The sequence below is a fragment of the Colius striatus genome, chromosome 17 (assembly GCF_028858725.1).
Source record: "Colius striatus isolate bColStr4 chromosome 17, bColStr4.1.hap1, whole genome shotgun sequence".
In the NCBI taxonomy this organism is placed as follows: domain Eukaryota; kingdom Metazoa; phylum Chordata; class Aves; order Coliiformes; family Coliidae; genus Colius; species Colius striatus.
In genome coordinates, this window is record NC_084775.1 from 5136418 (window position 1) to 5410541 (window position 274124).

Consider the following 274124-nt stretch of genomic DNA (forward strand, 5'->3'; position numbering starts at 1 on the left):
GAGGACCAAAGGCGGGAGGTGGATCTACACAAGCTGAGCCTTGAAACTGAAAATTGCCCTTTTGTGATTAATGAGGAGAGTGAGGAAACAAGGGAACAAATTTAGAGGGAGGCAGCAACTTCTCAGGGATCCCTACAGTGGTTATCTTGTGCAGGGGAGGCTGCTGCTGACCCAGAAGTCGTGGGGCAGGAGGCAGAAATTAGCGGGCGAGTGCTCCGTGGGAGGTCAGCCTAGATGATCGTTGGGGTCCCTTCTGGCCCTAAAATCTATGAATCTATTGATGCTCTGAGGCTTAAAAAGCAGCAGCTGCTCCTACACAGCACCTAGTTCTCATAAGCATTTGGAATAATGGATCCATATTGTGCCAATGCATACTAATGTTAATATACATTTGCAGCACACAATGTGATGGCTTTGGAGACACCCAGGTGTCAGATTGAATCAGTGTCAGTGACACACCGTACCAGGAATCCACAGCAGGTCCCTGTTGGCTTCTCCAGCAGGAAGCTTTTGCTTCTTGGAAATGATTGTGTTTATCCCTTGTGTTTCTGGAGGGAAAAACAAGAAAACAAGAACAAAAAGCAATGGTGTCAGGCCTAGCACAGGATGGGTGTCTGCAGTCTGCAGCCCCTCAGAGCCTGATGGCCTCTGGGTTAGAGATGTGGATGCAAGGCAAAACAAAGATGCTCTATGAGGAGTGACCAAAGAGTTGAGAGGTGCAGCCTTCTGCTCTCTCCATTAGTCTCCTCTAATGCAGCAGTGCAAAGAAATTAAGAGCCAGGGGCTGCTCTCAGCTCTGCACACACAGTCCCTGCTGAAGTCCAGAGAAGTTGCACAAAGCATTTGTGTGCCAAAGACCTGAGCCTCTCTCTGCCAGATTCAATCCCCCTCCCACCCAGCCTTTCAAGTGCAGGATTGGGTGCAAACTCTGCAGAGAGAAAATGGCCTCTTTCTTGCTGCCTTGGGTTGGGATGAGAGGGCAGAGGAGGGACAATCTCACATCTCCCACCCTGTGCCCTCAAGCTCTATGTGTGAGCCTGTGCAAGGGGTTTGAAGCACCCTGGGCTGTGTGGGCTGTCAGGGGAAGGTTTGGACCCCAGGCTTGACCTCTATAGTTTGTGAGGGTGTGAAAGGGTGTGGGTACATGTGCAACACCTTCCCATTTATATACACATATCCAGACACTTTGTCTGCTCATAATAAGTAAGGCTGTGGCAGCTTCACCTAGCTTCCCTGACCAAATTCACTTGTCACAAGGACAGGAGCTCGAGTGGGAAGATGCCCAAAACATCATTTGTTCACAGCTATACAGCTGCACACCACCCAGCAAGTCCTTGTATGTTTGAATGGTCATTATTCCCTCAACTGATTGCCCAATTGGCCCCAGTGACAGGGACAAGGGGACTTTATTACCACCCAGGTGCTGCAAGGGTTAAGGCCATCCCTGCCTTCAGGACTCCACTGCAGAGTGGGCTTGGTGCATGGAGGTCTCCTTGGGAGCCCTCTGGTCTCCATCACATCTTCAGGGCTCCATCTCATGGCCTAGCTGAGGTGAGGAACCAGCCTTTCAATGTCTGGACCTCGTCCATCCCCACCTCTAGCTGTGAGAAGTCATTTCCAAAGGATACACCAAACCTCTGTTCCCATCACGTTGGGTTTTTTTGTCCTACTGGGGAAAAAATAATGAAGTTGAAATGGTCAGAAGTATTTAAAGTAAAATGCAAAGCAATGGACAGCTTCCTAAGGACACAGGGACTCCACTGCTCTTCCAATCCACCTCACTTCACAGCCACTCATGGTACCCCACTGCCAGATCTTCTCTCCTGGCTCCTGGGCACTGTGGGAAGCCTCAGATATTCAGGTACCAGTGCAAGACCTCCTTGACCAGAGCAGATAAGTCTGGTTTTGTGGCCCTGAACATGGTTAAGAGAGGTAGGTCATGCTTTTCTAGTGAGGACTTGCCAACAGAAGGAAGTAGTGACAGAGGAGAGAGGAAAACAAAAGAAGGAAAGCAATGTGGTTGTGGAGCCAGCTGACAGTGACAGTCCAGACAGGCTCACCAGAACTGCAGCTTGGCAGCTGAGGAGGTTACAGAGGTCCTGTGCACAATCTGCCCCTTCCCTGAGGCAATGGAGATATTTTCACATCACTACCCAGTGTGAGGTCCTTCTGCCCCTGGCTTCTCACCATGGTTGGGAAATGGACTTTGGAGGTGTCTTGGCCAAATGCTCAGCCCCACTCCTGGCCCCAGGGCAAATCCAGGAAGCACTCTCTGCTGTGGCCCTCACAGAGAACCTCAGCTCCTGGTGTGAAAGATGGGGCTGAGGGATAGTGTTGACTTCCCCAGAGTCTGGGCACATCAGAGAAAGCAGAGCCACTGAGCCAGGGGGATGCAGGGGGGAGTGTGCCTGTATGAGGGATGGTTGTGTGTGTGTGTGTGTGTGTGTGTGAAGGCAAGCTGATGTCTGTGTAACACATGAAAGGGCCATAGATGTGTAGAGGAGGAGGACCTGGGTGTGTGGAGGGAAGTGTGTGTGTGCAAGGTCTGTGCACACACGTGGGCACCTGTAAAGGGACAGGAGAGAACGTGCAGGTTGGGTGGTGCATGCAGGGAAAGGGAGCTGTGTGTGTGCAGGGGAGGATGAGGCAGACAAAAGAGCCAGGGTGGATGGGGCAGACCCTGAGCCCCTCATCAGGGTGTCAGGGCTGGGTAGCCAGGTGAGCTCTGCCCAGGACTCCACACTAGTGTCAGGCCGATTCACTCTCCCCCGGGGCTGATGCGATGCGTGTGCACAGGGCAGGAGCGTTGATGTCAGCGGTGGGACGGGCCCGTGAGTCGCCTCTCTGTGACACTCGGGTTTCGCCGCATCCTTCCTTCTGCAGCCTGCATTCCCTCGCGGGCTTGGGGCCGGGCCATGGGGCTTCCTCCCCTCGGGCTGGGCAGGCACCGGCACTTTGGGGTCGGTTTTAATCGCAGACTCTGTAAGAGAGGATTAAAAAAAAGCCAACAAAACAATCGCGCTGAGCTCCAGAACAGGAACTGGGTTGTGCCCGGCTCCAGTCGGGGTGAAGCAGTTAATGATTGCACAGCACTGGGGAGGAGTGGGGGGGACTCCGGTGAGCTTCTGCTAATTATATCGTTGTGTTTGCAAAATTTCCAGCCTTTCTGGCGAGCGCGGCTTTCTGTGGGAGGAGAGAGAGACACAAACGGGAAAGCAGAGAAAAAATAGTGAGAGACAGAGGAATCGGTATTGAATGGGTGTGAAATGAGAAGGGAAAACGAGAAATAGAGCAGGGAGAGGTGGAGGGAGAGAAGAGAGAAAAACGGAAAAGGAGAAAATCAGAAAGAAATAGAAAAGGAGAAAAACAATTTAATAAAATGGGAAAGAAAGAGCGGGAAAACAAAGAAAGAGAAAAGCAGAAAAACAGAAAGAGGGAACAACATAAAAACGGAAAGAAAGAGAGAACAACGGGGTGAAAAAGATAAAAACGTTTTAACAAACTGAAAATCAGGAAAATAAGAATAACAATAAATACGAGCAGGAAAAACGGAACGAGAAAAAACGGGAGAAAAATAGAAATAAAAAGGCGAAAAACGGTGGGAGGAAAAAGAAGGATGGGGGAAAAAAAGCATAAGAGAGGGGAAGAGAGAGTGAGAGCGGAGGAGCGCGGTCGGGCCCGGGGGCAGCCGTGGCCGGTGCCCGGGGCGAGGCGCGGCCGGGCCGGGGCCGTCGGTTCAGCACCATGGAGAGTGGCGCCTGCCCGCGCCACACGGGGACGGGGGGACACGGGGGGACACGGGGGGGACACGGGGGGGACACGGGGGGGACACGGGGGGGACACGGGGGGGACACGCCAAGGAAGGGCTTAGGGGTCCCTGTGGGACCCGGCGCGTTCCGGGATCCCGGCAGAGTTCCTCCCTCCCAGGGCTCAGCGCTGCCGAAGGCGCCGGTGTCGGCCCCGTCCCGGGGCGCTGCTTCGTGACGGTCCGGGATGTGAGAGGAGAGAAAGCTGCGGCCCTGCTCCGCTTTCCGCCTCCATCAGCCCCGGCAAACCGCCCGCCCTGCCCGAGCTGACCCCCGCCGCCCTTACTGGCCCCCCTGGGTCCGCCACATAAGTGGCTTTTGGGCGCGCTGAGCCCACACCGTGTCTCCCCCTCCGAGTCTCCCCACGGTGCCTATTAGAGGGAGAGTGAGAGCGCTGTGACCCGCCCCACTCATCCCTCCCGCAGGTGTGGGCCCTGTGCTCCCCCTCCCTCTTTCTCAAGAAAATCTGAGGGAGGAGGAAGGAGCCAGGGGGAGGGCACAGCCCGACAGGGACACCCTACTAGCTTTGGGGGTTCCCGTGTGCAAGGGGTAAAAAAAAAACCCTAACAGTTCCCCGTCACAGCCCCAACCTCCGACGGGAGCCCCGGGGCGAGCTCCCTTCCCCTCTCGGGCTTGCCAAGATCAGCACAACCCACAGCTTCAGCCTGCCCTCCCTGCAGCCCCATGTCCCTCCCGTGTCGCCGTTGTCCCCCCCTCCCCAGCTCCGGGCAGACTCCCCACGCACCGGCTCGCTCTGTCCCGCCGCTGCTATGCGGAGCTCCGCGGTTGCCGCCGGCTTTTCTAATGCAGATTCCCTCTTTCACACCTCCCAAACAAAGGCAAACGGGGGCATCGCCTCGCCGTGTCAACACACACGCTCATTAGCGGGAAGGCGGCGGGGGGGAGCGGGTGGGAACTGCTCGAGCAGCCCCTCCGGGGGGGCGGTCGCATCGACGGGAGGTTGGAGTGGGCCGGAGATCACCCGTGGAAATTTGTAGCCAGTTCTTCGCCGTATCTCCCCGCGCACCGCGCCCGCCCTCAACTCACTAAGTTGCCGAAGCTCTCTGGGTTTGGCTGCCTCCGCTTCGTTTATTGCAACACACGCTGCTCACAGCCAGGCTTTGCCCCCACTCGTGATTCGGCATCGCGGGGAGCAGCAGCCACGGGGCTCCAAACTGGCTTCGAGCAGAGCAGGGCCCCCAGCCAGGGGAGAGGGAGCCGGGTGCGGGTTAGCCCCGAGGAACCGTCTGGGCGATGGGAACGGGATGCTGCCAGAGCTGAAGCAGGGGAAGGGGGGGAGGGGGGGAAGCACTTAAAGCTTCTCTAATTACCGGCGCCCACGAGGAGAAAGGAATTAAAACACCTGTGGGGACTGTGGGGAGAGCGGCGGGGAAGAGCCGGGATATCACGGCTGGGGAAAAAGTGAGTGGAGTTGGAAAAGCGGCCCCTCAATCGGCGTTGGCTGCCTGCAAAACGGGCAGCGAGGAGCTCCAGAGCCCCGGCAGCCTGAGCCTGAAGCGGGGCCGTCCCGCCGAGGTGCAGCGGGGGTCTCGGTGGTCTCACGGGGGCTGCGCGGAGCCGATCTCCCCGTCCGGGCTTGCACCGACCGGCTGCCGGCCGGCCCTGGCCCCGCCGTCCCACGCCAGATTTTGTTGTGTTCTCGTTTTGGTTTAGTTTGTGTTTTGGGTGGGGTTTTTGTGTGGTTTTGGTTTGGTTTGGTTTGATTTGCTCTTGAACCGCCTTGTCAAAGCCCGGTCCCGCAGCCGTTCCGTCGCTGCCGGGGCTTCACCCCGTCGCCGGCATCTCCTGTCATGTTGTGCCATTTCTTCCTCTGAAGCCCCGGGCTAGAGCTCGGAGGGAAAGAAACCACCAATTCGTAAAAAAAATAAGAAAAAAAGGAAATAAATAAACAAACAAAAATAACCCTCCCCCGGTTGTTCGTTCACGGTGGGACTGGGGGAGTCGTTTGTTTGTTTTCTTTTGCAACACCCCCCGCCGTTTACCGAAACCCCTGCGGAGAGCAAAACCCACCCTCTCAGGGCATCCCTCCCCCCCCCAAGCACCGGGGGTGGGGGGACACGGCCCAGGATCCCAACCCCTTCGCGGGATTCGAGTGGCAGCGTCGGAGCTGCGTGGGGCTCGGCCGCGCTTTGTGCGCGGGCGTGCCGCATTGTTTGCCGGCGGTGGGAACACGCACATTCGCACACACGCTCACACGCACCTCGTCCTGCCCCCACCCCGCTCCATAACACGGAAATTTCCATGTCCCAGCTGCCTTCCCCTTTTAACCTTGGTATTAATTTAGGACGGATCTTTTTAAGCGGCCCTGTAATGCATGCAGACGCTGCTGGAGGTTTATCTTCCTCTTTTTTTCCTCCTCTCTCTCTCTCTCCTTTTTTTTTTTTGTACCGTGGGTTATATTTACACCCAAAACAAAATAATTACACTTTTGTTGGAGAGAGAAAGCTGGTGATTAGACTGGGGCTCTTTGCAGCAAACCCTTTCTCAGTGGTACACCAGGACAATTTTTCACGGCTGGGTGAAATCAGACGCGGGAGGTAATGAATCCTGTGAGCTATTTAAATTTACAATTTGTAACGCAGTCACTCAGAAACGCCGATGGCCCGGCGAGGAGATGCTTGCTGGGTTTGTTTAATGTTAAAACCTGCACCGTCCCCCCTCTTACAGGGGGAACGGAGGGGGAACGGAGGAGGGTGGGGGGAAAAAGCCTCTCCCGCCCCCAAACGCGCTCCCGCCGGCAGCAGCCACCGCAGAGGAGCGCGGAGCGGCGCGGAACCGCCGCCTCCCACCGCGCCCGGGCTCGGTATCCCCCAGCCGGGCAGAGGCGAGGAGCCCGGCCCCACTCCGCTCTCCTCCGCGTTTCCTCCGCTTTTCCCGGCGTGACCGCCTCCTGCAACCAAAAATAGTTGGAAATATCAACCAAGTCGTCGGCGGAGCATCCTAACAGATAGATAATTAATTACAAAACACAGGGGGAATATGCAAACCGCGTATTACAAATTCTACAGGGCTTAACTGATTGGAAACAGATTATTATCTTGTTTGTCTTTTGTCTGTTTCACTTATCCCTCTGCCGTCTGTTGTGCTGTAAGTTGATACACTTTATTCTTGAAAGGGGAATTTATTATTTTTTTAACATAGTAAATTCCATCAACATCTCGTATAAAGCGACGCCGCTTCTCCACGCATCGCCCTGTTAAAACACAACACGTTTATTAGTTACATATAGGCGGATATTGCGGAGCCTGAATTACCATCTGGTACCGTAAGGGAATGTGGCCGGGGGGATGTTTGCTTGGGGTTGTTTTTTTCCGCCTCTCCCTTTCCCCTTGGCTTCGTTGCTTTGCTTTCAAACGAAAAAAAGGCAGCCGAGCTCGGCAGAGGGGAGTGGGATCCCCCGGTATCACCTCCCCGCCTCTGCCCCACCGCCGCCGAACCCGCGGGAGACAGGCGGGGGTGTCCTCGCCTGCGGGTACCGGCTGCAGAGCAGCACTGCGGCGGGAGGACGGCCCGGTGAGCGGGGCAGGCTCGGGAAGCACAAGGCGGGCGGCAACGAGAGCCACGGGGGGATGTACAGGGCCGTGGGACCGCGCTGTGCGGGTGTGCAAGGCCGGAGCTGAGCAGAGTGCGTGTGCGTGGGCACGAGCAAACGCGTGAGAGCCGCGCACGCACCCTTGGCTGGCGCCGTACGGATCATCCATACGAACCAGAACATCCATATGATCGTCCACGAGCAGGGGATGGCGTGGGATCCGCGCTGACCCACGCACACGCCCGCCGAGGGCTCCCACGCAGCCCCACGCCTCTCCCTGCCCCGCCGGGGCTGCCAGAGCTGCCACCCGCACCCGCGTTTTTCTCTGTGGGAAGCGAAACTGGGAGATGTCTGCGAGCGGAGCTCCGCCGCCGGGACGCCCACACGGACACGCGTGTGCGTGTATAAATGTTCGCGTACAGGCGCGGGTGGACGCGGCCGTGCGTGTACCCACACGGACCTCCCTAAACACATCCTCAGGTGTGGGCTTACACCCCGCTGCTGCTTTCGCTGGTCGGGGGCCGTGGGAGAGTCCCGCGGGGAGCGGAGTGGGATGGGGAGCACACCGGCTGGCCCCGCTGCTCCCCAACCCCAGCCCCCGAAATCCGCCACCCCCCGCCCCGGGCTCTGCCGGCGTGAGCCGCCGGGCCGGGCCCGGTTGCGCGGCTCCAAAATTGCCCAGAAAAGCCATCGGAGCCGCCGGTGAACTCAGGCACTGATCTCTCTCTTTCTTCCCTTGTCTTCGCCTTTCTTGCCAATTTCTATCCTTTCAAATTTACTGCCCTTTTTTATTTCTTTCCTTCTCTCTTCTCTTCCTTTTTTTCCCCTGTCCTCTTTGTTTTCTTTCTTTTCTCTCCTCCGTCGTGCTCGCTCTCTCTGGCGCTTTTCTTTCACGCTTTCTTTTTCGTTTCCTTTCTTTTCCATTCTCGTCGTTTTCCCTTTAATTTTGTTTATTTTTCCCCTCATTTTTCCTCTTCTTTTCCGTTTTCCCTTCATTTTCAAATCTTCTTTCTTGTCTGCTTTGTCTTTATTTTTCCTTCCGTGCATCTATTCCTCCTTCCTCTCCTGTTTCTTTCTCGTATATTAGTTTTCCTTTCATTTTTCCTGCCGTCTCTCCTCTTTTCGTTCGTTTTTTCCTCGTTTCCGTTAATTTCCTTTTCTTCACTTTCTCTTTTTTCCTTTCCCTTTCTGCCATTTTCCCGCACACTTTTGCTCTCTTTCGTTCCGCGGTACATTTTTTCCTCCCATTTCTCTCTTTCTCTTTTTCCCTACTCTCTTCTCTCTGTAATTTCTTATTTCGATTCTCGCTCTTTCCACAAATGCACCTACTCAAGGCCACACACAAAACCTCATCCACTTCCCTGCCGATGCCCTGTGTCGCAGCGCGGGGTTTTGAGGGTTGTTTTGAAGGGGTTTTTTTGCCGCTACCAGGACAGTTTCCACGCCCGGGTGCGGAGCCGGCGGTGGGATGCTACGCGGCACCGGACCAGGGGGGAAAAAATCATATAAATTAAGGCATTTTATGTGGAGAAACGGTGGGGAAAGGGAGTGCAGGACGGCCTTCACCTGCCCCACCACCTTCCTCCTCCCGCCACGGCCGGACCCCGCCGCAGCATCGCGGCGAACGGGAGCGAGAGGCGGTGAGGCCGCCGCACACACCGGGCTGAGAGCTCCGGGCTGGGGTAGCAGCTCTCGGTCCCGGGCAGAATAACCCCCCGATACACCCCCCCCTAACCCCCAGGCGCCGGGTCCGGTCCCGCACTCCGGCCCCTCCCGCCCGGCGATTTCCAGCTCCTGCGCACCTGGAAGGAAAGAGAAAGAAAACAGTGTCCGAGGGGGCAGCCACTGCCGCCCCCCCTCCCACCCCGGCCGCCCCCTAACCCCCCGGGGGTGGCCAACGAGTTAAGCGGAGCGTGGATGGGGCGGGAAGGCGGCAGGTCCGCGGGACAAAGGCCGGGGGGGGGCGGAGGGAGGGGGGGAGGTGCGCATACCTCCGCGTAGCGCGCTGCCGGGGGAACTTTTCATCCCGCCTCGATGCGCGGAGGAAACAGCCGTCCCCCGCCCCCTTCCATTCCCAAATCCTCACAACAACCCTCCCCATCCCCTTTTCCCGCTTGTTGCTCTTCCAGACAAACGCATCCCTTGTGCAAAAAGAAAGCAGAAAGCAAGCCCCGAAGCAGGTGATGCTCTCCCAACTCGGGATCCCACCCCCAGCCCCCTTCCCGAGCTTCCCTTCAGCAGAAATAAACCCAAAGAAGAGGAGAACTGGTGGGAAAGCGCTTTGGTTTGGGGGTTGAGGGGTTGTTTTTTGCAGCTTGCCCCCTCGGCCCCCCAGCCAGGTGCATACTCACTTCGCGGCACAGGTACAAGCCACCCTCAACAATAGAGGCGCGTTGTTTTTTTCCCTCTGTGCCAAGCACAAGGCTGGAGCCAATTTAGATATGCTATAAATTAAGAGGTTGCCATGGTTACCTCCCTCCCATTGGCCGCCGCCGGGCCGACGCGGGCCCCGACGTCACCAAATCTGAATAAGGATGCGCGAATTACTAAGGCGGGGGACAAAGCTGGCGATGGGGACAGCATGAGAGTGGCGGCGCGGCGGCGGCGGAGCACAGCGAGGCACCGGGGCTGCCGGCTGCAGGGGGGGGGTTCATGCACCCCTCCCGCCGCGCCCGCTGCCGCAGAGCCCGCCAGCAGCGAGGCCGCCGCTCCGACGGCTCCCGGGCCGCTCCGGAGGGACTGCGGGGGGATCGCGGTGGCTTTTTTATTATTCCTGTTATTATTGTTGTTATTATTTCTCGGGGGCGGTTTGGATATTTTTTTCCTGGGGCATCGTTTTTTCCCTCCCGCCGCCGAGGCTCCGGAGAGAAGAGGGGGAAGAACTTGACAGCCGCTCCGCTCCCCTCCCTTCCATTTTTCCTTGCTCCCTCTTCCATTATTTTTTAATTTTTGTATTGTTATTCATATTTTTCGTGCATTTTTGGGGCCGCCGCCGTGTGCCGGCGCGGGGCTGACTTCTCCTTTACGCGTCTCCATCCCCGGCGGAGGTTATGATGGTGCATTGTGCGGGCTGCGAGAGGCCGATTTTGGACCGGTTCCTGCTCAACGTCTTGGACAGGGCATGGCATATCAAATGCGTCCAGTGCTGCGAGTGCAAGTGCAACCTGACCGAGAAATGCTTCTCCAGGGAAGGCAAACTCTACTGCAAAAATGACTTTTTCAGGTGAGCCCCCACCCTCTTCCCCCCACCCACCCACCCACACCGTCAATGGGGACCAGAGGGTGCGGAGCTTCACCCCGCGCCCGGCCCCGGGGTGCCTTCCCTGGAGGCTCCCCTAGAAATCTGGGGGCGCTCCCCTCTTCCTCGCCCGTTTCTCTCTGCCGGCGATCCCACCGACTCCTCCGGGGATGCAGCCCACCGGCCCGAGGGAGCTCCGGTGGGGCCCCGCGGCTACGTTACGGCCGCTGCTGCAGCCTGAGGTGAGGGCGGCGAGCCTGTGCTCCCCCTTCTCCCAGTCTCCCCATGACCTTGCCTCCACCAGCACCGGGCCCCGCTCTGCCCGTGCCGCCGCCCGCCCCGTCGCGGCAGGCCCCGGTGGGCATCGCCGGGTCCCGTTCCCCGCCTCCCGCTCCGGGGCCGGGCCTGGTGCTCCTCATCTCCCTCCCGGGACTACAGGCCCCGGAGAAGACGGCGGCCAAAACCTCCCCCCCCCGCCCCCCTCGCGCTCCTTAAACGCCCCTAATGACCGCGATAAGGTGCCGATGAGGAAATTAAGGGCCGGGATGGGAAGGGGGGGCGATGACTTATGACTCCTAATGCTCTCACTACATCAACGTCACGGGAACAGCGAGGGAGGCAGAAGTTGGGCCACGACCCGAGGGGAAAAAGGGGGAACCTTGCTTGGGCACCCCACGGCCTGGCAGCCCCCGGACCCCCGGGAACCCACCTCGCTCCCGTCTTTTGGGGCTGGCTTTATTTTTTAGGCCTTTTTCTTTTTAACGTTTGTTTGGTTTGTGGGTTTTGGGGGGGGGGGGTTGTTTGGTTGGTCGGTTGGATTTTTTTTTAGGAGGGGTTTGTTTGGATTTGGGTTTTGGTTTTCGTTCCTTCTCCCTGCGAAGATCGTTGCCAGACGATTCAGATTCCCTGGATTGTTTTTTTAAGGAAAAAAAACCCCCACAAAAAAGCATCTCTTGGGTTAAAAACAAACAAAACAACAAAACATCCAAACCACTCTGCCTCCAATGAGGGGAAGGAAAATGGGACATTTCCAAAGCTCTGTTCCCGACCAAGAAAAAATCCCCCCCGGGAGAGCGGGACAGTGCCGGGGGGGGCCCGGGCCGGGAGCGCAGCCCCCTCCCCTCCCCCGCCGCCCGCTGTTGTTCTGGGTGCGCGGAGCCCTCGCCCCCACCGCTCCCTTTTTCCCTCTCTAGCCCCTGTTTCTCCCCGGGATTTTTCAGGCCGGTGCCAGGCAAAGCCGACCTTCCCCCTTCTCGTTCCCGACTGGGGAACGCACCGGCTGAAACGATCCAAGCCCTGCCTCTGAGGGTAACCCCCGCAGCCTCTCTCCCCGCAGCCCCTTCTGAGGCCAAATCCAGTGTGGGATGCTCATGTGCGTGTGTCCCGGGTGGGGACACCCCAAAGCCGAGCTCTCTCCGCAGCTCACGCTGTGCCGGCGAGCGGGGCTGCGCGGGGATAAAGGCTCTCCTCCTCCTCCTTCTCGCCCCGAAGAGATAGGGGTTGCGAATCGCCAGTTTTCCCATGCTGGAGGATCGGGTTCCAGCGAGAAATGCCGGAGGATCGGACTCCCGCGGGGAGATTTTGAGGAGGGATTAGTATAAACACCCCTCCCCGCAGCCCATCGCCTCTCCCAACTCTCGTTTTTCTCCCCCTTTGCAGGAGGTTTGGTACCAAATGCGCCGGTTGCTCCCAAGGCATCTCCCCAAGCGACCTCGTCCGGAAAGCCCGGAATAAAGTCTTTCACCTGAACTGTTTCACCTGCATGGTCTGCAACAAGCAGCTCTCCACGGGCGAGGAACTCTATATCATAGACGAAAACAAATTTGTTTGCAAAGAGGATTATTTGAACTCTCCCACGTTGAAGGAAGGCAGCCTCAACTCAGGTACGAGCGGCTCAGCCCGCCGCACCGCCCCGGGCACCGAGGGCCCGAGTGCTGCCCGTCCCTCCCGCCGTGCCGGGAAGGAGGTTTGGCTCGGTGGGGTTGTGGGGCTGCAGCCCGCAGCCAGCCCGATACCCTCCTCCCCGGTAATCCGCTGGGGGGAGACGGAGGGATTGGGGTTGAAAGGCTTCAGACCTTGTGGAAGCCTCTGTGACACCCCCACGCACACGCGCGGGAAGCGGACACGCACGGGACGAGCGGTGACCGAGGTTCAGCCCCGCAGCATCACACACACACAGACACCCCGCCGTGTCCCCGCTTTCTGCCCCGCACATGGCCCTTACGGCAGCGGGATGTGGGGCAGCGGGGAACCAGGACACCCCCCCACCTCCCCAGACCCGGCCCCGGAGCCCCCCCGCGCCCCGGAGCCCCCTCCCGCGAGTGTGCCCGGTCGTCCCCCCCACCCCGCACCGCGGGCCTGATCCTTCGCCTCCTTTCACCCAGAGGCAAAGCTCCCATTTGACTTCCTTGGAAGCTGTCTCTGCGTCAGGAGAGCAGGATCAGGCCCCCTCCTGCTGTCCCCGCCATGCCGGGCGCCCGCGCTCACCCCCTTCCGTGGGCTCTCTCTCCGTCCAGCACCCGGGGCCGGATCCTGCCACGCCAGTCAGTGGGGCCGCTGCTGTGAGCGAGGCGAGTAGAGCTTGGCCTTGTGGTGGGGGGGTGCTGGCATCAGGGTCCTGGAGTGTGGGGAGGGTGTGGGGAGGGCGAGCCAAACCTCCTCCCCAGACCCCGACAGGGACCGGCTGCGTTTTGGAGAGCGGTGCATCCCGCTTCCCGCTGCGACCGGCGCGGGGGAGGGGAGAGGGGGAGCACCGGGGGGGCTGCGGTGCGCCTGGGGGAATTCCCCCCCCCCCACTCCCCAGCTTCCCCCAGCCGGCGCCAGGCTGCTTGCCTGGAGCTCCGTGTGATGTTGGGGGGACAATGCTTTAGGGGCACCGGGGGCAAGGGGAACAGAGGTGATTTGCACACCCCCCTCCCCGAATCCCCCTCCTGGCAAACGAGTGGGCTGGGGCGGGCAGAAGAGAGGGGGGTTGATCTCTCCCTTAAGTCATCTGCCCCCACCCCCACCCCCCTTTCCTCTCTGGGTCTCCTTTACAGTGTCCTCATGTACAGACAGGAGTTTGTCCCCGGATCTCCAGGACCCCATGCAGGACGACACCAAGGAGACGGACAACTCGACCTCCTCGGACAAGGAGACCACCAACAACGAGAACGAGGAGCAGAACTCGGGCACCAAGCGCAGGGGGCCCCGCACCACCATTAAAGCCAAGCAGCTGGAAACCCTCAAAGCTGCCTTTGCTGCCACCCCCAAGCCCACTCGCCACATCCGAGAGCAGCTGGCCCAGGAGACTGGCCTCAACATGAGAGTCATCCAGGTAGGGCTCGTCCCCCTCTGCCCCAGCTCATCCCTCCCCACCTCACAGCCGTGCCATGGGGTTGGCCAGGAGCTTCATGGGGAGCTTTTCTCTCACAGTGAGCAGGGACAGGATCTGTTTGGGGAGGGAAGGACAAGGAGTGTTGGTGGGAGCTCAGGGCTGTGACGGCCTCCCCCAGGTGCTGGGAAGGGATTGGGATACTGAGACTGAGCCCACAAGCTGGGGAAAGGGAGACAAGCAAACCTCACTCCAGGCCCAGCCCTGTGCCCACCCCACATTACTGTGGGTCAGGGGGGATCCCCCTCTGCCTATTCCTTAATATAACAACCCCATGGGAAGAGGCAAAAACCAGCTTCAAAACGTGAGCAGCTGAGTTCCTCCACTGCCCCTGCTTCCCCTGGGGCCCAGGGGATCCCCAGAGTGCCCAGGAGATGGATGCTCTGGCCTTGCCATAGCAAGGGGAAGCCATTGTGCTCTGCAGGCAGCCCGACACTTTCTTACTGCTCTGCTCCCATGAAAACAATCCCCTTGGAAATGGAGGGATTAATGGGCTTTAATAGAGGCATTAATAAAGGAGGACTCTCCAGCTTCACCGGGAGCAGAGCTGCCAGCCCCAGCCCCTGGCAGACGGGAGGAGAAGTGCCCAGGGGAGTGTGATGCTCCCCTGAGCTGCCCCATCCCCGGGGAGACACGGAGGGGAGTGAGGAAATAATCCCAACATGCCAGCAGAGCTGGGGAAAGGCGAGTGTGGGCTGAGGCATCCCGGTTTGGCTGAGGTGAAGCCCCTCGGGATAGTGGCTGTGGCTTCTCCTTCCCTGTTATCTCCATCCTCACTGCCCTGTCCTCCCTCCTGCCTGCAGCGGGTCTCATGTCCTGCTCCTGCCCCGCTTTCCTCCTGCTCCTGCCACGATCTCGAGTTCCTCTGCTCGCTTCTTTCCCCCACTGTAAGAGAAAACCCTTCCTCCCACAGCCTCTGGCTGCTCTCTCGCTTGTGGGGACAGGCAGGCTGAGGGCATGCAGCCAGGATTTGTTATTTGGGGTGAGGGGTGTCCCCTCCCCCACGCACCTTTTTGGAACTATTGGCAGCAGGAGAGGGGGTGTCATTAAAAACAGGAGAGATCATTAAAACCCACCCAGAGGTGAGATAACCCATCCCCTCCCAGGCGGGTGCGGGATTTCCATCCCTTTCCCGGCTAAATTTGGGGGAGGGAGAGGGGGGAGTGTCTTTCCCGGTCCCCCCATCCCCGCTGAACACTGACGCCGGCCCTGCCGCAGGTCTGGTTCCAGAACCGTCGGTCGAAGGAGCGTCGGATGAAGCAGCTGAGCGCGCTGGGCGCCCGCCGACACGCCTTCTTCCGCAGCCCGCGCAGGATGCGGCCCCTCGGCGGCCGCCTCGACGAGTCCGAGATGCTCGGCTCCACACCCTACACCTACTACGGAGGTGAGGGACCCTCCGCGGCAGCCCTTCCCCGGCCACCCCCTCCCTCTCCTTTGTTCCTCCTTCCTTCTCTTCGCCCCGCACACGCGGGGAACGGAGCCGCTCGGAGCCACCCGAGGGGACGGGGGAACGCAGCACCCCGGCACCCCTTCACCCCCACGCGTGCGCTTCCCCACGCGGACACACCGCGTGTGCGGTCCCCCATCCCGCGCACACCGCCCTGTGCTCCCGCGTCCACGCAAGCTCACGTCCACGCCTCCCCCCCGCCCCGCCGGGCATTGTGGCCATCCCTCTCTCCCGAACAAAGCCACAGCTGCGGGGCTTTTGTCCCCCTTTCAGGCCCCGTTTGTCCCCGATCCCACCCCCGGCCGCCCCGACGGGCTGCGATGGGCTCAGCGGGCGGCCCCGCCGCCCCTCCTCAGCCGCATTTTCAAAGCCTCCCGTCTGACAGGGGGCTTTGCAGGCACCCCTTGCTGCCCTGCACTGAGTTTTTCGATCCCTGCCAGGCTGCTAAACATACAGAAAAATTCCCCACTATATTTCCCCCCGCATATTTAAGTATGTGGTTTTTTTCTCCATTACATCTATTTTCCTCATTCCTTTTATATACATTTATTTTCCCCTTTCCCCTTCTATTCTTTCCCCATTCCCTTTATATATCTGTTTTTCCCCCTTCCCCTTATATATATATTTTCCTATTCCCTTTGCACATCCCTCCCCGGACAACCCCCATTCCCCTTATACATTATTTACCCCCCGTCCTCCTTTAACTAAGCATTAAATTGAGCGTGTCCTCCCACCACAGCCACCCCAGCCCTGGGCTCCCTGCCCTCCTCCATCCCCCTCCTTCCTTCCTCCCTCCCAGCCAGGCTGGCAACGAGCTTCTTCCTCCCTGGGACCGAGCTCAACCTCGCTGCGGCGGGACCGTTTCGGAGGGGACGGTGCAGGGTGGAGGATGGGGCACACGGTGGGATTTTGGAAGGTTTTGGTCACCAGGGAACCAACCCCATCCTTTCCCCTCACAGATTATCAAGGTGACTATTACGGACCGGGAGGCAATTATGACTTTTTCCCCCACGGGCCGCCCTCCCAAGCCCAGTCCCCCGCCGACTCCAGCTACCTTCAGAACTCAGGACCCGGCTCCACACCCCTGGGACCCTTGGAGCCCCCCTTAAGCGGACACCACTCCTCAGAAAACCAAAGGTACACGGATATGATCTCGCATCCCGACACCCCCAGCCCCGAGCCGGGGATGACCGGCTCGCTGCACCCCATCCCGGGGGAGGTCTTCAGCGGGGGGCCCAGCCCCCCTTTCTCCATGTCCAGCAATAGCGGTTACAGCGGGGCCCTCTCGCACCCCAACCCGGAGCTCAGCGAGGCAGCGGTGTGGTAGGTCTGGCGTGGGCACGCGTGTGTGTGTGTGTGGGGAGGGGGGAAGAACACCCCCACGTTCTCCCAAACCCACGCGTGTCCCCCCCCCCCTCCACCCCGGACCTGGGAGTGTCACATCACCGGATAAAGACATCCCCTCCCCTCTGATGCCAAAACGCATCCCAGCGTCCCTCCTCATCACCGTAACCCCCTCCCCCGGGACTTTGGGGACACTCCGCTACCTCCCCCTCCCACAACCTTCACCCCAACACTGCGGGGGGCGGGGGCAATGAACGGTGCCCATCCCCGAAGACCCCCCCACACACGCCGGCGTCGGGACCACTGCCTCTCGGACCAAAGCTGAACTCGCCTGGACACGCGTCCCGGTGGCAAGCGGGGAGGGGGGAACCGGGGCAGGGCTCCTCCCTGCTGATTAGCATCCTTTTTAATTAGCCCCCACCCCATCATAGCGGGGGGCGGGGGGGAGGAATAGCAGGAATAACCCTCCCCCGGCTACTCTCCTGCCCTTGTTTTTGTTGTTCCCATTTTAACCTCGAGGAGAAGGTGGGTTTGGCCCCGGGTTTTGGTGGTGGGGAGCGAGAGGGGGTGTGGGGTGCGGGTGGTGGTGCGGGGAGGGGCCAGGCCCAGGGCTGCCCCACTGCCTGGCTGAGATTGGGCTCCCAGACCCCGGAAAGATGCAGAAACGAGGAAAAAAAACCACACCACCACCACCAAAAACCACAACAAACAAACAAATAACCAAACGCAACTCAACTACCGTAAGAGCAGAGTTAACCCCCAGCCTCGCGCCGTGCCCCCCTTCCACCCCTCCTCCCCCCAAAACCTTTCCCGGAGGCTCTGCCGATTTAAGGATGTATTATAGTTTTTGCTTCTAGTTTCTTTATTTTGTATAAAGGAGAAACAAATAAAGTATGTTTTTGTGTTTACTGATTATTTATTGTACTTTAGTTACCGGAGGCTCCCGATTTTTTCTATCTTGAAGGCAGGGAGGGGGTGGCACAGGGGAGGTGGGGGGGGGGGGAGGGTAGAGAGGGGTGTGGAAAGAAAAGAAAAGGAGGGGAAATGGAAAGGAAATAAAAGTTGTTTTGGGAAAGCGTCGTGGGTTTCCTGTGCCCGCTGCCTCGGGTCAGTGTGAATGGCTCTTGTTGTTCAATGTGAATAAAAAACCTTTTAGTTACCTACTGTTCGGTCACCTGGTCCCTTTCCTTGTTGTTCTGTTTTTAAGGTAACACAACACCACGAGAGATGCCGGAGGGGCTGCCCTTGGCAGAGGCTGTGGCTCCTCTACAAAGTGATGCCGCTGCATCAGCCAGCCCGTAGCCCAGAATCTCTCCCTCCCTGCCATGTGTGGCCACGGTGGGGGGCACACACCGCACTCCCCAGCTCAGCATCACCCCCACCCCCAGTGCATAAATTCTTCCTCCCGAGGAGGATATTGTGTGTGCTCCCCAAATTCCCCCCGAGGACTGGTAGAGCACCCCCGGGGGTGTCAGCAGGGGACCTACACCAAGGGGAGGTCTTTCCCCCCACCCCCTATTTGCCCCATGGGGCACGGAGGGCAGGCAGGAGGAGGGGTATCCCCCTCAGTACCTCCTGCTTTCCCTCTCTTGTTTCCTGAGGTACAAAAAGGAAGTCTGAGGCAGGCTGCAGTTCTGAGCTAATATTTAAAATGTACAATCATGGCAGAGTTCCCCCCACCCCCGACTTCTCTTGCAGTAAAAAGATATAAACAGAATAAATTACCTTTCCCTGATGGCTTACGAGAGTCCCTCTCTCCTGACCTGAATTTTAAGTCCTGGCTGGGTTGTAGCACAGAGCACCAATGATTTATGAAAAGCCAACCACTTCTCTGCATATTTTCCTCTGTTCAGCCAAGTGGGGGAATTTATCCTTCCTATACCATTACCAGCATTAATAACAAGGTGGCAAACGAGCCAGGCTGAGCCCCAGGGGATCTCTCAGCCAGGAGCTGGGGCCAGCACAAAGCCATTGCCCCCTCCCCTTTTAACCTTCTGCCCTTTTAACAGGTGGGGAAACTGAGGCAGGAGGGCAGCTCCCCCCTGTTCCACCCCTGCCAGGCTGTCACTAGTAACAGGGAACGAGCCCTTTTTATAAGGACAGGGCAAGATGTTGTTAAATATTTCTCTGTCAACATCATTTTGAGGATTATAAAATGGAGCACAAGATGCCTCACTGCTGCTGTTATTATGTCCAAGTCATATCCCTGTTTTCTGGGGCACCCCATCACTGGGAGGGGACAGGCTGCAGGAGGGATTTGGGATGATGCTGGGGTGCCCCAAGCTTCCAGCTCCTGTGCCAGGGCTCAGCAGGAACTGCCATCAAGCAACTTTGGAGCAGGAGCCAAACCTTCCTCCAAGTCACATGCCAAGGGCTGCTGCTGCCCTGGGTTTGCCCATCCTGGGAAACATCCACCTGTGGCTTGGCACTGGCAGAAGCCTTCTGATGGCTGGGGTGTCACATAAAGGGTCCAATTCAGGTCACAGGACATGGAGCTGGTCTTGCAGGGAGAGCCAGAGTTGAGGTACAGCACCAGAATCAAAATAGGGGTCCCCCTCACAGCCAGCACCCTCCTGGCACCTAGGATCAGGGTCTCTCCATCACCCCATCCATCCCAGGAAGGCACCAGCACCCAGGGTTTGAGCTGCCTCCAGCCACGGGGTGACCACTCCCCAAGCTGAGGGGGCCATACCACCCCCCTTGGGGTGTCCCCACGTAACCTGCACCCCCCATGAGCCCCTTGGAGCCCAAACCCTCATCTGGCACCCAAATCCCAAGCTCTCCTTCATCAGGGCAAGCAGGTGGCAAAGCTCCCCATTGGGGTACTCACTTCAAGTCCCACACTCATGTGTCTGTCCTCCCATGGCACTGTCCTGGGGACACCCCCCCACAGCCCCCAGTTCCCTCCAGGCCCCTGGGAATAAACCTCTTTGCCAAAGCTGTAGAGGACAAACATGGATGCTAGTTTGGGGGTGTTTTTCTCTGACCTTTTTCCCTTTATTTTTGCAGAAGGGGAAGGTCTGCAGAAGGCAGAAAACAGCCAGGTTTTGGAGCTGGGATAAAAAATGGCTGGAGCAGGTTGGCCTGACTCCTTATAATTAATAGTGTACCTTGTAATAGGATTCTCCAGCCTTGGGTGCTCCCTGGAAACACCTTTTTACATAAGATATTGCTCACAATGGAGCAGCAGTTTTGATTTATGGGGGTTTGGGCCTTCAAGAAGCATCTGGGGAGCTGGCCTGGCCAGTGGGGGGTATGAGGGGGAGAGGGGAAAGGGCTGGAGGCATGGAGGGGGTTTTGAGGGGATGGGTCTTGGGGACAGGGTTTTGTAGGGGATGTCTGTGACCTGGAGTGTGAGCTGATGCTGGGGCTGAGCCCCCTCTGCTGTGAGAGTGGGGGAGGCTGAGAGGGGTTTTGGGGCAGGAGAGAGTTTGTCTCCCTGCTTGACCTCACCAGGTGAGGCTTGGGGCATGGGCTCAGCTGAGGAGCCCCAGTGACAGACAGACGCCTCAGTACCTGAGGAGGAGAGGAAGGAAGGAGGGGAGAGATGTCATGAGGGGACTTGGAAAACCCGGAGAGGTGCAACAGCAAAGAGCTAAAAGCAAAGGCAGCACTAGAGAGTGGGAATGGGGAGAGCAGGAAAGCCTGGAAGCAAGGGGGGAATAGGAAAAGTGAGTAGAATGGGGGGAAGAGGGGGATCCTGAGAGCTCCGGGATGAAATGTGACACACACACACACAGACACACACACACGTGTGGCAGTTCACCTCGGAGCCCGCGGCTGTTAAACACACCGGGAGCTCAGCCACTAAATCCCCCCTAACAAGCGGGTCCCTGCGCGGTGCTGTGACCGCAGCGAGCGCCGGGGAGGGGAGAAGGCTGCAAGAATTAATAATCATTAGAATAATAATGCATAAAGACAGTAGCGAAGCAATTAGTCAGAGAGGGAGCGTTTGCTAATTGAGGCGGGGAGCTGCAGCCCAAACGGCTTGGGGAGGAGCAGGGAGGGGAGGAGGGACTGAGGGTTAGGGGAGGAGGATGCCCGACCCCTCCGTGGGGTCAGAGAAGGACCTGGGTACCCCAGTCCTGCCCGGGACAGGCAGGGCGGCACAAGCAGGTCTCGTCCGCCTCTTGTGCCTCAGTTTCTCCATCCCCGCATGGATAATGCGCTGCGGCAGCGGCTGCGGGAGGGGTCTGGACCCGCATCGTCCCTCACTCCCCCCAACCCCTTGGAAGGAAAGCAAGCAGAGGGTGCCGGTCGGGCCCCCGCCGTGTCACTCCAGCCCCAGCTGGCTCTTGAGGGCCCGCAGCTGGGCCAGCTGGATGCCGCTGCCCCCGCACACCACCACGGCCACAGCGGCCAGCGGGGCCGGCAGCAGCGCCTCTCGCTGCAGCCGCTGCAGCCGCCCGGAGTAGAGCAGGGCCAGGACGGCCCCGCACGCCGGCTGCACCAGCATCCTCTCGTCATCTGCGGGGACAAGGACCCCTTGAGCCGCCCGCGCACCGCATCAGCGGGGCCGGGCTCCCCTCCAGCGCCCGGACCCCGGCGGGTCCCAGCTTAGCCCCGAGCCCCGGCGCTGGGAGCCCCGGCGCTGGGAGCCCCGGCGCTGGGAGCCCCGGCGTGACCCGCCGGTCCCCGCTCACCCAGGAACTGCTCGACGGCTCGCACAGCCTCCGTGTCCTCCACCACCTGCGAGATGACCCGGCACTCCCGGGCACACTCCAGCGCGCGTGCTGCCACCGTTTTGGCTCCCAGGCACTTGGCCACGCTGGGGCAGGAGGGGAGGATGGGGGTCAGGGTGGCCCCGGGTCTCTCGGCTCGGTCAGGCTGAGAGCCGGCGACTCGTTGCAACGTGGCAGCCCCTGCAGGGTCTGTCTCACCTGGTGATGGCGGGCAGGGAGACGAGGCGGCCGGCTGCCAGCGCTGCCTGGAAGCTGTGAGCCCCCCAGGTCTCCACGGCCACGATGGGGACATCCTGCCAGCCCACCTGCTGCAGCCCAGCCACAACACCCGACAGCAGCCCCCCACCACCCACAGCCAGCACCACGGCATCTGGCTTGGTCTCCAGAGAGTCCTTCAGCTCCTGAACCAGGCTGGCGTGACCCTGCCTGTGGGGAAAGGGAGGGGGATGCAGCCTGAGAGCAGCCCCAGCCTGCCCAGACCTCGGGGATGGGGACAGGGAAGCAGGAGCTGAGCCCTGGCAGCACTCACCACACCAAGGGGTGGTCAAAGGGGTGGACGCTGACCCAGCCCTCAGTCTCTGCCAGCTCCAGGGCTCTCCCGTGGGCTTCATCCCACACCTGGGGAGGGGGAGCAATGGACCACATCTACCCCTTGTGTCTAGAGATCAGTCCCTTGTCACTACAGGGACAAGGGACACCAGAACCCCCATAGGGCACTGGGTTTGGGGGGGGGGTCCCAGGGGTGACCACAATGCCAGGGTGCAGGGGACACCTGGGCATCCCTGGCACTGCAGAGCAGCCTGAGCTCAGGCTCAGCCTCTTCTCTGGCCCCCTAGACCCCAGCTGCAGGGTGCTGGCATGGGAGTACCTGACCAGAGACTTCCACCTTTGCCCCCAGCTCCTCCAGTTTGCTCACAGTGGTGGTGCTGGTGGTGCTGGGGACCACAACAGTGATAGGCAACCCCAGCTTCTTGGCTGCATATGCTGCTGCCATACCAGCGTTACCTCCTGCAGAAAGAGGGGTCAGGAAGAGCTCAACTTCTCCCTGTCCCCCCATAGCTGCCCTGAGCATCCCTCCCACAGCTGCCCAGAGCATTGACCCTATAACTCTCCTGACCATCCCCCATAACTCCCCTGAGCATCTCCCCACAGTTCCCCTCAGCATTGCCCCCACAGCTCCCCTGAGCATTGCCCCCACAGCTCCCCTGAGCATTGCCCCTATAACTCTCCTGAGCATCCCCCCACAACTCCCCTGAACATTGCCCCTGTAACTCTCCTGAGCATCCCCCCACAGCTCCCCTGAGCATTGCCCCTATAACTCTCCTGAGCATTGCCCCTATAACTCTCCTGAGCATCCCCCCACAGCTCCCCTGAGCACTCTCCCACCTCCCTCCTGTCCTTCTCTGAGTCCAGTTACCTGAGGAGCAAACGAAGTGGCGACAGCCCTTCTTGGCAGCCTGAAAAGTAGGAGGGAAAGAGAGAAGGGGACGTCCCCTCCACCGTGCCCCTACCCCTCCCCCTTAAAGGCACAAGCGGCACCGTGCCCATGCCGTGCCCACGCTCACCTCCTGGCAGAAGTGCCCGATGCCTCGGATCTTGAAGGAGCCCGTGGGCTGGACGTTTTCCAGCTTCATGTAGACCTTGGTACCCGCCGCCCGGGACAAGGGCAGGCTCTCCAGGACGGGCGAGACGATGTGGAAGGGCTTCTCACACCCCGCTCCGAGCTGGGCTGCCATGGCCCTGCCGATGGATGCCGTGCCAGGGGGTGGTGGGGGAGGCACCGCCGCCCACCCTGCGCTCGCTACGGGGCACGGGAGCCCCTCGGGAGGGACGAGGCTGACCCCGGCGACCGCTCCCGGCTCCGGGATGCAGCGATGCCCTGGGCTGCGGCCATGGGCGCTCCCTGCCAGAGCCCCAGGACTGGGGCTCTCCCTCCATCGTTCCCCAAGCCCCCAGTGTCCCCAAACGCCCCCCACACGCCTCGTCCCCTAATCCACCCCACGGCGGGGGCTCACCTGGGCTGCCGTGGGGCTCCTGTCCCGCCAGCACAGGCTGGGGGGCGTCGGAGGGGCCGTGCCGATGTCCCCAAGTCCCCAGGGCCGGCGGCACAGCAGGACTTGTCCTGCCCCGGGGCGAGGGGCAGGGTTCAATCGTTGCCCCGGACGTTTGCTCAGCACCGGGCACGTCATTCTGGATCGGTGCCGAGAGCTCTGCGGCGTTCCGGGGGCGGCCCCGGCAGCCAAATCCCAGCGGCGGGGGAGGAGGAGAAGCAGCTCTCGAACGACTTTGGGGGTCCCCAAGGGTTTTCTCACCCTCCCTGCCAGAAAAAACGTCCCAGTGGATGTGAGGACTTTGCCCATTTAAGGATTTGAGCCTGTCCTTGCTACACCCTAATGGGCAACTGGGACCCCCCCCAAAGCAGCCATCGCCCCCCTCTGCCCCCCAGCACATCCCCTACCTCTGCACTCAGGGGCTGCCTCTGTCCCAGGCGGCAGAGGAGGAGGAAGGAGGGACATGGAGGAAGGTCCTGGCTCCTCTCCCCAAAGCCACAGAGGATTTCCCTGTCCCTCCAGCCCTGGGAGTCTGAAAGTAGAAGCTCATTGGCACAAAGTTAGTCCAGTGGCCTCTGAGGTGACTTCGTGGGGGTCCCCAAGGGGGGTCCCTGCATATGAGCTGGACATGGGTGGCAAAGCCAAACAGGGGGCACTGGGAAGCCTCCCAGTGCCCTGGCACCGTCCCACTGTCCAGCACACAGCCCAGAAACAGACCCTGGAGCACAGAACGCAGGATTTCAGCCTCCTCACCCAAACTGGGCTGCAAAGCCCCCCCTTCCCCCAAGTTCACCCCCACTGACAGGCACCAAGCAGACCCGGAGTTGGCCCTTCATGGCAACAAACTAACTCCCTGCTTCAGGCCATCATTAGGTGTCAGAGTGAACAGCACCCAGCAGAGGAGCTGCCTACAGAGAGCAGGCACCTCTGCACCAAGCCATGCTGCTCTGGGGACAGGGGGGACTGGAAATGGTGTGTGTGGGGGGAGAAGATGACATGGGGAGCCCATGGGGTGATCCCCCACGCCTCACAGTGGGCAGAGGGGCTGCAACTGTTCCCCCAGAGATGAGCCAGGGAGGAGACCAGGGACCCTCTTGGTGAAGGCACCAGGCTCCAGCTCAGCTCTGGGGTGCTCCACGGTCCCTTTCCCACCCCTCACCCATCTCCCTGCCCTGGGGAAGACCAGGCTGTGTGCCTGGGGAAACTGAGGCGCTGGGACCCCCTAAGCAGCAGCCCCTTCCCCAGGAGCCCCCACAGCCCCAGGACAGTCTCTGCCACTTCCCATCTTACCTACAACCTCCCTTCAGCAGGTTTTGCACACCCAGTCCAGGGCCACTAGCCCAGCTTTGGAGGTGCCAGCACCCCAACAACCCAGACCTGCTGCAATCCAGTCCCAGGCAGCCCCCAAGGAGCCAAGGGGCCCCCCAGCCCCGGTGGGAACCCAGCACCTTCAAAGCACTGCCGAGCCCAGCTCATTAATCCCCCAGTAATGACCTCGTTATTCCTAACGAAGCAGACAGGATCAAGAGAGCAGCCCTAAGAGGATTTGGTGATGGAGGGTTTTGGAGCTGGGAGGAAAAACAGGTGGCAGAGGAAGGCAAGACAAAAGGGATGAGGATGGTCACCCCATCCTGGGGGGGAAAGCAGTGGGATCTCCCCGCCTCCATCCCACATTCCCCCATTCAGGCAGCTCTGCCCAACACCTGATGCAGCAGCAGAGAAGTCCCAAGCGAGCCCATTCCACCCAGCTGCACAACCTCCCATCAGGGCTGGGAGAAGCACAGAGAACCCCCTGTGCATTTGAGGGAAGGGGAGGGAGAAGACCACAGTGTGAGCACAACCCTTACACAAGACACCCGAGAATCTCAGCAGAGAGCAAAAGCACAGCCACCACCTCTGCAGACAGCTTTATTTGTCACTGCCAAAGCAGCTCCTTCCCTTCTGTCCCACGGGCCAGCCCCAGCCTCCCAGCATCACCCCCCTTCTGTGGGAAAGGACCCCCCCAAATCAACACTCAGCGAATGGCCCCGGGGAAGGGGGGATGGGGGGTACAGCTCCTCAGACCCCATGGGTGCATCAGCAAGAGAGAGAAGCAGAAACAGCTGGAGGAGGGGACACAGGGGAACCCCCCCTTGCACCCAAAGCCAGTCCCATGGCCATGGGGCAGCGCTGCGACTCAGCTGCCCCCCAAAACTGGATCCTCAGGTTGGGGGCAGACGGATGGAGGGGCTCAGGGGCTCAGTCCCAGCGCACCTCGATGGGGGGGAAGGTCCAGAGGTCGGGGTGACCCATGTGCAGGAGGCTGCTGCAGGGTGACGTGCTCCAGCGGAACGGCGGCACGTCGTCCCAGGCGGGGCCACTGGCAGCCACCAGCGCCAGGGCACGTGCCAGGCCCCGGGACGTGACCTGAGCGGAACACACGGCGTGGGGAGGGGGCAACGCAGCCAGAGGGGAGCCGTCCCCCACACTGGGGGCTCCCGGAGCTCCCCCTCCCTCGCCGGGGTTGCCCCTGGTGCCCACCTTGGTGTCAGTGCCGCCGTGGCAGCGCTGGCGCAGGGCAGGGAAGGGGTAGGTGCCGTTGGCAGGGTTGAGGTCGGAGCGGGCAGAGACGGCGTTCTCGGCGTTGTGGGGCGGGTCGCAGCCCCTGCAGAGCGACAGGGGGTCCTGCAGGTAGTTGTTGGACCTGCGGAGCAGCCAAAGGGGAGCGATGACAATCAGCCTCGAGGGTGACTGCTGCCATGTGGGGGTGGGGAGGGGGGGGAGCCCAGGTTCGGGGGGGTCCCAGCACGCACCTCATGAGGCGGATCATGGAGTCCAGGTCACGCACCAGCGTCTGGTTGCGCCGGAAGATCTGAGCCCGAGGGTTCTTGTCGTAGGTGAACCAGTCGCCGTATTTCCTCACCAGCTCGGGGATGCCGCTGGCGTTGGAGATCTCCTCAAAGTACCTGGGGGTGGAGGGAGGGAACCCAGAGAATCAGCACCCAGTGGTATTGGGGGGAGGGGGGGCATGGCCAGCATGGGCTGCCCCCCGCTTCAGGGGGTGTCAGTGGGGGGGTTGAGGCCGCAGGCAGCTCACGGGAGGTTGTAGCTGGCCCAGTAGCCCTGTTGGTACAGCAGCTCCGTCCGATCCGCCACCACCACCAGCCCCCTGCGCCGGGAGAAGGGCAGAGGGTGGAACCGAGCGGGGATGGGGCAAGGGGGGGGCTGTGCTGGGAAATGGAGGGTGGTCCTGGTGGGGTTCTCCACCTTGGCCAGGGGTGCTGAGCACCCATGCCGGGGGGGCACTCACGGGATCTGCTCCAGCACGGTCAGCACGCCCTGTGGCCTCCTGGCTGGGAACTCCTTGTAATCCACCACCATCCACTGGTTGTTGTACCTGGGATGGAGACAGGGAAGGGGAAACGAGTCCTGCTGGCAGCCTGCCCCCCACTCTCCCCCCAGCACACCCCCAGTGCCTCACGTGCCGCTGTTGAAGCGCCGGAACACGCCAGCCCACTCGGCCCCGCTGCGAGCCAGCCGGTTGGCCACGATGTTCCTCAGCCACTCCAGGACACTGCCCCGAGGCTCCAGCAGCTTCCACCGAGCAGGGTTGTTGTTCCCAATGGTGGTTTCCAGCGTTACCTGTGGGGAGGGGGCGATGGGAAGGGGAGCAGCGGGGCTGGGGAGGGGTCACTGAGGACAAGACCCCCTCCCTCTTCAACTCACCAAGCCGCTGCTGAGGATGTAGAAGTCATCCCCGGAGAAGATGGTGCCGGGGTAGGAGGAAAACACTTGGATGCTCCCTGGGATCTGAGTCTTGCCTGGAGGTGGGGATGAGAAAGTTGTGGGGGTCAGAAGCAGGGGTGTGAGGCAGGGCCCCCCTCCCCCCAGCCCACGCACCGCCGGCCGAGGTGCGGAAGGGCAGCGTGTACTTCTTGAGGACACGCAGCATGGACTGGTAGGAGCTCCAGGTGTCGTGGGCGACCAGGAGATCCTGCTGGCCCGGCAGCAGCTTCAGCAGGGCAGAGCAAGAGCCAGAGCCCAGGACACGGCGTGGGGAGGAGCGGTTCAGGGCAGACTCCAGGTCCTCCAGGTCACCCCCCAACTGCAGCAGGCTGGGGGGAGGGGGGAAGCAAGACACAAGGCATCAGGTGGGGGACAGCGCTGCACAGCAGCACAGCTGGCTCAGAGCTGCCTGCCTGGGACAGAGGGTGTTTCCCCATCCTCCTCTTCAGCCTGGAGCAGAGGAGGCTGAGGGGAGACAGGAGCACTCTCTGACACTCCCTGACAGGAGGCTGCAGGGAGCTGGGGGTCGGGCTCTGCATCCACATAATGACAGGACAAGAGGAAATGGGCCCCAGTTGCCCCAGGGGAGGTTGAGGTTGGAGCTGAGGCAGAACTGTTGCCCTGAGAGGGGTGTCAGCCCCTATGCCAGGCTGCCCAGGGAGCTGGGGGAGTGCCCAGCCCTGGAGGGATCCCAAAGCCGTGGGGCTGAGGTGCTGAGGGCCAGGGGTTAGTGCTGGGCTTGGCAGAGGGAGGGGAGGGCTGGCACTGCAGGAGCTGAAAGAGCTTTGCCAAGCCAAATGACTGTGTGATTCTGAGATCCCAGCTCAGTACCAGGAGCACCCTGACAGCCTGAGCAGGGAAAGATGAGGACAGCAATGGGGAAACTGAGGCAGGGCAGTACCCACCAGTCAGCCCACAGTGCCTTGGCTACATTCTGCTCCAGCACCAGAGGACAGGCACCCAGAGAGGGTGGGTGAGAGGAGAACCACATGTCCCTGACCTCCAGGAATCATCCCCACAGCCCCCCAACAACAGACCCTGGGGGCAGCCACCCCTCCAGTCCCCATCCCCATCCCCTGCGAGCGGGAGCTTACAGGAAGCCGAAGGGTGAGAGGGTGATGCGGCGCTGGGGGAAGTGCAGGCGCCCGTTGTAGCTGTCCTCCAGCCCCTTCAGCTGCAGCAGGGCCAGGCGCACCTGCGGGACCCACACTCAGCTGCACCTCGGCCTCCCCGGGGCCAGCTGAGGGATTTTGGGGGGCCAGGCTCCCTGCCTTGCCCTGGGGACGCAGCTGGCAGCAGGGCCATGACTCAGCACTAGCGGGGCTGAGCCACCCCCTGTGCACCCCACAGCAGCACGTGAGGCTCTGGCAGGGACAAGGTCACGGGTGGCCTCTGCTGAGCCCAGGAGGAGCAGCCACAGCCCTGCCAGTAACCCCAGAATTCCTCCTGCCCCAGCCCCTCAATTAAACCCTTAATTACCCCGGGGGGTGCAGGAGGGGCTCACCCAGGGTGGGGGTGCCTCATGCTCACCTGGTGCCAGTACTCGGGGTCCTGCCCTTTCCCCATCTGCTCCTCCATCCAGGCCAGGTTGGCCTCCAGGTAGCCCCGCAGCTTCTCGCAGTACTCGCTCTCGTACTTGAAGGGGCCGCAGTAGCCCACCATGGTGTTCATCCAGTGCATGTACATGAGCTGCAGAGGGGCACGAGGCGGCATCACCCGTGGGCTCAGCCCCCGGGGGACCCCGGGTCGGTGTGGGGGGGCCGGGACAGGACAGGACGCCCCGTTACCTGCTCGGAGACGGCGGCCTCGGCCAGCCCGGCAGCGTAGGCCTGCAGGCTGTCGTCGTACGAGGCGTTGGTGGCCACCTCCAGGAAGGCCCAGCTGGGGGGGACACAGGGGGACGTGGACACGGGTGGGGGGCTTGGACACGGTGGGGGAAATGGGGGGACAGGGACACAAGCTGGGGGCGTACACTTGGGTGGGACAAGGACGTGGGTGGACGTGAGGGGGGATATGGACACGGGTGGGACAAGGACATGGGTGGAGGACATAGACACGGGGGGACACGGGACATGGACACAAGGGGGGTCACGGACATGGGTGGGACAGGGATATGGACATTGGTGGGACCTGGACACGAGTGGGGGGCAAGGACGTGGAGGGACACAGACATGAGGGGACACGGGCATAGGAAGGGCAGACATGGGAGGGCATGCAGGCGGTGGGGGACTCGGGCAGGGGAGGGGACACAGACACGGGTGGGACACGCACACAGGGGGACTCAGACACGAGCGGGGGTCACTGACACGAGCGGGACCCCCGGCAGCCCATCCCCGGCCGGCTCCGGTCCCGCCCCCTCGGCCCTACCCCACTTCGCGGATGCGATCGTCGAGGGTGGCCCAGGCGACGGCGGCGGGATGGCGACCGGGCAGGACGCGGGGCTGGCCCGAGCCGGGATCCAGCAGCACGGACACGCCGCGGGGCGGCGGGGGGGAGGCGGCGGGGGCCGCCCCGGCCCCGGGGAGGGCTGCCCCGGCCACGGCGGCGAGCAGCGCGGCCCCCAGCACGGCCGCCATGGCGGGGACGGCACTGCGGGGCGGAGCGGTGAGGCCGGGCCGCCCCCTCGGCAGTCCCCGCCTGCCGCAGCACGCCCCGCGAACGCCTCCTGTCCCGTGCCGACCCTCCATCCCCGCCATGCCCCACTCCCACGGGGGATGCGCGCAGCTTCGATGGGCCCCCTCCCCGTGGAGACCCCCATGGCGTGGCCCCGTGGGGTCCGACCCCAGCCCCCGCCGTCTGTCCCCGCGAGGAGCAACTCCGTGGCTCCCGGGGGCGCGGGGTCCGTGGTTTCGGCCGGGGGTGACACGCGAGGTGTGGGGTGCCCGGCGCCTGGCGCCGCCGCAGCCCCGACCTTGAGCAATCGCGGCCAGCGCCTACTTAGTGCGGGCAAAGTCCCGCTGAGGCACGGGGTGTCCCGGCGGGGCGGGGGCAGAGGGCTCCGAGACCCCCACCCGCGGTGCTGAGGTCACCGTGGGGCGCGGCAAGCCCCCAGGACCCGCGTCGCTCCCCGTTCCGTGTCACCCCGAGCACGGGGCAGCCTCCGGCCTGAGGCCTGGCACATTCGTGTCGTGCCCCAGCGAGCTGCCGGGCAGCACGGAGGAGGGACGGAGCTTCGCCCCAAAGCCCCCGAGCCCCCGCCGAGCCGCGACCCCCGGCCGGGAGCCGCCGGGGTGGGGGTGCCGCCGGGGCACGGGGACCCCAAAAGCCGTTGTCTGGATCACCCCCGGAGCCGGGAGAAGCGCCAGAGGTGCGGGGCTATTTAGGGCAGCGCAGCCCCCCCGCACGGCCCCCCCAGCCCCCAGTTGCTGCCGGTTCATTTCCCAGCCCTGCCCGCACGTCCCACACGGCCACGCACCGGGACGCGGGACCAGACACCAACGAGGGGGGGACTCAGCGCGGGTATGGCCCCAGCCCCTCATGATCAGCCCCCTGCCCCCCCAACTGGGGCTGAAGGGGGGCAAAGCGGCCGGGCAGCGGGGCCGGGGCCATGTCCCCTGGCAGCCGGGCTGGAACAATGCGGTGCTGTCACTTTAAGAGCGGAGGGTGGCGGTCCCTTTAAGGCACGCGGGGGGGTGGGGGGGGGGGATCAGCTGCCCGCGCACGACAACGCGGCCGCGTCGCCACGGTGGGTCCGCGGGGCCAGGGGGGAACCTCCAGCACCCCGCAATCCCCATCCCCACCCTCACCGGGGTCTCCTCGGGCCCTCTCCGGCGCGGGGGGTGCCCCGCGGGTGGGTGTCCTGGCCGCGCGTGGGGTGCCGGACCCGGCCCCACGCCGGTGCCCCCCTTCGCCCCCTCCCCGACCCCCCTTTGCTCCGCAGGCGCTCGGGGCTGAGCGCCCCGGCCGCGGCTCTCAGCGCTTCACCGGCCCCTTTAACACCGCCCTCATCATTCCTTTTATTAATCGCGCTGTCCTTCTGGATCGTGTTTGTTTTACCCCGCGTTGCGCCCTGCCCGGGGAGCGCGGGATGGGGACCCGCCCGTCGCTCCCACCCTCCGTGCGCGGGGACCGGCCGTAGGTGCCCCCGGCCATGGGGCAGGGAGCCGTGGGGCCGGCCGGGCCGCTCAGCGTGGCCGGGCTGCTCAGCCTGGCCGGGGTGCTGGCGGGGGACAGCGGGGTGCAGCCCGCCGGGACCCCCATGCCGCTGGACTTGAGCGGGACGGTGCACCCCGGGGGAGATGCTCGGAGCCACGGCCGGGACGTGGATGTGAGTGTGGGGGCTGCGCTGGGGGTCTGGGGGGGCGGGGGGAGAGACGGGGGTGCTGGCGGGGGGGAGGGAGGGTCCCATCCCCGCTTTCCCTGTCTCATCCCCGCTTTCCCTGTCCCCGCCGGGATTTCCTCCGCTGATGGGCTTCTCCTCCCAGCCGCCGGCGCTCGCCAGGCCGGCACCTTCCCGTGGCCCCGGCGGGGTGAGGGACGGGGCATGGCCCTATCCCTGCTGGGGACAGCGCTGGGGACGAGCCCTTGTGCCCCCCCAGCCCCGGCACTGCCCTTGACCCGCGCACACGTAGCACAGATGGGGAAACTGAGGCAGGGAGGGCGGTGAGCCACGGGGCAGCGTGGCCTGCAGGATGCCCATGGCTGGGGAGTGGGAAGGGAGGTCGGGATGGCACTTGGGGTGCCCTGCTGAGCACCTCACACTCTGCCCCACAGTGCTGGGAGGTTCGCAAACACAACAGCTCTGAGTGGTGCCGCTTGGTGCGGAGCAACCCCGACTGCCGGCTGGAGAGTGGCTTCCTCGACTACCTCGGGGGGGTCTTCTGCGTCTTCCCCCCCCGGCTGCTGCCCCTGGCCGTCACCCTCTATGTAAGGATGGGAGCAGGGACGATGCTGCTGGGGGATGCTCTGCTTTGGGGACAAAGGGTCCCTGCTGACCCCTCTCTGGCCTGTCCCTGACCCCGCAGGCTCTCTGGCTCCTGTACCTGTTCATCTTCCTCGGCGTGACGGCAGAGAAGTTGTGAGTAGCCCCACGGGGGAGGGGGTGGTCCCCAGGGTGAGTGGGGAGCCTCGTGGTCCTGGAGCAGCCCCTCATCACCTCCTCCTCTGCCCTTCCAGCTTCTGCCCCAACTTGTCGGCCATCTCCACCAACCTGAAGCTGTCTCACAATGTGGCAGTATCCTGCGGGTGATGGGGGACATCAGTGGGGAAGGGCTTTGGGGATGGGGCAGGTGGCCGTCACAGGGCCACTTCTGTGTCCAGGGGAAAGGGATGTGGGGGGCTGTTAGTGGGGAGGGAGCCCTGCTGTGGCTGGAGGAGGCTGGAGGCCACCAGATCTTTCCCTTGACATCCCCTCTCCATGGTGTCACCTTCCTGGCCTTTGGCAATGGGGCACCTGACGTCTTCAGCGCCGTGGTGGCCTTCTCTGACCCCCGGACGGCTGGGCTGGCCATCGGGGCTGTCTTTGGTAAGGAGACCCCCACGGTGGGGGGACACTCAGGGCCATGGGAGGGGACACTCAGGGCCATGGGATGTTCCCCCTGTGACCCTGTTGCCTCGGCAGGCGCCGGGGTGTTTGTGACCACGGTGGTGGCCGGGGGCATCGCCCTGGTCAAGCCCTTCACAGCTGCCTCCAGGCCCTTCCTCAGGGATGCCATCTTCTACATGGTGGCTGTCTTCCTCACCTTCATGGTTCTCTACTTCGGCAGGATCACGCTGGGGGAGGCTCTGGGTGAGTGCTGGGGCTGGGGGGTGTTGGTGGGAGCAGGCCAGGGGTGCCTGACCCCCTGTTGCTTCCCCCCACGTCAGGGTACCTGGGGCTCTACATCTTCTATGTGTTCACCGTGGTGCTGTGCACGTGGATTCACCGGCGGCAGCGGGGGGAAGGGTTGGCCCCCCCTGGGCCCTGGGAGCCAGGTCAGAGCCACCCAGCTGTGCCAATGGGACCCCTGAGGTCTCCTCTCTTCTCTTTCCTCCTCTATTCCTCTCCTCCTCTCCCCCACAGAGCTGCCGACGGATGCTGAAGAGCAGGAGGCCTCGGGCACAAACAGTGAGGACTATGGTGTGTCTCCCTGCTGGGCTCAGAGCTGGCTCCCCTCTGTCCTCAGGGGTGGTTGGGGGGCCCAGGGACCCCGGAGCAGCCACGGTCAGGGGCTCCCCTGGGGCAGGGAGAGCCCCCCACCCCACTCACGGCCTCTCTCAGGTGAGGAGTACCAGCCCCTGCTGCCCTCCCAGGAGCCCTCCCTGCACATCCTGGCCAGAGCCCTCAGCCCCTTGGACGGCCGCAAGTGGAGGAGGAAGCCCTGGTACTGGAGGCTCTTCAAGGTCTTCAAGGTGAGTAGGGGGTGGGCTCATGGACTGCGAGGGGTGTCAGAGCAATGGGGATGGGGGCACAAGGGCAGATGGTGGGGCAGCTCTCAGGGGTGCCCTGTCCCAGGGGTGCCCTGTCCCCGCTGACACTGCTCCCCACAGGTGCCCGTGGAGATGGTGCTGCTGCTCACTGTTCCTGTTGTGGACCCTGACAAGGAGGACCTGAACTGGAAGAGACCCCTCAACTGCCTGCACCTCCTCACCAGCCCCCTGCTCTGCATCCTCACCCTCAAGTCAGGCACCTGTAAGAGCCCTGGACACCCAGGAGGGGATGGGACCCAGATGGCCACCACAGCCCTGGCAACTGCTCCCACATCTGGGAAGGGGAAGAGCCAAACTGAGGGGCTGGTTTGCCCAGCTCTGACCTACCTCCCAGGGCTGGGGGTTTGGGACCTTCCAAGGCTTGGGGGAAAAATGAGGCAGGCCTGGGCTGCCTGGGGAAACTGAGGCACGGAAGGGAGCAGCACCATGGGGTAGCTTTAGGGGCTGGTGGGATCCTGTGCCAGCCCCCGTGGTGCCTGAAGGCCACTCTGATGCCTCCTGTTCTCCACCACCTGCAGATGGGCTGTACCAGATCCAGGGGGTTTTCCCAGTCTGGGGACTGGTCACACTGGTTGGCTCTGTCCTGGCCATCATCATCTTCATCACCACGAGCAATGAGGAGCCACCCAAGTACCACTGTGTAAGGTGCCCCCAGCCCTGAACACCCAGGGGCCCAGCCCAGACAGGGCTAAAGGTCCCGGGAACAGAGCAGGAGCCAGGACCCCCAATGTCCCCAGGAGGGATGTGGCTGGCTGGAGGTGTTCAGGCATCACCCAGGGACCACCTCACCCCTGTGCCCAGCAGGTATTTGCCTTCCTGGGGTTTTTGGCCAGTGCCATGTGGATCAACGCCGCAGCCACAGAGCTGGTGAACATCCTCCAGACCCTGGGCATCATCTTCCAGCTGAGCAACACCGTGCTGGGCTTGACACTGCTGGCCTGGGGCAACAGCATCGGGGGTAGGGGCTGTGCTGTGTCCCAGGGCCATCCCTGCTGTGCCCATCCCCTTGGCAGCCCCCAAGATCTCCCCCTCTGTCTCTGCAGACACCTTCTCTGACCTCACCATGGCTCGGCAGGGCTACCCCCGCATGGCCTTCTCTGCCTGCTTCGGGGGCATCATCTTCAGTATCCTTTGGGGGCTGGGGGGAGGTGGGGGTGGTCCTTGGGCAGGAGCTGCCTCAGTTTCCCTGCCTGCAGCCCAGGAAAGCCCCTGCTCCCGGGGGAACCCTGGGCAGGATCCATCCCAGCGGTCCTGGGTGTGTGGGCTGGTGTGGTACTGGTGCCACACAGGAGCTGCAGGGATGGGCACTGGCAGCGTTCCCCCATCCTCCTGTCCGTCCCAGCCCCAGGGGGGTGAGGGGTTTGGGCAGATTTGGGACCTGCCAAAGGAAGAAGCTGTGCTGATCCTGCTGGAGCGCTCCAGGCTGCGTTTCCCAGAGCCAGACCCTGCCTTCAGCCCAGCCAGGGAGGAGGAGGAGGGTGGGAGGGTCGTGGCTGGTTCAGTGCCTCCCCCACTGCTGTGTCTCTGTCCTGAGCATGCCCCAGACATCCTGGTTGGTGTGGGACTGGGCTGCCTGCTGCAGATGACCAGCAGCCAGCCTGTGGTGAAGGTAAGGCTGCCCTGGCCGTGGGGGCACAGGCTGGGCTGGCAGCAGGACCCTGCTGTCACTCTCCCTGTCTCCCACAGCTGGAGCCCGACAGCCTGCTGGTGTGGATCCTGGCCGGGGCCCTGGGGCTGAGCTTGGTCTTCTCCTTCGTGACTGTGCCAGCTCAGTGCTTCCAGCTGGGCAAAGCCTACGGCCTCTGCCTCATCCTCTACTACCTGGCCTTCCTCTGCGTGGCCCTGCTGACCGAGTTCAGGGTGATCCACCTCTCCACCCTCTGACCAGAGCTCCTGGCCCAGCCCCTGCCCTCCCTCTGCCTCCCCGCTGAGCCCCCTCCTCAGGGGGAACCTCAGCCCCAGCACATGCTGGAGGCAGCCAGGGCCAGCCCTCACAGGTGCTTTGGGAGAGGAAAAGGAGCTGTTGGCTACGTCCTCTCCCTGCTCTGTTTGGCTCAAGGTGGCTCTGAGCAGGAGTGAGGCAAGCCCTCAGCTTCCTCCAGCCTCAGAGGCAGAGGACAGGGCAGCTCCAGCCCCAGGTCACCACAGGACAGGTTTTGCCTCTACAGGGGGTGGCTCTTGGTGGGGGGGGGGATGATGCTGATTTGGGAAGGATGTGACTTGGTCACAGTGTGGCAAAGCTCAGGGGTGAAGGTGAGCCAGGGCTCCAGGTTTTAATGCAAGCAAAGCTGGAGGAGGGAAGAAACCAACCCCAACAAAGCGAGGGAGGCTGCTGTCCCCTGCTTTTTTAAGCTCTGTTGTTCAAGCTGAGTTTCAGATCCTACTTCTCCCCTCCTCCTGGGGAGGACTGAGCTGGAGGAAAGGCCACGGTGGCAGTTCCCACCCTCAGCCTCTGGCCACACCACACTCTGGGAGAAACAGAAACGCCAATAAACAAACCCCACCTGCACTCTGCCGGTGTCTGTGAGGGTGTTTTGCCCAGGGGAGGGGGAGAGGGCAGAGGCGGCACCTCGGGCCAGTGCTGGGCTGCCCTGGGACAGGGATGGGGGCCAAAGGCCCACAGGCTGTGGGGCAGGGAGCAGGGGGGATGGGGGGCTCTGCTCTGGCCCAGAGGCTGCAGCTTTACTCTCCCAACTGCCCCGAGGCAGGGACAGCCCCGTTTGTGCCCTGCAGGGACATGGGGGCTGTTTTGCAAGAGGCACAACTGCCAGCCCTGGTTCCTGCTCCCTCCTGGGCCTGGACTGTTTCTCCTTTTTCTAACCAGATATGGGCTTGCACAAAAAGTTAACGTTCCCTCAGCCTGCTCCCACATTACTGGTGAGATCTGGGGTGGCCAACCCCACTTCCTCACCCCCAGCAAACCCAAACCACAGGCAACGTCCCACCACAGGGGCAGAAAACCCCTTGGAGCCTTCAGCGTGGCACGGGGGTAGCTTAAAAAAAGCCTGTTTGAAAGCATTACCTGCAGGTTAAGGGGAAGAAAAAACCTGGCAGGGGCAAGGGCAGAAGGGAAGGCTGTGAGGGATGTCCAGGAGCAGGGATGCAGAGCAGCTGAGCAGGGCAGGCGTGCTGAAGGTGCCCACGCCAGCAGCGGGCGGTGGAGAGGGAAGGCGGGCGCTGCTCCTCTTCAAACACAGTGCAAAGGCTTCAGCCCCACTTCTGGAATAGCACAGGAAGGAGGAAAGGAAGCCACTGCCTTTACAAAGCCCAGGATGGTTTTTATTAGTGTGCTCAAAAACAACCCCAACCCCAACCCAACCAAAGGAGAGGTTTTACAGACACGGCCGTAAAACGAGGTTACAAAGCGAGTGCCAGCGTACAAAACCCTGCCGTGCCTCCTCCCTGCCTCCCAAAGTGATTGTCTCTGCCCTTACTCTGCCTGTCAGGAGGGGGGAGAGGAGGATAAATAGAAGGGGATGCCCCATACTCCAACGTGGTTTCCTTCCAAAGTCGTATGGAAGAAGTAAAACTTCTGTGACCCTCTCGGCTTACAGCGACGCCTCAGCACCCAGGCACCAGCCCAGCTCTGGGACACAAAGCCCCTGCCTGCAGCTTCAGCAGGTCAGTGCCCTCCTCAACGCAGCTTCAAGCTCCAGCTCCTTCCACCCCTCCCCAAAACAGTCCCTGACAGCCCTGTGAGGAGAACGGGCTGGAGGGAAGGTGGAGTTTCAACACAGCCACATGGGTTTTTAGCCCTGACCTTCAGGATGCTCACTGATCCCATCCCCAACTGAAACCAGAATAAACAGCTCCTCCAGCCCCAGGACTAACCTGGCTCAGCCTCCCAGGCTGTGACTCCACACACAGCAACTGCAGGAGCAGCAACTGCCCTGCTCAGTGATTTGTGGTCCAGTTTATGGTTTGGAAAACAGCCCTTGGAGGTCCTTCACGCTCCAGCTCAGAAGCAGCTTCATACCTGCAGTACCCACAAAGGAAAGGGAAGGGTTGCCCCAGGGAATGTGGCCAGGGTTGAGAGCAGAGGCTGGAGTGTGTGTGCTGCTCACCCTTTCTCTTCCCATCCCACAGCCCAAATGCTCCTGCCATGCTCTGCAGGGAGAGGTTTTAGGCAGCAGCTCTCTCTTGCCTACTTTCGAAAGCCTCATCCACCCAGGACATGCTCCTGAGCTGCCTGGGTAGGATCAGTCCTCTCCTTGTGCCATGTGGTGAGGTTACCAAGCAGGACACACACATCTCCCTCTGCCTGGATGGAGAAAGCTCTACATCTGAGCCCGAGGAAAGGTGAAACAGCAGGAGATGAGGGGAGCCTCCCAGCAGAGCATACTGTGCTGACAGGGGAGAAAAGGGAATTGTAGAGAGAGGTTCTCATCTCATGGGCAATGCAACACAAACTATGACACAACCTGCCACCATCACTGACTAAAGGTGGCAGAGCTGGGGAGGGATCCCTTTCCCTCCTGCCTTTCCAGGCCTGGCAGCCTCCAGGTGAGAAGAACCATCATCTTCCACGTTCCTCCTGCCTCCAAAACTCAGGGCAACAGTACAGCTCTTCTGTGGATCTTCCCAAGACCCAACTCAGCACTTGGCAGCCTGAGGAATGTTCCTGCAAGGGAGGAGCAACCCTGCAGAGCCAGGCCTCACTCACCTGTGTAAGCAAAGCAAGGACCTGGCTGAGGCCCAACCTCTGCCTGATGCCCATAAGCTCTCCTTAACCCAGAGCCAGGCAGAAACAGGTCAGACTCGGAGTGCAAAACCTTCTGCTTCTTCCTCCTGGTCATGTGCCTGAGCTGAGGAGCACCAGAGATCTGATCTGCCATTCACAGAGCAGGTGGCCATGAGGCAGAGGTTGGTGGCCACTGTCACCCTGCAGAATGTCCCCATCCCTAAGCAGAGGGAGATGTGGGCTTCAGTGAGCTGATCCCAGTCCTGATCCTGATCCCAGCAGAACCCAGCAGTGATGGGCAAGGTGAGGAGTGTCTTTGGACAGCTAGAGCAGAGACACAGCTCATGTCCCCAAGGCGAGATGCTGCCCCTCATCCCTGGCTCCAGCCACCACAGAACTGCTCAGGGCCAGCACAATTCAGTGGCCAGGGCTGGAGCTACTCCAGGAGTGCACCTAGGTGTGCCAAAAAGGAGGGGGAAGGCAGACTGATGAAGTTTCACACCACCTCCCCTTTCCTTGCACAAGGAAGGTGGAGAAGAAACAAAACTGCACTGCCTGATCTTTCATTGGCAGGTTAGCAGTACCCTTTCACCAAAAGGGATCTCCAAAACGGGCAAGTTTCATATTAAGCAGGTGGCTTCCATGCATCTCCTGCTGTTAATGGGTTACACAGCCCTTTCCCCAAGGGCTGTTAGCAGTAAGACAAACTGCAGAGCCTAGGGAAGTGGCTCAGGAGGAGGAGGAGGAGGAAGAGGTCTGTGCTCACCCTGTGCTGAGCACGGGCACCACGCTCAGCCTGTGTGCAGCAGCCTGACAGAGTCTCCTGGGCCTCGGGTTTTGCCAGCAATTGCCTGCCACAGGGATGAGATTTAAACCCTAAAGGCAAACAGTCGACTGACCAGATCTATATACATCACCCCAATCTATATGCTGTGAGGGAATGCTCTAGGTTATTGCATAGAAGGTGGCTTGTGTTAGCGAGGCCTAAATGACAGTCTGGGAGCGCTGCCGGAGGCTCTGGGGCTTCGTGCAGCTCTTGGAAGCAGATGCAGGCTCTTGCAATGGGGGTTGACATTCCTCTTTTCTGGAATGCTCCTCATACCATTCCTGCAAGAGGAGATGACACTGAGGTCAGGCTGTGCCCAGGCAGGCCCTGCAGCCCCCCAGCAGGACCCCCATGGGCAGAGCTGCTCTGCCCCATGAGGACACATCAGAGGGGCTCCTCCCAAAGCCCTGGGTACAGCCTGACGTCCTCAGCAACCTCTGATGGATGCCCCCAGGCCTTGCCAGCCTCAGCCCTACTTAAGAAGAATCAGCTACAGCTGGATGAGCTGACAAACCCGGGCAGGGAAGCAGCCCTCTGCTCAGGCTGCCCCTCCTGAACGTCCAGCACTCCAGTCCTGATGTCCCTGTGATGTCTGGGGCCATGCAGAGCTGCTCCCACTCCTTGGCAGCACCAGGGTGTTACAGAATATTCCACCCTTGAAGCAGAGGCCATGCAGAAGAGGCAGGAGCTTCTCTGCAGATTCCCACTCAGCTCCATGGTAAAGAACAGGTTTATTTCTGTCAGGGGGACTGAAGGCCCATCCTTGAGCCAAGGGACAAAGGACAGATTCAAGTGGTTACCAGATTAAATCTCTCATTAGTAATCATTACATTAGCCCACGGCCTTCAACCTGGAGGTGAACCTCTGGCAGGCACTGTGGCCATGGCACACAGCTCCTGACCTCCAAGGGCACTGGCAGGAATGCTGTAATCAGCTGATTTAGGTGCTTCCCATCAGCTGACCTGAAGGAAAAGCAGACAGCTCTGCTTGCCCAGGTGGAAAGCACTTGGTTGCTGTGTCAGGCAGGCACACCCAGGCTCACACACACACATTCCAGGGGCTTAACAAAGGAGCTTTCAGCAGCCCAGCCCAGGGCTGTGCTCACAGGGCCTCTGGGTAAGCTCAGCTGGGCCCCTGGACCTGCCCAGGAGGCTCTCATGACTTCCATGGCTTGAGAAAGTCCCAGAAGAGGTGAACCTGAAATACACCTCATCTACTGCCCAGCCTGCTTGCAGAGCCCAGGGCCATGTGGGGCTAAGAGGAAGGTGGCCTCCAGAGTCTAAAAGGATGGTTTGTTACTCTAAGCAAGGTTCTGCTCAGCACAGCTGATGTTTCCACCATGGGCCCACATACCTGTATCTCCTCCTCATACATCTTCATGCTCAAATCACTCTTGGTCCTTGACCTGCGTCCCAGGAACAGTGTGGACATTTGCTAAAGTGTTGAAGGAAGGAGGAAAAGACAAAAGAAGACATTCATCAGTCACTGAGCAGCTCAAAGGACCAGTCCCTGGGACTTCAGGCATCCCTCCTGTGGACACTCATCATCCACCAAGAGCTCAGGCTACCCTGGGGACCTTCCACTGTCCTGGGAAAAAGGCATTTGAGGGGGTACACACCAAACAAATGCATCTCCTGCAGGCTGAGACAAATCCCACTGAGCAGGTCCCCAAAGGCTGCAGAGGAAGCTGTACCTTGGATGGTGCTTGATTCAGGGAGGGGAATGTAACATCAGTGCCTGGAACAAGGCTCAAACCCAGGCTTCCAAATAACATTTCACCTAAGCACAATTGGGGGTTCCACCTGACCTTCCTTCCATCATGTAAACAGAGACTGGAGGCTCTCTGACCACATCAGTTGTAAGAACTGGGTGGAGAAGCAAAAGAGACCTCAGGTCTGGCATCACCATCCTGTACCCCACTGCAAGGCTGAGGACAGCATCCTCTTTGGGGTTTTTTTTGTCTCAGGAATTGTTTCTGATCAGTATCATCACCACTGTTCTGAATTCTGCCTGTGCAAACAAGAGCTCAGCCTTTAACTACCGAGCCACCAAAGCAAACAAAGGTCACCTGAGAGACTGTAGCACCTGCACTTTGTAGTGGTGATAGAAGAATATAATGGCTATTACTAAAACAACCCCTGAAGCTCTTCCCAGATGCAGGAGACAAAGGCAATTACCCAGGTCAGCTCATTTCTCCAACTGTCCATCCAGTTTTAGTCAGCAGTGCCACAGAAAGGAAGGCTGGTGACTGCAATGATGCCATCCTGTGGCACAGAATCCCCCTGGAAGGGACTCCAGAGCTCATCCAGCCCAACTCTCTGCTAAAGCAGGTTCCCCCTGATCAGGGGGCACAGGAATGTGTCCAGGGGGGTTTGGAAGCCTCCAGAGAAGCCTCCCAGGGCAGCCTGGGCCAGGGCTCATAGCTGTGTGACGTTTCAGGACTGCCCACACCTCTGTACCATGGTAGACAGAGAGGCAGGAGAGTTCTGAGAAAGTGGCTTAGAGAAAAATAGACTTTTTATTTTCCCAGTCAGGACTTGGCCAGGCCAGCTGTAAACAAAAGTGTGCAGGCAATGGCAAGGAGCCTTTGTCAAGGCTCTCCAGAGTGCAGGGGAAATTCAGCTGCTACTTTTCCAGAGCAGCAAAGCTGATGCTGCGGAGCCCCTCCAGTACCTTCAGCTCTCAACACTACAAAGACACACTACAAAGACTTTCTTAAGACAGCAAAAGGGCACTCGTGGCCCTGGCACACCTTCCTGCCCTGAAGCTGAGGCTTTGCAAGGCAGTGTTGCCTCTTACCCCATATTTGTCCATCTGCAGAACCATCTTCTGCAGCTGAGCGGTTTCGGGGGCGGCCGAGCTCCGCTTGTACAGCTCGATTATGCCAACCACTTCCTCCTTGGAGATCTCCATCTCCAGCACAATGCCATTGTCTTCTGCAGAGGCAAGAAAAAGAAGAGGAAGGAAAACCAAAAAGTCACCAAGATGAGCATTGCTTCATCAGCTGCTATGATAACCCTGGCCAGCAAAGCTCAACAGCACATGGCACCAAGGGGGGTGTCAGGCACAGTCTGTGCCTGCCTTTGTGACTAGGTGTTTGTCCTTATCCCTCACAGCAGACAAGAAGTTAATGAGTGTGCAGGGCCAGCAAGCACTTCAGCTTTTTAAACATCAGGCTCCTCAGTATCTTTTAAAAAAAGAGAATCTTGCAGCTTTTTGTTTGCCTGAGAATTAACTAGCAAAGCAAAGCATCAGAGGGAACTGCTGCCTTTGGACCTGCAACTAACACAACCTGGGGGTTCAGCACTAACAAATGGCTTTCACTGCACCCTGCAAACTGGGTGCAAGGGGGGATCACAGTGAAAAGTGTTTCTGTAATGGATAACATCAGTCTCCCACGGGGCTGTGCCATGCAAATGGGATCTTCTGGCACCCAAGGAAGATGAGGGGTCGATCAAAAGTACTCCTGTGGTTGGGGCCTTCACCTCTCTATGAGGAGCACTCTCTGGTATTAAATGTATGAGTGCAGTAGTATCTGCTTCCTGTAGGGAAGTGTGAAGGATGATTAAGATCAGGCTGCACAGAGGATGGAAAGTCTGGGTGTAGATCATCTAAAAGAATAGGGGGAGAAAGGCTGTAGGAGATGAATGTGTCTATGGCACCTAAATTAGCAGGTCACGAGGCTGGCTGCAGTTTCAGACACTCAGCTCAGGGCACAAAGAACAGTGAGTAAAAGTGATGACTCACAGGGAGGGGATGATGAGACAAGTCACTGTCAGTTCCTAAAGAGCACAGAAAGGCACATCCCAAACCAGCACGTGGTCAGCAGGCTGGTACAACTGTTGGATGGGGAAGGAAGTGGGTAGACAGTGTCTGTTGTCCTCCAGGTCACAGCAAAGAGTGCTGGCAAACTGCTTGGATCCAGCCTTCTGCTGCTGAATGCTGGACAAGCCCCTCACAGACACATTCTGGTGCCAGTGAGTATATTGGTGAGGAAGAGAAATTGGTTTTTAAAGAGAAATCACCTTCCCTTCCTGTCAGATCTCCTGTTGAGCTTTGCTGTCAGGTTTCCTGTCTGCCTTTCATGGGATGCATGCAGACTGCCTAGCCTCAAATAAGCTGCTTGAAATGGCTATAATAGTTGAAGTTTATATGTGCACACACACACATGTATCTATAAACCCTCCACATAAATACATCCATGCTTTTGGGGGAGTGCTGGGGAAGAGATGAGGGGCAGAGCAGAAAGGCCACACAGAAACATCACCCAAAAGCATCAGAATGAGCTGAGGAAGTCAGGCTGAGAAAAAATATCAGTCTGGTCTTTGCTGGCCCATCCCACTCCCTTCTGCAGCCACAGGACAGCAGGTCTGCAGGCCAGCCAGCCCTCACTCTGACCTTCTGAGTCCTGGTTCTTCCGAGTGTAGTTCATGCGGAAGACAAACGCATCCAGAATAAAAGCCACGATGATTGTCATCACCACCTGGGAGAGGACATGAAGAGAAGAGATCAGGAGGCTGCTGCTGGGGGACTCTTCCAGCCCAATTCAAGAAGAGGCTGAGCCTTTGGTCTGTGCTTCAGCTCCCTGCTCCCCAGTCCCTCCATGGCAGGAGGGATGCACATATCACACATCCACCTGTGAGCAAACTGCTGCCAACCACAACTTAGGGCCAGGCCAGGCCCCTTGTGCTGCACTGCTCCTCAGCCCAGGCCCAGACTTGTGCAGCATCAGCTTGGTCAGGGCCCATAAATTCAACCTTCTGCAAGTCTTGTGATCTCCCACTCATGTTTGGAAGATGTTTATGTAGAAGAGCAAAGCTGTCCTTATATAGGGATGGAAGCTGCCTCTAGGGCACAGCAAAAGCTGTGTCCCCTCCTCATCCCTACTGTTTGATGCATGAAGCATGGCCAAAAACCTACCATGGTCACAATGTAGAAGATCATGAAGTAAAGACGGCTCCAGTGAGTGGTTTGGGATGTCACTCCTTCCTACAGAGAAGAGAGGAGTCAGCAGTGCACAGAGAAGGGTGAGTCTGCTGTTAACTGCTTGCCAACAGACATAAAGCAGCATGAACACTAGCTCTCACTCATGGCTGCCCACTTAGCCCCAGGGGCTGCCTGCTGCAATGCTCAGTGCCCCAGCTGGTCCTTGCAGCTGATCTGCCTCTCAGGCTCAAAAGAGAGGCTCCTGTATACAAACAGACCCAACATTTGAGCCATTGCTGCTATGAGAACACAGCCTGGACTGTAGGGTGACAAGCTGGAATAGAAAGTGACTCCATTTGTGAAGCCTGGGCTGAAGGATGGTCAAGATTCACAAGGAACCAGGCCCAGCAACATGCCAGAGGGTCAAATACCACCCAAGGATCTGGACCAAAAGATGTCTGGCAACAAGAAATGGCAATGTTGGTCCCATCTCCAGTTGCCAGGGGAAGAAAGCAGCAGTGGCATGGAAGATGTGGCTCGACTGGCAAGGAGTCTGTGCTGTCACACACAGGAGGTAGCTGAGGGTTACTCACCATGATGATGTACCAGTCGTTGACGACTGTCAGCTCAAACAGCGTGACTGTACAAGTGGGAGAAAACAGACAACTGCTTTATCCATCCTGACCTACTGTACAGCAACTCTTAAAGGACTTGACAGGGAAGGCTGATGCAAGACAACAAAGTTTCCAGCCAGTCAGCAAAGCCCAGGACAGAATGCAGACCCTCATGTCACTGCAATCACTTTTGACAGAGGGGATTAGACCCACAGAACCAGGAGCATGGCTTAGTCCATATTTCTTAAAAGAATCAGAAACAGACCTGACTCCTTCCACCAGAGAGCATGGAGACCTCTGAAATCTCCAGGAGATAAGCATCTCTGCTCACACATTAAGAGAAATCATGGAGAGCAATCAACACATGCAAATTCTTCATCAGTGGGTTTAAAGAAATGCATCAGCACCACTATTGTTTCTTCAGAAAGGCTGTGACTTAAAGCCTTCCTGAAACCTCTGGTCTGATCAGCAGTCAGAACAGATCTGTTGGCTTCACACTGGCTTTTACCTTGCAAAACAGCCATGGCTGTTGGTCAGCTGGAGCTCTCCAGAAAGAAAGAGCAGGATGCTGAGTGTCTGAAGTGCACTGGTAGGACTCCACAGGAGAGTCCCAGGCTTACAGGAGCATTCCAGCTCTGCCAACCAGCTCTGCAGGAACACAGAGGCCCTAAGGGACAGTCTTTTGCCACAGACAAAACCACCCTTACCAAAGCTATTCAAGATGTTGTCGAAGTTGTTGAGATAGTAATAACCTTCCTCCACAACTGTCTTGTTGCCAACCGTGTGGTTCAGCCAGCGGTAGGAATCCGCCACCGTGCTGCTGCTGCTTGGAGAAACCAGCACACAGAGTGAGAACTGGGGAAGCAGGGAAAAATCTCAAGGGTTATAAACACCAAAACACTTAGAAGGTGGTGAGCAGGGTGGCAGTTTTCTCTCTGTCTCTCTCTCTCCTTGGCACAGCACGTGGCATCTCTCTAATCATTCAGCAAATACTACAGCAGGGAAATGGAGTGTTTGAGTTTGACTCCATGGCTCACACCCTTAAAGCTTGGAATGTCCCAGCTGTCTGCCATCATTTCAGATGAAAAGGGCACAGGGTAGCTTAGTTTCCAAGACTGGGTGAATTCATCTGGGGCCTTAACACATCCAGAACACATCTGGCCAAGCAACACTGGCATCACCAAGATAAAAACGTCAGCTTTGCTCTACAGCAGATCATGAAGAACTCCCAGTGCAGCTACCTGGGCTAAGCTACAGAGCTCATTAAAAGCAGCCAACCCTACCACAGAAATCTCTGCAAGAGCCATTTCATCCAATCTTAGCTAGAGAAGTCTCTCCTAGATTTTCAGAGCATGTTGCCTTAGCTGCAAAACTCCACTGGCCTGAGAGCTCAGTGCTACTGGCTGTGCCCCAACACCACTGCAGAGGGGGGTGGATTAGAGGTACTCACTTGCAGCAGTTCGGGTAGACCACACCAGCAAAGAACTCCATGCCAACAATGGCAAAGCAATAGTAGAAGATCAGCAGGGTTAAACCCAGGCTGGAGGCAAAAACAGAAAGAGTACTGTGCTACTGAAGAGTTGCTAAGGCAGGAAAACACAAAGCCACAGGCTGGCTGCTCTGGAAGGAATTTCCAACGCATGGGAAGCAGCACTGAAAACCCCAGACCACCCTCCCTGCCACTCTGCCTCTGCAGTTCTTTGTCTGCTCTCATTCAAGAAGTCCTTGGACAAGGAGCTTGCCACTTGCTGATGAGAGAAACTAAAGAGCAGTCTGGATTCCCTCCCAGCCTCTTTTTTTTTTCCCCCCTGGTAAACAAAGGTCTCTCCCCAGTTTCTTTATTAAAGGACAACACACACAGTTTGTGCCCTCTCCACGTCCTTGGATGTGGGGACTGGGCCAAGAACAGTGTTCTCTAACACGCTTGGCTCAGACCTCCTTCAAGGGAATAAGGTCTGAGGGTGCCCCACTCAAACACCAAACTCCTTCCCCCTGCATCGCTTCACAATAAGGCTCTGGAGTGGCTGTGCAAAGCTGGATGAGTTCCTGTGGTGCTGCTCTGGCAGGGGGGCTGCACTGGATGAGCTTTCCAGGCCCCTGCCAACCCTTAACATTCTGTGAAACACCTGGGGCTGAGTATATTACTGCCAGCCTTCCCCCAAATGGGCTCCTGTCCAAAAAAAAGGGGATGGAGGAGAAAAAATTGCACCACACTGAAGAAACAGGAGCAATCCACCATCAGATCCAGGCATAAACACCTCCAGCAGGTTTGACAGGTCCCTATCCTGACCCCAGCCCTAGAGACTAAACCTTCACCCCCTCCTTCTCCCTGCTATGACTCAGAGAGAAGTTGGTACCTGGCCATCCGGGGGAACAGCTCAAACATGGTGTCCAGGACATTTCTGTAACGTTTCTTCAGTTTAAACAGCCTGAAAGGAGAAGCCAGTAGTTACCTACCCACTGCAACTTGCCCAGTGGTGTTGGAAATAGTTAAAGAGACTATCAACAGTTCTCTGAACCTCCCAGGTCAGTGAGCAGGAAGGTTTTCTGAACCCCAAACTCTCAGGATGGGCTCTTGCTCAAGCAGTTTCCACTCACAGTGTCCCATGGTCCCACTTGAATGTTCATGACACGTTCAACCAAGTGTGCCCAGCATTGAGAGCTCCCAAGGAAAAGCCTACACCTTTTACACAGCATGAGGCATAAATAGCTATTTAAAAAACCCCACCAAACATCCTAAGAGCTTAAACTCTCCCTGTGTAGAGGGTCAAGATTCAGTCCTCCTCTCCACAGACACAAGCTTTCCTGTGTTCCCCTCACCACCCAATACAAATTGATGAAAGAAAACCACATTGTGCCTGCTAATTTAAGCTTTGGCAACTCCATCAGCCTTGACAGAGAAGCACAGCTGCCAAACACAGGCTTTGGCAGGGGAGAAGCAGAGAAAACAGGGTTTTTTTTCTTTTTCTTCCCCCTTGAGTGTCATAAAGTGTTTTTTTAATCCTCACTGAAGAGCTGAATTCCACAAGCTTGTTTTAAACCAAACAACATTTTGTCTCAGATGCTTTCCCCCTATGGCTGGTGAATGCAGCTCCCTAACAGCTTCAGAATGAGGGGGTTAACCAGACCCATGTGAGGGAGCTGCAGAGATGTTACAGGCCCTAGTCTTGCATGAAGTGTGAGATGCAGTCAGGGCAGGGATACACTTCACCCTCGAAAGCAGCAGCCTTTGAAAACTGTAATTTCTGGTAATTCAAGGGAAATGATGAAACTGGCTCAGACTGTCTCACCCTGACAGAAGAGCTTTTCTCTGAGCAGCATCAGACAATTTAGAGGAGGTGTAAGAACCCCACGAAGGCAGACACAGGCTAATCTGCCCCTGGTAAATCCCTTGATCTCTATTAGAGATCAGCTTAAGCTCCAAAGCACAGGGGTTTCATATCCCACCCCAAGTTTTTGTTACCGTTCATTTTGATAACTCTGGCTAATCTCATTACCCCACACAAGCCCTGTTTGCCATGGGCAGGTACCCACAGAGCAATCCCTGCCCTCTCCTGCTAAAGAGCTGAGTCCCCAGCTGCAGTGGCAGAAAACAAGGCTGGCTGTTTGCTTCCCCACCTGCTCTCTGTCCCCCCCTCAGCCTTCCCAGCTCACCTCAGCAGCTGAAGAGGTCTCAGGACCACGATGAAGTAAAATGGTTCCATGTTAAATGCCAGTGCCATCAGCCCCAAAAATGCAAACAGGGTGACTGAGAAGTCAAAGCTGGAAAGGAAAAAAAACCACAAACCCATACAGAGTAAGAGCAATGATTGATCACTAGTGTTTCAGCAGAGGAGAGGCACTTGGTGCTGCCCCAGCCTAACAGGATGCACAAAGCCAAAGGCAGAAGGATTGTAATGGCTTTTAGGCCTTGTCTACAGGCTTAAAAACTCATCTCAGAAGTCAGTGTAACCCAACAATGTTCACCACCTCTCTCAAAACATCAGCAGGCACTTACAGGTTCCAGCCTGAAGACAGGTACTCGACAGGCCCCAGGCCAGTGGACTTCAGGAGCAGCTCCACCCCATAGACTGTAAAAGAGGATGACAGGTATGGTCAGCAAGGAGCAGCATCAGGAAGAGGGTCTATGCAAAGGCTTGCCCTCAAGGCTGGCTGGTGCTTCTGAACACAGGTATAACACACCCCCACACATTCTCCTCACTCTCAGGAAGAGCCCAAAGAGACATTTTGCCTCCAAATCAACACATCTCCTGTATTCCTGGAGATTTCTCTCCAGAGCAGTTTACAAAACAGTTAGTTGGCCCAGACACTACAAATAGGCCCAAGCTCCTGAGGGAAAGGCCAGAGAGATATGTCAGGAATTCAGTCCTGTTTGTTTATTTCCCTCTATCTCAGTTTATTTCTCTCTATCCACATCCCATTGCCTAGTCTTGACCTGCAGGGAGGGATCCTTTCAAAGAAGAGCCATCTACTTTCACCCTCTGTCCTGGCAGCACCTTGTGGGCCTGTAGGCTAAAGAACACCATAATAACATGATGATGTTTGTCATCCCAAGTCTTTCTTTCCAGGATCCAAGGAGTGAGGGTGGGAGAGAAGCAAAGAAAAGAGCTGGATGACACCATTCCTGTGAAAAGAAGTGTTGCACAGTGCCTCTGCCTTTAAACTTTCATAACAAGTGGTTTGAAGACTAATGGCCAGTGAAGCACTAAAGCTATCCAGCAGGCAAAGAAGAGGTTAGCAACCTCTCCTAGATTCTCCAAAGCCTGCTGCAGTTTCACACAGCATTTTGATTCATAGAGAATCACAGAATAATGGGGGTAGAAGGGCCTGCAGAGCTCCTCTAGCACAACCCCCTGCTAAAGCAGGTTCCCCTGGCTCAGGGGGCACAGGAACATGTCCAGGTGGGGTTGGAAACCTCCCAAGAAGGAGCCTCCACACCCTCCCTGGGCAGCCTGGGCCAGGGCTCCCTCACCTCAGCACCAAAGGACTTTCTCCTCCTGTACCAGTGGCACTGCCTGTGTGCCAGCCTTTGCCTGTTCCCCCTTGTCCTTTCTCTGGCCACCACACAAAAAACACTGGCCTCATCCTCTTGAGATCCACCTTTTAGGTATTGATCAGCAGTGATGAGGTCCCCCCTCAGCCTTCTCTTCTCCAAGCTGAACAGCCTCATGTCCTGCAGCCTTTCCCCATAAGAAAGATGTTCCAGTCCCCACATTCCTGCACCAGCACACCAAGATGCAACTGTTTACAGCTGGGCTGCAAAGGAAGGCTGAGGTCCATGTGGGTCACAGAGGAGAGGATGTTCAATTAGAAATCTCAGCTCATCAAATAGTCCATCCAGACCTTTCAGCCTTCTCCTCAGTATGCCCCTGCATGCTGTACTCCAACAGCCTTGCTCTGTGTGGCAGGGAGCCAGCTCACAGCTGCAATCAGATCAGAGCTGGTAGTGCCTGCTGGAACAGTCAGAGCAGCACGAGCAGCTCCACACAGAGCCATCACAACTCGAGGAGCTTATCACTTTGCATGCTGTGCCCAACAAACAAGGCTGTTCTGCTTCCAGGGCTGAAGCCAGCTTTAGGAGTAATAGAGCAGCTTGTGCAGAGAGTTGCAGGGGAGGTAAGAGGGTCCCTGGCCTGCTGTGGTGCAGGGAGCTGTGTAACAGTGCAGCAGTGCCCACATGGGTCTGTGTGGATGCTGGCAGTCCCTGCCAGGCACAGCATTGCTCTAGATGGAGTCTGTACACCTGTGGCTATGGTTAACTTCAAACTGAACAGTCTTTTGGGAACAGAGCTGTCTATTCCCCTCCCAGCTCCTTTTGAAATGGCACAGCTCACACAGGAGACATCAGCTTACTTGTGAGGAAGACTATGTAGCTCCAGGGGACGTTTCTGGAGAAGAAATTCCCTCCTGTAAGACACAAGAAGAACTTTTTCTAGCCTTCCCCTTTTTTCAGTCCCCCAGCATTGTAGTCCAGGAACAAGCTGCCATGTTTCCTACCTTGCAGCATGAAGGTTTCAACAAGAATCCAAATTCCATTCACAGCCACAACAGTATCTGGAAAACAAATTGAAAACCCATAGCAAAGCCACTCCTGGAGCAGAGGATATCCAAACAACAACAGGAAAAGTGGCAGGGCCATTGTTTCCAATTCAATTAACAAACTGAACTCCTGACTTGGGAGAGATTTCTACCCTGACTTTTCCCAGGCTTTTAGCAGATGCAGTACCTTGATCTTCAGAAGGAAACAAAACTCAAAGCAAAACAAGGGTTTGAATCACATTCAGTCATTTTGACTCATAGTTACCTTACATTCTGCCATGTTATTACCTGCAGATTTCAGCTTTCTCCTAGTTCTAGGACAAGATCTCAAGAACCACCAAACCCCAGATAGTGCACGACAAAGCCCCCAGTCTATTGCTGCTCCCCAAATTCTGAGAAGTGAAGGTGCAGGATGACTCCTTCTCCCTCAGATCTCCTCACTCCACCCCACTCTCTTTAGCAGCACAATTGACAAAAAACTTCTCCAACGTTGAAAAAAAGCCCAAACTACTGAGCAGGAGCAGATTTTTTAGACCACAGCATGGAGCACCAGGGATAAGCACTCTTTCTCCTCTAGAGAAGGGGAGTACAGGTTCATTCTGGCAGGCAGCAGAGTTGCCAAGCAATCCCCTCAGCAACGAGGATGCAAACAGAAAGTGGTGGCTGACTGGCAAGGCAGTTCCTTACCCAGCATCCTTCAGCTGCAAGACACAAACCTCAAGGCTCGTGAAGGTTAAACCACCAACTCCCTCAGCTGCCACAAGCTGACTTCTACAGAATCAGACCCATAAGGGCATTAGGAAGTTGTGACCCAATGAGCCTCTCCAGAAACCAGAGCCCAGGCTGTAGCAGTGGCTGGTACAGGTATGTAGTTGCAGTTTCCTCCCTCTGCCCAGACTCCAGAATCTGTCTGTGGTTCTTGGCTCAAGGCAAAGATCAGGCCCCACCTCGCTGCATCCTGTTGATGGCTGGCAGACCCAGGGGATTGAGGCAGCATTGCTCATCTGTTGCTGCTTGTTTTAACACGACTGCTCTGTTTATTCTGTACATATCTTGGATATTAGACAAAGGACTCCTTAATCTTAGGAATAAAGGACCATGAAGAATCACCCAAATAATTCACCAAGTCAGGCAGAAGGGATCTACATTGTTTTTCCTTAAAGATACTCCCTCTCACCCCTGTGAGATTTGTTTTCTTCTGAAGAAGTTCTGCTTCTGATTTGCAGTCACTGCTGACAGTTCAGAACTACTCCACCTACTACAGAACTACTTCACATCCAACATGTTTTTGTTCAATGATTGTTCTGTCTTTTCCTGTTGGGTCAGTGGTTGGACTCAATCTTAAAGGTCTTTTCCAACCAAAATGATTCAGCGGCTCTGTGACTCCTACTTACACATGGTGTACTGGAACACACGGGACTTCACAAGGATGTTGATGCCTGTGTGAAGAAAAGCATGACAAAGCAAATGTTTATGCAATCCTCCATACCTCACACACAGATCCTTCTGTCTTCTCCTTAGAAACATTTCTCCTCAGCACAGAGCTGAACAGATTAGCAGATGCACTCACTATCCTACAGCTATTAGCAGCAATGCACACACTACCCTTAACCCCCAAAATGCCTCTTTTTTTCCCCTCTATGTACTAACTCAGAGGTAAATGCAGCTTCTTAAACACTGCCTGTGTTTGGAATAACACATCTGCTGTCAAGGGAGGTGGATTGCATCAGCAGAGATATGCTGGACTGGCAGCTGTGTGTTTGGATCAAGATGGTGTTAACTGTTTCCCACTGCATACAACACTGAAAAACAATCACAAGTAAGTTCTTATTTCTGAATGGCTACACTCAGTCAGGAAACTTGGGACATGGGAGATTACACCCAAATGTATTTCAGACCTCCTTCCCTGGCAGCTGGCACTTGACCTGTGCCAGTGCTGCAGCATGGTAGGCCCAGGAAGCCTGGCAGCTTTTGCAGGAACACAAATCCCACTCTGCAGCCACTTTGTCAGTTGCCACCTGGGATATGGAGAGAACTCCAGAAACTCTACCAGATTCAGCAATCTTAGATCCCCACCTAACCTCTGTGCTGAAAAAGGAATCCAGCCCTCCATGACCTCAGGGTCTGCTTCACTACAGAGCCTCTGCCAAGAAGTCTCTCACTTTAAGGAAGCCGGGGTTTGGGTCAGAGCACGACAGAAATCTTCCTTAGAGACTGTGAATACACAGAGTTGTTAGTAGGCCTTCCCTCAGCTGTTGACCAGGAACGTATGAGAGAGTCCCTTCTTTGTAAAGAAATGCCCTTCCTGTTAGCTGAGCACATGCTGCCATGAAAACACAGCCTGTTACCTTTAAAAATCAGGAATGCTGTCCGTGGGAGGTCATCGAACCAGTGCTCGCGATTCCGCTTCGCCTGAAAGCACAACAGCCACCATCACCCACACCCAGGGCTGCTGCCACCCTCACAGGCACCCAGGGCTGCAGCCACCCTCACAGGCACCGAGGGCTGCAGCCACCCTCTCACAGGCACCGAGGGCTGCAGCCACCCTCACATACACCCAGGGCTGCAGCCACCCTCACAGGCACCCAGGGCTGCTGCCACCCTCACATACACCCAGGGCTGCAGCCACCCTCTCACAGGCACCCAGGGCCGCAGCCACAGCAAACACGTGCAGCTGTGGAGAGCTGCCTTATCCCGAGCACTTGCATCTTTTTGATTGCCTTTGGTTCTTCCCCACCTTCTCTTTAATGACTGGCCTCCTTTGCTCTCCCTCCCACACACACTGCCCCTCTTTGTCCCCCAGTAAACACTCACCTTCCATTTTAAGCCAACAACTTCATAAAAATTGTAAAAATCCTTTAGACTGCAAAACAGAAAGAAGCATCTGATCAGAGCCTTGGAGTTGATTAGATCCTTAATTGTCCTTGTCAGGCAGCATCAGCAGAGTCCCTGGAAGTTATTAACTCCTTATTAGAACTGTGACCACAGTTGATAGAACTCAACACTGACCTCTTCCCAGTCTGGCCAAAGGTAACTGACTGACAATAAGTCAGGACAGGGGGCAAGGCCTCTCTTTTTTCTGTAACAGTGCAGCCCTTTGAGAAAACTCTGACTCTACTAAACTGAGAGGGAAAACTTGAGGCTTAGATAGCAACCTGCAAGGGATGGAGATTGTACTATTCTTCATGAAGAAGCCTTGGACTGTCTTAGTTACTTGCACAGGCCTCTTCTAATATCTTTGCCCATTTTCTTTTCAAGGTAACAATGAAGTTTGAACAAAGGATGTGAAAGCAAAGAAACACATAAAACATGAGTGCCTGTCTAGGTGCTCAAGGTCAGGCCTGTAACAGCTTTTAGGTGTCTGAAAGTGAGATTGCTGAACTTCTCAGACTCTTACTGGTGTCATTAGGTGCCTAAATTTAAGAAGTCAGTCTTTCTCCCTATGCTATTTTCAATACCTCTCTGTGGCACTTGACTTTAAGGAGAAGCATTGGCAGCAGTTTCATGGGAGGCTCATTCTGAGCCTGTCTGTGGCCAGAACAAAGGAAAAGGAAGAGAAGGTTTCCTGCTCTAATTCCCTCTACTTCCATGCTGGCTGGAGTTAGGCTGCACCCACCCACCAGCATGGTAATTCTCTGCCTCATAACACAGAGGATGGCAGTCCTGAAAGCACCAGCAGAACCAGATTTTAATTAACAAAACCCTGGGGGACACAGCCAGCTGCTGGAAAAAAACCCCACAACAACAACCCCCCAACTTGTTAAGCTGTGAGGCTGCAGTGTGTGAAGAAACACACCTCGCAGGTCCTAATGCTGCTCAGCTCCTGTGTTGTGGCAGGGGAAGTGGGAGAGAGAGGCAGAGGCTGCCTGCTGGCTGCCAGCGCTGTATCCACAAGAGGGCACGCAGGAACTCCAGCACCTCGGCAGGAAAACTTTTCCTCAGAGCAGCCACCCCTCCGAGCAGCTCCCTCACAGGCACACAACCCCTTCCCATCACAGAACTCTACCCCGGAGGAGTTTCCTGCTGCAACACCCAGCCAATCTGCCTGAAGTACAGCCTGGCTTCAGGGAGCCAAGCGACTTCCCTGCTCTGGGTGCAGCAAGGAAGAGCATCCTACCTGACTAAAGGAGTATTGCTTTGATTCAGTGCTTTGAAAGTGAGATATCGCTCTCTGGTCCCCATCCGAGGCTTGTAAAACCGCAACAGCCCTTCAAAGTGCTTGAAGGAAATTCCAGACGGCCTCTAGAAACAAGGGAATGCTGTCAGAAGCAGCGACATCAGGCAGAAGCACAGAGGCTAGAGCAGTTAACTCTCACTCTGGATTTGTCTTAAGCAGGATTTCTACACTACTCTAAGATGCCATTAGAACTAAGCCCCCAAAGCACCCTAAGCTATTACTTTAACGTCCTGAGCTTATCCCAGAGCACAGAGATCAGAACTCTCCTGGCAGTCGGTCTCTCCAGCAAATGCAGAGCTGTTCCCTGCTGCCCTATCATTGGAAAATTGTCCAACCAGACACCCCAAGCAATGGAGTTCAACTGTTCTTCTTGGGAAATCAGTAGACAGTCTAACAGATCCCATTACTGGCACTTCTAAATGTGAGACTAGCAGCTATTCCTGAGGACCTGCTCCCATAATAAACATGCAGGAACTCATCTACTACAAGTAGTTATTTTGGGGCCTTATTTCTCTTCCTGCTCCACAAGTTAAGCAAGAAATCAACCCTCTCCCCAAGTGCTCTGTCCCTATAAAGAGTTTTGTTTCTGCATCACTTCCTCATGTAACTGTGCTGTACCTGTCTCATGTGTACACCCCATCCCCCCTCTAAGTCCTGGCGCTCGAGAAGTAAGTCCTCAAGTGACCCACACTGAATCAGAGAGAAATCAATGACTGCATTCTCTCCAGAACAAGCTTCACTCACCAAGACACTTCCATAACCTCCCATGGGGGTGAAATTCAGACTGTTGTTTTCTTCAGATAGAAACAAGTTACACAAATGAAGGAGCAGTAGCCTTCGCTGAGGACAATTACAGTCAACAGACATGAATCATCCTTTTTAGAACATGAATCTTCTGGAACACGCCTGTCAAACATTCCAGACCCCTGGTGCTCCTCCAGCAGTGCTGACCTGCCCTCCCACCCCAGCCTGGGCTGCTGCAGGGCCCTGTACCTGCTTGGTGATCAGCAGGCGGAAGGCGTGCTGGATGGCCGTGCGCTTGTGCAGCAGCAAGGACTTAAACTTCCTCTTCTCAATGTCGTTGAAGGTGTCAAACACCACAGCGAGAAGCTGCAGAGAGAAGAGAGGAGAGATCTTTATCCTCTCCAGATCCCTGAGCTGGGTGCTTCTGGGAGGAGGAAATTACCAAGTGCTGCACTGGCTGAGGCAGAATGGGGGCAGCGAGGGGCCGTTGGCCATAAGGGATCCCACAAAAGGATGATCAAGCACAATGCACACACACTGATCTGCTTTTTGGAAGAGGTCCAGATGTTTCTGGCCTCCTGACAGAGGTTTTAAGAGTTAGAAAACAGTATCAAAAGGTTTATTAGAATGCCCTGATCTCTTCCTGGAAAGTAGGCTTTGAAAGGCTGATTTTTGGGCTCACCTCTCCATGGGAGCTTTGGCAAACACATGTCAAAACTAACCCTCCAGCTAGGACCAAGCCCACTACAAGCATCAAATTGCTCACCTTTGGGCTGCAGAATTCCTCAACTCCTTTCACACAACCTCTTTTCCACTGCCCACATCCTCACCTGGGCTGGTCTTGGCCCTGCCCTAGATGCTGCCAGAAGCAGAGCCAGCACAGCAACTACACTCTCACACTGCAGTTGTCAGCACTCTTCAAGTCCTGCCATACTCAGTAATTCCATTCCCTTCAAACTGATTTACAAAGTATTTCAGGCAAGCCCAGATAATAAAATGCCATTTAAAGATAAGTAATTAAGACAGATAAGGACAATAAATTTCCTGCAACTGTGTATGTCACTCCAAGCATGGTATTAATGTGAAAGGAGCTGAAAGATACTCATATCATTCAATGTCCTGTGATTTAGTTCATCTCCTTGTGGTTAAACATTAAAAGACTCCTATGCACAGCAAAGCTGCCATTCCTGGAACTATTCTGCCAAAGGGCCTCAGATTATTACAGAGCACTCTTGGGAATGGGGAAGACTCTGCTGAGCAATGAACTCCAAAACCAGGCAGAGAGAAATCAAGTGCTTCATCAGGGGACTCACCAAGTTCATGATGAAGTACAGCTCGATGGAGAGATACACTATGAAGAAGACACAGGACCAGGGGTTCCGGGCATAAGATGGCATCATCACATCAGGGAAACTGCAGCCACAAAAGACACAAGTTACAGCACCAAACAGCTCATGCTGCACTTCCTGCTACAGAGGAAAGAGAGTGTAAAGTCACACTCAAAGACCTGCACGTTTCTGCAAAGTGGTTCCTCAGGACACAGAGGTTTGCACCTAGCAAGGAACAGTAAGGACACGGAGGCACAGTGAAAATGAATAAGAGAAGCACATTCCTTGCACATCCCTGAAACCCCAATGGGCAAAGGGGAGTTTGTAATGTGGCTGAGGGTTGAGCTTTGACCCTTAGCAATGACAGCAATGTGGCCTCAGTGTGTCACAAGCTGAGATTTATTCCATCCTCTGCTAATTTCCTAATCCTCAGAGCTCTCCCTGACAGCAAATCAATATTTACCCACTGCTGTTATCCCCCTGTCCCAACAGATAGGTGAGTGAAAGCAGAGGAATGGGAAGTTACTTCACAACAGCAAACTGTTGGCTGACAAAGGAGCACAAATAGAAACTTTTCCTTCTTGGACCAAGGCCTAATAAAGGCGTTTCCCCCCTTAGTGCCCTCACAGGGAGGAAGTGATCTGAGTCACTTGGAGGTAACTCTGCATCTGAGGTCACAGTGTCCTAAACCAAAACGAAATACCACTTCTTCCCATGCAGGGCTGACCCAGGAAGTCCCTCTCTCAAACAGAGGAAAAGGATCACATTTGGAGACAGAGCAAGGCAAACATGAACTTACTTTGAAGTGGTCAAAAGCACAAAGAGGTTCACAAGGCTGTTCTCTAAGGTATTGAAGTACTGAAAGAAAACACTCCCATGAGAAAATGCAGGTAGAATTCATAGTGAAGCTTCATTCAAAAACCCACCCACCCACCAACCCACCCACCCACTTGACTGCACACCTGAGCTTCCCTGATGCCTTCCCTAGGAAAGGGGCACTTCTACACAGGTCTCTTTTAGCTTCACATGGGCCTTCTACTGTTAAACCCAAACCTCCAGTTCCTACTCCTTTGGTATCTATCGTGAATTGGGCTGGTCTTCCAGTGAGGCCCCCTCATTGAGATGGCAAGTGAAGAGTTAAAATGATTCAAAGCTCATCTACACATTTTTTTTAGCAGTTAATCCCAGCAGGCTATGTCTGGAGCAACAGGAACTTGTGGCTGCTAGACTCTGACAGCCACAGTCTGAGGCAGTTGAGCTTTCACCTAGAGAATTTCCTCCCCTGGGGACAAGGGCAGGTGTTTCTGGCTGAATTCAGACACCAAGAACAACTAATGAGTGTTCCTCAAAGACAGGATGTCCAAAAGGGAAGTTCTCTACACATCTTCCTTCCCAGCAGGGTATAAACCTGGGTAACACTGCCAAGCAGACTCTGGCCAGCTAGCATCTGGCCTCCCAGGCCACCACAGCTCTGTCTGCACAGTAATGTTTGATTCTTAATGTCGGAATGGGACTCCAGCTTCAGGTGAAAGGGTCAGTGATACTCACCGGGTCTGAGTGGTTGGGAGAAAACAGGTAAAATCCTACAGAAGCAGCAGAGAAGGTAGAGGAGGAGAACAGAAAGGGAGAAAGAACAAAACCAGTCTGTTTAAAATCAAGCAATGGTCAGTCTGTCCCCAAAGAGAGGGTCACATTAAGAGTAAGGCCCCTCTGACACCACGAAGAGGAGAGTACCTGCAAGGCCCTCTCCATACAGGTTTGCCAACACATGTCACTGGTATTTGACTGATTGTTTTGGAAAACAAACTTTCTAGGAATGGTTTGAGTACAGGACTGCAGCAGGCACACTACAGGCATAGGCACTCCTGGGAATGGAGGCTAAACTTACAGCACTGAGCAACTGAGTTGATGGACACAGAACTTGGAAACCACCTCCCCCACAGACTACCCTCTAGAAAAGGTCAAAAGGACCTTTACCTCCAAATCAAACACCCAGCTTCTAGATGTTTTGGTTTTAATTCTGCCTTCCAGGGGACTGTGGATGGAATGGGATGAATGCAATACCCTGGCAGGACTCTGAATGTGATCAGCTCTACATTCATCCAAGCTGTTTGTGTCGCTTTTGGATAGGAACTAGTTAAGAGCATCACTTCACCTTCCATAAATACAACTCACCCAGGATGGCAAAAATCACCATGAAGAAAAGCAGGAGGAGAAGAATGTCAATAAATGGTGGAAGGGATTGGAAGATCTGCCGGAGATTCCTGAAACACAGCAAGAAAACCACTGAGGGACTTTAGTGGTGGCAGTGACTGTGTTTGGACTTGATGATCTTAAAGGTCTTTTCCAACTCAAATGATTCTATGAGTAATAAACTAAAATAAAGTAATAAACTACAACTCACATGTTTTCTCTCCCAGGTTGGAAGGGAAAAATATCCCCAACAACACACCACACTTGAGGACTTTCTTCCTACTCCCTCCAAGGACTGTAAGTAGAAAGCTAGGTAAATTAAGCTAGTTTCCAAGCTACCTATCTGTCCTTTGCAGTCAGCCCTCAGGTACTGCAAAGAATACTGATGTCACAAATGTTTCCTTCTCCAGACTAAAGATTAGCTCAGTGATTCATTGTGCAGCTTACAGGCAAACTTAGGAGACAGAAACAATACAGTCACACTCATCTGTTGTGCTTTCTGAGGTAGTTTATAGAGCTGAGGAAGGTACAGGCAAGAACTGTGTATCACTGTCTAGGTTTCAGTTGGGATAGAGTCAATTTTCTTCCTAGTAGCTGCTACAGGGTTGTATTTGGGTTTACATTGAAGTGGTTATTGCTGAGCAGTGCTGCACAGCATCCAGGCCCTTTCTGCTGTTCACTGCACCAGCACTGAGTGGGCTGGGGGTGAGGGGAGGCTGGTGTGGGCACAAGAAGCTGGGAGGGAGCATGGCCAGGACAGCTGACCTCAACTAGCCAAAGGGCTACACCATCCCATAGGATATCATGCCCAGTACAGAAACTGGGGAGGTTGGCCTGGGGAGGAGGATTGCTGCTCAGGCATCTGTCAGTGGACGAGGAGCAAATGCACTGGGCAGAACTTGGCTTTCCTTGGGTTTTGTTTCTCTTGATTATTACCATTCTTTATTCTTCTTACTGATCAGTTTTATTTATTTATTTATCCTTTCCCTTCCCCATCCCACAGGAACTGTGGTGATGGGCAGTGGGTGAGTGGCTGTGTGGGGCTGCATTGCTGTCTGGGCTGGAATCATGAAAACCCCAGACTGGTGGGGGTTGGAAGGGCCCTGCAGAGCTCATCCAGCCCAACTCCCTGCTAAAGCAGGTTCCTCTCCATCAGGGGGCACAGGAATGTATCCAGGTGGGTTTGGAAACCTCCCAAGAAGGAGCCTCCACATCCTCCCTGGGCAGCCTGGGCCAGGGCTCCCTCACCTCAGCACCAAAGGAGTTTCTCCTCCTGTGCCAGGGGCACTGCCTGTGTGCCAGGTTGTACCCCTTACCCCTTGTCCTGCCACTGTAGTGTGAGCACATCCAAACCTACTACCTAGGAAACATCCCTCATAGGCAACACACTAAGGACACTTCAGTCGCAACTACAAAAGATATCTGAGATCCAAAATGCCCATGAAAGACACTTATTTTCCTGAGCTGCCTGCAGGATCAGAGTGCTTTTCCTCCAGGCCAGTCCCAGGCATGCTAGCAGAAGCCCCAGCCAGCCCCACTCACCTCCTGACGGCACCACAGTACCGACAGTCCACCAGGAAGATGCAGCGCAGGGCTCTGGTTATCCGGACGTGGGAGGTCTGGCGCACCAGCACCACGATGGCCTCGATGAACTGCACAAACAGCACACAAGTCTGCAAACAAAAGGTTTTGTGAGAGGCACAGCTGCAGTCTCCTTCTGGGAAAGGCAAAGCTCTCCCTGAGCACCCATTTATTTGGAGGCTTTACGGATGGGAGGTGTCTCAGAGCTTGGAGATCTGACGTGCATCATTTGGCAGCTGGGACTCATGGCCAACTCATCCCTGCTGCACTGCAGGCCAGTATTTAACCCCATTCTTCAGTTCCCAAAGATACTGAAGGAGAAATACTGACAATCAGACAGACAACTTACCTTCACCATAGTCCTTTTGTGCCTGATAAAGGTTTGGAAGCCCAGCCACCTCATCTTCATGGAGAGTTCAAAGACCACCACAATTAACGCAAACAGCTCCAGGGTGGCGTGGACCTGTTACAACACAGCAAAGCTTAAACCAGTGCTTCTGGTTACAAACAGCAGCACAACAGGGGCCACACTTCTGCCCTTTCTATTTTTCAAGAAGCAAAGTGGGTCTGCCAACAGCCTGAGCACAGCTCTGTGATGTGCAGGAAAACCTAAGGTGGCACAGCATTCAGTTTCTCAAAGATTTTATACTTATTGCTTTGGGCTTTTATTAAAGCCCATAAGACCCTTCCTCTGTTCAGCATCAGCCCAGAACTTCCTGGAAAGCCACATCCCTTTTAGACTCGAATAACACATCAAAAGAATGTATTGATACATTTGAAACAAAAGGGCAAGACACCAGCAACTTGAGCAAAACCCTTTTGTAAAGTTTGAGACTGCAATGGGCTTTTTTCTGGGCAGAGACAATTCACAGAGGAGGGTTTTCTCTTGAAATAAACATTCTGGATAGCCACAGACAGGTCCTCATCAAGCTGATTCTATGGTTTTGGCAGTGCTGGTGGAATCCTTCTCTGTCAGAAGATATGCACCACAAAGACAACAATAGTGTTGTCTTACACCCCCAGCTTTAGTCACAGCTTAAAAACCAAACTGAGTTGTGCAGCCCTGACTCATCTGGAGGAACACTGAACCCCAAGGCTGTCACGACTCTATGACACCCCTGGCACAGTCCTAGGGTGCCATTAACAGCTCCAAAAGCAGCTGTAGATTCTCCCAGCAGCAACAGCAGCTCCCAGCACTGTGTCTGACAGTGGGACCTGACAGCAGCACACACCAGTTTGTGCATCTTTTCTCTCAACCTGCAGCTTGTGAAGGTCAGACATAAAACTTCAAGTCACTCAAACACAAGCACAGAATAAAGAGTCCTCACAACACTGAGAGGAGAGGACAGGAGAAGGTTTAACAACTTGTCCCACCAGGCTGAGATCTGTCTGTGTCTGAGGAATCAGTGGTGGTGCTGACAATGACTTTAACACCACTCTGTCAATACACTGTCAGAGATTCTTGAGTTACCTCAAGAAAAAGCAAAACCCACACAGTTTTCTAACTCACAAAACTTTAGATCAGCACAAATGGATAACACAAAAGAAGTGTCACTTTCATCACAGTCTTTGCACACCAGATGAAAAAGGGATGTTTTGCTGGTTGACATTGCTGCTGCCAACCAATTTACAGAACAAGCCAAGTGGCTTTTTCCTACTACTGCCATCTTCTTCCTCTAAGGTTACCCTTCTTTTTCCTCTTACCCACCCCTAAAAGGCAGGCAAACTTCTTCATTTTGCCTCAAAGTACTTACAAAGATGCCAAGACGGAGCATAGGAACAGCTGGTGCCTCGCAGAGAGACAGCAACAGCAGAAGCAGCGCTGTGCTCAGCTCCATCAGGTAGAAAAGGTGGTTGTGTGCAAAGAGGTAAGCAGCAAGTGCTTTGGCATTTTTGGGGTGAGTGAAGAATTTATCATTATTTTCTCCTTCCTAGGGCAACAGGAATGAAGAAGAGAAGAGCATTAGTCACTCCTGTACTAAAGCAGAGCTTTCCATGTGAAGAACACAGAGTTTTATAAGGATTAGATACAATTCCCAACAGACTGTTCCCACTTTACAGCCTGACATTGATCTGTTTATTGAACTCTCCACACACAGGACATCCCCCTCTGTTCATAAGCATATTTCAGTCATCAAACTCATTAATACCCACAAACTCCTGCTTCAGAAACCTTCCAGCCTTCTCTAAATGAGGAAGAGTGCTGAAAGGGTTTCCAAAGGGAGGCAAAGAAAAACTTTAGTCAACATCCCCACATAAACACAGCACTTCATCTACTTGCAACCACTTCTACATGTTTACAGCCTGATTTGATTAAACTTCTCCAGGATAGAACATGAAAACACACAGATAAGCTCCGGGGCACCTGGCTGACAGTTGCTCCTCCTTATCTTGGCCTTGCAAAATGTCTGGGAGAAAACATTGGAGCACACGCCGTGTTTTCTGCTTCAGGAACGTGGCAACACAGACTCCATGAAAAATTAACAAGTCTCCATGCTGATTTGTCATTCCCTCTTAACTAGAAAGCTTAATTAACATTAAAAGGTCAGATTCTCCATCTTAACAGTTTGCCTAGGACTGATTTTTAAACAGCTACATCCTTACCATTTTTACCTCTAGGACAAAACTTAGTTTGGAGAGAACTTTGAGGTTTGTCATGCAAAAGCACACAACAGCTTCTTCTCTTTCTTGAGTCAAAGGTTTAAGCAAAGGGAGCCTTTGTCACTCACAGGAAATTTGCTGCCTTTTGGAAACTGTCATGAGAGATGGTTTGTCTCTAGCTGGGACACATGGATGGATAAGAAATTGGGGTTTGGTGTTTTGTTTGTATTTCATTAACATCTTTCCAGGTGAGCAATTACTGAAAGGACAGTAAACTGTTTCTGCCAAGGGAGAATAACTGTGATTGCAAATGGATAAGCAGGTCAGGAAGCAGGGTCTCCTTTAAGAAGTGAAGCATTCTGGAGACTAATTCAGAAGAGTTTGCAGTTTCTCATTCCAGTGTTTGTCACTGGCAAGCTCCCATCCTGTTGGAGAAGGAGCAAGCACTGCTGAGTCAGCCAGCCAGACTGAGAGCAGGACAAAACCCAGCAGTGGGCTCCAGAAATTGCAAGCTTCCCCACTCCAAGAGAGTGCTAGCTTACATCAGCAGGACATCCTTATTCATGCTTGATGAAACACACTTGCAGAATGAAAAACAGTCTAAATTCTGTCTCTTGGTAGCCAAAGAAATTCCAAACATTGCTGGGCAGCAAAGTCTTGTTATTCAAACACTCTGCCTGCAGTTACCGCTGCACACAGACAATCGGCGTGCTCTTGGAGTTATGTCAACTCTGTTTCAAGGACATTGCCATCATCACCATTGGTCAAGGCAGCAGCAACAATAATCTGCATCTGAAGGGCCAAGCCTGCTGTGTGCATTACCATCAGAGGCTGCAGCAACTCAATGACCCTTGGCAGAGCAGCTCCAATAAGCATGAGTTTAAACAAAAGGCCGGGAGGGACTGGAGGGAGCTACCGTGGTACTGTCAGGGCTGCTCTAGCCTATGATGAAGCTGAAGTATTACCAAGGAGTGAGCCCAACAGCTTTTAGCATCTCAGAGAAACAATACATCTCAGTCCTGGGGGGTAGGAGCAGGGACGAAACAATGGTTTCAGTCACCTTGAAGTGGTTTAAGCAGAAAACCTGGGTGCAAAGCATCTCAAGTTGCAATGCAGAGCCTTTGACAAGGAACAAAGAGAAGAAGGAAGGAAGGACAGTAGGGAACCAGCAACAACCATTTCAGACTGGGCAACACTGGTAGAAGTTCAGGTTTGGTAGCTAATTTATCACACCAGATGGTCAGTGACCTTAACAGCATCTCTGACCTTTGAGAAGGATGGGGCCAGTGTTTGTTGTGTGGTGACAGGACAAGGGGGAACAGGCACAGGCTGGCACACAGGCAGTGCCACTGGCACAGGAGGAGAAATCCCTTTGGTGCTGAGGTGAGGGAGCCCTGGCCCAGGCTGCCCAGGGAGGGTGTGGAGGCTCCTTCTTGGGAGGTTTCCAACCCCACCTGGACACATTTCTGTGCCCCCTGATGGAAGGGAACCTGCTTTAGCAGGGGTTGGGCTGGAGCAGCTCTGCAGGGCCCTTCCAGCCCCCACCAGTCTGTCACCCTGAGATCTGAAGGCACTCCCAGCATCACCCCACTCTTCAAGCAGATTCCTTTTCAAAGCACCCCATTTTTAACCTCAAAACAGGAGTTCTTTGTTTCTAACAGTTGAGAACTATTGTATTTTCCCCCAGGACACCAAAGAGCAGGGCTCACCTGGAGGTAGATGGCTGCTTCTTGGTAGTTCATTTCCCAGTTGTGACGGGCAGAGCTTTGCTGGGAGCAGCAGTCCCCTGCAGCAGGGCTGGATGCATCGTTAACAACGTCATAGCTCCCTCCATCTGCAGCAGCACAAGAAGAGAGGAATTGATTTACAATTAAGTGAATTGAGATTGATCAGGAGGCACACAAACAAGTCAGGCTCTATGAAGAGAGAGACAAGCATCAAGAGGTGGTAGAGCACCCAGGAAAGTGGCAGCTTGTACATAAGGCAAATAGACTCTTCCCATGCAGGAGCTTTTAAGACACACACTCTCAAACTCAAACAGGAGTGGGCTTCCTCAAGCAACTCTACCTTTTCACACTGAATAGGGGGAGAGACCATGGAAAAACAGAGACCAAGACTACCATAGACAAGGGAAACCAGACAGGGTATAGATGCTATACAGTACACTAAGAGCAGCAGGCAGTATTTTTAGTAGAAACCTCATTTGTTCATATCTTTCCAGAGTCATTAAACAATGGATCTTTGCAACACTCTTTTTGATGCAGAGAAGTAACAACACCCAACCAGCAAGATGAATTTTCTCTTCATACCCCACAGATAGATTTTGAAGCTTCTAAGAGCGTGTCTTTCTTACCAGCAAAAAACTGTAAAACAATCCCTCACTGAGCACTGGCACCAGGGTTCAGAACTGAAGATTTCATGTAAAAACCCAAACAATTCTATTGCAAAACCAACTCCCAAGCCCAGCTCCACACACAGTGCCCTTCCCAGGACCAGCCACACAGGGCACACAGGTGACCTCCACAGTATCTGCCATTTTTGACATGCTGCAGCCTCAGTGCAGTCAGACAGATGGAAAACATGCATGAAGACAATCATCATTCAAAAAGGGAATGACACTTGGTTTCATCTTTTGGGACTGGGATTTTGATCTGGCACCTTTGACACAGAACACTGAGCAGAGACCTGCTCAGGACCATGCATGAAACCTGAGGTGGAGCTGGCCACGTACTCAGTTCTCCAGAGGTTCAACCATTGCCCAAACCACAGCATTGTTCTTGCTCTCAGTAGACTTCCCTCCTCCAGTGCCTTATGTCCACAAAGAGGGTACTTGTAAAATTGATCTTCCCAGTGTAAAAGTGCTGATTTCCCCCTTTTTACAAGCACAGAAGCTGTGATGCTGTAGCTTGTTCTCTCTGTCTTATCAGAAGTGAACTGAGAGCGGGAAAAATTAAGAGGTTCTTTTCCTCTCATGACAGCATGCTGAAGACTTGCTGCATCTCTTTGCTATGACAAAAGAATCCTCATCACATTACCAAGTCAGTCTTTCCAGAACACCCTCAGGAGTGGGGAAGAGTCCCCAGCAAGAACTGTACCCAGTGAGAGAAATGGTGCTGTGTGCTCCTGAGGGAGGCAGAGACCTCTTCACCAGTGCAGAGCCACAGTGCCTCTTCTGCCCTCAGACCAAATTAAGGTAACAGTTATCTGGCATTTGTGAAGACTTTCCCAATTGTATACTCAGATTGATGAGAATCCTGCAGCATTTAAACCTCTTCCTGGCATCTCCCATCCCCTTAACACAGCACTCAAAATCTGGATGGATGTTTGCATGAGCCGGATTCTTTCCCCACACCCTTTTACACCTTGAATGAGCACAGCTCTTGAAAACAACTGGATGAGAGAGATTTTGTTTATCCACAGAACTGGCTGCCATCCTTCTGGGCTTCTTTGCCTTTTAACTAAAAGATGACAGCAATATGCAGAAATCAGAAGCTTCACACTATTGAGCTCTAAGAAGCTCTCCAGTGTTATTTTTTTACGAAGCTTTCAGTGTCTATGTGTTTCAGAGAGACTGACTCCCTCTAACTGCAGCCTGAGAGCAAAAACCCTTTTGCATTTAACACTTAACAGAGTTGAAAGAGTACATCTTCATCAGAACCAGGACTCACTGCTGGAGATCTTTACTGCCCAGAAGACAAGTATTTTAATATATACAAATATCTCACTGGTGGCTGTCAGGAGGCTGGGGCAGCACTTCCTTCTGTTGTATCTAGTGACAGGACAAGGAGTGATGGGATGAAGCTGGAACACAAACAGTTCCTTTGAAACATAAGGAAAAAGCATTTCATTGTGAGGTGAGGGAGCCCTGGCCCAGGCTGCCCAGGGAGGGTGTGGGGGCTCCTCCTCAGGAGGTCTTCAAAACCCACCTGGACACGTTCCTGTGTGTCCTGATCTAGGTGGGACCTGCTTTGGCAGGGGGTTGGACTGGATGAGCTCTAAAGGTCCCTTCCAACCCCTAGCATTCTATGATTTTCCAGTTTTCATTCCCATCCTAACAGACTGCTGCCAGACAAACCAGGCTGCAGCCCCAACCTATCTGCTTGTCGCTCCGTGGGCACTAAGCTGGGTCATGGTGGAGGCAAGCACAGAATAGCCTCCAGCCTGAGAGACCTCAAGCATTACCCCAGACAGTCACAGAGCTCTCAGATACCCCCAAGTTTTGCTGAGATGCACAAGTACATCAGAGCAGGGAGTGCAGCTTCTTATCACACATAACCTGCTGTCTGAAGATGCCCAGAGCAACATTTGCCACCCACAGTGTTACCTGGGCAGCCCTACAGCTCCTTCTTTACTTGGTGGCTGGGTGCAGGCTGCAGATTGCCTTGCTCAGACCAGCAGCAGCTCTGAAGCTGCCAACTGGAACTGGAGTTTGAGGCCTTGCTGGCACTCACCTTCAAAACACAGCAAACATTCAGGGAAAATTCCAGTGTGATGCACCTCACACAGTTCAGGGGATGCTGAACAAGCACAGAATCAACACCTTGGCTGCACCAGCTCTTTTGGGGATCAGTGACATATCAAGCAGGTTGTTTACACTATTCCCACGTTACTGAAGTGTTAGAGTACATGCAAGATTTAAGAACATCCAAAACATACTGTGCTCAAACCAGCAAAGCTTTGTAGCATTAAACAAAACACTCAAACATTGTACCCTACCAAAAGGTGTCAAAACTACCTTTAACCTTGAAGTAATTCTTTCACAAAGACCAATCCCTCTTTGAAAAGGATCAGCACTTGGAAAAGATCCAGCCCAAGAAAAATCCCAGGACCCAGTCCTCCGTTTCTGCATTTCTCAGGTTGTTCTGAGCAACTGGATCTATCACAGAATCATAGAATGGTAGGGTTTGGAAGGGACCTAGCTGAAGATGTCCAAGCTCATGGCAGGGGAGCTGGACTACATGATGTTTAAAGGTCCCTTCCTACCCAAAGTATTGTATAATCTCACACAGAGGACTCAGAGCTGAAACAGATGTCCCAGTGAGATCAAGGTTGCAAATACACAACAGCACTCAAAGATGCAAATCAGAAACAAAAAATAACTCTAAAACCCAAGATGCTTTCCCCCTGTCTAAACCAGACATCATCTTTCTAGGCACAGACAACAGAAAATGTACTAGTGAAGTGTTCCAGTGGGGGAGCTGCATTTTGTGGATCAGCTCCTTCCCCATCAGGTACCAGAAGGTTGATCTAGCATCCCTGAGGCAACAGCATCATCTGGGTAATAAATAATAATAAAAATAATAATAAATTTGAAAAGCAACCCTCTGACTGTTTGTTTGGCAGCCCTCCAGCTAGCTAATTTCCTCAGCTGCTCCCATGATAACAATGACACAGACTAATGCAGCCTCCGCTCGCGCTGCAGAACATACCCAACGGCGTTTACCATTAGTATGGAGCTCAATGAGATAGGAGGATCTCTCCACAGGACTCCCGTAATCCTCCAAGTAGATGGCAGGCAGCTCTCTGCACGGCATGGTGCTCGGGGTTGGGGACAGGGAGCCAAGGCAGACCCAAAGCTCCTCCCTCCCCTCTCTCCCCTCCTAAAGCCGAGCCTCAAGTTTTGCAGCTCCCTCAAGGGAAAGCCACGCGCGGGTTTTTGTCTGCTCTCTGCACAACCGAACGTGTTCTCCCCTCCCCTCCGAGGAAGGTGCCTCAGACTTCACTTAAATCGTTTCCCTATCGCTGTCTCAGGGCAGGGTGTTTCTCAGGGCAGGGTGTTTCTAAGTGCAAGCTGTTGGAAGGCTCAGCTGCGGGACAAAGAGCATTTAAGCACAAGGCTGGTGTTAAAGCAAAGCTTCATGAGCCACGCTCTCTTATTTTGGCATAGAGCAGGAATTGCTCACCAGCAAACACGAACAACTAATGGGAAAGGAGTCAAAGTGCTGAGTAGTCACAGCAAGGAGTCTTCCACCCCCCAGCAAAAAAACAAAATAGATGTTTGTGAAGTTCACAGTACGTGGGGCACGACAAAGTAAACAAAGTGAGCTGTTCACAGATGGCAAAGCTTCCTTCCACACTCGTGTAACTTATCCCAGACGTTCCCTGAAAAGGGAGAGAGGGAGGGGGGAAAAAAAGAGGGGGAGAAAAAAAAAGCAAAAGCAGCTGGCTGCTTACACAAGGCATCGGGAACGATACTGCCGGGACTCCAGCGCTTCCATTCAGTGCAGCAGAGCATGCTCCTGTGTAAATAGTTTCCATATGTCATCATTACAATAAAAAACAAAACCAAACAAAAAAATACACCCCAAAAAAAGAAAGCAAAGGAGCTGAAACTTTCCTGAGCCTAAAGCTCTCCCTTTGCAAAACAAATTCTCTGCTTAGAGGGAAGGAAAAGCTCTGTGTTGGATGAGAGAGAGAAACGGAGCAGCTCACGCAGCCACGGGGGACCTCAAAGGCAGGGCTGAGAGGGGAATAAGGGACAGAAAACATTCACAGGAGCCAGGGAGAAATCATCCTTCCCAGCCAGGCTAATTTATATCTAACTGAAGTAATTTTGGGCTTTTATGGTTTGATTTTGGGGGTCTGCACTTGTTTGAATAAATAGTGTTAAAAATCCAACAAACCAGTGAATTCCTCTCCAAATTCCAAGTTATACAGAAACTCTACAGGGTGGCTCTCACATTTGCCTCAGAGCTCCCCCAGCCTGCCTCTCATTAGCCTGTTTGCCAGATGTTCTGCTTTCTGGATAGCACACACTTTTTATGGCATTACACTGAAACAAACTGAGATGCCTCTAATTAGCCCCTCGACTGACTCCAAGCCTTGTGCCTTCGCTGGTGTTACCAGGGCTTTCTCCTACAAGCTGGAGGAAGGTCTTGATGGAGCTGTTAGTTGCCATCCTGTCCAGACAATGCTGCTTTAGCAAGCGTACCTGAGATGACAGAACTCTGCAAGCTGTGTGGAAGCCAGGGCAAGTGGCATAATTCAGTAAATAATATCCTTTGAGTGCAATGTGCCATTCATCCTGTTACAGATCATGTGTGCGGTCCATGTGAGGCAGCAACGTCTGTGTTATTCCTCTAATGAGTTCCATGTGCAAGTAATCTTTCTCTTGATGGGTAAAAAAAGAAATGCCAAGGACTTTGGAGACAGGGCACATCTTCATTCACACTGCCTGACAAGGTTCCTGTAAGTGGATGGAGCACCAAAGTGAGCAGTGAGGGTGAAAAGCGAACAAGGCATTGCCTTCTGCAGTCTGGAAAGGTCAAGCTGTCCAGAGCACGTGCTCCAGGCAGCTCCAGTAACTCACTGGGACAACTGGAAACATGGCAGCTGATAAAACACCCTGTAGTGCACCAGCCACTGGGCCACAGAGGAGGAAAGCAGGTAAACAGAAGGCCAAATTGACAGTTAACCATCAGATTCCTTCTTAATTCAATTTATTCTGGTACCAACTTTGTCTTTTCTTTCCTTCTTGCAACCTTGTTTGGAAGAAGTGCTGTCTGGCATTGACCCCCAACCTAACAGTCATTATTTCTTTTCTGGAAAGTGGTGGGAACTCTGTTAGGGAACACTTGCCCACTATGTTTTTTCATGGGAGCAGTGTCTTTTTCTACTGGGGCTGGACATGGACTAGCCAAGCTAAATGTGACATCCTGGAGCTAAGGAAACACTTTGCAAGTTTGCTGCAAGAGGCCACACAGACATGCAACCTGAACTCAGCAGCACCAGGGGCTCACTGGCAGGCTCCAAGCCCTTTGCAGGCAGGGAAAAGGGCAGGAAGCAGTCTGTGAATCCCTCATCACAAGGACTGCTGCACCATTTCCCTGGAGCCATTGCTTTTCAGGCTTTGCTGCATTCTTCACTGCCACACCACCTCTGATCCTTATCTGCTTTCCATCTTGACTGTATTGGTAACTAATTACCCAAACTCAGATAGTCACAGAGCTCATGCTCATGTCTAAAAGGAATGTAACCAGGCACCCAGCAACACTGAACCTGTGCCCATGGAAGGCAGATCCCAGGAACATCACAGCTGCTCATGGGGTTCCTCGATCTCCTGACCTCTCATACAAGACCCATCCCAGTGCAGGATCCCCATCCCGGCTAAAGCTGCTGGCTGCCTCTGTGACTCTGCTTCCTGAGGCTGCAGGGAGGATGAATGAAGCTGCAGAAGGACAATGGCAGTTGCTTGTCAAAACCAACCAGAAGCACTTCTCTCTCCCCTCAAAAGCCCTAATCAGCTGAACTGCAGGGAGTGCCCACTACAGAAAACGCAGCTCCACACAACAGAAAAAACAAGGAAACAAAGTAGATGGCTCCCCTTCCCCAGCATAGGCTTTGTGGGCACCTTCAGTCCCAAAGCCAAGATTTTAGCAGTGCTACAACAGAATCCAGGCAAAGCCCAGAAGCAGCTCTGGCCAGGAAACAGGAGGATCCTGAAGTGTCAAAAAGGCATTTTCCCTTCATGGTGTTAACATGCCATGTAGCTGCATTTCCAGGGGACTTATCTTCTCTGCCCACTCCAATGCAGTTGGTAAGAAACTGCTCCTTTTCTTTTCAAGTGCTGAGGCCTAAACATGTGTGCATTTGTCTCCTCAAGGCCAGACTCACCTACCCGGGAGACAAAAAGCTGGAAGTTGCCTGGAAAGCACAGCTGGTTTGGCACTTGGCCACACATCTCAGAGGTGAGAGAGACAGAGAGTGAAATCGCTGCTTTCAGTGCCTGGCTGCCAGTTCAGCACCGTGCCAGCAGGAGCATCGCAGGACTCATCTCTGCAGCCCCAAATATCCCAGCACCCCTCCTGTTTTCAGGGGATGTTACGGGAAGGAATTTAACAGCTGTGAGGAAGTCAAAGCAATTTACTATCAGTTTGTTGCCTAGGAAAAACAAGGCCCCTCCAGCAGAGTGCAGTGCCAAGCCCTTCTGTTGCAAGAGAAATAATATCCTTCTGAACATCTCCAGTCGGCATAACCCAGTCATGCTCTTCCTTAGAGACCAAGGCACAGCAGAAACATATGCAAAGGCCTAAGGGCTCTTTGTCTTACGATATTCTCACAGCACTCACTTGCTGTGAAGCTCAAGAAACACAGTCACTCCAGCTTCCTATTTAATACAGAAAAGGTTTTTGTTGGTACGAGGTGACTGAGGGCGGCCTGGCCATACTGCCAGGATGCAGGGGGCTCTTAAAGCATCAAGAGGAGCTCACTTCACCCTCTCAGCCCCTACACTACAGGGAGCTGAACACACCCAAGGGATGAGCAGATGTCCTTCAGCATGGTAAACCATTTTTTAGATGTTATTGCCTCTTACCAGTTGTGCTGCCTGTCTCCTTCTATTGCAGGCAACTTAAGCCCTGCGCTGTTTAATTAGAGAACCAGTGTATCCGTGCTAACATCTGCACTGCACACATGGAAAAACCCTGATGCACAAGCAAAACACAATGACAGAAGAGCTAAAGTGTGGTAGGAAATTGTTTTGCTCCAGCAGAAGCTGTGCCTCCAACTAGCTCTTGCTCTGAGCAGGTCAGAGCCAGGGCTCAGTCCATCGTTTGCTCTGCTGCTTGCTAACCGTTCAAAACAGGGCAGGAGCTGTGACAGGTCACTTGGACATTTACTTCCTGCACCAGCCAGCTGGAGACAAAAAGAGACATTTGTAAGGAAGAAGAAGAACAAAAAAACAATGATAAAAGGATTCCAAGAAAATAAGGATGAGGGTAACTTTCCTTGTCTGGCTGGAGAGCCCCATCTGTGCAGTTCACTGCCTTGTCCCTTCTGGACACGTGCTCTCCTTTCATCTCAACACTGAGAAACTCTGGCACTTGATTTTTTATTTCTCTTGCAATGCTACATGGGAGGTGTTGGCCAGAAACTGTTTGATTGCTGGACAGTTTTTACTCCTGGCTGTGTAGCAGTAAGAGGCAGAGAGACAGACCCCTTCCCTTTGGGATGTCTGGGATCCATATTTAGGTTCAGTGGCTGAAGACCAACTGATGGATGTTTTGTCACCCTCAGAGAAGCTGCTTCACCCTGACACCTAAAAGCCCCCCACAGCTCACTAACACCAGCTCTCACAGCTCCAAAGCCCTCCAAGCAGGCAACAGTGAAACAGAGGAGGATTGCCCCTTGATTCACAGAGCTGCCTCCTGCCAGAATAACCTTACCTACCCTGCCAGCTCTTGCTCCTCAGCTGCATCGCCTTCCAGCAGCTCATGCAAACCACCAACATGCCTAAGCCCTATTCCACAAAGCTGCTTTCTGCCAGGGGTGGGAATAAACCCTCCTGCAGAGAAAGTCCACAAAACACCCTAAGGAGAGTTGGAAGCAGGCATTCCTACCGTCTCAGACCACGTAACACAGGAGTGCCTGCTTCTTAATGTGGCTGCAAAGTCAAATCCAAAGCATTTCTTACCAGTAAAACTCACAGGAAAGGAGAAGTTGTGCTAGGAAAATATAATTAAGAATCCCACTTGTGTATTAAAGCCAACTTGCTGTCAGTTTCATATCCTTTATTTCTGATCTTAACAAATGAACCTCCATGCCACAAAAAGAAGTTAAAGCCACCACAGAAGGATGATCTCCACTTAACTTCACATCACTCGTCCTTCTAGCAACTAACATGCTCTAGAATCTTGTCAGTTTGATCATATCACAGCAACAAAGGCTTTACAGGCACAGGAGTAAAATGATCCTGTAACTGGAGTTAACTATCTGAGCCACTGAGGCACTCTGCAAACCAACTAATTCTGAATGGAAAAAAACCCAATTGGAAATAATGAAGTTCTTTGCTGAAACCAAACAACCAAAGAGACAAGCTGTGCCTGAGGCTGTGACTCGTGAGAGGCCAGACATGAAACACACACGTTCATAATTCATCACTTGTGAGGAAGTAACAGAAAGGGAAAGAGATGGAATCCCTCACATACAGCATTTCTTTAACTCATCCTGTTACATGAAGGGATTTCCTCTTTTTGTTCCAAAAAGGGAAACTGATGCCTCATGGTTTTAACATGTTAAAGATCTGCTTCAGTGTCTGTAAAAACACAATGTCAGCATTTTAGGAGCATGTTCCTCATTTCAATTCTCCAAAGCAGAGCCTTTGGATTTTCCTGCTGCAGTTTGGAAAGATGTTTGATTAAGCTGCAATCTGGCCTTTTTAACAAAAAGCAACGTGCTGCCAGGCTCAACTGCCAGTTCCAGCCACCAGCAGCTCTCTGGGGAGGTTACAAAGTCAGCAGTGGGAAGCAGAGAGGAATATATGAGAAACCAGTATTAGTTTTGGCAGCAAACCTCCCAAGTGGCAACCCAGCACCGCAGCAGGACTAGAAGGGAGAAGGCAGTAATAAGGTGGGTGCCATACTGACCTTTCTGCCCTAATGAGAGAGGGATAGTGAGAAAATGAGATAAAGCAAGTTAAATAACAATAGCATGTCAAACCTTTAACATCTTACCATGACAGGCTGCCACCAAGGGAAGTTATTTGTAATGATACAGTAGTGAGAGGAACGTGACTGTGTTGTGTTAGTACAAGACTCTAGTGCACCTATCCTTCTGAAACACTCCTCTGCCTCCTCATTGTGCCTCAGCCAGGAGAAAAAAGCCACCAACTTCAGAGGAAGATGCACAAACAGGAAGGAGGAAAACCTCAGCCTCCAGTGCTGTGTGACTGCTCTCCACTAAGATAAAAAGGGCTTCTGTACATTTGGTGGAAATCACTGCTGGCAGGAACCAAAGAGGTTACATGTAGGGGCTGGAGAGGAAGGAAAGAGTTAAACTGTTAGTCTAACACCTGCAAACCAGCTGCCAGAGGGCTTTCCCTCAACTGCTCCTTACTTCAAGTCCTACAGTCCTCACTCAGAACCAGATCTTCAGGAAAACAAGACAATCTTGACTTCAAAAGCCTTCCAGCACTGCAGAACCCTCTCCAGCTCTCGCCAAGTGATTCCAAACATTAACCACACTACAAATACGTGCCTTATTCCTTGTCTAAACTCCCCCAGCTTCAACCCACAGATACAATTCCAGTGGTCCTCAGTCACTGAAGGCCCTCCTGGGTCTCAGAGAAGCTGGAGTAAGGGTACTAGAAACACATCCTGCAGCCCACTCCACCCCTGGTCACAGCAATATGCACACGGCTTGCCTGCATCCATCCTGCTGAGCAGTTCTAATTACTAAGCTCCCCTCCTCACTCTTACTACACCCTCAACCTATGGCATCTCCTCATCTGATCAGAATTTGCTTCTATTTTTTTCCCTTCCAGATCAGAGAGAAACATTGCAGAGGCTGTAACCTCTGGGACAGTCTCTGCTAACAACGTCCCCATTCACTAACTAGTCCCAAAAACAGTTGGATTTGAGACCTGTCCATCAGCCAGTTTGTAGAGCCATTGGCCACACAGCTTTTCCCTGGACTGTCCCATTTCCACATGGGTGCCAAAACAACATCTCCTCCAAACACTGTCAGCTTACCTTGCAACCTCACAAAGGAAACCAAAGCACGACTTCAAGTTCCTATGACACTCACTTTTTCACTCATCCACACTGACTGACATGCAAAACTGTCCCTTAGATTCAGGTTTTGGAAGAGCTACTGTTGGTTTCCCATTACTGTGCCTGGAAACCTCATTTGGCTGACTGGCCTGCAACCTCCTGCCAGGTGAAAAATGTCTTTCCAGGCTACAAGGAAGTCACTATCACAGCAATATTCAGATTGCTACAGCTGGAGCCTCAAGGAACAACAAGAAGTCCTCTGGTGATTTTTAAATGCCAAGCTTTAGAACCAGCTGCTTAGTTTGTACTTTATTTACTGCTGGAATGGAAGAGCAGATCATAGGATGACCAGGTCACCTGGCTTTTCATCACATCCAGAAGACACACAGCATTTCTCGAGCTTCCCCGTGGTGTTATGGACCAGCATTCAGCGCTGGATTCCCTGCAGGCTGGCACCACTTCACATGTCTTTTCATTTCTCAAGTTGTTTAGAGCACCTTTGCCTCTGCTGATATTTCTCTTTGTGATTTTCCTCCCCTCCTAGTTTCTATGTCTTCGTTTGTGGTACAGTTGTGCAGCTGCTTTCACGTTACCCAGCACAGGCTGTGACTTTTCCCTGCCTCTCCACTGGCTTTAAACCTTCCATCACCATTCTCCTTTTCTATGCATTTGTGCTCTCTCAATGTGTAGGATCTTGTGTTTTGGAGTCTGCCCCTCTGCAATCACTAGAGATCAATAAGGTCCTGTGTTGTATTTGAACAGAAGGGACTTTGCTTTGGTTACTTCCTCCCCCAATCCTGATGGCAAAATTCTCCTTAGTAACTTGCTCATGACCATTTACTTAATGCAGAGAGGACCAAAGTGGAATATTGCATCCAGTTTTGGGCTCCAGTTCTGGGCTCCCCAGTTCAAGAGAGACAAGGGATTGCTGGAGAGAGGTCAGTGCAAGGCTACCAAGATGATCAGGGGATGGAATGTCTGTGTGAGGAGGAAAGGCTGGGGGACCTGGGGCTGCTCAGCCTGAAGAAGAGAAGGCTGGGAGGGGGGACCTGGGGCCAGTGTTTGTTGTGTGGTGGCCAGAGAAAGGACAAGGGGGAACAGGCACAGGCTGGCACACAGGCAGTGCCACTGGCACAGGAGGAGAAAGTCCTTTGGTGCTGAGGTGAGGGAGCCATGGCCCAGGCGGCCCAGGGAGGGTGTGGAGGCTCCTTCTTGGGAGGTTTCCAACCCCACCTGGACACGTTCCTGTGCCCCCTGAGCCAGGGGAACCTGCTGTAGCAGGGGGTTGGGCTGGAGCAGCTCTGCAGAGCCCTTCCAGCCCCCACCAGTCTGGGATTCTGTGACTTGTTTGCACCTGCCAGAAGCTCAGAAAAAACAGAACATTTAATACTATTTGTAAGTAGCAAGGCAGAGCCCCAGAGCAAACCAGTTCCAGCACCATTCCTCTCTTCACTCACGTTTCCAGTAGTTCTGGTCTGCTCTGCACCCTGGAAAAACCATAAAATTGGCACCAAACAGCAGCATTTTCCTTTTTCTGCACTGACTCCCCCCTGCCTAACTAAATAACCAGCTGGGCACCGCTGCTTTGTGCTGGGGGAACGCTGCATTTACAAGATGAACTACACCACAGCTCTCATGCCTCTCACCAGGCACAGATCCCCTCCAGCCAGGGTGACCCTGCCACAAGACAAAGGGGACAAGACTGTAGAAATACTGTTCACTAATCAAAATTTCTGCCCTTCTGCTCCTCCTCGGGAGCCCAACTGCTCCAGCCAGCAGCTGGAAAAGCCCAAGCTGTAGAGGATGCCATCCCTTCCTTCATCCTCCCACTGACTGTCTGATTATCCTGCAAATGACACAGCAACTCCCCGGTACAATTTGACCCTGGGGAGTTTTTAGTGCTCCCACTTGCAGGATTGATCACTTAGTCTTAATTCTACAGGCATTTCTTCATTTAGGTAACAAAGGGCAGGACCATATTTGTGCCTTCCAGTGAAATCCTTTAGCAAGTCATGTTACTTTAGGACAATAAACTTTGCCAACCCATTGAGGATAGTGAAAGTGTTCTCAGAAACAGTTACAAGTTGGAATAAAATACAGAGGATTGGACATTCCCAGATGACAAGGAATCTACACACACGTGTGCTAGGCAGTCAGATAGGAAATGCAAGAGAGTAGCAAATGTGTCCAGCCCCACAGAATCAGAGGGTTTGACATGGCTGTGCAGAGAGATACAGCCAAAACTTTATCCCCTCATATAAAGCAGGGAAAGAAAAGCCTTTTGTTCCAAACAGACTCCAGCAGATTGTGATTATAACACCAGCCCCGGATCCAAACTTCAAACCCCCACGTCATGACTCAAATCACAGCAGTCTCCTCTCGTCATCCTCAGGATCTTTCACCCATGCTGGAGTGGATCCACACAAACAGACTTTTTCTGCCTCCCTCTCTCCCAGATGAAAGGACCAGTAGCACAGGTGCACCGGCTTCCTGCTGCACAGCTCGCTAGGAGCAGATGGATGAAATCCTAAAGCAGCTCCTGCAGCTCTCCATAAAGAATGCAGGCGTGTAAAAATCAGGCATCTTCTCAACATGCAAAAAGCAATTATGCTAAAGACACAGGGAGAGCCCTGCAAGGTCCAGATCAAATGCCAGAGACACGGGAGGCAAGAGAAAGACCTATCAAATTCACCACACTTTTCCCAGCTTAAGGATCAGAAATGGAGCGTTCTGGCTCATAAATTCTACTTCCAGCAAATTCAAGCTTAAATCCCCTGAAGGCAATAAGGAAAAGGCAATCAACAACAACTCTAACCACTTCACAGATGCTCCTGTTTAGTTTATACAGCACTTCTTACAGCACTGAAATGGGTAAAATGGGATTTCAACGCAGGGGGGCTGACGGCAGCAGGCAGGATTCCTCGCTGAAGATACCAAGGGCAAAGGAAGTTCTGAGAAGCATCATATTGGTTATGATGAGTGAACTCAGCGTGCTCAGCCTTTGCTCATTTTCATCTGCCAGTGAGCAAGCTTGGCTAAACCGAACATCCTCCATCTCCAGTGCCTTAAAAATCCACAGGAACCACAAAAATGAGGCGGGGGGGGGAAGCAAACAAACCCACACATTCCCTGGGAAGCCATGAAAAAACTAATGGCTGTTTGTTTCCAACTGTTGTTCCGCTTCCTGAGCCAAATGTTCCCAAGTCAGCTGTGGTGGCTGAGGAGTGACCGCTTCGAGCCGGAGCGGCGGCGATTGAAAACTGCAGCTTGAACACTTTCAAACTCCTTTAACATCTTTTATAGATGCAGGACCACCTGTTCGAAAAGCAGAGCCCATAGCACGTGCCCTCACCCCCACAGCTTCCAAGCACAAGCAACCAGCTTGGGGAGAGAACGCTCGACCCAGCCTGCTCTTCTGCACTCACACTGAAAAGCTTTGCGCTGGAGAAGAGACACATGAAGGGAATGGGCATCAAGGTCAGCATTTCTGTTGTCGTGAAAGGAGGGAGAAGAAGCTTCCAGACCTCTCAACCTGCTCTGCAGCATCCTCCCTAATTTACAGCAGGCATGAGGAAAGATGATACCCATCCCTAGTGCTCGGGGAGACCACAAAGGAGCCAGAACCATTTGACTCTGGGATAATGGAACACTAACCCAAGTCTTCTTTACCTTGTACACGCTTTTACTGGCTCAGATTTGAACAGCATGGGGCATTCAAGATGAAATCACTAGGAGATTTTTTTATTTTACTGCGGGAAAGAGTCAACAGTGCAGAGATTCTGTTTGACAAAGCATCCTACTGTGAAATACACAATGTGTGCATTGTGCAAACTGATCTCCTGCAGGGCTAAGAAAACAAGACAGGCTTGGGGGAACCTCCCCCTCCCCTCCACGAGATAACTGCAGCCCTCAATGCCTCCTGGTACTTCACTCTGCTCGCAGTTTTTCTTCTATAGGTACCACGTTTACGGAGTCACGTTAAGAATGCCTCCATACAAATGCTTTTGTGAGCTCTGGACAAGGCAGCGCTGTTTCTGTCGGATCAAAGGGAGCAGCTCTACCCTCTCGGCATGCCAAGGGTTTAAGCACAGCCGAGGTGGTCAGTCCTGCCTTAAAACCTGAATTCGCAGGATAAATGAGATTCCAGGGAATGATGCATTTGGAACTTAGGAGCAGAAACACATTTCCCACTTTATCATATGGAAAGGTGCTCAACACCTCCTAAAAAGCAGCATTTACCTCCTTCCTCTGGGTTTACAGAGCTCATCACCCAGGGAAACGAATTGTACTGAAGGAGAAAACAATAATCTCCTTATGTTTAGAGTGTTCGTTTCCCTTTCCAAGATTTTCACCCCTCACTCATCTCAGAGGCAGTTTTGCTTTGCTTTGGTTGCTTAAAACATTCATTAAAAGTCATCTAGGCCAGGAAAAGATTAAAGCAGCATTGGCAGAAGTTGCAAAATGCAAGGCTGTTGGGTAGAGAAATAAGACTACAAGAGGCATAAAAAAGGATCCTGCAGCAAGCTACTATTTGTGCTTCAGAAAATAAACAAACCCTCTATATAATTTTTAAGCAGATACATAAAAACAAACCATGCCCAGCACTGCAGAGCAACACTTGGTCACAATGAGGTAGTGAAGCCTACCAGCCCACTGCCACAAAAGGTACCACCTGCCCTTTGCAGATGGGATTTTGTAATGTCACCGTCACTGAGTTACCTCAGGTACAAGGAGGAGGGGCCTCAACTACAGAGCCAGGTTCCTTCTGAAATTGAGACCCCAGTCCTGTGCTCTGGTCCTGCCCCACCTCTAAACACAGCAGTGCAACTAATTAAAGCAACTCAGTGGAACTAGGAGCCATGATGTAAGGAAATATCCTGTGTAGCACCCAAGAAAGTCACCTGATAATCACAGAACCACAGAATGTCAAGGGTTGGAAGGGACCTTGAAAGCTCATCCAGTCCAACCCTCCTGCCAGAGCAGCACCACCTAGAGCAGGGCACACAGGAACTCATCCAGCTGGGTTGGAATGTCTCCAGAGAAGGAGCCTCCACAGCCCATCTGGGCAGCCCCTGCCAGGGCTCCCTCACCTCAACAGGGAAGAAGTTTTCCCTTGTGTTCCTTTGGAACCTCTTCTGTTCCAGCTTGTACCCATTGCCCCTTGTCCTGTCATTGGCCATCACTGAGCACAGCCTGGCTCCAGCCTCCTCACACCCACCCTTTATATGTATTTGCAACATGAATGAGGTCACCCCTCAGTCTCCTCTTCTCCAGGCTAAAGAGCCCCAGCTCCCTCAGCCTTTCATCACAAGGGAAATGCTCCACTCCCTTAATAATCCAGAGCTGTCAGAGATCTTGGGATCTGCAGGTCCATTGCAAGTGTCTGCTTGTTCCCTCGTCCCCTGTTTCTTCACACCAATTAGCTACAGCATTTTGTAACTAGTGCCCAAGCTCAGGTAACCATCTTCCAAGCCCCTTTTCACACGAGGACCAAACATTCCAGATCCTGAAGGATGTATTAATTATATCCTGCTAGATGGCTGACATTTAAACCACGTGTTTTCCTTCAAAGACAGCAACACCAGAATGCTTTCACAGCAACTACAGTGGTTCCTCAAGAAGAACAGCTAGTAAGAGCTTGTGTGGTTGCAGCATTTCCCCAAAGGTCAGGTATTTACTCTCTGTTCCTTCAGCCCATCTGAAAACATCCACTTGTTTCACATCTGACAGAGATCTCTGTCACCCACAGATGGCACTACAGGCAGTGGCAGTAGGAAGGCCACACAGAGGTTTGAAGAGCATGGAACTCACTGACCTGAGGAGCTGAAGCTGTGGCCTACATGGACAGATGTACTTTCTCTCTCTCACTGCTGATTCAACCATATTCTGGAACCAGAGCCAACACAGAAGAGAGTTAGACCACTTCAGGTTGGTTATTGAGCACATGAAAATCCAGGCAGCTCCTGCATCTCAAAAGAACAACTTTAACTGCCCCCAGTCCAGGGGTCCTGGGCACCCAAAGCACGTGTTCACCTGTGCATTAGTCAGTATTTTTCTAAGATGAGTTGGTTGGATAAAACATCCATTAATGGTGTCATTAGGCTCTGTGTCCAGAAACACTACCTGAGCTTCCATCAGCCAATTACAAAGAGAAGGGGTCTGCTGGATGTCTCTTCATCCACTTAATGGAGAAGCTGGGCCGACACACAGATGGAAGACAAGGGCAGGGGCCCTCCTTCAGTAGCTCCAGGATGCCAGCACCCAGCACACACAGCCCTGCAGGCACAACCAGCTGTCTGGGAGGCAGCCACTGCTTTCCTCACCCACAGGCACACCTTGGGCAACCCCTTCAATGACAACGAAACATCATTTTCTTGACATACCTCAGACCACCTGCTATTTCAGAGCATTGCACAGGCACAGAGGGGACACACATCAGCCATTCTCCTCCTGCCCAAAAGGCCAGGTTGGCTCTGGTTTTCCTGACAAGTCACTCTTCAGGCTGCAGAACCCGAGATGGCAAAGGCCCAGCTGAAACCTCAACATTCAAAGTTCTAACTTCCTATTTTCCAACAATCCTTCCAGAAAACCTCACACTTGGCTGTTGCTGTTGCTCCCACCACCTCCCCCCAGACACAAGAAATCATTTTTTACCTCAATAACAGATGTAAGTTGCTTTCTTGTCAAAACTCAGAGTTTAAAGATGACTTCTTCCACTTGCCATAATCCATTGTGTGGGAGAAACAGACACACAATATCCCATTGTTCCCTGTACAATACTTTGAGCTGTACTTTCTGCTCTCAGCACACTGAAACTCCACTTGAGGGTACAGCAATTTCCATGCAGGAGGCAAAGGAGATTCTCATATCTGATCTAATACAGGATAAATCAATGTGCACTCATTTATTGCTTATAGTTCCCATCAAGCTCAAGGAGAGACACTGTCCTAGAGTTTCAAGGCTATCCACACTGCCTTTGTATACAGAAAACATACCTTGCATTTGGAGATATTTTGAGAAGCCCATTTGAAGGCTTCCCAGGAGCCTGGGTGAGGGATGGGGAACCACTACAGCCTGGCTGCTTCTCACCCTTTTCACCAGGCAGTTCTGGGGAAAGGTCATGCAAGGATTGCATCCCTATTTTTGCCTTCTACACAAACTCAGTTACTATTAGTCATTCCCCTCAGATGGGTGCTGGGAGGCTTAATTAGAGCGTATACAGCAAGATTTTCAGATAAGAGGTCCTGGGGAAGGGCAGTGTGGATTCAAGTGATGCAAGCACTTCTCTCTGTCTCTCCTTCAGCTGGTGGAGCTTGAAAGAAAAATGACCCAGAGCCACAGTCCTACATGTTGCAGTCAGAAAACCTCCAGCACCACAGGGACCATATTTTTCTGGCTGTGGTCTGAATTCCCATCAACTTTGCAGGATTCTGCCCCTTCACAGGGGCTGTAAATGGGAGCTCCCTGGCAGACTCCAGGGAAGCCAGAGTTTTAATATCCCTCCCTGTGCAAGCATTTTCTCCCATTAAGTGCTTAAGAGCTGTATGATTAGGGAGATTAATTTTTGCAGCTGGACATTTTCTTTAAGAATGTCATTTTCCACATGGTTTTCTCATTTAGCTTTCTATTATTCTAACCCCAAGACATTCACTTTCCCAGAAGAGGACTCTTCTGCGAGGTTTGGAAAGGAATACACTCCTGCACTTCAGTCCTTTCTTTTTACAGGCTTGCTTGCAACCACAAAACCCTCTTACTGCTTATTTCAACCCAGCAACTCGTCTGTAGCTCCAGACAACCAACACCAAGAGTCCAAAACTTGGATAAAGATTCCTTTATCCAAGGACCTGAGTAACAAAGCTGCCTCGTGGATCAAGAGGGGTTGCTTTGAAAAAGCACAATAAGTTCCCTAAAAACTGAGAGTTGATATCATGAACTCACACAGATCCACAGCACTCAGTCAGAAAGTTGTGACAGGCTGGAATATGGAGTAAAATTTAGAGAGGTTCATTGACCTAAACACAGAAAATGGTGAATAACTTAATGACTACTGACCTCAGACATATGATTTCACATAAGGATGGTTACATTCACTTTGTCTTTCCCTCAGTGTCACCTGGGAAGAGGGTGACAAGTCCTTCATTAGTATCTGGGTACACATTGAGATAAACTTGCCACCACATCCCGAGGTGCTGATGGTCAGGCACAGTAACAAGTGAGTTACTCCTCTAAATTCTGCCTGGATGTTCTGAGAGTTTAGGCACAGGGAAGACAAAACCAGCAGGAACAGCCTCCTGACCCTCCCTGTCCCCACACCCTCAGTGTCACCCTGGCAGGCTCTCCCTCCCCTGAAATGGACCTCTCTCATACTCCTTTCCTCCCCCAAAAATACAATCCTCTGAAGAAAACTGTGAAATGAGACAGTTCTGTTACTGACACTTCAGCCCTGAGTGGAGAAGTGGAGGCAGAACAGAGGCGAAACATTTGAATTCCTTGCAGCCTCCATGAGACACAACTTTTCTGCATTTCACAGGAGATTTTCCTCACAGGCAAAGAGGAGAGCTGAACTACATGTTCTGCTTTTTAAACAAGCTTCCTTCTGCCAGCGATGGCCTCAGTCCGCTCCCTCACTCATTTAAGCTTCCCGCTTCTCGGAGATAAATGTGCCTTTCAAGTTGTTTATGCCAGCCTTTCCCCTTCTAATCTTCCATCCCACTCTGACAGTACCCACTGACTTCAGAAGGCTCAGTATCCTTCAGCATTACTTGCATAGAATAAGCTTTGTAAACGGTGATTAAAGCAGAGCAAAAGGCCAGGTTCAGTTCAATAGCAAGAGCCGCTTCATTCCAGGGATTCCAGGATATGAAGTCTCCAAAACCACCCAGCCATCTTTTAAGAAGCACAAAGTTGGTCCCTGAACAATTTCTCTGCATTTCAAAGGAGGATTTGTATTTATTAGTATGCTCATTCTCATGCTTGTGCCTTAACACAGTCGTGTTGGCTTTAACCGAGTGGTAAAGCTCACATAACTTCTTTAAAGGGATGGGAGGCAGGTGGAAGTAAAAGATGAGAGAAGAGCAAGAAAAATTAGGCACATGAAAGCTTATAAATACCCCAGTGGACAGAGGAAGCGTTCTCTCTTCTATTTAACTTAAACATAGAGAGCTAAACTTTAAAAAACAGATGAAATAGAGTTGAATGCAATGGATGCAGCAGAGCTTAGAGAAAGCCAACTGGGCAATTCAGCCAGGGGTGTGTACTGCAGGGGAGGGAGAGGAGAAGGAGGATTGTCAGAAACTAGCTACTGGCTCAGGAAGTCACTGAAGGAGAAAGGGAAACCCAAATGATCACACCAGAGAGAAATCAAATCACAGAAGTAAAGTGGAATCAAGGTATCATGTAGGTAAAAGGGGGATGCCAGGCTGGGAAAGGATTTATTTGGTCTGAATGTAGAGCCTGTGGCAGCAACAGCTTCAACAGCATCACAACACCCACATGTGCATGCACCTGCCATGGCAACTGGGAGTCACTGGCATGTGTGTGGAACAAAACTGCCAAACAACATTCAGTGAGGTACAACATCAACCAGAGACCCACTGACTGTGCTCAAGCACACGTGCTGTTCCCACCTCCTAGTGCTAGGTGATGGCTTTAACGAAGAAACAGCGAGGAGAATGCAATGCCTCTATGCAATGGGGCCTTTTGTTTCCCGCCTCCCAACCCTCCCGGGCTGGCTCTGTCCCACTAAACACCTGGGGCTATGAGTATGAAGAGACTGTCCAAAAGCACTCCAGCTTCTTGGGTAAGAACACAATAAAGATGTTAAAGGGATTTATCACTTTCCTCATTGCAAAAATCCAAATGTAAACGAGAAACAGGCGAAACAACAGTTGCAAAGGGCAGATGCTACAGCATGACACAATTGCAGCTGCTGCACCTGACAGCTCACCCCAGTGGTATGGCATGGTGGGGCAGTGCCAGGAAAGGGAGATGCAGGACAGGAGAGCTGAGCATGGTGACAACTAGGTCACAAGTTGGAAAGGAGGAAATGTTTAAGGAACAGCACCAGTAGGACCCGTCCGTCCGGTGCCCTCCCCCTTCCCAGCGTAACAGGGCACCGGCAGTAAACAAACACCACAACAGGCAACTTCCTGATCTCATTTTCTCAGGCAGCTGCCGGGACACGGAATGACAGCTCTGAGAGTTTCAGGTCCTGGCAAGCACAAGAAAGAGCAGCCACCCCAAAGAGAAAAGAAGAGGAAGCCACCACAGCAGACAGGAAACATCGACAAAGGGATCTTACTTTCATTAGGCAGCTCCTCCCGATCCAGGTCATCAAGAGGGGCTGAGACGCTGCTCCCACTGTCATCCAGGGTGAGGATGAGGGGGACGTCATCATCCATGCTCACAGCCATGCTGTCCCTTCAGGGGCTCCTGCTCCAGCAACGTCAAATAACGCCTTTGTCAGTTCCACTTGTAAAACGCTTATGTCAAAAACTGTCCCCAGAAAGGCTTCCATCAGAGGTGTCTTGTAGACAGCATATAAATGTGTGTGTACCCATCCCTGGAGACCACGGGTCAAAAGAAACAGGCTCTAACTCTTTCCCCTCGGAAAGCAGCAGAGGACACAGCGGCAGTACTTGTGGAAAAGCTCAATCCCCAAAGTCAGCTCTGGGCTGCCTATTCCAGCGCAGCACGGAAGCTAAAGAAAAGTGCTGCTCTGCCAAACTCCGGAGCAGCCGGCGCAGGGAGCGGGCGGGCGTGACGCATCCGGAGCCAGCATGGTGCCAAGTGTCACCCTCACGCACGGCCCCCGGCCCCGCCACGCCAAAGCGCCGCCGTCGCAGCTGCGGAGGGGCGAGCGGCCGGGTTGAGCCCGCACGCGGGACGGTCCCGGAGGCTTTTGTTTATACTGGGTGTTGTCAGTGTCACAGTCACGGGTTTCTTTTAAAGGTGGAGGAAAAGGAGAACCGCGCAGGCCCTGCAGAACGCCACGGGCACGCTCCACAGCCAGGGCCGCCACGCAGCTCTTGCTCTTCCCGTGTCCTTCCTCGCGGGCCGCGGCACGAAGAAGTCACGGCGGAGGCCGCATCTCCCCCAGCGCCAGGCCGCGCAGAGGCCGCCACGCGTCTCAGGAAGCCGCACCGAGGGCCGCGGCGGGGGGCAGCGGCCGGGACCGGGCTCCTCCCGCGGCCTACGAGAGAGGGACGCCGAGACACGGCTGTCACCGCGCTGCGGAGGCCGCGGCCCAGACCTCTCCCCAGCCCCGCCGCCCCCGGCTCCCCTACTCGTGCAGCCCTGGGGCGGCCCGCGGCGGCCGCTGCCCCCCGCCGGCGCCTCCGGCCTCAGGCCCCGACGCTCCCCCGCCGCCGTTCCCCGGCCCGGCCCCGGCGCCTGCGACACCTCTCTCCTCAGCGCCCGGCGCGCGCCGTCCCGCCCCGCCGCCTCTCATTGGCTGCGGCGCCGCGGGCCCCTCCCCGATAGGCTGAGCCTCCCGCCCGCCCGCCAATCCGCGCTCCGCGCCCGCTCCGCCCCGCCCCTGGGCCCCGGCGAGGGACGGATTATTCCCGCCTCCTCCCTCATTCGGCCTCTCCATTGGGTAGCTGCGCTGTCCCTCCAGCCGGACGGACACGCTGATTGGAGACACACGGTGAGGGGGCGAATAACCTCACGAGAAGGAAGGGGCGGGAGGAGCGCGGGCTCCCATTGGCTGTGCCGAAGCCCCGCCCCAGGGCCCGAGGGGAGCCGTCTCCTAGCAGCGGCGGGACGCTGAGGCGGCGGCGGGGCCGGGCCCGAGCCCGCGGGGAGAGCCCAGCCCCAGAGCCCGAGGCGCAGCGCCCGGGCCCCAGAGCCCACCCCGCGCCGGGCTGGAGGGGCCGTGGGCGCTGAGGAGGGCAGCACAGCCCCGGCAGCCGCACCAGCCGCCGAGCACCCCATGGCTGGCACAGGCCTCTCCCGCGCGGGGCCCAGCCCAGGTGAGGACCGTGAGCGGGCAGCCCGGTACGTTAGTGAGTGAATGTGATTCCTTCGTCCAGGCTGAGCGTTTCTCTCAGGCAACTCCCCAGAGCAGCCCCACTGAACACCATCCAGCTGGATAAAGCCACCGTGCTCTGGCCAACGGCTCCATGCTGTGTCACACACTGACAGGTGAGGCCTCTGTCCCACTGCAGCAGCCCTGGTTGCCAGAGCAGGGGGGTCAATCTTAAACTACCAGCATCTTTGAAAACAGCCCTTTCTTCCATCCACATGATGCCTTCACCAGGCCACTCCTCCTTCTTTCTTTATGTCACTCTCCAGGGCTGGATTTATGAGGAGGACAACGTGGTGACAGCTCTCAAAACCAGCTTGCAAGAGCTGACTGAAATGTCTTCAGGATCTGCAGACTAAGTGGGAAGTGGTGAAACAGGACCAGGAGCTGCAGGTCTCCGCAAGGGCATGTGCTGAGCTACAGCAGGACACTCAGCACCAAAGGACACAACTCATTGTATTGGAGCACTGAGGATCAGCATTAGCTTTCAGAAAGGTACTGCAGGAGGAGATTAAATCTGTCATGGTGCCATTGAGTCAGGCTGCTGCCTGCCTTGGGTAATTACCTGGCTCCTGCCAGCTCCTGGCAGGATGCAGATGCTATTTTTCAGAGTGTACCTGTTCCATCCCAATGCTCTGATAATTTTGGTGGAAAGCAGCCCTGTAGCAAAACAATTGCAACCACCAAGTAAGCAGTTTATTCACAGGGCTGCCTTGTTATCTCCATCATAGAATCACAAAATCCCCAAGTGCTGGGGGCTGGAAGGCCCCTGCAGAGCTCATCCAGCCCAACTCCCTGCTAAAGCAGGTTCCCCTGGCTCAGGGGGCACAGGAACATGTCCAGCTGGGGTTGGAAACCTCCCGAGAAGGAGCCTCCACACCCTCCCTGGGCAGCCTGGGCCAGGGCTCCCTCATCTCAGCACCAAAGGACTTTCTCCTCCTGTGCCAGGGGCAGTGCCTGTGTGCCAGCCTGTGCCTGTTCCCCCTTGTCCTGGCACTGGCCACCACACAACAAACACTGGCCCCATCCTCTCCCCACTCACCCTTTAGGTATTGACCAGCACTGATAAGGTTCCCCCTCAGCCTTCTCTTCTCCAGGCTGACCAGCCCCAAGTCCCCACAGCCTTTCCTCCTCACACAGATGTTCCATCTCCTCAGCATCTTGGTGGCCCTGCACTGGCCTCTCTCCAGCAGTTCCCTGCCCCTCTTGAGCTGGGGAGCCCAGAACTGGACACAGGACTCCAGATGAGGCCTCAGCAGGGCAGAGCAGCCCACATTCTTCTTCATGCCCCAAGGATGTCATTTGCCATAAGGGCACATTGCTGGCTAATGGTTAGTTTGGCATCAACCAGCACTCTCAGGTTCCTCTCCAGCAGGTCACCCCCAGCCTGTCCTGGTGCAGGGGGTTATTCCTCCCACTCACTGACTCAGCTCTGAAAGCCCCTTTGCCAAATGCTGTGTGGAGCACAGTCTGGAGTGGCTGCACCCCAGGCAGCCTGCAGAGCAGGGAAGCTACCATGGATCAGGTGAGGCATGTGCTGAAAAACAAGGGCACTGGTCCAGGCTCAGCAGAGCAAACATGATCCTGCCTGCACATAAACCCATCTTGTACAGCTGTCTGTGGCACTGAGGGATGGACATAGCTCATTTGGGAAGACAAGCAGTTCCCAGGGCGGCTGGTACTTTGTTGAGACACAAGACAAGGAGTCAGGGTTGAGTCAGAGGTGGAGAGTGTGATTTATCACAGTGCTGAGCAGGCACAAAACCACAAAAAAAAGCAGCAATAGCAGGCAGGAGCCTTCCCTGTGACTCAGGTCTCTGGATCAACCAGCTCTCACCTGAGCCAAGCACCAATGACACTAGACAGCGTGAATCTGGAGCTGGCAAACAACCCAGCATTTCCCCCATCTCCTTTAGTCACACCTGGTGTTGGCTTCAGCAGTAACAGAGCATCCTCTGCTCCCGTGCTGGACTGCACAGCCCTGCTGGAGCCCGAGGTCAGGGCAGTGCTAAAGCAGCAGATGTGAGAGCTGCAGTACAGGAGCCAAGCAAACCTTTTATACCCACTTATATTTGAACCAATGTTGTCGATGAGGTGTGAACAACAAGCAAGAGCCAGTTCTGACTTCCTGATGGCCCAGAAGCCCTCAGGGATACCCTGGGCGAGTGTGGGAAAGCCTGTGGCTGATGGGATAGTCTCTAGTTTCCCTCTGATCCCTTGAAGCCTGGAAGGAGCTGTGAAGGTTAACTGACCACCCCAGGCCACACAAGCCACTGTCAGCTTGTTCTTCAGATAAAAATCTCAGTTTTAAGCAGCTTCATCTTTCAAGTGCTCCAGCACTCCAACACTGCCCTTGAGGTCCCACTGGTGGGTTCAGCAGCTATCTGCTCCTTAGAATTTGGGGAAGGTATCCCAGTGTGCTGCTGACTGGCCTCACTGGGTCCGACTCCTCCAACTGCTGCCAAGGACCAAGTCTGCAGCTTCCATGTCAATCCTTCACCCTCCTGTCTCCATCTAGTGTCCACACCGCGGTTTCTCTCCCAGCTCACAGAGAGCCCCACAGGCTTAGCACTGACTGGTGGGGGTGAGAAGGGTCCTGCAGAGCTCCTCCAGCCCAGTCCCCTGTTAGAGCAGGTTCCCCTCACTCAGGGGGCACAGGAACGTGTCCAGCTGGGTTGGGGACCCTCCAGAGAAGGAGCCTCCACACCCACCCTGGGCAGCCTCACCCTCACAGTGAAGCTGACACCTCTTGAAAAGACACGTTTCCTTTCTCTGGTCCCTTTCAGAAGGCTGGATTCAGCAGCCAGGGCTGGTTCTGCCTGCCTTTGGGGTAGGTAAAAGGATCCCTGCATTGGGATGAGCAGGGAAAACCTGCTCAAGGTCCTGAAGCTTGCTGTGACCAGTGTGCTGTCCTGCCAGGCTGGGTGAGAGGCACTGCACCAAGGCAAAGGCTTGGCCGAAGAGAAACACTCTGTGCTTACCTGTGCTGGGCTGAAGGCAGCTGGGGGATGAGCAGAATGGCAGGGACACAGCCAGGAAAGCTGCTGGTTCCAGACATTCCTCACACTGGAGACAAAGGAAAAAGGACAAGGCAAGACCACAGAGCACAAAATCCATCCTGTCTTCCAGTCTTTCTGCCCAGCAAGGCTGCTTGCTTCCCTGGGGCTTGGCTCTCCCAGACACAGGCATTAACTCAGAGAGCACTCACCCAGGGCTGGTGTCACAGCTAGAGGACATCACAGCAGTGACATGACAACATACCTCAACTGTTTATGCTGAGCCCTGTTGCCTTTCTGGCCAACAGGACTGGACCAGGAGTGTCCCTCCTGCCCTCCACGTGCTTGTGTGTGTCAAGGCCCAGTTGTGCTGCTGCACAAGGTGACAATAAAATCATTTCTGGAGGCAGAATCATGCCCTTAACCAGGCTCAGTGTGTGCCCTTGGGTGAATCTGAGAGAACATTTGCATGGGATGGAGCTACCCAATTCCCAGCCACTCCCCTGCATTCCCTGAGCTCACCAGCTGCTCCTCACCTCTCTGCTCATCCTCCCAGTTCCTTTCTTGCCATTGAAGTGTTGGTGACACAGAGCAAGAGCAGCAGAGAGCCACTGAGATGGGTCAGAACAGAGCTGAGGGAACTGGGCTCATCCAGCCTGGAGGGGAATGGTTTTGGGAGCCTCAGAGCAACCCCCCAGTACCTGTGAAGAAGAAGCGACCGTGAGGACTGAACCAAGGTCTGTGCCCAGAAAATAGACACAAACTGAAGAGAAACTCCCCACTCCAAGGACAAGTCAAGCAATGGGAGGGGGTGCAGTGAGGTTCTGCAGCTCCTGTCCACCCAGCTGGATGAAGCCCTAAGCAGCTTCACCTGAGCCCAGAGCTCCCCTGCCTCGAGCAGCAGGTTGGGCTGCACATCTCCTGCCCTCCCTTTGGGCCCAAGTGACCCAACAATTGTCCAAGTGACTATATGTGAGGGACAGGATGAAGCAGGACTTCTCTCTCCCTAGAGCTGATAAGAAAAGGTCCTTGTCAGGGCCCTCAGATGCTACTTGCCCCGACCAACCTCACCTGGGACCCCTACCCTGGCAGCATCCTCTGCTACACCAAACTCAGGCCCTGTCTGTCCCCCTGAGCTACCTCTGCCCAGTAACGAGTGACAGGACAAGAGGAAATGGGCTCCAGTGGCCCCAGGGGAGGTTGAGGCTGGAGCTGAGGCAGAACTGTTTCCCTGAGAGGGTTGTCAGCCCCTGTGCCAGGCTGCCCAGGGAGTGCCCAGCCCTGGAGGGATCCCAAAGCCATGGAGCTGAGGTGCTGAGGGCCAGGGGTTAGTGCTGGGCTGGGCAGGGGGAGGCTGGGACTGCAGGAGCTGAAAAGGCTTTCCAACCAAAATGATTCTGATTGTCCTGGCCAGGCCCTGTCCTGCTTCCCAGACAAACCCCCTGACAGAAGGAATCTGAGTCCTTACCACAGCTCCTCGGAGGACTGGGCAGGCACTGGGAGCAGCTGCTGTCGCTGGGGCTGTCCCACTCCAGGGCTGTGGTTGCCCCTGGCTCCTGGCTTGTTCTCTCACAGGGAGCAGCAGCCCCTCAGCATCCCCCTCCATTGTCTGCAGCCACAGGAGGTCCCAGGGTCCTCGGGACTCGCTCCCCAGCAGCTCAGACCCAGTCCAAGTTGGGTCCAGAGGGACGTTTGGCTTCACTTCCAGGGAGGTCTGGGTGTGCAGCCACCCGCTGCCACAGGGCTCCCAGACAAAGGTCTGCACACACTTTTGGATCGCCCCCTGACCAGGGGCCCGCGGGGGGTGGTGGGGGCTGTCACAGGGCTCTGCTTTTCACTCCTTCCTCTCTTGGGGTTGTCCAAAGCCCGATGGAGCCTGCCCGAGGGGGTGTTCAGCCGGAGGAGAGACTGGGAACGTCCTCTGCCTGGAGCACCACGGCCCCCGGAGCAGGAATCGCTCTCGGGACGCTCCGAGACGCGGGGGTTGCCCTCAGGGCCGGGGGCCGCCGAGGAGACGGCTCTCAAAGGGGTGTCCCTGGAGCGAGGGGTCAGGCCGGGCCGGGGGGCGGGCGGGGGGCTCCAGAGCAGCGCATGGAGCTTGGCGACGTCCTCATTCCGCACGCGAGGAGCTGCCCGGGCCGGGCCCTCGGGTTTGGCACCGAAGAGGGTCTCGTCGCAGAAGGAGGGAGTGTGAGCCCTGGGCCTTGGCGGGGAGAGAACAGCAAACGGCGGGGTCGGTACCGCGGGGACACGCGAGAAAGGGAGGGGTGGGCCGGGCCCCGGAGCCGCCGCTCACCTGCACCCGCTCCTCGGCCGGGGGTCGAGCGGAGCCGCCGCCGGGGCCCAGGGCGGCGGGAAGGCGGCCGGGGCCGGGCGGGCGCCCGCGGGGCTGCCGAACAGCGACTCGTCCACGAAGGACGGGCGGGCGCGGCGGCCGCCCCGTGCCCGGCCCCGGGCCCCGCGGGAGGCGGTGGGGGCGGCGGCGGCGGGGCCGGGGTCGCGGCGCGGGGCAGCGGCAGTGCTCGGGCCCGGCGCCGCCGCCCTCATGGCCGCGCGGCCGGGGAAGCGCCGCCCGTTCCGGGCCCGCCCCCGCCGCGTGCTTCCGCCGGCACCGACCCGCCATGGCGCCGCCGCGCGCCCGCCGCCCGCCCCCCGCAGCGCCGGTACCGAGCGGGACGGGACGGGACGGGGGCGGGCTGGGGGGGTGGGGGGGAGTCGGCGCGGGCCCCTGCGCCCAGTGCCGCCGTGCCCCGTGGCTGTGCACCCGCGCCCCCGGTCCCCGTGTGCCGCCGTACCCCCCCGTGTCCCCGCGCTCCCCGTGTCCGGGTGTCGGTACCGCAGCTCCGCCCCGCGCTGCTGTTCCCGGGCCCCATGTGCTGGTGTCCCCGCTGCTGGCGTCATCCATACCGGTGTCCCCTGGGCCCGGTATCCCCAGTCTCATGTGCCAGCGTCCCCTAAACCAGCGTCCCCAGTCCCCATGTGTCCCCAGTGCCGTGTCCCCAGCGCCATGCCGCCTGTCACCGCAGCCGTGTCCCCCCGCTGTCCTCAGGTGCCTGTGCCCACACTTCCTGCCTTCCCTGCTGCCGAGGAGGATGATGGCGCCGAGGCCGAGCTGGACACACAGGCCATGGTGCGGGCCCAGAACCAGAAGAAGAAGAAATCCGGGGGCTTCCAGTCCATGGGTGCGTGTGGGAGGCTGGGGGGCAGCCGTCCGCGGGGCAGGGACCGTCCCTTCCTGCCCACACCCCCTCACCCACCCCTGTGCCCGCAGGCCTCAGCTACCCCGTCTTCAAGGGCATCATGAAGAAGGGCTACAAAGTGCCCACCCCCATCCAGAGGAAGGTGAGCAGGGGGCGGCAGGAGCGTGGTGGCGGGGGGCCGCTGGCAGGGGGCCGGTGACAGCGGCTGGTGTCCCGCAGAGCATCCCCCCGATCCTGCGGGGCCGGGACGTGGTGGCCATGGCGCGGACGGGCAGCGGGAAGACGGCCTGTTTCCTCATCCCCATGTTCGAGCGGCTGAAGGCGCCCAGCCAGGCCGGGCCACGTGGCCTCGTCCTCTCGCCCACCCGCGAGCTGGCCCTGCAGACCCTCAAGTTCACCAAGGAGGTACAGGGGGGCAGGGATGGGGTGGGGGGTGTGGGGACAAAGGCTTGGTTTTAACACCCTCCCCTCCCTGGTATTATTCGTTCTCACCCTGCAGCTGGGCAAGTTCACAGGCTTGAAGACAGCTCTGATCCTGGGAGGAGACAAGTAAGGCCTCCCCGTGTCCCCAGCAGTGCCCACGTCCCTACAGCCTCGCCAGGCCTTGGTGAGGGGCTCAGCTGCCCCTGCTGCCTCAGCCTCTCCCCTCTTTCACAGGATGGAGGACCAATTCGCCGCCCTCCACGAGAACCCCGACATGTGAGTGGGGGCACAGGGAGGGGACCCGGTGGGGAACAGCCTCTGAGAGCCCCCTCCCCATCCAGGGACATCACTGGCGTTTACACCAATGGATGTGCCCTGCTGTTCCCTTGGAGCATCTTCTCCTGGGGGACAGTGGGGTCCCTGTCGGGTCAGATTTGGGACCTGCAGCTGAGGTGGTGTGTGGACACTGTGCCTGTCGGCACGGTGGCGTCACCAGCTCTGTCCCCGCAGCATCATCGCCACCCCCGGGCGCCTGGTGCACGTGGCAGTGGAGATGAAGCTGAAGCTGCACACCGTGGAGTACGTGGTGTTCGACGAGGCCGACAGGTCAGCGCTGGGCAGGGGGGTCCCACACCAGGGGTCCCCAGTGACGGCAGGAGCCCAAGGCTGGGCACGGCGGGGCCGGACGGGTGCTGCCATGTCCCCTGTCCCCTCCCCTACAGGCTCTTTGAGATGGGCTTCGCCGAGCAGCTGCAGGAGATCATCGCCCGCCTCCCAGACTGCCACCAGACCGTGCTATTCTCCGCCACGCTGCCCAAGCTGCTCGTGGAGTTTGCCCGGGCAGGTGAGGAGCAGGGGGCTGGCCCTGGGAGGTGGCCCTGGGGACAGGGACAGGGGCTGAGGCGTGGGGCCACACACGACCCATGTCCCACATCTCACCACCCCCCCAGGGCTCACCGAGCCAATGCTGATCCGTCTGGATGTGGAGTCCAAGCTCAGCGAGCAGCTCAAGGTGAGAGGTGCTGGACAGGGGCCTGACACCCTCTGCAAGCCCCCGAGGAGGAGGGGCCGGGAGGGGTGGCCGTGCCCAGCATGGGGCTGAGCTCTGCCCTCCCTTCACAGTTGGCCTTCTTCCACGTGCGTGGGGATGACAAAGCAGCCGTGCTGCTCCACCTGCTGCGCAGCGTGGTGAAGCCCCAGGACCAGACCGTTGTCTTTGTGGCCACCAAGCACCACACAGAGTATCTCAAGGAGGCAAGTGGCGTTTGAGGGTACCCCCATGAGAGAGCGGGGTGCTGAGGCTGCCTGGGACCCTTTCCCAGACCCACGTGGGCTCTGTGGCTGTGGGCACATCCCTGCTGGGGTCTCCACCTGTGGTTTGGCAGCTGGAGGGAGGAACCCCAGCACATGTGGCTGTGGAAGCGCTGTGTGTGCTCACTCCCCAGAGCAAGTGGCAGGGGGTGGGCTCTGTGTGCACCCAGCGTGCCCAGCTGGGACCTGATCCCTCCTCTCCCCTCTGCAGCTGCTGACGGCTCAGGGTATCCGCTGCACACACATCTACAGCTCCCTGGACCAGACTGCCCGCAAGATCAACATCGCCAAGTTTGCCCAGGGCAAGTGCCCGGTGCTGCTGGTCACCGACGTGGCCGCCCGCGGGCTGGACATCCCCATGCTGGACAACGTCATCAACTACAGCTTCCCTGCCAAGGCCAAGCTCTTCCTGCACCGCGTCGGTGGGTCCCTGGGCACGGGGAGGGCACGAGTGGGCTGCCCCTTGGCTCTGGTTGTTGCCATCCCCGTGCCATGCTGGGCTGGCACCGATGCCCCTGACCCGGCAGCGATATCTTTGTGGCAGGAGGTTGGCGTGTTGTGACCTCAGGAGACAGTCTGGGGACAGGAATGTCCCTCCTGTCCCAGCTGGGCCCTTCCCTTTGGGACTCGCTGTGCTGGGCTCCCCTTTCCCCCTTCCCCAGCACCCTGCCCACCTGGCTCTGTTTCCCCCTCTGCTCCCCTGGCCAGGTCGCGTGGCCCGCGCTGGCCGGAGCGGCACAGCCTACTCGCTGGTGGCCCCTGACGAGATGCCCTATGTCTTTGACCTCCACCTCTTCCTGGGGCGCCCACTGCTCCTGGCCAGTGCCCAGGACATGCCAGCAGGTAAGGCAGGGCTGCTGCTGCGGACACGTGGCTACCCTGGAGTTCCCTTTGGCCAGCGCTGGGGTCTGTGGGCACCATTACACTGTTGTTACTGGGGTGGGGGCAACAGGATGCCGGGGGCTCCAGGATGCTGATGTGACACCACACACACCCCCGGGGCTGCCCGTTCGTGCTGGGTGGCAGGAGGGTGACGCCACGTCCCCCGGGCTGCAGATGCCGGTGGGGTGCTGGGCCGTGTCCCCCAGAGCCTGGTGGATGACGAGGAGTGTCTGCTGCTGACGGACCAGGAGGGCTCCCTGGAGCTGCGCAGCCTGCGCCGCGTTGCCGACAACGCCCACAAGCAGTACCTGCGCTCCCGGCCCGCGCCCTCGCCCGAGTCCATCAAGAGAGCCAAGGAGCTGGAGGTGGCGCAGCTGGGCATGCACCCACTCTTCAGTGAGTGCCCGGGGTGGGCTGTGGGGGGCTTCTGAGGGAAGGCTGCAGGACCTGGGGCTGGTCAGCCTGGAGAAGGCTGAGGCGGGGAAGCTCATTAACAATCTTAAGTTCCTAAAGGGTGGGTGTCAGGAGGATGGGGCCAGTGTTTGCTCTGCGGTGGCCGGTGCCAGGACAAGGGGGAACAGGCACAAGCTGGCACACAGGCAGTGCCACTGGCACAGGAGGAGGAAATCCTTTGGTGCTGAGGTGAGGGAGCCCTGGCCCAGGCTGCCCAGGGAGGGTGTGGAGGCTCCTTCTCGGGAGGTTTCCAACCCCACCTGGACACGTTCCTGTGCCCCCTGAGCAAGGGGAACCTGCTCTATCAGAGGGTTGGGCTGGATGAGCTCTGCAGGGCCCTTCCAGCCCCCACCATTCAGGGATTCCACAATTCTATGCTGAGGGAGGGTCTCTGTGCCCTTCACCGGGGCTCTGAGCTCTGCCCCTCTCCATGCCCACTTCCCCCAGGCTCTCGCTTCGAAGACACCGAGCTGGAGCGGCTGAAGTTCGTGGACAGCATTAAATCCTACAAGTCCAAGGCGGTGAGTTGAGGCTCATCCATGGGTTGGGGTGGGAGGAGAGGCCTGTGGGGCCACCCCTGTGTCTCACGGGGCTTGTGCTGGTGGCACAGACCATCTTTGAGATCAACGCCACGTCCCGGTCCCCGGCCGGCTCCGTGATGCGCCGCAAGCGCCGGCGCGACTGCCAGCGCATCGAGGAGTTCCAGCGCGGGCAGCAGGAGAAGCGGGCGGCAGCGCAGCACGGGCAGGGGCTGTGCCCTGTGCCCCCCACGCCCGGGGTGGGGGCAGAGGAGGTGCAGGAAGAGCTCCAGGTAACGGGGCAGGGCTGGGGGGTTTGCCACAGACACGGGAGTGAGGCGGCCTTGGCCCCTTGTGCCGGGGGTTTCGGGGGGGATGTGGCTGCCCACAACCCTCCCCTGGCCCTTTCCAGGAGGTTTTCTCCACCGTGGTGGGGCAGAAGCGAAAACGGGGCCGAGGGGGGGAAGATGGTGCCAGGAAAAAGCCGCAGCAGCCAGTGCAGAAGGAGGAGGATTTCTACATCCCCTACCGGCCCAAGGACTTTGAGAGCGAGAGGGGGTGAGTGTGCGTGTGGGGTCTGCCATGGGCCTGGCCTGTGCCCTGGGAGCTGCTCTCATCACACTCCCTCTGCAGGCTGAGCGTGGGGGGCGAGGGCAGCCCCTTCGAGCAGCAGGCGGCTGGTGCTGTCCTGGATCTCATGGGTGACGAGAATCACAACCTCAACAAGAGCAAGCAGCTGCTGAAGTGGTGAGTGGGGTCTGGCTGGGGGCTGAAGCAGGGCTGGGGGGTCCCACCACCCCCTCCCACCACTCTCCTCTCTCCCAGGGACCGCAAGAAGAAGCGTTTCGTGGGGCAGACGGGGCAGGAGGACAAGAAGAAGGTGCGGACAGAGAGCGGGCGCTACATCAGCAGCTCCTACAAGAACAACCTGTATCCTGCCTGCGGGTGCCTGGGCTGGGGGGGTGGGGGCGAGGGGGAGTGGGGCTGCACCCCCTGCTGCCTCGCTCCTGGGGATCCATCCTGCGCTGGGGCACACCCCGTGGTGAGGCAGGTGATGGGGAGTCACCACACATTCCCTTAACTCGCCCCGGCCCAGCTACGAGAAGTGGAAGCAGAAGCACAAGGTTGATGAGCGGGATGAGGATGAGGAGGACGGGCGAGGCCGGGAGCAGTTCCGAGGGAAGCGGCGGCGCGGGCAGGGTGAGTCCGGGGGCAAACGCCCCAAGCCCCACATCACCCCCCCACCCCGCTCCAGCCCCCCAGCTGAGCACGGCCGTGTGTCCCCTCCCCACGCAGGGGCAGGCCCTGGGCAGCCCCCGGCACAGGGCAGGGCGCGCTCGGAGCTGAGGAGCAAGCAGCAGATCCTGAAGCAGCGGAAGAAGGCGGCCAAGCAGCGCTTCCTGCAGAGCGGGGGGCTGAAGCGCCTCAAGGCCAGGGCCCGGCAGCGCGTGCAGGAGCTGCGGCAGATGGCCTTCGGGCGCCGGGCCCCCGGCAAGAGGGGCAAACTGCGCAAGGGGCTGTAGGGGCTGGGCAAAGGAGGCATTAAACACGTGGCTGGTTTTCCATCCTGCTTCCTCTCCGTCCCTGGGGTGATTCCCTCCCCAGACGCGGCACTGAGCCAGCCGGGAGCTGCGGGTCTGCAGGGGGTTGTATTGTGAGACAACAGCCCCAACACAGGTGGGTGCTGCCCTGTGCGGGTGGGGGCGTGGGGGTCAGGCTCTGCCCTCCAGCAGAGGGGCCTGTGCCACTGCCATCCGCGTTGCTGCTGGCCGTGGGGGTGTCCAGCCTTGTCAGGGAGTGCCCAGGGGTGCCAGGCGTCCTGCAGCTCTGTGCTGGCCACGGCAGCCTCTCCCCAGCGCTGGGGGCAGGCGGGGGGCCGGAGGCTGGTGCTGGCTCGGTGGTCCCCGGGCTCCCCTGCGGCACAGCGGCATCGTGCTGGTGGCCAAGCGTGGGGGGCACGGCCCTGGCTGGCCTGGGCACAGCTGGGCAGCGAGGACAGACAGGTCCTGCATGCAGAGCAGCACCTGCCGAGACAGAGACCTTGGTGCCCCATCCATCTGGGGACATGAGTGTCCCCGTGTCCCCCCCTCTGCCCAGGAGAGGGGGCGGCCCTGACCGTGTCCAGTTGGGCCTCTGTGTCCTCCAGGGCCACGGCTGTGGGGAGCTGGAACCAGGCAGTGGCAAGCTGGAAGAGGTTCAGCACAGCCAACTTGATCTGCCCCAGCAGCAGGCTCTGCTGGGCGGCTCTGCTCTGCACCTGGGCCCAGCAGCACTCCTGGGAGGGACAGAGCGACAGAGAGCCCCGAGACCCCCCCAGCCACTGCCCCGTGTCCCTGCAGCCTTAAAGCTGGGACCACAGCTGTGTCCCCCTCACTGTGCAGCCGCTGGGGATGCTTCCTGGGGATGTGGGGACCCCCCTCCCAGCTCAGACCCCCATTCCCCCCCCTCCCTGCAGCAGCTGCCCCTCTCCCGGGGGGGCTCCTCGCACGGCACGTCCCCCTCACCCCCTGCAGCAGGTCCCGGCGGGCGGCCTCCAGGCGTGCGTGGAGCTGGTCCCGCTCGGCGCTGGCACGCAGGAGCTCGCTGCCCACCTCCTCCCGGGCCCGCCGGAGCCGTGCCCAGCCTTGGGCCAGCTGCTCCTGCTTGGCCTCTACCTCCTGCACCAGGGCTGCCCGCGCCCCCGCCAGCGCCCCGAGATGGGCCAGCACGGCCGGCACGTCCTGGAACTGGGCAACGGGAAGAGGCTGAGGGGGGCCGAGGGGCTGCCCAAGCCGGTGGCACGGCCAGGAGAGGCCCGGCGCTCACCTGGTCGGTGCTGGCCAGCACGGCCTGCAGCCGGTCCCGGCAGCCGCGGAGGCTCCGCAGGCGCCGCGCCAGGCGCTCCCTGGCTCCCCGCAGCCCCGTCAGCTCCCGGCGCAGGCGGGCGGCCTCGGCCTCCTGCCCGGCCGCCCGCCGCACAGCCCGCGCCCGCCCGGCCGACACCGCCTGCGGCGAGGGCACGGGGTCAGAGCGGGGCCGCCCCGCGGCCGCCCGGCCCCGGCTTCACCCGCGGCACCTTCAGGAAAGCGTCGAACGCGAGGGCGCCGTCCCGGAGCCGCTCCTGCCTCTGCCGCAGCTGCCGCCGGCGCCGCGCCAGGCGCCGCATCCTCCGCCCCAGCTCCTGCGGGGGCCGGTGCCAGCGTCACCCGCCGCCCCGGGCAGGGCGGGGAGCCCGTGTGGGGCTGGGGGCTGCCCTCACCTCCCGCTGCCTCCGCAGAGCCTGCTCCAGCTCGGCCAGCTCCCGCCTCTTCAGCAGCACACGCGCGGAGCGCCCGGGCCGCGGCCTGCGGGACTCGGGGCTCAGCGGGCAGCGCCCCGGCGGCAGCCCCCGCCGGCCCCCCGGGCCCCCCACTGCCTGCCGGGGCCCAGCCCAGCCCCTGCCCACGGAGCCGCCGCCACTCACGGCGGGCGCGGCGTGTCCCGCAGAGCCGCGCACAGCCGCCGCTGCAGGGCCATGGCCCCGCCGCCTCCCCCGCCCCCGCAGCACAAACACTTGTTGCCGGGCAGCCGGAGGCTCCCCGCGATTTGCTGGCGAGGGAGGGCTGGTGCCAGGCCCAGCGACTGCCCCGGGGCTCCTCGGGGAGGGCTGACGGGTCAGACCCCTCACAGCCCTCCTCCCTGCCCCTCAGAAACCTCTGTTTGGCTCCAGACCCTTCAGAGCCCCCCGTGCAGAGCCCAGCCCCAGCCCAGCCCTGCCCCACGCCTCCCTGGCTCTCCTGCTGCACACACAGCCCTGCCCCAGCCCACAGAGCCATTCAGCGCTCCTCTCCTTGTGCCCCAGGAATGCCTCATCTTCCCTTCACATGCTCCGAGGTCCTTTTCCTTCCCCCTGTGTGCTCACATCCCTCCCTCACCCTCTGCGCTCACTCAGACCCCGTGTGCACCCACTTCTCTCACTCTCAGCTCTTTCAGTCCCTCCTTGACACAGCTTGTTCCTGCTCCAGCCCCTGTTCTGCCCTCATCCCACCCTGCTCTGCTGGCCCATCCCCTCCCTCTCCCTCCAGGTGCTCTGGTCCCTCCCCACCCTGTGCCTTTTCAATCTCCCCCCTTTACCCCCACGGGGTGCTGTCCCTCCATCCCACTACCCACCCACAGCTACCCTCTGGGGCTGCCCCACTCCCCTCCCTGGGGATCCCCCTCCCCTGTATAAGTTCCCCCATGCTTTCCATCACAGCCCCCTCCCAGCCCACACCCCCTGCTATGGATTAACTCCAACAGAGTTTGAGAACTTGGGGAAGACAATATTTATGAGAGCAAGGCAGGCTGCCCAGAGGCAGCAGCACCCAGGGCCTGCCCTGCTGCACTTGTTCCCTGTTACCCAGGAGGGCTGCCTTGTGCCTCTTCTCCCCTCGTTTCCTGCAGAGAGACCCCTCTGTGCAGCTCACCATTGCCACCTGCACAGGGCACAGAGCAGAGGCACCTCAGCACCAGCCAACAAGACAAGGAATCACTCCCTCCCTCCCTCTCCCCCCTCCCCAGGGGCTCCTGCCCCGGAGGAGCAGGCACAGGGCTCACCTTCCATGAGGTGGCTGAGGTGAGCAGCCTGGGCACTGTGCCCGTGGACCAGCACCATCTCCTCACGTGTGCTGGAGCTGCTCATGGCCTCTTCTTCCCCCTTCCCCTCATCCTCGGAGTCCACCAGCACTAAGACATCCCCCAGGTCCTGGTTCCTGTGAGGGGCAGAGCCTGTGGTGGGCTGGAAGGCCCAGGGCAGCCCCTCTGCTGGGAGGAGGGCTGAGGAAAATCTCCACTCACCTGAAGGCAGCACCTGAAGGGAGAGAAGGGAGGGGAAGGACAGGGTTAGAAGGGGCAGCCCCCGGGGCAGCGTGCTGCTGGCGGCTGCAGGGCACAGCTCCTACCTCTGGGGCACGGGAGGGGGTTGTAGTACAAGAGGAGCCCGGTGAGGGTGAGAACAGCCAACAAGGACAGAGTCACCAGTGCCCCCACGACCCCGGCGATGTTCACAGGCTCTGCGGGGAGGAGAGGAGACAACCCAGCTGGTCAGTGGGACATGGAGGGTGAGGGAGGCCCAGGGCAAGTACCACAGCAGGTCCCAGGGCCATCTCAGCTCCTGTTTCCCATCATTGCAACAGTCACACCAGCACAAGGAGTGGGGGCTGTGGGCACTCCTACTCCACTGACACACAAAGCCCCACGGTGAGAGCCCTGGGTTTGTGCTCAGGTGCATTTAGTGAAAGCAAACGGCCCCCCAGCACTGCACCCTGAGCAGCTCAGCCCCGAGGAGCAGCTGAGGGAACGGGGGTGTTCCTGTTCCCTACAACAGGAGGCTGCAGGCAGCTGGGGGTTGGTCTCTGCTCCCAAGAAACAAGACAAGAGGAAAGGAGCTCAAGCTGCCCCAGGGGAGGTTGAGGCTGGAGCTGAGGCAGAACTGTTTCCCTGAGAGGGGTGTCAGCCCCTGTGCCAGGCTGTTCAGGGAGTGCCCAGCCCTGGAGGGACCCCAAAGCCGTGGGGCTGAGGTGCTGAGGGCTGTGCTGGGCTGGGCAGGGGAGGGCTGGGACTGCAGGAGCTGAACGGGCTTTGCCAAGCCAAGCGCTTCTGTGAGGCACGACTCACGTTGCACTGTCAGGCAGACCGAGAGCTCCCTCAGCCCCACGGGGTTCTGGGCTTTGCAGACGTAGCAGCCGCCGTCGGAGCGGCGCGAGCAGTTGCGGATGGTGAGGCGGGAGCCGCCCGGCTCCTGCGCCACGCGGTGCCGGCCCCCGGCGCGCAGCTCGGCCCCGGCCCGCAGCCAGCTCAGCCGTGCTGCGGGGCTGCTCTCCCGCACCCGGCAGCTCAGCGTCACCGTCTCGCCCTCCACGCAGGTCCTGGGGGGCTCCGACTCCAGCGAAGGGATCTCTGAACAGCCCAGCGCGGGGAGGAACAGCAGAGACAGAGAGAGAAGAGCAGAGAGAGCCGTTTAACGTGAGGAGATCAGGCATCGGGAAGTGCGGGACAGAGGCCAGTGCAAGATGCTGAGGGGATGGAGCATCTGTGTGAGGAGGAAAGGCTGCAGGCCCTGGGTCTGGGCAGCCTGGAGAAGAGAAGCCTGAGGGGGGAACTCATCAGTGCTGATCAACACCTAAAGAGTGGATCTCAAGAGGATGGGGCCAGTGTTTGTTGTGTGGTGGCCAGTGCCAGGACAAGGGGGAACAGGCACAGGCTGGCACACAGGCAGTGCCACTGGCACAGGAGGAGAAAGTCCTTTGGTGCTGAGCTGAGGGAGCCCTGGCCCAGGCTGCCCAGGGAGGGTGTGGAGGCTCCTTCTCAGGAGGTTTCCAACCCCACCTGGACATGTTCCTGTGCCCCCTGAGCCAGGGGAACCTGCTTTAGCAGGGGCTGCAGCAGCTCTGCAGGGCCCTTCCAGCCCTCACCAGTCTGGGATTCTGTGATCTGACTGATTAATAATCATTGACAGCGGAAAGTCAGACAGGAGTCTGGGACTTGAGGGCTGTGGGGTTGGCATTCAGCTCATGAGACTTTAGCAGCCTCCCAAAGAACGATCCCAGCATCTTCCACACTGCTCAGGCCTTTCTTGGACACATCTTTTGGTGTCCAAGGAAGAGAGAGAGGAGCCAGAAGGCAGATGGCAGTGAAGATAAAGGCAGCCCAGGGATCTTCCTTGGGATTAGAAGAGCTCTTTTGTAGCCCCAACCACCTTTGGAGAATAAACACAGCTCAGGATTCAAAAGCCACTTTACTCAGACCCTCTAGATGCTTGAAGGGAGCCAGAGGGCACACACAGCCCTTCTACTACAAACCCAGTCCTGCCACCCTTCATCTCAAGGCCCTGAAACCACCTCTCAGCCTCACACAGGCAGGAGTGCTTGCATAGGTGAAGGGCTTGGTACAAGGAGATTTGTCAGCCCCTGAAGATCACACAATCATTTTGGTTGGAAAGGCCCTTTAAGCTCATCTCCTTGGGAGTTGAGACCAACCCCCAGCTCACTAGAGCCTCCTGACAGGGAGTTGTTGAGAGCGAGGAGGTCTCCCCTGAGCCTCCTCTTCTCCAGGCTGAACATCCTCAGCTCCCTCAGCAGATTTGTGCTGCAGATGAACCCAAAGCACACCTCACCTGATGGATCTCAGCTGCAGGACTGCTGTGCTCTGTGCAACCCCCTGTGCACAAGCCAGGCCCTGCCATGCTGCCTCAAGAGCATCCCCCACTATCCAGGGGTAGGAATCTGCCCCCTCGTTAGGAGGCTCATTAGGAGCTAATGAGGGGGCAAGTGAACTCACTGATCTCCACGGAGCAGGTGGGCTCCTCCTGCCTGCCCACGTGGCTGCCCACACACGTGAACACTTGGCCGTGGGAGAGCCGGGAGCTGTTGAGCGTCTCCACGTGTGTGTCCGAGGAGCTTGTGGAGCTGATGACCCAGCTGGAGTTCTCCAGGTTGTGCCCTTCTTCTCTCCAGTGCAGGGTGGGGTGTGGATACCCCCCAGGCCACCTGCAAAACAGCTGCAGGAGCAGCCCCGACGAGGAGGTGTCAGCCCAGCACTTGGGGGTTGATTGTGGTGGATCTATCAGCAAGAACAGCAGAAGGTCAGAAACGCCCCCAGGTGACAGCTCTCAGCAGCTCAGGGCTGGAAACCCCTGAGTGCTCCTGTTTGCCATCGTTCCCTTTCAAAATCTTCCTGGTTTCCCCGCCCATCTTGCTCCCTGACCTGTGTCCCACAGCCCCAGGGCACTCTAAATGCCAGCCAAGCAGGGGACTGGCACAGCAACCACAGCTGAGCCTTGGGGGACTAACACAGGGGAGAGGGAAAGGTTCCTGACACAGCTTTATCTAATGGAGATAAGCATCTAAACATGCAGCAGGAGAAAAACACCTCCACACTGCCCTTGGTCCTCATGCCACAGCTACAAGAGGGTGACACTGCTTGAGAACAAGGCTCTGCCTCTCCCCTACGCTGGGGCAAGCACTCAGGCTTCCCAATGGAACAGGGAAAGCGTCAGAGCTCTGACCCAAGGACACAAAAGCAGCTTCTCAGAGTCCCCATTTGGAAGCTGGAGCCCTTCCCCAGGAAGCCCAGCACACAGGTGGAGGAGGCTGCTCCTGGCACACGAGATGCTGTGCCCACAGGGAGTCCTGGCCACTTTGGCTGGCAGCCTCGGGGCCACTGCAGCCAGCCCAGGCGTGCTCTGCTCCTACCTGGCACTGCCAGGAGGTACCACAGAGCCACAAACCACACTGTGCCTGCAGCTTGGGGACAAACTCCAGAGAAGAGCACAGCTGGGGTCAGTCACCACTGGCCTCCTGTAACCACCACCACCACTCTGGTTGTTATTTCAACATAGAAACAACTCCATGACCACAGGACCCCCCAGGCAACAGATTCCAGCAGAGCAGGACTCTCGTGTCCTGCAGGATCAGTTCAGGCTCTCTCCCATCAGCTGGTTCCACACACACACCCCAGCACCTCTCCAAGCACAGCCACACACCAGTGTTTGCTTAACAGCCACAGGGATCCTGGACTCTGATCCAAGAGGAACGAACACCCTGTGCCAGGTTTGCCTCATCCAGCACTGAAGGAGAGTAGCCAGAGAGCTGCACCTCTCGTGCTGCTTCCAGGAACCTGCCTCCTGGAGCCATCCTGAACTCCCAGGCTCTCCCAATACAACTCTCCTGCCTAAATGCCAGCAGAGATCTGTTCCCAAATGTAATACCAAACCCCTACAAACCTCCAGGCACCAAAAAACCCTCACAAGACACCAGCAAAAAGGACCTCAGTGCCCACAGAAGCAACTTCCCTCCAACAGCACACACCAAGGCACCCCTTGGGGCATCCCTTGGAGGTGCTGCTGGAATGTTCTCTCTGCTGCTTGGGTGCTTTAGAAAATGCAGTTTTAAGCAAAAAAAAGGGAGAATTTCTTGGTTCACCTGATGAGATGAGTTGAAGACTGTCTGGTAACTGCCACATGAAGCTGACAGACCCGACACAGGCTCTTTTACAGCAGTGCCAAGCCTGTGTTGGGGAGGTTCCCTCCAGCTCAGGCTGAGCTGCTCCAGTAAGAGCCAATGGGAAAAATCAGAACCCATCCTTCCAGCCTGAGGCTGAGGAGCTTCAGCTTCTGGCCTTTCCTGATGCTGTTTCTCCTGAGCCACCAGACATACCTCTCTCACCTATTTAAGTGCACAGCACTCTTCCCTACCACTTCTGTAACCTTGCCACATCGATCCCACGCTAACAACTGAAGTTCAGAGTGCAGCACCAACACTTGGCATGCCCCAGATATCTTCTGCTCATGACTGTTTTGCACCAGTGCCCCAGATTTAGGGTTCCCTGCTCCTACATTTATGTTCCCTGAAGGAGCCTGGGGTTCAATGCCCTCCATGACCCTCCAGACTCCATCAACAGGTTCATTGCCCCAGGAAGGGAATTTTAACTTGTGTGAACTTACAGAGATTTAATCTGTAACAACCAGGTCCAACTTTTACAACATGCATCCTTCAGCAAGCACGGAGGAGGAAGGAACACCCTGAATGCAAACAGAAAACAGGGCTCACGCAGGGCGGGTGTCCATGGTGAGAGCAGTGAGGAAGGCAGTGAGGAAGGCAGGAGCCACAGGGCACAGTCACCAAAACAGGGAAACAACTGGCAGAAAGCAAATTTCCCCTTTTCTCAACCCTAGAATACGTTCCCAAGAGAGAGGTGGGATGTCTGGGCAAGGGAATAATTCCCTGGCAGAGGGAGGAAAGGACAGTGGTGTGGGAAGTGATCAGCTTGGACACTCCCCAGCCTGACCCTCCAGCTGCTCTGGGAGGATTTCTGAGTGAATCAATGAGTGAATGAAATGGGGATGGAAGTGGGAGTAAACCCCAAAAGACACATGAGGATCAACAGGCTGAAGGGATGGCCTGTGCTAAGAGCAGGCACTCTCCCAGGACACTGCTCCCAGCAGCACGTTTAATGAACGTGGTGTTTCCAGCGAGAGAAGCTCAAGGAAGGCTTCACTGTAAGCCCCAGCACAGGCCAGCTGAGGGGCCTCCATCCTCACCCCAAAACGATGCACCCAGGAAGGGCACAGCACACTGCAAACACCTACTTCAGGGGTATAAACAGACAGTGAGTGGCAGCCCCCACCTGAAGATGATTCAGGTCAAGCCAGCCTGATCCTGAGGCAGGAGCCACCCTGGAAGAGCCACAGGACATCAACGATCAGCCCAAACACTCCATTGTCATCACCAATGCAGTAAGAAACCATAGGGAGGACATAGGGGTTGGCAGTTGCCAACTTGTCCTTGCCAGACCTTTTAGATACAGGTCTGGTTGCTCCTGAGTGAAGGTGTAACTGGGCAGCAGCAGCAGCCTGCTCACAGCTTTTGCACAGTAAGGCCATTTTGCCCTTTCTTTTTACACCATTTCCCCAGTGTCAGACCAATCTGGGGACCTGTGAGACCGAAGGGAGGCAATTCACAGACTTACTGGCTACCAGGAGCTGGACTCTGTGCTCGTGGTCTGTCTTGTTCAGCACCTCCTTGCAAGTGTAGTTGCCCTCGTCCTGCACTCGCAGCCCCGCGATGCGCAGAGAGCTGTTGTCAACCAGCGAGAAACGCACGTCTGGGGGGAAGGTGACCCTCGAGGAGAAGAGTGGGGGGAAGGAGTGGGGGTCCCCTTGAAACCACACCACCTCAGTTGCTTCTTTGGAAACATTTCGGCAGAAAAGGAGGATGGTTCCTCCAGCCTTGCCAAAGACCACTTCCTCTGTTCCTGCAGCACAGAAGGGATGGCGTTAGGGATCCGGGGAGCTGGCAAAACCCTCCTCTGTCAGTAGAGACCTGAACACTGGACATGTGTTGACCCTCTGGGGTGCTGGCCAGGGGGGCTACTGTCAAAGCACCTCCAAGATGCATCTAGTGACTAAAAACATGTAGAAGGACATGGCTTAAAAGGCTCAACAGGAAAGCAGGGACAGGCTATTTCTGCCTGAGAGAGTGAGGTAGCAAATAAGTGACCTGAGAGAGATGGGGAAGAGAAGCATCAGAACACTGATGTTGGGTCACAGCCATGTCCAATGATTTATTGGACCACTTGCCCAAGTAGCCTCATCCCTGCACTGCTCAGGGGAGCCCACGGTACCGAAACAGGAGATGGGAACTGCACCAGTACCAGTAGCCACTGGGGAACGCAATGCAACTGCTGATATTCCGCTGACAGATGGCACCTGGACCCTATGGCCAAGAGCTTTTTCGAGAGAATTCATCCCGGGAGCTCCCTTTAGGAGAGCAGAGGGATGAGGCGCTGCCAGGAGAGCCCCAGTGGCCGCGCACCAACCCTCCCCTCAGCCCCCCGCTACCTGCGGCAGCCCGGCGCGGCACCAGCCTCCAGACGCAGAGGGCGAGGACGAAGCGGGCTGCGGGCAGCCGCATGGCCGAGCCGCTGCCGGAGCCTCCTGCTGCGGGGAGGCGGCGCCGCCTGGCCTCGCCCCGGCCGGCGGGCAGGGCAGGGCGGGCACACCGGGGCGGGCCGTCCCGCTCACCGCGCCCCGGGCGGGGGTCCGTGTCACCCCTCACCTCGGGCAGCCCCTCAGCGCGGCTGACCCGAGGGACCGGGCGATACCTGGGGAGAATCGCCCTGCAGAGCCCATCCAGCACAACCCTGCTCCATCAGGGGCACAGGAACGTGTCCAGGTGGGGTTGGAAACCTCCCGAGAAGGAGCCTCCACACTCTCCCTGGGCAGCCTGGGCCGGGGCTCCCTCACCTCGGCACCAAAGGAGTTCCTCCTGTGCCAGGGGCACTGCCTGTGTGCCAGCTGATAATCGACTACAAATTGTGCCACAAACTCCGTGACTCTGGGATATGGGTGAAAAAATAATGATAGTGGACAGCAGCTTACCCAGAGCTGGAGAGGAAAGAAGCAGAGCACGGAGGGAATGGCAGGAGAAAGCAGGGGGAAAGGGTAGAAGATGAGCTTCCCCACAGCTGGAGAGGCCCCAGGGACGCAGGTAACAGCACAAATGTTGTCGGTTTCTACAAAGGCATTCCCTAGGGTGAGAGTGACCTGGCACAAAGGCATTCCCTACGGTGAGAGTAACCCAGCACAAAGGCATTCCCTAGGGTGAGAGTGACCCGGCACAAAGGCATTCCCTAGGGTGAGGGTAACCTGGCACAAAGGCATTCCCTAGGGTGAGGGTAAGGTGGCACAAAGGCATTCCCTAGGGTGAGAGTAACCTGGCACAAAGGCATTCCCTAGGGTGAGAGTGACCTGGCACAAAGGCATTCCCTAGGGTGAGAGTAAGGTGGCACAAAGGCATTCCCTAGGGTGAGGGTAACCTGGCACAAAGGCATTCCCTAGGGTGAGAGTGACCTGGCACAAAGGCATTCCCTAGGGTGAGAGTAAGGTGGCACAAAGGCATTCCCTAGGGTGAGGGTAACCTGGCACAAAGGCATTCCCTAGGGTGAGAGTAACCTGGCACAAAGGCATTCCCTAGGGTGAGAGTAAGGTGGCACAAAGGCATTCCCTAGGGTGAGAGTGACCTGGCACAAAGGCATTCCCTAGGGTGAGAGTGACCTGGCACAAAGGCATTCCCTAGGGTGAGAGTGACCTGGCACACAGGCATTCCCTAGGGTGAGAGTAACCCGGCACAAAGGCATTCCCTAGGGTGAGAGTGACCCGGCACAAAGGCATTCCCTAGGGTGAGAGTGACGTGGCACACAGGCATTCCCTAGGGTGAGAGTGACCTGGCACAAAGGCATTCCCTAGGGTGAGAGTGACCTGGCACAAAGGCATTCCCTAGGGTGAGAGTGACGTGGCACACAGGCATTCCCTAGGGTAAGGGGCACAGCCAGCACAGGGGCACATGGCAGCAGCTGGTTGAACAAACCATCCCAGTGCCAAGCTTTCTTTGTTTTTCCTGGCTCATGCCATGTGGACCCAACGGCCCTGCCTTGTCCCCCAGGGCAGACAGCAGCCCCCGGGCTGGGCTGTTCTGGGCAGTGACACGCACACAACGTCTCTGTGTGACCCCACAAGGGTGCAGGTGTCCTCAGGTGCGTGCGGGATGCCTTACTGCACATCGCCGCCAGTCCGCAGCGGCCATGGCCCGCTGCGCTAAGGTGTGCAGTGAGCAGAGCGCCCAGATCCACAGGCTGCTCGCGCTGGGCCTTGCTGCGTAATTAACCTAATTAGCGGCGGGGCCGGGCCGTCGGGCAGAGGCAGCCGTGCAGCCTTGGGTCACTGCCGCGGCCCGCCCGCCTGGGGGCGCTGCGGAAAGCGCGGCGGCGCGTCCGCCAATGGGGGCGGGAGGCGGGCGGGGCGCGGCGGCGCGTCCGCCAATGGGGGCGGGAGGCGGGCGGGGCGCGGCGGCGCGTCCGCCAATGGGGGCGGGAGGCGGGCGGGGCGCGGCGGCGCGTCCGCCAATGGGAGCGGGAGGCGGGCGGGGCGCGGCGGCGCGTCCGGCAATGGGGGCGGGAGGCGGGCGGGGCGCGGCGGCCGTCCGCCAATGGGGACGGGAGGCGGGCGGGGCGCGGCGGCGCGTCCGCCAATGGGGGCGGGAGGCGGGCGGGGCGCGGCGGCGCGTCCGCCAATGGGGGCGGGAGGCGGGCGGGGCGCGGCGGCGCGGGCGGGGCGCGGCGGCGCGGGCGGGGCGCGGCGGCGCGGGCGGGGCGCGGCGGCGCGGGCGGGGCGCGGCGGCGCGGGCGGGGCGCGGCGGCGCGGGCGGGGCGCGGCGGCGCGGGCGGGGCGCGGCGGCGCGGGCGGGGCGCGGCGGCGCGGGCGGGGCGCGGCGGCGCGGGCGGGGCGCGGCGGCGCGGGCGGGGCGGGAGCTGCAGTCGCGGCCATGGCGGTGGACCTGGGGCTGTGGAGCGGGCCGCTGAGCCTCACCGAGGTGGAGCAGCAGCCGGCGCACCCGCTGCGGGTCAAGTACGGCTCCGTGGAGATAGACGAGCTGGGCAAGGTGCTCACGCCCACCCAGGTGAGCGGGGCTGGGCAGAGCGGGGCTGAGCAGAGCGGGGGCGGGGGCGGCCCAGCGGCCGGGCGCCGTCGCTTGCGGCAGCTCCCGCCGGAGCCGCTCCGGGTGCGGGGGAAGAGAGCGGGGCCCCGCTTTGCTGTGGGCCCGGGCAGGCCGGGCGCCGCGCTGCAGAAGCCGCCCCCGGCGGGCCGGGACGAACGGCCGTGACCTCGTCTGTCGGGAGGTTGCGCCGGCCACGCGTGGTCCCCGTGTGCAGGCGGCAGGGCTGCCAGCTGACCTTAACGCCCTCATCCCTCCAGGTCCAGCATCGCCCCACCAGCATCGAGTGGGACGGCTGTGATCCGCAGAAGCTTTACACCCTGGTTCTCACGGACCCGGATGCTCCCAGTAGGAAGGACCCGAAGTTCAGGTAACGAGGGCAGGCAGCTCCCTCTCTTGCCTGGGGAAAACAGAGCATCCCTCTTGGTCAGAGCAGAGGCTTAGAAGGGAGCATGCTCAGCCTAAGGTGCCACAGCAAGTCTGTGGCCTGGGATAGAAACTGTCCTTCTGTCTGTCCTCGAGTCAGGGACAGCATGGGGAGGAGCAGCTGCTTCTTTCAGGGAGGTCTGTGGCTTGGAGAAGCACAGCATCTGCTGCTTGCTCTAATTTGGCATGTCTGTGAGCTGAACTGGGTCAGCCTATGCTAGCAGTGGAGTCTTCAACCTGGGACCAGCTCCCCTTTCTCCAGCAGAGCTTGGAAGCATGTGGGACACGCACTGTCAGGGGTCAGGCTTTGGGTTTCCTGGAGCCATGCAGATAAGAGAACTGGTTCTGAGAGGCTCGGGCTGCTGAAGGAGGTTGTACCTGCTCTAGGGCTGGTGCTCTTTGGCCTTGGTGGACCAGGCCAGCTGTCAGCCTTATGGAACAGCAGCACCTTGGGGTATATAAAGAGCCTTGGCTGGGTTGTGATGCAGTCTGGTTGTTTTTTGCCACCTTCTTTCAGGGAATGGCATCACTTCCTGGTGACCAACATGAAAGGCAACGATGTGGGGAGCGGGACTGTGCTGTCGGACTACGTGGGCTCGGGCCCTCCCAAAGGAACAGGTGGGTAGCCAGATGGCAGGGGGCAGGGCAGGAGGCCTGCAGGAAATTGACTGTGTGCCTGGGCAAACATTGTGCTGGGGGAATGGGTTGCTGGGGCCAAGGCCAGCGCAGGCACCTATCACCACTGTCCTATTGCCTGCAACAGGCTTGTGCTGCGGGGAAGCACCAGCCCAGGCACGACACGAGCTGTTGAGCACCTCTGGGGCATCCTCTCTGAGCTCCTTTAGCTCGGTGCCCATTTCCCTGCTCTCCCGAGGTGGCTTTGGAGTGAAGCCCAGCGCGTGAGCTGGGTTGACGCTGTCCCCTCCCCACAGGGCTGCACCGCTACGTGTGGCTGGTGTACGAGCAGCCCAAGCAGCTGAGCTGCACCGAGCCCATCCTCTCCAACCGCTCCGGCGACAAGCGAGGCAAGTTCAAGGTGGCTGCTTTCCGCAGCAAGTACGGGCTGGGGGTGCCCGTGGCCGGCACGTGCTACCAGGCAGAGTGGGATGACTACGTGCCCAAGCTCTACGAGCAGCTGTCAGGGAAGTAGGGCGCGTGGAGCAGCACTGTGAGCACCCCCTGCCCCCCGCAGCCCGGGCCGTGCGGAACACGGCGCTGTAGCTTTGGTTAGTGAGCTGAACCCCACTGCTCCCACCCTGACCCCTGCCACTGTTCCCTGTCACTGGCCTGACCCTGTGTCCCTCTCGGTGTGCTCCAGGCCTGTGCTGGGCCTCAGCTGCCTCCCTTGGGCCTGGCTGCTGTCCCCAGGGGAAGGCAGAGCCCTTGCCAGGGGCTGTTGCTGAGGGATGTCTGCTGTACTGAAGGCGGGATGTGGGGACAGAACCACTTGTGGGTTGGTGCTCTCCTTCCAGGAGAGCAGAGAGCGTGCTAAGGGAAGCTCCTCTGTTTGTTTGTTTCTCTCCTTTGATTTTCCCCCCCCCCCAATGAACCACTAATGAGGGTGGAGCAGCTGGGAGGCACAGGGCCCTGCCTTCTGCTCTGCTGCTGCTCAGCTGAGCACACTTTGTTCTGTCATGACCTCGTGTTAACATGCTCTTTGCTCACAGTGCAATTAAAAACTTACCAAGGTGATGATGGTGTGAGAGTTGTCTTCTTGGGGCTGAGGGCAGTGCTGACAGGAGGAGCTTCTGGTCTTTGGGTTCCCTTCTTCCTCCTGCACAGAGGCTGTGCCCAGGGGCAGGGGCTCCCTGCTCCCAGCAGTGCTGCCTGCAACAACTGCTGATGCTGGAGGAAGGCAAAGCCCTTGTGGCTTTCTGTCCAACAGCTTAACCTCATGTGGATTTGCATCTTCTCACCTTGAGGTGCAGGATGCTGCTGCAGTGAAGGCTCCTGCCAGAGCCGCTTCAGATAGTCAGAGGATGCTTCTTGTTCCAGAGCTGTTGTGAAGACTCTCCCTCCTGCAGCAGTTGGACTCTGGTACCAGCCTTGTTCCCTGCAGCTGCTGGGGTCTGGGGGGAGCAGAGGCAGCTGTTAAAGAGCCCCCCCAAACCCCACAGGCAGCTCCTTGGGGAGCACCAACAGCTCTACTGACCTGAAGCCACTTCCCTGCTGAGCTGTAGGGTCCCCCTGGCTCTCCTCATCCTCCAGCATCTCCCAGCAAGGCAGAAAACAAACCTTGGGTCTGGTCTGATGTCTTTAAAAGGTTAAAAAAAAAGGTGAAGCAGATGTAATTCTCCTTCCTGGAAGGATGAGCAGCCTTACCCCTGCCTCAGGCTGAGAAACAGCCATCAACCACCTCCAGGTGCTGCTGGGGCATGGGGCTGGAACCAACGGGGTGGTTCTGGCTCAAGAGGGGGTTTTGTTTGAAATGGCAACATTTAAACAGGATGGAGGGTTTTCAGGAAAGGACTCGAGCCAGAGCACGTGTGGAGACAGGCCCTGAGAGCTGCACTTGTCCCTGGGCCCAGCACAGAACTGAGCTACAACCCCTCTGAGCCTGAAAAGCTCCAGAGGCAGAGGAGGAGGAGGAAGGCCACAGCGGGGCCCCCAATGAGACAGCCAGGCGTTGTGATCAACACTTTTATTTACAAATATAATTAAAAGCTCTGACAGTAATTCATGCTCTTCCTCAGAACCTGGAAAAGGGGCTTTTGGTTGCTTTGTTGGGGGGGGTTGGGGAGTTTTGTGTGCTTTTTAAAGTGCATGCAAAAGAAATAAAGCCTCTTTGTTTTTTTTTTCCTCTTTTTATTGTAAGAAAATACACAGTTTGAAAGTGTGAATAATGCAATATTTATGACCAAGATCATGGGGTTTGGGGGTGGACTCGGGGGGAGGAACAAAGGAAAAAAAAAAACCAAATAAAACAAAACAAAAACCAAACCAAAGCAAAGAAAGGTAGGAAGGGGCTGGGTGAGCAGCCGGGCTGGGTGAGCAGCCGGGGCTGGGAGGGAGCAGGAGGGGTGGGGAGGGAGCAGGAGGGGCTGGGAGGGAGCAGGAGGGGCTGGGAGGGAGCAGGAGGGGCAAGGAGGGGGGGAAAGAAGTAAAAAAATTCTTGATCAGAGAAAACAGTTAAAATACAATATGAAAATAAGTAAAAGCTCTCCTTAAATTCCTTCTATACACAAAATACACCATTTGACAAAGCCCAATTTGTGCTACTGGGATCCCGTGGGCTCGCTTGGTTCCTTTAGTATTTATTTTAAGCGTATTCCCATTCTCTGCGACAGCAGAAAATGATTCTGATACAATCAAGGAAGAGGCCACGGCACCAGGGCTTCCCCCCCCAGCCCCCCCCCAGCCTCCTGCTTCTTAAAAATCACCCAGCTCTTCCCCCCCCTCCCCCACACCCCCCTGTCCCCCCCAAACCCCCTCCTCGGCAGTCACCGCGGATATGTACAGCCCCCAGCAGGGGGGTGCTTCAGTTACCTTGTGGTTTTTTGTTTGGTTTTTTTTTGCTTGTTTTTCTCCTGTAAAATGTATCAAATGTTTTTTTTTTTTATTTATTATTATTATTATTTTTCAATCTGTAATAAAACCTCTTTTTATTATTATTTAATTAATTATTCCTGATGAATAAATACCAAAAAAATAAACATAAAATAACATTATGCAGCAGCTAGTTCAGGTAAGGCTGCGGATTCAGTCTCTCTCCCCCTGGGTTTGGGACTATCTCTTGACTATTACTCATTAGTAAAAGGGGTTTTTTTGCTCATCCTTTCATAGATTGGTGCTAAAATGAAGGATTGCTCCAAAGCAACACACCTCCCTTGGGGTTTGGTTTTGGTTGGTTTTTTGTTGGGGTTGGGGTTTTTTTTTTTTCCCTCCTCTCCCAAAGTTTCTTTCATTTGTTCCCTTGAAACATTGTTTTGTTGCACAGAGACATCGATAACTGTGACAAACCATGGACAAGAGCCGGCGGGAGCTGCCCTGCGCCGGGGCTGGGCTCGGGGAAGGGGGCCCCTGATGGAGTTAGAATATACAGGCACTAGTCCGACACGATGTCAGGAAGAGAGACAGAAAGAGAGAGAGCACGCCCGGTCACATGGGGAATGTTGGGTTTGCAAGTTTGCTCCTTGTTTTGTTTGCTTTTTGTTGTGTCTGTGTGTGTGTGTGTGTGTGTGTGTGTGTTTAAATGGCAAAAGAAATTTACTCTCATCTATAGTCCTCCTTGGGATATTCTAACGTGACCAGATTCCCAAAGCCCATCCGCAAGCTCTCCATGTCAAACGTCTCGATCTCCCGTTCCTGCCTCTCCAACAGAAACTTGATCCTCTCGCTGCGTTCCTTCTGCAGGGCAGCCAGCTCCTCTTCGATCTGAAAGAGGCAGAGTCAGCAGCCTCCAGGCAGGGAAACCCCTGGGGCAGAGCAGGGCAGCCTCTGGGGCAGAGAACACCCTGGGGCAGAGCAGGGCAGCCTCTGGGGCAGACAACACCCTGGGGCAGAGCAGGGCAGCCCCTGGGGCAGACAACACCCTGGGGCAGAGCAGGGCAGCCTCTGGGGCAGAGAACTCCCTGGGGCAGAGCAGGGCAGCCTCTGGGGCAGACAACACCCTGGGGCAGACAACACCCTGGGGCAGACAACACCCTGGGGCAGAGCAGGGCAGCCTCTGGGGCAGAGAACACCCTGGGGCAGAGCAGGAGAGCCTCTGGGGCAGAGAACCCTCTGGGGCAGAGCAGGGCAGCCCACAGGCAGAGAATACCCTGGGGCAGAGCAGGGCAGCCCTCAGGGTAGAGAACACCTTGGGGCAGAGCAGGGCAGCCCACAGGCAGAGAACACCCTGGGGCAGAGAACCCTCTGGGGCAGAGAACCCTCTGGGGCAGAGAACCCTCTGGGGCAGAGCAGGGCAGCCCTCAGGGTAAAGAACCCCCTGGGGCAGAGCAGGGCAGCCTCTGGGGCAGAGAACCCCCCCCAGGGCAGGGCAGCCTCCCTCCACACCAATGCCATGTGCCCTCCTGGCAGCCTCCTCCCCAAAGGTACCTTTTGTTCAAGGTGTGCCCTGCGCAGTGACACCCGTTGCTCCAGCTTCTGGAGTTCCCTCTCGTGCTGTGCTTCTGTCTGCATCTTGATTTTGCTCTGGTAGGCATTGAGCAGCTCCATCTCCTGCTGGAGTTGCAGCCTCAGGGCTTGGCATTCCGCTTCTTGGGCCTCGTCCAGCCGCAGCTGTAAGAGCGTTGGGGGAAACAAGGTTCAGATCTCCCCTCGTGACTCTGCTGATGCTGTACCAGGCAGCCACGGTGGCAGAGGGAGAAGCAGGATGGGCTTCAGCAAGAGCAGTTTCACCACTCAGGCAGAGGCAAACTGAGAGGCCCCTGAGAAGACCCAACTCTCCACAAGCCCCTCAGGTGAGGGGCAGGAGGGGAAGGATCGGGGATGCTCAGCCCAGAAAAGTGCCCTGATGGGGGACTTTCAGAAGCCGTTGTCAATGCAACTGCATCACTCACTGTGCAGTGTCTGGAACAAGGACACAGGGACACAGCCTGCTGCAGGGACCACCCCCTGCCCAAGGACCACCTCCCCCTGCCCAGGGAACCCTCCTGCACCCACCGCTTGCGAGGCCATCATCTCGTTGATGCTCTGCTCGTACTGCTCTGCCAGGATGGCGAGCTTCCTCGTCTGCTCGTCCTTCAGACTCTTCAAAATTGTCTTGTGCTCACTCTTTGGAGTTACTTCCAGCTGGTGATTCTTCAGTGCTTTGTACTGCTTAGTTTGCACTTTGCATGTGTCCTGGAACTGCTTTTTGATCTGCATTTCCATAGCCTGCCAAAGAAGGAACGGTGTGAAGGGCAGGAAGAGCTTTGGGAATGCAGAGGTTGTGGCACATCCTGATGGGCACCACAGTGCCCCTGTCCTCGCTGCCTCCTGCCCTGCCCCAGGTGAGCAGGATGTGCTCTGCACAGGCAGTGACCCACCACCGAGCACCAGCTGCTCGTGATGATTGTTCCTGTGCCCCTGATCCAGGGTAACCTGCTTTAGCAGTGGCTTGGGCTGGATGAGCTCTGCAGGGCCCTTCCCACCTCCACCATGATCCTTCAGTCCTACGAGCACCAGCCCAGGCCCTGCTGCAGCACCACCCACCCATGGGCCTGGGCCACAACAGGATGCACCAAGCCCTTAGCCCTGGGCATCTCCATCCTCTCCTCAGCTCCCCGTGTGTCACCCAGCCTGTCACCCTGCCCTCTGCCTCCCAAAAAGGGTTTGCTTTTTCAAGGCCTCCCCCATGTGCTCCATGAGACCTCAGAGCTGTCACCCAGGTGTGACAAGAGCACAAAAGCCATGTGTGTGCCTGGACAGTGTGAGGAAAAGCAGGATCTCCCCTGGCAGCTCAGAGGCTGCAACTGACCTGCAGCCCAGCAGGGCTGAGCCCAGGGCCAGCACACACACCTTCCCTCTCGCTATTGACTTTGGAAGTGAGGAGCTATCTCCCACTCCCTTTGCAGATGGAGGTTTATAGGCTGACACCAGCAAGGGCCTGCAGAAAGCACAGCTCCTCAGAAGCAAATTGTGTAATACTTTGCTGCTATTTTTACCCAGCAGCCTCCATCAGCACAACACTCCAAAACCCCTCAGCTAGCTGCTCGCTGTAACAGCCCACAGCTCCTTCATCCCCTGTGCAATGGGAAGGGCTGCAAGGCAGAGCAGGCACTCAATCACAGAACCATTTGGGTTGGAAAAGCCCTTTCATCTCCTGCAGTCCCAGCCCTCCCATCCCCCTGCCCAGCCCACCACTAACCCCTGGCCCTCAGCACCTCGGCTTTGGGATCCCTCTATGGCTGGGCACTCCCCCAGCTCCCTGGGCAGTGTCCAACAAGTTCTTCAGCCTAAAGCTCCCCTGGGGTTGCCGTACAGCACGGGTGCTGCAGGGAGGAGGTGGCCAGAGGTGGGGAGAGGAGAGGAGGAGGGGGGAAGCTCCCAGTACCTTCAGGTTCTTTGGTTGCTGCCGGAGCTCCATGAAGTGCTTCCTGTGCAGCTCCCGCTCGCGCCGCTTGTTGTACTCGAGCTGGTTCTCGAGCTCGGTCTGGTGCTGCAGGCGGATGAGGTCCATGCGCAGCTTCTGCAGCGTGTGCAGCTGCCTGTACTCCAGCTCGCGCGTGGACTCGTCGTGCCGGATCAGCATGGCGTGCTCCATCTCCTTCTGCGTCCGCTTCTTGTTCAGCTCCTGCACGGGGGGCACAGCAGAGCACAAGGCAAAAACTGAGGAGCTCATTCTGTCTGCTCTGAGCTGCAGGAGCTGGGTTTGCCAGGCTGGGGGTCCTGGCTGCTCCTCAGCCGTGTGCCACAGGGACACACAAGCTCGGCAGCACTGGCAGCACAGCGGCTCCTTAACAGCCTGCAGCATTAAGCAGCGCTCCTTATGACAGCTCTGGGTGCGTGGGGGATCTCTCCTCCTCATGTGCACCCCAAGGGCCAAAAGCACTCACTGTATACATGAAGAAAAGGAATATTCCTGTAAGCCTGATGCATTCACTGGTACATTGTGCAACTGCCCCCCTGCAAGTGCACTGAATATTGGGAGAGGGCCCTGGGGGTGGTTGTGGGGTGGACTAGAACTCAGTTTGCCCACACACGGTCACACCTCACAGCTTGGCACTTTCTGCTCTTGTCACTCAGCAGGAGCAGGATGCTCAGCACTGAGTGGCACACAAATTGCCCTTTAGCACCAGTCTGACTGCACAAAGGGTGGCTGCTCTTCCCTTCTTTGCATCTTTGGTATCAGCACTACGGGACGCTAATCGAGCAGCCACGGAGCATCCTTCCCTCCATCCTCCTCTGTCACTTGCTCTCCCGGGCAGTCCCCAGCAGGTGGCACTGGGACCCCACACCAGAGCTCTGGGACTCCTGGGATCCCCAGAAGTTTTGAGAAGTACATCCCGGGGTGGTCAGAGGTGGTGGGGCTGAGCTAGGTGGGGTGCTGCCAGAACTGGGGGATCTTATCTGTCTGGTTTCAATCACTTCGAGCCCCTGCCAGGCACTGGGGGTTGAGGCTTCTCTCATATCACAGGAGGGTGAAAGCAGAGGTGAGCAGCTCCAACACCCAGTAGGGAAGAAAAACACTGGAACCTGCCCCTGTGCAGAAGTGGGTTTGAGCCCTGGGCACCACACGGTTTTAGAAGTGAGGATACAGCCCAAACTTCACCCAATTTTGCAATGTGCCCCTAAGAGTTCCTGCAGAGGGGAGAGAAAGAGACCAGATTCCCTGCTCACTGCTAATATTTCTGTCTCAAGGTATTGGCAACAACCTGTGGAGCACAGAGCTGAATCCAGCCCAGCAGCTGTGCCCCTTGCTGGTATGTGGTGACCTTCACAGATGGTCTGTTGGCTCACCCCTGAGCTCTCAGCTTTACACACTCATGGCTGTGCTGCAGGCTAGAGGAGAGGCACAGTGGGGGCTACCAGGGGTTACCTAGGGGCTACTCAGTGGGCAGTGCCCAGTGCTGGCTCAGCCAAACCAGCCCCTGCAGTAGAAGCAAAAAGAACATAATCTAGTTATTCTGAGTTGTGGCTTGCATGCTGTAAACCTGTTGTAATTCCCCATGAGCACCTGCAAAGGGGCACTTCAGCCCCTCTGGCTGCCACAGCTGTGACAGGTTTAGGCTAGAGGATGGGGCAGGAAACAGGGCCAGGCTGTGTCTCTGCATTCTTGGCCATAAGGATGTTGCACATATTCACACTGAAGCAAAACTTGCACCAGGACAGCCAAGACTAAAACTTGGATCTGCTGATGTGCTGAAATCATTTCCCATTGTGCCTCCACCTTGGGACAGGCCAGGACAGCAGAGCCAGGCTCTTCTGCCCATTGCAGTTCACTCAGCATGGACAGCCAGAGGCACTTCTCACAAACACCTTTCCACTTGCACAAAACCAACCTCTGTGGTCACTTAAAACACCAAAAGAAAACACCCTCTGAAAGTGTTATTTACTCCAGGTGTTGACCCAGTGCATTTGCAGTCAGTAGGGATGTCATGGTCAGGAAATAAACACTTGGATCATTCTGAAAATCAGGTCTCTCTTAAGAGAGCTTAACTGCAGGAGCTCAGAGGAGTGCTTCCTGGCTAAAGCATCACACCAGGCAGTTGAATTCTGTTCTCATCCCTGTCACAGAGCTTACAAGCTGTGACAGAGTCACCCAAAGGTGACTTTTACAGTCCTTCAGTTCCAGGGCGCCCAAGTGGAGATGGCTGGATGTGGTTTGCTGAGCTCAACCCCAGGCATGTCTGCAGACAAGGGCACCAAAGCTCCAAACAGGTAAAATACAGAGCAATGTTATGGGTGCTGGAAAACTGGATGGCAGCAGACTAAATACATGAGTGTTGGAACGTTTTGACCACTCACTCTCTCAGCCTTCACTAAAATACCTTCCCATGTGACAGTCTCCATCCAAAAATAACATCCATGAAGAATTCAGACACTCTAGTGATGACCACAGGAAAATCTACAAGTAATAGTTCTTTCTCCAAAGTGGTTTTTGGCTACAGGCAGCCCATAAGGGAAGGGGGAGTAACTGATGAGGAAAAGCAAGCTGCTGAAGGGCTTCTCATCAACAAACTGTCACCCATTCTGTGCACTGCTGTGAGCAGAGCCTCATGGAAAAGCAACATCTGATGATCATCACCAGAACACAGTTACACGAGAGGACCGAACTTCTGGTGCTTCTTACAGCTCCACCATTTCATCTGCAAGCTCCATACTGATCTTTTCAGGTTATTACTGGTTTGTTACACAGATTTCAATGGAGTAAGTTTTCTTTAGCCAATAAGCAGAACTCGTCCCGTGCTGCCCTTTCAGCCACCCCACTGTCAGCCCTGGAACAACACACAGCACAAACTGCCCTGTGCTGCACAAAGACCTCAGCAGGATCCTCAAAATCTGACAACCCAGGTGCTCAGATCTGGCCAGAGCAGGTGGCCCACATCATTGCAAAGCAGCAATGCCACCCCTCCTCAGTGAATAATAAAAGCAGCCACACTTGTGAGGAAAACTGTCACCCAAAACACCTTTCCTGCATTTGTCTCAGTTCTGTTTAGCAAGTGGAAACGTGAAGATTTAATTCAGCCAGCAAGACTGTTTTACAGCAAGAGCTACAGGGAAGCTTGGGAAAGGAAGTGAGGAGTGCCATACTTCCCGAATGTTCTGCTGCTCCATCTCGTGCCTCTTGATCATCGTTTTTCTCTTGAAGAAACGGCAGTTTTTGTCGTAGTAGAGTCTCTGCTGGCTGAGAAGATGGGCCTCCTCTTCAGCCTGTGTGTGCTGCAGGTTCTCTTTATGTTTGGATATTCTTTCTTGCTTCTCTTTCTTGGGCGTGCTGTGGTCCTCGTTCATCTCCTGCATGCACACAGGGGCAAAGCCAAGACTTCCCTTAGGATCACACTGAGACAGGATCTGGAGGCCCCTCAGCCACTGCTGACTCCTCTGCTACAAAACCCTGAGTACAGTCCCTGGCCCTAGGCCATGCCCAGCCCTGCTGCCTCTGGAGCTGCATTATGATCCACCAAGAGGAGGAAGTGGCCATCAGACACAGACGTGCCAGTGGCCAGACATTGTGGCAATGAAGTGACAGTAACACACCGCTGCAGGGGAGGCTCTGGCTGCCCAGGGGAGAGACTGGCCCAAACCCTCTGGGCTCCCTCTCCAGCTCTGCACTCACTTTACAAAGGAGTCAGTTTGGGCTTGAGTTTTATTTCAACAGGACCCATGGTGAATCAGACACCCAACAAGGCTCCTCCTTAGTCACTTTCTCACCTCTATATGCTTGCCAGCAAATCATTTTTGCCATGTGGTGGGGACACTGTAGTGAATTAATTCAGTTTGGGATAGATAAGCTAGATTCTGTTACTTCTTCACTAGAATAAAGACACTGAGCTTCTGGAGTGTGTCCACAGATGGGCAACAAAGCTGGGCAAGAGTCTGGAGCACAAGTCTGATGGGGAGAGGCTGAGGGACCTGGGAGCATTCAGTCTGGAGAAGAGAAGGCTGAGGGAAGACAGGAGCACTCTCTGCAACTCCGTGACAGGAGGCTGCAGTGAGCTGAAGTTTGGTCTCCACTCCCAAGCGACAAGTGGCAGGACAAGAGGAAACAGCCTCAAGTTGCCCCAAGGGAGGTTGAAGCTGAGGCAGAACTTTTTCCCTGAGAGGGGTGTCAGCCCCTGTGCCAGGCTGCCCAGGGAGCTGGGGGACTGGCCAGTCTTGGAGGGATCCCAAAGCCATGGAGCCTCAGCTGAGGGCCAGGGGGTAGTGGTGGGCTGGGCAGGGGGAGGGGAGGGCTGGGACTCCAGGAGCTGAAAGGGCTTTCCAACCAAAAGGATTTTATGATTCTTTCTGTAATTCATGAGTGACTTTTAGTGAAGCAGCATCTAAGTTGCCGGTTAGTTAGAGCTTCAACAAAAAAACCCAACCCAATCAAAAACCAGATGAGGAAAAAGGGGAGAATAATTCTCTGGGAAGTCAGATTTTCCCTCATCAGCTTTGCTTTCAGAGATTCTGCTCTACAGCACCTCTAGCACCCTCACACATTAGTCTAGAAGTGCTGGCAGATGCTCCCAGCTCCTGAAAGTTCACTTGCTGAGAATGTCAATTTGCTTCTGAGCATGTCAGTGTCCTTTAAACCCCTGGGCTGGCCCAGGTTTATCAAAATGAAAGTCTAGCTCATGTTCATGCCACACCCCTTCAGCCCCCAAAAATGATGCTTTCTTGCCTCTTTAATCTTTTCCTTGCAAAGCTTGTATTGTTTCTTCTGACTTTCTAAAAAGGTCGCCAGGTCTTTCTTTTGCTGAGCCAAAATCTGTTGCTGGAATTTCTTTTCATCTGCTGCAGCTGCCTTTGCCTGTGAGGCACAGAGAGAGAAAACAAAGAAAAGAAAAAACCCAAAGGGTGAGGGACAAGGTACTAAATGAAGCACAAATCACTCTTCTCTGGTGTGGTTTTTTGGTCTGTCACTCTCCCATCACTGTGCCAGACAAAGTCACAAGTGTTCAGTCACATGAAACCCCACAATGCCCACATACACTTAATTTTCCTCATGCTTTTTACCTCTCCAAACCGCCCCTGTGATGGTAAAACCCCACTCACTGACCATATGGATTAACATGTGGAGTTTTAAACAGACCGAGTGACAGCAGCAAGCTCTGCCACCCACAGCCAGGAGGCAAAGGCTCCCTCCTGGGTCTCTACAGAGCCTATGAGTCTTCTTGGCTGGGCTCCCCAGTTAAAGAGGGATGGGGAGAGAGGCCAATGCAGGGTTATCAGGATGCTGAGGGGACTGGAACGTATCTGTGAGGAGGAAAGGCTGCGGGACCTTGGACTGGTCAGCCTGGAGAAGAGAAGGCTGAGGGGGGACCTTATCAGTGCTGGTCAATACCTAAAGGGTGGGTGGGGAGAGGATGGGGCCAGTGTTTGTTGTGTGGTGGCCAGTGACAGGACAAGGGGAACAGGCACAGGCTGGCACACAGGCAGTGCCACTGGCACAGGAGGAGAAAGTCCTTTGGTGCTGAGGTGAGGGAGCCCTGGCCCAGGCTGCCCAGGGAGGGTGTGGAGGCTCCTTCTCAGGAGGTTTCCAACCCCACCTCGACGCGTTCCTGTGCCCCCTGAGCCAGGGGAACCTGCTTTAGCAGGGGTTGGGCTGGAGCAGCTCTGGAGACCCCTTCCAACCCCACCGTTCTGGGATTCTGTGATCTAGTACAAATCTCTCCCTCCAATAGGGAGCCTCTAACTCTACTCACCTCCTTCTCCATCACAGCCACTTGCTTCTTGGCCAGCTTCTCGAGCTCAATGGACGAGTTGTTGGCATGTGTCTCCACCTCCTTCTGCAGCTTGAGGCGATGCTCGTCCATCTCGGCCTTCAACTTGTTCTCCAGGGCGATCAGCTGCTTCTGGTGCTGGCGCCGCATCCGCTTATATCCTGACATCTGTTCCCGCAACTCGTTCTCCTGCTCATGCTCATGGATCTGTCTTGTAACCTGAGGTCAGGAAAAGGGGAAGAAATGCTGCACAGCCTTCTTCACAGCCAAGCTGGCTCTGTAGTAGCCACTTACCTGTAAACCTGACCCTGCTTTGCCGTGCTCTTAGAAACTAGCTGTCAGGGAATGCTGCTCCAGGGTTTCAGAGCGTGCTGCTGTTCAGTACCACAAACAAGGCCATAAGGTTTCTCTCTCCTGATTTTTACCCTCCAGCTTCTCTTAAGACTTTTATGTGCCTTTTGAGTAAAGCAACAGAAAATGCCACGATACAAATAAAGGAAACAGCAGGTTACTAACAGCTCCAGGAAACACTAAAGGAGATCTGGAAACAAAGGTGGCTGTTGGACAACCTTCTTCAGAACCAGGACTCCAGTCCCAAGGGTGAGATGCACTTACAAGATAGCACCCATTTTAAGAACCCTCCCAGCCCACCCATTCTTTCCTTCCTCCTCAAGTCACCACTGTTCCAATTCGGTCCCCTCAATACCTATTTCCTGCAATGAGCAGCCTCCTTCAGAATCTCTCCTTAAGATTCAAGAGGATGGCAGGCTGAGCTCATTCCCTACCGGAACTGAAAGTTTTCTAACATGGGAACACTGTTCTGGAACTGTGTGCTCTTAACAAGATTGATCAGATGGTCTAAGCAGATTTTAAACTCTGCTCAGCTGAAACAAACTCACAAGTTCCACATTCATTTCCATGCCCAAGTGTATCCGTGTGAAAGGAAGCAAAAAAAAAAGCCCCAGTAAGTTGTGCCAAAATCTTTCTGAAGAAAATGCAAATGGCAATGCTGCCATTTCAAAAGGAGAGAAGTGTTCAAGACTGGGGGGTTTTAAACATTTTAAATACACTTCCAGGAATTTCACATATAAAGAGCTGTTGATCTTTTACATGATAGTCCTGGCAGCCAAAAGCTGGGGCCCTTCGTACAAGTGTTGAGCTGCAGTCCCTGACTCTGCACAAGTGGAGCTCTCCCTTCACACTCAACAAGTACGGAGCAAAGAGCTCTGAAGGTGACCACTGAAGCTTTATGCACCAACAGTCCTTCCTGAGGTCTGCCAGGAGCCCAGCCTTCCTGATGGATTCCTCCACAGCAGCCAAGAGAAAGAACTGGCACCTGCTACAGCACAGCCTTCAAAGGCCACTCCTGAGATGTTCAAAGGTCAGACACAGGATGGGATGCACCTCCAGACCTGAGGAGACTCAGCCCACTTGCCAGCAGCCCTGTGCTTCAGGACTAGTACCTGATGGGAAGTGGTGATTGAGCAAGTGCTCCAAAATCAACAAGCAAGGTTAACATCTCAACCCATGTGTGAGCCCAGGGAGACAGGATGCCCCAGCTCAAACAGCTGCCAATGCTTGGGAGGAGTGAGGATGTTAGGAAGAGCCTTCCAAAGCCTTCACCTTGAAATAGATTAACATCAGATTGCAGTAAATAGTTACCAGCCAAGAAAGTTATAGCCAGAGTTGAAGCAAGGCATGAAAGGATGAAGGTAGGGAACAGCTGCTGTGTTCCCCTCATGCTTTCCCAAAGCCAACCCCAGAGAGAAGAGGAAACATCTGACTGCAAAGGAAACAAAAAGCTAGCCTGACCTCAGTACTGTGTCACTCCTTTGCCAGGGTGTGACACCACTGAGGTCAAACACCAGCTGCAAGGTAAGAGATGATGCATGAATCACAGCCTCCTCACACAAGGAATGTTGAGGTGTTATTTTGAAGCTGACTGGATGAAATACAGACTTAGACCTCATCACCTGGTGGAACACAGCAGCCTTCCAGTGCTTCACACAAGGCAATGATACAGATCTGAGCCAGACATCAGGAAGGAATGAGACTGTACAAATGACCCCAGAAACACAAACACAGCATTAGCCCTGCAAATAACTTTTTTGGGGGTGTCTGTGTCTTTTTTGCAAGTGCAACAATGACAGCCATGCCTTGCAGAAGCTGGTAAACATCTGTAGGAACTTGCACTCTTCAGTCAAGTTCAGCAAGAATAGGATCTCCAACAGAAGCTCCCAGGTAATCAAAGTTCCTCTGAGCAGTCATCTGAGTTCATGCTAAGAGCCAGCTGTCAGGTAAGACATTTCCCAGGCACCATTTACTACGTGCAGTGACGTACAACTTGGAGAGAACAGACTTGAGCAGGGACTTGGAGACACAGAGGTCTGGGAACTACCACACAGCGATATGAGATCTTCCTGGATGTGCTATTTTTGAGGCCAGGCCTTTCTGTGAGCAGTGGGACGTTCTGCATGGCACACTCTGTTCCAAGAAGTTGGCAGAACAAAGCAAACAGCAAGAGCGTAAGAAAAAAATGGATCTAAGAACCTGCTAGCAACTTTGCCACTCTCCTCTTTGGTCTGTTCTCTGATGAGACTTAGAACGTGCACTTGTTTTATTTACAGTAAAAATCATTCAACTTTTATCTCTTTTGCTTCATCAGTTTTGCCCAGTTTGTCTCTATCATGGTTAGAATTCCATCTTTGAAAGGTTTCACGTTAGGTCTGGGATCTTTATCCCTCCAAACGGGATGCAGTTATCAACTATAACACCAGCTGGTAACTCCTTCCACTCACAGCAGAAGGTGAGACCTGGAAAAGTCAGAGGGAAACAAAAGCAGGACTTCATTCCTGAAGACAAGCGAGGAGGAGAAGAGTAGACTTGGTAGACATCTCGTAGATGTAATGTGTGCATTCAGCATGCTCATGCCACGACCTCATTTATCACCATCATCTCTAATCAAGACCAAAAGAGCTGTGTCTTGGAAGACAAGGTCTCCAAATGGTGAGCTCAGGATATGCATGAAATTGGAAGAAATTAACATGAGTTACTGAAGGTGACCAGTTCAGTGCCAGAGAAGTACCTCAGCCTGAGCATGAATGAACAAGGGATTACAGTTTTAAAGACTAAACCCCTAATGAATGAACAGCTTGAACAACCATTTTTAAAAGAACATCTGGGGAAGATCCAGAAACCACCTTTTGGGTGCTCTTAGACAAAGGCACTTGGAGCTTTCCAAAGTACTTCACAAACAGAATCCCATAAGCTATGATGGGGAAAAAGAAGGCAGCTGAATTGCTTGTTGCAAAATTTGTTCTGCACATAACCAGAAAACATCAGGAGCTTTTAAAGCAGAAATCTGCATTTTCCTGAAGCTCTCTCTACAGCATGCAATAATCAAGCAGGTCATCAGCAGAACCAAAAGACCTGTATAAAACAGAACAGCTTTTATTAAGGTGTGACATTTTCTCAGTTTCTTATCTCTCTGTATTTTTGGCACACGCAGAGCTGAGAAGAGAGATGTCTTTTCCAACCTACTCCCACAGGCAGTTCACTTGCCATAAAATCCAAACTTTCTCTCTTTCACCCCTCCAAGATTTTGGCTTTACGTAAGAAATTGGGGCTCAGAACTTCTCCTCCAATCCAGCAGCTCTTTAGAGTTCTCTCTTCTACATTGTTTAGCCAAGAACATTCTCTTAAAAGACAGTTTCCCCTCTTGATGACCAAATAAAAGGCTGAGCTCCTCTTTGCTGGACAAAGCAGAGCACCGAGCAAGATGCTGCCAGCAGCCTCTCACAGCAAGGGAAGAACTCTGAGATGAGAAAGAACAAGTTCAGTATTTTTAGAGCAAAGATCTACAAAGGCAGCAGCCAGATGAGGAAGAACTCAACCATCTGGAATAAAATGTCATTGCTTCAGCAGAGGAGGGGGCAAGGGAACAGCCACCATGTAACACATAGCAGGGGTTGCAGTCAGACTGCCCCCAGGTCATTTTCATGGCTACATCCAGAGAGGCCTGTTCACAGGTACCTAGACATTTGGCTTTGCAGACCTTGGGGGTGATGACATCATTCTTTTCTGGCATTTGGATTCCAGAGAGAATGCCAGGGCCTGTGATTCAGTGCTCACTGTCTGCTCCTTCTATGAAACAGCTATCGAGGAAATGCACGAGGTGGGGGGAGTTCAGGGGTCACGCAGGAAAGACATTGGAAAATACACATTGACGTGTCCCTGCCTGGACTTAAAATCACCCTGCAGGTGAAAATGTTGCTAGGTGTAGTCTTGTCGATATGCAGAACCTCTGCCCTCTTTTTAACCCACAGCTTTCTGAGCTTCAAGGCTTAGACTCCTAGTTGTAATGTGTAATTTATGGAGATATAGTAGGTACCTGATCTCCATTTCAGAAAGTAACTTCCACTGCAAGCACAGGAATACATGCAGCCTAGTTCCCAGCACTGTTCCAAGGGAGTGATGGTTCCTGCTATCACAAGAGCATCATGCAAAAAAAACCCCAAAAAGGGGTGGTGAGGAGAGGCTGGTCGACACAATGACCAAAGAGAAACGGTGGGCCAGGAAAGAGTGACCATTAAAAGCTGCCTGAATTAGGACTAAAGGTAAGCTCCTTCACCTGCCTTAACCACACTTGTTCATTCTTCCCTTATTTCTTTAACCTGAGCAACATCAAAGCATTCCTGAAAGACTGGGAAGGAATATCCAAATCCCAATTCTTTCTGGATTTCCAGTTTTCTTCTCATCCACGTGGTGCTTTTGCAGAGCCATCGCACCTAAAACCACCGGGACACTGGGAGTGTGGAGCTGTCTGATGTGGTTCTGTGACCCCTGCACTCACTGAAACTACCTGAGCTTGGTTTCTGGAAAGAGATCCAGCTTCCAAGTTGAGAGCACTCTTTTAGAAATGCCAGTCTTTCCTCCATCTGCAATATCCTGACCTAAGGACCTGAAGACCTTGGACCTCACCAGCAGAAACATCTGAGAAGCTCCATGTGCAGCCCTTGGCCCTCAGACTGGTGCTCACCCTCTGTAAAATGGCCTTGCTCATCTTGGGGGGTGGGGTTGAACAAATCTGCCAAGCAGAAGTTCTTACATCCAAATATCATCCCCTGTTATTGAGTTTGGGGTCAGAACTCCTGTTTCCTTATTCTCTGTGACACAGGCCACCTGATGCTCTCAAGTGCATAACCCTCCTGTGCCTAGGAAGTGGTACCCAGTTGCTGAGAAACCAGCTGATGGTCATCAGCAACAAGGTAAGGAACCTTTAAAACATCCTGCCTTACTTTTCCACACTGTGGGATCTTGAGCACCCATTCACACAGGATGCATATTTCTGAAAGAATAAATGAACATGGAGGGATGAATGAAGTCTCAATTTCTGGTTTCCCATGAGAAATTCCACACATGTTCAGGTCATTCTCCCCATGTCAGCTCCATGGCTGACCCTGCCCTTCCCACAGATATCTAAGCAGGAGACAGGGGTGCAGGCCTAAGAGAAGTTTTCCCTTGGCCAGAAGAGCAGGAGGAACTTCCCTCTACCCTGGGAAGGGAGTCTGTGTGCATATGATGGAGGGGACAAAGCCTTTGTGTGACACACACTACATCTTGTTTTCCAAAGACCTGCTCGCTAACATAGGGAGCTAACAGGTGGCAGTCCCTCTCTCCAAAATGTGCTGTGCATCTACTGCTCACCTTAAGTGTGCACCTAAAGCCCTCCCAGCATGAAGCCAGCATGAAGCACGGAGCATGTTTCCATCTAGGAGCGTGTTTCACAGAAAACCAAAGAGAGAAAAGTTGTCCCCAAAGCCTCCCATGTCCCCCACCCACTGTTAGTTGTGTCTTTACCATCATTTGGTCATTTGAGCAGAGAGATGTACTAAATCCAAGTGACCAAAGAATTAAGGCAGGCACAGCTCCAGCCCCCCAAGAGGCTACCATGGGATTCAGGAGTGACCTTGAGACATTAGCTGCCTTCCCCAGAGCTTAGAGGTCTGGGAAGACGTCACAATCCATACCTTCACACCAACAGATTTTCTCAGCTCCCAAGGAGGTCTTGCCATCCAACACCCTCAAACTACTCAAGTAACCCAGGGATGGTGACATATTGAGGGAGGACAGGAGTTATGGACTCTTCTGCTGAGGGCAGGACAGAAGGTGCAGCTTTTCACAGGGAGTACAAAAATATGAACATACTGAACACACATATCTATTGATCAATCAAATTGGATGTATGTTTGGGGTATGGCACTGGTGTCATTCATCATTTCTTCCCTCCAGCCAACTTAACTGGATCCTACTTGTATTTGCACAGTGCAGGCAATAGTGTTGGCATGACACTGAGTACATGCACACACACATGCTCCAGGAGGCCAGAGTTCCTCCTTGTGTCAGGTGTGCTGCACAAAGTCCTCTAATGCACACATTTCTAGGTCACTATTTAAAGTCAGGGGGAGGAGAGAGGAAAGGGAGAGCAGGGGACACTGGCCTGGGGAGCACTCAGTGTATGGCTCCCCAGAAGTACACCTGCAAAGACAGAACTCAGGTGCTCCCCTCAAATGTCAGCCCATGAAGCATCTGGCCAGAAGTCTGAATGCCACAGCATCATTTTAGATTTTAACAGCAGCAGCAACAGCAACAGCTAACACATCTAAATTTTGGCTACTGGCACTACTGCTGCTTTTTCCCTCCACTCAACCTTCAGCTGTGGCCACATACACACACACACACACATACTCTGTCTTGTCCATGTCTTAGAAAGGGGAAGAGATTCAGGGGATCAAGAAATGGTGGTGTAGAAGGAAAAAACCCCACTGTTCAGTCAGGGTAAAACAAGAAGGGGAGGGCTCACTGGTGTAATTTCGGGGTTGGTCTAGGATGATGTCATAGCACTGAGCAAGTGCCATGGCCAAACAGTGGGTACTTCCTAATGCTCCCCATCCATCTGACCTCTAATACTATCGGGCTGAAATATTGAAGATGACATTTGTTTCAGCTTTAAAAGGCCATTTTTCACTTGTTTCCTCTCAAAAAGGTTGCTAGGGACTGCAGCCCGTGTGGATACGAGGTGGGGGAGGAGGCACAACAACTAACTCTTCCGGCACACACCCCTTTCCCTACTACAAAGGCATCCACAGCAATCACATTTGCAATAGTACAAATCTTGATGGATTCATCCCATCCCCCTCCTCTTTGTAAGCCCACAGCCCCGCCGTAAGCCCTCTCCCTCATTGCAACCCGGCAATCCTTCCTAGGGATCAAGCTGAAAAATGCAGTCACGGTACAGTTGCTTGAAATAAATGAATGAATGAAAAAAAAACCACCCACCCCAGGCAGCAGCTCAGCCGGGAAGCAGCAATCTTATTGTTTCAAAGCCCATCTGCATCTCCATAGCATCTCAGCATCTTTCACACCGGCACACATACACACTTTATGCACATGCAAATAAACATGTTAACAAAAGAGAGAGATGGAAGGGGTGGTGGAGGAGGGGGAGGAGGATTTGAGATGATATTAACTTCACCCAGGAAGGTGGCTTATCTCACATATACTGGAAATAACACAGAGAAATACAATCTATTCTGCATTTTACATCTCACACACACAGAGCTAAAATACCTTTTGGTGTGAGATCTAGTTGCTATGCCAACAACAACAAAAAAGCAATTGTGGGGGGGGGGGAGGGAAATACCAAGGCTGACCCCTTTGCAGAGGGAGAGGGGATGAGAGGAGGTGGGGTGGGGTGGCTGCTTACCAAAGATGCTGATTTGATTGTGGCAAAGCGCTCTCGGTTCCGGTAGTGGAGGGCCTGATTCTGCACTGACTGGGTAGGCCGCACCTCAGGCCTGCGATCCCTGTGGCCCACCTCATCCCTTATAAATACATGATCCTGCAGAAATGGATAAAAACAAGGAGAAAGTCCGGCTGTGCTCTTCCCGCGGCGGCTGCCTCTCTCTCACCCCTCTGTCTGCACAAGCGCCGCTGTTTGAGAGGCATAGTTCAGCTCTCTGCTAGCCCCGGCAGCTCCCACCGTACAAAATGAATAAGCAACACATTGCAGGCTGGGGTTCGGCGCGTCAGCTGATCGCTAGCAGGATGCCTTCTCCAGCCCTGCCTGGGCTTTGCTTTGGCTTTCTCTCTCTCTCTCTCTCTCTCTGTCTTTTCTGGTTTTTTTTAAACCTCCAGTATTACATATGTGCCAAAAAAAAAGAGGCTGGGAAGCGTGAAGCGATGCAGCGCGATCGGGCTCCTCGGGAAGGTCGGGTTCAAGAACTGCAACCCAGCAATCCCGTTAAAAACGTGATTTCCATGTCTAGCAAAGAAGATGCTGTTCCCTTTTAACACCAGAGCAACATTTTGCCTCATTCCCTTTGCCGAGTGGTTCGTCCTCGATAGGGTTTCTTTGTCTCTTGTTTGCTATCTGCCGTGGAGGACGAGCATCCTGGCTAAAACCATGGCAGGCTGGAGAGGACCAGGGAAGCCTCCGTGACCACTCAGGGATCCTGCTTTCCAGTCATGATCCTGCACAGTTCTAGCACTTTCTCTCCACAGCCCACAGAGGATTTTTTTTTTCCTCTCCCTTTTCCCTTTTAAAGCAACAGCTCCCAGGTTTCAGCAGGAATGGCTCCTGGTGCAAGCTGCCTCCTGCTCGCTGGCAGGGCTTGGCGAGGAGCGGCTGTGGATCTGCGAAACGGCACCTGCCAATCCTGTAATGGAGCAAAGCTCTCAACAAGTGCACTGAGGAGAGACCCTAAGCACAAAGGCTGTTGAACAGAACCACCACAACCATGCTAACTGAAGGGTGACTGCCCAAAGTCAGCGTGCCCACAGGCTATGCCTGCAGACGTGTCCCTCTGCCTCTCACTACAGTCTGCCCAGTGGCGTGGGCTCATGGGCAGTAGCGAAGGTAGCCAGGGTTGGCATATCTGCCACTGATATTTAGCACAGTTTTGAGACTCCCATCCTCAAACTACTTTGCCCTCTGCTCTGCCCTGGTAAAATCTCATCTGGAAACCTGTGTCCAGTTCTGGGCTCCACAACTCAAGAGGGACAGAGAACTGCTGGTGAGAGCCCAGTGCGGGGTTGAGAAGGACTGGAAAATGCTGAAGGGACTGGAATATCTCTGTGAGAAGGAAAGGCTGCAGGACCTTGGGCTGGTCAGCCTGGACAAGAGAAGGCTGAAGGGGAACCTCATCAATGCTGATCAACACCTAAAGGGTGGGTGTTGAGAGGATGGGGCCAGTGTTTGTTGTGTGCTGGCCAGTGACAGGACAAGGGGGAACAGGCACAGGCTGGCACACAGGCAGTGCCACTGGCACAGGAGGAGAAAGTCCTTTGGTGCTGAGGTGAGGGAGCCCTGGCCCAGGCTGCCCAGGGAGGGTGTGGAGGCTCCTTCTCAGGAGGTTTCCAACCCCACCTGGACACGTTCCTGTGCCCCCTGAGTGAGGAGAATCTGCCTTAGCAGGGGTTGGGCTGGAGCAGCTCTGCAGGGCCCTTCCAACTACTCTGAGATTCTGTGAAACTCCAGCTCCTAAAAAACTCAAAGGAAAACTGAGATTCTTCCTGAGTGAAATCAAGTTCCCAGCTGTCAGTGGTTCAAAATGAAGGCTGCAAGCGCCAAAATGAAAAGGCAAATAAAAAGTGCCAATCTTTGCAGAGACTGGCTTGACTGCCTTGACTGCTTGAGGGAAGCAGAAGCAGCTTTGCCATCCTGCCCTGCCAGAGCAGACCCCAATGAGGTGGAATGGCCTATGGTGAGATGCCAGCTGATAGGGAGTAGCACCTCCACCACAACACTGCTGTCATTTTGCACTCTGCACACTCTTGTTTTTCTCTCTGCTGTCCTCAAGTTCTAACTCCTTCTAGTCTAGGCCCACACACATTTTGCAAGTCTCTCAAAAACAATGAAAAAACCCAAGTATGGACTAATAAATAACCTAAAAAAAAAAAGTGTTGGGGAAGTTAATCTCTGGATAAATAGAGACAGAAGTAGTCAGAACGTTTGCTTAGACATGGCTTCTAGCAGGCTCCAGCTGGGTATCCAAATGGCTACCACTGGGGTATCGTCTGAGCATCCATCCTACCATGCACCTGGGCTCCTGCTCAAACCCAGGGGTCTTGCCCAAGGTCACCCTCCAGAGTAAGAACCTGACTTTTGCTCTCTAGAATCCCATGCCAGTTCTACCACACACTGTCTTTCCACCTCCCTCAGTGACAAACTTTATCCCAGCACCAGTGCAACACTTGAGGAATATTTGCTTAATGCCATTACCACACGTTTTTTAAGAGCAACACTAACAGCATGTTGTTAACAGGACTTTCATTTTGTGCTGGAGAGATTCTGACAAGGCTCCTTCTTGATAACACTCAGTAATTACACTGATCAGATAATATTTTGGTTTGTTTTTAGAGAAAGATGTAGCTCATTCCAAGAAATGCTAGGGGGAAAAAAAAAGAACAAACCCCAAATGTATTGCTGCAACCCAACTTCCTAGGTGAGAAAAAACACTGCTCAGAAGACAGCTGGAACAAGTAAGCTATAGAAAGCAAATACAAAATGACTAGTAGGCAGATAAGGGTTGATATTTCTCCTACAGAAAAAAAAAACCAAAAATCAATGAGAATTTTGCCTCAAATTTTAGTCACAGCTAAACAGATCTATCCATTGCATGTGATAGTTACATTTATTGAGTACATAACATTGTGACATGGCTGAAGCAACCCTTGCACTGACAAAGCACCAAACACAAGAATTAATGAAATACAAATGGAGAGCAGAGTGCCATCGTCTTCAGCAGCTGATTTAGAAACTAACATGCACCCCAACTGCAAACTGTGATCCCACTGGACTAGCTTGAAGCTGAAACATCCACACCTTCACCTCAAAGAGAACATTCACCTGTACACTGCCACTTTTGGTGATGCATACCAAGTAAAATCCTCCACAAACATTTTTTACACTGGAGGATCCACTAACTGGCAAGGGTTGTCAGTCCCCTAGACATATAGGAAAGGCAATTTCTGAGCCATAGTAAGCACTTCAATGGAATTGCAGCAAATCCGTTCTAAGATTTGAAGAACAACAACAGTGTGCCATCGCTCGTTTTAATACATCACACTAAATGCCTCAATCCTCTACAGAGAAGTTTAAGTGTTGAGTCTTTCAAAAGGCTTCATGTCATCAACCTGGCTGACACGATTCCAGAAGGTACATTAAGGGTCATCACTGAAGCCAAAACTCCATACATCATCACCTAGATTCCCTTTACATCTCATAAAAACAACATCTTCTCCAAGTATGAATCACAAATGTCGATATGTAGGAACATGGCCTCAGCTCACATGGCCTCACAGAACCACCACACCAGAGCACTCTCCAGCCACAGAATTATCACAGAATCATTTGGGTTGGCAAAGCCCTTGAAGCTCCTGGAGCCTCAGTCCTCCCCTCCCCCTGCCCAGCCCAGCACTAACCCCTGGCCCTCAGCACGTCAGCTCCACGGCTTTGGGATCCCTCCAGGGACAGGCACTCCCCCAGCTCCCTGGGCAGCCTGGCACAGGGGCTGACAACACAAATGCCATGTATTAATCATGGCAGCGACAGATGATGTGGATGAGATGATTCGATGGACTTGGAAAGTCACTCAAGTTGCAACAGTTATTACAGAAGTATGTTTTTATTAGAGACATTGGGCAGGAGCTTGTGATAATCAACTACAAACATCTTCTTTTCACCTTTTTCTTATCAACTAGATTTTAATCAGATTTCCCTGACATTTTTTGTTGCCCAAGTTTCCTCATCACTCTACTGATGATTTCAAGGTTGCAGTACAGTGACAACTCTGTATTGAAGCTGAGTAAAACAATACTGTCCTGGCTTTTTGTTTAAACAGAACCATCTTTTTCTACTATTATAAAGTTTTACAGAAATAATGCTCCATGTAGGAGCATCCTAAGCCCTACCACTTGGCATGTTCACTTAGGACATCAAAATAATCTATCTGGTATACACACTGCCATACACCAGCAGCTGAACAAAGGAGATGACAAGTCACCTACAACACATCAACTCATGCCTGTTATTCTTAGGGAGCTTCATCCTCATTTCAAGACGAATTAGCTGGTACCTGAAATTTGGGCTCTGTGTATTTGAATTTTAACTCTCTGCTCCCTACTTTGTTTTTTATCCTCTCAGACACATTTGGGCTTGCATTAGAGCTATAATTTACTCTCCAGTTCTCAACCTAGGCAGTTGAAGAACTAAATTAGCTCCTAGTAGAATGAGTATCCCATTGGTATGATGGGATAACTCCATCAGCTAACTGTCTCTCAAAGCAAAACATGTTCACATTGCAGCTGACACAGAGGAGATCAGTCTGAAACCTGCACAGGGGCAAGGAAAGTCCTCTAGCATGACAGCTCATCCAGCTGGACATCTGAAGTTCCTGGAAAGAACTTGCAGGTGATTCAGACACCCTCCTGACAATGCAGCTTTTGATCCTAAGGATGGCCTGAGATCCCAGGAAGGGAGGATGCAGCTTTCCTGCCTGAGCAGCAGACATTGCAATTGAAAGCTACACATTCAATGATGATTTGTAATTACTACTATTTTCTTCCTATCCAGTGATTTTTTTCTTCCAGTTCTACTCTGATGATGGGTGGGAATCACCTTTGTTTGAAGCACAAGTGTAGAAATGTGGAGCTCTGCTGCTGCCCGAAATCTTTTGTCTGGTGAAAGGGGCAAGGCTGTGCCTGCTTTTCATAGAGGATTGATCCCAAATGTTACTCTTCATCAGGCAAAAGCCAAGCATCTCAGCTGTTAAACTCACACATCCAGTGAAAACTAACTGATCAGCAGCAGGTTATTTCACTTATCCTGTGACCACAAAACATTTTTGGAAGTTACAGCCAACTAGCAGCTGTTAAAAACATCATCCTGTTTCTTACAGTTTGCTTCTGTCTCAGGGTGGTTGGTCACGATTTGATGGGAATGCCTGAAGCTTCTCCCAGCCCACTGCTAGACTGGTGATGAAGTAAGAGCCTAAGGTCTTGCTCCTGATTTACACCAAATAAATGCCAGTGCAGGCTGGCTCTTCATGCAGTGGTCTGGGGCACAGAAGGCCGGGAACTATATTTCACACACGACCATAAACTCTTTTTACAGTTGCACACGACATTCTGGGGCTGTGGTCCAAAGAAATCAAAAGGCCTCTGACAGAGCCTTAGAAAATACCCACAGTCCAGGCAGCTCTGTTTGTGGAATACCACAATTTTACACAACACTTGGATTTGACCCATGTCAAAACACTCTTGTATGTGACCCCACACCCACATAATGAAGTCAGCTGGCTAATTATGTTCTTTCCAGCAGTATTTTCTTTTAGCCTTTAAAGGCTGATTAAATGCAAAACAAAAACACAATTTAAACGTTAACCCCAAGTTCCTTCCACTTTGTTTGTGATTAGGCTCCAGAGTGCTACCAAACTCAGCACTCCCTACTTCTCACCTGCCACAACAAAACCAAGCAGTGTGGATCAGCTTCATCCCAGTTTACAGGAACACAGTGGAAACAAGCACAAAGATAAATTGTAGTCTTTTCAGAATATGGAACTTAACCTTGAAAACAGAATGGTGTGTATGTGTATATAACCCCCCTGAAGTGTTCTGTTCCAATTTTAGTCTTTTCACATGTGGCAATATACACATAACATACACATGAAGCAGTTTTCCATTTAAAATTTGCATTCCCCAAAGTAAGAGAATAAAGATCATGTACAAAATTAACATATTTGCACTCTGGAATAAGTCCTGCTACACATAGTCTAAATTTGCCTTATGTGTACATACAGGTGGTATCACTTGCCAATTGAGAAGGTATCTACTCCATGGCAAGAGGCAGCATCACAGCCAGTTGTTCACTATTTTGCAAAGACCATCAGTGCAGACTTGGGTTTTCTGCTTCCAAAGTTACTCTAACACACCTGTATTAAGTGATCTGTAGGTGATTTCTTTTACAACACCTGAGTTACAAGTGTGTAAGAGACCTTGTTTTTTGAAAACAAGTAACAAAAACTTCTATGATTCCATGTGGTGTCATCTTTATGCCCCCTACTCAGCTGAGTATCTTGTTCTCAAGAAACCAGCAGCCACACAGATGTGTAAGAGGACTGAACTCAGAGCATCAGAAATCTTCCTCTATTTGTACTTCAGAAGTGTCATACAATTACTACAAAATGAAGTAGTAGTCTTAAAACAAGAATGAACTCTACTTCTTTCACAAATGCAATTTATATCTGATGGGAGTGGCCCCCATTTTGTTTCCATCAGCTGTAATGACACTGATCAGTCAGTGATATAACAACGTACAACCACTGTGTAAATCAGTCCCTCAAACTCCTGTTATTGCATACATAAATATGACTACTTAGCAGTGTGAGATTAAAGTTAATGCATGTTTCTGAGGCCCACACAAGATGAGAAAGAGGCAGTTGTGCAGCTCTTCAATCAGGATGGATCCTCAGGGTGGTATTTTGTACCTAACACAGTTTTTTTCAGAAAGGTGAAAATCAAGTCTTCTCTGAAGCTGCTGTCACCAATGTTTTTCAGGAAGATGTAACCTCCCCAACCTATGAAACTTATCTGCCAGTATCTAAATATGTAAGGCAATCTTTTGAGGAAGAGAAAATATCTTGAGAGCTCCTTTTTGTAAGTGCTTCAATGTTCAATTGCACAAACATTGTACTTGAGGAGGAAAAATTGCTTACAAGTATTTTGTTAGTTAAAACCAGGCTTTACTGTAACATATAAGGAATTCATACTTTTCATGCTTCTGTGTGTTTTAGCTCCTCTGGCAAAAAGTATACATACACTTTGAAGCTCTTTGCAAATGCAATCACACAAACAACCTACATTTTATTGCCCACTAGCAATAACAATGCCTTAACAATGTTAAAGCCAAGCCAAAACTATTTCTGTCAAATAATCTCAGATTAGACACCGACCCACAGATAGACAACTTTGGCTTGATATCTAGCACTAAGAAAATGAAAGGTAAAAGATCACAACATGCAGCAAAAGAGCAGAAAGGCATTAAGTGGAACTTGGCTCAAAACATACCTCGTGGTAAGGGTCCAAAGTTCTGCATACTTCCACTTCTCGTGAGGGAAATCCAAGTGCAAGCAGATTTTAATCACACACTGTGACTGGTAAATGGTTAGCTTAGCTGCTATGACCACTTGTCACCATATCACATAACACAGGACAGTCATTCACAAGGAAACAAGGGCTGATGTTGCAAGCAGAGATGAAGTGCACGTGCAAGGCTGGGTAAGGAGGCATGCAGTAAAGCTGTGTGAGCCCTGCCTAGACACTGACGGCACTACCTCTCATCAAGAGGTATTTAAATGCAGTGTAGCTTTTAAAGAACTGGATTCTGGCAAGCCTGGCACCAGCTCCTGCTCTCAGCAGGTGGCTCAGCACAAGACCACAGCACACTGAGCGTTGGGCCCTCCGTGGGTGAGCCCACGTGAGCAGCAGCAGGGACTGCGGGAAGCCATGGAGAGCACCAGAGAACATACCTTCTTATGGACAACGGAGGAAGTGGAATTAATTGTGCCCTCGTCACTATGCATCATGACCAGTTCAGGGCTGCTCTCATCCAGGACCTCCTGCATGCTGCTCACACTGCTGCTCTGACTGCCTGTGCTCACAGACATACTTGGGATGGAATGGTTGCTGCCCAGACTGTCCATCTTCCTACTCAGGTTTGATCCATGCTCACTGTCCTATAAAGCAAGGGGCATCAGTTACAAATACTGCAGGAGATCACCTGCTCAGCATGTGCCTGCAATGCCCAAAGTTTGTTTTAAAAGTGACTCTTGGTCTCTAAAGGCTCTTTGCTCATTATTTTGGCAACAATGTTTCTCAAGGCTGCTTGGGTTATGAAATCCTCCATATGGGACAGGTAGGCAGTTTGCAATCTTACTATATCAGGCTTCAAGCCATTTCTTTTCCTCACGTATCAGTAAGTCTGGGCATGGCTCTTGGCTTGAGTAGGAAACATCCAGGAACACTGGATGCCTGCAAGGAGTCTCATAATTAAAAGGAGCCATCTAAATTAGCATTGAAACAATGTTCCAAGTCATGATATTTTACAACATCAGGAAAGACGTAAGACATAACTATCATATGGTACTTAACAGGTGTAGAGGTTTTAACCTCCATGTCTCGAGTAGTCAGCAATTGTGTTTTGTCAAGCTAAAAACCTCTTTAACCTTGTGTTTTCAACCAAGATAAATTCTTCATTTGCCTTTAAGCAGCTGACTCCAAAGAGTCGGAATTATTACAGTGATTAAAACTGCTGTAATCTACTTAGAGATACACAAATATTCCTCTTATAGAGCATATTTTTGATTTTACAGACAAATACTGATAGTTAGCAGCCTTTTTCTCATTGCTTACTCAGAGGAGTAATCCCAGAGTATGCACTTAATCTGGGCTGATTTGGAGAATTTATGGAGTCCTCTGTAATTAACTAGTGGCACTGAAGAGGCTTTTAAGGAGTTCCCAGCAAGGACTGATCCTTCAGCCTCAGTTCAACAAAATAACCAGCTTGCTACTGCACCCAGTTTGTCCCAGCCTCCAAAGTGAGCTTGGGGAGAATTACATCACAGATCAATTAACAGGGTCCTCATTTTGTGGGAAACTGACAGAAAGAGAAAATTTGATAGATTTGAAAGATTTACATGTGATTGTGTGATTATTTTGTAAGCAATCAGGAGATCATTCAGAGCCTGTGTGAGGGCACTTCAAATCCAAATTAATACTACTTTACAGGTAACATATGCACATGAGCATGAAAATATTTCTAGGGTACTTTTATATAAAGTTTCAAAGACAGCACATGGATATGGCTACATAACTAATGTATATGCCCAAAGGACAGAGCTGAGACTGCATATACAACCTTAAGATGGACTTCCTGACTTGAATACTTTCCAAATGACCTTAGCAGTCTTGCAAGAGCTCTGAGGAAAGTATTAGTAATATTTTGAGTGTTAAAAGGTTTGTAGTGCTCCTTTTTCACCTTAGAAAGTTTAAGGTAAAAAAAAAGGAGCTCTCATGGGACATTTACAGGTGAGCAGCTTCTGTTCACCAGTTCAGTAGTAACTGAAGCATGTGCTATGTTTTCCTTTCACTGCCAAGTTAGTGACACGAGCAGCACAATCTCCTTTGGTGGTACAAGCTCAGTGGTAAAACAGTGCAGAACATGCTGTGCACATGCAGAGTGTGAGCTTCATTAGAATGTTAATTCCTGGAGATACAATATCTTTTTCCATTCCTCTTCTGAGGAGCGGGTCAGGAGGAACAGAAGAAGATACATCTTGGAGTCAACTGTTACCACATGTATTCCACTTAGCTGTTGAGCTTGGATCTGATGAACACTCAAGTGGGAAATCCATTCCCTCGTGCCTTCCTACCTTGTCACTCTTCTATCAGCTGCTCACACATGGGTAGAAAAGGCCTGGAAGCTTCAGTGAAAAAATCTGAAAATCCTCCCACTTGTAACTACGCTTGAGATTTGGAAGTTGGCAAGCTGGAGGGTTACAACAGAAGCACTTCATAGCTCTCATCACAGGAGCTGCTGTTCTTGATCCTTCTGTGCATCTCCTTCAAAGTGAAGGATGGTGCTAAGGGCCAGGCTCCTCCTCCTGCACACTCTCCTACCTGACACCCAGGCTCGTCCACTTCTTAAACCAGAGCTCTAGTTTAGCTTTAAAGGAATCTCAAACATATAGAAACCTCAAAACCTAGTCCCTGAACATATGCTGATCTTGGCCATCTCCCTGGGCATCATCTGGCTGTACTACAGTGAAAAGGAACACAAACAGCAATTTCCCTGATAATTTTTTTCTGCTGAGAACCAGTCATGGATTTATTTACCCAACTAAATGACATTAATTTCCAAGCTCATCAATTGAAAATTGACTGGTTTTCTTCTGTAAGCCACAGTTAGTATCATACACTGATGAAGTGGGCTGTTTATGACAAGATCTAAACTGAAGCTGAACTGTATGACTTGAAGTTAACATTAATTTTTTAAAAGAAGTCTTACTAACCTGGCAATTTGCTTTTCAGCTCATGATAGGCCAATTACTGCACTGTAAGGTTAAGGTAACTGAAGAAAATATTAACATTGATCAAGTGGCCTTGACTGTCCTTATTAGAAAGAAAAGCTTGGACTGTCAACAGACCTTTCTTCACACTGGCTGTGAGCCACTCTCCTGTCACAGAGAATGTCCCTCCAAACGAGTCTCTTCTCTAAAGCTTTCAGAAGAAAGGCCATCATTTGAAAATCCCAAGTTTGGAATGCACTTCTATCACTGAGGAAGGGCTACTACCACTCATCCTCCTACCCTGTTTCTTTGCTGATCCAGACACTATCCCAACAACATGGATTGCATCCTCACCTAGGCTGTGCTTGTTCTGCCCTGTTAAACAGGAACATCTCACCCTAAAATTAGTTACAACAGTGCAAAAAAAAGGGGTAAGGAAATAAAAATACCTCCTCCTCTTCTTGAGACTCGTTGAGTGGGCCATTGCGTGTCTCTTGGAAAAGGATTTTCTTCATTTTCCGGTACTGAAGGTTGTCCAGCTCACGCACTGCATCCTTGGTCCTCTGAATGAGGTCTATTAGTACCCGTGGTGGTCGATCTCGGCGAACAAAATCATGCTAAAGGAAAGGAAATAAAACACCTGGTTTCACACACTGGTATGTTTAATGTAAAAATAGGTTCACACTGACATTTTTTGAGGCACCTAAAATGCTGGTTCATATTCAGTAATTAGAAGGGCTCCAGACACACTGAGCACTGAACACGCTGCCTGTGCTCAGCGCTGCAGCAGATAAGCACAGCGATCACGCTACGCGCCGGCACTTTGGAAGCGTAGGCTGTAAAACGCTTTGTTCAGAAGTCAGAAGATCTGCTTAAGCACACAGATGTAGAGCACAGAGGAGGGAGGCAAAAATCACTTTGCCACCTGAAACTAATGTGTGTGTGTGTGTGTGTGTGTGTGTGTGTGTCTGTGCACAGGCAGGAGAAGGCAGGCGGTGGATGGAGAGGTGAGAGCCCTGGCTGACCCCTCATGAGCTCTCTTCAGCCCTGACTCTGTGAGTCACTTTCCTGTCTGAAGTGAAACAGTCTGGACCAGGGATAGGTTTTTTGAGCTCTCCAGGCAACATGGCTGGTTGGTCCCTTCCTGAGCTCATTCACTTCAAGCATACTAGGTACAAGACAGTGCCACTTCAAACCTTCAGGGCAGAGCACTTTAAAATGAGCAAAAGGTAAAAAGGACAAAGAAGAATCAATTTGTTTATGCAATCTGATTAGGTAGGTAGTAAGCTGCCTAAGCTACCTGATGAGATTTACCCTGCATCTATTTATTCCCATCCATCCACACCACCAGCAAGAAGACTGCAAGGTGCTTTGGTTTTTAATTTTATACTCACAACATTTGTAGCAGGAGTTACAGTAAAGTCGTGCTCTTACCAACTCCAGCTAAGGAGCTAACAGAAGCACAGATTTTAAGTGCATGCTTCACAATAAATTCTGCAATGCAATATAAGTGTACAATTAAAAGCTCTGACTTCACAGACATAACTGGCAGTAGAGTGTGAAAGCCTTGCAGCTTTCCCATTTAACTTGTGACCAAAGCAGACAGCCTGAGCGTACACTTGCCAATATTCTACATGGTATCACTACAGCTAGGTATGTTGCTTCGTACGTACCAAAACAACACATTTCTACACATTTCTAAAAGTATCAACAAGGAAAAGAGAGAAAATAGGAAGAATGTTATTCTCCACCCTGTATTGCAAATGCCATGACAGCCTTTGAGAGAGTCTCACCTGCTGGACCCCACCTGCAAACAAATTCTCCAGAGAATTCTCCACGTCTGCCTGCTTGGCATCCCAGCTCTTTCCACACCTGGTGGACTCAGGGTCCCACAGGACAGAGAAAAGCATCTCTAATCTACATGTGTTGCCATTCCTCAAGTTCAAGAACAAATACATCCAACTGTAACTGGAATAACCAATACGTGAAACCCAGTCCTCCTTAAAACAGGTTCCTTAGGTAGAGAAAGTTGAAAGAATGAGCTGATCTTCTTTTAGTGATTTCTAAATAAACATGGATAGTATCATGCCACAGGCTTATTTCTTGGTTTTAATTGAATTCAAACTGTTGTGCATTTGAGTTTTGCTTATGGGGACAGCTAGTCATTTCACTATCCATTTTTTGCTAGTAGGGATGGTGTTTTTTTTTGAATTATAGCTAAAAGTTCTAAAACATCATTTCACACAGAAGAAAAAAGAATCATTTCTGCTCCTCAACACAGATAACCAACAGTTATTTCTCTGTAAAGAGCAATAATCTACAGCTTATCTATGATTAGTAAGAGGTAACCATTTTTGTCTGTTAATAATTTTTTGAAAGCAATGATGTATTTGGAACAATGATCCTGAACTTAAATCCATCCCATATGTCCAGCTTCTACTTGTTAATGTCTGTTCTGTAGCAGTGCAAATACTCATTTCATTGGAAAGTCCACGTGCTTCACATTCAAGCCCTACTCAAGTATCAGAATGTGAGCACATGGGAACAAAAGTGAAAACCAAAAGGCTCTTGCACAAGAACACCACAATTCTGTCTGCTCACCTGCATCATCCTAAATTGTCTAAATTGCACACAAAAGATGTAGGTATCCCTCTGCTAGGTACTGTGAAAGGACGTAACTTGCCTGCTATTGACTAAACACTCCAAGAAGCAAATAACAAAACCAAAACAGAGTCAAAAGGAGGAAGGGGTTTGTCTAAAAGCATGTACCAAGTTGGCTGGAAGAGTGACTGACAGCACTCAGGTCTCCTGGGAACATTATGCAAGATGAGAAAAATAGGGGAAAAGTGTTTAAAGCAAATTTTAGAAGTGTCTTTACTTTTAATAGTGAAAAACATTACTGACATAGTTCTGGGGGTTTGTTTTATTTTTTATTTCAATTGCATTTTAATATTATATTCATTTAACTATTTTAATCTGACACAGTGAATGGAAATGAAATTCATTCTTAAATATCTCATTTAAGAATCAATTCCCCAAGAAAACGTGGCTGCAAACAAGTTGCTCCAACCTCTGGTTAGCAGACAAGTGAAAACCCTCTAAAGACAAAAAGATCTTCAATCTTATAAGCTACCAAACCTCAAGAGGAGCTACTGCAGGAAGGAACACCTTGGGTACTGTTCTGGAAGTCCCAAACAAATAAAGAGACTGAATATACATGATTTAAGAGTAAGAGATCTCAGGTCCAATTGTTTGTACAGATTCCAGACGAAGGTGCTCATGAAATCGTATCCTTCAATGAACTTAAGACTATTCCTAGAGAGCAGAAAGGCTGCCAATCCACATGAATGAATCACTCTGAAACCCACAACATAAACCTATTAGCTGGTCAAAGGATTGCCAGGGTGCTGCAAGCAGAAACAGAGAACAAAACGCTGGTTGTGTCACAGCACAAATGTATGACAGGGAAAAAAATATGTCAGGAGCCGAAGAGAGCACAAATAAGCTCCTTCATCAGCCTTTACCTGGAGAGTGGAGGCCTGAGAGGTAAATATCCTGTATGGTCCAGGCTTAAAGCAACAACAGAAGTGAGCAAAAAGCTAGCTGTGCAGTAAAGAGCACAGAATTTCGATTTGCCTCTTCAAGAACCAAAAGGCTCAGAAACACCCATGAAAATGCATTTTACTGAGCTGAAAGAGCAACGAGAAGCCATAAAACAAAGGCTGAACGGGTAGCCTTAGAACAAAAATCAGCATGAAAAGGCTGTCAGGTAGACACAGAGCAGCAATCTAAGCTACTGGGGAAATTAAGCAAGCACTCAGTGGAGCTAGCAATTCCTCTGCTCAAATATTTAAGGAAAAACTGAGTCCTGTTTACCTGGCGTGGAACAGCAGCATGCCATGCAATTCTCACCAGCAGCTATGTACGGCAACCAGAGGAATAGCAGGGCCACTAAAAGGGGCTGGACAGGATTTCACACAGTCCTACTTTCTAACAGAAGGCTGCTCCTGAATTTCCCAAACAGAAAGGCCTTGGAGTTATAAGCAGTTCCTGCAGTTCTCGGGTAAACTGGAACCCAACGACTTCGACTGGAACTGATCTATTATTCACCAATAAAACTTTGGACACATCACTGCCAAGCACAGGTCCCCCTCCTATAGGCTCTGGCAGTTAAGAACCCACACAAGGCACTTTCCAAAGTGATACAGTTATTGCCAAATCAAGTTCTAATTAATTGGGTTCCCTATAGAAACCCTTAAAGAGATAAAACCAACTTTGGGGTTTGTTGGTTTTACTGGGGGAAGAAGTTAACCCAGGCCTATCCTGTCAGTGCTGTTTTTAATAACTAAGCATGAAGTATGAATACAGAAAAGAAGTAAACACGTTACAAGATGTTAAAGAACTGAGGAATGGCTCAAAACCCATCTAAGTCAAAGAAATGATTGGAAATTGAAGATCAGGAACAGACAGAAATACAACATTGCATGGCTAGAGAGAGAAGTTGAAAAGATGTGATGTCTGGAAGCACACATTTAAAAAAACACAGATGCAGACTATGTTTGGTAAGTAATCCTGTGAGAAGGGATCTACAGTTGGCACTAATCAATACATTTGTCAGGACTTCTGCATCAGACAGCAGTCAAAAGAACAAAGCATCAGAATCTCCTACTGTCCCACCACAGAGCGGAGCCAGCCATTCCCAGCTCCCATATAACAACACCTGCAGCTGCATTTCATGGCATGTGGACTAGTGCCAGAAATGCCCAGCCAGCCACAGGAACTTTAGACAAATTAGACAAGAAAGTGGATCAGAAAGGCCCAATAGAATGATTTACCAGAACAGAGCAAAACCAAGAGCTGAACTGAGATCAGGCAGAGAGATCATGAAATGATACATATTCAAAAGGTATGAATAGATAAAGAATTAATCATGCTCTCATTAGCATTACTAGAGAAAAAAGGTCAAGACAACCTTCCTGAACTTCACCTGCATCCATTAAATGAAAAAAAGACAAGACAGGACAGTTCAGAGCACTCCACGTGGAACAATCCTATTCTGGACAGGAGATAAATGTAAGTCATCCAGTCTCTTTCCATCTCTAATACTCATGTTCCTTTAAATAATCAGCCACTATCTGTAAATCTTTATTAAGAGCTCAAGTCTCTGATCATGTGGAGCATAATTCTTCAAGTACTACTAGCTCTGCAAAAGATTTGCTATTGCCAGTGCACCTTATGAAGATGGGTTAAGTCTAGATTTTGAGTAGCAATTAAGAGGGCTCTTTAGATTTTCCTATCACTTCCACACAGAAAGTCTGTAGCAAATTACAAACCTTAAATCTCACTGAGATTGCCTTTAAGCTTGGTAGCAAAAACTGCCTGTTACACAACAGAAAACAAACCCCATTCTTCCTCACTGGAGAAGGTAAGCAGCAAAACAGGTCCATCAGCAAGTTAACAGTTATGTTACTTTACACAAACATAACTGCTCCAAAAAGGTTTTAGTTTTCACACAAGCTGCACCAATTTACGGTTTCCCCACTCATTCTGCTCCCATTTAGAGGGCAAACAGGGTTGCCTCTAGTTTTCCTCTCTTATTTCTGTCTGCTCTTGCAGAGCCCACACAATGTAGTATGGTCACAATGTGGGGCATGCAACATGCACAGCACAGCAGAGAGGCTGGGGAAAACTCCTTCTTCATCAATGCAGTAGGAAATGTGCTCCTAAGCTTTGCCTACACAGAGAACTATTGCTTGGAATGTATTTTTGCAGCACAGATTTAACTAGCCCAGCTCTGGATCTGTTTGTCCTTCATGATATGTGTAGCATTGTCTTGGGGGAAAAATAACACAAACCAAACCCATGACTGAAAAGATAAAAATGAAGATGAAATCCTTCTATTCCCTTCCTGCTGACAGATCCTTCCTTCAGCTACAACCTGTCACACATACTGCTATCTCACAAGGCCTGCAAGTTCTCCAGCACAACTGCAACCTCTGCAGAGCTCTGGGGTGTAAGAGGAGCAGGGTACTGGGCTCTACACTCAATAACTGTTTTACCACACAGCCTATCTGTACTTTTCTCCACTAGTTTGACTCTTATGTATCATGTTATAGTGAGAATTGTGACTGACCTAACTGGCAAGGTTAAACAGCCTAAAATACTTCTGCCTATAACACTTCAGAAGGATCCCAAACTCCACTGATTCAGACAAGGGCAAAACTAACAATTTTTCATTTGTTTTTTAAAGGGTAAATATTTGTTCACCTTCTTTAGAATTATTTGGTAGATAAACAGATTTTGTCCCAAATTTCTGGAAAAGATTGGAAAAATTACCCGTAAGAGATCTGTTGATGATGGCCTTTCCTGAGGTATTTTCTGTAAGCAGTAATCAACAAATCCCCTAAAGGAGTCTGACCTGTAAATTAAAACAAACAAAAGTTCTAAATGAAAAAGAAACTCAGGATCTGGAATACATGCAGACTTATTAGTGCAAAGCAAAAGAAAAACCTTGACTAATTTCTTCTGAAGGTCCAGGGCAGAAATTAATTGGACTTTCCCAAACTCTAAGTTGATGCCATCAATTCTCTCAATAGCTACAGAGTGTTGGAACAAACATGGACATTTGATTTTCACCAGCCACAAACTGAAAACCAAGCAAGAGCTATGTGTACCCTCACCATTTTCAATTTCACTTCATCTCCTTAAAAACAGACAGAGGAATTCTTGGCAACTCTAGAAATGCCCTTGTTAAATTAGCTAATGAAATAGGTCTCCCCTCTTTAGAAGCTTCCCACCATTTGTAGCCACTGATTCAGTCAAGCATCTTGACGTAATAATCAGTTCAACAAAACTTTAGGCTACATGTGAGACTGAATCACAACTGCAAAGAAGAAAACTGATTTTCTAGGTAGCACTGAACTTGAAAGCAGCAGAAAAGCCACCTTGCTTACTTCCTGCACTCTCAAAACCACAGATGGCAAACAAACTTCTCACAATCAGGAATACTGATCCTTTTACTGTGTTCACGAGTTATCTCTACTCTGCACTGCAAATCCTGCCCAGGACAACATGGGTGTCAGTGTGCAGGTATGAGACTAAGCTCATTGAATCTTGAAAAATGGACAAAACAGAGATGATGAAGTAAGGAAGCTGAGGTGGAGTGGTTTTGATGAAATGATCAGCAATGAAACAATGATGCTACTTAAATGCCCTGCAGTGTAGCTGAGGGACTTCACACCTCTCCAGGAGCTGCTGTTTGAGGCCATCTGCAGACTCTGCCAACCACCACTCGACAGGTAGATTCTGCTCTTGGGTACAGAGAGAGAGGCAACCTCTTTGCTCCAAATAACCATTCTTCTATCAAAGCTCAGACTCTGGAGCAAGCCTGAAGCATGGGCAGTTTTTACTGGCCACAGAGCTCTAATGACTTTTGAAACTGAAAAAGAAATGTAACTACTTCTATATTCTGTCTATCTCTCCTCCCTTTCTCCACTTTTCATCTGCACTACAATACTAACAATTCTTCAGTCAGGCACCTTTTGCAGCTGGAAACTTTGCTGATGCTCAGCTACGCCTGGTTTAATACATCCAAGAATATTTTAATTCCTACAGCATCTACAGCCCCATAATTAACACCTCCACACATTTAGATTGTGGCACAGCCAAAGCAACAGAAGGTCAAAATGGAGCCTGCCTACACAGGAGCATTATTTGAGAACGCAGTCAAATCACTACACTGCAACAAATGCTTTTCTTGTCAGGCTTTAACCATGCAGAGAGTGTCACAGAGCATTTTCAGGGAAACAAAATTAAAGAAACCAACCTGGTAATAGCTCTCTTACCATTCATTTGACTGTAATGTAGGGGAATCATTCTGGGCTATGTGATATAAGGCACTCATTGCATTCATGTTGAAAAGTGGAGGCTTCCTTTCAGCTAGAAAGAGAAGAGAAAGGTGTGATAAGGCAGTCTGGAAAGAAAAGGAGAAAGATATGGGAGTATGAGCAAGGTATCGCTGCTAAATCAATAGCTCATTACTGTCATCATCACATTTAAGCTGATTATTTTAATATTCTAGGTTAGACCAGGACAACCACTCAAGGAAAGCTGCTATTCATTTGCAGAGGGGATAATGAAATCCAGAGAGAATGGGATGCAAACTATCCCAAGTTTCCAGTAAATTTTACCTTAACTGCAACATTTCACACCTGATGCCCCAGTAAAACCAGCAGAAGCTGTCTAAAACAGAGCTTAGACATCCATCCATCAGGGCTAGGATATTTGTGTATCAACCCCTACAGATCTTTGATATACTGCTGCAGCATCTATACTAAGGCATGAGAGTGGCTGCCTGTTTCATTTGTCATTGGCAGTCACCTGCAAGTAGAGGACAGTTTGACAAACTCATTTGTCAGTTGTGTCACTAACTTCCCATAACTAAAACTCTTCCTAATCCTTGCAGTGAGATTACATTCACCTACCAGGCTTTGACCTTCCACGAGTGCAGCAGATCTCACACAGCACCACTATTCTAGGTCAGTCATGCCAATCAGCCCATGATGCCAGGATTTTTAAGTTCATGTCAGGTCAGAGCAATGGCTTGGCTTTGACATGCAGCATGCATGCAAAACATCACATTTGCTTTTCTTTAAACACCACTTGCTTTCAGCTCCACAAGAAATGAAAACATCAGCCAAGTGGTGCTCAACAAGGGATTTCCTCTCACTGCTACCTGATGCCATGGTCAGATATGGAATCATGCAAAGGCTAAGTTCAAAGTTATGTAAAAAAAAAAAGTTTAATAGTTCTCAAAAGGGTAATATTGAAAAAAGTAAATCCCTTAACTATGTAAAATGGCTTTGAGGTTCTTGATTGAAAAGCTCCATAGAAATTCTAGTATCAAGACTGAGTGCCCACGTAGGGTAGCATAGTGCCTGTTCTGCCATTACGATTCGCTGCTTGAGAGGCTGTAACACACCTCTGAACCCCACATGAGAAAATAAAATCACTGGCCATGCAGAACAACAGAGGTCTAAAGCTTCCAGCTTTGGCATTCTTTGTATCAAAACACAGACTTGTCAGCCAAGTATTAGCACTGGCACATGAAATACAACACTGTCATCTACACCATTACCGGCTCCATACTGGAGTCAACATTTCCTCCCATCTGTAGGTCCCTCTCTTTGTCAGCTCATATACATTTCTGCTGATTAAACATTTACAGATAACATTTCCAGTGAACTTGCTGTCAAAATAGGAATTTCTTGATGTACTGCTGTTAAGGTGAGTCTAATCCACATCAAGAGTATCTTTGAAAATAATCTGGTCAGCACATGCAATGTCAATATTGAAACTTAAAGTGCAAACATCTGCTCTGTATACCTGCTATCACATCTACATCTGCTTCAGGTTGTGTGGATGCATCTCATTTGCCCTTTGCACTGCAAACTCTTTTCTTCTCATGTAAAGAACCTGTCCACGTTGATTCATGTCACAAACTTTCATCTGAGTTTGAAGTTCTTTGTTTCAGAGAGGGGGGAAGTAATCTAGGTGCCTTCTGACACCCAATTCTTAGGACACCAGCTCCCCTGACATAATAGCTTGAACAACTGTCTCACAAAACACAGTCTGAAAAATACAGACTAGAAACCTAAGTTTCTTCTCATACAAGGCTAGAATCCTCTAGTTATTAAGGGAGTAACTGAGCCCATCAGATTAACATCAAAGAACAGCAGCCTTAGTGGCTAACTCTTGATTTGCCAGCAAGTAAAAGATTTAACTCAACTGTCAGTGCTTTCCAAGTCAAGCTTTTTAAAGAAAGAAACAACACAACAAACTTATGAGGAATAAGAATGTTCCATTTTTTCAGGATTTCCTAATAAATACTGCAGAGAGTTAATTATTTATCCCAGCTGCCAAGTCTTTACTCACCTAACTCAATACACGTGATCCCAAGAGACCAGACATCCACCTTTCCATCATACTGTCCCTCATCCATAGCAAGGATCACCTCTGGTGCCATCCTAGCAACCACAGTGCAAAACCACACAGGTTAGGGGATACAAACTGTGAATTCAGCACACAGCTTAAAATGAGATGGCTTATTCTCTTCATCAGCACAGCGGATCAGAACTTAAAGAGCCAGCATGGAGCTGAGTAAAGCCATGCTGAAATGAAACAATGCTTGTCTGCACTAGCAACTCTTCCAAGAGGCAGTTGAAGAAAGGAAATAAGAGGCCAAGCTGATCATCTTGGTGTTAATGCAACATGCTGGCACATGGGAGACCCACACCAACCTCAAAGGTATTGTACCTGCAGGCAGACAGCAAGGGCTGGGAGAGTCCTAAAAGGCATCACTTGCACTATCCCCAGAGATGGTGGGTTTTCCATTGGCACACCAGGATAATTTTCCAGCAGATTTATTCAGACTCTGAGTGCAGCTAGGGAAAGGAACAGGGAAATCTGGAACTCTAGGGAAATACAGTGGGTCCAGGATAAAGGGATGACTTGGGGGAACAAGAAGCAGTGAGCTCAGCCTGCAAAAATTCAGCCTCTTAAGTTTTGTTCTTCAAAGATGAAGCAGGCTTCCTGCCAAATGGGTTTGATCAGAGGCTGGGCGACAGGTGACCTCCCATCAATGCCTGGGGTGTCTGCCACAAAATAAGTGGAGCATAAAGCTCTGCTGGCCCACTACAATTAGGAATGCCAAGCAACTCAAGTGACCCTTAAGCAAGTTTCTTCAAAACAGAACTGAAATAGCTGTGTGTCTTCCACATAATCTGCATGGTCAGATTATCAGGATTCCCCTTCTCCATGGGGTTGTCTTAGTTCTATTACCTGTGGCAAGTGTTAACAACATTTAAGCCAATGGCATTACCACAGTGGAAACATTAACTGGTGCCATTTTAAAGTGCTGCACAGCCTACCTCTACCCACGTGCATTTCCTGAAGAGCTGGACAGAGAGATTTTAAGAAGACTGCTTGGTTAGTAAAGTTTTTATGCTAGATATTATTTTCAGACTGTGAAACTCTGGAAATGGAAGACAGCAGGCTTACAAAGGACTGAAGTATCACAGGCTTTACTCACCAGTAAGGCGTTCCCACGAAAGAATTGGCAGGGGAGACGATAGATGCAGAACCAAAATCAGCTAATTTCACTTGACCTGGTTCTGTTAGAAGAATATTTCCAGCTTTAATATCCCTTTAAAAGGAAAACAAGAGGTAAGTATGCTTCTGGTTACAGTGGAATAACTTCCAAAAGTTTACACACACATAGAAGTTTACCAACTTCCTCTCAAACATTCATGCAAACCCAAGAATATTTCAAAGTCTAGCATTAGAGAAAGCCAAAGAAATCAGATACACGGTTTTTTTTTGGGGAATGGAAACCTGGCTGTACCCAAAAAGGGTAAGGGGTGAGGGAAGAGAAGACATAAGCTATGGTTTTAAGGTTGAGACCTCAAATACCAGGTATGTTCTCATCCTTCAAAAGCCCTAGTCTCTCTCATCTGACCCTTCCAGCAACTCACAGGTAATGCACACATTTAAGAGATTAATGATAATGACACTACTAAAATAAAAAAGGCACAAGATACATTCAACACCTTTGGCACTGTAAGTTTCTACATTCCAGCAGTAAGTGGGATCATTTCCAATTAACTGCCAATGAAACACTGAGAAAGGTTGATTCAATTTGCATAGCTTCTGAGACACTCAGCTACGACCCTCCTCAAACTTTCAAACAGTCTTGTCAGTTATAGCCAAAATAGTTTCTTCCTTCCACCTATCTGACATAAAAGGAGAGCTGCTTTCAGAAATTCAAGTCTACTTACACATTGGCAGCTGAAAACCAAAATGTAGTTTAAGTTCCTTAAAAGCTTGATACAGCACTTCAGCGACAAAGGGGAAACTGCACTCACAGATGCCTTTGCATAGGCAAAGCTATTTGCTTTTCCAAAAGCAGACCCTCATTGATGGAATATGTGTGAGGGATGCCTGTGGCTCTTTGCCACCTCTTCAAAAAACATAATGTATCTTAATACATTAAAAAACACGCATCAAGAAAAATATCAGCTTTTCTTATGTGGTGTTCAGCTCTAAGCCCCTAAAAACCAAAGCCACTTATCAGTAGCAGTAGGCCTCCACCACAAACAAGTTAGCATGTACTACCAAACACACTCATACCCTGATCCTGTGAAAACCAAGCTAATGAGACAAATGAGATGAGAAACAAAGCTACCTTGTATTCATTGCTGTGGAAGAGCACACACTGGGTTACTGCACAACAGCTGAAGTGTCATGATTTGTGCATCAAACATAAATCCAGTATCTCTGTAGACCCAGAGAACTTCTAAGCTGAAAGAATCTTTAAACTTAGCATGATCTAAACACTGGTGAGGTATCTCTGACTCCAAAGCAAAAGGCAAAGCTGGGACAGAGAGCCACAGAGAGAGGAATTACAGTATTTCAGCAGCAGAGCCAGAGTAAGAATCTCTATTCCCCCATTCCCAGGGCAGAATCACTTCAAAACCAGTACTAGGGATTTTCTTTGCACACATGTGTTACTCAGAAACATATCCTGACATTTTTTTCATGTTTTAGGTCTAAGCATCTGCCACTTCTGCAGGAGCAGAAGTGCTAAAGTTGTCTTGTACGTGCAATAATGAACACCTCAAAAGTACACGAGAGACAGCACAGGCTGTTGTTTTGCTATCTCCACTGCTACTGTCACTGTGCACCAGAGGACTCAGCAGGCACTTCAGGTATCAGCAAACATATTGGCTAACCTAGGTCTGCTTTGTGCTTCCAAATCTCATCCTTTGCCATCCTACAGCATGACATTAGAATGGAGCAGAGATGCTGAGGAGGTGAGGCTGGAGCCCTACCTAGAGCCCTGCTCTGTTCCTCGCTCTTCCCAAGGTGTCCCTGTGTTTGAGGTCATGCTCCTTCACATCTGCACAGTGGGTATCTGTCTCCCCTGCCACCTCTGGGCCCTTCCCAGCCCAAGTCTGCCTGACTTTCCTCATTGCTACTGCAATTTGCCACAGCAGAGGTGAGCACAGGGTTTTCCTCAGGTGTGCAGCTCCCCTGTCATTCTCTGCAGAGCTGCTCTCCAGTAGGTCATCCTCAGCCTGTCCTGGTGCAGGGTGTTGTTCTTTTCCAGGTGCAGGACTCTGCACTTGCCCTTGGTGAACCTCATGAGCTTTCTCTGTGCCCAATCCTCAGCAGGCCCAGATCTCACTGAATGGCAGCACAGTCTCCGGTGAATCATCCACTCCTCCCAGTTTAGTGCTGTCAGTGAACTTGCTGAAGGTATACTCTGTCCCCTCATCCAGCTCATTGATGAATATGTCGAATATGACTGGCCTCAGAACTGAGAAAAACTTCTCAATTGTGCCTACACATGAGGCATTTACTATAAATAAGAATTCAATGAACTACGAAAGCACGTAAAATACTTCAGAACAGGTATTTTTATGGTCCAATAAGGGAATATATGCAAAGGGCTCATAACAAATGATCTTATTCTAATTTCACAAATTGGCATGCTTAAATTAATTTCACTTAAATATAATTTAATAACTCTGTGTAGATGTGCCTCAAATAGTTATTCTAACAAGTGACAAAATTTCAGTCTCTGTAAAACCCCTCACAGTCTCAGCCTCTGATGCACCAATTCTCTGTCTCAAGCTTGCTAGGAGACTACCAAGAGGTTTTTAGTCTCATAAATTAGTCTCAAGTTGCCTCATTCTGATGACTCCCCACTCACTACACTAATCTAGCTCTCACCCATTTCACAAGTCCCTGATATATCAGTAGAACCCAAAATTAGACAATATGAGAACATGCAACAAATGAGTCAAAAAAAAGACCAAACTCCTGAGAAATATTACATTATGAAAGCCAGATTCAGGAGCTGCCTCCAGAAGCAGCCTATTATAGAATCTTCCTCTGCCTGTGTGCTTTGATTACTCCTAAGGTAGTTTTAACCTTGACTTCATGCTTTCATCAGCTGATTTCTGAAAGCACGGGAGCACCTAAAACTTCATGTAAAAAACTCTCACAATGCCTCATCTTAAAAATAGTCTAGTTCTACCATTCTGCTCTATTTGGCAAACTCAGGGTGATATTTCCCTGCCTGTGTTTACTGCTAACAGTCAGGTGTATTCTTTGTTACCAGAAAACTGCTAATGTGGAGGAGAATTTGGCACAATGCAGAACAGGCCAACAGGTTTTCTTTCTACATCACCTCTGGCACTGGGGCTACTAACATGTCCATTAGAGATTTTTTTTTGTTAGAATAACCTTTAATAAAATTGCTTAAACACAGCAAAACCATTTTGAGGCTCCAGAAAGTGGAAGATGGAAGGACATCTAGCAGCACAGAGCTCTGGCCTTACCTATGAATCTTACAGTGAGAGTGCAGGTAGGCCAGCCCCTGCAAGGCACCGTGGGTGATGGCAGCAATCTCCACTTCCTGAAGTGGTTTCTTGTGAACTATGGAAAAAAAAGAAATAAAGCTCATAAGAAGATAAGTGTGATCTTTCCTGAAAAGTGGTCTTAAAGAAAAGGAACCCCACCAGTTCTGCCAGCTATGAGGAGATCACCATTTGGATGGTACTCATTTCCATGGCCTGATGGCCACCAGCAGCTCTGAGTCTGTGCACAGCCTGTGCACGTGTTTGGCATCATGGGAAACCACATTTTTCTTCACATGCATGCTAAGGCCAACAGTTGCTGTTAATCAGGAGATATGTCTGACTGCAGCTTGCCAAATGTATCCAAAACACTCGTTTGGACCTTAGCAAGGAAAGCTTCCCACTCTTTTTCCCCCAATAGACAAAAAAACCAATGAGGAATATCAGCTACTGAGAGATACCCCAAAGCACCTTCTGCAGATCCCTAGATATGACCAGGATGTGCCTTTGGCTGACTGTATCTTAGATACACAAGATACGACCCACAAAGAGTACTAGGTTTTGCAAACTTTGGCTTAGATTCCCTGTTCCTCTGCAGGTGCTGCTGTTTCAGTTTTGAGGTCACATCAGTCCTATCAAATCACCTGTAATTACTCCTACAGACTGCAAGGCAAGGACAAAAGGTGACTCCACAGGTTTTTGTTGTGGATAATCAGAAAACAGGCAGTCTGCTTCACTCATCAGAGTGACAAAAATTACAGGAACATAGCTATATACATTTATACCTTCATTTTACAATACAGAAATGTGCATGTCAATTACAGGTACCACTGGCCTCCTGGGAAAGTCTCAGCTTTCCCTTGGCATCAGAAACCAGTCTACCACTGTACTCAGAAGGGGCACTAGCAAAAAGAAAGTCAAAGCCTATACAAAACTTACCCTCTAGTAAATCAGAAGCTGATCCTAAACAGTACTCCATAACCAACTGCAAGGAAAAAAAAAGCATGCTTTTAAATAACAAGGTAGAGACTCTCCACAAACACTTACTACTTGAATGACTGAGAAACAGTGGAAGCAAATAAAACCTGGAGTTGCAAGAAATGCACTAAGTGATTAACACAATAAAATGCTCCAAATAATTCCAGCAATGACAAGACGCCTTTCATTGCTGTACGGAAGGTTCAAGCACTGACATATTGTGGGGACATATTGTAGAGGGTGTTCCATGATAACTTTTAAGTTTAGATGAACATAGAGGCCTGCAGCAGAGAAGCAGGGATTTGTTCCAATATCCTAAATATCTATTCCCTTTAAATTACCTGGGAGCTTCTTCAGGTGAGAGAGATGAATGCTGCTGCATGTAAAGATACTGTGTGTACTGAACATGTGATTGTATACACATGCTGTACTATACATCTGCTCATGGAGACCTCCAAACATCACATCACTCACCCATGCTGTATGCTCTTTCAAGTAACAGCCCTTATACTCTATGGTGTTGGGGTGCTTCAGCTGCTGTAGAAACTTGACTTCTTTGATGATATCCTGCCATTTCTAATAAAAAAAATGGTAAAGAAGTATAAATAAATTTCTCTGCTTAATCCTCTACATATTCTCATACACTTCACACTGCAGTGCATCTGAGAAGCATTATTTCACACTGTAAGAGGCAGCTGCAAAAGCCCAACTGTACATCAGTTGTCTGGATCCCTATTGCACTGAGACACCTCCCACCCCCCAAGACATATTAAATGAGCTTGAGATGACAAAAATATTTGGTTTCTCATTTTAACTGCAATACATTTTACTTAAAGTATAGCTACTGTTTTGCAGATTGAACTGCCTAGTGGTCTCAGGCTTAGTAACAAATACACCTGCCCCAAAACACCAACTATAATATGTGCTAGAGATAGCAGCAGTCCGTTGTTTGCTTCCTGCTGTAATGTAGCACAAAACCACTGACATTTGCAAGGCTTCAGCACGTGCAGGAGACCAACAGGTAAGCAAGGAAAAATGAGTTTAAAACATCACTGCTTGCTCTTAAACACATTCTCCACTGGGTGTCAATCAGGGTCAACCCAAGCTCAAAGCACCACAACACAACAATAAGAGGAGAAACAATTGAAGTAAGATTAATATTCTGAATACAGGATCTATGCAATTTTAGGTTATAGATCCTGAAAAGTGCTTCAAGTCAGCTATACATTTCAGTTGGCACCTCAAAGAGTTGTGGTTATGGCTCCAGTAGCCAGTGTGCTCTTAATGCACTTATGACTGAAATAGCCACCACACAAGCTTTCTGAATTCCCATTCACTTCCTTAAACTGAACTATTTGTCAAAATTTGCATAGACTCATTTTCCCTGCACTTACTATGGAAGTGAGCAACAGCTACTGCATGAAAAAGCTGGTCTGCTAAGGTCAAATGAAATATGCAGCTAATTTCACTGTTCAGATTTACATTACGGTTTCAACAGCTTCTGCAGGCAGAATTGGCTTTATTCAGCTTACCTCATTCGTTTGCTTTCCACTATAGGACATTTTCTTGACTGCCACCACCTCATTAGTGTGGGAATTTGTAGCCTGGAGTAAGAAGAAAGAAATAGATTGAGACAAGTTTCTTTTTTCACCCCTCCCCATGGAGGGAGCTGTGCCTTTGGCTTTTTTCTCCCCTATAACACCCTTATGAGCCCTTACACTTCAGAGACATCTTCCTTTGTGCTAAGATTTACCAGTCAACTATTATGACACTTCTTCCTGACTTTCCCTGTCTTTCCACACCCATTGTTTCTCCCTCAGCCCCAACAACGTTTGCAACTTCTCTATTGACACGCAAACCAAGGCCCAATATTGCACCTACTGAGAGCATGCAAAATATAGTCTTATTGGAACTGCAGTAAAACCCATTTTAGATAAACCTATGGAAAAATGTTTTCCCAAAGAAACAAAGAGGTGTAACAAAATCTCTTTAATTTCACCTTAAACCTCAGCACAACATTGAAATAGTTCTTTAAGAGTATCAATTTCCAGTTTCAAGATGATGCTTCATGCTGGAATTTATCTCAGTTTTAAAAAGTGACCTTCCTTTCACTGCACCAGATCTCAGTTTTGCAATGAATATTATTACTCAGTCATCATAATTCTACTTTTCTGAAGCTTGTATGATACAGGGATGGCAACTGGAGGCTGACAACTCGGCTACAGAAAGAGCTCTACTCGCCTGGGTTGGCATTGCCCTCATTTGTGCAAGTTAAGGACACGGGAAACTTGAAGGTTTTTGTTGCAAAAGAGTTGTTGAAATCCCAATACCTCCAAATCATTTATCATTTTGGGGACAAAATTTAGTGACAGTTAAAAGCTTAGAATACAGCAGAAGCTAAATGTGGTAAATCCTTCTTTCAGCTGCTTGAGAGGATGAGTACTACACTTTCAAGTAACTTATTAATGAAAGATGTTTCATGATGAGTACCATGACTTCAAAGAAAAAATGATGTTGGGTGAACCAACAGAGCATAGGAATTACTAAAGGGAGTTGACACACTTAAGACTCTTCACAGCACCCACTCCTCAAACGAGTCAGAGAAAGCTGAACACAATTAACTTTGGGATAAGGCAGAACCCTTCCTAACCACTCACCATTCTGATTCAGCACATAAAAGATCAAAAGTGTTTTCCTCCAATGGAGGAATTAATGTTGGTGTTCTAAAGAGATTTCCAAGTATGTTTGTTACATTAATTCCAAGTATCTTCTCGTGAGCGTGGTATCTCTTGCCGCAGCTGTGTGTGCGCCCAATGGCGCGCTGCCACCTTCTCACAGCTGCGCGGCGAGTTCTTGCTGTACCAAGCACTTGTGATCCTCCTGGCTGAAATAACTTACAGGGCTCTACAAGCACACTTGACAAATATGCACATGCTGAAGTGGGTTTGGCCATGCTTGTAGATGTTTAGAGAAAAGCTTGGCAGAAAAATAAGTACATTTTGCTTGCAAAAGCCCCCTCACGCTGCCCTCATCCGCTTTATCGCTTTCCCGTATTTCTAACATGGACACAAGTAGGTTGTTTGTGATGAAAACTATTCTTCTGAAGTCAAGTGTGAAATCAACTTAGTTGATTTCAAGTCAAGTTAGCATCAGCTTTCAAAACCTTGCGAGAAGTGACGTATTTTTTATTAGCCCTGTGATATATGAACTATTCTTTCTTTCAAGCTAGGAAAAGAATTTCAAATGATCTTGCCAAGCCTTGGCAATAGTGTACTGGAAAACAAATCAGCTTGCAAAAATTGAGCTTAAATTGAAGTTTATACTAGAATAACATTAATCTACAACAACAACAACAGTGACAAGATACAGATCAATGTAGTTACTGTTTGTAGTAGCATCAGTACCAATCTAAACAAAAAGGTCAAAGATATGCATCCACGGCATAACAATCCATGACCTACCCCTTTCCATATCTGAGCTTGCTTCCTCATTCTTTTAGATGATTTAGCCTTATTCTGTCAGAATTCTTCTACCTATTCTCCTGTTTCCACACCAAGTACATCAGGATCTCTGGAACTGCCTTACTCCAAGATGCAAAAGAATCAAGACATAAGACAAGCTACAAAAGCTTTTTAAAGTGAGGAAAACCAAAACCAAGATGCACAGTATCCCCTACATGGTAGGGAAAAAGCTCTAGCATGACCCCTTCAAGCAGGGTGTAGTTAGAGGCCTTCCTCAGGTGGGCAGGTGGATCCTGAGCTACTGTGCCCTGAGAAGTGCCAATGGGTGAGTTCCTGCTTGTGATTTACATACACGGCAGGACAGGGCAAAAACTCCAAAGAACAATTTACAGGATGCCAAGTGCTTCATGCAAGAGGAAGGAAAATTGAAGTTTCAAACAGTGGCAAGGAAGTGTGTATCACAGAAAAGCAGTGATGCATCCAATTACTATGTTGCTACAGCAATACTGCTATAGATATGAGTACAGTCACCATCAAGCTTGGAGGATACACCTGCACTAGGAAAGAATGAAGAGAAGTATCAGAGAACCACTAGTCTTTCATCTAACCAGAGCTATAAGCCTTCTTGGTAGTATGGATCTCTAACACTCCTCATGCTCTTTCCCTGGAAGTATGAGGAGCTTCTGAACGTCTGAGCTGAATGATCAAGGTGGCACCTTCACTACCCCATCTTTACCCTTAATCATGCATCCTTTCCCTTTGGTGAAAAACACTTGGTAGGATCTCCCCACTGCCATCTAAAAAAATGCTTGTTCTTCTCTTGGAGTGGATCAATGTGCTTTGTAAGTTTGACAGCCTTATCCTCTTACATGTGTAGTACAGATAACATTATACTTTCACCCATCTGTCACTTCAACATCTGAAAGTGCCTGTCCCACTGTTGACATGCCCCTTGGCAGACCCCCCCCGTATTGTTACTACCAGACTATACATTAAGGAATTGCATCATTATGTCTCAGAACACACATGCACTGTTTATCTGACACAAAAGATCAGGCTCCTCTCCTAACAACAGTTCCAGCAACACCTCCATCACTGTATAAAACCATAATCAGTGAATTGGGAGTGCTTGCAAATAACTAATAATGCTACTTACTGCCAGGTTCAGGAGTTACAGGGGGAAGGGTACCTTGGAAAATAATGTCTGATCTTCAGATGTCTTAATTCTAGTGAACCTGATCTTCTGGAGCAGCAGGCCATGCTACCAAACAGCTTTAATTTGGCTTTGATTTTTTCATAGTGAATTCTATATGATTTTCATCGATAGTGACTGGATTATAAATCTTTCCAAATCCAGTATTCTGGATTTGGCTTTGATACTCATTGTAAGAGCATCTCTCACTTTCCAGATTAAATTCTCTTGACTCTATTGATTAACACAATACACCTTCCCACTTGAATTCCCATCCCTCTTAGGACTTTCTCTTTGCTTTTGCCAGGTAAGCATTTGTTATTGAAGATAGTATGTTATGTGATTAATATGTAGACAAGGAAAGTGGCAAAACAAAATGGTATTTCAAACACACCTCTAACTCCTAAATTACCAGAGCAGCAGAGGAATCATTCAAAAGGCTGAATGCAATGTGATGTGACTTCCACAGTATCTTTACCCAAGCAGCCCCAATGCCAATTCATTACCAAAAGTAGCTTTTAACTCCAAATGCATTTTGAATCATTAATTCACTGGATCTATTAATTTGCAATGATTTATAAACATATGAGTACCAAGCAGACTATCTTGAAATTCCAGTTTGGCAAATTAATTTCCAACTGCTTAAGTTCAACTTCCAGCATCAGACAGCACAAGACACCATGTATTTAACCTGAATGCTTGGATGCACTACTGAGACTACAGTCAACTGCTACTATAAATACAGGTGTAACAGTGAAGAGCTCAGGAGTGCTCTGGAAACACTTGTTTTTTGAGATGTGTTACAAGAAAGCCAATACACACAAAGCACTGGGAGCTCAACGAATGCTCCCTTCTACAAATGCTGAAGGTCTCTAAACCATCCCTTGAAATGGCTATGCTTTCCAAAAAAAGAGGTAAAGAACTATACTCACAAAGTAAACTGCTCCAAAACTTCCATGTCCAATTTCATGCAAACCCACAAATATTTCTTCAGGATCATCTTTGTAGAACAGGTCAGCTATTTCTGGGTCCTTTGGCACCCCTTTGCGCATGTTGAATGGTATTAGGAACTAGTTTGTGCTTTCAATTTCCAATCAATTTCTTCCTTCATCGACAAAGTAGTTTGTAGACAGCATTCAGCACCTGGTGAAAAAGTTTATCTTTAATCAGTTTCCTTTGCATAGGTTTCTGTTCTTGCTTCTCTGACAGCAAAATAAGAGGAAACACTCTCAGGAGCAATGGACTTCATTATTGTTTCCTTCAGCTAATTCTATTTAATTATTAGTCCAATTTAGATATAGAGATTAAAATGCATTCAGAGCACAACAGTTCTTTATCTCACACAGGAAGCAAGTGCTGCAGTTACACTAAAGTCCACTTGAAGACAAGAGTCCTGTTGCTATGCAAAACATCCTGTGATATGAGTTTGTTATTCTTCATGCTGGTCTCCTAATGTGTCAGTTTTTAGACTATTACCATCCTTCCTCCTACTTTTCTCTGCTGTTTGTTTGCTGTTTCTCTCTTCCCACTTGCCAGCTGGTGCTAGTAGAAAAGTTAGCTTTTATTCCACAGAAACACTTCACAATCATATGAGTAATTGATTTATTTGTTTGGTTTTTTTTGAAGACAGTCAGTGCTGTTGGACTGTGATGGCTCCCAGATCTCAGAACTGCATTTGAAAGATCCTAGAATCCACCATGTAAGGCAGATCTTTACCTCCTTAACACTTTTCTTTAGCATAAGCATATAATTAGATAGCACAGAACTGAGCTGTACTTAAATAAAGACTTTAAATGTTCATCCCTCAAAATTTATTTATGGAAAAAACACCCAACCAAACATCAGAAAGTTTCACATTTCCTATCAAAGCATCCTGACAAAAATCACCTTGGTTCTTTAGACACTGCTGTTCGAGGCAATGATGGATGCCCTACCCATCTGCTTTTGACTTTGGAAAGCAGATTATTTGCAGGTGAGTCAACTGAAGCAGTTTCTAACAGTCTGGAGCAAGTCTCAAAACTGCTTCCAGATATATAGCTCAGCACCTCATTTATGGAGGCCACATCTTCTCTGTGTATAAAAGAAAAAGACTTCTGCAAATGTACACTAAAGTATTCAGCCTACCTTATGATATAAACCAGTGCAACGTTTAAAGTGAGACCAGGTGAAACTTAGCAATTGGATAAAATTAAAACTAAAACACACATGAAAGGCTTTAGAAGGTTTCAGACTGCAAGTGCCATCCAGATGGAACGATGAAAGCAGAGCATAATTTTAGTATGGGGCTGAGACAGTCTCCTTGGCTCAGGATGATAAGTAATAGAGCAACAAGCACAACAAGCTGTGGTTCATTAGAGGAGCCCTAAAAGCTCTGCTGGGGCGTACCTGGGTATCTGTGGCACAACACATGCTCTGTGGCTCAGATTCCTTTCAGCAGCATTGTCCTGTGCTCTCGTCCTCCCAGACTCTATGCACTTCTCTATTCTGCAAAGGAAAACAAATATCGGTATTTAGAAAAAGTATTTTAAGTTTTATACTTTAACATACAAAAATACTACACCTAGAAAAGACCATGGACTACCAAGGAACCATTTGAAAGTGCAGTTAAAAAGAGTACAGGCTGTGATGGCAATAGCATTTCTTTGGGTGAAGATAGAGGCTTCCTGTGTGCTATAGCCCTTGGGCTGGTTATACATTACTGTAATGTAGGAAACCAGGAAGAGAGGTTAAATGCCAAGTTCTTTGACTTATATAAAGGCTCCTAAGCTTGCTGGGGTGTAGGACAAGCATGAAATCTTGGTTACAGACCACAATTTTCAGATTGCCTATGAAAAGGACAAAGCTTACAAAGCTAAGTCTATTATTTAGCTCAGTATGTTACACCTGATGACATACCAGACTTCAAAGAGAGTCCTAGGCAGTAATAAGTCAAGCATTGTTGGATTCCACCGAGGAGAGAATGAGCAATGAAAAGCTGAAAAAGGAGGGCAACCAGTTAGACCTATCAGCTGAAACCAGGTCTAGATTGCTCACAGTTAAGGATGCAACTCCTTTCAGTCCCCTATTCCCATCATTAGCCACAACAGTCCTCTCAGCAGAGCCAAACACACCAAGGCCTTGGAACTAGGTTGCCCTTGCAGAAAATATTATGTAGGTACACCCATAGCAGAAACACTTCCCAGTAAAACATACTGAGGTGGTTATATTGCAGTTATACAATCTGAATTAATATACACCTGAATTAATGACAAGCAAGCTAACTCATCTTCTCATTTCTTAGGAAAAAAATGTCTAAGTCTTCCTGCTGGCAGATAACATTACCTAAAAATGGTATTTTTGTCTACTGTTCTCACCACAGGGCAACGCTATGGTGCTGTGAAAAAGCTGTTCCAAGAGCTCCAGAAAAAGCTTCTGCAATGTTTAATTTAAAATATCTCAAGTATAAACAAATGACAAAAGCCAGATGAACAAAATGATTATTCATTCTCAGCTGATTGGCCTCACCCAAAGGTGCTATATTTACCACATGCCTGCAGACAGGGGCAAAGAATGCAGTATTTCAGGTCTGGCATTCTTCAGCCAAGTGAAAAATCCATTTGGCTTTAGAACAATAAAAACAATCTGAGAAGAAAACAATTTATCCATCTCTAGTCAAATGAACTTCTCTGCCATAAACAAAGACTGTGCAGCTCTAATACCCAAAGCTAAATTAGTATTTTTAAATGGGAAACTAGATGCCAATTGTCCAAGTTAAACCCTAGGAAATAATGTCATTCTGCAACTGGGATAGACAGACACAGTGAGATACAAGTAAGTTTTCTCAACCAGACTATTATTTACTGGTAACGATTATAAGGAAATTGTCTCAAGAGTAAGCTGAGTCCTGTTGATCTGAGTGCGTTCAGCAGCTGCTCCATCCCATCCCATCCCATCCCATCCCATCCCATCCCATCCCATCCCATCCCATCCCATCCCATCCCATCCGTCTCTTGGTACAAAACTTGAGAATCCTTCGCTGATCATGCTGCAGCACCAGATGAGCAATCCAGGCATGATAGAGAGTAAGGGACAGAAGATGTCAATCACTCTACTTTGAGGTAAGCTAGCAAGGTCACAAATTCTTAACACTACAACTCTCTTCTAGACACATGAAGACTGAAGTCAAGATGGTTTAAGCAATGGTAGAGCATTATGGGAGTCAAATGCTATTAGTGAAAAGCTCAAGTTCAAGGTACAGTTGATTTAAGTGGGTACTTACTTACCAAACTACTGAATTCACACATCAAGAAACTAATTTCTACTAGAAGCCTGATTTCTACTCTCTATCTTTCAAAAAGCACATCTAAAGCAGCATTGGAGACTGTGCATGTTCTGAAGGCCTCAAATGAAAATACTATCAATCACACTGTTACAGAAGTGACAAGTGACTCAAGACTTTCTAAGTCTGAGAGATCAGCATTTCGGTCAGACAAGGCCATTTGGAGATGCCTCAAGCTGCATACTTAGAAATTAAAGTTCTCAATCAACAGTTATTAGTGAAAAATCCCTGCCTTGGAGGAAAGGCTGCTTGTGACCCATTGCTGAGATACAGTAAGGCATTAAAAACCAGAGTGAATTCTTGAGTAAATTGAGCATCAGAAATGATACTAAGAAAAATATTTAAAAGATCTCTGAGGAAAAAAACCTCACACTCTCTACTGAAGATTACAGAACATATTATGAAAACCAGACAGAAAAGAGTTTAAGGCCTATGACTATTCCAGCTACAATTGGGAAGGTAGTGCTGCGTTGGATACATCTGTATGACAACGTCTCTGTTTCCCAATAACCTTACAGGTAGAGGAAAGTAAAATCAGAAGTTACTCAAAAATTCATCCACCAGGCAACCTGTAGCCTGCCCAGCCCTGAAGTGCCCAAAACAAGAGTGAAATGCTGACAAGTGCACTGAAAACAAGTGCAAGATGATGATGATGTTCTTAAGCCAATGAAGCAGTTCTACAGCAGTCTGCTGTAGTACTCCCCTCCTCTCCCATCCTTCAAACACCAGGAATGCAACCCAGCCAAAGCAAACCCCTCTTGATGGGGTGGGTAATTATTGCTGTAGTTTTGGTCCATTGCTGTCTTATCACAGCATTTCAAGGACTCTCTACTCCTCACTTAGGCTAAATGGCACAATAAGGTGGTGCTTTCAGTGGCTGGGGCAGGACAACAGCAGGACTCAGTGTGAAGTTCACAAGATGATGGTAGAGAGTGTGGGAATAGTCAGGCCAGAAGACAGCAGCATGCTACTGCCTATGACCAAGGAATGATAAACTAGTGTCAGCTCCTGCAGATTTCTCATAGACTGGACCCTGGATAATGAATGCTGTAAGTAGTCTCACTATTACAGCACACAGACGGAGGTTTTTTCCCAACAGTTTACAGAAAAGCAGTTTCCTCAGTCATAAGCAACCCTCACATGTTAAAAGCATGCAGCACTGCAGTTCCTACTTATGTTTGCACAAAGATTACCTTGCTACCAGTTATGATCTCCAGGTGCTATATTAAGAACAACAGAAAATACCTTGACCTGAATATAAAGGAAGTAACAAAACTTAACTGGAAGTGCCTTTAGGAGCTAAACTCCCTATATTTCCAATGATTGCATGGATGGAAAATGACACCTGTGTGTAAGAAGACATTTATGCACTTAAACTCTGAAACTGCTAACAAGTTGTCCTCACAGACTGTGGTGTCAGAAGAGTTAAGATATTTACCTCTTTGTCAAGTTCACTAAACAACCAGCAACCTGCCCAGCATCTTTAGCTCGCAGCACGTTCAATGCATGCAGCATGGTTTCCACACCCTACCTACATCTTGACTTCACTCCCATAAAGTAAAAGTATGTGGCATATAAAACACAGCTTGAATTGCATCTCACGACATTATAGGCCCCTTTCAAATGTGTACAGAAATATATACAATTAATTTTAGTTCCTAACTACACCACAGTACTTCCCAAAGCAAGGACAAAGTTTTCCACTTTAAGCAGAAAAACAAACTACAGGAAACAGGGTGGAACAGCAGCAGATTCCACTCGTAGGAGGAGCAACATGACTTAGCTCATACATTCATTTTTAGATGCATAGAATCTGGGGGAATGATTTTACACCAGAATTCTTTTTTTCAAGAATGACAAACACATAAATTCCCCTTCATTCCAGCCTCTACATAATCTCCAAAAATCTAGAAGTCACCATTAAGGAGATTTTCAGATAAATGCAGCTGATAAAAACCATCCTCACTAAGAAACCTTTTGAGCTCAAAGTAAGCACATGCTCAAGTTCCACCAGAGTCTTCATACACAAACTTACATTGTTTTGTTTGATTGACTTTGGGTTTTGGGATTTGTTTTCTTTGTTTTTTTTAGAAGTAGGAGCTTTTTCTCTCCCTTTAGTTGCTACATATGGCTAGCTAGCAAGGTCATACACAAACAGTTCAGCCAGTGCTCTGGCAGCTAATTCCCTGACATGCAGACCACAATATAGGATAAATAGTCTGTTACTTCACAGAAGCAGGTACTCTGTCTTTTAAGAAAGACTCTTGAACCTCATATTTTAAGCTTTTCAATGTCATTTCTTTGTTTGTTAAGCATTACTTTTCCATCCAACATTATGTAACAGCAAGATACATGTTTTTAACTAGTATGTTAGAACTTTGGGGTTTTTTTTTAAGGCTGAAACCAGTTGTATATACATACCTGGTATATAAATTCAAGCTACTTACAAGTTTGCTGAGAGTGTACTACAGCCTTTGTTTGCTTAAATTAATCATCCATCCCAAGATACTCATTAAAGATTGCACTTTGCTCTAGAAGCTGCAAGTCCTCTCATGTCCTTTCTGTAAATTTCTAAGAAGCCAACTTGTACATAACAGAAATGGATGGTAACCAGTCCCAAAGGAAAAGATTTGTTTAGCATTTGAAAATGCTCTGTAAGTATCAGGATAATGCCCCTGGAGGGCACGTGGCAGAGGGACCATGTTCAGGAATTAGGACACAGCCAGCTAGGAAAGCTGGATAATGTAACCAGAATATAGGCACAAAAGGTGCCTAAGTCCTATCATTAGCAGCTGAGACTCATACACTAGTTCCTCGAACACAATCTGTTTTTCCTCTGCTTTTCAAAGAAGTAATTTTCCAGAACATCCAAGTCAATGACACACATCATCTAGGTGAACCTGCTTCTGCAGAGGGGTTGGAGTAGATGATCTCTAAAGGTCCCCTCCAGCCCCCACGATTCTATGATCATTTTTATTAACGCTTGCACATTGTTTGGATGCAATCACAGCCATTCACTATCTATATCTTTTAGGAAGAACTGCAAGAGTTTTTCTTTGCTGAGCCTTCAAGCTCTGCAATCCATTTGGAGTATCATTCTGACACATACATACTTGCAGTCAGCATTCCCCAGTGCTCACACATGCATCAAGTGATTTTGAGTTAACAAGATTACTCATGGTAATAAAAAATCCTGAATCAGAACTTTACTAACACAGGTGACCACTGTTCACAGTGCCCCTGGGATACGAAATTAAACTAATAACTTGCAGGTCTTATTGTAGATACATACCTTCATTGAAGCAACTTTTTTTTCCCTGATTAAGAGTAGCAGTTTTAAAGGAAATCCTGTTCCATTTGCAACTCCCCTCTGACTAGTATTTATATGTCAAGAACAAGACGACAGACTTATTTAAAACAATAAAAACATAAAGCCAGTGGGCTTAAAGCCAAGGAACAAACAATTAGTTTTAGTTACAGGAAGAATTTCAACAAATATGAAGTGCCAGCCTTCGAAAGGAATCAGCACTGGTTGTGTTCACTGGAAGCCCTCCCGGCTACTATAAGAAATTTAGGGATAGTGTGAGACGTGGCAGATTGCAAATGCATCAAAACCCATTGTTTTCTCCTTGATCTCCAAAAAGACTTTATGGTGTATTAAGTTTCAGCAACTACAGAACAATGATTAGGCAGTGAAGTGAGGAATGAGTGGCACCTACGGCCCTGATCTGCCCTGACATGTGGCCAGATAGAAACTATAATCTTCAAAAGAAATGTCATGTTCTTGTTTATGAACATCCTCTGGAAAAACATGATATACAAGGTAAAAATTATACTGATCCTCTCATTTCCCTAAAAGTAACATCATCAAAAGCAAGTCATCAAATTTGTTTATGAAAGCCTGAAGAGACACACCAGCACACTCATAGTTTCCTACCTATCAATGTAACGGCTTCCAGAAGAGCTGTATCCCTTTTGTGGTTCAAAGCTATTGATAGATACTTTTCAAGAGTTTATATTTTGACCATTACACAGTCAAACAGAGAGGGCAACTGGATCAATTTATACCCACAGCTCTGCAGACCATCCAGGATGATGCTGCACTGAGAGCTGACCTACTCTTACTCCCCTAAATTATGGCTCAAAGCTGTAGGACCAACACCACTGACACTGAAGCCATTGCAGTGGCCATCAGATCTACAGGCCACTCCAGCATTTATATCATACACAATGAGGCTGTAAGCATAGCCCCACCTGTACTTCAAGCTCAGTTTTTCAGAAATGTAGGAAGTGAGTGTTGTAATAATTATGAACACTCTCTTTCTTAATGAGATTTACAATTAGTTGTCATATTACCAAGCTTAGATGACTTGAGTTTTGATTTGTCCCTTAGAGTAAGGAAGAAACTGCAGGGAACAGTTAGATTTAACTAACTGAAGTTAACATATAATTATACTTCTGAACAGTTACTTTGTGCTACTCAAGGAAAAGGTGTGTTAGTAGAGAGACATGTATATATTTACATATGAAAAGCCTTCCATATCATTTGGGTCAAAAAGCGATTTCATTAAGGAAGTGCAAGACAACAACTAAGATCCTTTCAGGCAAGTGTGCTAATGTGGCTACACAGCTTCTGTCATAACACTAGCAGAAAAAAAGAAAAGTAGGTTTCTATTTAAAACACCTGTTTATTCTCTTTTTGCAAGAAAATGTAACTTGGACACTGATTCTCTGGAAGCTACACTACAGTAAAACTGGCCAAAAACAGAGTGATGCAGTAGGTCCTCAACAAAAAGTAAGAAAACAGATGTAGACAGCACACTCGGGGAGTGGAGAAAAGAACCCAAAGCATTATCTGGTCATGCAGAGTCAGAATTCCTCTCACAACAAACCAATTTGTGATCATTTTTACCCCCCTTCAGCTTGATGAAACAGGGGAGGGTGTGAAGTATGTTCTACATGATTCTAACATGGACTTTCATTATGAGCTTACTATAATAAAAACCCAAACCTCTTCATTTTTAAGTAGAGCTGCACAAGGCAGCATATGTTGGTCATCCTCTCCAGCTATAAGGTTTAGAAAGACTTCTGAACCCCAACCCCATAGCACTGCTGGTTAAACAGCAGCAGAGAGAGCCAAAGCACTCCCATGTATATCCCCCAGGATGTCCAGTTTTCGCTGTGACACACTTCCCCCTAACACCCCTCCTTTTTTTCCCCCATGAATCTCTCCTTGCTACACACTTCTCCTTTTACAGACCTCCTTCCTTCCTGCCTCCTCTGTGCCTGCCAGAGATAACACTTCAGGAAACAGACTGAAGTAGTCAAAAAGGCTATCATTTCGGCTCAGTCTGCCCCCAGTGACTTCAACACACCAGCCAAGACAGAATCAGTCATTAATATCACACAATTTGCCCATTGGCTTTCTAAGTTTATTCTTTTATAGCATATGTAATTTTTATGGCCAGTAATAAAAGACACACGTAGAAGCAAAACATGGACGTCTCATGTCCAAATTATCATTATTATGATCTAACAATTGTATGCAAGAAGAAAGTGTTTATCCTCTATGAAAAGAGCACTGGATGGCTGAAAATCTGGAAAGAAAAAAATGACTGGGTGTTGCATAAAAGCAGCACCCAGAAAGAACTGGAAGTTTGATATGTCAGTCATCTTATGAGCTTATGAGATGATCCTCTTGAGGACAGCTCCTCTTCAGGACTCTTTAACATCCTTATGACAATTGCTGCAATTATTTACATGCAGCAATTACCACAAAACCATGAAAGAACCCAAGATATTTTTATCTGCCATAATACAGTTAAGTCACCCATAGCCACCACCATGCACCACGAGAGCAGTCAGCTTTACACAGTATACTAATAAAATAGTCCAACAGCCTGTTTTACAACTGTAGGCATTTAATTTCTCAGGCAGCCTTGGCAAAGCTAACACTTACTTGGTGTGTAAGGCAGGGATAAAGCTCAGCAGCACAGGAGGACACAGGAGGGAGGAGCACAGAGCAAGAATGGTTTTGATTTTACCTGGAACCCTCTAAGGGTAGTCTATATACTTTTACCCCTCAGACGTTTTGAGGTCAGCACTGGCCATGCTTTATAAAACACAGAAGCTTATAAAACGAGAAACAAAACCTGTTGAAGATCACCCAAAGAATACAGCAACTACAAACAAAATCGAGGTGCCCAGATCAGAAGGAGTTGGAGCTGCAGTCTCACTGAACTGCACTCTGCTGTATTATTTATTCCTTCGTTTCGGCTGACTCGCCCAATGCACACGTTGACATAGGAAGCTGGTTTTCTGGCCAATATTTGTTAAATAAGTCACCCAAAATCTCTTAAAGGCCTGAATAAAAACAAATAAGTGCATCAAATTTATAAATATGTACAATCTTTTCATACAATCGTAGAGTTGTAGAGGTTGGAAGAGACCTTTAGAGGTCATTTAGTCCAATTTCCCTGCCAAAGCAGGTCCCACCTAGATCAGGTCACACAGGGATGTGTCCAGCTGGGTTTTGAAGACCTCCAAGATATTCATTTCTGCTTTATGTCAGCCCTATAAGGAGCGATTTCCTCCTCAGTGAGAACCCAAAGTGTCAGACAAACACTGCTGAAGTCACTCCTTTGCTCTGCAAGCACCTTCTCAGCCACTCTTTAATGGAGTTTGCACAGACCAGCGGTGCATTAAGCTCCTAAGACAGGACTACACACGAAAGAAAAAGCCTCGCTACTTGCCCAAGTCCTCTTTTAAGTCACTAGGTTACAAACTAGTCAGTAAGAGATAGAAATAATTGTGCTTGGTCATAGAAACAAACAAACAAAAAAGCCAATGAATTATTTCAGCAAGTATTTACTCCTCTTCCTGCCCCTATGCCCAAGCCCTGCTGCTGTACCAGAAGGCAAGGCACCTCAGCCACAGCAAAACCCCCTGGGTACTTCTCTGGGACTGCTGGCCCATTTTTTCTTTGGTAACTTTTTTCCATGATGGTTCCAATTCTCCAGAGATTTGGGGTTTTTTTCAGAGCTTTTTCTATTTTAGGAACAAATATACAGACACAAGTTTCCTCCATCTTCTCAGCAGTTCACTTGAGGAAAAGCACAAATACTGCTGTTATCTCACAGCTTGGTTTTGGCAATGATGTTTTAGAGAGCTGGGCCACAAATCCTACTCGTACACTCAGAGGAACATTTATATTATTAGGGTCACGTTCATATTTGTGTCTCTCCTGGCACCTCCAGCAGCTCTTTTCTGAATGCACTTTAATACAAAAAAACCCAAACCCAAATCCTGTTTTAAAACACACATGGAAATCTACTTGTTAAAATAAAAAAGAGAATTCACAGCATTTGAGGACAGGATAAAAAGAACTTCACTTGATTCATCCCCTTCCTTGATAACTCTGGTAAAATAAAGGTATACAGGTAAATTATAACACAGGTTTGGGACACACAGAAGGCAGAGAATGTTTAACTTTCACTTGTGAAAAGCCAGTGTTTCTTCTGTCACCTGGAAAGGCTAAGAAAATGCTTCACATTTATATTCTTTAAAAAGCAGACATCAGGATAGCAGCCCAGAGAAGAAACAAAGAATATGTCTAACAATCTGATACCTATTCCTTTAATAGAAACATTTTAACATTAACAAAATTCACTGTATACAGCTTGCTACCCTCTCAAAACCAACCAATGTACACAGATTATTTTAAGAAGGGGTAGGGATAAAATGTAATTCTGACTAGATGAATGGATAAACAGCATAGATACCATCAGAGGTGCAGGAGTTCCCTTTATTTCATCCAACTCTTTTTGAGGACTTGAAGATGCTACAAAAGCTGTTCTCACTGCTATTTCATTATCCAGTTGAGTGTGCTAATATACAAATGAATGCCAATTAGAGGCATCTTGTACCACTAATGCCTGTTTCTGACCACCACTTCCACCCTACTTTCCTGAAACTGCTCGAAACTCCTCAGGAAGCATCACTGCAACAGATTGCTCCAGTGTTCTGGAGAAGTATTTTGGTATGGCCCAAGAGTTTTCCTGTATCTACACTCCCTGAACTGAAGTTTGGGATTCTAGAGTAGAGCTCTGCAGCAGCTTAAGCAGCTTTGACTAATTTGGATACAACTTGTAATCTAACTGCATTATACATCCATCTTTGTCCATGCTGCTTTGGATAACTCCATCCTCATTTGGCAAGGTGTGAAGAGCACCCAAGGACTTGAAGGAATAAAGTTTCCATCTGCATTTCATGAATTGCTTTCAGCAGCAGCCTGCACTGTTCTAACATAGCCACTTGTACAACCCCAACTCAAACTCACTTGAGCAAGAAGCTGATCCAGACAATTAACAACCCAGCAAAAATGGTTCATTTTCTGACCAGATTTGTTCCTCAGCCTCATTTCACATCCATCCATGCAAACAGGAATAAACAGCCAGGGGCAGGAACTGCTTGTGCCTGTGCTGTCAAAACCCCAAATGAGGCTATTGGAACACCTCCAGTGGGGCTTCAGTCACTAAGAATTCAGAGAAAAGTGGTAACTTGGGGACATCCATTCACTAAAATGTAATTAATTCAATACCTCACTCTATAGCCTACACACACTTATTTTCTTTCCATGAGGAGGTTCCCTGATGGTTATTGAAGACCCTGGCAGCTCACCAGTAGAGAGCTGCAGTCATACCTTCAGGAAACAACTCTATTTTCCTAGAGTTAACTTACTGTTATCACCTTTTGCTAATTCACCGTACTTGACAAGTAAGCAGCACAATTAATTCCTTGGCTAATACAATAGTGTACAATACACCAAGATACAGTAATTGTCTCAAAGACAACACTGAAGTCAGAAATCCTGTATTCTGTAACTCACAGAGCAGGCTCTTGAGACACAAAGAGAACTCCCAGTGAATGATGCCAGTGTTCAGCCAGGGCCATGATGGAATGATGAATGGCTCCTTACCAGACAGGTGAGCACAATGGAGACCACAGATATTAGAGAGATAATAAACAAACCAAAGAAAAAACACCTCAAAAACCTCAATGGATTGTCAAGCATATCAATTACATGTTCTAGAGTAAACCTGGGTAAAAAGAAAACCAAACAAGACTGCTGAACTGAAACAACTATCTTGCTTTAGTAAACAAAAACAAGAAAAGAGTTAAGACTGAGATGCCATCTCACCAGATCCAGATGGTATCATTCCCACATATAAATACACAGTACTCGGACTCTTTTGACAACTGGATGGTAGAGGGGCCCAGGTCTGTGATTTCAACCTTAAGTCTTATTTTCTTGGGATATATCAGGTCAGAACAAGCCTTCTGCTTGAATTTTAACACTGCTTTAATGTAGATTTTTAGCAGGTTTAACTGGAAAAGTCTTAAATTAGAACTGGAAGAGGAAAAGAAAAGAGTTTGCTTCACTGGGCACTGAAATCAGATATTCAAGATTACCTCAGCTCCTGAACTGCCAACACCTCCCAGGTCAGCATGCAGTCTTCTTCAGATACAGTCTTGGTTCCAACCAAATGAAATCAGCAGAGACAGGCAGCAAAGAAGAGTAATAGCCACCTGGGTTAGGATATGTAAACTGGCAATTACCTGTCCCCTCCACATATTCTCTCTCTGTTAGCAGTGCAGTCACAAAGAATCAATAAACAGTTTGAACCAACACTAATTATCATTTTAGATAATCTACGCTTTAATTTCAGTTTGCCACTTGAAATGTAAAAAACAAGTTTCAGTCCTGCACCCTTATGTACAGGCATATCCTCAGGTGAGTTTTAAAGTACTAAGATTTAATATTTCAGAATGTTAAACTGAGAGACAAAAAAAAAATTATCAGTAATCAAACCCAACTTGGTGTCCTCAGGAAAACACGAGAGAAATAAGGGTAAAATAAGGGATGAGACTAATCTTCTCATAGGCAAAGAAAGTAGACTTGGTCTCCCAGGACCTGATGAGTCCTTTTAGGGAAAGAGGAAGGTAGATCACCATAGCAACAGTATTTTATGAAATATTTTAGTAGTGCAATATGCTATGAACATAACAGAAAAGGCAAACAGCAGCCTTCTTCCAATCAAAGAAGCTTTTAGCAAAACCATGGAGTGCATTTCTGTTTGCTGTAATTTCCAATAATGACAAACTGATGTTGCAAAAGACACCCTGGATATCAGTAAGAGGTATTATCAAAGCTTAAATTTGGAAGTGTGGCTACAGGGACAACGGGGTACTCAATGGTGTCATCTGCAGGTATCAGCAGCAGCAGATACACTGGCATTTGAGGGCAGGAGGGAACAGACAAGAGAAACTCACATCAGAGACATCACTAAACCAAGAAAATGTAATAAATACAATATAAAATAAAATGAAAGAAGACCATACTCTAAAGGATAATTTAGAAAGATCTGTAATTGTGTAAGAGCAGCAGCCAAGGAACTGGAAGCTGATGTTGGAAGGTGTGTGCTCAATGGCTAAGAAGTAACAAAACCCAGACATTGGTAAACACTGCATAGGAAGAGACCATTGGGAGACTGCTCTAAGATATGATGGAGTTTTACTTTTGGTCTAATGATAATTTACTATCTTGAATCCTATTTGGTTTTCCCTATTTTGGAAGGGGCATCTAAAGCAATGACAGATTTAACAACACGAGTAGGTTTCAGTCACTTATCTTGTAGGTGACATTCATTCACAGCAGAGGTAACGAAATGATGACATTAAAACCAAACCCATCCACCTTGAGTGGCTCAGATCTGTGAGAAGTCAGAGGCTGAAGGGTGGCCAATGAAATCCCTTTGTTACAGAAGCAGGGTAGCAGATAGTAGTAGTAATACTGTCAGCTACTTGCACACACTGTGGGATTGTAAATTAATTGTAACCAAACAGGAAAAAGACCTCGGGGTTGCAGTAGACAGCTCTCTGAAAACATCTGCTCAGTATGCAGAGGCAGTCAAATAGGCAAATGAAATATTGGGATGCATAAATACAATGAGAGAAAACCATGTCAAAAGAACTGATGTCACAACAGGAATTTAGGATCAAAGACAGTGTCTCACCCAAATACAATATCCCCCATCAGATACATGAAAAAGGCAGCAGAAATAAAGCAGAAAAAGAAATAAGCATTAGATGTAGGGGAAGACATTAACATGAAGGTAAACTGAAAATAAAGCCAGCTTACACCACAGATAAATAGAAGAGGTAATAATGCATTAAACAATGTGAAAAAGGGCACACAGCAAGACTGTCCTCTCTTCTCTCCTCTGACAAGGCATGGAGCAAGGAATGTAGCCAAAAGGGAACAAGTTTCAAGTTAAAAATGCAATAGCCAATTCAGATGGATGGACACAAAAATATTGTGTGTTTCCATATTTAATGTGGTAACAAAAATCTTCTCAATTAATGAAGTCAGTGATCCATAACACTGAATACAAGGCTTAGACAATTGCAGTGGAAGACAGAGCCCTTCCACCATAGTCAGAAGACAAGCAGGGACTGCCCGAGAGCAGTGCCAAAGCAGAAATCCAGACACATCTCCTTCATAGGCAGGTTATTTACTTTTATCACCCAGTGAGCTTTTATTCCCATCCCTGAGAAGATGCAGTTCAGCATCCTTCACAATAAGCTACAAGTTTATCATACATCCCACCAGTCTCCCTGCTCCTACCATCCACACACCATAACCATTTCCCTATAGATTTTCTTCAGGAGTTCTTTTCCTTGATACAGTGTTTGGCAACAAATCCCTGTCAGACTCCACTGCAATCCACCACATTTACTCCTTCCACCATCTCCTCAGTTTATTCTTTTCTTCCCTTGAAACAACACACCTGCCTGTACCATCTGACTCCAAACTTCTTGTTAACCTGACAAGCAATGAGAGTTGTTTAAAGCCACATTTATTGCCATTTACCACCCCAATGTTCCACAATTTCCTAATGTGATCTAAACAACTTTCTTCTAACTGATGCTGGCTTCAGAACAGAGCTGATAGGAGCTGCAACACCGACAGCAGAAGCAGCTGCGCCCAAGAGGGACTGGTCTGTGTGCAGCACCCTGCTTCTCCTCATCCTCCAGCACCAGCTTTGCTCCATTAAGAGCAGACACACTGCAGGGTTTGCTATACAAGTTAAAACAAATCTAGCTCTCCTGTTCTCCTGAATTAAAACTTGATTAGCTGTGCCCTAGTGATTTCAAGAGACAGCTGTTTAGACATCACTTGACCACTTAAAGCTTTGTTTGTTTGCATAGATATTGAAATAAAACAGTGACAAGTTAACATGACTGTGTGAGCAAAGCCCTAGTTATATAGTTGCTTAATTTATGGCCTTTGAGAGATCAGGACCATAAGATATGGCTGGGCATCCTTAATTTTAATTCTACACTAAAGATTTTGATTTTTGACAGAAACTCCCTATTTTTTGTTAAACAATCCTTCACCACATTTTCCTCCAAACCTTATCAGCAGTGGTAAACAAAGCAGTCTGTAAAGGCTGCAGTCAAATTTCAGTATCAACAAAGAACTGAAATCTCATGCAATTAAACCATTAAACTTCTCTAAGAGAAACCAAAATGGGGTTTTTTTCTGAATAAAACATCTAAATTTCATTCACTGATATGATCTCTATGTCTTACATGTTACCTTTTTAACCAGGCAAAAAAAAAAGCACCTGACTGGAGATTAAATAATACATAAGGATTTTATCTGAAGACAACTAAGCTTAACTGCTACAGTAAAGCTTTCATCACTAGGAATGTCTTTGCCAAGAGTATTTTCCCCCTGCAGGCAACGTTGTTGGACTTCAATCAGAAAAAGTCAGTCATTTCTGTCAGTCTATCCAGTTCTGCTTTCTATTACAACAGACCCACGTCCTTCTGCCACTGCAAGCACAGGGTAAAACACCCGTTTTCCCACATCTCAGCCTCCTCCATTCACCATGCCAGATCTTCACCTGTTTGGGTAGGGATACTCAGTATAAATTCCTCTAAGAAATTATCTCTGTGAAACACAGGGATCTAAGACAACCAGAGATATATATATTTCCCAATATTAAGGCACATTCTTCAGAAATAACCCAGGTAAATGTATACAAACATCTATGCAATTATTCCTAGCCTGGGATTACAGTTTCTTTTCCACTGCATATGTTATCATTAATAATTTACTTTTGGCTAGTTTGTATTGAGGAGGAAGACCATGGAAATGAGTTTTTGAGGGGTTTTTTGATGCATTTGTTAAGTAAGTTTTCAATGCATGAAAACTATCTAGTCACACAGAATATCACACAACCTTGCAGCAGCTGGAGCTGAACATGCCCACAGGATAAAGGTTTTCTGCTGCTTGGTAACTTCCTGCACTACAGCAAAGGCGTTTGTGCAAGGTACATGCTCTTAGCAAGGCCTGTAGATATTTAAAAGAAAACTCTTGTGAGGGGTTGTGCACACACACACACACCTGCCAATTCCACACACCAAATAACAGTCATGCTCTAAAAACCACAAACAGGATACTTTTAAAATGTGAGAATAGATACAAACTTACTCAAGTGCTGGTACGTCCTTTGCCTTCCCATTCTCTGAAGCAAAACTGCCTGCCTCTCTCTGCTCCTTTAGAAAAGCTTCCCTTTTTTATGACATGTTCTGTTCAAGAGTCTTAAACATTAATTAAGTCTAACAGTCTTCAGAGATGTTAGCACAGCTATAAAAAGGTTTCTGAATCGAGTGGCTACTGAACGAACTGGCATCTGATCAAATTTTCAAGAGTTATGCTTCCTGCTTTATGAATAAATCAAGGAATTATAAGGTTTTTAAAGTCTCCAGCACTATTTTAGCTCTTGTGCCCGTGCACATATTAACAGCCCTATGTTCCTTAGATGCTGAATCCATAAAAATGGGGATCCCTAATGGAGATACTGGCAGTGAAAACAGGAAATCTTGCAATCCTGTCCCTTAGCCAGAAGATTAGTTAATTTCTTTGTTCAATTTATATATTTAGCAAGAAACTAAAAGCTCACAGAAAGACTGAAAGATAGTTCTATATTTTCTACACACTACAGTGAATATTTTTAGTTAGGACAGCCTGTTAGCTTAGATGATCCATTCTTTCATTCTGGTTAATGTTAAGCATAGCTTTCTGAGACATTATACAAATGTAGTTTTCCTGCAGCCTGAGGTATACCACCACTAATTAAAAGAATGAAAAAGTCTAGCCTTAACTGATAAATTCATCATAGTTCAACATTTGACTGTATGGTCACATCATCCCAAAACCCTAAAAGAGTTTAAAGGGCTGAAGAAAGTAAATTGTACCTGGGTCACCACTTTAGAGGGGACATTCTAGGCAGGAAGACTAGGGAAAATCTCCTTTCTGGACCTTGCTGGCTAATGTATATTTAATGGCAATGTATAACTAAATCAAATATGACAAAGACAAAGGCCATATAAGGATCACCAGAGCTACCATGAATTTTACACATGTATTTTCTGATTTTAAAGAGAAACCCTTCAGGAGAAGCTGCTCTGAACTCTTCTGATCAGCCCTTTTGTATCAAATAACCATATGGCTTTGTGATTTTCACCTCAGAATACTGAAAAGAAATAAAATCTTGTGGAAGTGTAACTGTAGCAGAAGAACCAATATTTTTATGCAAACAACATCCATCAGAGCTGAACGTTTAACACCCAGACAAAGTTCAGTACCCTGTGACTTAAGAAAACCCACTGAAATAAGTAACTACAGAAGCTATCTTGGAAACTTGACCACAGAAGCTTCAACCATTTGAAATTCTGCTGTCTGCAGACACTAGTGAAAAAACACAACTCCATCTTTCCTGGGTTAGAAACCAGCTTTCTCAGATAATACGACAGTGTTCAAAGAGGATATATAGCAAACCTATACTGTGCTTAACCTCTCCATTAAAAATACATGAAGCTGAACAGAGGAACTGTGTTCTCCTGACCTCGCTCTGCTAAGGAAGTGTAATGCAGCAGCAAGGTTCAGGTCCAGGCTTCCCCTTTTCCACAGCACAGCAGGGACGAAGCACACGCCCTGCTCCACTTGCCACAGCAATAACGGGCTGGGAGTGCTGGTTGTGCCTAGCTTTGCAAACTGGCTTCTCGTTACAAATGCAACACTGCAGTTTTCCCCTGAGAACTGCTACTTGTTCACTCTACTGTAACTACAGGAAAAGCCCATTTCTGCAATCTTGAGGAGGCACCAGTCAGCATGATTGGTAGCAGGAAAAGCACTTAAAGGACTTGTCCTTTTCCCATGAAAACCTCAAGTAACACAATTCTGTCCTTCTTTAGCTATTTTACTGTGTGCTAGAGAAGATAAGGTACACACTGCTCATTTGGGGTTTCTGGAGAAAAGAGCTGATCTCCTGACATCACATCTGATACCAGTGGCCATAAAAGTCCAGTCAGTATTTTTCTGCTCAATTCCATATTAGCTCCCAACACAAGGATGTGCAACCTTCCCAATCTGGCAAGTCCCACACCAAGATACATTCTTATAAAATATGGCAGGACAAAAAAATATCACATATCCTAGACAACCAGGGAAGCAAATTCAGAGAACACTGACCAAGTGTCTTCAGGTCTTATAGTTTCTACTACACAAAGGAGCTGGGTAAGGCATCTCCAGAGATCACTCCATCTTCTGCCTGCCATTCAGCTGCTTCCCAAAGCTTTCTACTTTACTCTCAGCAAGCCAACCCTCACTTAACCTTGTAACAGGGTGAGCCTTAAAACTCTGTCTGAATTTGAAAGAGGGTCTGGAAATGACAGCTGCTCCAGTTACAATCTGGAGCTTCTCTGGATCACCTTGTGTGCCTCCAGGCAAGACCTCTGCCTGCATGGGAATTCAGACCTCCACACTGGAAGAAACAAGCACATCAGCTTCTGAAGCAGGAGGTTAGTTGTCCTTACACAAGGACACAAGAATGGATTCTTAGACTCTGCAAGCCAGAACTGTGTATCTTGAATAGCTTGCAGGAGAGCTACTCCCTTAGACAGCCTTTCAAACCCTCACTGTCCTCTCCTCCTCCCTCCCTGTCTCTCACTCAGACTCTTCAGATGGCAGATCGGGAGGAGTTCTGTTCCAGGACAAGCACCCCCATCACCTCCAGCCCAAGCAGCTCCTTGTCTCTTCAGTTCCCAGTTTGCAGAGAAATGCCAGTTACAGGTGGACATCCCAGATAGGCACAGTTCCAAGACATCTTTAACCTCAGGCTCCTTGTGCTGCTGCACACCCTAACATGACCTCACTGAACACAAACCTACACCGTAACATATTCTTCAACGCTTCAGAGAGATTTGCATTGGTAGTCTGCTGGCAACTGTGCAGTACTTGCAGACTCACTTATATATCTGAGACTTGCAGCTACTCAGAAACTCCAGAGCATCACAGACCCATTGCCAGTGATGTGATACACTTCTGATAAGAGACTTAAGCTTGAATTGCTTTGTGAGAGGCATACCCTTCAAGAGTCACTTTAAACCCTGGGGGTAAAGAAGTTACCAAAAAACCAAATGTACCAACACTAGAGCCATTCCTTGGTGACAGCAGGGTGAAAGTGAAATTTTAAGACAGAAACACATTTCCCCAGTAGTGTTAAAGAGCAGAAACATAAGAAAGCACCTTTCCAAAGATTTCACTCAAGTGTCCTCATTAAAAAGGTCAACACAGTAGCAGTGTGCAGTCATTAGGGTCATCCAAGATATTTCTGAGTCTCCAACACTCAATTATACTTATTCAGACTCCAGAAACTACCATAAACAGTTTGAGAGCATGTAGCATCTGCTACTTCTAAGATGAGTCACGGTAGGAAATTCCCCTGTATTTTCTAGGAACCAGTTAAGCAGCCAGTGATTGAAGCAGCAATCTGACTATGTATGCACCCACACAAATGAAAAGCAATTACTTCTATCAATAAATGCACATTATATTTGACATGCTGACTGCAAATTTCAAGGAAGAGATTACAATGAGAAAAATCATTTTGGGAAAACATTCCCCAGTTTAACATGAATGCAATACAAACTTTGTCAAGATACATTAAGGATAGAAGACACTGGAAGAAAGAGAAACTAACTGAAATAAACCCAACAAATTTGAGGGTATTTTGAAGAAGGAAAGCAAATACACAACAGATCTTCAACACACTACAGCACTTGCCTGCACTTCGAAGTGCTGCATCATTAACTGTGTAATCTCTTACCACATCTGTCCCTCTCCAAACTTTAAAGAATCTCAGATCCTTGCCCCTCACTTAACTTAGCTAAAATTATGAAGATCAGACTCCTCTCCATCTTCCCATTTCTCTCCACTCCTAAACACTACACTGGAAACAACTAATTTTCAAGAGGCATACTCCTTCCCCCTGTGCCCAGATAGCCTCCTATCATGGAGACACTTGGCATTTACTCTGCTGACAGACAGATCCTTCACATTGTGGAGCTGGGTCATTCTGTTCCTCCTCTCAGATGCTTCACAGTCCTACAAACACATCCACAGCAGCAGCAGCCTCTAGACTAGCCTCAGGAATAAACCCCCCATCTATCCTGAACTTAGAGCATCATAATTACGCTCATCTCTCTTATTTTCTAATCGGTCTTACCACTACCGCCTGTCAGAGAGGGATTATGATGTGCAAAATCTAAATTTACCCGAGTTGTAGGTTTGAGGTTGGTCAGTCAGAACAGTATAGGTTTTAAAAGTCAGGTCAAATTACCAGATGACCTTCTAATGAGGGAATGCAACTGCACTGACAACACAGAATTAGTTTCTATTTTAATAAGTACTTGAGTCTTTTGCTAGGCACAAATTCAAGCTCTAAGCCAAACTTTTATGACATTTTGTATTTTTAACAACTCAAACATTTTCACTCTATGGTCAATACAACTGCAAAGAAACCAGGAGGACATAGGATTTCTGTGAAGATTCACACTGCCATGGAGCATTGCTTCTGTACGTCAAGCTATGATACATTTTTGGTTTTGAGATCTAATCTGATAGTAAGAGCTCAAACATTTGTGTGCAGTAGCAAACTAATAACACTTCCAGATAAGCCCTCAGGCTCCTAGAGTTACTGAATAGTAGTAGTCTCACCTTCAGGGAGTACACGATGGCCTTCTTGAATTACCAGGACTCTTGATAAAAATCCAGTAGGACAAAAGAGAAATTCCATCTCACTTTTGAATACCTGAAAGTTACATCCTCATCTATCAATGGAGTGAACTTGAAACAAATCCACCAACAACATCCCCTCCCATTAGCTTGAACTACCCAGAAGGGCAGTTGCTTACCAAGACCATAAACACAGAAAAAGATTTCACTATTTTTCAACATGAAAACCTATTTGCTATCCCAATGTCAGCCCATAAGAGGGGGTTTTGTCTTACTGAGTTGCCAGATTCATCCAGGCTCCCTGTACAACCACAGAGCAGTCATTAGCTCTCTTAAGACAAGACACTTTCTCTTAAACAAGACACTATGCCCTTTATCTGCAATATTTATACTGACAATGAATTTCTCCATGTATGAACTTAAATATAATATTCCTAGATAGCTCTGCTAAATGTGGCACTACATTTGAATAGTCTTTAAATGCTATTGTAATAAATTAGCAGAAGTATGTCAACGAGGACAAAGATAACTACTAATGCTTAGTACTTTGCTGTTGACAAGTGCTTAATGACCACAGCAGCACTGTCACACGAAGTGTAAGAGCAAGTTCAGAGAAGCAACTGGAAACTCTCATTCCATTATAAAAGTTGCTTATTCTGAAATCAGTAGCATAAGCAAGTCCTCCCTATCAGGTGATCAAGCTGACTACGATGACACATGGGGTTTTTCCCCAGCACTGTCAGAACCCTCTTGCCAGTATCAGATGTAGCCCAAGATGGGTTTATTTTTTTCCCAGACCTTGAATTTTTCTTTAAAAATTCCTGACCAGGAGATTTTTCAGTTATCACCTGATGTAAAATGGATGGAATTCTTTTCAAGTATTTACAATAAATTAAGGGTTTGTGACAAAGTACAGATAACTACAGATGGTAGCAATAAAGCAAGCCACAGACCTTCTCTGCAGCAATCTATAGCCAGTTTTGGTTCCAAAGTAGAGTATCAGTTTAATCAAGACTTCTTCTCTTTTCAGACATCATGTGACCTTTAATTGCAAAGCAGCACTCATTCAATCCCAAAGCAGAATCAAAAGATGTGAACACAATCATATTAATACATCAAATATTTTGTTTCTAGCTGCAATCAGTGCTACATAAATGGGATGAAGACACAAAACCTTAATATCACAATCAAAACTTCTAAATACATGAATCTGTTCAAACCTCAGGTCCCTCCTGCTTTCCAAAAAACACAAACCAGAATTCCCTGCAGCAACAAGAAAGTTCATTAGATGAGGAGGCCTATGCATATGATGGCAAAAGCCTGCCCTAATGTATTTTAAGCGATGCTACAAGAAGCACTATGGAAACACAAAACAAATCAAACCAAATTTGTCAAACAGATCTGAAGGAAAACTCACAGGTAGCTGTTCCAGGAAACCTGCTCAGCAAAATGAGCATCACACATTTGTCATGATGTCATTCTCTATTGAATAAAGTGTCAACTATATGTATAAGTCTGTATTAGTTCAGGAAGGGTGTACAAAATAAGCACAATTTTGAATACTACGTAAGGTGTGCTTGCACCACTGTGCCCTTATTGCCCCCTCAAGAAACAACAAAACTATGGCTTCTGTGTAGCTTAGCTGTTCGATGAAAAAGAGTATATCAGTGCTGCTCCCCTTGCTCACCAGAACTACACCAACTAAGTTTCCAGGACTGAGAAGGTTTACAATTTGGCAGCATCTCCAAGCAGTCAGGACTGCTGGGCATATGACATCAGTCACGGCCAGAAGTTCCACCTGAAGAACATCTGCAGAATCTGGGCAGTGATTTGGTTGCCCCAACTTAATTTTCACCTGAGTGTTCATCAAGAACAGGATCCTTGAGGTGTCCTTACAGGATGCAGAAGGAGCTCAGCATTAAACTGCTTTCAATATGACACTGTGCATCTGTAATTCTAGTGTAAGTTACACCAAAAGGCATGGGGAATCTTACACTGAAGCTCTGCATTCACCTAGTCTGGATGAAGGGAGGGATCCAAAGATTTTACCTGGGCTGGTATTGGATCAATAAGAAAATTTAAATTGGCCTTTGCCACAAAGTACCCTACTACATACACACAGAGCATATACAGCTTCAAATGCTTCTTAGGAAATCTCCTGAAGCACATTTGCATAAATTCTGCAGCTTAAAGACCACCAACTCTCAGCATTGCACCACTCACAGCTCTGGTCAACAGCTGAATATGAGTACTGGCATTTTAAAATAGGATTTTGAAGAACATATCACATACATTATTGTTATATGAGTGTTACTCAGGAAGACAGAACCATTTCCTTGGTATGTTAAGAATAACAAGGCAGGCAATCATCCCATAGCTTGCCACGTGGGATTTATTAACCAACCACAACACTGTAAATGCAACCAGTGACACTTCTGTCTGCAGAGTGTAAAATAGTTTCCAAACCTGCAACTAAAATGTCAGTATCAAGATTAAAAATTAACACCTGAGCTGAGCAGATAAAGCCCCACCAGTGTGCAAGAGCTGAGCTATGAGAGTATTTTGTCACCAAAGATGGGCCAATACCCTAAAAGCACCAAGGGAAGTACAAGCAGCAAGGTCATTTCGTGTCTGAATGATTAAGACATTTAACCATTTATTTCAATCCTATAATCACATTAATTTTACAGCCTTTTAAATCATATATTCATCTCAAAGGCTAAGGGAAAAAGAATCTAAGTAGGCACCCTGAAGTGTAGCTCTCCAAACATGTGCTCAGAGAGCAGCCTAATCCTCCCATCCTCTCACTCACTGCCAGAAGAGTCTGGACTTACTGAGAAAGTAAGATAAGCTAACAGTCAAAACAAACATACGATGCTCTCTAAGTCTCAAAGGGTAACCCAAGGCAAATGCTAAACAAACCCAGCAGACTCTAAAGCTATGCAGAAAGCAAAGTGTCCTTCAAAAGCTGTACTATCTTCTAAAACAGGGACAGAGAGAACACAAGCACTTTGAAGATGAGGAACGTGATGACCAGCACAAAAAGAAAAGTGCATTGAATTCATCTGAAGCATGTTTTTACAGCCCATCATAATTAAATTATAGGCGAGCAAACATTCTGATGCTCAGAAGCTACTCAAAGATATTCCATAGCAAGATTTTGTTTATTTTCTGGTGTTTCTTCCTTGGAAGTTTTAGGGGTTTGGGCTCTTTGTTTAAGTCAGTCCCAATCCAGATGGCAGAGCTTCTTAACTACCTGCTGTAAGGTACATATTACATAAGGTAGCCTTTAATGGCTTTAATATGGGGGGGAAAGAGCCAGGGAACCTGGAAAACATCACTGTGTATGTTTAGGAAACTTGTTGTTTTTAACAGTGCATTTTAAGATCAGTAACCATGAAACAAAATGGTTAGAACACTTTCCTCCACCAGTGTTCTGATAGTACACCAACAGCCTTCAGAGGTAGATATTTTAGGCCAGTGCAGCAAAAAAGACTGATCCCAGGAAGGGAAGTTCACCCACTGTGGTGAAAATCAATATAGAAAGAGTAAGTTTATTCATCCATTATGCTGAGGAGCTTAAAATGGAAAGATTTTATGTGTCTCTCTTCAGGCCAGGACAAACAACTGAATAAAAATGAATCACTACTACGGCAAGTTGCTGGAAAACACCCTGATGGAAACTGATGGTATCTTTTGCCTCTCCCTCCTACCCATGAAAAAGTCCTTATGACCACATTGTGGCATGTTTTTGCAAAGAGGGAGCAAATTCAGGTCCACCATTTTTACCTTCCTCCTTTAATTAAATTCTGTGCTTCTCCAGCTGCAGAGGCTGATCTATGAGGTCTCACTTTCTTTGCAATAAGCAAATATATGCTTATATTCTTACCTACAGATGAACAATTGCAACAACAGATAGAGATACTTGGGAAATACATCATATCCATCAATCCAGCAGCTTTGGAGGTTTAAAAAGACTTAAAAGTTTAATGAATAATCATTGAGGTGAAGAAGTCATTACATTTAGTGCATTTTTGGTATGAAAAAAATCTTTATGAGGACAGCTTCATTCTGATTAAAAAGAAAAGAAATATTCACATTCATAGTGAGATAGCTAGAAGCTAAAAATAACTGGCCAGCTGCAATTCCCACCTTATGCGACGAGGCAGAAGTGCTTCGTTCCTCTCCCTCCCCAAGCACACACACACACACACACACACACACTCACTTCCTTCTTCATTGCAACATCAGAAGCTGAACTTGATGCTTACAAGCCACAAAGTCCTGCCCAGAATTTAAGGTCACGCCCCAGTAATTACATAAAATAAGCTCTTACTACATATGGTTAAAAAAAAAAAAATCAATTTACTCAGCTTTAATTTTGATTTTAATTCCAAAATATTTTGAATGGTCATAAAACAGAAAAGCAATTTTCATTTCTGAGGCTTGCTCCCTCCACCCAGATGTCTCATTAAAGCAAAAATCATCTTAAAACTCACTGTAGAACATCAGCCTGTTCATTTATTTCGCCACTATGCCAATACAGGGATCAATCCCCTCCAGACATGCTATCTTTTAAGAAGAATATAATATTTTAGCTGTATTTGAGCTTCACTTTTTGGACATAAAACATAAGGAAACATAAGCAATAGTGAGGGAAGAAGAAAAAACAAAGGAAACCAAGGATAACGTAAAACTCAACTGTGCAGATGTCCTGCTCAGAAGGTGGTTCTAGAAATCAGAGTAATACAAAAAAGCAGCAAAGCCCCTCCAAAATCTGTACAAGTTTACAGTAAAAAAGCAATGTGCTCTTCCTTGACCTGCCCTCTCTAACCAAGAGGCATCATGCACAAATTCTTCAAGAGAAAAAAACTCCCTACATTGCAGATAGTTTTTCCCCTGACAGAATAAATCACGTGGCAGTTATCCAAAATATTTTGTGCTCTACTGGTGCCAATTAAAACCGCTCTGAGAATGGGAGATGGCTCCAGGTGACATAGCTTATATAACCCACCTCCAGAGGGAACACTGCCTAGGGGGCACAGCAGCCTGGGCAGACAGTGTCACATACACAAACCATAACCAAAAGCTGCCCTATTGCAGCTTCCTGACCACTAGTTAACTGCCTGGCTTTAAATACCCTGGTTTTCAAAAACCAAAACAAATCAGACATCATAAGTCTTCTTAGTGGCTTGTCCCAGCCAGGACAGACCCTGGGGACTGGAGGGACAGTCATTGTGCATTAAGTCTGTCTGAGCTTTGCAATAGTTTTCTGAAATCAGTCCTCAGCTAGGGGAAGGTAGATTCCACTCTACATCCCTCTTCTACTAATAGCAGCAAACACTTGTGGTTCTATGAAGTTAGCAATCAGCACTAGGAAGTTCCTTCTGCCAGGCACCCAAGATGAGAGCGGTAACTCTTCACAGACACCATCTTATCATCTACACAGCTTTGAGCTGCAGGAATACAAAAGCACAGGATACAGAGGGAATTCCATCCACACTCTCAGCATTCACCTGACCTTTGCAAGAGTTCTTCATTTCTGAATGATGACACAAATTAACATGTGCTTTTTGTTTAAGGCAACGGGGAAGACAAAGATTACAAATATGAAAGTTCTTTGACTTCCTCTCTACACACCCTGTAGACTCTTACCCACAACTTCACTGAAAACAGCTGTAAATGCTCTTTGGATGTGGGGAGGCCCTGCCACCAGAAGCCAAATGTTCTTTAACTGAGACGTTTTCCTCTTTACACATTCACCACAAATTCCCTGGATGGCTTTGGAAGCCAGGTGTACCCAGCAATGCTTGGGAAGATTTCCCTTGTGCTGCACTGCTTACCTAAACTAAAGCTCTTCCTAAAGAAAAGACAAACAAACAGAAAATCTACTTATGTGAATTAATGAAACAATCTTTTCTGATAAGACACACATGCACTGGTGCTTCCTCTTCTAATTTTAGGTTCTTGGTTATACACTGCAAGTAATTCTCACACTTCAAGAACAATTGGAACTTAAGAAATAACTTTTCATGTTCACATGATTCCTGTCCTGTGATGCCATGACCTGACATTTTAAAAAGCCATCATATACCTGAACTATGAAATAAAACTTGGTGTTTGGCAGTACCTGTTTACTCACGTGTCACCATCTTCTAGTCACTGCTCAGTGTCAATGGAGACAAGCACTCTGCCTTGGGGTATTTCCCCTACTTCTTAAGGCAGGGATATGTTGATATTTTTCCATGTAGGCTATAAAATATTCAACAATTAACATACAGTAAAATATGCCACAAAGGCCTTTCCTCATTGACATCACATATCTGAACATAAAACTGTTTAAGAAAGAAAAAGCAGGTGCAAGTAACATAAGGCACCAAACCTGGGTTTCCTAAGAAAAGTGTTTCAGAAACAAGGTAAAAGACAGTGAAAGGAGGGTGTGTTTGAACAGAGTCAAAGTCTTCCCTTGCACTTTGCAGCCCAAGACAACACAAATGCTCTAGACCCAGCTAATGCACAAGAAATGGAAAGTGAAACTCGCTCATTTACTCATCAACTTACCCAAGAGTGGTATGGGGCACTTTTTTTGTTTCTTTGGTGTACTTATTTTTGTCTTTTAATTAAAGATAACTCACAGTGTAATATAGCAGCAATGCTCCTGCTTCCCAAGGGTGAAGTTTCTACCTTCCAGTCCCCTCCTCACTCCTTCCTTGTCTGTTCCTACCCAGAACACCAACTTTGCTACACGTGGTTATTTTGCAGTTTCCTGCTCTGTGTCACACTCTTACGAGCACTCAATGGGAGAAAGGAAAGGCTGAGTAACAGCTGCACTTCATTCACCTGCAACATCAGCTTAAAATTAATATTTATTTACAGAGTCATGATTGAAAATCCACAATCAATGAATTTCATGCTCCCAAACTCCTCAAGCCCTGGCTTTCAACAGGAACACGAGTTTGCACTTTTCCTTCAGTCAATAGCATCTCAAACCTGTCAGAAAAGAGCTTACAGATATAATAAAGAAGAGATGAAACTAAAGACAAATAAAAATGTATGAATGTAGACATCAGTTGTCAAGGTTGTATCTTGACTTTCAACCACATGAGCATGTCACTGCTGAGTTTTAAGAAAATCATTAAGGTTTAATAAGATAATGTTGCTAGAGACTGACAGGAGTATTGCTTGGAAAAATAAATCCAATATCTTGCCTTTGTTAAAATGAGTCCTTCTCATTTTCTTGCATAGTCACTTATTAGAATGTTGGCCAGAAAGGATACAATTCTGACAGATATTTTATAAACAGACTCTCTAATGAATTCTTAAAAACCTCAACATGAGAACTCACACAACAGTTTCACAGGCTGTCAAAAGACAACCTGAGCTTGTGACTGCCAAATCTTAAGAGGTCTCTAATATTTGGTTTACACCTTTTTAATACTTAAGTACTAAAGTTTCTGTTTCCCAATACATTTTTGAAAATGTTTTATTCCAATTTACAAAGCAAAACCATGTCCAGCTAAAAGAGTTAGGCAGAGGCACGGAAAGAATTCAGCTGAATATACAGTATTTCCTTCAGCAAGAAAGTGCTAAGGGCTCACTGGTGGCAGAGTAAGTAATCATCACGATGTTGAACTGCCAAAATTCACTCAGGCTACGGCATGACCTGCATGCAAAACCAGCCGTGAAATAGAAACGAAGCGCTCAGGGCGGACTCAAGCATTAATGCATATGCTCCCAGTCTACTCCAGACCACTGCAGAGCTCCAGTATTGCAGCAGTCTGTATCTGCCCAAGGTAATTGAAGGTGAAGCCAGGAACAGCTACTATCATAGCTTCAGCTATTAAGACTCCTTAATGAATGGTCTAACAATAACCCAGGCTTAACCAGTTCTCTCACTGAGAGGGCTTTAACCATAATAAACCCCTTGAACATTCCTATAGTGTTTTCCAAAGATCTCACAGCATGAGGCTACTAACTGTGCTCTCATAGCCCTGTGAGGCAGGGATTAGTCAACCTTTTTTTTCCTCCCCCCCCCTTCATTTAAATACAGATAAAAAACCAAGGCAGAAAGCAAGCCAACGACTTCCCTGTGGATACACAGCTGACTAGTGGCATACAGAATCCAGATCTTCCAGATTCCGGCCCTGTCATCAGCCCAAAAGGCCATTGTTATGAAGAAAGAAATTAGTCTGGTCTTATAAATAGCATTTGAATATAAGTCTTCCAAAAATATTTGCAAGGAGTTGACTTTAAACACCAGCAGAGCTGCACTGGTAGCCTGGGGCTCCAGCTTGCATGTCAGACTAGGGTTCTTGTCCTTCTGCTTCTCTGGTGTCTCCAGAGCTTAGATCCAGCAGAAACCGTGTAACAGATCAGACTACAATTTCACTTGACCACCTCCAACTAGTTTGGGCTCAGCATACCAAGAAACACTAAGACTGTTAGAATTCTCAGGTAGCCAGGAAAAAGAAAATAACAAGCCTTAGCCAGCAACTTACTGCTACTTTATTCTAAGGCACTTTGATTATGGTCAGACTGGCAAAAATCTCACTATAACATACAGATGGAAACAAAATGTAGAAGGGGCACTTAACACACCTGAAATGTGCAGCACTTGTCCAAGCCAACATTCAGTTAGCCTCCAGATTCTGAAGTGCTCCTATTGCATATCACACATTCACCTGCAATTTCTGCCACTGACAAATGCATAAGTTGGGTACATTTTGATTTATGTCCCGTTAATATGGTAAACATAAAAAGAACAAGGTCCTTTTCTGGATTCCATTTTCCAACACTTGCAGCAGGTCTAATTCTTGGACTATATTCCCTGCAGCAAAATACTAAGGCTCATACAGATTTTGTAACCAAAAAAAGAGCCTCCTATGTCTGCTTCCAGTAGAGTCTAACACTTTGTTTGAAATTATGCACTTTCTGGTAAGGTAACCTTAAAATACCAAGTTGAAAATTGCAAAAGAAGAGGGAAAGTAAACAAAGTAAAAATAAGACTTTTGTGTAGTAAAGAAATAATTCCAGTGGTTACTCATTTATTCCAGTTTTAGATAGCTGCACTACTACCTCCCACCCAGCTGGGCCATCATCGAGTGCTGAACACACCACCTTTACAACCATAACAGGAGCTGTTAGTCTATGGGAAAAGCTGAAAAAGGAAAGTTTATCTTCCACAGGGATCCTCCCCAGAGCAAAGACCCCAGGCAGGAGCACACACAAGAAGCCTTGAGAAACAGCCCAAGTGGAACAACAAGTTGGAACATTTTTTTATTTCTCTTTCTCACTTTAGGAGCAAAATATGTTCCAGGCAGGTGAGCCATAAAATCCTCCTGCTTTTGACTGTCTCTCAAATGACAGAAATACCCCTCCTGACTCTGAAACCTTGAGCCTCTAACACAGTAAAGGCTGACATCTCCTAATGCAAAAGCAGCAGCAGAGCCAAAATTCACTGCATTCTCCACAGGATGACAAAACTTATTGCATTAGTATGCATTAAAGCACTGCCTGACTGGGGCAAAGCGGATGAGACCTGACTCTTAACAGAGGCTGTTTCCATCCCAGCTCACATTTAGGTTTCAATTATCTTATCTGCTGTGCCACTCACATACTTTACTGATAAGAAATGTTTCTCCCCTCTTTTTAAAGAAGCTTAGAGTTAAAACTGAAGCCACAATCAATATTAAGATTAAAAATGTTATAAATTAAACCTAATTTGAGGCTAATACTTCTAAAAAAATATATTCTGTGTACAGGTTCAGACTGGGAAGTAGAGTTAATTGCCATGCTATTTAAGTCCTAATGACAGCAGTATGTGCTGCAAGTGGAAAGGGAGTATTTTCTTGACTTCAGTTTATTGACATGGTTTAGGTCAACGATCAGTTCATCTGAAGTTGAGAAACTGCTTCAGAGTTGGGAGGGGGGAAAAGCCTGTTTTCCTTTTCCAATCTATGACTAAGAATGAAGCAAGCGAAGGGAGGATCTAAGATAGTGAAGGCGATGGTAACAAGAGGTCATTAGTTAATTCCCTCAACGATAAATACTACTTCCTTTTCTTAAATACATCAGGTTTTATGACATCAGATCTTTTTTTTTCTTCCTTAAGGATACAGCATAGTTAAACTTTATTTGAACCACTCAAAACAAGTAAAAAGAAACATACAGGAACTCTGAACTGAAAAGCAGCTATAAACCAAAGGAGAAAGAAATAAGACTGATTTTTATGAAAAAAAATTACAAAGTTGAGAGAGCATTTATATTCTTTTGGATTTTATGTATCTTTGGCTTAAGGAAAGCAGTACCAAATTTGGCATAAAGTCTGCTTTAACCAGTACTTTAATGTTTAATGGTTTTTTGGTTAGAAAAAAAAAAGATAAACACAAACACCATTCTAAGGTTTAAATGAAGGTTCCTGCTTATCACTTAAATCCTTTTTGGAAAAGCTTAATCAATGTACTCTTAAGACCAACTATTTATTATCTATATTATTACAGCACCTGTGAGCTCCACTTACACTGTAGTAAGATCTACAAAGCCACAGCAGAAGTGATGCTTGTTCTGAAGAGATGATAATAATCTACAAGATGAATAGTTAAGAAACACAGGAGAGCACAAGGAAATACATGACTGGAATTTGTACTCTGTGGAACTTCACTTTAGTACACTTTCCCCGTGCTCTGGAAGGATGAAAGCGTACATGTTCTTCGTCCATTCCCTTCATCAAAAACACCCTCCAGAAGTCACATAAAAATATAAACCCCCCCTTCCTCCAAAACACAGAAGGGAGACGTTTTGGCTTGGAAGACATTAAAAATACCTCTGCTTGCCATATAAGACAGACAGGGTTTGAGTTTTTAAGTTGCAAGACTGAACTGTAAGAAAATAAACCATTCCTCTGGATGACTGAAAGGTAGATGAACTGTCAAGGTAGAGCTGGTGAGGAAATACAGTCAAAGCTCTTCCAGACAGTCTTTTAAAAAAATAAATGCCATCTCCTTTAATGCAACACCCAGCGAGTTCCTACAGGCACTCGAGCAGCTTCTGGAAGGACGCTGTTTCCATTTGAAGGAATTTTTGACAACTTACCACTAAAACACAGCAGTGCATCTGATGCACAGCAGCAGTCAGAGCTGTTTACAAAGCTTTCTGCTCTGCATTACACTAAAAATCCAAACTCTTTTTGCTGTGTAATAAATCAGTGCTCTGCGTTTAACAATTTTCAGTGGTACCATATGTTACATAGTCCCATATGTTCCATTACAAGGAAGAAAAACATCATCTCAACATGAATCATCAGTGACTGTATTCTTGTAAATCTGGCTTAAACACTCGCAATGTTGAAGGGCAACCCTAAATAAATCTGCCCAATTTTATGCCAGATTCTGTGCAAAAGAACCACAGATCACTTATTTAAAATTAAGGGGGGAAAAGAAGAGTTTTAATGGAAGGAGTGAGCACACTATTTGCATCTCTCCACAAGCAGACTCAGTATGCACAAAATCTGGCACACATTCATCAATTCCAATCTAATAAAGACATCGCTCAGAAAATGATAGTATCTGGTAGTCATAACACCTTTCATCCTAAACTGCTTAACGTATGTAAAAAGGCGTACACTACATACAAGGTTCATTCCTCAGAGTGCTGAAAAGCAGTTACTCTGGAACGTGGCATCTGCCACGTTCTGCATCACAGTCACTCTAGAGAGCCACTTGGGAGTGACTCTAGAGAGCCATTTCCAAAGTGGAAAAAGCCAAACCAAACCCAGGTATGCATTTTGGGCTACAGGAAAATGAAATAGGCAATGTACTGTTTCCTAGATGAGAGTTCACCCAGGACTTTGGGGTTACCACGCCTAAAGTGACAATTTTTTTAATGAAGTACAAACAGCTTTTTCTCCCTTCCCAAAGGCAATCTGCAGGATAAAAATTGCCTGAACTGAAGCAAAATCATGGAGGCTTAGAAACGTGGCACAGCATGATCCCTGTCTGCCCTTCTCTTGAGGGGTTACTTGGTCTCTTGGGTAAGCCAGCATCATCCTTAAGAGCAAAATGCGGTGAAAATGAGAGGAGGGAATTCACTAGCTGAAAACTTGAACTAACCTTCATCAGGTTGTCATTAATCTGAATGTGTTATGTTGTCTAGCTTTGCCAAACTAACCCCATGATCCCACCATGCCTAATTAGACTAATATTCAGGAAGACAGAATGAAATGAATAGGCCTAACTGTGAGAATGTCCTTATTTGAAAGCCTTCTGTAGCTCAGTAGCAAGGCATGCAACCGCATGTTCCCACATAACTATTGGCTTCATTAAATTAGAAATAAACCAGAGTCCATTTCAAGCTAATATTCAGGGTGGGGGAAAAAATAATAATTACATCAACATCAAACTATTACCTGTTGAAGGGCATAAGTGCCTACTTCATTAACAACTCGGACAAACTTGTTTTGTAAGCTCCCTATATTAAATTTGAAATTTCCCTGCCCTGACAAATTAAACTTCACAATTTCTTACACAAAGGGAAAGTCCAGCAAGACAACACAAACGTAAGGATCAGTATATAAACAAGAAAACTTCCAAACTGCTCTAATCAAACACATTGTTTGCCATCCTCAATAAGAACAATCTTACCCAAGTCATTTAGGCAACATCATTTCAACAATTTATTTGAATTCACTTCAATAACTTCTTTTAAAGAATAAAATGCTAGCAGTATTCCTGGCTTCTTCAATCTGAGAGCAAAACCTACTGACCTTTACAAACATGTATTTTTCACATATCCATCAAGAAGTAAAAATTAAATACCCGTGATACAGTTCCAGAGAATAAGGACAAGCTCACCTCAACTCTTTAATGCTGGGAAGTGGGACTGTATAAAAATTCAGCAGAAGCTACCATAGTACCATAAATAACTAGGAGGGCACTTGGATTTCCAACATCCTTTGGTAGCTCAGGAGATGACCACACCCAATCAATTTAATTTCTATTTCAACTTTCCTCCTCATTAATTAGGAACTGAGGTTCACATAGATTACAGTTCCTGGTGTTCAATACCAATGATGATTTCAAGTGGTGAACATCGTGCTTCGTGTGCTGTAGTACAGCCAGTAGACTAACATGAACAGTCAGAAGGCATCCTACCTATGTAAAAATAGCAAGAGGTTTCCTTCTTTTTACCCAATTATCTAAGGAACCCTAGATTTACAAGATCAATACTTTCTAAAATGTGTTTCACTTAATAAAGTAAAACAAACCTATCACAGTGATTTCAGAGAACCACTGTCAGGAAAACTCACTGAGCTAAGAACTAATGCACAAGCAGGCATAATGCAATTGCATAATGTTTATTACACATCACTAAGCCAAAGGCAATCAAATTATCATTTGGGTTTAATCAATGAACTTCAAATAAGGAAGTAGTGTGAAAATATTAAGTATAAAATAAAACACTCTTTTGGGTCTACTACTTGGATTTTTTTCCCCTGCTGTATAAAAGTTGATTGATTCAAAAGCTGAGCACGTGCTGAAATGTAATTTTATAAAAATCTATTTCTGAGTATCTTTGATACCCAAATTGCACTTCAATTCAAACTAGGTTTGCTGTAAATGCTGTGCCTGAATCACAGAGAGGTTGTTAAAAGGATCTGCACCCTGGCTTAAAAAAAGTTCATTTTCTGTTTTAAAATATTAACCTCAGACAATAAGTTTTCCCTCTCAAATTATTTATTGATTTTTAAAGTGTTTCATGATCACCTCTTCCCCTGCCATTTCTCACAACCTGCCTGCTGCAGCATTTCACGAGGCTGCAGAACAACCTGGAACAAAACCCAGTAAATGGAGAAAACAACTTGTCTGTGTTCCTGGTCCAAACTCACTGACCCCACCCTTGGTGTGCAAACTCCCCAGACGCTGCTACCCCTCTCCTCCCGTTTCCTGGAGAGCCTGGCTCAGCCCAGAAAACGCCAGCCTCACTGCATGCAAACAGGGTGTTCTCTTACAGCCAAGGCAGCTGATTAATCAGAAGGAATACAGCCCAGCTCTTTTGAAAGCCCACCCTATCCTGCAAGACATTATGCAAAGTAAACCTAACAGTAAAAGCCTGTTGATACAAGATCCATGTTTAGAATGCACAGAAGTAGGAACTTCTCATCTTTAAAACTTTAGGCTTGCAAGAATCTTTTTAACTGATAATGAATGTAACAGAGCAAAAGGGGAGCACACACAGAGAATCACTGTCACATACAGAAGATTTAAGTTTGCAATTTGGAAACCTTCATATTGGGAAGAGAGGATGGAAACAACCTAGCTCAAGTGTTCCTCAAATCAGATGCCAGGGGAAGTTACATGATGAGTTATAGGGTAAACAAGAAATCTTGATTTGACAAAACCTGAAAAAACCACACATTAATGCAGACGTGAACAGTCTGCAGCCTCACGGGGAGTACATAAAAGAATTCAGTTGGCTGATATTCATACAAATTTCAATGTTAAAAGTGTTCAGAATTAGCTAGCTACCAGAAGTAATAGAGTTTTAAAGACATAAACCAAGAGGAACAAGCACAGTGCAATATTTCTCTCCACAAACACTCCATTATTGATGTAGAAATACTAACACATGTACTCCAATAAACCTAGTACACGATACATTAACCTAATGACCGCTATTAAAATAAGCTGCATCACTCTGAGCATTGTAACATTCTAAATGTTTGTGGAAAATCCATCAGCAGACTTTGGAGAATGGATTGGAGCCCATTTACTCTCAGTCAAACACGAGCAACACGTGGCCAGTGTCATGTCCCTGTTGCGCTCCTACCCAGTTAACTTTTAATCCCATTGTGTACTGTGGAACAGCTTCCACAGGAGAGGTTTGGAGCTTCCCCCATCGATCCATAACCCTGAACTGCTTTCATATCTTTATTTAGATTGCTGTCCCGTATGGTAGGTGAAGTGACTGGAAATCCTCTTGGACAGAAAGCAGAAGTAGAGCTCTCCCACAGCAGCCTGGGTACGTCTGCCTGCCAGGAGGCTCCTGTGCAGCAGGGAGGCCATACCAGCACCACCCGTTTGGCTGTTTTGAAACAAACATGGCAGCTGCCACTAGACTGTGTGCTGAGCCCGAGTGCTCCGCACACCCATGGGACCAGTGTGCAACTACCTGAGCACAACCCCAAGCAGAACACCCTGGTTGCTGACAGCAAATCTGGCACAGAGATGCTGAGTTCTGCCCAGGCTAGGTAAGTGACCAGGAAAAACCTGGATGCTCCCAGGGCTACTCAGTGGCTGTTAAGTTCTAGAAATATCATAGTGACAAGATTAGCAAAATAATTTGTTTACATTCCTGGAAAACAAACAAAAAGCAGCAAGGAGATACATACACATATATAAAACAAAATTCTAAAGGCTTAGTACTTGCCTAGTGTCCTCCTTCTTTCTCCTTCCCATGCAAATATGGGTACTGCTAGATGACATTCAGCACCTACAGTAAATTATTTCTTTATGTCATTAAAAGAATAGATACATCTGCTAAGACCAGAGCTACGTAACTGCTGCCAACTCAGTTTGAAGAAAGCTGACAGTAACCAAGCTCCCCTTTTCACTTGAATTGTACTAGACCAATACTAAAGCTGTTCAAATTACTTGCTCACAAGTTTGAGGGATAATCTTAACAGCCGAACGCATTTACCCGGCCATGACAATGTCCTTAGCTTGCAGGCGAAGGAAAGGCACTCTCTCCTCTCCCGCCGAGGCATTGCCCACTGCGCACAGCTCACTAATCCGCTGTAGGTGCTCTCCCGTAGCTTTAACTTCCCACTGAGTTCCGCCAGCAACACACTCGGGACAGCTCACCACAGCTCGGGAGCTGCGTGTCACAAGTCCCACAAAACCCATCCCAGGCTGCTGGGAAGCTGTCCTTCATCCCCCTACCCCCTCCATCCCCTGAGCCGCCGCAGGGAGAGCAGAACCGGGCGAGGGGCTCGCACGTCCACCCCCTACATCCCCCTCAGTGGAAGCGAGGAGGCAGCCATCCCGGCCCCCGCGCAGCTCCGCGGCCGGGCCCCCGGCGGGCGCGCCCCTGGGGAGCTTCGCCCTGAAGCGCCTCCGGGACACCCGGCACCCCTCGACCTCGCAGCGAGCTCCCCGAGTTCTGGGGCAGCGAGAAAGTGCTTTTTTTAGCCCTAGAAGCGCTGCCAACTCCAGCGCTGCGCTGCGCGCCTCTCTCCCGCCCCCCCATAGCCCCGGCGGGACGCGCCTGTCAGAGGCGAAGCCGCCGCCCGTGTCCCCTCAGCCGGTGCCCGCGGCCGCCTCGCCTCACGGCAGCGGCTCCCACCGCCGCGCCTCACCTGGTGCCGGCCGGCGGCAGCGGGCCACGTCCGCGGTGCGCAGGAGGGAGGCGGGAGGAGGGCAGGAGGGTGTCCGCCGGCCCGGCCCCGTCCCCGCCGCTTCCTGCCACGGCCCCGCCGCCGCCTGAGGTGCGGCTCCCCCTGCCAGGCGCGGCCAATCGCGCGGCCGCTCGGCGCTCGGCTGCACGGCCTGCCCGCCGCGGGCGGCAGGGAGGGAGGGAGGGACAGGAGGGGGGCATCGGCGCTCGGCTACGCAGCCCGGCGGCTCAGGCCACGCAGCGGAGCGGCGCTGCCTCGTCGATCGCACGTCTCTGAGGCATCGGTGCTCGATTGAGCCGGCGGAGCGGAGGTTCCGGGGCGGCCCGGGCCGGCGGCCGCCGGTAGCGGCGGGAGTGGGGCCGCGGCTCAGGCCCAGCGGCAGAGGCGGTGTGAGGAGAGAGGAGGCTCCGCGGGGTCTGGGGGGCGACGTCGGGGCCCATAGAGGCTCGCGTGTGTGTATGGTGGCGTCCTGGCCTGATGTTGCCTCAGGTGTGTGAGGGACCGGTGTTGGACCCAGACAAAAGGCCGCTCTGAGGCTTTCAGTGGCTGTTGTCGGGATTGGAGGAGCCTTGGCAACGACTGTGTGTCCTGTGGCAGGCCGCAGCAGGAAGAGACCCTTACTAACAAAGAGAGAAGGTCTGACTTGACAGCGGTAGAGCTTAAGGGGGGGGCCTCAACGGGGAAGAGCGAGTTTTGGCAGTGGTTAAGGAGCCTGGATTAGGAAGACCTCAGAGCAGAGACAGGGTAAGGTGGTTTCATGTTGTTTCTGCCACACTTTATGGTTCCCTAGAGCCTATGAATCTTCTGTATCACTGCAGAGGCTCACAGTGCCTTATGTTTGTGCTAAACAAACCTGAAGGAGTAAAGCTTTGTCTTCTGCCTCTAGCTCATGCAACTTCATTCTGCTACCTCTTTTCTGACAGCTGTTCCTCTCCTAGGTTGTCTGCTAGGACCATCATCACGTAGCCCTTTGTAACTAAAGGTACTGAAACTTGAAAGCCATGTGTTCCAGGCTAAGGGTGTTGGCATGCATTCTGTTCTTCAAAGGCCAAGGTACTATATTACAGGTTTTCTCATTACAGTCATCTAATTCACACAATAAATGAGTTGCCATAATCTCTGTTTATAACCTGAGCTTCACAACCTTTTATCTTCTTATTTCCACCAAATGGAAAGAAAAACATCACGAGTATGACTTCTCTGTTAGCTACTCTGATTAGCTGCTGCTGACAAAGCAGGAGGTGGAAATCTTTCTTCAAACCTAGTGAATGTATATAAACCAACAAATGAGTTGTGATGAGAAGAAGAGCTTTGATGAAAACATGAGCCAAGAACAATAGCTTGTCAGAGAAGTGTTTAAACTCTCACTGATAGCTCTTTGGGGTGTAGACAGTTAAGTTTCTGCATTTGTAAGGGAAACATGGCATTCCTTAAAGCTGAACCTCCTCCCTTGGGTTCCCGCTGAATGCCTGAGAGATGACAGAAGAGGGTGTCTCCAGGAGGCTAATATTAAACATGAGGAATTAGTACAGAGGGAGGAACAGCAAATGAGATTCCAGTTTTGACCACAGAACGAGCTAAAAATTTTTGCATCAGCAGCTGTATGCAGTTTCTTACTCATTGTCTGCACAGAGCTCCTTCTGTTCAAAGAGTTCCTGTGTGCCCTCACATTACTAAAGGCACCTGCCTTGTGTGATGTGTGACACCCAGACTGCCTTTAAAGGATTAATAGGCTCCAGACAAATAGAAAGTGCTGAGGGAGTGTAATGCAGGAGGTGTTAACCTTGGAAGGTCAGCCTGGGTTCAGACACACTTGTAACGAGTTTGCTCTCCCCTTGCCAGCCCCAGTTTGTGCTGCTGTGAGCTGCTGAGCTAAATATGTGGGTGAATGGAAGAGGTACAAACAGGAAATGGGGAAGAAAAAAAGGAGAGGGAGGGAATAGTTTTTATAAGCCTTAGGAGGGCTCTGGTTAGTTCTGAAAAATGATTTTACCCTGTCCCATCTCTGATTTTAGCTCTATGACCTTGGGAGAGTTATTTGAACAATTCAAGCCAAGTGCAAGTCTGCAAGGAGAGAGCAAACCCATGAGTGCTGAGTGGGCAGCCAGTCAGCTCAGGTGATGCAGCAAGCCAGCACCACACCCTGTCCTGTTGGCCCTGTGGCCACAGGCAGCCCTATCAGCTGCTCCAAGTAAGGTAAAAAGATTGATTTCCAATATGCTGATAATCCCTAGGACCTGGCATTCCTTGGTGACAGAGGTGGCAAGCTGCTCTGGTGTATCTTCCATGCACAGAGTCAAATGCCTTCACATGGGATATTCAGCTCCAGGAACAGCTCTCGACAGTGTTGACTTTCAGCTGTGTCTCAGACTCCCTCATCTCCTGTAAAAGGTAATGTTTACTTATGTAAAAAAGTGCCAGGCACGGGTGTAGCAAGGTCAAAAACTGGCCAACAGATCTTTGGGGAAAGCAAAGTGCTTATGCTGCGTCATGACAAGTCTTTTTGGAACAAAGAGTGTGACCCAGTGCTGCTTTTGGCTGCTGAGTGCCCAGCTCACTGGGTCTGAAAACACTCTGCAGTGGTTTTGAGTTCATCCTCCTTCAGATAAAACCCGCTCTGTTTTATTTCCTTTCCCTTGGTGAGATGTTTGCAGTATCCCAGTGAGTCAGTAGGTTGTGCATTTAAGGAATGCACCTTCCAGCTGTCAGGAGAAGTGTTCATTGTGGCAGTGAGGCTCCCTAGTGTGACTTGAAGTTTCAGAAAAGGCCTAAAGGAGATTTTGATCATGAAATACCAGTGGAAGGCATTTTCATGCCAAGTAAGATGCTGTTTTTAATGATTCTTGCCTATGAAACTCACTGCAGGATCTAGATTTCTGTTCTTGAGTTGGTAGCAGTGTCTGGTTAGGAGGACAGCCAGTACCTGACAGACATGTGGCATTCCTCAGGGATTTGTGGTGCTGCTTCGAGGAAAGCTGCTCGTTACTGGCATAAAGCAGCTGGTAAATGTGAGATCACAGCACTGTGGTGGTGGTTTGTTGAGAGTATGGAGGAACAAGAAAGTAATTTCTGTGTTCAAGTTGAATTATAACTGTGAAGTGCAGTGACACATCCCTTCCCAGTGCTGCAGCTCATCGCTCTGTACCTGTGTCCTGCAATATGGGTGTTTCATGGCAGATGGAGTCATCCTGGGGGCTAAAGGGGAGAATATGAGTCCCTGGAGGTCAAGCCCTCTTTCCCTGCAGAAGCCCCTTGAAGTGTTACCATAAAAGCCAGTCTAGGAAAACTCTCTGACACTCTATTTTGGAGTCTTAGAAGACAGTGCTGGATCACATCAGCTGATGTGCACCTCCTGGGTTGAACAAAGCTTATATACCCTGTTACATGTGCATCAATTTCCCATACATATGCATACTCTTTCCTGGAACTATCACATTTACATAGTTATTTGGCATGTGGCCTGGCTCTCCAGCAGGCTTCTGTGGGGAGCTTGGATGGTCTCTGGTGGTTCCTAGTGGTTGTTGATGAGGTGTCTTGCAGATTTCTTGAGTCCTTTCCATGAACTCTCAGTTCCTTCTTACGTATATGGTGTTTGTCTTGGCTCAGCACTCTGTTTGCAGAGTTCTCAGGTTTCTTATCTTGCTCTTGCTGGCTTATCTGCATCCCCTCCAGACGTCCCAGTCACAGTCTCACCCAAGACCCCTTGTGACAGTTGCAGAGTTCAAACCCCGTGGCTTGTTTCCTACCCACCTATGCACCCAAAAAGTCTCAAAACTGTTCAAGCGAGCACAGCAAAACCACCATAAAAGACTTGGCCGGTTTTTTTCCATCTTTCAGCCTTTGTTTAAGGCACCAGAAGAGCAAAAACCTGCCCAAGGAAGCCCGGGGCGAGCGTTGTCTCGCGCCGCTGGGGGGCCGGGTCTCGAACCCGCCACCCTCCGACCCCCGAGGACTTTTGGGCGCTGGCGGCGTTCGCCCGGCGCTGAGGCGGCCGCCCGGAAGCGGAAGTGGCGAGCGCGGGTGCCGTCGCCGTTGCCGGGCGGAGGCGCGGGCCCGCGGCGGCCGCTGCGTCCCGTCGCTATGAGCGCGGCCGGGTTGGTGTCTGCCACGCCGCCCGCCCCCGCGCCGCCCGGGGCACCCGCCGCCGCCATGCCCCCCGGCCCCGAGTACTACGAGGAGATGGAGCTGGAGGTAGAGAGCGCCGAGGAGGAGGACGGCGAGCGGAGCGCTCGGGCCCGCGACTCGGATGAAGGTTGGTAGTGCGGCGGGCTGGGCCGGAGCAGGGTGAAGAGGGGCGGAGTGGGGTTTTGGTGCCCTGAGAGGGGAGGCTGGGGCAGGGCGAAGAAGTGAGAGCTCCAGGGGTTCATGAGGTGGCGGCGCTGGGGCTCTCACCGGCGTGGCGGCTTGAAGAAGAGGGTCCCTCCGGACAGGAACGCTGAAGAGGTGGAGAAGAGGACTTGGGGAGGAATGTTTTGGGTCGGGTTTGGTGGAGGAGGAGTCTGGAGGAGCAGGAGAATACGGAGAAAACAAGGCCCTGGTAGGTTGCTTGGGTTCCTTGTGGAAGAGGAGAAAAATGCGAAGCTGTTGGGAGAGGTGGAATCAAAGTGATTTCCGAGGTGAGGAAGAGGTAGTGAGGGGGGAGAGAGCACTGAGGAGGTGGGACAACAGAGTAAAAGTAATGGAGAAATGCAATGTGTGAAGCTTGGTTATATTTCTGTGGTGGGAGGGGGAGAAGGAGGCAGTAAAGAGAGAAGAAAATGTGGAACAAAGGGAATGCAAGAGGATGTTAGGGGAAGGAGAACTAGGAGAGCAGTAGAGAGGAAGAAATGGAAGTAGACCCCAGGGTTTATCCTGGAGTATAGAATCCATAAAATAACAAGTAAGGGAGGTGAAGAATAACCTTTTATCTTTGGTGTGTTGAATAATATCTTAACACATGTAAGCTTAAAGTCTTTGTTCATAGTCTAAGAAACATTTGAGAAAGGATTGATTTAAGGAAGTGTAGGGAATGTAGTGTTAGTTTAGGCTTTCTGCTTGTACCCTGCCTACCAGACCTCAGCCTGGAGACACTGACCTCTCCTTGGAGAGGCAAGGTAATTCATTCTTGGCTACTCATGTCTTATAAATAAAAGCCTGAAAAGGCATAACAGAGAACTAACAGTCCCACACTGGTTTAATTTGTTTATAGTTTATATTATCTGTTCTGTGTGTTGACATACTTCTGTACAACTTATAACTGAGAAGTCAAGTTCACATCACAGCAAGTAACTTTGTTATTTTTAGCGAGACCTTTGTGGTCAGCCTTAAGAACATCTGGTTATAGTGTTGTTGTTTGGGTGAAGATGCAGACTCAGTTGAAGCTGTTTCAGTCCTTGTCTTCCGTATGTAGTATGTCATGGGTGAAACAGGAAGAAGTCTGTGAAATGTTTTTCAGAGCCTTTAGGCTGTTTCCATCTCACCTTCTTATGGGTGAGCATTTAATCACAGAATCTCAAGGTCTGGAAGGAACCTCGAAAGATCATCCAGTCCAACCCCCCTGCCAGAGCAGGACCACCTAGAGCAGGTCACACCTGTTGTCTTAAATTGGGAAGAAATTACCAGACTATCATAAGTTAAAGTTGTTTAGACTTGATCCAAGCTTCATTGCAAAACTACCTTGAGGATCTACAGAGGCTGACTTGTGATTGCAGGAAATAAATGAAGTGGTTCGTTTAACTGCTGAATTTACCTCTCCAGAAGCCTCTCTGGTTGTGTATTTGGGGTTAAATTGACTGAGATGTCGGGCTTTTGTTTGGTTTTTGGGTTTGTTTTTAAACATTTTACTACTTTGGGGTTTTTTTTAATGGTACTTTGGTTTTAACAAGTCATTCTTTACCTCCATTAGACACTGAGGATGCCAGCGAAACTGACCTGGCCAAACACGAGGAAGAGGACTTTGTAGAAATGAAAGAACAGTAAGTAACCTATTCTAATCAAAAGTAAGCTGATGTTCTGGTTGTTTGGGTTTTTCTTCTGCATAAAACTGCAAGATTTTGGACCAAGATCAGTGTTTTTGAATGTCTAGCCCAATGTAACAGCTAATGAGTCCATACTCTTGTATTTCATTTTCTCCTCAGTTACTTTCTGTGTTCTATAGCTATTCAAGAAACTAAATGCTGCTACTGTTTTGGACAGAGAAATAGGTACGAGTTTCAGGGAGCAGCTGAGTTTTGCTGCAAATGAATCCTGCTGCAGACAGATCCTTTAAATGAAATAAAGGATCCGCTTTATAGAAAGCCAAGCAAAGAGCAAGATGCCTGTTAAAGTCTCTTAAACAACAGAATGCTAGTCCTGTCCAAGAAGACAACCTTCCTGGAGACTTGAAATAGTTTCCTTTGATGTTTAAGGTGTATTTGTAGTAGTTTATGTTCTCACTTACTGGCAGAGACTTGTTTTTGTACAGGTCAGGAAGACTTGGCCTGCACTCAGCCACAGATATGTGGTAAAGGAAACACAAGTTTGCAATAGCACCAGGAATAGACTTGGGGTGGTTTTGTTTTGTAAATGTCAAGAATCTACATAAGGAAATACCTTCTGGTTTATAAGCAGGGAACTAACACACAAATATTAAGACTTCACAAAGTGGCAGAATGGTTCTGTCGTACACTTTTTGCTGTCTATAGGTTTAAAATGTAATTTTAGATTTCAGTGTGAAGAAGTCCTGTTTTATCATGCACTGTTCTCAAAAGAATTGGTTTGAGTGCATTGTAAACCAAAAGGGTGGCAGGGTTTTTTAGTCAGAATTACAGCCTTTCATTTGAATAATGTTCTTTTTAGTTGTTGGTTGTTTGTTTCCTGAAATACTTCTGGAAACTTTTTAACACGTTGCAACCTAAAACAAGTGGTGAAATGAACTATAATATGCTTGTTTTTCTAAGTCAAGTTGCATGCTGTCTATCTTTGCAGGATGTATCAGGACAAACTGGCATCTCTTAAGAGGCAATTACAACAATTGCAGGAAGGTAAGCTTTGAAGGGAGAGTAGCTTTACTTTCCTAAACAATTCAGCCCTTTTCAATGGCCACAGAAGGATGAGGGTTTTGACAGTTGTAAGCAGCGTCCTTCACTGAATGTTGTCTCAGGCTGCTGAGTGAAAAACGTCAGCCACTTCCCATCTTTTTTCCCTCTAAACACTTTGCAGTTCAGCCTCCGTGTGCTGAAGCATTTCTTAAAAGGCATAGTCTGCTTTCTGAAAAAAACAGGGAATGTTCGTATCCAAATCAGCAAATGAGAACTGTAGTTTGCTGATTTCAGATGTGTCTGTGTTTCAAGTGGTTTATGCCTCTGAGAAAACTTAGTACTTGGAAAGAAGTAGTGGATTTGCACTGGAATTGTTTCTTTCCACTAGGTACTCTTCAGGAGTATCAGAAAAGAATGAAGAAGTTGGACCAGCAATACAAAGAAAGGATACGAAATGCAGGTAAGTGGAATTTCTTTCTACAGTGCTTCCTACTACTTAAATTTGTGGGTTTTATAACATGTGGAGAAAAATAATGGTGAAAAGGAACTCAATGGAGCAAAAGGTTCTTGTATGACACTATCTGGCCTGCTCTACTTTGTGTCACAGTGTTTTGGGAGTGAAGGCCCAAGTTAATGTTTCAAATGTCTAGTGCTCAGCCCTTCTGGGTAACTTTTATTGTGTTACTGCAGAGAAATGGCTTGGAAATCAGATCTGTTTGTTTGCCCTCCCTCTTGTGTGTTCTCTTTCCAGTAGGTTCTTATCTTGGGTACTGAAGCAGAGCCTTTTATAGAAGCGCTTCTGTGGAAATAGGAAATGTAGCTGTTCTTCCTTTAGAAAAGTTGGATGATGAGTTCTGTAATGTCATTGCCATTGCTCTGGGAACTATGACAGAGGCAGTGGCAGCTGTGTGATGGCTGATCTATTCCAACCTTTGTACAGTATAAACTGTTTCTTTCTTAAAGTGGGATGGTAAAGGACTTGCTTGAGGAACTTGTATTGAACTAGGTCTTGTTAGCAGGAATCTGTCTTCTGAGATGAACTTCCTGTGCACTAGAGCTACATTCTGGCAATATTGGGTTGGTTTTGTAAAATTAAGATTGAACTGTAAACTTGTATTTCTGGCTGGCAGAAACCAGTGACTGCAGGAACGAGTTTCTTCCACACGAGGGCAGATGGTGATAACTTTCAATTTTGTGATTAAAAAACCCAACTGCCTAGTAGTGCAGGAAAAGTGGTCTTTTGTGCTTATCCTTCCCTTGTTGAGTCTTTCATGGGTTGGTGTTTTTTTTCTGAAGATTCACAGCTTTTAAAGCAACAGTTTAGATCTACCTCTGTTTGGTTACTTCCATGCTTAATTGGTAGAGCCCCTTGCAGACAGAAAGTTTGGGTTTTTTTTGTTGACCCATTACCATTTTTAGATATCTACCTTTTGGAATAATTTTCAAAGAAAGGCACAGTAGTAGAGTCTTGCTACAACAGTCTTCTCCAAAACATATTTGAAGCCTGTGACCTTTACAGAAGTTTGTGCCATTTCAGGTATTGGCAAAGCTTAATATACTGGTGAACTTGAGGACTGATTAGGTGCCTTAGTTTGCTTCTCTTGACACTATTGTGAGTAAAAACTTTGGTCAGGGTATTATGTCCTTTAGGAAACACACATATCCTGTGAAACTTCAAGTTATTAGGAATTGCACAGACATCAGTAGCAGGGCTGTTTCACACCCAGGAATCCATTCACCTCATCTGAGTTGAACCAATCACTACCTCGTGTCAGAACTGAACCTTCTATGATACACAACACTTTCCTTGCTTGTTTTCTCAGGCATAAACAGGCTGAAATCAGATGCATGTGAGTTGAGTAGATGAATCTTGTTACAGCTGCAGAACAATTTCTGAGCCAGTCGTTGCTGGAATTTATAAAGTTGGTTTAAACTGCCTTTTTGCCAGCCATACACTCAGCTATGTGATTCAAGCTTCTGTCTGGGAAATTGGCATCTAATATTAATTGCTTGTGATTAAATTGGAAGAGAGATGGACAGCTCTGCTTAGTGCTACTGGGAATAATAGCTAAACTGAATAGTGTGGAGTACTGCTGTCTTAAGCTTTACAAATCTGCCTGACAATCTGTTGAAAACTTCAATTAACAACGTATTGTTGTGGGATTTTTTTCATAGTTACTTTATATTCAGCATAAAACTGCAGAGTGAGAGTAGATGTTGGATGAGCATGTACCCTATTTGGTTCACTGCCTCTCTTGGCTGCAGTATCTAATGGCCTAAAATGTCAGGGAAGCAATCTTCTGCATCTTTGGAGATAATAACCCCAGTCTTTCTTGTGTTTCAGAACTGTTCCTCCAGCTGGAAGTAAGTACTCTTAATTTACCAAAATATATATTAACTGGATGGAAGAGGTATAAACCTGTTTCATCAACTGGTACTTGTGCTTATTTTCCCAGAAGGCTTGAAGACATTTTCTTCCTCTAGCTAGTATTGTCACACTTGAGATGTAGCTGAGCCTACTGTTGGTATCACTTCAAGTAACTTCTGGACTTTGTCATTAAAATAAACTTAAAAGAAACATTTGCTCTTGGTTTGTCTTATGCTGACTTATGCTTTGGCTTGTTTAAAACGTTGTTTAAGGTGATAAATGATAGTTTATAAATCTAAAGAGCTCTCTGCTAGAGACTCAATACGTTATGCAACATTAAAATGTTGGGGTTTTTAAATCATTGATCCTTTTGCCAATGTTGTACTGGTTACTTAGTCATTTCTGGATGGTTTTCTGTTGATGGTGAATATTGACAGCCTTCAGAATTGGCTGCAGTTTTGAATTGAGAAGCTGAAAGAGAGCAGTTGAAAGAAGCTGTTGTGCTGTCATTAACTGGAGTAATCAATTCCCTAGTTAATCTTTTTGTTCTTTTGCTTTGCCTTAGACCGATCAGGTGGAAAAAAATTATGTCAAGGAAAAGAAGGCAGCAGCAAAGGAGTTTGAAGATAAGAAAATTGAGCTTAAGGAAAATTTGATTGCTGAGTTGGAAGAGAAAAAGAAGATGATTGAGAATGAAAAGCTAACCATGGAATTAACAGGAGGTAAAACGGAGATAGGCATTTGTCATTTGTCTTATCTATTCTGCTGCTGCTTAGGAAAAGAGATACCAAGGTAGCAATGCAGGTCTATACAGACAGTTAGTGTGAAGGCTCTAAAGTCTTCCAAATGCTAAGAGATGTAGAACACAATTTGGTGGTCTTTAAGCACAGTCCATAATAAAGTTTAGTGACCTGAATTACTAACAGGTGAATCAAAATAGTGGCAGTGGAGCAGCAGAGTGTTTAGTCTTTCTTACGTGCAGGGAAAGGGGCTGCTTTAGTTCCTGTGATCTGACAATAAGGCTCTTGAGATGTGCCACAATACCGACCCAACCAGCAGCGCCAACTTGTAAACTGTGACCTCTTTTTCTCCAGTAATAAATAGTGAAGAAGTTGAGGAAAGGTAAACAATAGATTGAAAAACAGATTTGTGAGCTACAGTTGTGTCCAGGCTCTGGAAAATGGACTTTAAATGGACAGATTTCTTCTATGAGGCCGATTGGTACCCTTGGTGCCTTAGCAATGCTCTCTGCAGTAACTGACACAGTGGAGCTAAGTAGAGGGGTAATGAGCCTCCTTCACAAATTGTGTTGCTGTGATACTGAAACAGAAGTCTAATTTGATTCCCTTTGTAAGAGCAACTCTCTCACTTAATGGAAAGATAATGTTGGTTGTATTGCTGAGGCCTGAGTTAGACCTTTTATATCTGTCTTGTACAGTGTCTGCAGAAGTTATGTAAGCTAATAATTTAATTAGAATTCAAAAGCAAGAATTAAAGCGTGTTTGGGCACATTCAAGAGCGATTTGGCTTTGTACAAACTGTTAGGGGTAATCTGGTCAGGGAAACAGCTTAAACTATGCTGTTTCCCTCATCTCTTTTAATTATGAACTCTAGTCTGATCTTACAAACTGTGCCTTAGCCCTAACTTTCCTGGTTTTATCCTCTACCTATGTCTTGTTTACTACTAAATTGAGACACAGCATGAATATTGTAAGTAGATATTCATTAGTAATGGATTGAGGTCTCACTAGATCTCATCTTTGGAAATCTGCGTAGCAATATTCTAGGAGTCTGAGGAATCCAGTTTCTCCATCAATGGGACAGCGGTTCACGTGAGGATTTGGATTTGCAGAGTTAGAGGGAGACTGGGGGGAGTAAAAGGAGTATTCAGTAGTCTGATTTGGGGACCGGGTAAATCCTCTTCAGGGAAATGGGTCCCCCATTGTTGTGTGTTGTGTCCTAAGGAGATGAACTGTTTCATCCAATACAGCTCTAGGAAAAGGCGTGTGAGTCACTGGAGAGGAGATCCATTCTCTGTGTGTTAGCCCTTCCTTATCTCCTTTCTTCCAGACTAGCAGAAGTGCAGTGTGATTTCTTTAGAAGTAACAGATTTTGTTGTGAACATGGACTGGAGGCTGAGAAATAAGAATATAGAAACTGGTGAGGACTTCCTGGCTTTGAAAAGCTGTGGAAGTTCAGCATGTATGAGAAAGCAAGCCTGATGAATCGACTTGTCTGGGAGCGGTGGGAGCGTTGCAATGTCGTCAGGTTGCAGGAGTTGCCTCCTGTTCTGGAGCATTTTGTAGTGTGGTTCTTAGCTATGAAGCCTTATGCAGGTCTGTGTTTCACATGAAATCTGTTGGTGCTTTAGCAGCTTTGCAAAACTTCCTGTATAAAATTGTGATGAATCTCCAAAGTTCTTCAAATGTTTGGCAGTAAGTGTAAGACTCAGACTCATTGGTTTTTCTGAAAACATGTTTTAAGATGCAGGATGCTAAGATAAAGAGAGAAGAAAATAGATCTCTCTGCCTTATTCATATTTTAAACAATATAGAAAACAGCTCTGTGACAACTCATTTGAAACTAATGTTTAAGAAGGAGAAAAACCTCAGCTTGGCTGCAAATTGCCTTGAGTAAGTGCTTCAGACTCCTCTTTTGAGGCTCTTGTAAATCACTCTTAACAAATGGGAAGAATGGCTTACATTCAACACAGTAAGTTATGGGTTTAGTGTCTGCAGGGCTATTAATGCTCAGTGATTTTTCAAATTTAGCTTTGAGTCCTGCAGATAAGGTTTCCTTTGGCATACACTCGGTGGGAGCCACTTAATTTCTTTATGGCTTTTATAGTACTTGTTCCCTTGATGTGCAGCATGGTCATCCTTGTTCACCCTTGAGATAGAGAGAAAAGTAATTTGGTGTCTTTTGAACATGCATAACTGTTTAAGGTTTTATCATCTAGAGGGAGCCAAAGAGGCTTCATAGACTTAAGTGCTACCTAGGATGTGATTCAGGTGTGCTTAAAGATGAGTGAGTAATTCCCCGCACATAGGAAGAGAGCTGAGATGATGTGGTCTCGTGGTTGGCAATTGAAGATATCTTCATAAATTAAGGAATGATTTGTGAGAGTTTAAGTAGTCCAGAGAAGGCTACCTGTAGACATTTGGACAAACTGTAGTTTCAGATAATTACCTGATGATGAGACTCGTGTTTCAAATTTAAACACACTTTTTTTTCCAGTGCACATGCTACAACTTATTTCCTGTCAGCTGCTGCTCTGTGTGTTATTAATTAGCTTAAGTTCATTAATCATAATTTGAAACATTTTTAAATAATCTGAATATAAGTGCTGTTTGTGTTTAAGATACTCCAGTGGGCTTGTCTCACTCTTGAACGCAGTAGTTATCTGTATTCCCTTGACAAAGCTGTTTTTCCAGCTTGATGGCAAGAAAGAACAATTGATTTGTAGCTGGTGTTTTACATGCTATTAACTATCCCAGTTCTGTTAGCAAAGAACTCCATGAGCTTTGCCTTTTAAATGATCTATTCAAAAGCAGATAGCCTTCACATTAAAGAAATTTGCCCTGAATCCTTGTAGCATCATTGTGCTTGTTATCTGTACCTGAAGCAGCTGGCAAATGCCCCCAAAGTGTCCCGTGGGCTATTTGCAGCCAAGGAAAGCTGTAACCATGACATTACAATGCTGTTATTGAACAGTGACCTAGTATGAAAGAGAACTTGTATTCCCTGTCAGCAGTTCCAGCTTGCGTGCTGGAAGCTATCACCAAAAAATCCAATTTTCTGTATGAAAGAGAAAAGATTATTTTCCTTGTGCCTTGTGTCGAAAGCTGCTGCTCCTTCCTTCATTCCTGGTCTTCTCAGCCTTCCAACTCCGTTACTTTACAGATTCAATGGAAGTGAAGCCTATCATGACAAGGAAACTGAGGCGACGACCAAATGATCCAGTTCCTATCCCAGACAAGAGGAGGAAACCTGCCCCTGATATCCTTTTACAGAGTCACTGGGGTGCCATTGGTATTTGAAGCCAGCGAGCTCCCTGCTTCCATTTTGTTGTGCAGGAAGGAAAGTGAAATGAGGTGCTAAGATCAGATTTTAATCTAGCAAATACCGAAGAACAATTTTTCATGTGTAATATGTGATAAACCAGCGTAAGACAACCAGTTTTTGGACATTCCTGGGTACTCTTAACTTAAACTTCAGTGTCATGAGATAAGTTAGCTGATTTTTTTGTTGTCAGTGAGAACAGTTTAAATTCTTGAGGCAATTTTTTCACCAAGAAGAAACTTTAGAAGAATGTTATATATATATGAATGCTGAGGTAATTGATCCCATAGACAGTAAATGGCTTTTTATATGAACCAAAGCTTTTCTCATTTCAAGATGTGACAACACATTTGCTAGAAAGATCATATTTGTCATATCAAAGTGGTTTTTCCTTTTCTGATAAAGGCTTCAGATCTCTGATCCAGAGAGATGCAGAGCAAAATCAAGGAGTGCTAGACTTGTCTTTGAATAAAGTATTAAAATCCATCTTGTTTTTATGTATCACAAGAGGGAGAAAAACGTAGATGAAATCCTTCTCTTTTGCCTTTTTTTTGCATGTTTCTTAGAACTAAAATGTTCTTTGGCTTCTGGAAATGTGGTTTTAGCTCCTCTGAGATGATAGGCACTTTTTTCTCTTTATATATCAAGTTCACCTGGAAAGGAAGGCAATGATAGTTGCTTTGCAGAGGCACATTATTGGATTCCAAACTTGTATGGCTTAAATCAGATTAAAAAAACCCTTATCTTCTGAGAGACTCACATTTTCTGAAGGCAATATCAAACCTTGAACTTCTAGAGTTCATACGGGATGGTTGCAAGCATCTCCAGTTTTGATTAACCTCTTTCTGGTTGGAGAGTTTGTTTACTCTTCCAAGGGAAAAAACCAACACCCCTATTTATTAGTGCCCCTTTCTCATCCAAAACAAATTAGTTTCATAGTGACCATGACCTACTAATTGAGCATGATAGGGCAGCCACAGCATGAAACTGACTCCTCTCACTGGTGAGTAGGTTCAAGTCCATCAGAACCAAAAGCTGTAAAATGCAGCCTGGCAATTGTAAACTTTAGTGTAATAATTTGAATGCTTAACAGCTGTTTTGAAGACAAAACACTAGATTGAAGCTGGAGGGAGGTTCCACTGCTTTGTCTGGCTATTGTTTTGCTTCTCTGTACTCAGGCTGCTCTTGTGTGGATATGAGAGAGGGGCGGTAGAAAAGGGAAGTAGGGAGATGTGGCTGTAAAGTGCAGGGAATGACAATGGAGTTCTAATTAAGCTGTAATACACTAATATATGTGCTCTGAAATCTTGTCTTTGTTTTCGGGTGAATGGTAGGCTGTTATGTATCCTCATCCACTCAAGGATGTGTTTTGTGCCTCTGGCTTTATTTTCTGAGTCTTTTTTATTCTTTTTTGTGGGATTTTTCCCCTCTTCTCCCTGCCTCTTTACCCCTGCTCAGTTTTTCCCCTCCTCTCCCTGCCTCTCTACTCCTGCTCACAGAGTTGCAACATGATGAGTTTCTTCTCCTAGGTTTGGGTGAGATTTGACTTCATTGTACAAAACCTGAAATGAGTTTGTTGTGTTTCAGCTACCAGATTTTTCTCTACAGAAATGCAACTGAGAACCACTAAAAATACTGGTGCTCAATGCATCCATGAAACAAAAGTCAATGTGCTAAAGGTTTTTCATTGGCAGTTATGTCTGAATATGTTAAAATGATTTTGCACTCAGTTTGCTGCTAAATATAAGGCTTTGTAGTGATGGGCTTGTATTAATTCCTATGAGAAAAAACAGCTGAAGTATGACATTAAAATCTTGTGCAACTTTACAGAAGCCTTTTGGCTTACCTTCACTCAAGTGAAGTGTCATTGAGCTTTAAGTTTCTAGCCTTGCTTGTCATGAGCTTATGGGAACCTTAATTCTGGATACCTCAGCTAAATTATTTGTTGACTGATGAGCAAATAATGGAGGACCTGAGAACACTGAATAAGGTAGGGATTATTGCTTGATTTGTATGTCTTTGTTTTATTAAAGAGAGGCTAATGATTTCCCCTGAAGAGAGCAGAGCTCTCTATTTTATGTTCTTTTTTGAGATGTGGGACTGTTTCATCCCAGTAGGCTTTCTGAAGTAACACAATAAAAGATTTAGCAAGATGGTATCTCCTCCCTTTTATTTTAATAGGTTTAATTAACCTAATTAAATTGACTGTCATCTAAAAACGTTACCTTTTGTCTGAACTAAGTGATGAGCTATCTTAAGGAGATTCATGCTCTGCATGGCTGAACAGATGTGAATGTGTTTTCTCAGTGAGATCACAGGCTGTCTTTGGTTTAGGCCTTAGTGTGACATGGGGTTTTTAGGGTATTTTTTTTCTCCCCACTGTCACAGTACTGCACCAAGCTGTGTAGGATGCTGGGTGTCTGTTTATAGTTATTCTAGATATGATTAACCTGTTACTTTCTTGCTAAACACTTCAAGGCTTATCAAGTTTCTTATAATGGAGGCTGCTCATTAAGGCATTTGAGGAGCAGGTTTTTTGTGCCAACTGTTGAGGTGTCTCTGATTTCATCTCATGTGTTTCATGTACCCTGAGAAATGTTGAGTCATGTTCAAAAAATACAGTGTGTCAGATGGGTTTGGTTTTGACTTGTTTTAGTGGATTATCTGGATGTTATCTGGTAATCTACACCCTTGGCTGTTTCTAGCCTGCTGTTCTCATTATGCATTACACCACTTAACGGTGCATTTAAAAAAAAAAGCAGCATTTAGAGCATGGAAAGTAAGACTGCCTGCAATTATGACTGCAGACTTCTACAGCTCGTGTCAGATCTCTAACGCTTCTTTGCTCTCTTTCCATGTAGCTTAAATCACCCAAGAGACCAGGTGAGTTAACAGTTACGTTGGAACTTGTTCACACTCTTGCTGTTTTGAGCAGAGAATTATATTGTAGGCTGTTTGACTGTAAAATTGCTGACTGTGTCATTTGACTGTATAATTGTTTTGACTGTGTAATTGCTGTTCTTTGTGTAGCTGCTGTGGCAAATGGATGCTGTGTGAAGGCTGTTCATTGGTTCTCAAGTTTGTCAGAGATGGGAAGGGCAGTACATGCATCTTTGGTAGCTGAAATATTTGAGAAGGGGACAATCTAAACATGTAAAGAGTTCTTTCCATTATATTCAAATACATCTGGAGAGCTTGCCTGCTTGTCAGGTAGATGGAGGGATTGAGAGCTTATGACTTTATGCCTTCAGCTCTCTAGATGTGTCTGCACACTTTATTGCAAGACAGAGTGGTACTAACTTGCCCAAGTCATTCTCACCCTATTTAGCTACTTTACAACAGATCAGAATTAAAACAAGATCAAGGGCATGTTGTTTATCACCTATTGAAGGCTTCTCAGATCAATGTTCTGTTTCAGTGAATGTTATTTGCGCATTAAAGGCAGAGACTGAGAAGGCAGAGAACATGTTTTCTGATGGCAATCTGAGTTTGTAGCTTTCTTTGCTTAGTAGTTCTGCTCACTATGACCTTAGTAAGTGCTGTTCTGCAGTCAGATTACTGCGTGGTGGATACATGCTGGTCCTTAACCTCTCCTGTTCTCAGCCTCCCCCTCCTCTCCCGAGCACCTCCCAGCCACACCAGCAGAGTCTCCAGCACAGCGGTTTGAAGCCCGGATAGAGGATGGAAAACTCTACTATGATAAGAGATGGTGAGTCCTGGTAGATTTCTGGTTTAATCAATCTGAGCGCTGTGTTGTGGGGAGACAAAGACTGCAGAGAGAAATTGCTTTGATAAAAGAAATCAGAAGTGATAATGGAGTCTTTAGACCTCATAGACCGTCTGGACTAACTACTGAGTGGAATAAAGGGAGACTTAAATCTTTCCCATGGAGTCAGGGGTGTGCACTGTGATACTTGGGAAACGTTTTTGTCAAACCTAACATTAGGTGAGTCACCAGCAGATGCTGTGTGATGGAGCTGAGAAGCTGCTCAGGTAGGAGGGATACAGATAGTCCGTGGCTGCAGGTCCAAGGTTGGCAGTCCCAGCAGTCAGCTTTGGAAAACACTATCCCATCGTTCCACAAGATGGCAGAAGAAATGTTGTGCACCAGATGAGCAGAATGAAAAATGTTTCTAATAAATCCAAATAACCTTTAAAGATCAAACCCACATGGGAGAAGCAGCTTCGGAACTGCTGATTGGATTTAGCTCTGTAAAGTTTTATGTGTGTGTAGCTGTGCAAGCCTTACAAAATGCAAAGAAAACATAAATTCTGCAGAGAAATCTTAGTAGGTCTTAAACTTAATCCATGAGACCTGCAAAACTAGATGATCAAGGGGGCAATCCAGTACTCCTTGACCAGAAAGCAATTTGCAAGCCATATGCTTCTTTGTAGCCTATTTGAATGTTCTTGTGGCTCCAAATAGCAAGTGGTGAGGTTGGAATTTTATCATGGAAAATGGTAGGTGTGAAGCTTGTTTTCTACACAACAGCCACCTTGTACAGTTGGCTAGTTTTTCTTTCTGCTAGTCATTTGACAGCAAAGGTTCATTGAGGCTTTAGTGTATACAGCTCTGATAAAAGATGCTGCCTGGACCTTAAACTGCTGTGAAGCATGAAGCAGCCATGAACTGATCATCACAAAGTCATGAAGTGACTTTTATTTCTTTCATAACTTTTTCTTGTGTAAATGACTGTCCTCTGGGATATATTTGGATGAATAAACTGTTCTTCAGAGTTTTTAAGCATTGGAATACTGAGAAGTGTTGCATAAATTAATAAAAAGCCACCTGAAGTGTTCTGTCAGTAAAGCTCCCAAGCTCCCACCAAATCTAAAACAGAGAGCTTTGGTGAGCTCAGATGAGTCTCTCAAAAGCACCAGCTCCTTCTGAAAGGTATCTAGTTTGGACACATAACACTAACAGATATTTCCGTGTTGCTGAATTAAATTGTCATGAGGGTCTCCCTGTCAGGAATTCCAGCTGTTGCCTTTCCTCCCTGTCTTGTTCTTATGCTGTTTTAAGGCAAGTATTTTATGGTTTTGGCTGTAATAATCCTGCTTAGATTTTTTGATTGATAGTAAAAGCGCTTGTGCAGAGTAACTGTTATTTTAAAATAATGAAGTAACTCTGCCAGTGGGAGGGTAATTGTTTGAGGGTATATTAAGGCTGCAGCTGCTGACATGCACCAGAAATAAAAAACCTGACAGCTCAGAAGTGACTGCTTTCTGTTTCCTGATGGCAGCCAGGAAGGACCATTATCTCAAAATACTGGATGTTTAAGGCTAGTAATGGACCCCCTAAGGTCCCTCAGGGACATTTCACACACACATCTCTAGAGTGGAGGCTTTGTGTAGGGAGTTTCAAATGGATGTGGAGTTAAACTTTTTGTTATCCTCAATTTTCACCATTCCCCCCCCATCACATCCTAAACTACAGTTCACTGTAAAACAACCATCTTTTTGCTTTTATCTCTGCATACAATAATGCAGGGGGATTTCTTTCAATCTAAGGGAGATGCAGTTGAAAAATCTTGGCCTTTCAGCAAAATGTTTTGTAGCAGAAAGTAGAGCTATTTCTGCTTGCCTCACTTGTCAGCATTGTGGTGTATTTTACCTGCTGCAGAAGCAGTTTTTGTTTGGCACTTTCCTTCTCTTGAAAGCCAACTTAAATGCCATTGCATTTTTCATCTGAAGCATTTTGCTCAGCTCTACCCCTCTATTCCCCTATGGGTATCTGAATTTGGAAAAAGGCTGAGACATGAACATGTAACTGAGATGTACCAGGCTACTGGGCCTTCAGCTGCCCTGCCTCCCTTCGTGCAAGGAGCGTGAGACAGCTGAGACAACTCTTCACTGAAAAAGCATTGAGCTGACTTGTTGCCTTGCCTTCACTGTGCACAGTTAACACAGATTTACTGATGGATGGTAGCTTGTGATGTGAAATCCAGGGGCTGAAGCCAGCTTCACGTGTGCCATTAGCTTTGGAACTCACTGGTAATCAAAAATTGGGGAAAAAAACAAGAGTGGAAGCATTATTTCATTATCTGTGCAGGCACAGAGGTCACTTGACAACTGCCATTTGTAGTGGTGTCTTCTGCACGTGGAAGTTTGGGCACTGATTGTATCAAGATCATCCGTTCTGCTTAAGCAGTCACAGTGTGGCAGGACACTGAGTTGTTGCCTTGGGGAGGTCTGGTTTGTAGTAGCTTAAACTGTGTCCTTTATATACCAGTTAATGATCATCTGGGCTCAGTAAACTGAGATTTTTGGCTCAGAGATCATTGCTGCTATTGCATTGCCCTGGAACCCCCTGACATCCTTTCAGTCAAAATGAGGAATAAAGAAGAGGGGTTGGGCACAAGTGTCTAAAGGTTGCAGGATTCTTTGTTACCTCATCCAGCCCATTGTAATTAGTACATTTGGAAAGCTAAAAGCTGACACTATCCTGGCAAACTGTGTGAAAATGCTGAGCATGTGAGCCAGTGGGAAGAGACTGTGGAATAAGCTATTGGAAGACTTCCATATTTGCAGTATGGTTATTGTAGAAATAACTGTAAAGATTATGCAAATGTATGCATTTGTACAAATGGCAGTCAGCCAATCAGACTGCAGGGAGCTGCATCTGAAGAAATCTCTGTGCAATGGTTCTGCAACTTGGATTGACCAGTTAAATATGAAACACAGCATGATTAGGCTAAAGATGGAAATACAGTTATGCTTTTATCACTGTAAAGCATTTTACTTTCTTGGTTAAGATTATTTACTTACAAAGAGTCTGTTTCAGTGTAATTAATTCTGCCTAGGGAACTCTCCTCAGCAGAATAAACAAACTGGGGAGTTTTGTCTAGCACACTTTGCAGTGCTTACCAGAAACATGGGCTCTGGAGAAGGCAAGACCATAAAACCAAGCAATTCAGGGTTAGGAATTTTGAAGTTCATCCTCTTTGTACAAAATTCACTAAGAGAAATATCTAGCATGACTAAAATAGATTCTAAGGGTGGGGGGAAATGGATGTGCTTAGCCACAGCCTTCTTACAGCAGGTATATGCAGCTGCTTACAGAGCCAGCTACCCATCACTTGCCACTGCAGGTATTTTCACTAAACCATATTAGAAAATGGAGGTCTCTGTTTAAACAATACACAGACTGCATTGATTGAGTGCAGGTCACTTGTTTGCTTGTTGGTGCACTAGTAATTCTGTGTTGGGGAATGTGAATACCTTTTGAGCATTTAAGGTTTACTCTGTCATATTTTATTAGGCATAATATGAAATTACCTTCTCAAATCCATCTTGTGTCTGAAATGTGAAAGGCTGTTTTGAGTAACTCTTGAAACAGAAGCATGGGCTTCCTGCCATCACTGTTCTACTCTATTGTGGCTTGGTGCTCTGCCTCTGTCTTTCAGATGTGAAATCTGTTTTCACTATTCCCTGTATAGAATTGAATGTGAATTGAGAGCTTCATGCATTTCAAAGTATCATTTAAATGCAAAGTGTGTGTGTATAGAATCAGACAACCTACTACATTATAAAGATGGGGGAAATAGTGTGGAAAGACAGGCTTCATATTTATTCTCTCCAAATGCTGGTAGAATCCTTTATCAATCTTACTACTGTTTCTTTTTTCAGTGTTTGGACAGCTAATAGTTTCATGTACGTGTTTTGATGTGGTTTCTTTCTTTCTGCAGGTACCACAAGAGCCAGGCCATTTACCTGGAGTCTAAAGAGAACACAAAGATCAGCTGTGTGATCAGTTCTGTGGGTGCCAACGAGGTAGTAGGCTGCTTTGTTTTTCATTGGGGTGGGGAAAGCCGTGGGTCAGTGTTGGCTGGTAGGCAGCTCTCTAGCGAGGACTAAGAGAAAATCAGTATTTCTTGCAGATAAGATGTAGTTGTCTGTTGTCTAAAACAGCTGAATTGAAGACAAAACCGAGTTGAGAGGTATCTTCTTGAGATGGGGAGAGACTTGCTCTGTTTCTAAAGAACGATCCTACATTTCCCAAGTAGTTTGTCAGGCTGGAAGAACGAGAACTGCCGTGTTGCATCACATTGACATTACATTCAGAAGTTGCATTTCTATTATTTCAAGAACATATCTTTAGTGCAAAATTAACAAAAATCCCATTGGGAATCCAGAAGAAAATTTTGTCACCAAATTTAGTTGTTGTAAGGGAAGAAAATTCTTCCTGCTAATCTGAGCACATGCCTGAAGCAAGCTGGCATATTTATCACCTGCTTGGGAGACAGGGCAAGCAAGTCATTTGTTTGAGACAAATTCCTGGTGGCTAATGATTAAGGCTTAGAGAAGCAGGTAAAGAGAGGTGCATGCCTAAGATTGATGTGAATCTTTGCTGCAAAATAGGCTTTGTGCTTGAGAAGTGCACCAGTTGGGCAAAGGGAGCAGTTGATTCTTTGCTTGCAAATTCCAGACACTTCCAGGAAAGAAATGATAGACTTGAATGCACTTCTCTTCAATCAGCCAATAAACTAACTTTAATTTGTTTTGACAGCTTAGGGAAAATATTTTCTTTTCAACAAAACGAGTTGCATATGGGATATGCTTTGTATCACAACTGTTTCCCTTGCAGTAACAGTTGTTGTGTTCAATGCTTGGCTATTTAGATAAAGTATTTTTAACACGTTCCTTATCACACTGCTACTTGAGTATTTCTGAGTGGATTAAAGTTGTTACTGTTAACATGGAACATTAATACTCAAACTGTTGGGAGTATCTTACCTGATGTACAGGTATTTGGATCTAAGCTTCCTGAATTGTTCTATGGCAGCAATTTCTCTTTTGAAGCATCCTGTATACCTGCAAGTGATATCACTTCTGTGCAGGTGTTGAAAAAAGAGGCCCTTTTATCTTCAGATACAGTGTAATGCTTCACTGAACAAAATCAGGATAAGCTTTTCATTTGACTAATAGTTACTTGTCTGGGCAAATCCCAGGATGGATAATTTTATGATCTGTGGATCTAGAGAGACTTATTCTTGATTAGGTAAGGCTTAATGCCAGAGCTCTGTTGCGAGGAAACTTGCTTTTCTGTTGATGCTTGGACAGAATCATTTTTCTTGATGACTACTTTGAGCTGGAAGTTAAGGTGGTAAAGTTAGAAACCTTATTTCATTTTCTACTCAGGTTGCAAATGCCTAATGTGGGGAGGGAGAAGGAATAGAGCTAAATCATCTGTGCACCCTGAGTAGTGGGAATGTTCTAATCTGGCAATACGAGTACCTAATCGGGCAATAAGAGTTGCTCATTGCTCACTGTGGGTTTTCCCTTTTACTCCCCAATGTATCCCCCTTCTGTCTCCTTTTTTTTATTTTGCTTTCATGCAGATCTGGGTGAGGAAAACCAGTGACAGCACAAAGATGAGAATCTATCTGGGACAACTGCAGCGAGGTGTTTTTGTGATCCGTCGCCGATCAGCTGCATGACTCTCTACTCTTCCTTGGTCTTATTTGTTTTTAAACAGATAGACAAACCTCTAGTGGGGAATGGCACTGTTCACTTGTCTTAGCAGCAGAGAACACTGCCATCACCTCTTACAAAACAGTTTGTGGCTGGCCACATAATCCCCAGTAGTCCTTAAATCTTTAGTGGTACCCAAGTACTGCCCTGGACTGTTTCTGGATTTTGCATCAAGCTTCTGTACGCTTTCTTTATCTTTTGGGTGACTATTTAAGAAGACTTGGCATCATAGTTTTTTTTTTCACCGTTGTTTCATGATGCATAGATGGGACTCTTTCATGTTGAAAACAGCTAACAGTTATGTTTTGGATCAGACCAGTGGAAGAAGCTTTGCTTGTCAACACCTGAGGTTCTTCGTTCTTTTGGGGTTTTCCTTTCCTGCAAGGCTCAGGCTGTTGTGCACAAGAAGATTAATCTTGCCAGCTTTCAGCTGCAGCTGAGAGATGCATCTGTAATACCTGATATACGATGTCAGCTTTTTTGGATGAACTCTTTGGATGAGCACTGAGGCTTTTTGAAGGAAAGAGTGAACATCTTAGAAACTGCTGAAAATTCAGTTGATTTTAATGTAGTTAAGCAGTCACATATGGTTAAACAGAGCTTCCATTTCCCTTTACATTAAAAAAACCCCTTCAATGAACAAGCAAAGAGTATATGTGTTTCCTGAAGTTGTTTTTGAGAAAGGTAGATGAGTATAAACCAAAGGATTCATTAACTGGGCTTTGCAGATAGTGAGGCTGTGTGAACTGTGTGAGTGTAACCACTCCTACATATAGAGAGATGAAAGGTAAATTCCACTTTCTTTCCTGATGCTTAGAGGAACAAGTCATGCTGGAAAACTGCTAACAGGAGATACTGATCTATTGTATCTTCCAAAGAAGCCTGGCCCAGAGTAGAAACCAGCATTGACATGCTTTCAGCAATATAGCTGAAACCTTCACTCCCTAAAATGTTATGCAAAGGTTTCCCTTTGAAGGGTATTTTAATTACTGGAGAGAACACTGGGTTTCTACACTTGCCCTCCAATAGCACAAATGAAAATGCTCAAGTGATGATATATTCCCTTCCAAGAGGTTTAAAGATCCAACTCTAGTGTTCCTTTATTATTCCCAGTCTTTTGCTGATGGCTGAAACCACCAGTACCATGTGTGACTGCATTGGCATGAATGACACATTGTGCTGGCAGTGTTGTCAGACCCTTGCCTTCTGTGCAAAAGAGCTTTGTGCTGCTTTGGGTTTCTGGACAAAAAGTTGTAATTTCTGCCTTTATCAACATCTGTCACTTTGAAGCATCTTTTGGTTTTGCTTTTATGCTGCTGTCTTGTTCAGCATCAATCTGGCTTTTCCTATCTGGATAAATGGAGTATTTTAAATGACCGTTTCCATTTCTGTTACTTAATGTGGTTGGGTGGCAGTCACATCCCAGTAACTGATGTATGTATGTCAATCTGGAGTGTTATGGCTGAGTTTCTGATGTGTTGCCTTTGTGGCTGAGACACCTGAACTATTCTCACTGTTTTTAGAGCTTCAACTGGATCTGGAGCTTTGGTGAGGAAGGGAGAGGGTGTCTCTTTCCCACCCCTTGAAAATGTGCCATCTCTGCTGCAGCGTTAGTCAGGTGGAAAGCAGCAGGCTGTGTTTTGTCAAGTTAACAGCATACTTAATATAACTTAGCATTCTCTGCACATGTGACAGATTTTTAATAAGGTGATGATGTACCAAACAGGATTTGTCACTGAGCCTTAAAACGAACATCTTAGTTCTTGTAATAAAAAGTGCTAAGTAAATAGCAGGATTTATTTCCTACCTATAGCATTTTATCTGTGTGTGTGTATATATATGTTTGTGGAAATAGCTGGAAACTTTGGTTCAATTTTGGGGAGCTATCTTGCCAGCCTGCTAACAGCAGGTGATCTGTTTTTGCTGCTGTGACGTTAATCTATTTTGGAGTAACTTTAAAGGTATTGGTAGAAGTGTGGAAGTGCAGCAACTGTCTTAGAGCCAGATGTTCTATAGGTGCACATTGTGTAAGCTTCTTTGTGTATCTTCAAGCCTGCATCTTAATCTGGATCAACGTCTGCTCACCATCCCTGTTCCTTGGCAGAAGTGGGGAGAATAGCTGCCAAAGCCTGTCTGTTCATCAGCTGTGGTCTGATATTGTAGGGAGTAGGGAGGGTGGTAGGGGTGTGATGGGGTGGGACACACGTTTCTAGTTCACACACTGATCAGAATTTGGAGAGTCTTCTGCATGTGAATGCCTGTGGGGCTGTTCCACTATTTCCCTCTTCTGTAACCCCTTGTGGACACAGTTGTGCTGAGAAGGTTACAGTTATCACAATTGTGTTGTAGGGAGAGACTTGTCTTCTAGTTGTAGTGGAAGAAAACAAGCTAACAAAGAGTGAGGACAGTGAGCAGTCAGGGTAGGAAGGAATAGTCTTGTATTGACTGGGGAGATGGGTTATGTCAACTGATCCTGATTCAGGGCAGTGCTTCAGCATTGAAGTTGTCAGCCCTTGATCTCAAACTTCCCTCTTTCATGCTGATGCTGGATCCCCAGGAAGGACGGATGAGGTTTGTACAGCTTCCTCAGTCAGAATTCCTTGCCCACTGCTTTCCCCAGTGCCCCTGGATCAACCTTTGGACTGTAATTTCTGCTTTTGACAGTCCTGAGTGTGGGCTTGTAGCCCTCTCTGCTCAAATTTAACTACTACACTAAAGGTGTTTTGTTACAAGGCTGCTTCATCTTAGTTTGTTTTAATAGAATGAAAGTGGATCTTGCCTTCATTGATCACCGTAAGTAGATCTGTCTCCTCTAAGTAAGTACATGAATGCTGTAACCTGGTTTTTCAAGCAGACTGTTCTGCAATGGCCTGTGCTGTTTTACAAGGCTGGAAGTGATAAAAATGCAGTGCCTTGTTGTGCACTCAGGGAAGCAGGACATTTTTTAATCCTAGAAGGATGCTCAAAATGTGTTGTGGCGAGAATGAGGCGCGTGGAGATGGAGAGCAGAGACAGCAGCTGCAGGAACGAAGATTTCCTGCCACCGGTTGAAAAAATAGAGACAAGTTACTCAAAGAGATGGACAAGGTCTTGCTTAAATTCTAAGAGAAAATTGGCTTTTCTGGCTGCTATTTGCCTGTCTGACATCCGTCTTGTGAAGAATTCCAGCCCACAGTGAGCAGAAATGGCTTTGCTACAGGTATGGAAAGATTTAATCCTCATTATGAACAGTGGTTAAAGTAAATTTAAGAAACTGTTTTAACTCACAGTTACAGTGATTTTTTTTTTTTTAAAGAAAAGTGGACCTCCTGCCAAAACCAGACTTTTATTGAGAGTTAAATTGTAGTTGGCTGTTGACTCATATTAAGCATTATTTTTCATTGCCTTGAGAAATGGCTTGTGATGTTTATTAAGTGCAAAATAAAAAAAAGATTCTCTCCTCCCCCAGCCATTTGATGTTCAAATGGACTGGAAGCCAGATCAGTGAACCAGCTTCCAGTGGCTTTTTTGACATCACACTCAGTGAAATGTTTCAAGAGAGGCTTTTTCCTGGCGTGAATGCTAATAAAACAAATGGTCTTTTTTAGATCTTGTGCTTCGTCTGCAACGTTGTAGAGAGACAAAGTGATTTAATGACAGATTTCTTCATTGTTTGCAATTTTTTTGTACATTTCTGGGGAACAAATAAAGCCTAAAAGTGGAAGAAATTGCAGTGAGGCCTGTGAATAACTGAGGTTCTTTCTCTTTCAGAAAAAAAAGAAAAATCCAAATACCATTTTGGGTTCTCGTTCCACAGAAGCTGAAGAAAATCTGAATGGGTAGCTGAGCTCTGCTGTTGCCAGCTTTAGTTTGTCCAAGTCTAAGACTAAAAATCAAATGTATTTGGAAGCTCTTGGAAAGCAAAGGAATGAATGTTTCCATTTTTCTGTGATTATTGCAAAGCTATCGTCACCAAAACTTCACTTTTCATCCAGTTAAAAGAGTTCCACCACTCTAATGCTGTGTTGAATGTGAGAAACAGCTTTAACATTTTAACCCAAACTCTTGGGATGCCAAAAGACATTGTAATACTTTAAGTACCTGTTTCTTTCCAGTTGAGTCTGTGCTGGTTGTTTAGATTCCTCCTGCTTTTCTGTAAAAATCTGATTTTGGTTTAGTGACTCAGTCCATGTAAAGAACTGTTTGGGTTTCTATTACTTCATGGAGAGCTAAGAGAGATGACTTTTTTTCCCCCTCCAATGGGATATTAGGGAATAGGTGGAGGAGAGAGTGGCTTGAGAAACCTTGGAGCCTGTGCCTGAAATTTAAATAACAGGTGACAAAAGACGCAAATGCAAAATATTTTCAGTGGTGTCTATGTAAGTGGGATGGAAACAAGACCCTGAATGGCAAGATGTGAGGAGTTACTTAAGCCTTTGGTTCTAAAATAGCAATGCTTTGAGGAAAGCCAGTCATTTTTAGGTCTTTGGTACCAAGAGATCTAAACCCCCTTGGAAACAGCAACTGATTTATTTCATCAGTCTTAAATTTGAAACTCATCAGTTGTCCCATGTGCCTAAGGTAGCTTTGTCAATTTTCATTTAGTTCTCATTTGCATTCCTGTTTTCTGCCCCCAATCTTGAGAGGAAAAAAGTCAGTGATGAAACTGACATGTTTCATTTCACTTCATTACTGTTCCTTATTTTGATGGAGGTGGGATTCTTTTTTCTCTGCTATTTTCATGCTTATCCCAGATGATGAAAGCAAATGGTCATTGCTGAAAATAAATCCAGATACAAGGCAGGGTTAAAATCAGTGTTTTAAGTCAAGGTTTCTGCATGGATTCTGTCTGGAATTGGTGGCTGAAAGGTGTGGAAGTGAGCAGATGTGACTTACTGAACGTGGGCTTGGCTCAAGACACACAGATGTTGCTCCATATCTGATCACCTCATGAAATTAAAAGATAGGTGGAGTTTCTGTGGTTTTCTCCAAGTCTGACAAATAACTAATTGCTTTTGAAGGTAGTTGCTGATCAAGTCATAATACTGAAGAATTGTTCATTATGGGGAAGAAATATCCTTTTGTCCATGAACAAAACTTTAGTTATGTCATAGTCACATGAACATTTCTTTTTCTGCTATGTTTAGGAAGTAATGTCCTAAACCTCACACAGCAGGAGGCATCTGGTAATGGAGAAAACTGCATACTGATGGAACTAAACCCTCTCACAGAGCTGCACAGAATTAATGTGAGCACAGAAGGCAAATATTCTGATGAGAATTTGTGGTGTTAAAAATCTCATCCATTAACATTGGGAATTACTAAATCCTTTGGTTTAAGACTGTCCTGCAGACTGTAAGACATGGCAGGAGAATATCACATGTAACTTGGGTCCCCAGGCAAGTGTGCTCTGATAGTATTTCAGCACTAGAGTATTGATTAGGTCTGGTACCAACTGTGGAGCTCTTACTGTTCAGGAAATGGAAAGAACGTGGTGAAGCTGGCAGGATAGTTCCCAGCACTGGCTCACTCTGGTGCACTTGTTCTCTAAGAGAATTCAGAACTATTGATTTGTTTCCTCTTTCAATGAAATTACTATTTTGAGGAGAGACTTGAAAGTTTGGATGAAATACAGAAATGAAGTGTCCATCCCCAGTCTCTGCCTCAAGATGGAAAAACATGGTCCTAAGGAAGGGACCACAGCCTGGCAAGCCAGTGAGTGGCTCTGCCACAACAGGGCTTGGCTCACCCAGGACATTGTCTGAGGGTCCTTACTCGTCCTTTCCAGGTGCTGTGAAGATGAGTATTTAGCAGATCTGGGATGGAAGCTGCAGCAGTGGTGCTCCCTTCCCTGGGCTCTCCTGTGGCATGTCCAGGCGAGGGAGGTGCATCTTATGGGAAGAATGATTGCTGGGCTGTTCTTGGAAGGAAGGGCTGAGATTAGTGAAGAGTTTCTGGAGCATTTAGCAAGGTTTGGCACCTCTGTGTTCTGAGGCTGTGTTTGGTGAGGAGTTTGAAGCAGTTTGAGAGCTGCAAGGAGTGTGGAAGATGCAGCAGCAGGTGTTCTGGGCTGGCTTGTGACATGCAGCGTGGAGCTGCCCTTGCTACCTGGGCACTAAGGACTTTGGGGAACATAACAATAGATTTGCCTTGTAATGAGTGTGAAGAATCTTCAGTCCTGGCTGTAGCCTCCAGGAGGCTTGACTGTTCCTGTGCACTGTTGGATGTAACTTTTACAGGTATTAATCAGCAGAGCCTCTGAGCAGAGGGGTTTTTCTCTTTCCATCAGAGCACCTGACAGGTACTCCGTCTCGATTATGCCTCAGCTCTCTGTACCTGTCATATTCTGGGGTGACTGACAGAGCAGTGAGGTGCTTCTAGTGAGTGCAGTGCCTGCATGCAGAATGGGGATCCAATTAATGGGTATGGCCAGTCGAGGGAGCAGAGGCACAGGCCCCAGAGAGGCACTCATCTCACTCTTTCAGCCAAACAACAAACTAGGCCTTGTTCCAGCACCCCTTTCAGTGTGGTTGGTACAGATCTGTATTTTTTTAAAACATAAACTATTACAGTGAACATTTTCACAGCTGCTGGATTTTTGTGTTGCCAAATACCTTGTTGAGCCTGTGCAGTGTCTCAGATGAAGTGTGATGTGTGGCCAAGTTGTTGTACTTGGTTTATCGCTGGGGATTGTGAGATGTGCTGCCTCTGCCCAAGGAGATCTCCGGGACCTGACACCTTGTCTGTCACCTGAGTCTTGCTGCAGCACTCAGTGAGCTGGGCATGCTCTTATGGGGCTACCAACAGAATAGGTAACACACAGTTAGTGTTTATCTGAAGGTACTTGTTTAGCTCTCACCCTGCTTCCCACAGGCTCTTCACCGAGCAGGTTTGTCTCTCAAATACCCTCCAGTGAGCCTGTTAGGAAGGAGGGCAAGTTGTTCCTGCCTGTCTGCTGGCTGCTCAACCCAGCCATCAGCAGCACAGTGTGAGGAAGGCTTTGCTCTCCTTCCAACAACAGGGTTGTTATCTCCTGTGTTTTTGCAGGATGAGCTGCCCTCTCCAGCTCCTGCCCCAAGCTCGCTTGGTTGGGCTGTTGAGGTGCCACTCAGGACTCGAGTCTCTTGGGACGTTACAAAGCAAACTGGAAATGCTGCCTATGGTGTCCATGCTGCTCCTGCTATTAACTGGTTTAATGAGCCTCTTAAAATTGTTTTGGGGAGGACCTGAGTCTCTTGCATGACCTTATTGTCCTTGTTTACTGTCTGGCTCCGTGGCTCAGCTGGCAGAGCAGTGGTGGTGCTGGAAGCAAAGCAGCCCTATGTGGCTTTGCCTTTCCCGGGCAGGAACACGGGAGCTGCAGCTCGGTTCGTACACAAAGGTGGGTGTTTTGGAGGCAGAGGCTCCCCAGGACCCATGACAGCATGGAGGCAAGTAGCCACAAAGCTGTTTCCATTAGTGAAAAGGGTTTCCTTTCCTCAGTCACTGGAGTTGATGAGCACTGAGATCCCGCGGGTCTCTCAATCTGCACCTCGCTCAGGTGAACCTGCGTGTTTAATCTCCTCACCCCATGTACTTTGCTCGCCCTGCTGCCATCCACTCTCCTTTCCAATTTCACACCAACATGCTCCTGACGTATTTATAAACCAACTCCCTTATGTCAATCCACTAAAAAGCAACCAAATGTGTTCTAGAGAAATATTTTTCTGGTGTTGCTGTGGCAATCTCGTGTGCTGCTGAGCAGGATGGCTGAGAGAAGCCAGCGTCATTGTGAGCACATCCTGCTTTCCTGCATGGTCAGTGCTGTGAAGGGCGTCCAGGGCCCGCTGACTCCTGTCTCGGCAGTGATTTTACTCTGAATCATAGAATAGTGAGAAGGGCCCTCTAGAGATCCTCCAGCCCAACCCCTGCTACAGCAGGTTCCCCTGGCTCAGGGAGCACAGGAACGTGTCCAGGTGGGGTTGGAAACCTCCTGAGAAGGAGCCTCCACACCCTCCCTGGGCAGCCTGGGCCAGGGCTCCCTCACCTCAGCACCAAAGGACTTTCTCCTCCTGTGCCAGTGGCACTGCCTGTGTGCCAGCCTGTGCCTGTTCCCCCTTGTCCTGTCACTGGCCAGCACACAACAAACACTGGCCCCATCCTCTCAACATCAACCCTTTAGGTATTGATCAGCATTGATGAGGTTCCCCCTCAGCCTTCTCCAGGCTGACCAGCCCAAGGTCCTGCAGCCTTTCCTTCTCACAGAGACATTCCAGTCCCTTCAGCATCTTCCAGTCCTTCTCAACCCCGCACTGGGCTCTCACCAGCAGTTCTCTGTCCCTCTTGAGTTGGGAAGCCCAGAACTGGACACAGGACTCCAGATGAGGCCTCAGCAGGGCAGAGCAGAGGGAGGTGAGGAGAACTTCCCTTAAGTTGATGAGCCCCAGGATGTCATTGACCTTGCCCACGAGGGCACATTGCTGACTCATGTATACTTTGCTATCTACAGACTAAATATATCACATAGTGGTTTTGATATGCAAGTCTTGAAAGATTCTACAGAGAGAAGTAAATGAGAATGTACTTGATTACTCAGTTAGGGAGGCTGAGGCATAGGAGTGCAGTGATGTGCCAAAGACTGAGGACTGTGTCTGTTAGCTAGAAATGCCCTTCTCCTTGCTTAACTTAGCTTGTGCTCTGGACTTAGAGGAACTTGTTTCTTAGTGTTTTGCTCTAGGGTTTCAACTGTGACAGAACTCCATCTACAGCTCTCAGCACATAACTTTCCTCTTCAGCATTACCCTCTTGTGTCTTCTCCATCCACCTGGACAGACTAAGGCTCAGTCCAGAGCAGATTTCTGGATAATGAGCAAGTGCTCATCAGCTACATGTGATAGTTGACTCTGAGAAGCTGCTTGCAAATCCCAAGCAAAAATGTGTTAGCACAAACCCTTGGAATCGAGCATATTTTCCTTTGCAGTAGGTGGAGAACATGGGGATGGTCTGTTAATCAGATCTGTCTGTGATCAGTTGACAGATGGCAACTCGCTGTGGATAATTAATCATTTGCCCAGCCAGGATGTTGAGTATGGAATGACAGTGACTCTGAAGATTCTAGCAGAAGAGTTTTGTGTGAGACAGCTCAGAGAGGACCTGAGCCCTCTGGAATGGAGGATCTCTGGCTCCAAGGTGGAACTCACCTTGCTAGTGACAACTAAGTGCATTTTACTGGGAATCACAGGCTTTCTGTCTCCCACCTTTGCCTTTCCTGGGATATCAGCTAAAGGCTTGCAAAAAGAAGGAAGAGAAGCTGGCTGACAACTGTGGGCTTTGATCTGCTGTGAAGGCTTTCTGCTCTCTGCTTGGGGAGAGCAGGAATGCGTTGGTGGGGGGAAAGGGTAAATGCCTGTAGGTCTGGTTTATTGGGAGCCACAAAGTAAAGAGCAAGTTCCTCAGATGAATTTTTTCCTTGGGAAAGAATGAGCTGCTTTGAGTGAGCACCAGCAGAATGATTCCTATGGCTGGTGCCACTGAAGAGCTGAGCATCCTCACCAGATCTGTGCTGGAGCCACAGGCAAGGGGGTGTTTGCAGCCAGCACTCACTCTCCCAGCACACCACAAGCCCTGGCTGCGAGGGCAGAGGCAAAGCAACCTCAGCGTCTGGTTTGTAAAGCTTTTCTCTGTCTTCCCAAAATCCCCCTTTTCAAAGGCAGCTGTCTCAGCAGGGCAGGAGGAGCAGGCATGGAGCTGGCAGGGTGAGGGTGATCAATGAGTGCAAAGCCCTCCCTTCCTCTAGACTTTGAGGACTTGTGTGCAATTTAAAGTGGGGAGATAAAGGCATCTCTACCAAGGATTTGTCAGGCTTGTTCCTAGCAGATAAGTTGGCTGTATTGAGTGGCTTGACATGAAATTCCTTGCAGCATAGAGATGCTTGCCTGTTTGTAAGGGAGCAGCATATAGGTGTTTGCCTGTTTGTAAGGGAGAGATTTTTAAGCCATCCTAAAAATTAAACGTTGTGTAACGATGCGTTTGCTCAGGGAAAGTAACTGTGAAGGTGCTGTCAAAATGTCAGCCTTGTCTGGAACGAGGGTCCTGCAGAAGACAAGTGGCATTACTGTGTTTGAGGATGTTTCATTTAGAAGTAATGAAGTCTTCAGTCTTTTGGGGGCCCTGTTAATTGAGCTGAAGAGGTACAAAGCCCAGGAGGGAGATGCTGTTTGCACCTGAAAGGCAGAGACACTTGCAGAGGAAGATGGTCAGGGTAGGTTATTTCTACTGTCAAATGACATCAGAAGGATGTGAAGGATTGTTCCAAAATTACATTCTTTTATCTGAATCATTTCAGGGAAGTCATGTGGTAAGACTAGGAGGTTGGCTTTTGGGTGAGAAAGGGGCTTTGGGTCTGAGTTCTAATTTTAAAGGTGTTTGAGGAAGGAAACACAGCTGTCCTACTCTGGGAATCACCGTGCAGGTTTACAGGACCACAGAAATGAAAAGAGGAGGGGGGGAAAAGGGATCAGGAGACTTCTTGCAGCTCCCAGATTTGTAAGGCTGCAAGTCAGCACACTGTGTGTCCTCTCTGAGGAAATGCTCCTTGCAGAACCTGAAACTGTGATTACTTTACACTGTGCTTTGTTTTATTTCCCACTTAAAGGGTCAGAGGATTGGAACTGAGATGTGTTTTCTCCGTGAGGCACTGGGTGTGGAGTTCCTCTCCATAACTTCATTTTGGTATTAAAATCACTTTCCAGAGGATGCTGTTTCTTTTCTGAAGACTTCCCCTTTACAACAGGGGAGTCATTATTCCATTTATGAGGAAACTGAGGCAGGGGATGCAGCCCTGCTGCCACAAGCTTGCTGCTTGCCCCAGTTTTCCAATAAGCAGATAAAACTACAACTGGTAATCACCTTTCCTTTGCAAAATCCATTTAGTTCACAAACACTAGCTCTGAATTGTGCAACAATGGGCGTAGGAGAGAGAGTCTGTGGAGGTTTGGCCTTGTAAACACAGCTTGTCTGCTGGAGACCAGTTGTTGGTGTCAGAGGTCAGTGTTTAAAGTTTGCTTTTTCAGGGGGAGCTTTCTGTTGTTGTAGGGATTTTTTTGTTTTTGGCCTTGGACCCCATCTCTTCTGCCACAAGCTTAACAGAGCTTTTGTCATTCTCCAGGGAAGCTTTCAACTCAGCACTGTGGGTCTGAATTGGCTTTAAATAAAAGATGTTTTGCTTCTGAAGTGCCCTACCCAAGGGCTCTAGAACACTCCAGGCACAATACTAACAACCAGTAGACAAAGCCATGAAATCTGAAGAGCCCATGCATGATTACCTGGCAGAGAGCTGCAGGAGAGTGTTCGCAGCAGGAATAGGCTTTGTCTGAAAAACCACCCTCGGCAGGTGATGACTCTGTTGGAAAAAGTCAAGGTAGGCCTTGTTGATTCATCAAGGTGGGTGGTTTAGTTTCAGTGTAGAGCAAAAGAGGCAGGAACAAGCAGAGAAAAGTTTAGGGAGGTGGGAGGAAGACGTTTTAAATGAGCTTTCCACGTTTTCCCCCTCTGCTAAGGCATTGTCTCCCTGCATGGTGGAGCTAAGCCACTTGAATTTCCAGCTCGCGTCACTCGTGGCCTTGATGTCTTACATCCCGAGAGCAGGTCCACAGCCTTGAGAAATCAGGCCTAACTTCTGCATTTGCAGAGTGAAACCCCCTAAGTGTAACTCCTCTGCTGCTTCCAAGCTCCTCCATCTCCTGGCATCTCTTCGATTCTGAACACGTAGCTTCATTTCTCCCTCTCAGTGCCACACCAGTTGGAGCAGCTCCTTCCAGGGTTCAGAGTCTTGTGTGCATGCATTGCTGAGCAGGGAGAGTGCTTGGAGATGAATGTGCAGTTCCCTCCTGGGGTTTAGAAGGCTCTATCTATATATTTTTAAGATTTTTTTCCCCTTTCCCCATCTTCTTGAGGTATAAAAGAAAGATTACAGTACTTGATGATTTAATCAACATAATCTCCAGATAAAACATGCTTATGTTATACTACTGGGAGATATTAATTTATGCTGGTTTGCTTCTCCTAAGGTAAATTAAATCATTAGTTTTAAGACTGGATTAGGTGCACGTCCCCTGCCTCTTAAAAAGTCAGTTCATTAGTTCTTAAAAGCTTCTTGGCTTGACATTTCTTGGGAGTCAAGAAATCCCTTCAGCATAGGTGTCATGAGAAGTGGAACCGAGATGCAGTGCTTGCAGGTTCAGCCTTCCTTGGTAGCTAAATGCCTCCATGCTGACACAGGACCTGCTAATGCCTCCTGTCTCCTCCTTTGCCCACCATCAGTATTTTACCAGCTCATTAATTCAGTGAGGAAGTTTTGCCCCAAGTCTGGGAAACCAGCAATTGCTCCTTTGGTCAAGTCTGTGTCTGGAGTGTCTGCTCTGTTGGAGAGCTGAGCTGTTTGGTGTGTTGTGTGTTAGAGGAGACCTGGAGAGAGCACAGGGTCATCCAGGATGATGCTTTGGACTTGTGCTTGCAAATACACCTGAGCAGAACTATTGCACATGTATTGGGTGATCTTGGAAGATGTTGGGTGATCTCATCTCAGCACCTCTGAACTGACTGAAAATTCCCCTGAATTTTCACCAGAGCAGGTGAAGCTCTGTGAGTACACAACAGAAATGAGGATCAAAAGATGTTTACCAGGGTGGGTGGGAGATGTTGCAACTCTTTCATCCAGGCAGGGAAACTGAGGCACGGTCTACCCCTCTGTCCAGAGGACAGTAGCAGGGTGTAGGAGTAAAGTTTGGGTGTATGCCCTTGATTTACAGGCTCCAAGCATTGAGGTGCCCGGTTTGCTTGGATGGGCAGCAGCTCTGGTGAGGAAATCAGCCCTGCTGCTGAGACAGATGGGATGGCTCCTTACCACTCAGGGGGAGGAGAAGTGACAGAGCCCCTCATAGCCAGTTCAGGGCTATTAAAGATGTGATAATGAGGCATTGTGTGCGTCATTTTTCAACATTTCACTCCTCCACCCCTCTCCATCCCAGGAGGACAGTAAACACTTTGTCAGTGCTGTAGCTCCATTTATTATGAACATGACAAGAACAGGGCTGGGGCACACAGGTGGAGGGGTTGAGATGTCTTCCCAGAAACCTGGTTCTGTCCTCCCATCAACAGAGAGCAGGTGCCCAGGGTAGAGATTTGATCCAAGGAGTGACTGCTGGTCCCCCAAACCTGGGGCAAAACCTTCTCACTGCATTCATGAGCAGGTAAAATAACACTGGGGTAAAGCAGGAGGCAGAAAGTGGAACTTGCTGCTGCAGGATGCTATTCAGCCAGCTCTGGGCATCAGGTTCTGTGCTTGGTCTCAATGTTTCCTATGCCTCCCAGGTGCTGTTTTCCTTGGTACAGTCAGTCCTTTGGTCTGCTTCTTGGGTGGTGAAATCTTCTGCCTCTTTGCTTTGGCTCTCTGCATCCCTGGGCTGGTGCTGTGCTGTGGTTCCATGCTGGGGCTGCTCTGCATGAGCAGCTTTGTCTCTCACAGGCAGCCTTGTGCCAGCACAGACACAGGCAGGATTTTCCTACAGGGCAAAACTAACTTGCTCTTGGGGTAGGGAGAAACCTCTGATCGCTGCTCTGCTCAGTTTCATGTCTCCGTGGAGGTCACAACAGAAATGAATCCACGAGGTTATAAATCCCATGGAGAGTGAGAAAGCAGCATGTGGCAGTGGCCTGAGGCAGCTCACTCTGTCATGGGACTCTTCCCATTACACTGCTGGATGGTGGTGCCTGTACAGAGCAAGACCTTCTTAAGTCCCCATTTCACTTTTCCTCTCTGAATATATAGCAGCATTTTTCTGCTTGAATATTTTGAGGCAAGTGTGTCCTTCTCTGTATGGTACATCTGCAGCTGATCTATTGTGTGATGCTATAGCACTGGGATGAAATGTTAGTGCAGGTGTGCTGATACAGCCTGCTTTGAACTGGGCAGCTCCTGGAGGTCTGCAGGCATTTGGGGAATGAAGTCAGCCATGTAAAGTGGCCCTTTGGCACTCTGGATGTGCCTGTTGCTGCTCAGGCTCTTCTCCATCCTCACCTCATCACAGGTGCCCTCAAGAGGTGTCCTTGGGACTGAGCTCTTGGCCTTCAGCTTGGGGTGATGGAGGGCCCCTCTGTACCTGTGTGATGGGTCTAGCTCCATGTGGGCTCAGTTTTGGGGGCCTGTGTTTCCCCTGGATGATGCTGAGGTGAGGGATGCCTCACACAAGGCAGACATGGCCTCCCTGCTGCAGGTGGCCGTGTTATCAGGAGGGGAGATGAGAAGATCTCCAACTGCTGTTTGTCACATCAGGGATCTGTCACTGGCAAAGCAAAAGGGGAACACTATTAATTGAGGTTTGCTCAGGCTGTTTTCCCTTTCCCAGTACTGCTGGTGGCAGTGGGGCTCAGCAGGCAGCAAGTGCTGCCAAACACTCGCTCGGGCTTGCTGTGCCTTGGTGCAGGTGGCTCATAAAGGGGAGGGAGAAGCACTTGTTTAATTATCAAAGAAGCATTTGTAGTCTGTCATGCCAGCAGACATCTGGGGGCAAAGCTGCTGTGCAAAATGTGTTTTGACTTGGTTTAATGTCTCTTTCAAGCTGCTGATGCCTCTCGTGTGTCTCTCTCATGGTCACTTGAGGCTTGTCCAGCCACAGCATCAAGGCAACTCAGTGTTTGGGAGCAGGGACCTTGGTGTCACAGAGGGCAACCAGGAGATCTCCAAGCTCCAGTCCTTGGTCTGCAGCCTGGAGGAGAGAGCCAAAGCAGGGGGGGTTAAAAGCCAGAGCAGGAGAGGAGGGAATCCCTCTCTTCCAGGAGGGCAGGCACTTTGCGAGCAGCACTGGGAGGTGTCAGCTCCCACTGATGCTGAGCCCTTTCTCCTCCACCTGTGCTGCTTTGTAACAGAGAGAAAGATCAAATCAAGGATGGCAGCATTATTTATTGAGGTGTTTGTTTGAAGTTCAATGGACAGGAATCACGTTTCAAAGCTGTAAGAGAAAGAGCTTTTTAGCTCTCTTCCTTCCTACAAAATAGCAACCGCGTCGCCGTGTGCCGTGGGGATGTCAGGGCGAATCTGTTTCACTGACAACAAGATTGTTCTGTCTAGACAGGGAAGCACTGCTGAACTGAGTGAGTCTGCAGAATAATTTAGAGCTAAAATGCTTTACAGACATTAAATGTAAAGTAAACACTAGCCTGACACAAATGCTGTGTGATGGATGGTTTGTGTGGAGGTGGCATGGCAGCTGGCTGGAAGATGGAACTTGATGGCGATGATTGACGGGTGTCACTCAGGGTGACCTGCTGGCTGCTGACCTCTCACCTCTCCCAAACAAGTTCTTCCACCAGAGCAGGTCCATCGAGACCAGGTGGCCACGTGGAGCCTCCTCTGCAAGACTTGGTTTTGTCTTTTGTCATTCCTAGGCAGCCTGCCTGCCTTCTCCAGCCCCTCTGTGCCTGTCCCTGCTGCGCTGCCAGCTCTGTGGCCACCCCACCGCCCAGGGATGCAGCAGCAGAAGGGGTTGTGTGGAGGGGATATGAGCCTCTCATTCTCCATCTGCCTGGAGGGGCTGGCAGCCAGGGCTGTCTGAGGCAGAGGGATGTGGTGGTGTGATTGCAGCCCAGCTGGCAGAAGGAATTTACTTTCTTCTGGCAGAAAAAGAAAGATGAAATATTAAAAGCGTGGCTCAAAGGCTGGAGCTTTGGGGTTTTTTTCCCTTTCTGAGAAGGGCTTCTGCTCAGCAGTGCTTCATTTGCTCAGAGGGACAGCAGCCTGTCAGAGTAGGAAGGATGCCAGCTGCCTGCAGAGAGCAGGGAGCGGGGCTGAAGTAAGGGAGGAAGAAGAGGCACATCAGTTGGGCTGATTTGGGGGCTCAGGGTGAACGCTGACACTTCAACTCCACCAAAGCCTTTAGGACTTGTGCTTTAGTCTTGTTTGGCTTCTGTTCAGTGGCAGGAAATAAAAGCTCTCTTGTCTCTCTAGCTTGTCTCTGCCCCTCTGACATAGGAACCTTCATCCTGACCACTGTCTTTTGGTTAAGGAGGATGCGAGACAGGAGGAGCAGAGGGTTCAGCCAAGGCATCTGTCAGCTCCCTCCAGAGAAGTCCTATTGGCTCCCAACTTGCCATTTCTGGTCTCCTGGTGACTCCAAGTGTCCCCAAGAGTCCCTGGTGACTCTGAGGTTCCTCTCAGGGCCAAGCTATTCCAAGCTTCTACTGCTGAACCTGGGGACAGGCTGTCAGGGGAGAGCGCTGCTGTCAGGCAGCAGGGCACACTGACACAGACTGTCCTAAGTACAATCTGAGGCCTGCTGTGTTTTTTTTTCCCATGTAGACACCAGACTGTGTGTGCCTTCACACTGTCATTCAGCCCTTGGGTGGGCAGCAGGAACCAGCCTCCAAGATGAGTACCCTTGCAGGGAGGGCTGGAGGGGAGGTGGTATGAGATTGGAGAGGGAGGGAGAACTGAGCTCTGTGTGTTCTCCAAGTGATGGGCTGGAGGGAACAAGCTCAGGGTGTTTAAAGCTTTTGCCTTCTGTTTCTTCCTTTGACATCTCTGCTCTCACTCTGTGTTAGCAGGGCTGGGCCAGGTGATGTGGGAATGGGAAGATATAAGTTCAGCATGGTGTGGGGGGTGGACTCACCTCTGCAAGCCCTGACAGGGAGTGCTACTTGTTTGCTGATCAAGGATGTACCTGAGTGAAGCTGGGGAGACAGTGTTATGCTCAGACAGTTTGACCCTGACACTAGCTGCTGTTTTGCCCCTTAGCCCTTGGCTCCTGTGTTGTCTCTAGCAGGACAGATTGGGGACAGACAGCAAGAGGAGGCTCTGATGTGTGTGTGTGTCCACACCCTCGCCTCCTGCTTTTCCCTGCCTCCCTCCCTGCTGCTGCCTCTTGAAAGACCCTGTGATTAATTATACTGCTCTGCAGCCTCTGAAAATGTATTTAGGGTTTGATGTTTGCTGCTGCTTACACAATGGCAAATGTGCCGTGGCTGCGTCCCAAGCAGGTGGCAGCTAATAGGTCAACAAAGGGAATGGCACCATTAGAGCTGTCGAGCTGGGTGCCAGGCAGGTAGAGTGGAAAGCTGCAGAGAAGTCAAGACAGATCTGCTTTAGCAGAAATGCATGTGACTATGCCTGCTTGCAGGAGATTGCTCCCTTCCCTGATTGCATCCACTGCTTTAATAGATCATTTTTTCTCCTATAGTTTGTCTGGCTTAAGCTTGCTTCTCCCTGCATGCTGTGCTCTCCTAAAAATGACTCTAATAGGACCTTTTCATCTTGGAGCTTTGGAAGTTCTTTTCCTTAAAGATTTTGGCTTAGAGCATCTGCTGAGAAGCAGACACCAGTGACTGCAACTGCTGCCTCGGCTCTTGCTGGGGACTGAAACAGTTGGAGGAAGGTCTCCCTTTGCCACCATCTCCGTGCAGAAGAGCCCTTCAGGGAGCAGGGTCCCTTCCCCATCAGTGCCCCATGCCCTCCTTGAGGCAGTGGTGGGGCCTGAGGAGCAGAGCATGGGTGTCTCAGAAGGGCTGTGAGCAGGCAGTGGTGAGCACAGAGCTGCCTAACAGCTCCCTTCTGAGGCCCCAGGACTTTGGTAGAGAAAGTGACTTTTATAGAAATAAAGGAGGCTTCCTTTTGGGTCAAGTGCTCTGGAAACGAGTGATTTGGAGATGAAAGCCTTTTGACTGGGGTGATACAGATTCACATTGCCTAGAGGGAAGTCTGCCTTGTGCTGGGGTGTTTTTCCCCTCTGGGGGTATTGCAGTTGCTTTTGAAGATGAATTTTCAAAATACAAAGGAGAAGAAGAAAGCTGAGGGGAAGAAAGTGCTTTAAAAGATGCCAGGGGTTCTCGTGGTCTGATTTAATTTGTCAGGCTGTCTGTCTTGCTTGTAACACCCCTGTTGGGTACAGGCCTTGTTCCTCCTCTTTTCTTTCTGACTTGCTCCTTCACTCTGGCATCTTCATGCTTTGTTTCTAACCTTTCTAGACTGACCTTTCACCAGGAGCAGCTGCTCCTGTGTGCTGCGTTTTGTGGGGATCACCTTGGGAGGTGTGCTGGGAGAGATGGCCATGTCCCCTGAGGGTGTTGACTAGCAGGGGGTGAGGAGAGACCAGCCCTTGGCCTCAAGCAACATCTGTGCTGGGAATAAGCCTCCAGCCAGACAGCCCTGCTCTGGCTGGGCCCCTGTATCCATGAGCCAGTGAGTTACCACCCCCATTATGACTGGTGAGAAGAGATATGCATCCTTCCCACCCCCTTGGGAGGAGGCAGGAGATGTCAATCAGTCTCTGTGCCACGGTACCTCTTGGTGCTGTGCTCAAGTGCTCCCCAACCTGGACAGAACCATCCCAGCTGCAGCCAGGACAGAGGCAGGACAGCGAGGTGATGCCCCCTCTGACAGGAGCGTGGAATGGACCCTTTTCCCATCAGCTCATCATCTGAGGGATCTCTTTTGAAAACATGTTATGCCCCATGGACTGAAGGCCCTCAAAGCCTGTTCTGCCTTTGGTAAGGCTATGGGAAGCATCAGAGTGTCTCACTCCTCTGCCTTTTGCTGGTTCCCCCTCCCCTGCCTTGGAGGGATGAGGTGTGTGCAGGGCTCTGCTGCTGCTGTGAAACGCTGTAAACCCAAGCATTGATTTCTCCATCAAAGGTGTCTGCTCCTTGGACTGGGGCTTTAGTGCCTGCAAATCCATCTTTCACTCCCCAACAGTTTGCTCTCGGATTTTTAAATCAACTGTTGTGCTTCAGAGCTTTGGGAAGAGATTGGATTCAGTCAGGCCAGCGGTGCTTGTGCTGTCCTGGACCAGGCAGACTCAGCTCTCAAGTCTCAGGAGAGACCTTTGCTGAGCTGTAGTGTAGGACAACGTTGGTCTCCAGGGCTTTGGAAAGCTGTGGATCTTCATCCCATCCCAACAGTGAACCTAGTTCAGCAGGTCTGTGGTGTCAGGCTTTGGGGGCTGTGGGCTGAGGTTGGGGCCACAAAAACCTGACGATTTTGTCTTTAAACAAGCAACACTCTGTTCCCTTGTGTGCTTCCCCTATTTGCACAGCAACCATGAGGTTTGCTCTCTGTTTTCAAAGCTTTGTACTCTGCTGCTCAAGTGCTGCATAGCAGACTGTTGTGGTTCAGGCCCAGCTGGCAATGAAGCCCCACACAGCCCCTCAGTGTTCCCCCACCTTCTGTAAGATACTGGAGGTACCAGTAAGATGGGAGGAGAAAAGATCCCCAAGGCCTTGTGGATGGAGACAAGGGTAAGGAGGGCTCACTGCCAGTTTGGTTTGGGGCAAAACAGACTTGACTACTTGATTTAGAGAGGAAAGTAAGAAAAGTTTATTCTACTACCTACAAGAAACAGAACAGAAAGCAAAATAGAGCAGGATGATGAGAAGAATACAACCAGCACTTTAGGATCTCCTTCCCCCTACCCCTCCCCTCTCCCAGGCTCAGTTCTCTGCTCCCTCAGCAGTGCAGGGGTTCAGGGAGTGTGGTCAGTCTCTCACAGGTGGTCTCTGCTGCTTCTTTCTTCTCAGAGGAGGACTCTTCACATTCTCCCCTGCTCCAACATGGGGTCCCTCCCATGGGGTCCAGTCCCTCATGAACCCCTGTGGTGTGAATCCTTCCCTGGGGCTGCAGCTCCCATGCCACAAACTCATGCCACAGGTGCAGGTCTTGATCCTAAACTGCAGGTGCTTCTGTGGAGAACCACAGCAGCCTGGGGTGGAGAGGGGGCTGGTGAGATGCAGGTGACTCCTGCTGCTGATTGTATGCAGCAGGTTTGTCTGGCAGGAGCTGCAGGGAGCGTATCAAGGATGTCTCAGCTAGTCAAGTGAGAAATCAAATTAAACTTTGCATCAAATAGTGGAGCTGCTCTGTGCTAGGAGTTGTGTCAAATTCATTACAGGTTTCTACACACCAGCCCCACAGGAGTTAGTGGAAAGAAAAACCCAGTGCTCTGTGTCAGGGGGTTGTGTCTGCCTGCTCCCCTGGATGTGCTAGTGATGTGGGTAGAGGAGGAGGAGGTTATTGCTTTAACCTTCGAGATACCTGTGTGTGGAGCAGGGAGGGGACATTGGCTCCACACCAAGGCTGGGTTCTGTGTGCCAGCAAACTGGGGAGTGTGTCAGCCTGTACTGAGGAGTGCTGGGTGAAGGCTGGGGACAAAAGTCCCAGAGAGCTGGAGGTGTGGAAAACACTCTTGTCCTAGTTGCTCGTCTCCAGCAGCAGGCTGGGAGATGGAGTCCTTTGACAACCCTGAGGTGATGGAGATGGATGGGAGTAATCTGAAGGAGATCAAAGTATCAGTCTCACCCAGAGGTGTGTGTTCAGGCTTGCTCCTCATCAGGCATGAGCCCACACTTGCCCCAGGCAAGGAAGAGAGCTGGACAACACATTGCTTGCTCTGTGAGGACAGATTGCTCAGAGGCTGGATGGAGACTTGGCATGAGACAGAGCCTGCAGCCAGGAGGGAGCTGCCTGGGGGGTGGCAGGAGTTTGTGGTGCCCCAGGAGTTTGGCTACTAAATGATTTCCTACACAGCACACCAGAGACTCCAAGTGCTCCCAGGTGCCTACAGCACATCCAGACCTGCTGCTTAGCAGTGGTGGGACCTTCCAGAGAGCTGGCAGCTGGAGGAGAGGAACACTGGGCTTCATCCACTGCAAACACTGAAAGCCAAGAAGTTTTTCTCCAGCCCATGTGCTGAGGCCCAGGCTTCCCTAATACCATCTGATAGGGATTTTTTCCATCCCTCATACATATTGTGCATTGCCCTAGAAGCACTTAAGCTCTAGCTTGCTATTTAGAAGCCATTTGCAATGCTGCTGCTGTGCTGACAGGAGAAACTAGCCTGACCTTGGGGTGTACAGATGCTTCTGGGGTGTGCAGGAGCACATACAAGGCGATACAAGGCAGGGCTGAGTCTCCTCAAGTGTCCTGCCTACTTCTGGGGCTGGATTAGGGCTCTCCAGCCCAGAAATTGGCTTTCCTCCCTCCTTTTCTGTTGACTTGTATGGACTTTTAGGAATTCAAGATGCTGAAGCTCAATTAGGCAGTGCTTATTAGCTTCCTAGATGTAATTTCTTTACAGAGTGTTCCCATTCACAGCAGTGAGTGCTGTTAATTGCAGTCCTTTGCTTCTCAGCTTAGGATCTGAGACTTGACAAGCTGGTGAATGTGGCTGTCAGACAGGCAGAACTGGGTCAGAGAGAGGGTGATGGGGCTCTCTCTGAACTTAGCTTTTGCTCCAGAGGGCATGGGAGCAGGCCATGGAGCAGGAATGCCTGTCCCATGGCTGGCTCTGCTCTGGAGCTTGGTTGCTTTGCCCCAGCATGGTGTGAGTACCCTCCTCCTGCTCCAGTGCTGCTGCAAGGTGGAACGAGCTGCCTCTCTGTGTAGACCTGGAGGCAGAAAATCAATGAGGTGCTACACACTTGTCCTTCAAGCTGCCTGCACTGGGGATGGCATCACCTCCAGTAATGAATGATAAGGAAATGGGTTCAAGTTCCACAGGGGAGATTTAGATTGGAGCTGAGAACTGTTTCCCTGAGAGGGGTGTCAGCCCCTGTGCCAGGCTGCCCAGGGAGGTTGGGAGAGTCCCCAGCCCTGGAGCTATTGCAAAGCCACAGGGCTGAGGTGCTGAGGGCCATGGGTTAGTGGTGGGCTTGGCAGAGGAAGGTTGATGGTTGGATTCCAGGACCTGAAAGGGCTTTTCCAACCAAAATGATTCTCTGATTCTGCAAAGCCCTGGGACCAGTTCTTCCAAAGCAGGCTCTGACACATCTGAGACAGCAGCTCCTCCAAGATGAGGTGGGTTGTGAGGCATAGCTGCCCTCCAGCCCCATGCTCAGGGAGTCCAGCCAGAGTGAGGACAGACACCAACACTGCAGTCCCCCATCCTATTTTATATGCATTGCTGAGAACCAGGGGCTGGGTTGTGGCAAGGGGAGGGGAGCAGCTTCCCGTGTTTTGGCTGTGGAGAATCTGTCCCTTCTCTTGTCTGTGGACCAGTGGGCTTAATCTTGCATTCTAGACCAGCAACATCTTTAGGAGAGTCTTCCAGATGGCTCCTTGGGGAAAGAAGCTGGAGATGGATCAAAGTACTTCACCCAGTGTCATCAAACCACTGTCTTTAGCTTGTTATGCTTCCCAAGGACCGTTTGAAAAGGGCAAGAGAGAGCTGCTCCCCTTCCTCCTGCACAGGGATGGGACTGTTGGGGTGAGTAGGGCCCATGAGGAGCTCCTTGTCTCAGTCTGGCTCCAGAGGCACTGCTGTGACCCTGATGTTTCATGCAGACTTAGACAAATCACTGCAAAATAACCAGGTCTTACCTTCTGGCAGCCCCCTCTCCCTGAGCACGTGGCAGCTCAGCCTGCTAATGGACCCATTGTTCTCCACAGTGGGTTTAGCCATCAGCCACCCTCTGCAGTTGAGCTTGGTCTCTAGTGCCTGTTTGTAGGCACAGGAAGTGTTGGGCACTCCCCAGAGTGGGTGGGGGGTGAAGGCTGGAATTATCAGCCATCTGGATAGTGCTGAGCCATTTGATGCTGAGAGTCTTGCAGGAAGAGGCTCTGATGCTCCACTGAACTCTGTGCTGGAGGGAGAGTCAGGATCATTTCTAGGAGCTCACGGAGGGGGGAGTCCTGGCTTCTCTGGTGCCTAAATCCAGTGAGTTTGGACCTCTGCCTGCCTGCTGCAATGTTCCTCGTGAGCAGCCTGGTCCAGGTATCCATGGAGAAGCATGACCTGCTGCTTCTTAGGATGGTGCTGGAGGGGCTTCTGAAGGTTTTGTTTCTCAAGCCTGACCTCTTGCTTGTGTGGTGGGTGATGCCTCGTGATGTGGTGAGCAGGGGCTGCAGGGAATGTGCCCTCTCTCTCCCTGGCTGACCTGTGGAGCAGGGATGTGGCCCTGGAGCATTACCTGACCTTTGCAGGGCTTGTGTTCAGACCTTGAGCTGGGCAGCTCCAGAAAATGAAATGCAAATGAAATGGAAAGCTGAGGGGCAAGGGGGCTGCTGACTTCCTCGCTGCTTGAACTCTGCTATTTGCAGGAGAATTGTATTCTGGCTGTTGCTTGTGTTGTTCTTCCCTGATTAGCCTGGGCAATGCAGGGCTGAGATAAAGGAAGGCAATTTCCTCCACTGGCACTGAGATCTTATTATGCATTTCCACAAAGCAAAGGGGAGGAGGGAGCAGCCCAAACCTTCCAGAGCTGAGGCACAGCAGAGCTGTGGAGCATGATAACCCTGCCAGCCCCTGGGGAAGCAGGGCTGCCCTTCAGCAGGCAGGGTGGGCTCAGGAAGGGTCTCCTGACTGCTGAGAGGTGGGTTGGTGACTCAGAGCCCCAGGGTGCTGATTCCTGCTGCCTCCTGCACCACACAGGCAGCTGGAGAGCAGGGGCTGCCCGTGCAGATGTGTTGGTAGGGGGATCAGGTTGGGGGTCAGGCTCTAGCAGGTGGGTGAGGAGCAGGGTGTTTTGCCTCTTTCTCCCTTTTCTCCCTGGTTTCAGTTGTTATCTGTGTGCACAAGCAATGCAGAGCATACTCTCCTGGGAAAGTGGCTGGTCCTGGGGGCCAAAGGGTGACAGGGGGAAGTGTCTGTGCTGCCAGGCTGTTTGCAGAGAGCCTTAGAGACAGCTGGATAAAGCCTTTATCATTTCTCTCCACCCTCACTTCTCCTCCATCCCTGTTCTGCAGGGCTACATGGTCCCAGCTTCACTTGATCACCAGTGCCAGGCTGGTTGGAGCTCTGGGTTTAGCTAGCGAGGGCTGGGGGTGTGATTAGTGTTTCACAGCTGCCTCCCCATGGCCTTATTGCAGGGTTAGTCACTGTGAATGTCAATCTGATCAGAAGCTGTGGAGACTGCCCAGGAATCATTAGTGCTTGCCATGCCACAAGCACAAGCCCATCACTTCTGTTTCTTAGCTGTCAGACCTACAGGTGCATGGGGAAGCAGAATTCATGTACAGGGTGATCTCTGTGGAGCTCACTGAGATGTGCAGGCCTGGGTTTTGAGCCTGGGCACATGCAGTGCTGACTAGGGGAAGCCACAGAGGTAAGGGCTGCCCAGGTCAGGACAGAGGAGCTGGGAGGTGTCAGGGGTCCTGCCTGGCAGAGGAAAGAGAACAAATGCTACTAGGGCTGCTAGCCCATGTCAGCATGTGCTGGGAGGCTGGAGGTGGTTTCAAGTGGTGGCAGGGCCACCCCAGCACTCTGCTTGTCCTCAGGTGCAGGGGCTGGAGCTGCATCCTGATAAGCTGTTGGCTGGAAGGAGGGTGCTCAGTGACTCTATGTGTAACAGGGAATGAGGATGATCACCCCTCCCTGGGTGCTGGGGAAGGTGTGGGCTGTGTGAAGGCAGCACATGGATGGTTCTGCTTCCCAGCACACAGCTCCATTGGATGGGGATCTAAACTGCATCGAGGGATGCTGCCTCATCCCATCCCATCCCATCCCATCCCCTGCTCTCCTACCAGAGCCACAAGGGAAGACACAAGCACACATGTCCCTGTCTTCTCCTTGTCCCCTGTCAGAGCTGGGGGTGGGTGAAGGCAGTGAGGCTGTTGTGAAGGCAGGAAACCCACTGTGTTTGTAGGGAATGGCACTATCTGGGAGCTGCCTGGGTTTGTGACAAACAAGCTTTGGGTACATTGCTTGTATTGGTTTGTCAGATATATAATTCATGTCCTGGGGCACATTGGGGATGCATAAAGCCAGATCTGAGGGGTTTATTCATCAGTGGTGCTCGATTCCCTGATGCCCTGTCTCTCCCCTCCCTGTGGCACCTCTCTGGGTGTGAGCTTTGCTCTCTGCCTGACTCTGGTGTCTGTTTCCCCTCACTGTGGACACCTCTCTGTGGCATGGCTCTCTGCATTGTGCTGGCAGTTGAGCAGGGCAGTGGGGCTGGATGTGTGCCTCAGACTCAGCATTGCAGGGCTGCCCAAGGCACATCCCAGGCAGCAGCCAAAGCAGGGCACCAAACATCCCCTCTCCTCTACACTAACCCCTGTCAGACCCCTTCCTCCCCTTCTCCCCGTGAAGCTGCAGGCTCAGAGCCTGGCTGCCAGGTTTAGTGCTGGGGAGACAAGGTGGCCCTGGGGAGCAGCTGGCTCAGCCCACAATCCAGAGAAGCCAGGCTGTGTCCTGGGGGCTGCCAGAGCTGCCATTAGCCTCCATTTACGCAGGCTGTTAAACAAACACCTGCAAGGTTCAGGGGGAGACAAGCCAAGGCATCTCTGCAAGCAAATAGTCATGTTGTATTAAACTGAGGATGCTGCCCATTATTTTTTCCCCTTCATGGTGCCTCTTAGAGCTCTGAGACATCTCTGGTCCCTGTGAAATTCATCAGGGTACAAGCAGAGAGATGGCCACGAGCAGCAGCAGCGGCTCTGCTCTCGTGTGATGTCCTCGCAGGACCGGGCTGGTTGCTGTGGGCATGAGCTGTGCTTGTGACTTCTGGGGCTGCTGCTCTAGCTGGCAATTTCTAAACTTGTTCTTCTCTTATTGCTTTCTCTGCTGCCTGCAATTCTCTGAGGCTCACCCCTAATCCCCTGCAATAGACCTGCTGTTATTGCCAGCGGTGTGATGGGCAGCGTTGCCACGAGCTCCACGTCTCTTGGAGTGTTAATAAAAGGGTTTAATGTGGAGAAAAGGAAATCCTGCTTCTCCAGAGACCACCTCAAAGGATGTCATCTGTTTAAACTGAGAGGTGATTGCTTACAGTGGTGCTGGGTGCAAGTAAAGAGCCCAAAAACAGTCTCCAGGCAAGTGCAGCTGAGAGGCAGGTGGCTTTCCCCTGCCCTGCAGAGCTTTGGCAGTGGCCCTGCCTCCTCTGCCACCCTGTGCTGTACTCTTACACCTGTGTGTGGGAAGTGGGTGAGCTTCTTCCTCCCTGTACATTTTGCTCCAGTCCTAAGGGAATTCTTTCAGTGAAAGCCTTTGCTTGCCTCTTCATGGGTAGCTGAATAAATCCCATCCTCCCTGGTAAGGGCAGTCAGCCTGTCCTGCCCACCACTGCAACACCTCCCTTTCCTCATGGCCATGGGAAAGGGAGATCTGCAGTGATCAAGCAACCTGCTGGTCTCTCCTCCATCCTCCATTCTTGTCTCCACTGTGTCCCAGCATGTTCTTTCTACCCTGTATTTTTGCCATCAGTTTGCCAAGTCCTTTGCATACAGAGGAGGAAAAAGAAGGTAGCTCTGCAGTTTGCTACAGATACAAGCAGCTGGCTGCAGAACCCAAGCGTTTAGCCTCACAGCCCCTCAAGCACATAACCTGGCAGAGAGGAGGCAGGTGCCCATCCTCACCACTGACCATAGAATTGCTGAATGGTGGGGGCTGGAAGGGCCCTGCAGAGCTGCTCCAGCCCAAGTCCCTGCTAAAGCAGGTTCCCCTGGCTCAGGGGGCACAGGAACGTGTCCAGGTGGGGTTGGAAACCTCCCAAGAAGGAGCCTCCACACCCTCCCTGGGCAGCCTGGGCCAGGGCTCCCAAGTTGCCCCAGGGGAGGTTGAGGTTGGAGCTGAGGCAGAACTGTTTCCCTGAGAGGGGTGTCAGCCCCTGTGCCAGGCTGCCCAGGGAGTGCCCAGCCCTGGAGGGATCCCAAAGCCGTGGAGATGAGGTGCTGAGGGCCAGGGGTTAGTGCTGGGCTGGGCAGGGGGAGGGGAGGGCTGGGACTGCAGGAGCTTCAAGGGCTTTGCCAACCAAACAATTCTATGATTTTATGAAAAGGTGTCTTTGCACAGCAGAGCAGAGCCCAGTGTGGCAGGAGCCTGGGATCAGCAGGGAACTGTGGCCGAGGAGGACAGGGCCAGCCCACGTTCCTCCCCAGCCTTGTGCTTCCCCAGCCCTGGCTGCTGCCTGGGAACAGGGCTGTCTGCCCTGCACAGCTCCATGGAAGTGCCAAACCTCAAGGATTTCTTGGAGGAAAGCTCATCTTTGCTCATGATAAGATAGAGGGTTTTTTTCTCAGAGGTGCAGCAGTTACTTCAAAACCGAACCCCTTACAGAGAGCTGCAACCAGAATGCCTGTTCTGCCTTCTGACAGCCTGCTCCTCTCACTGGCTTAGGCAAAAGTACAAGGCTGCCCCATGCTAAATGTAGTTCTCCTGGTTATGTTCCCTCCTTGCCTTGCTGCCTCAACTCCTCCCTATCGCAGGCTGCAGCCTCGTCCCTCTGCCAGGGGCTCCCTGACGTGTGTGCTCAGCAGTTTCCCCTTTGTGCCCACCCTCAGGTGCCTCTGCAGGGAAATGCTCTTTAATTCTTTCAAAATCATGCTCATTAAGGGAGAAAACTGGAAGGAAATAGCTACTGCTGGCCTGTGTGCTGCTGTGAGAGGTGGGGCAGACCTTGTCCCTCTTTGGGGAGGGTCACAGAGGCATCCAGTGGTGCTGGGTGTGAATGCAGCATGTCAGCCCCTCTGTGCTGGGAGAGGAGGGGGGGTTGCTGGCTGTCTGCACTTCATTCCCCTGCAGATCCTCTCCAGGCAGGGAAACAGGCCTTTCACTGCAGCAAAAGATCAAATCCCCTAAAAAGCAGAGTCCAGGGCACCCTCACAGCCCCACTGGCTGGTGCCCCACAGGCAGGGCTGGTGTGGCCATCTCCAGGTTGTGCCTGTGGTGTTTAGGAGGGTGAGTGAGCAGAGAGCAGTGGGCAAAGCTCAGCTACTGCCTGGGATTCCACGTGCTGACTGCTCCAGAGAGCAGGATCCAGCCCCAGGGCTGCTGATGGCTTGGGAGGGCTGTTCTGCAGAGAGCTCTGGGGAAGGGAGCGGGGCAGTCCTCAGCTCCACAGGAGGGAAGGCTTCAAACAGCAATTAGCTAACGTTGCCATTTCCAGAGCAAAAGCTCTTGGAGTGCTGGACAATGGGCTGCAGGAGGCAAACAGGTTAAAAGCTCTAATTCTGGTAAGGTATATTTAGCTGGGCTTTTTTTGCCCTTTTCAAAGGAAGGTAGGTTAAAAAGGCTCTGACTCCTTGAACAGCCTTGCCTTTCCTTGACCAGCTAGGAGCTGCATTTGGAAGCATGGGCTGTTCCTTCCCTCAGCCAAGGTGCTGTCCTTGTGCTCCTGACAGCACCTGGGTTATCTGGAAACCTGCCCTCAGGTCAGCAGCACAGAGGCTGAAATAAAAGGGTCTGTTTTCCCTCCACAGCTATCAAAAGGAAGAAGTTTGCTGCTGCTTGCTGGTGGTGGTGTTTATTCCATTAGCTGAAGCATAGCAGTGTAAAAGATAGTTTAATGTGGGTTAATGTTTTCCTGTTGACCAGGAGAGCAAAGCCACAGCTCTCCCACACAATTCCACATCTGCTGATGTGCCCTTCTCACAGCTGCTGGAGAAGCCCAGCACGGGGTCGATGGCCCTGTGCTGCTCCTACCAAGGTGTCTCCTGTTCCTCAGACAGCTGGTATTGCCAGATGGGATTGTGCCTTCAGGAGGAGCCTCTACTGCCAGGGTCACACTGACCCTGTGAAGCCCTGGGACCTATCTGGAGCATCCCAGACCTGTATCTCCATGCCTTGCTCAGCTTGCTGTGGTGACAGCCCGACCTGGCCCACTGTGGAGCAGCCCTGGCCCTCTGGTATGTCTCTTCCCATGATTTCATCTGAGTTCTGCTGTCTTTTGTTGTGAAAACCAGGGCAGGTGAGCTGACCATCAGGGTGCAGGTTGGAGGGTGCATCCCCTTTCCCTTGCCACATACTTGGGGTATTAAATCCAAGAGCATCATGTTGTGGATGTTGATATATTCTAAGGCAAACTGATTTTTCTGTAATCCCCTGAGCTTTTTTCCTTCCTTCATTGTGTTGGTTATTAAGTTGTTTAAGCCATATGTCAGCCCTTACTCCTGCTTATTCTGGATGAGGCTGGCTCCTCCTTCCTTTCCCCATCAGCATCTGACAGTTTGGGTAGAGCTATGACATGTCACTTCTGCAGCAGCCCTTTGATCCCCTCTGTGTGTGCAGACTGACCCATATAGCAGTTTGATGAGCTTGTTGCTGTTGGTGAGCATTTTTTGTCCTGGATAAATCAGGTACCATAGCTTCACTTGCAGGTAATAGGCAGTGCTGTGCTCCTTCTGCATCGTCTGAGGTTTCCAGGTCTCTGTTTCACCCAAAGAGACTTCCTTGTCTCCACCACAGTGGGATGCAGAGATGCCTGAGTTAACTCTGAGCGAGGGCTTAAGCAGTCCAGAAACAGCAGGGCTGCTTCAAATTAGGCTCTTGCCTTCTGGGACTTTAGACAATGTGCCAGGCTGCCCAGGGAGCTGGGGGAGTGCCCAGCCCTGGAGGGATCCCTCTCCTGGAGGGAGCTGAGGTGCTGAGGGCCAGGGGTTAGTGCTGGGCTGGGCAGGGGGAGGGGAGGGCTGGGACTGCAGGAGCTGCAAGGGCTTTGCCAACCCAAATGATTCTGTGATGCCCTCAGGGAAGCAGGAGGTACCTCAAGCTGCAGGGTCTGATCCCAAGGGAGGATGGCTAGCACTGGCTTTGCTGTTGCAGAGTTGTCCTGGCAGCCTCAGTGGGGAATGCAGAGAGACCAACTGCTAACACAGTCTGTGTGCTACTGGGACATGCTGTACTTTCCCTGAGCTGTGTTTGCCCCTGTGTTGGTGTTTTCCTGCCCCTCTGAGCTGGGTGGGCTGGGATCCAGCACAGTGTGCAGGGGAGCATGGTGCTCCCAGAGCACGCTTTGCAGAGGGGGAGAGGAGTTGGCAGGAGCTTCATTGCATCCCTTGCTTTGGTGTATCTGAGCCTGCCTCCCCATGCCTGCCCACTCCCCCACTCTGCCTGTGCCCCTTTTCCCACAGTGATGAGCAGCTCTGAGCTCCTGTGTGTGTGTGATGGTCCTGTGCCGATGCTCTCGCTGGCTCTCTGCTGCAGTGCTTGTTCCCCCATCTCTGCTGCTCCTCTCCCTGTGCCTCAGCCTGAACAGCCCTGTTCCCAAATGCTGCTCCTCTCCCTGTGCCTCTCAGCCTGCACAGCCCTGTTCCCAAATGCTGCTCCTCTCCCTGTGCCTCTCAGCCTGCACAGCCCTGTTCCCAAATGCTGCTCCTCTCCCTGTGCCTCTCAGCCTGCACAGCCCTGTTCCCAAATGCTGCTCCTCTCCCTGTGCCTCTCGGCCTGCACAGCCCTGTTCCCAAATGCTGCTCCTCTCCCTGTGCCTCAGCCTGCACAGCCCTGTTCCCAAATGCTGCTGGAAAGCTTCCCTTGGAGAGCAGAGCCCATGGGTGAGCTGCTGTCACGCTCTGCCCACACGCTGGGCTGCGGGGGCTCCATTTGCTTGCTCCCCTTCCCCCAGAGCAGTGGGGAGGGCAGAGCTGGCAGGCACAGGCACCTCCTTCCCCTGCCAGCACATGCTGTGCCAGGGAGAATGACTCTGTTCCCTTGGCTGGGTGGGAGGTGGCACCGAGGCCCCTGCTCCCCCTGTGACTCAGGCTGCTCTAGGGCTGTTCCCAGGCTTTTGGGAGGGGGCACAGTGGGGACCTGGAGGCTGCATCTGCTTTTGCTTCCCAGGAGGGCTCAGAGCAGGCACACCTGCCCTCCCTTTTGAAGAGTGGGGAGAACTTACTGCTTTTATGAAGTTCAAGCTGACAGGAGAGTGCTACAACTGCCTGGGATGCTGTTTGCACTTGTCCCTGCCCCATGAGCCTTGATGAGGCTCTAACTGCCCTCCAAAGCCCCTTCACCAATGGCTGCAGGGTCAAAGCCCTGCCAGAAAGGAGCCCATGGCACTGGGTCATCTCCCCTTGGCTCTGCTCAGCCATGGCTGGCACGGATGGGGTTTGTTGGCTGCTGTCTGTCTTCTGCCCGTTCCCAAGAGGAGTGAGCTGCCTGTGCTGGCTTCCAAGATCAATTGGGCTCACAGGTGTCAGCACAGAAGGAAAGGAAATGGAAATCTGAGCTTCACCTGCATGCAAGTTATTCTGGGCTTTGCTGGGGCGAGAGCTGGCTCCATGCAGCTGCTCATCAGCTGCCTCTAGTGCCCATTTCCCTCTGCCATGGCTGGAGCTGGAGCAGAGGTGGGAACGAACCTTGACAAACCCACCCTGTTATCCCCAGGAGAAAATGCTTGGGCAGAGCTCTGCAGTTGCAGCAGCCCTTCCAGAGGAGGTGGGACTGCCTGAGCTGGGCTGGGGGCTGGGGCAGGGGGATGCTTCTGTCCAACAGCTGTCCCTGTCCCCCACATCCCTCAGTGTATGTGGCACCAGTGGGTTCAAAACTGGCATTCTGGAGTATACTGGGCAGCAGGTCAAGGGAGGTTCTGCTCCTCCTCTGCTCTGCCCTGCTGAGGCTTCATCTGGAGTCCTGTGTCCAGTTCTGGGCTCCACAGCTCAAGAGGGACAGAGAACTGCTGGAGAGAGGCCAGTGCAGGGACACCAAGATGCTGAGGGGATGGAGCATCTGTGTGAGGAGGAAAGGCTGCAGGACCTGGGGCTGGTCAGCCTGGAGAAGAGAAGCCTGAGGGGGGACTTCAGCAACACTTACAAGATCCTAAAGGGTGGATTTGTGTCAGTTCATGTCTCAGTCAAGGCTGAAGTGATGGATATTTCTGTGCAGTGATAGGATCTCACCAGCCAGCTCTCCTTCAGTAAGACCCCCGGTGTTCAAGGGGCCCCATTACCTTATCTCCTCTCTGCAGATATGTGTTACCCCTCTCTCTCCAGGCTGGGAGGAAGCAGCCAAAATGCAGCTACCCCATCCCAGTCTCTAGTCAATGCTACAGCCCCTTCTCCAGCCCAGAGATAAAAGGAGAGGTTGGGTGCTAAAGTGAGCTGTGAACTCATCAGCTCTTGGGGGTGCTGCAGCTGTCTGATGCAAAGGGGAACGTTCCCCCAGACTATGTCCTGGCCAGAGTGTCCACTGTGAGCAGAAAACATAGAAGAGTGAGTGGAAAATGGGAGGGGAAGCTGGGAATCAACTGCACTTCATCCAGTAGGGAGCCTGGAAAATGTAGGGATTGTGAAGGGAAGCAGCGATGAGAAACTTGAGAGGAATTTCAAGCAGTGAGGGGGAGGAGGGACTGATTTTTAGCATATGATAAGGAAAAAAAAGGGAGGGAAAAGAAAAAACCTCTCTCAGCAGTGCTGTTGGAATTGGAAAAGCAGAGTGTGTGGTGGTGTGATGTGTGGAGAGGGGCTGATGCCTCCAGCCCCGCGTGACGGGGAAGGTGTGTGAGTGACACCACCGCAGGGTCGGTCAGCAGCACGTGGCGTGTGTGGGTGGCTCGGGCAGGCAGTTTCTCCCCCCCAGCTCCTGGGGCTGCAGAGGAGAGAGGAGCAGCTCTGTGGATCAGAGCCTGCTGCAGGGTGAGCTGGTTTTGTCTGGGAAGCAGTCGATGCAGGGTTTCTGGGAGGGTGTGTAACGATTGACCTTCCAGGCCAGGGGGCTGATCACAGCACAGAGCTCCTGGCCAGGTCAGCCTGTATTCCAGAGGATGCTATCAATGCTGCTGAGAAACTGACACTTTTCTGTGGTCAAAAAGTCTTGGGCTCTGCCTCCTTGCAGCCTGGAACAGAAACAGCTCTGTGTTTCCACACAGGGCATCTCCTCTCCCTGGGCCAGGCTGAGCTGCCCTCCCAGCACCCACTTGCCTTACAAAGCTATTTTGGGCCTTTCTGCTGGTGTTTGTCTCTTTGAACCAGGGAAGCCCCTTGGCCACAGTGGGATCTTTGAGATCCCTCAGTGCCATGCAGATGAACCCACCCCTAATTGCTTTGCAAATGTCACGTTGCCATGGCAACTCACCAAGCCTGGTGCACTCTCAGTGCTGTCTCTCCACTCCCAGGGCTTGCATCGCCACCAGAAAGCTGTGTGTGTAACCTCTGTGCCTACATGTGCTTTATCCCAGCTTTCAAAGGTGCTTTATAATCCCTTTGGAGCGTGAGCAGAATCGTTCCTGAGCTGGTGAAGGGTTTACTTAAAAGGTCTGATAACAAGGTTAAGGAGAGGCCAGCAGCTGCTCACCCTGCTGCTGAGCAGTTCCCTAGCTAAACTTAGCCCCTTGAGTCATTACTGAGTCAGCAAATTGGAGGCAGGAGATCTTCATTTCTCTTTTCTTCCTCTTTTCAACAGCCATGCACCCAAGGCAGGCTCCAGGTTGGCTGGATCCTGTCCCAGTGTTCCCTGCCCTCGGTGCTTTCCTCTGGAGCATCCTGGAGCCTGTCCGGCAGAAGGCAGCGCTCCTGCCCCTGACACCTCCCGTGGGGAGCAGCCATCCTTGCCCATCGTTACTGGTGTGCCAGGACAAGGGGGAACAGGCACAGGCTGGCACACAGGCAGTGCCCCTGGCACAGGAGGAGAAAGTCCTTTGGTGCTGAGGTGAGGGAGCCCTGGCCCAGGCTGCCCAGGGAGGGTGTGGAGGCTCCTTCTCGGGAGGTTTCCAACCCCAGCTGGACACGTTCCTGTGCCCCCTGAGCCAGGGGAACCTGCTGTAGCAGGGGGTTGGGCTGGATTATCTACAGAGATCCCTTCCAGCCCCCACCAGTCTGGGATTCTACGATTCTGAGGCCTGACAAGCTAGCTGGCATTGTCTCCTGCTGGGCAGGCACTGGCTGAGGCTGTGGACAGGTAGAGCATCCCCAGAGCTGCTTGGCAACATGGCAATGAGGGAAGGGCCATCCAGATGCTCTCCTGCTGGCATGGGCCATGGGAGCGCTGCAGCACAGTGACCTGCAGCAAAGAAGCCTGGAAAACCCATGTGGATGTTAAGCAACATCAGGGGATCCAGATGTGCTGGAGCTCCTGAGCTGCTCTGTGCCTCCTCCAGACTGGCCTGTCCCCCTGCTGTGTGTGCAGCCACCAGCCCTCTACAGAGGAGGGATGGGCTCTGAAATCCCTGGGAGGCTGTGAAGGAGCAGGATGAGCCCCAGCTCAGCACTGGGCCTGGCACACACCCTCTCCCAGGATGGAGCAGGCCAACAGCCTGTCCAGACACCTTCTCACCATCTGCAGTCACCAAGCCCCCGCTGCCAGCTGATTGTATCAGTTTATATTAAATCCCTCTGAGTCTGCTTTACATAATTCCCTTCCCAGAATGAAGTGTTTTACAAGTGCAGCATTTAATCACCTTGCAAAGGGAATGAAAAACTAACTCCAGCTCTGGGGCTGGGATATAGCTAAAAGGGAATCTAGAAAAGAGACCACATGCTCCTCCCATCGTATCAGCTGGGCTTGTCCTCCCAGGGGCCCTGATGAAGAAGGGAGGATGAGATGAGGATGCTACACGTCCAGAGCCTTTGCAAACCACTTCTGTAACTCCTCCCTTGCACCCTGGTGCTCCCCTCACTTCTGATTTTAATGGAGACACCCCAAAACCTGCAACAGCAGCATCTTCCCAGCTGAGGGAGTGTTTCTGGCAACAAGCTGAGTCCCAGCAAACCTGTGTTAGAGCAGTGTTGATGATGCCCGAGCCAAGAGCTGCCCCAGCCTCCCTGGGGGAGGAGGGAGCAGTGCCAGGCTCTGCACAGGGCCTGGCCTTTCCCCCAGGCAGAGGTGCCTCTGCTTTCCCTAAGGATTGCTGGTGACACTTCTTCCTGGCACCCAGAGATAAACTCGTGCAAAGAGCAGGAGTGCAGTGGGTGCTCCTGCCCTGCTCTGGGTGTTTGTGGGGTGAGGATGGGTGCTGGGCAGTGGGGCTGCCACACTCACTGACAGCTTTTCTTGTTCACAGCAGGCAAAGGCTGAAAAATCAGAGTAGTGGCCAAGGACACAGCACCCACCTGGCTTCCCTGACCATGGCAGCAGGGGTTAACGTTGCTGAGGCATTGCAGCAGGGCAAGAGCTGTGTGTGCAGGGAGCTGGGGTGTGTGCCCCCTCCCTGCCTCCCTCCCCCTGCCCTGCCTTTGATCTGCACTGGGGGGGGGTGGTTCCTGTTGGGAGTGGGTCCCCAGTACTGTGTGAGGAACACAGAGCTGGTGGCAATGAGCCACCCATCAGGGCCTGGCTCTGCCCCGTTAGTTATGGTGCCATAAAACCCAAGGTAATGTACATCAGTAAAGGCTGCTGAGGGTTTCACACGCATCAGCCGTGACGTGGTGGAGCAGAGGCTCTTGCAAGACAAAGGGCTGTGTGAGCAGAGGCTGCTGTGAGTGATGAGGCAGCCTTCAGCTGCCTGGAGAAGAGAAGGCTGAGGGGGAACTTTATCAATGCTGATCAGTCCCTAAAGGGTGGGTGTCAGGAGGATGGAGCCAGTGTTTGTTGTGTGGTGGCCAGTGCCAGGACAAGGGGGAACAGGCTCAGGCTGGCACACAGGCAGTGCCACTGGCACAGGAGGAGCAAGTCCTTTGGTGCTGAGGTGAGGGAGCCCTGGCCCAGGCTGCCCAGGGAGAGTGTGGAGGCTCCTTCTCAGGAGGTTTCCAACCCCACCTGGACGTTCCTGTGCCCCCTGAGCCAGGGGAACCTGCTGTAGCAGGGGGTTGGGCTGGAGCAGCTCTGCAGGGCCCTTCCAGTCCTCACTAGTGTGGGATTCTCTGATGACTCTATGACAGCTGAGGCCATCCCCAGAGCAGGATCAGGAGCACTTGAGGAGGAGCCAAGACTTCTGCTGCCTGATTTTCCCAGGAACAAGACCGTTGTGCTCTTTGTCTTCATGTACCCCTGACAGCTCCTCAGCCCCTTGGATGATCTGTCACATGTGCCAGCAGAACTGTCACTAGTGCTGATAGGAAATGTTACTGCCTGGAGCTGTTCCTGCATTAGGATGTTCCTGCAGGTGCTGTGAAACCTGCATCCAGGCAAGAGCAGGTGCCTGAGCACAGGGAGAGGGACAGGCTGGAAAGAGCCCAACTGTGTGTGGCCCCACTAATGGGTGAAAGCTCTGGCAAATGCTGACAACTTAGGTGTCAAACTTGGGTGAAGCAGGAGACACAAATCCTGGTATTTGGGATTAATGCAGGTAATTTGTTTTAAGGACAGACAAATCCTTTTCCTGTAGGTGCCTGCTTGTCACAGGAGACATTCCTCAACTCCAGCTGACTAGCTCCAGCCCTCTCAGCAGCTCATCACTGCCTTTGGGGATTTTTTTCCCTAACACCTGTGGGTGAATGCTTCCTCCTCCTCCTCCTCCTCCTCCCTTTTGTTTTTCTGCAGCCTCACAGGGTTGGGAAGGACCATCTGCTGATTTGATTAATGGTCCTTTTCTGAAAAATCAACAGAGACAAATGTCCTCCTGAAGGTGGCAAAGAGAAATGGAGAAGCAGGCTGCCTAATTTGCAGCCATTATTTAGGAACCCAAACTCCTTCCCAGTATCAATTTAGCTATTATTTCAAAACCTAATTAATCTTCACTCAGGCAGCTCTGGGGGACCTGTGTTTAGATAATTAACAGCCCATGGATTATGGAAAGTCTTGCTTTTGGATCCTACTCCAGTGCTTGCCTTCGAGAACACTCCTGCTCTTGTCCTGCTCACCAGCTCCTTTCATCAATCCATCTTTTTTTGACAATTAAGAGCAAATAATTAGCCATGATGGATTTTCCTTGCTTTTTTTTTTGCAGCTCAGCTCATTTTCTTTCTCTTTTTTTTGGTCCTTAAATGTTCTTCAGCTGGACAACGTTTTTGGAGGTCTTGCAGCTCATTACAGCCAAGCAGGGCCAGTCAACAGGAGGACCTGCAGAAAGGTTTTATTTGGCTTGTGGAGAAGCTGGGCAATAAGGTAGGAGAAAGGAGATCCTAGGAGAGGGGATGGGTTTCTTTTCCCTTCCCTCTCTAGTCTTGCACAACTTACCCTGTGTTGTGTTGTGCTGTGCTGGGCCTGGGCTGACCTCCCTCCCCAGGGAGCCTCATCTTGGCCTCTCACTTGCCACTGCACCACTGATCCTCCTGCTGGATGGTGAGACATCCCTGAGCTGTCAGAGGGAGATGTCTGCAGAGCAAAGCTGAGGTGATGGGGTGGCACAGACCTGGACGTGGTGGTGGAGCAGATTTGCATCTTGGAGAGCCCTCGAGCAGCTCCTGTCCAGGCCACATGTGCTCACAGGCCATGGGGAAGTGAAGGTGGGCTGGTAGAGCTGCTGCCAGAGCAAAGCTGTGCTTGAAGTGGACCTGCAGCCAGAAGCAACACCACTCTGCTCCTGCATCCACCCACTGCTGCAGATCGTAGAATCCCAGACTGGTGGGGGCTGGAAGGGCTCTGCAGAGCTGCTCCAGCCCAAGCCTCTGCTAAAGCAGGTTCCCCTGGCTCAGGGGGCACAGGAACGTGTCCAGGTGGGGTTGGAAACCTCCCAAGAAGGAGCCTCCACACCCTCCCTGGGCAGCCTGGGCCAGGGCTCCCTCACCTCAGCACCAAAGGACTTTCTCCTCCTGTGCCAGTGGCACTGCCTGTGTGCCAGCCTGTGCCTGTGACCCCTTGTCCTGGCACTGGCCACCACACACCAAACACTGGCCCCATGCTCTCCACACCCACCCTTTAGGTATTGACCAGCACTGATGAGTTCCCCCCTCAGGCTTCTCTTCTCCAGGCTGACCAGCCCAAGCTCCTGCAGCCTTTCCTCCTCACACAGATGCTCCATCCCCTCAGCACCTTGGTAACGCTGCAGTGGCACAAATGTGGCCAGTCCATGCTCCTACCCCTGAGCCTGTGACCTGCCAACAAAGGGCTTTCCCTGTCCTCCTGTCCTAGGGGTTCCTTCCTGTAGATGAGAATCAGAATTGGTGTTTTCAGAGCCCCTGCTACCCCTGTGCCCTCTGCCCACCTATGCCCCCTGTTTGAGGTGGTGATGCCTTCCCCTCACCCCATTGCCCACCCTGACCTGGGTTTATCTTCTTACAAGTAGAGAACTGCAAAGAGTGGGTTTCACAGGGCCCTGCCAAGGAAAGATTCCCCACTATTTCATCTCCAGCATATCAGGAATTGGGAGGGAACCCACAAAACCAAGTGGAGCAGGGACAGCACCTCATTGCTGTCCCCACGCTGCAGATGGGCCCCTCCTGACTCTTTCCTTGAGGGCTGTGGTTCATTGCAGCTCTCTCCTGACACTCAGCTATTGCCTCTTCTCTCTGCTCCCTGCCCCCATCCTCTTCTTCAGGTTTATTAATGAAAACCTTATCTGTCTGCACAGATAATGCCAGAAATAATTAGTACTCAGTGGAGTCTGTCAGGCTGCTCTCCTCTGCCACCCCCCAGCCCTCCTCTGCTCCCTGGCTGCTGTTTCCCAGGTGCTTGGTTGGCACTGGGGGTGTTTTCTGAGGAAGGTTTTAGACCTTTCTGACCCTTTGCAGCTTTCAGCTTCCCTTGGCTGCCTCAGCCTCGGGGCAGTGCTGGGAAATCTCCTCTGGAAGGGATGTAGAGAGAAGGACACTGGCCACATCCACAATCCCTGCTTGGAATCATCCCCTTTTCCTTGGCCAGGGCAAAGCTGGGGCAGGTGAGGAGCCACAGGCTACATCAGATGGCTTTGCTCTCAAGGGACCTGGCTGGGTCCTTCATGATCCCACCCTGCTGTAAAGCCAGGGGCAGCCTCATATTTGCCCAGGGCCTTGTCCCAGCTCTTCTCAGGCTCTTCTTTTGTGTTGCTATGTTTATTTTCCTTGTGTTTTAGCTAACATCTCCCAGCCTGATGCAGGATGACAGCTCTTCTGGAGTGTCTGGGATGGCATAAATAATTCCAGGGCTGAGAGAGATTTACAGTGATATAAATGTCAGGAGTGAGCCCAGTTTGTATTAATGGCCTTATTAGTTATGTTGCTGTAAAATACTGATACTCCAGTTGTTAAGCAGCCATGGGTTTGCTCTGCAGCATTAATTCCACAAATTGGGGCTTTTTGATATAAATCTGCTGAACCCCATTAGAAAATCCTTCATGATATGTCAGAGGTGTTTGACTGAGACAGGCCTGGGGATAAAAAAGGCTGTTTGGTGTGTGAGGAAGGGGCAGGTGGTGGTGCTGCAGCATCCCAAGGGGTGGAAATGCTGCAAGGGGTGCAAACACCCTGACACAGCAGCTCTGAGTGGGCTCCTGCCCAGAGCCTCCCTGGCCTTTGGAGGGCTCCTGGCAGGGCAGGGACTTGGCAGGGGATGAGGGGGGAGGGATTCAACCATCTGCTGTGGAAAGCACACCTCAGGCTGTGTCCCAGAGGTCAGGTTCAGGGATCCCCTGGGAGGCAGAGGTTGGTTTGGCTCCATCCCCAACCTCCAGCTCGCTGAGGAGTTGAGAGCAGGTCCAGGAAGGGAGAGAAAGGGAGAGAAAGCTGGTCCTTGGCCAGGGCTGGAAAGGTGAAACAGTGTCTAGAGGGAGAAGATGCCCCCAGCGCTTCTCTCATCCCTCCCCATGCCCTTCCCTGCAGTGGCACCTCCTCCCTCAGCTGCTGTCACCTCCTTCAGTGCCTTAGCCCAGAGCTGAGCTGACAGGGGGACATCTCTCCTTGTGTGCCCCATGGCCCAGAGGTGGCTGTCCTGCCCCTGCCCCCCCCCGGCTGCCACCCTCCTCCCTCCCTGCCGCTGCCCTCAGAGGTGCCGGCGCTGTCCCCAGCACGTCTGTCCCCATCATGTCTGTCCCCAGCACATCTCTCCCCAGCACATCCACCCCTCTGCCTCGTGCCAGAGCTGCTGCTGCTGCTGCTCCTGCCGCGGCTCTTTTGCAACTCTGCAAACTTTGCAGCAGCAATCTGCCAGGCGTGCAGGGAGGAGGAGGAGGAGGAGGGGGAAGGGGGAGGTACCACGATAATTGAAAAGAAACGATGCATTATATGAAATCACTGTTGTGGGGCAGGTACCATGCTGCAGCCCCTTCTTTCTTTATTCATTCAGCCCAGTGCCTTAAAGGTGCCTTGGAAAAGAGGGTTTGGGAGCAGAGGAATGGCACTGCCAAGGGGTTGGGAGCGGAGGAATGGCACTGCCAGGCTGCTGGGGCTGCAGGGCTTGGGCAATCACAGGGAGCCTGCAGAGCCTCTTTGCTTGCCAGTGTTTACATCAGAGGCTGCCCCAGCTCTTACATGGTGTCATTTAGTGACCCATCCTCAGGCTATGCACGTTCCTGCCCTGAGCCCCAGGAACTGCCTGACCCTCAGCTCTGTGCCACCCACAGTGTCTCCTGCAGGGCCAGCTGCATGGTATCTTGGTGGCCACTGCACTGGTGGCCACTGCTCCCCTGTGTGAGCATGTGCCTCTTAACACACCTGAACAGACCCAGGGGTGGGGTCTCTGAAATGTTCCTGTGGGGAGGATTGACTCCTGACACTGCTGTTTGTTATAGGAAGAGGCTGCATTTCCCTGGGAGGACTTTGGTTTAACTGGGGACAGGAACCTTTCTCCTGCCTTGGATCCCCCACATCACTGACTGACTGTGTCACGGCTCTTAGGCTTTGATAAGTCTCATCCTGGATTATTATTCAGCTGCTAATTAATCTTGAGAGTGATGTAAAGGCTTTGAACTGCTGCTTGAAGATTGAGTGGGTGATTTCTGCTCTTGTCAGAGAAAGATGGATTTGGAGGTAAGATCCCAGCTCTGGGTGATGTTATGTCTCTCTCCCTGGGCAGGTGGGACCAGCTCCTGCTTCCCTCTCCTGCCAGCATCTGTGGGGCCCCTGGGAGACAAACTCCTGGGAAGTGAGGAGTGAAATGGTGCTTGGGAGGGATGGCAGCTGAGACATCATCAGCTAGGGGCTACCTACACCCTGGCTAAACAGTCAGATGCCAGCAGGAGTCTGTGAGGTTTGGAGTTGAGAACTCAGCCCTCTGCTTCAAGCAGATCTTTCTCACTCCCAGACCCATAGCAGCACTGGGCAACAGCTCAGGGTCTCATTAATCACCACTGACAATGGCCAGGGCTGAGCAGCTGCCTCTGCCAAGAACTCACCTCCCCAAGCAGAGAAGCATGTCCCCTCTGTCCCTCCCACACTCCCAAATGCCTCAGTGTTGGCTCCAATGTACCAAAACCCTCCCTTTCCCTTGGAACCCCTCTGCCAGTGGGGATGTGCTGGGGCCCTGTTTGTGTGGGTGCTCATGTCCTGTGCTGGGGGATCCCCTGCTTTATTGCAAGGACTTAGCCATGTGAATCCCACATCCACACAGGGAAGGATGGCTGGTGGCTTCCAGGGCCAGGGCAGGTGGCCTAGGTGATGTGGCACATGACCCCACTGCCACAGTGGCCACACACCAACCCCCCACCTTGTGTTCCTTCTCCTGTGATTATTATGCCAATATAAAGGAGAGGGGGGCACTGCTTTTATCTTCCTTTTCTTGTAAGTTTAACTGGCTTATTAATAGTCTATAAGGCTGGTAATAGCTCATCTCTAAATCTGTTCTGAAGAATTTATAGGGCAAATATCCCAGCACTGTATTAAAGACACAACTCTGAGGTGCCTGTAAGCAGCAGCCCGGCAGCTGCAGCAGCAGGGGAGGGTTACCTAGGGCAGGAGAGGCAGCCAGGGGCTTCCACCCACAGCTTCCACAATCTCTGAGAAGCCAATGATTTTGGGACTGTCCCCTCCAGCCAGGATGGCTGTGTGGCCGCCCAGCCCAGGGTGCGCGCCAGCACCATCCGGATGCGGCCTTGCCGCTCTCATCCCTGTTTGCTCCCGACCCTTCCCCCATCCCCCTCCCCGGGGACCCCCGCGATCTGCCACCGCCTCCTCCCCCTCCCGAGGTGACAGTATTTACCGCTGGAGTGTAATTGCTAATCAGACACAGGCAATCAATCCATCCCCCCGTCCCCGCCGGCGCCTCGGGGAGGGGCTGCCTCTCCCGCTGAAGGTGACTCCTGCAGGGATCCACGTTTAAATATAAAGGCGACAATCAACAGAAGTTCATTAAATTGGCATCAGGCTCATTTGCACTCGGTGGGAGGACGAGGGTGTCCGTCCCTTCCTGCCTCCCCCTTCCTCGGGCCCGGGGCGGCCGCAGGAGATGCTCCAGCAGGAGGTGATGCTCCAGCAGGAGATGATGCTCCAGCAGGACGAGGCTCAGCAGCCCTCCCAGATTTCCTCCTCCTGTCCCGCAGCTGCTGCAGTCATCAGTCAAGCGGGCGATGTATTTAAATGCAAACCACCATTATCCTTCATTAAAAGGTCTGTCATGGCCCAGACTGCACAGGAAAGAGTTATTACGCCGTTAAAGCTCCCGGTGACACTCGGTGACACACGGCTTCCCCGCGGCCGGGTGCCTGTGCTGGCCTGGGGGAGGTGGCCGACTGCGTCTCGGTGGTGGCCTCAGGGCAAGAGGGGAGGTGCAGGAGAGGACGGGGGTGTCGTGTCTGGGACGGGCGGTGCTGGGGATGCTCGAGGACAGGCTGAGCCCCCGGCACAGGTGAGCGCTGCGGCGCCTTTGCAGCCCGACAATTCATTGTTCCCTAAAAGGGGTTTCCACTGCTCGGGCCCGGGCACAGGCAGGGGAGCGATGCCTGGGCTGGGGCCACAGTTCCCCCAGAGCCCCAGCACCCACCAGGGATGTGGGGACATCACCCTGCAGCATCACTCCTTGCTCTGCACCTCGGTCCTGGGGGTTCACGTTCACTCTCCACGAACCCAGCAGCCCGCAGGATCCGGCCCCTGTGCTCTCCCTAAACTCTGCTGTTGGTGTAACTCAGCGATTCCTCCTCACCAAGCTTTGGAGACGCTGCTTCCCTCTTGGTGGAGAAAAGGGAGCGAGGCAGAGCAGCTTTTGTAGTGACAGGGTGTTGATTCACGGCCCCTAATTTAATTAAGAGAGAGACGAGATCAAGAGGGGACTGTATTAAAAAATAAATCAGGTAGAGGGAGTGGAGTTCCTGCCTTTAATTACGGCGCGGATTTGTAACGCGAGAGGCTCCATCAATCACAAAGGAAAGAAAAGGTGCCGAGTGGAGAGAAACCTTCCCGGGGTTAATTGCTACGAAGGTAAAAGGGTATTTTGGGGCGGGTGTCGGGCGGGCAGCATCTCCCCCGCGGCCGCCTCGAGGGGCTGGCAGCACTAAACCCCCCCAGCCCCAGCGAGGTGATGCCGGAGGGGCCCAGTGGGTGCTGGGGAGGAGATGCTGGGGATGCTGGGCAATGGAGGGGAGGGTGGGCTGGGGGGCAAACCATTCCCCTGGGCAGGGGCAGAGAGCCCACAGCCGGGTCCGGCACAGCATGGGGCCACAGCATCCCTGCTGCGAGGTGCCACAGCATCCCTGCTTTGAGGTGCCACAGCATCCCTGCTGCGAGGTGCCACAGCATCCCTGCTGCGAGGTGCCACAGCATCCCTACTTTGAGGTGCCATAGCATCCCTGCTGCGAGGGGCCGTGGGGCCACAGCATCCCTGCTTTGAGGTGCCACAGCATCCCTGCTGCGAGGTGCCACAGCATCCCTGCCACAGCATCCCTGCTGCGGGGGGCCGTGGGACCACAGCATCCGTGCTTTGAGGTGCCACAGCATCCCTGCTGCGAGGGGCCGTGGGGCCACAGCATCCGTGCTTTGAGGTGCCACAGCATCCCTGCTCCGAGGGGCCGAGGGCTGTGCTGGCGGCAGCAGCGGAGCCGGGCTGGCAGCAGCCTGGTTTGTGGAATAATTAATTCTCTTTTGATCATCTGCCATGTAAATCATCAGTGGCCAGAAGTTAATCATGCATATGAAACGAATCCTTCTCCTGCCTTAAGAAGTGCCGAGTCGTGACCAGCATCCCCTTACTCCCGACACTTTCATCTTCTCGACGCTCTGAACAACTGATTGTTTCCAATCACCTTTTTATTCTATTAAAATGTATCTGTGTGGGAGCAAGGCGCCTTCCCCTCCCGCTCCCAGCACTGTCTCCCTCACCTTCCTTTGTTCAGGATTTGGTTTTCGGGAGGGCAGCAGGTGCCCGGGGAGGAGGGAGCTCTTCATCCCCCGCGCCGAGGATGATGCTGGCGGCCTCGCTGCCTTCCCAGCCGGCCGCTCCGAGCCCGGGCTTCTGCCGGTTCCCAGCGGTCGCAGCAGCCTGGCCGAGCACGGGAGCGTCTCCGCCTCCCATTTACCTGCAGCAAACCGCAATTCAGCCGCCACCGACGCGGGGTTGTAATTGGATTAATTAGAGGGGAGCAGGTGGAGGCTCCGGGGAGCTCTGGTCCAGCTGCAGCCTCCAGCGTGGGGATCCGTGCCCACCGGGTGATTGGCCCTTCCACAGCCTCTGGAGCATGATGGAAAGGATCTGTGTGTTGATTGGATTTATGGGGCATGGCTGGATTAAGGAGTGCTCCTAAGAGACAGGGGAAGCAGAAGGGACTGTGAGTGGGCTTAGAGGAGCTGGGGTCTTGCAGGTGATAGTAAGCAGGGGGGATGTGGAAGGGCATGGGACTCGGATGTTTTGTCAGGTGAGGGACAGGGTCACCCTCCTAATCAGTCTGGGCTGTGATAGGCAGCAGATGATGCCCTGTGGTGGGTGCTGAGCAGGACAAGCCTGGCCATGCCAGACCCTCTTGTGCTGCCTCATTGCTCCCACAGCCTCTGCCAAGAGAAGCAAAGGAGAAATCCCTTGTTTCTTCTTCCCAAAGTGGCTGCTCAGCCCCACTGTCCACTCCCAACACCCAGGTACCAGTGTGCTGGCTCATCTGGACAGATATCCTCGCTGGACTCCACCTGAGTTAGTGCTCTGGGGCCAGATCCTGTGCTTCTATGTGGGTCATCAGTTTGGCTCCCTGGCTGCCCCATTAAATGTAGAATCATAGAATGGTTTTTGAAGGAAAAGGCCTTTAAGCTGATGGAATCCAAGCCCTCCTCTCCTCCTGCCAAGCCCACCACTAACCCATGGCCCTCAGCTCCATGGCTTTGCAATAGCTCTGGGGCTGGGGACTCCTCCAGCTCCCTGGGAAGCCTGGGACAGCATCTAAATGCACTGGGAAAGCCACCATGGCTCAGGTGAGGGGAAGAAGGGAGGTACCTAGCTGAGCAGGAAGGCTGACTACAGCCTCATTTGAGTTTGTGATAGCCATGGGGAAGAGGACCTCAGCAAGAGCTGGGCACCTGCAGATGCCCTTGGCTGCTCCTGGCATTGCCTCAGCCAGCAAGTCCAGCCTTCCTCAGGGACCTGCAGTGACCTTCTGCTGAGCGCTGGCAGCTCCTGATCCAGCTCACAGATCAGCTTGGATGGTGACAGCAAGGTCAGCGAGGTTTGGGGCTACTGGGCATGTCCCTTGTCACAGCAGCTCCCACAGCACACTCAGCTGGGATTTAGGCTGCTTTAATTGGTGCCTAAATTAGCCCCAAATGGAGCAGTGCTGCAGCCAGCCTCAAAAAGACTCAAAATTACAGCAGAGTAAAACATTTTCACATTTCATTAGTGTGTCTTAATGGGAAGTGTCTGCTCCCCAAAGTCTTCATTTGCTCTGTGGAGCAGTAAAAGTTTACCCATTAGCAGTTGTGCTGCCCATTAACATCGTGTGTGTGGCAGGACACGCTGTTCCACAGCCATGGGAAGCCTCAAATGGAGGGGTCCCTGAGGGTGCTGGTGGGAGGGAGCTGAGCAGGGAGCATCCCACACCCCAGGAAGACCGTGAGAGCCGCTTCCCCAGGATGGTGCTGCCTGTCCCTGGACTTTATCAAAGCTCTGGCTTGCTCTGAAGCAGAGTGATGCCTCCAATCTGTATCAGGAAGCTTTGTCAGTCAAAGCAGCTTTTTAGCAGAAGCTCATTTAGTGCTTAGGCTGACGCCCTCCAGTGCTCTGTTTGACGGTATTTTTGTTCCTCTCTGTTATAATGGTCTAGGAAAGCCAAACACAGCACTTTTCTCCTTCCCTCTCTGTTCCCCAGCACTGCAGACAGCCCTGCATGGCCAAGGAGGCAGAACAGGGCTCTTCTGCCCACGACTGCTGCTGCCCCAGCACCATAATCCAGAGGGGGTAAGAAACCCCAGAGATAAAAACTCGGTGAGAGGTGATTGCAGGGAGCTAAATGGTATCCTGTTGGCATACCTTAGTTAAACAGATTTGGTGTTGTGGCCAGCTCTGAGTTCTCCAGGTAGCATCTTCCCTATCCCTGGAGGGCTTGGGATGGGGAGGCTCATGATGTGAAATGAGTTTTGAGGTCTGAACCTGAAGTGAAAGGACTGTACTTTGTCCTTCTCCCACCTCATCTGGATCTCTGCCCCTGGAGTGTAGCTGAGGAAAGGTGAGGGATGCTGAGCCCGGTGGGTTGGTAAAGTTCAAGCAGTTCGAGGAAACCAAACCTCCTCTTCCCCCAGGGTTCAGTGCAGTAAGGTGCAGCTGGACACAGGGCACTGCTGGAGTAGGAGAGGGCAGGAGCTGGCCCCGGGACCTGGAGTGAGTCGGGAACAGGAACATCCCGCTGCTGGATGGGAGGAGCACCCATCCCAGCTCTGACCCATCCCACCCTTCCCAAGCTGAACGCAACAGCCCGATACTTTCCACCTCTGTAGCCCAAACCTGTGAGAGCATCCCCGAACTCCCCCTCCAGTCAGAGCACAACCTGGGATCCAACCGAGCCGCCTCCCCTTCGTTAAGCTGGTAACTACCCGCGAGGGCACCGCTGCTGTTCGTGTGACGGGCGGCTGCTCTTTGCCGTCTGAGGAAGGCAAAGCAGCCGGGGCAGCCCCGCGCCTCGCTCTCCCCATCCTCCGCCTGCGTCCTCGGGGCGCTGGGACCCTGCGCCTCGGCCGCGGTGGGCAGAGAAGCGCCTTCCATCCCTCTGCTGCCGGGCTGCCCAGCCGGGCCCTGCTGCTGCTGCTCGGACGCGTGTGGCTGTGGGCGCGTCCCCCCGGGAGCAGCCCCGTCCCGTCCCGCCGGCCCCAGCCCCGTTCAGCCGCACGCTCCCCGGGGCGCGTCTCGCCGCCGCGGCCACTGCAGCTCAGCGGGGGAAAATCACCTTTTCATCTCTATCGTTCCATCCCCCTTCCCGCTCCGGAGCTTTTTTTAGAGCCAAAGGGAAGGCGGCGGCCGTGCTCTGCCTCCTGCCTCCCGTCTGCTCCTGCCCTTTCATCCCGCTGGTGGCAGCAGCTGCGGGCGGCTCAGCCTGCGCATCCTCGCCCGGCCCGCTGCCCTTTCATCCGCGCTGCCCAAGTGTGGGGCCGGCCGGGTTTGCTACGTGAAGAGGGAGGACAAAGTGCTTCTTTGGGTGTGTGGGCGGCTGAGCCCGCTGCTGTCGATGGAGGAGCCGGCTGAGCCCGCTGCAGCCGGTACCCGAACGCGGGGTGCGAGGCGCCCGGCCCCGATGGGAGAGGATGGAGGGGCCTGGCTGAAGGTGTCCTGCAATCCTGGGAGTGACACCTTGCCCCGGTCCCACTCCTGTCACAGTCACCTGATGAGTCATGGGGTGGGGAGAAGGAGGGAAGGGACGGGGCAGCCCCTGACACCATTCCACAGCCTTGCCCGTGCTCCCGGGCTTGCCAGGGCTGAAAATGGCTCTTGCACAGCTGGCAAAAGGAAGGGGAAAAACAAAGACACCTTTTAGCAAGTGCCTTGGCTTTGGATGTGCCTGAAAGTGGGGAAAGGTCAGGGCTGAACAGGCTGCAAGGCCTGGGGAAAAGAGACATAAACCTGATATTTCCCTATGGAAAATCTCTCTGCCAGCTTTCCTGGGAGAAGCAGCTCTGCTCCAGCTCCCCTCCTCACCCTGGGCATCTCCCAGCCCCTCCTCATCCATCTACACCCTCCACAGCCCCAGAGCAGAGCCCTACATCCTTCTGGTAGGTTCACATCTCAGTTGCAAATGCCATTTTAAGCAAGGAGTCCTTCCTCTTCTTCTTCCTCCTCCTCCCTGCAGTGCTGCAGCACGTGGAGGAGAACCCCTCTCCTGCCAGGCAGGGCTGGCTCAGTCAAGGGAATAATTGGTAGGTGCTTCTGAAGTGCCATGAATAGAGGGCACTCATAGCCTTTGTTTATTGACTCTTGTGTGATAATGAATACTTCCAAAGATAATGATTGATTTTCTGTGTTTGCAGTAAACCTGCTTGGCTGGGGAGGAGTGGTACCAGAGTGGAGTGGTACCAGGAAGATGGGAATGGGTTGATTTGGGCAAAACCAGGCTCTGGCTCTTCCAAAGAAGGGGAAAAAGAGCAAATTCCATATGTATAAAAACACATTTGTGCAGCTCCAGGACAAACTCAGCCTTCTTCTTTCTACCAAGGGGAACAGATTAAATTTCAGTCTTAGTTAAACATATTTTCTCCTTTGCCTCCCCTTGAATTCCTCCTGGGCACACACACCTTCATCCTGCTATCACTGCTCACCCTGGGGCTCATCCTCCGTGCCAGCACCTGGATGCCCACAGTGGATGTTTGCCCAGAGAAGAGGCTGCTCCCTTCTCTCCATCACCCCAAAAATGAAGCCTGAGGGTAGGAGGGGACATGGAGATTGGGCCCTGGAAGTGTGGGAGAGGATAAAGCAGGAGAGGGCAGAGCTGGGGCTTCTGAGCATCCTCATCTGCCTTAGAGGCAAGTCATTCCCTCTCAGTTCCCTGGGGGGTTTCAGGCCCCAAGGGGGGCTTTGAGGGATCAGGGGGTGCATGGAAGAAGAGCTCTCTGAGGAAGAGATTATTTTAATGTCATAGAATCCCTGAATGATGGGGCTGGGAAGGGCCCTCCAGAGCTCACCCAGCCCAGCCCGCTGCTAAAGCAGGTTCTCCTCCATCAGGTCACAATGTATTGTGAAAGGATTCCATTTGTGTTGCTCTGGAGGGTGCAGAGCTGTGCAGTTGTCCTCTGAGTCCCTATTTCCCTGTTCCTGGGACTCACTCTCTCTGCTACAGATCATTGCTTCCACTTAAGTGCCAACAACTGACCCTGGCAGAGCCCTGTGGGTGGCATTAATAATGGAGGGTAGCATTTGTTGCAGTGCCCATGGGATCTTGAAGGACAGGCAGCTTCTCCCAGGTGCTGGGGATGCCAGTCCCACAGTATGGCTGTGCCCACCTCAAGGGCTCAGAGCAGGGGGGGCCGCCTGTGCCCTGTGGCACCATCCCTGTGGCTCCTCACAGGGGCACAGCCCAGGTTTGGGGAAGCATTGGCTAATAGATCAGCTAAAAATGTAAGGCATCCCTTCAGCTGCTGAGATGGTGCTTTTCCTGGGTATCTTGCAATGCTTTTTCAGGCTGTTTGTTTATGAGACAATTTATTACAGCACAGTTATTCTGGAGCAGGGAAGTCTATTCCTAGGAGCCTCTGTTAACCGAGCCAATTGCTTAATTGGCTGGCTGATGTCTCCACAAGGTACGCCAGGAGTGAGGGTTCTTCCTGCAATGCTCCAGCCTCCCTCCTGCCCACACACCACCCGTGCTGCTAATTTAATAGTGCAAACATTTATTATTCCTTTTATTTGGTAGTTAATTTTAGGGTGTTTAGAGCTGTTCCAGGATGGCTGGTGGAAGAGGGTGAAATGCTCTGGGGTGCTGCAAGGATCCTAGTTGCAACTGCAGCAGAGGAAGGGGGGTTGGACTCGTCCTGCAAAGCCTGGGGTAG

General features: G+C 50.4%; 12 protein-coding genes across 29 annotated transcripts; 5 read left to right on the plus strand and 7 right to left on the minus strand.

Annotated features, from left to right (window-relative positions):
* The first annotated feature begins 10409 nt into the window (after positions 1–10409).
* LHX5 (LIM homeobox 5) lies at positions 10410–16744 on the plus strand. Its single transcript, XM_062010180.1, has 5 exons — positions 10410–10582; positions 12257–12480; positions 13636–13913; positions 15189–15354; positions 16377–16744. The coding sequence occupies exons 1-5, from the start codon at positions 10410–10412 to the stop codon at positions 16742–16744; spliced, it is 1209 nt and encodes a 402-aa protein (XP_061866164.1).
* Positions 16745–17657: 913 nt separating this feature from the next.
* On the minus strand, positions 17658–23542 carry SDSL (serine dehydratase like). The gene is made up of 8 exons (XM_062010263.1): positions 23459–23542; positions 23009–23183; positions 22861–22900; positions 22312–22451; positions 21973–22061; positions 21642–21869; positions 21405–21529; positions 17658–21228 (listed from the first exon to the last, which is right to left on the minus strand). Exons 2-8 carry the CDS (start codon positions 23177–23179, stop codon positions 21035–21037), a joined length of 987 nt encoding a protein of 328 aa, XP_061866247.1. The 5' UTR covers positions 23180–23183; positions 23459–23542; the 3' UTR covers positions 17658–21034.
* A 1828-nt stretch (positions 23543–25370) lies between these two features.
* PLBD2 (phospholipase B domain containing 2) lies at positions 25371–29839 on the minus strand. Its single transcript, XM_062010284.1, has 12 exons — positions 29627–29839; positions 29047–29140; positions 28790–28948; positions 28354–28454; positions 27374–27588; positions 27200–27294; positions 26955–27115; positions 26784–26870; positions 26571–26642; positions 26287–26439; positions 26015–26177; positions 25371–25900 (listed from the first exon to the last, which is right to left on the minus strand). Exons 1-12 carry the CDS (start codon positions 29833–29835, stop codon positions 25733–25735), a joined length of 1677 nt encoding a protein of 558 aa, XP_061866268.1. The 5' UTR covers positions 29836–29839; the 3' UTR covers positions 25371–25732.
* Positions 29840–30910: 1071 nt separating this feature from the next.
* SLC8B1 (solute carrier family 8 member B1) lies at positions 30911–36177 on the plus strand. 2 transcript variants are annotated; one of them, XM_062010269.1, is made up of 15 exons: positions 30911–31526; positions 31973–32125; positions 32224–32276; positions 32375–32432; positions 32618–32723; positions 32820–32987; positions 33065–33172; positions 33261–33317; positions 33459–33589; positions 33728–33869; positions 34186–34307; positions 34469–34625; positions 34711–34791; positions 35212–35276; positions 35354–36177. In XM_062010269.1, exons 1-15 carry the CDS (start codon positions 31350–31352, stop codon positions 35549–35551), a joined length of 1776 nt encoding a protein of 591 aa, XP_061866253.1. In that variant the 5' UTR covers positions 30911–31349; the 3' UTR covers positions 35552–36177. The 2 variants fall into 2 exon arrangements, with proteins under 2 accessions (XP_061866253.1, XP_061866254.1); XM_062010270.1 differs by having other exon boundaries at positions 34472–34625.
* Positions 36178–36924: 747 nt separating this feature from the next.
* On the minus strand, positions 36925–87234 carry TPCN1 (two pore segment channel 1). Of its 4 annotated transcripts, XR_009819909.1 has the most exons (28): positions 86166–87234; positions 65087–65211; positions 62531–62707; positions 61126–61239; positions 60738–60868; positions 59178–59266; positions 58551–58585; positions 57802–57860; positions 56988–57087; positions 55924–56040; positions 54871–54995; positions 53568–53616; positions 53102–53165; positions 52148–52192; positions 50712–50768; positions 50568–50621; positions 48712–48784; positions 48369–48476; positions 47072–47143; positions 46165–46254; positions 45422–45537; positions 44694–44740; positions 44095–44163; positions 43573–43657; positions 41974–42110; positions 40528–40608; positions 39115–39455; positions 38201–38288 (listed from the first exon to the last, which is right to left on the minus strand). XR_009819909.1 is itself a non-coding variant. In XM_062009968.1 (27 exons), exons 1-27 carry the CDS (start codon positions 86275–86277, stop codon positions 38184–38186), a joined length of 2436 nt encoding a protein of 811 aa, XP_061865952.1. In that variant the 5' UTR covers positions 86278–87234; the 3' UTR covers positions 36925–38183. The 4 variants fall into 4 exon arrangements, 3 of the variants coding, with proteins under 3 accessions (XP_061865952.1, XP_010195497.1, XP_061865953.1); XM_062009968.1 differs by lacking the exon at positions 39115–39455 and having other exon boundaries at positions 36925–38288; XM_010197195.2 differs by having other exon boundaries at positions 38195–39455.
* A 2373-nt stretch (positions 87235–89607) lies between these two features.
* On the minus strand, positions 89608–93433 carry RITA1 (RBPJ interacting and tubulin associated 1). The gene is made up of 3 exons (XM_062010328.1): positions 93183–93433; positions 92355–93089; positions 89608–91587 (listed from the first exon to the last, which is right to left on the minus strand). The coding sequence occupies exons 1-2, from the start codon at positions 93431–93433 to the stop codon at positions 92585–92587; spliced, it is 756 nt and encodes a 251-aa protein (XP_061866312.1). The 3' UTR covers positions 89608–91587; positions 92355–92584.
* Positions 93434–93496: 63 nt separating this feature from the next.
* On the plus strand, positions 93497–99236 carry DDX54 (DEAD-box helicase 54). Its single transcript, XM_062009955.1, has 20 exons — positions 93497–93549; positions 93936–94068; positions 94158–94228; positions 94306–94491; positions 94586–94635; positions 94744–94785; positions 95020–95115; positions 95232–95353; positions 95460–95521; positions 95632–95763; positions 96032–96242; positions 96529–96663; positions 96877–97098; positions 97603–97676; positions 97766–97966; positions 98086–98231; positions 98307–98420; positions 98499–98603; positions 98770–98873; positions 98970–99236. The coding sequence occupies exons 1-20, from the start codon at positions 93508–93510 to the stop codon at positions 99194–99196; spliced, it is 2475 nt and encodes an 824-aa protein (XP_061865939.1). The 5' UTR covers positions 93497–93507; the 3' UTR covers positions 99197–99236.
* A 67-nt stretch (positions 99237–99303) lies between these two features.
* Positions 99304–101789, minus strand: CFAP73 (cilia and flagella associated protein 73). The gene is made up of 7 exons (XM_062010329.1): positions 101766–101789; positions 100912–101298; positions 100729–100833; positions 100479–100658; positions 100178–100399; positions 99790–99948; positions 99304–99697 (listed from the first exon to the last, which is right to left on the minus strand). Exons 1-7 carry the CDS (start codon positions 101787–101789, stop codon positions 99464–99466), a joined length of 1311 nt encoding a protein of 436 aa, XP_061866313.1. The 3' UTR covers positions 99304–99463.
* Positions 101790–102018: 229 nt separating this feature from the next.
* On the minus strand, positions 102019–109092 carry VSIG10 (V-set and immunoglobulin domain containing 10). The gene is made up of 8 exons (XM_062010244.1): positions 109009–109092; positions 108138–108422; positions 104949–105230; positions 103287–103568; positions 102572–102682; positions 102468–102480; positions 102228–102382; positions 102019–102106 (listed from the first exon to the last, which is right to left on the minus strand). Exons 1-8 carry the CDS (start codon positions 109079–109081, stop codon positions 102027–102029), a joined length of 1281 nt encoding a protein of 426 aa, XP_061866228.1. The 5' UTR covers positions 109082–109092; the 3' UTR covers positions 102019–102026.
* A 2363-nt stretch (positions 109093–111455) lies between these two features.
* On the plus strand, positions 111456–113779 carry PEBP1 (phosphatidylethanolamine binding protein 1). The gene is made up of 4 exons (XM_062010214.1): positions 111456–111625; positions 111922–112031; positions 112605–112705; positions 113020–113779. The coding sequence occupies exons 1-4, from the start codon at positions 111491–111493 to the stop codon at positions 113235–113237; spliced, it is 564 nt and encodes a 187-aa protein (XP_061866198.1). The 5' UTR covers positions 111456–111490; the 3' UTR covers positions 113238–113779.
* A 1092-nt stretch (positions 113780–114871) lies between these two features.
* TAOK3 (TAO kinase 3) lies at positions 114872–202034 on the minus strand. Of its 4 annotated transcripts, XM_062010210.1 has the most exons (22): positions 201872–202034; positions 165950–166028; positions 165440–165538; positions 163987–164197; positions 159934–160005; positions 158876–158977; positions 158363–158408; positions 157406–157502; positions 154093–154206; positions 152937–153028; positions 150848–150941; positions 149340–149421; positions 143453–143620; positions 140466–140672; positions 132644–132778; positions 124861–125097; positions 123837–123965; positions 122264–122467; positions 119064–119303; positions 117692–117904; positions 117125–117307; positions 114872–116461 (listed from the first exon to the last, which is right to left on the minus strand). In XM_062010210.1, exons 4-22 carry the CDS (start codon positions 164104–164106, stop codon positions 116300–116302), a joined length of 2697 nt encoding a protein of 898 aa, XP_061866194.1. In that variant the 5' UTR covers positions 164107–164197; positions 165440–165538; positions 165950–166028; positions 201872–202034; the 3' UTR covers positions 114872–116299. The 4 variants fall into 4 exon arrangements, with proteins under 4 accessions (XP_061866194.1, XP_061866195.1, XP_061866196.1 ...); XM_062010211.1 differs by lacking the exon at positions 165950–166028; XM_062010212.1 differs by lacking the exon at positions 140466–140672.
* A 139-nt stretch (positions 202035–202173) lies between these two features.
* SUDS3 (SDS3 homolog, SIN3A corepressor complex component) lies at positions 202174–228011 on the plus strand. 11 transcript variants are annotated; one of them, XM_062010395.1, is made up of 15 exons: positions 202190–202654; positions 202849–202963; positions 203926–204301; positions 205583–206162; positions 207795–207864; positions 208856–208911; positions 209297–209368; positions 211253–211272; positions 211842–211998; positions 215180–215275; positions 217267–217328; positions 218200–218221; positions 218942–219047; positions 223027–223111; positions 224680–228011. In XM_062010395.1, the coding sequence occupies exons 4-15, from the start codon at positions 205991–205993 to the stop codon at positions 224776–224778; spliced, it is 1017 nt and encodes a 338-aa protein (XP_061866379.1). In that variant the 5' UTR covers positions 202190–202654; positions 202849–202963; positions 203926–204301; positions 205583–205990; the 3' UTR covers positions 224779–228011. The 11 variants fall into 11 exon arrangements, with proteins under 11 accessions (XP_061866382.1, XP_061866377.1, XP_061866379.1 ...); XM_062010396.1 differs by having other exon boundaries at positions 205623–206162; XM_062010394.1 differs by having other exon boundaries at positions 205748–206162.
* Positions 228012–274124: the final 46113 nt, after the last annotated feature.

Coding starts and splice junctions, on each gene's coding strand:
- DDX54 (XM_062009955.1), top strand. CDS start 93,508: ATGGCGCCGCCGCGCGCCCGCCGCCCGCCCCCCGCAGCGCCG. Junction 95,116..95,231: donor GTGTTCGACGAGGCCGACAG/GTCAGCGCTGGG, acceptor CCTCCCCTACAG/GCTCTTTGAGATGGGCTTCG. Junction 97,967..98,085: donor AGGTGCAGGAAGAGCTCCAG/GTAACGGGGCAG, acceptor GGCCCTTTCCAG/GAGGTTTTCTCCACCGTGGT.
- SUDS3 (XM_062010389.1), top strand. CDS start 205,469: ATGAACTCTCAGTTCCTTCTTACGTATATGGTGTTTGTCTTGGCTCAG. Junction 218,222..218,941: donor TAAATCACCCAAGAGACCAG/GTGAGTTAACAG, acceptor TCCTGTTCTCAG/CCTCCCCCTCCTCTCCCGAG. Junction 219,048..223,026: donor CTCTACTATGATAAGAGATG/GTGAGTCCTGGT, acceptor TTCTTTCTGCAG/GTACCACAAGAGCCAGGCCA.
- VSIG10 (XM_062010244.1), bottom strand. CDS start 109,081: ATGCGGCTGCCCGCAGCCCGCTTCGTCCTCGCCCTCTGCGTCTGGAGG. Junction 102,683..103,286: donor GGTCTGCCTGACAGTGCAAC/GTGAGTCGTGCC, acceptor TCCTCCCCGCAG/AGCCTGTGAACATCGCCGGG. Junction 102,107..102,227: donor CCTCAGCCACCTCATGGAAG/GTGAGCCCTGTG, acceptor TGCCCTGTGCAG/GTGGCAATGGTGAGCTGCAC.
- LHX5 (XM_062010180.1), top strand. CDS start 10,410: ATGATGGTGCATTGTGCGGGCTGCGAGAGGCCGATTTTGGACCGGTTC. Junction 10,583..12,256: donor TGCAAAAATGACTTTTTCAG/GTGAGCCCCCAC, acceptor CCCCCTTTGCAG/GAGGTTTGGTACCAAATGCG. Junction 13,914..15,188: donor TCAACATGAGAGTCATCCAG/GTAGGGCTCGTC, acceptor GCCCTGCCGCAG/GTCTGGTTCCAGAACCGTCG.
- SDSL (XM_062010263.1), bottom strand. CDS start 23,179: ATGGCAGCCCAGCTCGGAGCGGGGTGTGAGAAGCCCTTCCACATCGTC. Junction 22,062..22,311: donor AGGTGGAAGTCTCTGGTCAG/GTACTCCCATGC, acceptor CCCCCTCCCCAG/GTGTGGGATGAAGCCCACGG. Junction 21,229..21,404: donor AGCCGTCGAGCAGTTCCTGG/GTGAGCGGGGAC, acceptor TTGTCCCCGCAG/ATGACGAGAGGATGCTGGTG.
- SLC8B1 (XM_062010269.1), top strand. CDS start 31,350: ATGGGGCAGGGAGCCGTGGGGCCGGCCGGGCCGCTCAGCGTGGCCGGG. Junction 32,433..32,617: donor AGCTGTCTCACAATGTGGCA/GTATCCTGCGGG, acceptor TCCCCTCTCCAT/GGTGTCACCTTCCTGGCCTT. Junction 33,318..33,458: donor CACAAACAGTGAGGACTATG/GTGTGTCTCCCT, acceptor GGCCTCTCTCAG/GTGAGGAGTACCAGCCCCTG.
- CFAP73 (XM_062010329.1), bottom strand. CDS start 101,789: ATGGAGGGACAGCACCCCGTGGGG. Junction 100,659..100,728: donor CGTTCGACGCTTTCCTGAAG/GTGCCGCGGGTG, acceptor CCCTCGCCGCAG/GCGGTGTCGGCCGGGCGGGC. Junction 99,949..100,177: donor GCCGGGACCTGCTGCAGGGG/GTGAGGGGGACG, acceptor TGTCCCTCCCAG/GAGTGCTGCTGGGCCCAGGT.
- TPCN1 (XM_010197195.2), bottom strand. CDS start 86,277: ATGGCTGTGAGCATGGATGATGACGTCCCCCTCATCCTCACCCTGGAT. Junction 59,267..60,737: donor TACTGTGGTGCCGTCAGGAG/GTGAGTGGGGCT, acceptor GCTGTGTTTCAG/GAATCTCCGGCAGATCTTCC. Junction 46,255..47,071: donor CTGTTCCCCCGGATGGCCAG/GTACCAACTTCT, acceptor TTTTGCCTCCAG/CCTGGGTTTAACCCTGCTGA.
- TAOK3 (XM_062010211.1), bottom strand. CDS start 164,106: ATGCGCAAAGGGGTGCCAAAGGACCCAGAAATAGCTGACCTGTTCTAC. Junction 154,207..157,405: donor TCTCACTGTAAGATTCATAG/GTAAGGCCAGAG, acceptor TTCCTTTTAAAG/GGATATTAAAGCTGGAAATA. Junction 117,308..117,691: donor AGATGATGGCCTCGCAAGCG/GTGGGTGCAGGA, acceptor ACGCTCTTACAG/CTGCGGCTGGACGAGGCCCA.
- PEBP1 (XM_062010214.1), top strand. CDS start 111,491: ATGGCGGTGGACCTGGGGCTGTGGAGCGGGCCGCTGAGCCTCACCGAG. Junction 112,032..112,604: donor AGGAAGGACCCGAAGTTCAG/GTAACGAGGGCA, acceptor ACCTTCTTTCAG/GGAATGGCATCACTTCCTGG. Junction 112,706..113,019: donor GGGCCCTCCCAAAGGAACAG/GTGGGTAGCCAG, acceptor CCCTCCCCACAG/GGCTGCACCGCTACGTGTGG.
- RITA1 (XM_062010328.1), bottom strand. CDS start 93,433: ATGAGGGCGGCGGCGCCGGGCCCGAGCACTGCCGCTGCCCCGCGCCGC. Junction 93,090..93,182: donor CGGCCGAGGAGCGGGTGCAG/GTGAGCGGCGGC, acceptor CTCCCCGCCAAG/GCCCAGGGCTCACACTCCCT.
- PLBD2 (XM_062010284.1), bottom strand. CDS start 29,835: ATGGCGGCCGTGCTGGGGGCCGCGCTGCTCGCCGCCGTGGCCGGGGCA. Junction 26,871..26,954: donor CGGCGCTTCAACAGCGGCAC/GTGAGGCACTGG, acceptor TCTCCATCCCAG/GTACAACAACCAGTGGATGG. Junction 25,901..26,014: donor ACGGCGGCACTGACACCAAG/GTGGGCACCAGG, acceptor TGTTCCGCTCAG/GTCACGTCCCGGGGCCTGGC.